The following is a 285,673-nucleotide window of genomic DNA, read 5'->3' as shown; positions in this document are numbered from 1 at the left end:
TACTCTGGTGAGATTCTACGGGAAACATGGCAGCAAACCACGCTAGTTCCTCACCTTGGAAACTTAATCTAACGGTGGAGGCAAGACGTATGCTCGTGATCGTGCTGCCCTCTGACTCTGGGTGTGAAGCGCTCGGGATGGGCCGTTCTGGTCATGCACAGTGCCTCTGCCGCGGCGGCAAGAGATGAGAGGCATCTGAGGTTGTCTTGGTCCATCTCCTTCATGGTCGGGAATCTTCTTCTGATCCTAAGCCAGCAGAAACAGAGCAAGAGGCACTGAAGACCAGAGGGCAGAAACTCAAGCTAATTGGCCATGGTCGCCTCTCTGTGACCAGCTCCCACTCTGGGGCACTGCACCCCCAAAACACACAAGGGGCTGACTCTGCAAAGGGACCGCTGCAGCTGCAGCTGGGTGGGGTGCGGGGGTAGGGGAGGAGTCTCCAGGTGAGGGCCTCTTCCTAGGCAGGCCTCCAGCTGAACTCTGCCCTCTGCCCCCTTCCTGATCCTGGTCCCCGCCCCCATCTGCCCTGTGGTCTGTGCCTCCTAGGACCATGTGGATGCCAAAATCCTTCTTTACTTTTAAAGATGATCAAAAATGTCCCCCGTGTCGTGTACCCTACGCCACACATCTTGTTTTCTCTCTGTCTCCCCCACCCCTCTCACACATACACAGCCACACTGTATAACTGAATGGCTGAAAGAACTCACGTTCAATTGAGTTGCCTTTTGCATTCCAGGTTCTTATTCTTTTTTGGGGAAGGGTTGAGGAAGACTGGCTCTGAGCAAACAGCCATTGCCAATCCTCTTCCTTTTGCTGAGGAAGACTGGCTCTGAGCCAAGATCTGTGCCCATCTTCCTCCACTTTATGTGGGACGCCGCCACAGCATGGCTCGATAAGTGGTGCCGCGCCCGGGATCCGAACCTGCGAGCCCCGGGCTGCCAAAGTGCAGCGCACAAACTCAACTACTGTGCCACTGGGCCGGCCCCCCAGGTTCTTATTCTTATATTCTTACTTTTTCCAGGGGAAGAGAGAAAATCCTAGCCAGTTTTAAAAAGGAACTCCCAGTCAGTTTAAAGTAAAATGAGGGTAGAGGAGAGGGGAACCGGGGTGAAAGTCCAGTGTTTAGGGTATAATGCCTGGGAACACCATGATGAATAAGACAGCCCTGCCCTCAAGGCACCTACCACCTGTTGGGGGAGACAAACCATTACCCACAGAACTTCAGCGCTAAACTGGGATTAAGCGTGAAGTGAGGGCACCTAACCCAGACTTGGAGGGCAGGAAAGATGCCAGGGAGAAAGTGACCAAGCTGAAGACTGAAGGATTCGGAAGAATAGCTGGTGGACTGAAGAGAAAAGCATTTCAGCAGCAGGAGCTCCCTCAGCCAAGACGGGACATGTCAAGGAAGGGGGAGAGGAGACGGAGGGAACCTAACAGGTTTGGATCATAAATGGTCACCAGGTGCTTGGGCTTTAGCAATCACCTTGGGGAACCTTGGAAGAGTTTTACGCAGGGAAATGACATAATATATTTGCATTTTAGAAGGGATTTGAGGGGAGAAGATCAAGTTAGGAAGACCAGCTGGGAGGCTCTTGCAACAATGCAGGGTTTGGAGGGAGATGGGAGGGGGGTAGCAGCAGGGATGGAGAGAAGATGGCTAATGAGAGACATCACAGAAGAAGCCACTTCTGGCCTGGTGGCCAAGAGAGAGGAGAAGAGTCCAAATGCATACATGTTTCCCACTCGGGCAGCCAGGCAGACGGTGGTGTCATTCTGGAGGAGAGAAACTCAGAAGGAACAGCAGTCGGGGGCGGGTAGAGGAGAAAGGGGAGGATGGGTTCCTTTTGAGACATGGCCTTGGAGGAGCCTGTAAGATGTCCGAGTAGAGGTGACCAGCAGGCAGCCTGGTAAACTGGTATGGAGTTGAGGAGCAAATTGAGGAGTCAAGATAGAAGTGTGAGAGCCATTCGAGCCACAGGGAAGTGAGACTGCCCATGGAGCGTGTGAGGTCTCAAAGACAAGGCCAAAGAGCAGCCGTGAGGAACACCAACGTTTAAGGCATGGACGAAGGAGACTGACAAGGAGTGGCAGGGAGGTGCAGAAAAACCAGGGAATCGGGGTGTCAGGGAAGCAGGGGCAGTTCAAAGTGGTTGGGGAGAGGAGCCTATAGGCTTCCAAGGTTGCAGATAGAACAAAGTCCCTGAGTCTGGAAGGCCTGGGAGGGCAGGAACTTGCCTAGTTCCTAATCAGTGCTCAGTAAATCACTCATGGCTGAAGAGATGGAAACCTCAGTTGAGTCGTGAAGGGGCAGGGGAGAGGCCTCAGTGTGTCCATTTCTCCAGGCCAGCAGAGCGGGTCAGAGGTGAGTTGCTCAACTAGTTCAGTTCTAGGATCTACACCCTTCCTCCCCATGGTGTCCGCTATGACCACCTCCTCTTCTTCTCTCATCCTCTCTGGGAACAGGCAGCAAGCACAAACTTTACAGAGGTGTGAGAGCCCTCAAAGTTTTACAGCAGGTGCTCATGAAACAAATTGCCACAGAGGAAAAAAAAGTCAGCCCTGGGAAGCTTATCCAAGAATATATCATGAGGTGGACTATTTTGGGACTCTTATTTCACAGGAGGGCCTGGGAAAATAGACGTGCAGGGATGAACACAGCTACAATTAATGTTAACTGCAAGGTGTCATATCTTGACTGCACACACGGCCGGCAACGTGCGTTAGGCGAGAGGAAGGGGAACCAGAGCCAAGTAGCCAGGCGGGAGGGGGGAGGCGTCTGCCGGAAAAGGAGGTGGGAGGGAAATTTCTTGAAGGAAGCACGATTTCTCAGAAAGGCACAGTCACCTTGGGCGAGGTGGCCTCTGAAGTTGGAAACGCAACCCTGATGGGCCCCCCCGAGCTCAGGTGAACTCCAGACCCAGGACTGGAGGGACCAGTAGAGGACCAGAGGCTTTCCTAGGGTGTCACCGCCTCATGGAGTGTCCCCAGACTCGAAGCAGATAGAGCCTGTGCCTAAAAGAAATCATTTTCCCAGTTGGTAAGGCTTTTTTAAAATCCCACTAATAATGCACAGCGTATTTAGCTGTGTGGTAGGGTGGAAGGCCTGGGGATCAGGCTGCGTGGATGTGTGTCCCAGCATTTCCACTTGCTAGCTTATAACCTTGAACGGGCCATCTCACCTCCCAGAGCTTCAGTTTATTCATCTGTAACACTTCACAGTAATCCCTTTCACAGTCTATTTTATCAGATTGGGGGCAAAGGGGGGGAATCAAAATAGGTAATTGTACATTAAAATGCCTCCATAGCCTGCAATCGATCTGTGAATGCCATTGTGTCACTTATCACCCTGCCTTGTAAAGGTGGCTGTGGGTATCTGACTCCCAGCTAAACTAAGGGAGCCACCAGGGCAGCTAGCTCACAGGCCTGATTCCTCTTTTTTATTCTCGGTGGCAAGCGTGTTACCTAGTACACAGTAACTGCTCAAAGATATTCATTGCATAAGTAAGTCATCGGTATGTAAAGAGAAATACTACGAAAAGGCCACAGTGTGTTTCACAACTAGTGTGTTTCCTGTTAGATCTAGCAAAGATCTTTTCCAATGTGAACTGTTACTAAAATATTCTGCTGTGATTCTAACCTTCTGTCCAATTCCAGCTCATGTCACATAACATTTGTGCTCCTTGAAAGCAAACACCATGTCTTAATCATTCCACTTCAGTGTAAGCGCCACGTGGCAAAGACTTGGTTTTGTTCAAGGCTGCACCCCCAGCACCTAGAACAGGGCCTTGTGCTTAGTAAGGCTCAAGAAGGATTTGGTAAATGAGTGAATCGTTTCTAACCCTCAGCGCAAGGCTAGGCATTCAGCAAATGTTTGTTGAATGAATCAATTATTAAACAAGGGGAACACTATCTCTTTATACTGTCCCTTTCTAGCATCCTTAACTGAGGCATTATGGCAAGGTGAGTAGATAGGCAAGTATTGGAGTCAGTTGCTCTGGGTTTGAATCATGGCTCGTCTACTTACTAGTTGGGTAACCTAGAGTGAGCTGCTGAACCTCTCTGTGCTTCAGGATTCTCACCTGTAAAATGGGGATAATAATAATTTTCTAATAGGATTACATGAATTTATTGGAAATATACAGAAAATATTTAACACAGTGCCTGGCACGTAATTTCTGCTATTTTTTAATGACCATATCAGTCTCTTAATAAACTTCAGTGGTCTCCCTCTAGCTACAGAATAAGATCTAAAGTCAAAGTCCCCACAATTTGACCCCAACATCCCTCTTTCCAGTCCTGTCTTCCCACGCTTGTATCACTAACTAAACTTTACCAGCTGTTACGCTGTGCCAGACACTCTGCTAAGTGGTGTATATCCATTAACTTGTTTCCCTTCTCACACGGCCCTGTTAGGTAGGACGTATTATTGCCCATACTTCACTGATGTGACCAAGGCTCAGAAAGAAGAAGTCACTTTCCCAGGGACACACAGGAAAGTGGGATTCCATATCAGGACTCTGACGCGAAAGTTCACGCTCTTATTCACTGGCCTCTGAAATCCTTGCTATGCAAAGCGTGGTCTATGGACCCACACCACCACCATTACCTGGGAGCTTGCTAGAAATGCAGAACCTCTGGCATCACCTCAGACCTACTGAATCAGAATCTGCATTTTAGCAAGATTTCTGCCCCCGACACAGGTGATTACTATGCACAGTAAAGTTTAGAAGCACTGTTGTAAACTACTTTCTACCAGTCAGACACGGGATCTCATTTAATCCCTACAACAACCTGGGAGGTCATAGGAGGTCAGCATTGTTATCCCATTTTACAGATGAGGACACTAAGGCTCTGAGGGTTAAATATCCTGAACTGTGCCTGCTGCCAGCGTGATGCTTTGACCATACCCAGTCTCAACTCATCTGCCCGGAATCTCTTCACTCCCTCTCTCCCCCTTGATTTCTTCTCATCCTTTTAGGCTCCACTCAAAATCCCTTCCTGCAAGGTGAAGTCCTTCTCATCCACATCCCATTGGGCAAATTAATTTCTTCCTCCTTCATAGTCCCCACAGCTCCCTGCATATACCTTTCTCTTGGCCATAATTCATTCTTTTTAAAAGAAATATGTACTGAGCACATACTGCATGCCAGGCACATCGTAGGCATTGAGTAAATGTGGGCCGGCCACGTGGCTTAGCAGTTGAGTGCGCGCCCTCCGCTGCTGGCGGCCCCGGGTTTGGATCCCTGGCACGCACCTACCTACCGCTTCTCCGGCCATGTTGAGGCCGCGTCCCACATACAGCAACTAGAAGGATGTGCAACTATGACATACAACTATCTACTGGGGCTTTGGGGGAAAAAATAAAATAAATAAAATTAAAAGAAATATGTACTGAGCACATACTGCATGCCAGGCACATCGTAGGCATTGAGTAAATGTTTGCTCCCAAAGCACTGCTGATTGAGTTTATTAAAGCACTTTCATCACACTTGTGTTATTCTCCTGTGTGTTTGTTTGTCTGTTTCTCTCACTGCCCTCAGCTCCCCTGTGTCCCCAGGGCGCAGAGTCTGGCATCTTGTAGGGCCTCAAGTCATTAGGAAACAAACTAAATGCTCTCCCATCTAAAGACGAAATTTGTCTATTCTGTACTTAAGAGTGGAGTGTTATTAGAAGTGAGGCCTTCCGGCTTCCGAGGGTAGCAGAGGACACAGGTGACATGATGGGCACCACTCTGTTCACCATCCCTGATCTGACACAGGATGCCAGAACAGACTATTGTCACAAAACTTGCAGATATTTGAAGGTCTAACCCTCATTTTTCCAGACCATCAAAGGAAGGCCCAGAAATAGCAGGCAACCTCTTCAAATTCCCGGGGATTAAAACCAGGTCCCCAATAACCTTCTGTCATTTCACAAGAGAAGTAGAAAAGGCAAAGGTGGCTGTGATGTAGGGCAAAGGTCTCTGAGACATAGAGAATCTAGGAGCCCCCATGAGCTACCTCCCCTTTACAGGGTGACTTGGGCAACCACATGTTTCTAGGCCTCAATTTCCTCATCTATAAAACGAGGGGGTTGGACTAGTTTCTAAAGCTTCTTCCAGCTCTAAGATGCTGTGCTATAAAATGAGAGAAATGTGAATCTTTGGTTGCTATGATCTGAAAATATTTTGAATGTGGAGAATCAAATTGTACAGCAGTGCATGAACAAAATAATATGTTAATGACTAAGAAGATTGTATATAATCCAATGGGAAACAGCAGAGCTGCTGCTGCTGGTGATGTGTGTGTGTGTGTGTGGCTTCCTTCCTTGAGCTCAAACATATATTTTGAAATCACTAATATAGTAATCAGGCCTCTGGCAGCCTATCTTGCCCAAACACACACACACACACACCACTTCAAATCAAAATGGGGGGGGGGGGGGAATTCCACCGTGCTGCTTACATTCTTGCTGTATTGGGGTGGCTTTTTTTTTTTAAGAAATTTTTGTCGTGGTGAAGGTGTTGGATTGACGGCTCCCAGAGGCCTCTGATCTCAGAACTGGGACGCATGGGCAGGGAGCTGGGGGTTTTATTAGCATTTCGCTTTTGCACACCAACCGACCCTCCTCAGCCGTCACAATCCTCAGCCGTCACAATCCGGCGTAGCAGCAGGGCCCCCAGGCCCGCAGCGGGGAACGGTCAGATAGGCCCCCCAGAGGCACGCCGGCCAGAACACGTGCTCCGGGCCCCACCAGCGGGGAAAATGAACGCGCACCTCCACCTGTCCGGCCAGGCCCGGCAGCAGGAGGGGTTAGGTCCCCAACCTTTCCCCCACCGAAGAGTCGGCCAGAGGCCAGGAGGCGGAAGCGGGCCCGGGGCCGCACGTGGGTCTAACTGCGGGCTCGCTCCAAGTTCCTGCCCGCTCTGGGGCTCCCGGCCCGGGCTGGTCCCCACAGGCCTAGTCCGGGCCGCGTCCTCCGGGAGCCCCCCGAGACCCCCCACGGTCTCCGCGCCGCTCGCGCCCCGCAGAGGCGGAGGGCGCGGCCCCCCTCCCCGCGCGACGGCCGCGCCCGCGCCCGGGCCCGCGCGGATTGGCCGCCCTCGCGGCCAGGTGAGGCGCCCCGCCCCTCGGCGGCTCCAGGTGCGGCGGAGGGACCCGGGCCGAGGCCGGGGCGGGCGGCCGGGGCGCCATGGCCGAGTCCCAGCTGGGCTGCCTGGACGAGGCGCACGTGAACGAGCGTGTGAGCGAGGCGCAGGCCGCCTTCTACTACTGCGAGCGGCGGCGGGCCGCGCTGGAGGCGCTGCTGGGCGGCGGCGAGCAGGCCTACCGCGAGCGGGTCCAGAAGGAGCGGCTGCGGGACTTCCTCTCCAGCCAGGAGCGCCAGGCTCTCCGCGCCGCCTGGAGCCCCTACGAGGACGCCGCCCCCGCCGCCCGGGGCAAGAGCAAGGCCAAGGCCAAGGCCCCGGCCGAGCCCAGCGAGTCCCTGGCCTACTGGCCGGACCGCTCCGACACTGAGGTGCCCCCGCTGGACCTGGGCTGGACCGACACTGGCTTCTACCGCGGTGTGAGCCGCGTCACCCTCTTCACCCACCCCCCCAAGGAGGAGAAGGCGCCCCACCTCAAGCAGGTGGTCAGGCAGATGATCCAACAGGCCCAGAAGGTAGGCCCCACGCCCCCCACACCGGTGGGACCCCACCACCAGCCCCGTGGACCAGGCTGCACCTCGGAGGCAGGGCCTGGGGCAGGCCGCTCTGACCACCTTCTGGAAAAGGGGCCCCGAACCCTCCCTCACGTCGTGGGGCTAGTGAGGCCTCTAGAGAGGATGGAGGTGAACGTGTTTGGCAAATTACAGGGTGCTGGACAGTCATTATTCCAGTGTCCAGAGGCGCTGGCTTTCCTCTGCTCTGTGCCTCTGTTTCCGTGTCGAGTTCCACTCTCTAGGGAAGAGTGGGGACTGTGGGGCCGTGTGTAAAAGGGCCACTCAGAGGTGTGATCATAACCTGTGTGCTGCCCAGGGATTTACAAAACATGGCCCTGGCCATTTCCTCCTTTGATCTTCAAAACAACCCCAGGAAGTGAGTGGCGTGACCTCCCCACCCCCACCCCAGCCGTGCTGCTCTTAGCAGGCCCCCCAGAGTCCAGGCTGGCCTGGCTGGCACACTCCCTTCTGGGCCCAGCACTAGAGCTAAGCAGCCTGGAATGAATGGAATGTATTCTGAGCACCTACTGTGTGCGTGGCTGTGACAAGCACTTGGACAAGGCAGGTGGTTGGACCCAGCAGCACAGGAGAAAGCTCTCTCTTATTGGTCTGCTCTGCTTGAGGGTTGAAATGACAGGATGCTTCCAGGGTGGCTGGTTAGAAAACTGGTGGAGCTCATAGGTTGTATGGCAGGGGGAAGATTTTAGTCTTTTCTCTGTGCCCTTCAGTAGGGGTATCTGGGTGGGGTTTCCAGATAAAATATAGGACACCCCATTAAATTTGAATTTCAGATCAACAATGAGTAACTTTTTAGTAGTATGCCCCAAATATTGCATGGGTCATACTGATGCTAAAAAGTTATTCGTTATTGGAATTTCAAATTTAATGGGGCATTCTGTGTTTTGATTTGCTAAATCTAGCTCCCCTACACTGTTGTTAAGAAACACCAGCAGACTTTGGTGCCCAGTTCAGGATATACACAGGAGTAGCTTGGGTTCACTGTTCTAACAACTCAATGCATGTGGTTGGAGGTGAACGGCCTGGGGAGGGAAGATTAACCCAGAAAGACCAGTGGTGGGGCGCATCTTCCTGGAAGTAGATTGGCCACCAGAAGGAAGGGTTAATTTTTCACTGTTCGTATCTCCACCTCCCTCTCTAAGTAATTCCTCCTTGTCTGCGTGAGTTTCTTTGTATATTGCGTTCTGCAAAACACAGGCAAGTTTGAATAGAGTTCAAACTTTGTTTCTAACAAAGGAAACAAGTTTCCTTTGTTAGAAAAGGATGTTGGTGGCAATCCTATGCAGCAGGCTGCAGCTGGGATCAGAGGTCAAGTCTCATGATATACTACTAACGAAACTTGATTTATTAGCACTTAATATGTGCCAGCCCCCACTGTGCTAATGATTTACCTACATTGTCTCTTGCTTTTCACAACATCTGGGTGTGATGGGTATTTTCGTTTTTTTTGGATTCAGAACAGTTAACTTGCCAAAGGTCACATAGCTGGTAAGTGGCTGAGCTAGGATTCAAACGCTGAAGTCCTTGCTCTTAACCACTGTCTACCCTGCCCCACTGTTTGATGATGGTGCACCAGGATTAAACCGAGGAGCGTGAGTGGAGCTAGCCTGATCACAACCTGGGGTGCAGGTTGTGTACCCCTGTTACAAGAAGGGAGAGACAGGGCCCCTGCCCAGTGGGGCTTCTAGTCCCATGTGGGATGTTAGGAGTCTTCTGCGTGGTGGAGTGTTCTTAACTCTTTAAATATTTAACAACTTTAACAATTGTGAACCAATCTTATATGTGCATATTTAACCAGTAGTTCTTTCCTAAGTGCCTACTGTGTGCCAGGCACTAGCCATGGGAGGATATAAGCTGTGGCCTTTGCCCTACAAGAGTAAACTCAAATGGTAGAGGATGTGCTAGAAGAGTTTTTGAGGCTGGATGTGCCTCATCTGGGAGGGCTTCCTGAGAGAGATGAATTACAGAGTCGAAAGAGGAAAGAGAAGGAAACTGGAAGGAGCAGTTTCTCCATAAGAGACTCAGGAGCGGGAGCAAGAGATTTTTGCTTCAAAACAGCAAGCAGCTCTGACTGGCAGGAAGAAAGCTATCCTGGTGGGAGCTGAGTACTGTGTGGGGCCTGGTGCGTGGGTCCTAAAACTGAGTCCAAGGCAGTTGACCAACCCCCTGAAAGAAGCAGCTTCAGACCCTGTCTGTGCCCACTCAACTCCCAGGCCCACTGGGCCCCCACCCTTAGTTACTGCTGCTCACGTCTGTACAGCACCTGCTTCTGAAAGACCCCATGAAGTAGGTAGGGCGGAGAGGTTGATCCTGTTTCACAGGTGAGGAAACTGAGGCACAGAGAAGGAAGGGGGCTTGCCCAAAGGTCATGTGGTTGGTTATAGAAAGCCCCAGATCCCTAGCTTCTGCTCTAAAGGCTACACCCCCTGACCACTGCCTGCCCCTCACCCCAGCTTGTCCAACTGGCAGGCAACCTTCCATGGCCATTACATTAGCTCCTTCCTCCTTCCTTTTCACCCTGAGGGAGGGAATTTCCTTTGTTGCCACTGCGAGTCCGGCTGCTGCAGGCGGGGTGGGGCAGAGACACGGGTGATTGTGGAGGGGAGGCAGAAGGACAGACTCACGTCCAACCGTGTGCCAGAGAGTTTCGTATTTTATCTCATTTAATCCTTGGAATAATCTCGTGAGGTGCTGTCCTTTTATTCCTGAGTGACAAACAGGAAACTAAGACTCAGGGCAGATGGCTGTGACTTGCCCACAGCCGCAGATCAGTGAGGGTTCTGAACCTAGGCCTCAGGGATATGGAGAAAGGAACCTAACTAGGGGACACTTTAAAAATATGATTAGGGCTTGGAGAGGAGGGGCAGAGGGTGGTGGCCAGTGAGGAAACAGCCTGTGGGTGTGGAGGTGGGACCATGTGGAATGGGAGGCAGGCCTTTGAGGCGGCCAGCCTTAAGTTGTCTGCTCTCTGGGCCTCTGGGCTGCACTGGATAGCCAGCATTCAAACATTCCCATGTTTACTTGTGGGATGGGTTATTTCCTGCTGGTTTTTTTCCCCTTGAGTGATCTGCTTATTTTAGTGTCACTGAATGATGTTCTTTGCTTCAACTACAGGTGGAAAGGGTGCCTTCAGGGACCCAGAAATGAGTCCTTGGCCTGTCCCACGCTGGCACAGGTGACCAGGGGAGGTTGCCACTGCTTGGGCTGCTAAGAGCACTGTAACTGCAGGCGGTGGACTTAATGCGAGACCTTGTGTAGACTTGGTTCTTATTTGCAAGGGCACAGGAGAGGACCAAACCACTGCATTTGGATGGGCTAGCAATTGGGAAGGATAGTGCATCCATTTGGTTGCTGTACAAATATTTTGAGGTTTACTGTGTGCTAAGCACTTTAGGAGAAAACAGACATATAAAACACACCTCTGGTCTTAAATAGCCTAATCGTCTACTAAACCGTCATTATAATATAGTGTGATGAGTCCTTGACAGAATGTGTGGCAGAAGGGGCACTAACCTAACCCAGTTAGGGAAGGACCTTTGATGCAGAGGACCTGTCTGCAAGCATGTCTCAACACAGCAGGGAGGATGAGCTTGCACCAAACATCCACCCCTCTTTGCACCCAGGCTCCCTTGTGACTGGTGGCATCCATTTCTGAGGCTGCTGGGCAGGTTTAGAGAGTATTACCTGTACTTCAGGAACAGAAGAAAACCTACTGTCCCCCCACCTCAAAGAATGACCCTTGACCCCTGCATTCCTGGCCCACACCCAAATGTACCAGCTACCCAGCTCTTCATTGCTTATCACAAACTCCCCCCTTTCCTTTGAGCCTCAATAACCGTATAAGGCAGAGTATTATCCTCATTTCACAGAGGAGGCCTCTGAGGTCCAAAAAGGTGAAATGACTTATCTTCAGCCAAGGACAAGGAGATTATACAGCTTCCCCAGGTCCCTGGTCAGAATTACCAATGACACCATGAAGATTATAAACACAACCAGGAGAGGGAGGCCCCTGGACTAAGCAGCTTTGATTAACCCGGAGCTGCTCCCCTTTTTTCCTCCTGCAGTGGGAGGAGCAGGCCTGCCCGTTGGTGGAGGACAGAGGTGCATGGGTAGCAGGCCTGACCCTACCCAGTCTCTGCCTGTTGACAGATTCGTCCCCTTTCCTTCAGGGCCAGGCTCAGATGCCACATTTTCCTTGGCACTTTATCAAATTTTCAATCCAAAAGTGACTTTTTGTTCCCAGACGTGATGCCTTGTTTGTGCCACCTGTGTGCCTGGCACACAGCTCGCTTTGGGAGAGTGAATTTCATCCTCGGGGACTGGGAGCTTTGGAAGAGCCAAGACCCCATCTTATTCCTCACCATCTCCTGTGCAGGGCCCGTACCATCACAGGCAGTCAATGATTTGTTTAAAAGATTGGAAACTGTCTCCTATTGGTGACCAGTCCCTCTGCATCCCTCTAGAGAAGGAAGTTTCTGGAGAAGTCTCCTGTTGACCTGCCTGTTACCCAGGGGACTCCTTTAATCCCCCTTGTAACAAGGTGTCTGGCAGCAGAGAGAAGAATGCTTTAATTTGTGGGGGCAGAGTGGGGGGTTGGGGAAAGGCTCCAGAGCAGGAGGCATGGTTGGCCAGGTTAGCAGCCCTGGTTAGAGGTCTGGGCAGCTGATGGGGTTGGACAGCTGGGTACATATGACCAGGGAGCATGGCAAAGTCTTGGAGTTTCCAGCTGGTTGTACCATGAGACTCAGCTTTGCAGGTGGCAGCCTTTGCCACTGAGTAGAGCCCACTGTCTTCCTCCACTGGCCTCAATCGGTGCTTCCCTCATTCAAGTGCATCCAGCAAATAGTACCAAGCACCTTCTCTGTACAGGCACTGTGCTAGGTATTGGGATATAGACATAAAGCAGATGCAAAAAAAAAACACAAAAAATAAAAAAGCGGTTTACAGATATAATTTTTTTAAGTGTTATTGGTTTGTGAAATCTGAGTCTGATAATTCATCATTAGCCACCTCACCACCTTGTCTGAGATCTGGTTCCAATACTTGACTTGCTCCTAATACCTTTCCCTGTTCTCCTCCCTTCCATCTCAGAGGGACGGTTGACTTTATCTAGAGCTTCAGAGCTGCCTTTTGAAAGTCTGATTTCAATGCACAGCACAAAAGGAGGCCTCTCAGGGCAGCTCATGACCTGCAGGTCCGACACACTGTCCCCTTCAACCCTTCTTCCCTCCATGAGCGAAGTGACCATTCCACATGGGCTTTGTTTCAAACGCATGGGCAGTTCCAGAGACAGAGGCTGGTGGGTAATGGTGCAGCTGCAGCTCCTGGGACTGAGCACTTCACAGCCCTTCAGGAGTCTTGCCCCAGCCTGTCCCACCTTCCCTGCCAAGCCCGGGCTCTCCAGCTGTTGGATTCTAGAGTCTCTCTCCTTTATGCTCAATCACTGATCCCAAGCCGGAATTTCTGAGGAGTGGAGACCCAGCTTCACGTCAGGGACAGAGGACAGGCTCTGAAGTTGAAAGGTCTCAGTTTCTGTCCTGATCTGGCCACTTACTAGCTGTATTCCTTTGGGTAAATCACTTCCTTCTCTGAGGCTCCTGACTGCAAAATGGGAGGATAATACCTAGATTTCTGAGTTGTTTTGAAAAGCAAGGGAGAAACTGTGTGTGAAGCCTAAGGATATGGAGAAAGTATTGTACAGATGTCAGTTGTCTTGGAAAGTAACTGCCGCCTTCTCTGTCTCCTCTCAGAGCAGGGGAGGGAAGTGGGGGTGCCCCAGCCAGGCGATTAGAGTTGGGGGTCACTTCTCCTTGTTCTGATTAGAGGCCCTGTGCAGGTGTGTTTCCTGTTTCCTCCTCTGAGTGAGAGGAGTGGCTGCCCATTGCCCCCCACCCCATTTATCTGTTGGCCTTGATGTGGTGGTGGAGGTTTGTCAGAGCCGCTGTCTGTCTGCAAGAGGTTGTGGCATCTGAATCCTCAGCCAAGGATCTTCTCTGGGATCTGCCATGGGCAGAGACAAGACAGAGAGGCGCAGAGGCTCCCCAGTTCGTAAACCAGGGATCCCCGAGGGTGTTCCCCTCACACAGTCATCCAGAAGGGCCTGACTGGCCACACAAGCCCAGCCCAAGACCCCAAGGGCAGTCTGGAAAGACTCCCCAGAACTAAAGCTTTCACAGGGTGGGGCGCAGAGGGACAGGCTGTGTTTCTCTCTTTGGAGCAGAGGGAAGGCTAGGCTTGGTTCCTCTGAAATCGGACACTTTGGGTCCCTGAAACTCTGAGGATGGGTATTTCCCAGGGAGTTCAAAAGTAGAAGATGGGGCCTCAGTAAAGGGGTGCATTCTTCATGACCTTCTCTTGGTGTCATAGCCACGTTTGTGGGGCAGTAGTCTCAGGAGGCCAGGCCACTGCCAGGAGAAGGAGTACACAGCTGGGAGCCGGGAGCACAGGTGTCCCCGGTCTTGCTCTGGCTGTCTCTTTCCTTGCCCACCAAGTGACCTTGGAAAAATCATTTGACCTTGCTGGGCCTCCATCTCTGCATCTGTAAAATGGGGATAATTCTTGCCTTCTTGCTTACTTTCACAAGATTGCTCTGAGACTCTAATGCAAGACTATAAGAGAGCATTTTGAAAAAGATGAGTAATGTATGCAGATAAAAGAGATTTCTATTATGAGGAGCTAACATTGTTGAAAGATAGGTGCTATGCATGTTTTTTCCTTTAATTAATCCAACCCTCAGCACCTTGCAAGGGAACCTAGAGATTCCTAGAGGCTCAGGGAAAGCACAAGGTCATCTAACTCACATAGAGGGCTAGCTGGATTCTATCCAGGTTTGAGTTCAAGGCTTGTGTCCTGCAACAAATGCAGATTACCTTTGGGGATTGCCCCTTGGGGCCACCTCTTCCTTCAAACTGCCAGAAACAAAGTATATTTATTGCCATCCAGGCCCTGGGAAGCTCTCAGACAAGTTCCGGAGACAAACGAGTATAGGACTGCTGGCTGCTCTGATCTGTGTGAGTCAGGGAAAGGAGGGTTCTTTCTGCCTGGCAGCACTGGGGCAATATCACTGGGAAGCTGGATATAGGTAGCTTCCAGGGACCTATATTGTCTTTTCAGTGGCAACTTTCTGGCCCTTGGGACTTGTGCCCTCACTGACAAGCTGAGACATTGATGGGATTCCCAGCCAGCAACCTCCCATCCCTCCATGTTCTCACCCCCCAGGATGCTGCCTCACCTGGGCTGGCGGCCAGATCCACCTCCCTTTTCTCAGAGTGTACAAGGCAGAGCCTGTTTCAACTGGGGGGGTGCAGGGAGCAGGGCAGAGAACAACTAATCCTGGGGTGGGTACTGGCTGACCACCTGCCTCTGCTCCTGAGCCCCCACCCCCCAGGCTGAGTCACTCTAGCAATCCCTGCTCTCCCCGCCTCGCCGCACCTCACCACCCCAGGCACCATGACCAGTCAGCCTTAGCTGCCTTTCCCAGTTTTCTTTCTACTTCTCTGAAATCCGTGGAGTCTGTGGACTTGTTAATGATGCCAGAATCTTAGCCCTGGAAAAGAGCCTGTGGCTTTTCTAGTTAGTTATTAGTCTCTCTGGCCCTAGTTTCCAATAATTTGTAAGCTCATCCCAGCACAGCTTGTAAGGTGGTCATCATTCTGTTGGGCCCCTCGCAGTACTGTCTGGGCGTGTGGGAGGCTCCAGATAAATGTTCTTTTTGTTCTGTTTTCTAGCAGTGAGTCAGCAGATGGTTGGGGCGGGGGCGGGGACCAGGGCTCTTTACCTTTTGGTGAGTCTTCAAGGACAGAATGTAAGTGTCCTTAACTCCCCCTCCCAGGAGAGTTCCCAGGCTGCCTGAAGAGTCCTCACATTTGCTTGTTCACGCAACATGTTTTACTGAGGACCTACTACGTACCAGGTTCCAGAAATACATGCGTAAAATGTGGACCCTGACCTTAAGTCCAATGGGGGAGATAAAAAGAAAATAAGTTGCAGTACAGTGGGGGCGGGTTATAGCTATTATTTATTGAGCTCTTAAATGCCAGACACATGCTAGCCCTTTTAAAATATATTATTTCCTTTAATTTTCACAACAATCCAGCAACTTTCCATTTTACAGATGACAAGGTAACACCACTGGTAAATAGTGGGGCTGGATGGGAACTGAGATGAGTCTGATTCCCACTGAGCTCCAGGGGAGCAGAGGCCTCCGGGGATTGACAGCTGAAGCAGCGGATCTGGAGGGGAGGGTGGGCAGAGGGCAGGTATGCACAAGGCTGGAGGCCTGGGAGTGCGTGGAATCACTTTATTCCTGTCACCCCAACGCCCTCCTGACTGCCTTTCCCAACCGGACCCCTCCCTGCACGCTCCACTTGCCTCTCTGGGGAAGCCCCCCAGGTAGCATCACCTGGCAGTGGCCATGAAGTTATCCTTGCTGCTTCGCAGAACCTCCTGGGCAAACTGCCAACTCCAGTTATCTTGCCCTGATGGATCAATCAAGAAACACCTCAGTAGGTACTTCTTGAGTCCTGCCTTGCTCTGCCCACGTGTTTTATAGTGCTCAGAGCTCCAGGCCAGGAACCTAAACCAGCAGCTGATCCTAAAAATCGTTTGTGTATCTTCATTGGATTTTTTTTAGCAGCTGATTTATCTTCCTAATTATGTTTAGCTTTAAGCTAATGTTAAAATGAGCTTGCATTAGATAATTTTCACTAATTAACACCAACTTAGTGCCGGGGACGTCAGCCCAGAAGCACGCCGTGGGGCAGGAAAAGCTGGCCTAGGATCTTAGAAAGAATTGCTGTCTTACTCCCCGGTGGATCGCATATGGTTCTTCACGGCTCAATTAGTTGACCTTGCTCACGTGGGTGCAGTCTGTTCTCTTTCTCCAGAGAGCAAGCCGGGTCTCCTTTGTATGTCTCCTTCATCAACCTAGTTTGCGGTATGGGTGTCAAGAGTGACGGCTTCATAGGGTCAGGTCAACAGGCATGAGCCCCAGTGGGGCACAGCAGGGTCGGGAAGAGAGCTCTGCACAAAGGCCCAGGGGTCTGGGAGGGGAAGCGGCCTGGCTGGGCAGCGTTGGGCTCCAGCGGCTGCCAGTGCAGCGAGGGAGCCTGGTGTTTAATGATGTCTAATTAGTGAGGCTGAAACAATGTAACATGGCTACAGACACAGCTGAGAAGCCTCAGCTGACAAGGCACAGATGCCCTGCTGGTGGCGTGGGGGCAGCATGGCCTCCAGTGGAGAACAGGACCCGGTTGGTCTGGGCTCTGCCCTCTTGGTGGGCCAGGGCTCTGATCCAAACTGCTTTCTCCACTCCCCGAGGGCAGCCCCCCACTGCAGAGGGATTCTGTTGAGAACATTTACTGTGTGTCAGGCCCTGTGCAGGATGGAATGACAGGTCTCTGTCCCCCACCTCCATGTGCTCAGACAGAGGCCTGAGCAGACATGCATCCTGGAGAGGGCACACGCTGCCTTGGGGGCTGGGGACAGAGAACGATCCTGGGACAGCCTCGGGGAAGAGTGAAGCAGGGACCTCAACAGGGAAAGGGCATCACCACAGGGACAGGGTGGTGACACCATGAGTCGAGGCACAAGGGCCAGAGCCGGCGGGTGTGTTTGGAGAACACAGAGAAGTTTATTGTCAGGGGGGAGTGGGTTGGAAGCACATGGAGGGTCTTCAGCCTGGCTGCGGGCTTGATTCTGTAGGTGGTTGGGGGCCAGAGTGTTTGAGCAGGGACATGTGTAGGGTTGTTATTGGGTCCCCCTGCCGAGATGGGGAAGGATCAGGACTGCGTTAGCTAATCCCCATCAAGCTGCCACTGAGCATCAAGCAGACGCCAGGCTCTGTGAGGGAAGAAGGGCAGGGGGGCCATCGGGGGCAGGCACCACACCAGATTCTGTCTAGGCATCATGGCGTTTCTTTGCATCCTCACAAGAACCGTGAGGCAGTCTCACTTTCCAGGGAGAATTCAGAGGGGCTAAATAACTAGCACATGGTCTCACTGCCAGTGTGGGACCCAACTCCAAAGTCTGTGCTTTCCACACTCCAATACGCTCGGGCACTGTGGGGGTTTACTGAAATGAATCTAGAGTCCAAGGGTGGGAGGATGCAGAGGGGGTGGGGCAGGGCCAGGCAGACTGTCCTCCCCTGGGTGGTCGCGCTGACCTTCTCTCCTGGGCTCTCCTCTCTTTTACCCCAAGGAGCATAAACGGGAAGCTTCAGGTAAAGGTTTCTCATTTAGTAGTTCACACCCTACTGGTGCGGAAATTGGTGGTAATTCAGATGGGGCCTGTGGCAACCTTGACAAGAGAAGTCTGTGGTGTACCCAGAGCTCTGAGAGCCCCAACCCCGGGGATGAGTTGTTTCCATCCTCGAACAGCACCTTTCTGTGCTCCGGTGATGGCTGTGCGGGTCAGGTTCCTGGAGCCCACCTGGAGGTCCTCTGCTCTGGTACTGCCCGCTCCGGCTGCTCAGTGTGCGGGTATAGACGCCCAGCATCGCTCGACGACAGCGCATGGTGCGGACTCTTCTTCTCTTAATTGAGCTGCCCTTCCCCTCAAGTCAGTTCAAGTTTTGACCTTTCTAGGGGTGTGGTGCTCTAGGCTTTAATCCCCACCCCGGGCTGGGCCTGCTGGGCACATATTGAGCAGAGGACAAACACCTCCACCTTGCTGTCTGTGCGGGGGCGGCTTGGGCTGCAGGCTCCCCAGGAGCTGGGCACGCCCCACACTGGCTGTTCCTTCCCTCTCGCCCCCTCTCTGAGGTGGTGGCCCCTTTGTTCTGGGTTCCGTCTCTGAGAAAGAAGAGGGCACCGGCACGTGCCCACCGCTCACAACAGGCCAAGCCCTGTGCTCCTCGTGCCGCCTGCATTATCTCATTTGAAACTCAGAGCAACCCTGTGGAGGCATCGCCTCCCCATATTAAATGAGGAAACTGAGGCTTAGATTAAATGACTCTCAAGGCCACACATCCAGTGAGACTTTCTGCTTCCAGAGAGTATATTCTCTTCTAGACACCACCCGTTACTCAGAGTGTGATCCATCCACCACCTGCATTCCGATCAACTGTGGGAGCGTGTTGTTCCAATGTGTTTTCACGGGCTTGCTGAGTCAGAATCTCTGGCGAAGGGGCCTAGGAATCTGCCTGTTCGATAGGCACACCCCCACCACCACTCCACCCCGGGTGATCCTTTATACGCTGAAGTTGACAACCACTGCCCTGTAGACCTGGATCCCACTCTTTGGGGAGATGAGAGAAGGAGATTCCACTGTCAGAGATGTCTGAGCCGGAGGCTGGCTGGCCGACTGAGCACTGCCCTCCATGGGAAGGGAAGGCCTGCTCTCTGGTCTCTGACAGATTGACTCCCCTGGGCTGCCAGACAGATGGCTATTCTGGGAGGTAGCAGCTTGACCAGTTTAGGACTTAAGGTGAAGGGAGTCAGCCCCGTTCACCTTGTAGCAAGTCGCTTTAACGACCCCTCATAACTACACAGCTTTTTCGTGGGATTCGGTGGGCGTGATCTCATCGGAACCTCCCAGCAGCCCTGGGAGGAAGGCAGAGCAGGCATTTCCTTTCAAGGGGAAAGTCGAGCCCCGGGCTCGCACGGGTAATCGTTGGGAAAGCGGGAACTGGAACCGCTGCTGTGGCTTGGGCAGCTCCCTTCCTTTGTTCCCCAGGAAGAAGTGGCCATCACCAGCACACCCCTGAGATCAGCAGGCTTGGCCTGTGGCCTCCTGCTTTCCCCGCCGTGGAGCTGAGCAAGAAAGGGGTGGATCTTTGCCAGCAACTGCAGCCACACCTGCCCCAGTGCCTAGAGCTCCACGTCAGCAAAGCTGGGGAAACCAGTAAAGGAGGGAGTGGTATTGTCTGTCTCTACCAGTGCATCCTGGTTTTGTGTGACTGGAGGTGGCCTGGGGTCCTAGTCAGAGTAGATCTGTCCCCAGAGCCTGCTATGTCCCCATTGTCTGGGGGTGACAGCTTGGTGTTGTAGACAAGCTCAGGACTGGGGTCAAAAGCCTGGGCTTTAGTCCTGCCTCTGCCAAGACCCTGCTGGGTGGCTTAACCTTGGTGCTGGGCTCTAGCTGTTAAGTTTCCTCCTCGCTCTGACATTCTGTGAGTCTGCAGTGTCCTTTAGTGCAGGGGCCAAGTGCAGAGGTCAGCCTGTGCCCGGCACGTGGGCATGGCCGAGGCGCTTTGCAGCGCTGACATGCCCCCCATCACAGGGAGGACATGCGCTCTTTTTGTGACTTCCACAAAGGTGCCTGCTGTATGTGCGGGTGGCCTGATGTCCTTGGTGCGGACTTCTACCTCTTGGTTAAGTACTGTCCTTGCTCATGGGCTGGCTGCTCCTTCAAGATCTTGGGTGGGTGGAGTGGAAGCAGAGAGATCAGACCTTGGAGCTGTCGCTTAGGCAGCAGTCCCAAGAGGCACCAACTTCTTTTCCCTTCTCTGCACCCTTGAGGAAGAGCTTCAACTCTCCCTTCCGGCAAGATGATCTAACCAGGGATCTTGCTCAGCGTTCATTTGTCTGTTTTTTTTTCTCTACCCCAGTGCCTTGTCATTAATGAAATAAAAGAGAGATCTACAAAGCTACATTCACACCCCGCAAATAAAACAACAGACATGAAACAACCTCCGTTTAGACATTTGTTCCACAAACATGGAAAACTGACTTTGTGTTGAGATGTCCCTCAGGGTGGAGATTCTGAGAGAAGTGAGATGGTCCCTGCCATCAGGAGCCCACAGCCCAGTGTGGGACAGAGCCGTTCAGCAGATTCTACGACAAAGTGTCAAGGAGCTCTGCTGTTTGCATGGAATACAGTGTGGGCAGGAAGCAGGGAGTGGGGAACATTGTTGAGTGGAGAGAAGTTCAGGAAATTCTTGGCTGAGTCTTGAAAAATGCACAGCACAGATGTTTCACGGGGTGTGGAAGGGTAGGAACAAAGGGACTCGAAACTGCCTGATATGTGTGGTGGTTCTCAAAGTGGGGGGTGGGGGGCACAGGACGCATTTATCAATGTCTACAGACGTTTTTGGTTGTCACCACTTGGGGTGATGCTACCGGGATGCTGCTAAACATCTTGCAATGCACCGGACAGCCCCCCACAACAAAGAACTACTGGCCCCAAAAGGTCAATAGTGCCGCAGTAGAGAAATCCCATGTTAGGGTAACTGGCAGTCATTCTGTGCTGCTGAAAACAAGGGCAGAGATGAGATGGCCCAAATGAAACTAGAGAGGAGGAAAGGGCTGATCACAAGGCCTTCAGATGCTGAATTCAGGAGTTTGGACCTCTCTCAAGGGCTGAGGTCCCCACAGGTTCACCAGTCTGTTTTGGGGGGCGGTCATTGCTGTGAAGAATGAATTGGAGGGCAGAGACGGAGCAGGAGAGACACTTAGTGAGGAAGCTATTCCAGAAGTTGGGTAAGAAATGAGGGGGGTCTGAGCTAGGGCAGCAGAGCAGTGGGAACAGGAAGAACTTCACCCAGAGAAGGTGCACAGAGGGGTGGGACCTGCTGGACTCTGTGACCAATTAGATTTGGTCAGTGGGTAGAAAGGGGGAAGCCTTTCTCTGGTTTCTGGCCTGGGTGACTGAGACGATGTTGATTTGGGAGGCAGGCGAACGCGGCTCTGTGGAGTGGAGATCCAGTGGAGCGGTGGCTGTGTAGTCTGGGTCACCTAAACACAGCAGGGATGACAGTCCCCGGCTGTTTTGAGCAGAGCTGCCATGGTGTGCAGGGGGAAGGTGGAGCCCTTTTCATTATTTTTGTAATCTAATGGTAATTAAGGAGTCCAGAGAGAGAATCCAAAAAGCTGGCAGTTTAATTAGAGTCAAATGACAGATAGAGGGGAATTCTGAGGCTCCCTATCCCTACCCCTGTTCCCCCACCTCCACCCCATCCCTCCACTGAGGAGACCTTGAACTAACCAAATGCCCGATGAGAAGTGTTATAGCATCAGAGCCTCTTTGCTGGTGAGCCTGCGACAGCTTCTAAAAACTCCTGCCGCTGCGGATTAACCTCTCTCCCCCGGTGCTGCACATCAGTGGGTACCAGGTAAAGGACCCTGGGAGCCAGCCAGGAGGAGGAGATGACTCTTCTCTCCTGACGAAATCTGTCTCCCTGAGTTCTGAGCTGTGACGTCCTTCTTTTGAAACCCAATTTTCCGTTTACACTGGGAGTCTTGAAGTTAGGTTTGGCGGGGAGGATCATGTGGCACATTAAACACTGGAGCCGAGGTGGGGGGTCTGGTTTTCCTGGGCCCGATGCTGTGGAGCTGAATGTCACGCGGTGCCCTCAGAGACAAAAGCACAGGGTAATTATCACTTCTCCTCCACAATGAGATTGCAGGAGTCTGCAAGCAATTGATTTTTTTCCCTACTACAGATATTTCATTGTTTAATTGGTAGTGACGGCTGGCACAGATGGCTGGCTTTCACCAGGGTGCTGCAGACCAAGCCTCCTGAAGGCAGGGCCCTTGGGACTCTGTCTCTCCCTCAGTTTGTGATCCTCTCACATCACATCCTTTGGCAGGTGAGGGCAAGGGCTGGCCTACTCCCTGCTTGCTTTTTCAGTTACAAAACAAAAGCAGGAGTGTGGCTCTAGAAGCGCTTCCATGAGCCAGTCAAGCTATCCCCAGTGATATGTAGAGAGTGACTTTAAGCTGGACACTGTGGAGAGTTTGGAAATGAGCCAGCAGTGGACTCTTGGCCTCAGACAGCCCTCGGAGACCGGATATCAGGAGCCCTACAAGATGGTGGGAAGCCATGTTCCAATGGAACGAGGCCTGAAGTGTCATGTTAAAACCCTCCCTGGTCCCACCCCAACCTCACTGTACCTACCCCGTACCCACCCTGACCTGCTCCAGGCAAACTGTTGTGTGTTGTGTTGTGTTGTTCTGGACCTCAAGTGTGGAGCTGACTGTGAACCTCCGTTCATGGTCCACTGCCATCCTCAATCCATGGAAGGCCCCTCTTACTTTATGTTCACCTCCCCTCCCATTCCTTTCTCCATCTATAGGCAGCCACTCTGATGTATTCAGTATATGTCCTTGGATATGTCTGTATCCTTGAAAACGTGCAGTGTTATTTTATGTAGAGTGTTCTTATTTACATAAATGATATTAGGCTATAGATCTCATTCTCTAACATTTTAAGTCAAACTATCCATTTTAAAAAGAACTATCCAAGTTACTGTACATAGAACTGGTTCATTGCTTCTGTCTGCTACAGAGCACTCTGTCGTGTGCATTCCTCACCCATTCTTCTGGAGATAGGCATCTAAGTTATGCCAACTCCTTGCTGTCCCAAAGAAAGCTACAGTGAATATCTTTGTTCCTGCCACCTTATAGACCTGTGCAAATATCCACGAGGTTCCCTGGGTGCAATGCCAAGAGTGGCATTGCTGGCTTGTAGTTATGCACATCCTGAAATCCACTGAGCTCTGCCCAGTGCTCTAGGGAATAGCTGCATCAGTGTCCCTTCCCACCAGCAGTGAATGAGGGTTCCCCTTTCCTTACATACTAATGTTTAGAATTATACAACTTTCTAATTTTTAGTTAATCTTATAGTTATAAAGTGGTATCTCTCTCTCTCTCTCTTTCCTTTAATTTGAATTTTTCTGATTACTAAGAAAGTCTGCTTCTCTTTACGTACTTATTAGCCATTCAGGTATCTCCTCTAGGAATTACCTATTCATATCCTTTGCCCATTTTTCTAATTAATTTCCTGTCTTTTTCTTGCTGATTTGCAGGCATCCCTTGTATATTATTAACTCCTTTTGGTTGTAGACATTGCAGATATCTTCTCCCATCAGTTACCCTTGTCTATGGCATCTTTCTTTGAACAGAAAATCTCTAATTTGTCAAATGCATCTTTTTAAATTTTATTTGTTGTATGATTTGTGCTTTTGGAATTTTAAGAAATCCTTTCTTACCTGTGTCATGAAGATATTTTCCTACATCTCAAGGTTCACGTTTAGGTATTTAGCCTACCTGAAATTCACCTTTATATGGTGTGAGGTAGGGATCCACCTTTATTTTTCTTTATATAGTAAGCCAATTTTACCAGCAGCATCCATTAAACAGCATCCTTTCTCCACTGAATTGTGATTCTACCCCTATCAGACTTAAAGTTTTATGTATGTATATAGATACATATAGGTTTCTGGTCTCTCCATGCTGTTTCATTAGTCTATTTCTTAGTTCCTTCCTACCTCAGTACCACAATTCTTATTGCTATGGCTCTGCAGTATGTCTTATTATCTGGTAGGACAAGTGTCCCCTGTTAGCTTTTCTTTTTCAACATTGACTTAGTTATTGTGGATCTTCATTCTTCCTCACATCTTAGAAGTATTTGAGTTCCTCAAAAAAATTTACTGAACTTTCATTGGAATTACATTGGATTTTATTAATATGGGGAGAAGTGGATTTTTAAAATATTAAATCCTATTATCCATGAACATGATTTATCTCTTCATTTATTCACATATTTTTAAATGTCCTTTACTAGAGTGTTCAAAATTTCTCCATAAAGGTATTAATTCCTAAACACTATGTACTTAAGTTACAATTTTGAATGGATCTTATTTTCTGTTCTTTTTTTTTTAGTTGATTATTGCCATAGTGGAAGAATGCTGTTGATTTTTATAAGTTTTTCTTATATCTAGCAATCTTGTTGAATTCCCCTATTAATTCTAATAGTTTTCCTTTGCGTTCTACTAGGTTTTCTATAAAAATATCATCTCCAAATACTGGTAGTTTTGTCTCTTCTAATCTTTCTCTTACTTCTTTTTCTTGTCTTATTGCATTGGCCAGGACCTCCAATACTTTGTTGAACAGCAGTGGTGATAGTGAGTATTCTTGACTTAAAAAGAATGCATCTAAAATTTCTCTATTAAGTGTGTTTCAGGTGAGTTTTTAGTAGATAGCCTTTATCAAGTTAAGGGAGGTCCCTTCTGTGGCTAGTTTTTTGAGAATTTTAATCACAGATAGGGATCTAGTGTTATCAAATACTTTTTTTTTTTTTTTAGCTGAGGAGGATTTGCCCTGAGCTAACATCTGTTGCCAATCTAACTCTTTTTTTTTTTTTTTTGGCTTGAGGAAGATTAGCCCTGAGTTAACATCTGTGCCAGTCTTCCTCTATTTTGTATGTGGGTCACCACCACAGCATGGCTGATGAGTGATGTAGGTCCACGCCCAGGATCCAAACCCACAAACCCAGGCCACCAAAGTGGAGTGTGCTGAATTTAACCACTATGCCAGGGAGCTGGCCCCTATCAAGTACTTTTTAAAACTTTTAAGATAACATATGATTTCCCCTCCTTGACCCCATAAATATTATAAATTAAAATGATACATTTTCTGATGTTGAATCATCGTTACATTTCCAGGATAAACTTTACTTGATTATGCTGTATTGTGTTTAATTCACTTTTAATGACTTATCCATGTTGTTTTTATTTTCAAATTCATCAATGTGTAAATGGTCTTAAAATTTTTTTCCCATTTTTACTATTTCTTAAATAGTAAGAATTTCCTTAAAATTTTTTAAAAGTAAATATTTCTGCAGTTATCTCTGTAATTATTTACTTAAAAAGCAAATGTATCTATAGTTATTTCTCTTTTTTCATTCAGTATTTTGTTTGCATCTCCTCTGTTTTTATCAGTCTTGCTAGTTTGCCTATCTTGTATAATCTTTTTAAAAAAAAATTTTTTTTGATTTAATGTTTCTAAAATACCTTACAGCTCTGCCATCTCTGTGAGGCAGTATAATGCAGTGAAATGAAGACTCTGGGGTCAGACATACCTGAGTTCAAATCTGCTACATGCTAGCTGCTTGACCTTGGATACGTTACTTTGTCCCTTTGGATTTACTTCCTCATCTATAAAATGGGAGTAACAATCTTCCTCATTGTGAGGATCAAATTAGAAAATGTACCTCAGGCACCTGGAATGGTGTGGGGCACATCAAAAGTGTTCAGTGCATCTTATCCTTGTCCTCGTGCCTTTGTTTGTGTTGTGGTCTTTGCCTAAAATGCCCACCTCCTAGGCCCCTGCTAGCCCATGTGGCACCTGTATGCAGATGAGAAAAAGGTGTCCCTTCCTCAGGCAGGCACAACTTCCACGCGCCTGCTCAGCCCATTGTCCATGTGCGGTGCACAACTTGCAGACCCATGCCTGGCAGCCTTGCCTACTTCCCTGCTCAGTTTTTCTCCCTGCTTATTTCTCATGGTGCCCAAGGCTGCCCACTCTTCAGGTTGCAGCTTCCTCTGTGAAGCCTTGTTCTACCCTGGCTGGAAGTAATCAGTTAATCTCCCTCCCTCCCTCCATCCCTCCTTCTCTTCCCCTCCCAGCCTTTGAACTCACATCAAATGTCATTTGTGCATCTTTTAAGGCATTTATCTCATTTTCCTTATGTTTTAGTTATTTTTTGAAAATATCTTATCGTTCCAGCTGGATTAACCCCTTGAAGTGAGGGATTATAGTTTATTTGTCTTCAGATCCTCCCTCTGCTTGTGGGGCTCGGTAAATGTTACTTGTAGGAATGATTGAGTATTAAATGCAGGAGCTAGGAAGAGCCTTAAATAATATTGTGTGAATGGTGAGAGGAGTGGTCTTAGAGGCAGGGGTAATGGTAGAGCACGTGTGTGAAGGCGGTGGTGATGATGATGGTGACAATGATGGTGATGGTGATGGAGGGTACTGCTTACTGAGCTTACCACGTGCCAGGCACTGTGATAAGTGCTTTTGTGGTTTATCTCCCTAAGCCCTCATGACAACCCTTTGAGAAAGGTGCTACTATTAGCTCCATTTTGCTGCCAAGGAAGCTGGGGCTCTGACGAGTCACCGTTGGAGTTGGTACATGAGGCCTGGTCTGCCCGACTTCAGAGTTCAGGTTACAACCACAAGCCGACCCTCTCCGCCATACAGTGGTTACCATTTACTGAGGACTTACTACATACTAGGCATCATGTTTGTTGCTTTACAGACATTGTCTCTAATCCTGATGGCAGATGTATAAAGTACAGGGTATCCCCACTTTGCAGATGAGGAAACAGAGGCTCTTCGAGGTTCAGTGACTTGCCTAAGGTCACATAAATAGAAAGTGGTCATAACCAGATCTCTCTGACCCCAAAGCATGCCCTTTCCTCTGCATCACGTGCACAGTTCTTGGGGCCAACAAGAAAACCCTGCCTCTGGAGCAGAGGAAGGTTTGTGTAGGAAAATGGAGGATGCTAAGGTCAGAAAGGCAGATCTCCCTCAGGCTGCGGAAGGCCTCGCCTTCCAGGATGGATAATCAGAACTGACTTTGGGAAATCAAGAGTCCTAGGCGGTGACCTTGATTTGAGGATGGAATGGGATGGCCTGGACGCCTGGAGGCTGGGAGAGTCTGAGCTAACTGGAGCTCTGGCCGGATCTGTGCTCAGGGAAGAACAGGGTCTGCACAGTAGCAGGGAGATCCAGTACCCCAGGCCTGCAGAGAAGGTGGTGGTAGAGCAGATCTGCAGCTTGTAGAAAGGAGTCCATTCCGTGCCTCTCAGTGATCGCATCTTCTTGAGCCTGCTTGTTTCCCTAGGGCACCAGGACCGACTTTCCTCAGCCCCTAGATCTCCCCTGATATGGCTTCTGAAGAGCTGCTGGAAGATCCCCAGGGGGGCCGGTGGGGGTTGGTTAAGGATGAAGTACCAGCAGCGTGGCCTGCACCCTCAGGCGTTTCCCAGAGCAGAGAGCCCATCTCCTGAGCTCAGGTGTGCTCCGAGGTTGGTGGGGAGGTGGGCAACCCAGGAGTGGTACAGATGGGGTTTTTGACTCTTGGCCACCAGTTACCCTGGGCCCAGCTGGTCCTCTCAGGGCTGAGATGTGTCTCTGTAGGTGTGCAGTCACGGCGTTCCTCACAGGTGCCTTCCCCGTCCAGGTCGTTGCTGTGGTCATGGACCTCTTCACGGATGGCGATATCTTCCAAGACATTGTGGACGCTGCCTCAAAGCGCCGAGTGCCAGTGTACATCATCCTGGATGAGGCAGGCGTGAAGTATTTCCTGGAGATGTGTCAGGGCCTGGAGCTCGCTGACTTCCGTATTCGGGTAAGTTGTACCACTCGGGGGCCCGGAGAGAGGGCAGGAGATGAGATGGAGACCACTTCTGCCCCTTCCTCTGCCTCCTCCCCAGTTCAGGGCTCAGATCATCAAGATCTTGAACATCAAGATCTCAACCCCTTTCCTTCTGTCTGAAACCTTGCCTCGTGAACTGATAATCCTAAATTACATGCCCAGCTTAAATTTTATCCCAAGGCTGCTGAGGCTAAGGAGGCACTCTGGCCCAGCCCTGGGGTGCTCAGCCTGCAGAGTCACTGCCAGGGTTAAAGCTGGGGCTGTGGTTCTCTTCTGGAGAGCTTTGGGAGCAGGCAGGAACCACCGTGGGCTTGTCCCCACCCAAAGCACGATTTGCGGACTTCCTCCTGCCCTCCAAATGGGGTTCCGCTTGTAAGGCCACAGGAAGCAGAGTCTAGTGCCGACAGGAGCCAGCAGGCGGGGTCTCATGGACAAGTGGGCTCCTCTGCCCAAGCAAAGACTTGGCTCAGAGCCTCATAAGCCCCCAACCTGTGTGACGGTGCGTTTCTACTCTTCTCAACAGAACATCCGTGTCCGCTCTGTGACAGGTGTTGGCTTCTACATGCCCATGGGCAAGATCAAGGGGACCCTGTCATCAAAGTTCTTGATGGTAGATGGTGAGAAAGTAGCCACTGGCTCTTACAGGTGAGTTTTGCCAGGTCAGAGAAGGGCCTGGGAGGCCTTTATTCATGGTAATAAATGTTCCTGTTCCGGAAGATGCTGGACTTGAGCCTCCATAGTCACTAGTTTAAGAGGTATTGTCTGATCCCATAGCAGAGAAGAGCCTCCTGGCCAGTCCCTTCCCTCAGACTTTCTGGCTACTGGATTATTCCAGAAAGAGGGTCAACTCTTACTGGGCTCTCAGCACTTCCTGCCTTTCATGGTCCACAGCAATCAGTTGCATTTTGAGGCTAGTTGTTAGGTGAGACAAGCAGGAAGCAGAATGGACCAGATCTGGGAAAGAAATGTGAGAGTGTGGCGTGGAAGGAATGTCTCCCAAATTCTGATTCAGAAGTAAATTACCAGGAAGATGAGAGACTGTATCTGTGCAGTCTCTGCCCTCCAAGTAAGTTAAAATCTAAGTAAGGAAAAGAGACCAGGGCACATGAAACAATTAATAAATGGCGTAAGTCTTCTTACATGGTTCAAGTTTGGGATTTGGCAGACGTCAAGTGCTCTAAAAATTCAGAGATGCATCAATAAGTAATGGAATGATATTAACAACGATAGCAGCTGCAGTTACTACTCATTAAATGTGTGTTTGTGCCAGGTTCTGAGCTAAATTTTTATATATGTTATTTTACTTGATCCTCACAGCAACTCTGGCTGTAGCCCCATGAGCCCCGTTTTACAAGGCACACAGGGTAGAAACCAGGTTTGAATCCAGGCCTGACTTCTCATGCCATAGCCCTGCACCCACCGCCTGCCTTTCTGCATTCGAGGCCCAGACCTGGAAAAAAGAGAGGATTTGGGTTGGTGGAGGGAGAGCATCCAGTGCAAAGGCCCAGAGGTGCCTTCCACCAAGCGGCAAGGCATCTGGCCTCAGTGGCGGATCAGGTTGGGGCGGGGGCAATGGGTGTTGAGATGGGCTTGCCAAGGGGCTGCTGGCAGGGCGAGACCGCAGGCCTGGGCACATGCATCTTGTTTTTCTGTTCCCAGGTTCACCTGGAGTTCCTCCTACGTGGACAGGAACCTTCTCCTCATCCTGACAGGGCAGAACGTGGAGCCCTTCGACGTGGAGTTCCGGGAGCTATATGCCATCTCCGAGGAGGTGAACTTGTACCAGCAGCTGGGCCTGGCAGGAGGTGCTGGCAGGCTTGGCCTTAACTACACCTCCACTGTGGCTCGAAAGCTCATCAACCCCAAGTACGCCCTGGTGTCAGGCAGCCGCCACCCACCGGGGGAGATGATGCGCTGGGCCGCCCGACAGCAGCGGGAGGCCAGCGGCAACCCAGAGAGGCAGGAAGAGGGCAGCGGAGGCGGCGAGGCAGCCCGGCGCCTAGAGAGCTTCCTGAATGACCTGGTCACACTGGAGCAGGTGCTGCCCTCCGTGGAGCCCGTTCCCTTGAGAGAGCTGATTCGGAAGGATGGCAGGGTGGTCTCTCACCTGCATATGGACCTGAAGCCCAAACCCCGAGACGCTCTAGCCCGTAACGGCAAGGGAGAAGCTGCCAACGGAGAGGCCACCCCAGCCAAGGAGGGCAAGCGCTTTAGCAGCAGGTTCTTCAGCCGACGGGCCAAGAGGCCTGCAGCGCCCAACGGCACAGCCAGCTCCCTCTCCACTGAGACCTTTGCCGAAGTGGAGTTTGTGATGGGGAAGAGGCCCAACGAGGGCTCCAGTGCCGACATCTCAGGTGAGCCCTCCCGCCTCTGGCCCAGTGCCCCCAGGCCCCTGGCCCTTATCGAGGAACGGTGCCTCATATCTGCAGAAAGGCAGCTTGCTGGCAGGGAGAGAGCAGGAGCTCTGGGGTCAGACAGTCCCCAGTTCCCATTTGCTCTGGCCTTCATCTACCTTCTGGCCTGGGGCCAGCCGCTGCAGGTCTGAGTTTCAGTTTCCTCCTCTCTAAAAGGGTAGAATGGTGCCTGCCTTGCCCAGCTGTTCTGAACGGTGGGCCTGGGGCAGTCTGAGAGCTACGATTACTCCTGTAGAGGCTTGGACAGTTTCTCCTTTGTAAGTGAAGTAGCAGAGGCACAGCGCAGCTGAGTGGCAGGGCTAAGGCTCGACCCCCGCCTCTGAGTCTGGGCTTGTTCTAGCAAACTTCGTTCTTGGCTGGTTCACCTGTCATCAGGACCCAACCTGGTCAAACACACCTGACCCTCACCTGTGCGCCCCAGTGCCCCAACCCACTCCCCTCATTTCTGTGGTAAATAGTTTGACTTGGTTCCTACCTGGGTTTGTTTGATGAGTAGTGTTTGCCACGCTGCTTCCCTCTAGGAGAGATGGTTCCTGGTGGTGGTATCTTTCTGGCTGTCTCCTTGGAGTCCACTAGAGATCCTGGCCTTTATCTCTCTCTCTGGAGCAGTCTCCAGTGTGGCCTTTCCAGAGGCTGATGGTGCCAGCCATGGCTGCTGCTGGTGCCTTTTCTTGTGTCAGCATCTCTGGGTCAAAGGAGTTCTTTTTTTTTTTTTTTTTAAAGATTTTATTTATTTATTTATTTTCCCCCCCAAAGCCCCAGTAGATAGTTGTATGTCATAGCTGCACATCCCTTTAGTTGCTGTATGTGGGACACGGCCTCAGCATGGCCTGAGAAGCGGCGCGTCGATGCGCGCCCGGGATCCGAACCCGGGCTGCCAGCAGCGGAGCGCGCGCACTTAACCGCTAAGCCACGGGGCCGGCCCTCAAAGGGGTTCTTTGTTGAGATTTCTCCCTCTGTGGCTGTAGGGCTTTGCAGCAGTGACCCTGGGCTCCCTGCTGGCTGGGTAGTAATGGCAGGGCCTGAGGTCCCGTCCTAGGCAGCCTGAGTGCTTCCCCAGCTTTGACCTTGAGAGCAAGGGTCACAACTGTCTCCCACTGTGCTGATTCCCCAGCCCTACTACAGAGCGTGACACACTCAGTCTGTGCTCCTTAAAGTTAGGATGGGCCTGGGAGTCTCCGTGCATTTGGGCATAGCAGGAGCACAGTGCTATACCTCCGTTTGGCCAGGAAGCATATATGCAGTGCCTCCATGTGCCAGAACCTTCACTAGGTGCTTTCCCTCTCAACTGGCCCTCACAACAACCACAGAAGTGCCAGGTGGGAGCTCGGAGAGGTGAATTAAGTGGTATCAGGACACAGTAAGTGGTAGTGGGGCCCGGACTCAAACCCAGGCCAGGGCCCATGTCCTGTCAAGGAGAGGGGTAGCTGGCCCATCCCATTCCCCCTGGGATTCCTGGCTCCCCCAACACCAGATGCTGCTGCTGCTCTGCACCTCTCGTTTGGAGGAAGGGTTGCCATGGTGAACACCTGGCAGGGAAGGGGCGGAGGAGGAGCCCAACCACAAAAGGGGCTGTTTGGAGTCCTGACTGGAGGTGAAGTGGAAGCTTTCTTTTCCTTCAGCCCCTCACCCTGAGGTGCTGTTTCCATAGAAACGAAAGGCCCATTGTCTTGTCCCTTCCTGCTGCCTCTCCTGAGTCTCTCTGCATCGGGTTCCCCTGCTTGGATGACTTGGATGGTCGCTACCACTGCTGCTGCTCTCTGAGTGTTTGCACATGGTGCCCAGGAGCCAGCCAGGCAGCCCCGGACAGAGCCCAATACCCAGAGAGAGAGAAGAGCAAGCACGAGAGTGTGCTGGCACATAAATTCAGGAAGGTCTGGGGGATGCCCAGCAAGATCACCCTATTCCTTCTCCATCCTTTAGAAGAAACACAGAGTGGCCTCACCCAGCACAGTCTCTGCCCACCTGGATGGGCATCCAGTACCCGAGGGCCCGAAATTCAAGCCCCTAATGAGAGCTTTCCTCTCCCTGCTGCTTTCTTCCCTCAAAGGCAGGGCAAGAAGGGGGACTTCTCTCCCCAAAGGCCCTTTTTAGCGGCCTCTAGCCTCCCAAACATTTGACTGAGGCTGGGCTGTCTCAGTGCCTCCTCTCGGGCAGCAGAAGCTAAGTCAGGAGGACTCTGTGCCAGAGGGTCAGGGTCAGCGTGGGGCCCCCAAGGCTGGAACTGGTAATCCTAGTACGCTTGGAACTGTCGTCTGGGAGGAAATCCCTTAAGCTGCTACCTTAGGGCCGCATCCAGGAAAGGATCCCTTTCCTACAGTGAACTTTCAGAACATCATCAGAATAGATATGGTGTGGATCTCAGCTCCCAGGGCATCAAAGCACTCCCCATACCTGGACACATCCTTTCACCTCCCAGGGCTGTTTCCTGGTTGAGAAGAGGTGGAGGTGAGCCAGGGAGGGTTTCCAGGTCCCTTGGAGCTCTGATTCTGACTCTGTCCCTCCTGACTGTCTCTGCTGCCCTCTTGTCAAGGGAGAGTCTGGGCTGATGACAGGGTGGGTGAAAGAGAGAAAAACAGGCTGGGCGCTGACAGCCTGTAAAATTGCTTGATAAGAAGTATATAGTTGTCAAACAGCATGCAAATTTTTGCAAACCCAAGTATGGCCCTTGGGAGAACCTTCGGAAATCCCTTCCTGTAGGCCTGGAGATCCAGCCGGGCCGCCTGGTGGTTTGAAGGCTCACAGCCCCCTCTACTGGCGGAAGCGAGCACCTTTTCCTTCTCTTCCTATCGCTGAGGGCTTGCTCCTGCTCTGGAAGCGCTCAGCACCTCTCCCTGAGCCTGCCTTCTGGTGCGTCCATCCAGGAGCTTGGATGGGCCCTCTGGGGCAGAGATCCCAACCTCAGGGAACAGCAGTCACTGGAGAGCCTTGTTAAAATGCAGTGAGGAATCTGCATGTTAAACAAGTGCCCTGGGTGTTTTCCTGTGCCCGGGGTCCCCAGAGCAGGACAAGGCCCTGCCCTCAGGGGACTGCCAGGCTGGGGGAGGAGGTTCCAGGTGATGTCCTGAAGCCCCTCCTGGTCCCCCCAGGGAAATCACTGGGAAACGGCCAACACTCTCCAAGACAGTTAAGAGAAGGAAGAAAGGCACAGAATTTTGCTGAGTACCTGGCAAGTGCTGGGTGGACTGGGTGCTCAGTGCTTTCACACAGAACTCACAACCACCCTGCCTGATGACATCGTTTCACAGACGAGACCCCAGAGGCGCAGAGGCGAGCCCCTGCATCCATGGTCACACAGTGAGAAAAGGGTAGCATTGTCTCTTGCCTCCCAGGGCCTTGCACAAAGCCTGTGGCTGTCTCTGGAAGGTTAAAGTTGGCACCATTTACCTATATCTTTAAAGACTGTTTGGAAAGGCCGAAGCCTGAATACGTGATTGACTTTCCCCCTGGTATCCCACCAGTGGAGAGGAAGAGGAGAGTGGTCATTTACGCCACGGAGTGCCTCTGGGTCACTACCTTCCAAGTCCCCTGGCCTCACGCTTTTCTTCCCAGAGTTGTCTGAGGTGACTGCAGCGATGGTGGCCTTTCCAGAACTCGCCTGGTTCCCCTGTTCGTGCATGGATTGGCCACTCTGGCTGGCAGTGTGGTCTGGCTCCTAGTGTTGTCGCCCCTGGGCTCCCGGATTTGAAGACTTCAGGCTCACCTGTGTCATCCCGGGAGGCTGAAGGCCTCAGATCTCTCTCCTGGAAATCTGGGCCCCTGTCCAGGATGGAAGGTTGGGGAAGTGAGGGACCTGTGGGCCTCCAGTTCCTCAAGAGCTTTCTTGTCAAGAAAGAGTTTCAAAATTCATTGTAGCTCCTGAGGAGCGCAGGTCAGCCTCCAGCTGGTGTTGGAGGCTGCAGTCTGATGCGGTAAACCTGGTCACCGTTCCCATCCGGGGTCCCGATCCCACAACACCGGTGAGGGGAGCCAGAGAGCATCCTTCGAGGAACTGACACCACACGGCTCTAGAGAAGAGGCAGGCGACCTGATTCTCACTGGCAGATGTCATAATCCCCTGCCCCTCTGGGCCCTCTTGGGCCAGGGCTACATCACCATCTAGGTGAGCGAGGCACGTGGATCACCCAGTCAGCGTCTCTCGAGGCCACTATTGTGGGTATTGCTATGAACCCTGAAGTAGCTTGCATTGCCTGGTCATCATTTTATCCATCAGATATACGTCTATATACCATCTGCTCTGTGCCAGGCACTGTTCTGAGTTCCTGGTACAGCAGTGAAAAAAACGAGCAAAGTCCCTGCTCTTACGGAGTGAATACTGTCCTGGAGAGAGGGGACAGGGGAGGGCAGTGACCCTTTTATAAAAAGTGATCGGGGGACGCCTCTCTGACAAAGGGGCATCTGAGCAGAGACTTGAAGGAAGGAAGGAGAGAGCCATGTGGACATCCAGGGGAAGAATCTTCCAGAAAGGGAGACTGTGAGGCCCAGGAACCTATAGGGAGGTAGAGCCCATCGTGCCTGTCACCTCTCTCCTGCCAGCTAAACCAGACTTGCTGGGTACTGACAGATGAGCCTGTCCTGACGCCAAGGCCGGCTCCCCCTCCAGCCCTTGCGTCTTGCTGCCCCCTCTTCTCCCACTTCCCACCCCCACTTTCAGTCTCACTCCAGTGTCGCCTCCCTTTGAAGTTGGACTTTCTCTCCTAAGCCTCTTTTGAACCGCCCATGTCACACGTACTTTGTAAAAAAAAAAAAAAAAAAAAAAAATTGAGGGCTGTTTATGGATTCTTCCCTATTAATCTGAGCAGGTCTGACTCGCCTCAGACTCTTGCTGAACACCTGCGTGTGTACATGGAATCATGATGGAACACAAAGAATTTTTCCTCAAACCAGTTTTTCTATCAGAGGCATAGGGATGAATTCTGAGTATAAAGTATGTCTTCGGGCTTTCATCCAGCCTTATAAAATGAGTGGGGGAGTGGGAAGCACGCCCTGCAAACACAGGCCCTGACCCCTGCTCCTGCCGCCTTGTCTGGGCATGAGGCTCCTCTAAGGCTCCTAGCCTCCCCATCCCAAGCTACGCTCCTTCCCCTGCTTCAGGATCCTGCCTCCAAAGTGCCACTGCCTCCGGGGAGGAGCTCGCATCTGCTCAATAAAACAAGCCCCTAAGGAGAGGAAGTGGGGACAGACATGTCCATTGCTTCAGTGAGGGGACGGGGGAATGTGATCACTTCAGCAGAGCTGCACCAGAGGCAACCTCAGCACCACATGGCAGATGACGAAGCTCCTTGACCCTCGGAGCTCTGGGGAGTGGGGGCCACAGTCATCTGGCTCCCTTCCCACCTCCTCTAAGCTCTAAGCGCTGTCAGCGAGCCTCCAAGGAGGCTCAGCTGGACTTGTAGCAAGTCCCGAGGAGTGAGTTTAGTCCAGCCCAGGGAAGGCGGTGGGTAACAGGAGCAGGGCAGGAGGAAGGGTCTCCACTCGGGCCTGCTCAGTGTCTCTCGCTAATGGCCCAGGAGAAGGGACAGAAGCCACCTTAAGTAAATTCACAGCTGAAGTGATATGAGAAGGTGGTCTGAGCGCCAGGGAGGTGACCCTTGCGGTGTGGAAAGGAACAGGCAGAAAATAACAGCAGCTTCCACCTGGGAGAAAGGCAGCCGGTGTGCCAGGAGGACATGGATCCAGTGGCCGACTCTTCGCAGGCAAGCCGGGAGGTGCCAGTGTCTGTCTTGTAGCTCCCCCCTTCCCTCGATGGCAGGAATCCTGCCAAAGAAGCCACTGGTCTCTGCTTGGGATAGTAAAGGAAATGGAAATAGATGGAAGTGGGCTGGGAAGAGGAGAAACGTGCTTCTCTGGCCTGGAGCAGAACAGCTTTCTCACCCCCTTTCCTCTCAGTGAAGTGCGTTCCCTCCATCCTCTTCCTTAAAACCGCCTCCCTAAGCATGTGGTCCATGCCACACTGCCTGGCTCTCCGTCAGCCTACTGACCCTTCCTGAGGCACAAGCTTTTCCTCTTCCTCCTTAGGCAACCTGCATGGCAGAGGGAGCTGAGACAGGATTTGGAAGAACAGACGCTGACGCTGGCTGGCTCTGGGGCCTGGGGGCCCCGCCACACTCAGCTGTAAGATAGGACTGATGAGACCTTCTCACAGTGCGGCGCCCACAAGGGCTACCTGAGAGAATGACTGGGGCTGTGCTTTCTAAGCTGTGAGGCTGTGCATGGTGTTAGCTAAACTACCTCTTGGCAAGACTTTTAAGTCACTGATTGTAGTTGTTGATTTGGGGTCTGGATCCTTCCCCCACCCCGCTGAGGTCAGGAGATGGCAGATCCCTTGATGTCCTAATCAGTGGCAGTCTTGCTGAGGCTGTCAGGACAATCCTTTTGCTTTCCTGGGGCCCCTACTGACCTGGTTTCCAGATCAGCAGCTTGGGAGGGAGACAGTGACCCCAGCCCCCAAATCTGAGGTGTGGGCAGTGCACAGGAGAGGGGCTGGAGGTGAATCCACTAAGCACGTCATTTATACCCTTCCCTGCCTGTGTCCCTTGTCTCTGCAGGTAAAACAAGTCCCAGTCCTGCCAAGACCAGCAATTGCGTGATTTCCTGAGCTGTGGGCCAGCAGTGGGCAGGACCTGTGGATGCCCCCCTGTCCTGTCCTGTGGAGAACACAGGTCAAACCCTGCAGTTTACACATCAGAGCCCTGCTGGCCTCCTGCCCCAGCAGCCTTCATCCTGGCCTCAGGGACCCTGAATCACAGATGTGAGGGTCTGCAGCATCTCAAGATAATCACACGCCTCCACAAGACTGTCGGTGGCGGTGGCCGGGCAGGGGTCACTCCTCCTTGTTTACATGAAGTGGAAGCTTCACTGGTATCCGCTCTCCTTCATGCCCGACCCCCTCCCTCCACTGGGCCAGCCTCGCCCTGCAGGTCCCTAGATGGGGTGAGCCCATGGCTTTATACCTTAATGTGATGGGGTCTCCAGGGCAGCCCCAGCCCCCGACTTCTCCTTCCCTAGGCTTCTTGGTGCTTCTGGTCCCCCCAAGAGGTTGGTGGAATAAAAGGGAGGAGGACAGGGCTCTGAGCCAAGGATCCAGTTGCTCTAGCCTCTGAACTCAAGGTGGAAGGTGCAGGTGGGGCAGCTGGGGCACTGGCTGCTGTGGCCTTCCTGGCCCAGTCCCTACACTAGACTCTGAATGAGTGAGGGGAAACCCTCCCCCTAGCCAGGGCCAGTATTTGACATTGCCATTTTAAGAGCCCTCTACTGAGGTCTCCTTTCCTGCGCCATCTTGGCAGTCTCTGCCCCAGGTGGTCTAGGCTTATTTGGCTATTGCCTGCTGCAAGCTGACATGGTGGTTCTTCTAGTGCCTTTACCTGAGGCCACTCCCTCCCCTTCATGTGCCTTGATTTGCAGCCCAAGGCAGGGAGAGAGAGAGCTTGGCCGAGGGCCAGTTAGGATGGTTTGGGAGGCAGGGCCCTGCAGACAGGAGCATTTGTCTTCCACCCCCCACACACACCCCACCCCTGCCCCGAGATGGCCCTCGGTCCCCTTCACCAGCCAGGACTTCCGTGCCTTCTCTAGCCACATTTCAGCCAAAGACCAGCCTTAGCCTCCTGCTGAAAGCCCAGCTGTGTTGAGGAACCTCAGCTTCCCCAAAGGTGCCTGGCCTAATTGCCACGATGCCAGCCCACAGAGACCAGCCTAAAATCGCACACTGCCCCCTCCCCACTTGTGTGACTGGGGGTCTGAGGAGAGAGGTCTTGAATGGACAACAGAGAAATTGCCAAAATGCAGGCTGTGCGAGCCGGCTCTGCTCAGAGCCGGGTGCTGGGGCTCAGATCCCAGGGGAGCCAAGGCTGCAGGCCCTGTGAAAGCACTGTGCGCAGCCTCTCTCAGCCTCTTACTTCTGAACCAAACTCTCGTCCTGTGCGTCTCCTTCTGCAAACCCCAGGGCATGAGCAGCACCTGGGGGAGGGGCCCAGATGTCTGCGAGGCGGCTGATGTGCGAGGCGAGCAGGGGAGCGTTGACAGCGCTGAGGTGAACCAGATGTCCTTTGAGAAAGCAGGAAGGAGGACGGCACTGCACAGTCGTTTGAGAAGAACCTGGCCTCTCTGGCGGTGGGGAGGGGCAGGAAAGGAAGGGTGAAGCTAGTTCTCAGGGGCTCCTCTGTTCACCCTGAGGTTAGCTTCTGGCATGTTGGTGGGGGAGCAAGGGGCCCTGACCTGCCTCCCAGAACTTTTGTGAGGATTAAACACTTTCTGAAAGTGCTTCCTACGCACCAAGGCCTGGCAGTGTGGCACATGCTTGTTCTGGAGGGAAAGGAAGGGAGAGATGGGACACGGGATGTGGTCACCTTGAGGTGTGGGACACGAGGTGGGTTAGTTGCAGTAGGGCAAAGAGCTCACCCTTGGTGAGGAGAGCGGATGCCTCGGGACAAGGGAGGAGGTGCAGAAGGGACCGGCTGCTAAGCGATTCGACCCGAGGGCTTCTTGGGCCTCCCCTAGGAGGGAAGCAGGCGTAGCCCAGCCCCTTCCCTCCCCTGCCCTGCCATGTGGGAGGACCCAGATTGGAAGTTCCAAGTCACTGCAGCCTTGAGCCAGGCCTGCCTTCCTGCCCCCATTTCTCCCCGTGCCAAGACGGGGTTATTCTCACCTCCTTCATAGGAAAAAAGCGGAGTGGGAGACCATATGTTGAAGAGGAAGCAACACAGGAGAGTGGGAAGAGTGCTGGCCTGGGAGGCAGGGCACCTCTCCCCCCCAGTCGCAGTTTCCTCAGCCCCTCACAGGCGTTTGGACAAGATGGCCTCGCACCCCCTCCAGCTGTGAGATGCTTGGGAACAGACAGCAGTCCAAAGATTGCTGAGGATCTTGAAGTCCTAAAATGCGGTTCCTAATGTTTGCTTGTCTGCGTAAGCTCCAGCCCACTCCATTCTGCCTCTTGGCTTCTCAGTTTTGAGCACATCTGCCCTCTGTCCCAGCGCTTGCATATACTTTGTGAGATATTCTCTTTCTCATCAAATCTCAAGGGAACATCTGGCCTTCCCAGTCGGAAGACAAGTTCAAGGGTGGAGCGTGCCTTTGGTCCCTCCTCAGCAGCTTCCACAAAGCTGGTGATGTCGGAAGGCCTCCGAGAGTAACAGGAATGAAACGTCGCTCTCAGGCCAGGGCCTGGCTTCACTGCCTCACCCCTCCCCCACAACCAGCACCACCACCATCAAGCGGCCCACTTTCTTTTTTTATAATTTTATTTATTTTTCCCAAAGCCCCAGTAGATAGTTGTATGTCATAGTTGCACATCCTTCTAGTTGCTGTATGTGGGACGCGTCCTCAGCATGGCCCGACAAACGGTGCGTCGGTGCGCGCCCAGGATCCGAACCCGGGCCACCAGCAGCGGAGCGCGCGCACTTAACCACTAAGCCACGGGGCCGGCCCAAGCGGCCCACTTTCTGAGTCCAGCTTCTGTAGGTTGAGTGTCAACGACTGGTGCTACTCCTTGGACAGGCTGACCTCCGATGAGCAGAGGCACCCAGGGGCTGCTGCCACTCTGGATCTTGCCCCCAGGAGCAGGAAGCACAGGACTCCTGCGTGGGGCTGGGAGTCTTTCCCTTGAGACTCGGCAAAACTTCCCAGTCTCCTTTGTCAGCTGTTCTCGGGTACTGTTGGTCCAATCCCTGGTCCTTCAAGGGTGCTTTTGAGACAGCCTCTGCTAACACCCCTACCCTCTGCCTGTGTGGAACTTAATAGAAAAGCTAGGCAAAAAAGGCAGCCTTGAGATATGGAGGAAACAGGCCAGAGAGGGGGAGTGGGCCTTTTTTTTTTCCCCACTATGACGCTTTTCTCTTTCTAATTTAATGAGTGCCTACTACATGCCAGTCGCTGTGCTAGATGCTTCAGTCAGCTGCAGGTTTGAAATTAAGAAAAGCTTGGGAAAGAGCCCTTTAGAGTTCACAAAAAGTTTCCCTGTGTATTTGGGGACTGAGCCTCACAAAGTGGTGTGTTGAGCAGCTTGGGTCTTATTGTCCCCATGTTTCAAGTGAGAAAAGTACACAGCTCTCTCAAAATCCCACATCACACAAAACGCAGCTCTGACCCTGCTCCTCCAGCTCAGGGTTTCTCACATTCAACATTGGTGACACTTGGAGCCACAGAATTCTCTGTTGGGGGAGGGGCTGTCCTACACACTGTGGGATGTTAAGCAGCACCCCCGGCCCCTACCTACTAAATGCTAGTTGCACCCCTCCATCTGAGACAACCGAAAACGTCCCCAGACGTTGCCAAATGTCCCCTGGGGGGTAAAGTCGCCCCAGTTGGGAAAGACGGCTCTCTTTGCAGCCCTGAAGGCCTGTGGGCACCTCTCTGAGCTGCTTTCATGTGCGTACCCCCTGTAAAACAGTTACCTTTGTTTGACAGAACGCTTTGGCCCAGAGAGGTTGGCTGACTTGCCAAAGATTTTGCTTTCTGTGAGCGACATAATAGCATCTTCCATCTTTGTTCTAGTTACCTTGCTTAGCTCTTCACCACCTTGTACTCCCCAGAACAGGTGTGTTTATGTGCACACATCTGCCTTACTCCACTCAGCACCCTGTCACATTTCCTCCCAATCTGTTCCCCTTCCTTCAGTCTCCATTAAGTCCTGCACAGAAAGCACCATCGGACATAACTGTGTGTGCCCAGCAGTATCCCCACCTCAAAAGGCAGCCAGGGCAGAGAGTCTTCTACACTCCTCAAGTCAGGCTAGGTGGGAATCGCTCTGTGGAGTGTCACGGCCACATTCTGAGTGAACGTCGACAGAGCCCCCTTAGCAGCTAGTTAGCCCTGCCATGCACCTTGAATATCATTTATCATTGGCTGTGTGCCAGCCATTCCCCCCTTGCCTAGAGGACCCAGCAGCCATCACTGTGATTGTCTGCACTGCTGTTCCAGTGACAGGAGGTTTGGTGCAGAACAGGTACCCTGGGTTTAGCAAGCTAAGCCAGACCAAGATTGAGAGTTACCTTAGAGAAGGTTGAGAGATGGCAGGTGCAGACATGAGGGTGTTCTTAGGCTGATTAATCGCTAGATCAGCCAGAAGGCCTCGCAAAGGTGGGCAGGCCTGAACTTCTCCCCCCTACCCTGCAAAGCTTCTGCCCTACCAGCTATGAGCTGAGCTCCCCGACCCCTGCTCCAGCGGCATGTGCTGCTGCCCGGCACACTAGGCACCCACTCTGTCCTTGGGGTTCCTGCGCCTGGAGACCAGGACATTGTCTGTCTGGCTTACTGTTGTCTCCACTGTTGCTTAATAGCTATTTGTTAAATGATTGAAAACTTGACAGCACCTTGATACAGAGAATAAGCCACACTGGTTGACCTGGGCAATGTCAGAGGCACCAGAGTTGATCATAACCCTTTCAGTCTTGTTCCTGACTTCTGAGACTGTACGTGAAAGCCAAACAGGATTCTGCTCTCTTCAATTTAATTTCTTAAGGGCGGGGTTTATCAAAGTCCTTCCTGTTCAAATCCTTTCCTCTGGAAAGGCTTCCCCTTCAGCGTGTGTCCTCAGTGGATGGTCCTCATCTCCCAGTCGCTCCAGACTGGGCAGACCCAGGTCTCTAGGCATCTGGCTGCCCAGTGATGGCCTGTCTGCATGCTTCTTTCAAAGGCTAACACAAAAGCAGGGCCCCAGACAGGCCTTGAGATGAGGAAATTTGTCCAAAGGCCCCCAACAAGTCATGGGGAAGGCTAGAATCTGGTTAGCCAGACCCTCCTAGAGCACTAGCACTGTGTCATGTGGCCTTTCCAAGTGACAGGCAGCTGGAGACAAGTTTTCATCAGAAAAGTGGCTAGAAGTTAGGCATTGTCTGCAGCCACTAAAAAGCAGCCCCAGGAACAGATGTCCCTGTCGTAGGAGACCAACTGGGACCTGCCACAGAAGCCAGCAAGTGTGGGGGGAGACTGGAGGAGGAAAAGGCAAGAACAGGCTGTATGCCCACAGAGGCCACGTCCCCTGGGCACAAGCAAGCAAAAGACCCCATTCTGTTGCAAGAACCAAGAAGTCTACCTGGCAGTTCTTATTTCCTGTGTGCAGCCTGTGCTGCCTGGCTCATCTCTTCCTGGAAGGTCTTGGAAGTTGGGTGATTGGACAAGGAAACGTACTTCACTGCAGTATTTGGAAGGCTTTATTCATTTGTTCATTCAATGGATATTTACTGTGTGCTAGGCCTGGGATGAATGGTGAGCGAGGAAGCCCCCGTGGAGCTCGTCAATTTAGGGCGGTGTGGGGTCATGCCGCTTGCTGTGGTCTTAGCTGAGGCGTGTGGTGGTGAGAGGACAGTCTTCAGAAGGGGCAGGCTCGGGCTGGCTTCCCCACTCTGCCACATATTAGCCAAAAAAGCCAGCAAGCTGCTTCACATCCCAAACTTCAGTTTCCTTCTGTGTAAAATGGGGATAATCTTGGTCCCACTTTCCCGAGGGTGTGGGGGGTACAGCACTGAGCACCATGGGTAACAGCCAGGGGCAGCCCAGTACCCGCCCGTGCTGCCAGTGGCGTGCGCTATCAGGCGATTTGTCATCTCCCTCTTGGGGCATTGTCTCCTGGACCCTCTCCCTTGCTCCCTCCCTGGATATTTGCCACTTTTGTGTTGAGCAGTTGGTGCATGGGTCCAAATGCCTGTCCACCTGGAAGAAGTTTCAGGCTCAGGCCCAGGTTTTGAAAGAAGGTGGAGAAGACCTGCCAGAGATGCCATTTGTGAGCTGCTCTGCTTGGCGGGGCTCCGTGTTCCCCTCGTGCATGCCCATCCCCACCTCAGCTCTGTGGGTTTGTTGGTTCCAGGCATGGAGGAGGGCCGCAGTCTTATCTGGTTGTGCAAAGTCCCACAACTTTTCTTGATTGATAGTTGTGGGTAAAATAAACAATTTAGTTTGTTTGGAGACTCTTTTATTATATCAAATTAAACCCAAACCAAAGAAACAGCACATCCAGATGAGCCTGCCAACCTGCACCAAGTCACTGGACATCCCAAACCAGTCCTGTCCCCTTCGTGTAGACCACACCCTCCCCAGTTTTCTTCTAGTCTTTTACACTCGCTCGCCCAGTGACTACAGCCCAGCTGTCTCCCCAGCTAGACTAGAAGGCCCAAGGGCCGGCACAGGGTTTGGGCCCAGAACCCAAACTCCGGGCTGTGCTTCCTTAGAGGAGCGCACGTGGCTGAAGCACCGTGGTGAAATGCTGACACCTTGTGGCCAGCTCGCAGCACATCTCCTGCCTCCTCTGGGTGACAGTCAGATGGCAGAGGCCGGGGGTCGCAAATTTTTTCTGTAAAGAGCCAGATGGTCATTATTCTAGGCTTTGTGAACTTGCGGCGTCCGTCACAGCTGCTGCTGCTGAAGCACTAGAGCAACCACAGACAGTATGTAAACGAGTGGGTGCAGCTGGATTCCAGTGAAACTTTAGAGACACTGAAATTTGAATTTCATATAATTTTCATGTATCACAAAATAATATTCTTTAAATTTTTTCCAGTCATTTAAAAATGTAAAAATCATTCTTAGCTCGTGGGCTGTGCAAAAACAGGCAGTGGCTGGATTTGGAGCTCAAGCCGTTGTTTGCCGACCCTGGCCCGGGACACCTTTCCTCCATGCTCCCAACGCTAGCTCCCAACTGTCACACCTGGATCCTTACTTTGTCCTTGTTCTGTTAAGAGGAATCCCCAGCCCCCCTGCCCCAACCCGGTTGCTGCCACTAAGCCCTCTTCTTATCAGAAATTCTGGAGTTGTTGTTGGTTTTCACCCATCTCATAAGTTTACGTAAGTATCCATCAGGTGCCCAACCCTGTGCTGAGGGCCATAAAAGAGCCTGGAGTTTTAACCAACATGTATTTAATATTTACTTTTATTCATTCATTTGTTCAAACAAACTTATTGAGAACTTACTGTGTCCCAGGCACTGTAATAAGACAGACCTAGTCTCTGCCGTCAGGGTGTTCATAAGCTGGTTGGGAAGATGGACACAGGGAGGCAAGCATTGTAATGGGGAAGCACCAGAGTGTGGAAGCCCAGAGGAGGCACCTAACTCAACCTGGGGATGGAGGTTAGGGAAGGCTTCCTGGAGGAAGAGGTGATTTCTGAGCCAACACCAGAGGAATGAATGGGGGATGGGAGAATGACGCAAGATTCTAGGCAAGATTTCCCCTGGAAAGGGAAAGGTCCAGAGCCTAGAAAGAACTCTTTCAAGAGAATTAAAAGCATCCATGACATAGTGAAGATTCAGATACCGTATCTGCCCTTGAGGCCTCCCAGTCTGGCGGGTAATACAGTCTATCACAAGCTGTTGTAAGGCTGTGGAGAGAGATTTAAAGAAGTTTTCTCTCTAGCCTTGTAGGACTGGTGATCAGTGAGCCTCGAGAAGGTAAGCAGTGGCAAGTGAGCCCTCTGAAGGCTATAAATAATCCCAGGGCCAGGCTAGGGTAGGTCTGACTCCACACAGGGTCCTGAGAGAATCTAGGGGGCAGAGAGATGTGGACCTGGCTTCTCTGCTCTGGAAGCCTCTTAGAGGAGAAGGGGCTTGAACTGAGCTTAGAAGGAAATGTAGACCTCGGTACAGGGGAAGGAGGAAGGGCATCCTAGGCAGCAGAAACTGCAAGGGCAAACTCACTGAGGAAGGAGAGAGTGTGGCCCAGCTGATGGGCCACCAGGAAGTCCACCCGAGGGTCCCCAGGAGGGAACCATCCTTTACTGTGAATCTCACCACAACCCCAACCAACTCCACCAATTAAAAACCATGACCTTGGACAGTTACTTAACCTCTCTCTGCCTTAGTTTCCTCATCTGTTTCTACCTTATAAGGTTGCCACGAGGATTGACTAAGTTAATACGTATAAAAGTCTTAGGACATTGCCTGGCACTAGGGCCAGCTTCATGGTCATGCAACCTGCACACTCCCACAGGGCCCCACCGTCAGAAGGCAAAGAGTCCCACTGCTCTGCTGTTGCTGTCTTGAAATTCTTAATAATTTTGGAACAAGATGCCCCACGCATTCCTTTTGCATGGCCACAAATTATGTAGCTGGTCCTGCCTGGCATAGTGTGTGCTTAAAAACTTTAGGTTTTATCATTATCTTAGAGTGTAGAATAACAAATCTGATTCAATATATTCATTTTAGAAATGAGAAAACTGAAGCTCTGACAGTTTATGTGACTTGCACAAGGTCACACAGCAAGCAAAGATGCAGACTGGAGAGGGAGAGATGAAAATCACAATCTTAGAGGTGCAGGCAGGACAATGACCCAGCTCCCCCCCCCCCCAGAAGGCAGCATAAGGAGAGAGGATCAGACAGACTCCTTTGAAGGAGCTTAGAGAAAGAGGTGGTATGAAAAAGAGCATGAACAGTTGTAGAGGTAGGAGGGAAGCAGGCTATTTTGGGAAGCCAAGAGAAGATTCTCACAGTAAAATGTAGTGGTGAAGCCATGGAAACAAGGACTGAGAAAGTCTCTTGGATCTTGGCCACAAGGGGGTCATAGATGAGTTTAGAGAAATGAGTTTCAGTAGAGTTAGGGCTAGAAGCCAGTTTAAAGAATGAGGGAGCATCAGTGGTGGAAATGGCCACAGGTCATTATTTAAGAAAATGAGAAAAGGAAATAGAGGGAAAAAGGACAGGAAGGAAGGAAGGAGGCTATTTTGAAGGGGGTGGGAGGAGAGCCAGATCCCACTTGGGATGTGGAGGAAAGGCCATCAGAGGCAGTAATTTAGCCAGGAAGAGGTGCACCTCTTTCCCTGAGTCTGTAGGGAAAAAGAGCTAATGAAGGCTATGAGGGCAACTGTTCATCTGGGGGGGCTGGTTGTTTCCCCAGCTGCAGTGTGGCGTTCTCAATGTAGACATCTCAGGCGCAACACAGCAGCGTGGAAAAGAGCTTACTCACTGGAACCAGGCTGCCTGGGTTCAGCTGCGAGGTTATTACCTGTGGTGACCTGAGGCAAGTTAGTCAGCCCTCCAGTGCCTCAGTTTCCCTATCTGGAAAATGAGGATAACCACGGTTGTTGTGCAGATTAATTACCATGATCCACATAAAGCCCTCAGTACAGTGACTGACACACAGCAAGTGTGCACGAAAGACTAGCTATTATTAACAGCCACATCTCCTGGTTCTCTTGTGAACCTCCTGTGGGTCCAGCATTGGCACACGGCACACAGGGGTTCAGTGTTTGCTGCTTCACTAGGAGCTTTTCAGCAAGTGTGGTCATAAGAAATGAGAGGTGATTTAGAAGTGGCACAGCATCTGTCACAAGGGCTTTGTTGCACAATAAATGCTACCAGACTAGTAATATATGCTTATGAGCATGTCTTCTGTAATCAGCACCCTCTAGAAAGTTCCCCTCCCCCACTGCTCCTGGCCTTGGCTCTGGCCACACCCACTGCCCAAGTGAGCAGTATCAGCTGACTGCGGTCCTCTTGTCTTCTGGATTAGGTTCCTTTACAGGGATCTTCCCATGGTTGTAAATTTGGAGAATTGGAGAATGCTTTACAAACACTTCCAAATGTCTCATAGCAATGAGAGGCCAGTGCAAAGGGTGGAGGGAGTTCTCCTCTGCCACAGAAATCAGAGCTGGAGCAGATCCAGCTGGCTATGTCACCCCAAGCTTGTGGGTCATTGCAGAATCGTTCACAGAAATTCCCATTACATTGGATTTTGTCCAGGCCAATGCAATGTGTTCAGGGATCACAAAACAATCTCTCAAGGGAAAAAAGGAAGGCCTGTTGCTTGGAATGGCTTAGAGCACTTTTGGTAGCCATCCAAGGCAGCTATCACTCATTAAATCTGCCTTCCCCTCCAGCAAAAAACCAACTGTATAGAACACCACATATAGAGCTCTAAGAATAGTATAGTGCTCCAAGAACATACTGCACTTGGCCTGCATACAAGTGTGCAGGGCTCGACGAGTCTTTTTACTCTCAAAGCTGGGTGGGTTGGAACAAACAAATAAACAAAAAATATTTTCCCCAAGTAGCATGCAGAGAAGAAATGAGAGAGAGCATCGGAGAACACCCTAGCACATCATTCTCTGACCTGGGCTGCCTTTTCAGGGCATGGATTGACTCCACAGCCATCAAAGCATGCCTGTAAGCCCTAGGGCAGTGAGCACAGCAGACACCCCCTCACTCCCCCATTCATTGACTCCACACTAGTCTGAGCAAGCCCCAAAGTCCTGTAACAGGTGGTAATTTGTCATTTGCTGTGACAGGAATTTGAAACCATCATCCTCCATAATAAATATTTGGCTGATTTATTGGCTTCCTTCCCATAAGTATAGAAAGTGAGGACAGGTCCCATCCGAAGCTGCAGTTCTGAGCAATGAGAGCTCTCAGAGTGCAGATAAGACCCTAAACCACACCCCACTGTTTGTTGGAAGAAGAAATCCATGTGTGGGTCTATTCGTAAAGGAGTCTGGGAAGATACCCTCCTTAATGGCAGTTGGCTCTACTAGTGGGATTTGGGGGAACTTTTATTTTCTACTTTAACACTTTCTATTGTCTGAAATCTTTACTCAATGTTACTTTTATGATCAGAAAAACAGCAATCTTGGGGCTGGCCCCATGATGTAGTAGTTAAGTTCCTGTGCTCCACTTCGGTGGGTGGGGGTTCACTGGTTCGGATCCCAGGTGCGGACCTATGCACTGCTCATTGAGCCACGCTGTGGCAGCATCCCATATACAAAATAGAGGAAGATGGGCACAGATGTTAGCTCAGAGACAGTCTTCCTCAAGCAAAAAGAGGAAGATTGGCAACAGATGTTAGCTTAGGGCCAATCTTCCTCACCAAAAAAAAAAAAGAAAAGAAAAACAGCAATCTTATTTAGAAATTATTTTCCTACTCTCAAGTGGGAATAGGGTTTCCGGTTTCCTGCTTTCTCCTGGGAGGAAAAGTACAACAAGGTGGAGTGGACAGAGAGCTGAAGGCCCTCAAAGACAAAGATTATACAAAAAACAGGCTTTGGGGCCAGCCCCGTGGCTTAGCGGTTAAGTGCGTGCGCTCCGCTCCTGGCGGCCCGGGGTTTGGATCCCGGGGGCGCACCAACGCACCGCTTCTCCGGCCATGCTGAGGCCGCGTCCCACATACAGCAACTGGAGGGATGTATAGCTATGACCTACAACTATCTACTGGGGCTTTGGGAAAAAATAAATAAATAAAATTATAAAAAAAAAAAAAAAACAGGCTTTGGCCACTCCTGGATATTCCTATCCTGCTCCCCAGAGAGCAAATGTTGCAAGTCACCACACATCACCAGCCTCTTGCCTAGCTAACCACAATTCATCCTTTAATTCTCCTTGTAGATGTCACTCCTGGAAAGCCATCCCTGTCCCACCAAGATTGAGTCCCTCCCATGGTCTTCCAAGCCACCTGCATGTGATTATCTGTTTTCCTATTGGCCACTCCCACTAGACTGAGGTCCCTGTAGGCAGAGGTATTTTATTCATCTGTGTAGTCCTTGTACCTTAGGAAAGTGCCAACAGGCTCAATAAACATTTACTGGATAATTATTTATTTGGGGACCTTTTATAGTTGGAGAAATTTAAGGGATACAAAGATGAAAAAGAAACTACTTGTTTTTAAGGAATTTAAAACTGAGTTGGGGAGACACATGTCCAACAATTAATGGTAAAACCAACCACTAGTTTAAGGGCTAAAATGGAGGTACAAACAACCAACTATGAAGATAAGGAAGGTTTTGGACCCTAAACATTTGTCATTCATTGTGTTTTCTGATTCAGAATCTCCATATTGAAATGCTGGTATGGTTTGTGTAGTTATAAGGATTCAGGTTCTTCGGGCCTTTATTAGAATTTGACTCATGATCTTTCTTCTGTCCTTTCGTTGGCAGTTGCCCTAGGAATACCTGCCACTTAATCTTCTTTTTTTAATTAATTAATTTATTTTTTCCCCAAAGCCCCGGTAGATAGTTGTATGTCATAGCTGCACATCCTTCTAGTTGCTGTATGTGGGACTCGGCCTCAGCATGGCCGGAGAAGCAGTGCGTCAGTGCACGCCCGGGATCCGAACCCGGGCTGCCAGCAGCAGAGTGCGTGCACTTAACCGCTAAGCCACGGGGCCGGCCCTGCCATTTAATCTTAATTGATGTTTGTGAAATGCCTTGTCTTCCTCTGCTGAAAGGCTATAAGTATTGAGCGTTATTACTGTGTTACAGTGGTTGTTTTATTATTAAAGCAGTGCCAACAAGGTTACACAACAGCTTGGATCAGGAAGCGAAACAAGGGCAGTGATCCCACTGAAGCTACAGGGGATGGAGATTTGGGATGGTAAAACGTTAATTACCCGAGACGGAATGCAGGCTAGAGTCCAGAGCTGTGCTGGGAGATCATTTCAGTCCCAGAGGCAGTGGATCCTGAACATCCAGCCCTCCCCTGCCTGGAATGTCGGATTCACTTCACTGAAAGCTGCCGCGGAGAATCCAATGGCCATGAGCCAGGAGCACACGTCTTGCTCAGCATCAGGGGCTACTCTGGAAGCTTTCCAGGAGCTGAAGGCCTGTTGCATTTGCATGCAATAAATTATTTATTTATAAAGCGATTTATTCTTTATCTCTCTTTCGACTCTCCTTCTCCTTGTTTCTAGCTCTTGAGGACTCTCTCCAAAGAGTGAGCTGGAGGTGGATGGGTGGGGGTTGGGGAGGTAGGCTTAGCACATAAAGATGGTAGAAATGTCCAGTTATAAAGCTGAGAAAATGAACATAGAGGTAGATGGGCTTCTGGTCAGGAAACAGCAAGAATGTTTAATTTAGGGTGGGGAGGAATGGGTGCTGGAGAGATGCGGTGGAGGCAATAACAACCTCTGCCTTGCTTTAGTCCCCAACAACGTCACTTACAGAAACTGATCGAGGAACTTGGGTTCTGAATGAAACCTTCTTAAGATGTTGGGTTGGCTGACAGGTATGATTCTGGGCTAAGAAAGAGGCATTGAAGTACAGTGAAAAGAACGAAAGCTCTAGAGTCAGAACTAGGACCAAATGCCGGGTACACCAACCACTTTCTATCGGGGTGACCTTGAGCAAGTCTCCTAACCTCTCTGGAGCCTTAGTATCCTATCCGTAAAATTTAGAGAATGTAAAACTCACAGGTTTCACCAGACAACGCCTGTAAAGAACTCAGCACAGTAGTTGGCACAAAGTAGACACGCAATAAATGGCAGTCATTATCATCATCAACTCCAGGCGGAACGACCAGAGTCGACCCAAACTCCCCAGCAAACAACTGTAGCACAGCGAATCCAAATCCGACTGACTCGCCTATTTGGTCAATAAGGTACCAGGAAAGAACTCAGTGGAGTCGAACCAATAGCACTAGCCCTTGTTGGACGGGCTTTCTTGCAGTTCCACCAATAGTTTGAAGACTTGACTAGGGAGTGACATCCTGACAGTCCAATGACGCACCACCAGCCCACAGTCAGCACTTCGGAGGGGAAAAATCAAGGAGCCGGCACGTATAGATTCCGTTATTTAGGCAGTACTGGGTGGAGAGAGGAACTGAGGGGACACAGCGCGAGGGCGAGGCACTAATGAGCTGAAAAAAAAAAAGACGATGGTTGCGCCAAGTGAGGTCGGCCGCCATCATACTCTAGTTTCCCCTTCGCCTCTCCCGGTCCGCGACCGAGGAAGCAGCCTCTGGGATGCTGAGGGGGTGTGTCCCCGAGTGATTGGCGCAGGCAGCTCAGCCAATCCTAGCTCGTCAAACGGGAAGCATTTAACCAATGAGGGGCGACGGCAGCGGCGAGGAATTGGAGGGGCGGAACAGCAGCTTGACAGGCACAAAAGTCAGCCAGTGAGAGCCGGAAGCATCCTCCCTGCGGCCAATGGAGTGGGGCTCTGGGCGGGTCCCCGAGTGTTTGTGTTGTGGTTTTGGGGGAGGGAGGCGGAGGGGAAAGTTTGTTTATTTTGTTTTTAGTTTCTGGGGTCCCCGTGTTTCTGGGAGGTGAAGCGGCAGGGAGTGACCCCCCCCACGCCCCTCAGTGCCCCTACGACGTCGCCTCCATAGCCTGCGGAGAAGCGAGGACCGCGCGCACCGCAGCGCATCGCCTCACAGCGGAACGCCGCGCACTCGGAGGCGGCACGGCTCGCCGGTGAGTGAGGACCGACGACCCCCGCCGCCCTTCCCTCGCCCGCGCACCGCCTAGTCAGCGCGGGGCGGCCGGGTCGGCGAGGACGCCCGCGGGAGCGCGCGGCGCGGGCCGGCCTGTCAAGCTGAGGCGCAGCGTCTGCGTGTCCTCGTGAGAGAGCGCGCGCGCGGCGGGCAGAGGGCCGGGAGGGCGTGAGCGCGCGGGGGCCCGAGCAGGGCGGCGGCGTGGAGCGCGCTCCGTGGGGGCGGGCGTCTGGTGGGCTCGACCCGGGGGCGGGAGGACCGCGGGGACGTCCGCGCGCGCGGCTCCGGGCGTCACGCGCCGGCAGGTGTGAGCGGGGGGAGGGCTTCCGGGTGGGCCGGCCGCGTCGAGTTCGCTTCCCATCGCGGGGACCTCGGGCAAGGAGGGTCCCCGTGGCCGCGTCGGGCTCCCTGCCTGGCGGTGGCAGAGGGAGGCGTCAGGCCTCGCAGCCTCCGGGTCCCTGCCCGTGTGCAGGACCTGCGTGGCTGGGTGATGCGCTCCCCTGCTCGCCCGGGCCGGGGGTCCCACCCCGCACCCCTCACTCCAGAGCCCTGCGTGTGCGGCCATCTTCCAGAGGCGATTCAGACTTGCCTCGAGGAAACGTGGGGCAGGGGGAACATCAGCGGACGAAACAGCCCGAAGAGTGCTTTCTGCCTTCCCCTGTTCCAGCGCCCTTTAGTTTCAAGCTAGCCGGTTTATGAGCCCACGGGGGTCTAAACACAGTGTAGTGGCTGCAGACATCCAGTAGCGGTGGCTTCTCGTCAGGCGCCTTAAGGACCAGCCTATCCTCAACTCTTTGGGCACGGAGTACCACTCTGGGTCTGTTCAGGCTCTTTGGTCTCTCGTGTATGTTTTGGCTGTTTTATTACTTTTTTAGCATCTGTGCCAGAGATTGAGCGAGGAATAAAGCGAATTTCAAGTTGGTCATTTGTACTACAATCTAAGCAAAATTGTACAACAGAATTGGCCAGAGATATTTTCCCATAGTGAATAAAACGTCATTAGTTGCCCGCCCCTCCGCCCCAGGAGTTAAGCATACAATAATAAGGTGTATGGAAATCTTACATCATAGCATTTTGTGAAAGTTTAGCAATAGAGGCTATTTCCTTCGTCGTTGTGGGGAACTTCAATAGGATGACAGTTTCTTATTGATTTGGAGAAGCATCAATGATCTTGGCTTTGAAACGATGTTTATTCTTTTGGTAGTGTTGTGTAAATGCCTCTTAAAACGGAAAACTTTTAGCACGGTGCATTGTACCTCTACAGTGTGCAGTATGGCTGTAGGTAGGTAGTGGGAGAGATGTCAGTGTAGTAGGTCTCTACACTAGGCAGACATCCAGAACGTAAATCAGACTGGCTTGTCCCACTTGGGCCACGGCGATGATAATAACGATGCCTTTATATTTGCTTAGTTCTTAACTGTTTTAAGTGCTTGTCCCAAACATCATTATTTGAGCAGAATAGTTTCTGATAGGACTTAAGGAGAAGAAATTTCCAAGCTGCTTTTATAAAGTAGCATATAAATGTCATGCCCTTTAAAAAAAATAATTTTTTTCCTCCTTCAAATAGAAGCACTTAAAAATATTTTAAATCAGAACAATACCATTTGTTCAAATGGTAGTAATAATATTAGCTAACATTTATTGCGTGCTTTTTATACGTCAGCCTTTTATATTTTTTTCCTAATCTTTAAGCCTGTGGGATAGGTATCATTGCTGTTTCATGGTTGAGAAAAAGAGCCTCCAAGAGCCACACAGCTAGGAAGTTCAGTGGCTTAGCTTTAGTCTCAAGTCTGTCTGGTTTCAAAATCTGTGCTTGTTCCATTTTTCCCCCTAAATTATCCTGAGGCAGAAAGGCAGAAGGGATGCTGAAAAGTAGAGAGGGATAGAAAAGGGAAATGCACCTGATTAGGTTGCCTGAACCTAACTTAAGAATTTAATGTGGGGGCCGGCCCGGTGGCGCAAGCGGTTGGGTGCGCGCGCTCTGCTGCGGCGGCCCGGGGCTCGCTGGTTCGGAACCCCGGGCGTGCACCGACGCACTGCTTTGGCAAGCCATGCTGTGGCGGCGTCCCATATAAAGTGGAGGAGGATGGGCACGGATGTTAGCCCAGGGCCGTCCTCCTCGGCTAAAAAAAAAAAAAGAATTTAATGTGAAATTAAACTCAAGAACTTAGTTTTTAGAAATTAAGAACATTTTTACCTGAGTACATCTAAGCTTTGTTTTTATTTCCTCCCTGTTTGATTTTTATAAAGATAAATAAAAGTGCATTTAATTCAGAGGTCAGGGCTTCCAGAGCCCCTTGTGCTGATCTCTGCTCCGGTCCTTGCTGTTGTGATAAATCCTGTGTGCTCTTCCAGGGACCAGGCGTTATTCGCTTCTGTATCTAGCATGGAGTTGGGCTCATAGTAGGAGCACAGTAAATGTTAGTAGACTAAGGAGCTGAGTTAAAAATGTAATGACTTTGGGTTCATTTTAGCAGTTTTAGTTCAATGGGACAATAAGAAAGTGAGTAGTTCATGTACAAAAAGCATGTTCTAGAAGAACACTTAAGTGGAGCAGTTCATAGAGTCTTGGAAGTTTAGCTCTGCCAGTTTGCTAAACCTCGCAGTTCTACTTACCTGTTTGAGCTACTGTGCCATTCTGTTCTTCCTTTCACCTCCAGAGTTCTAAAGAGGCCGCTATGCTGACTGCTTCCCTTTACTACTCAGTCATTCTTTGAACCTTTGCAGCCTGGCTTCCAACCTCACCGACTCACTCCGAACCTCACCGACTCACTTTTTTCCAAGGTTGCCAATTACCTAATGGTTAAATTTCCCAGAGCGTCTTTTCAGGTTTTATCCTGTTCTGTCTCCCTGTAGGAGTCAGTCCTTTTGACTACCGCCAGGCCTTTTTAAAAATTGTTTTATTTTTAAAATAATGTATAGTAACATTGTGTACGGTTCTTTGAATAGTAACATTGTATACAGTTCTGTGAGTGTTAACACATATATAGATTGCTGTAACCACCACCACAATCGGGATACAGAACAGTTCCATCACCCCCCAAAACTCCCTCATGCTGTATCCCTTTTGATACCCCTTTCTCCTGACTTCTGTCCCCTAGATAAACAAACACTAAGGATCAGACCTGGGCTCCTTTTGTTGTCATTGTTTTCTTTTTCTCTTTTTCTACTCCTTGAAAATGTTATTTACTTTTAGGACTTAAACTATCTGTCACCTCACTGTCTACTAACCTGCATATCCGTGCCTGACCTCTCTTCCATACTCCAGAACAACATCCATATTTACCTGCTGGAATTCTTCACTGCTCCTTCGTACTCAGTTTGTTTAAAGTTATGCCTAACTTTGCCTCCCAGCGAATGCCTCCCAAACGAGCTTTTCCATCAGATTTTTCTTTATTTTTCGGTGGTGCTATCTTTCTCCTAAGCTTGCAACCCTGGAACTCTTGGAGGGCCTTATAATAAACTCTCTTATCCCAGACCTGGTATCTTGCTACTCAGCTACAAATGCTGGCTCCTGCCTCTTTGCTGCTAAGCTGGCTCCAGTTCAGTAGGCCGAGTGGACCATAGGTAGTTGGAGCACTTAGAACCCCATCAGGATCCGACCACTTCCCTGGGCAAAACCCCTCGTGGCTTCCTATTGCACTCAGGCCCATTGCGGATTTTATTTTTTATCCTATGAGGCTGTGCAAGATCTGGCCTCCGCCTGCCTCTCCAACCTTCTCTCACCTCTTTTTTGGCCCACCCCCTTGCTGACGTTCTAACTACAGGGTCTTTCTTGAATTACCCAAGCCTTTTCCAGCCTTAAGGTTTTCGTATATATACCACTCTCCTAACTTGGGCTGTTCTTCCCCCACTGCCCCACCTGGTCTTCACCCACCTGACTTCAGGGTTCAGATTAAATGTCAGTTCGTCCAAGAGGCTTTCCTTTATGACCTCATCCCACTACTCCCATCCACCCTCAATTAGGTCTCTCAGAGCTCCTGTTTTTTTTTCGTAGCTCTCGCCACAATTTGTGATTCAGGACCATGCCTGTTGTTTCTCGTGTCTCCAGAGCTGAGCCAAGTATCAGGCGTACAACAAACTCCCAGTAAATATTTGTTGGCTGTGTTGTGAGCCTGGGCTTTTGCTTTTATAATTTATTGCGATCTTGTAGTTTCGAGTAGCCTTGCTTTCTATCTCCTACCTTCTCTGGGACTTGATCTTGCTGTTGGAGGTCTTGCCACAGAGAAGGAGATCTGAAATTACTGAAGAGGACACGGATTCTGTTCTCCTTCTGGATTGTATCCCTGCCTGGGAGCCCTTACCACTGAGCCCAACCAGATCTAACCTAAACTGGGACTGAGCTTGCTGAGTGCCCTGAGCAGTGCACCTTGGTGATCTCAGCTGGGGGGAGCTTGCAGCTGTTATTCTTCCCTCACCTCACCCTGCTCTTGATTCCTTTCTCCCCTCTCCACCCAGTGTGGGACTTCTAAAAACCTTGCATGCTTGCCAGCTGAGCCTGCTTGCCCTTTGACATTTGCCAGCCTTTTGACATTGACAACTGCCTCTAGTGTCTTGACCCTACAGCTTGCCCCCACTCGAATCTTCCTGAAACAGCGCTTTGTTATGTTTTCTGCCCCCTCCCCAAATCTGCCACAGGCACTTAAGTTTGAAAACCTTCCATGGTGTTTCATTACCTAGAGGGTTTAAACTCTTTAGCCTGTTATTTAAAGCTCTCTGGACTAGCACTGTCCAATAGAAATAGAACGCAAGCCACAAATGTGAGCCACATATGTAATTTTAAATTTTCTAGTAGCCACGTTAAAAAAAGTAGAAAGATGGGGTGAAATTGATTTTCATACCATTTTATTTTCTTCAGTATATCCAAAATATTATTGTGTAAACATGTCATCAGTAAAAAAAAAAAAAAAATTATCGAGGTGCTTTACATTCTTTTTTTCATCTTAAGTTTTTGAAATCTGGAGTGTATTTTTCACTTAATACATCTCAATTCAGACTAACCACATTTCGAGTGCTCAGTAGCCACAAGTGGATAGTGGCTACCTTGTTGGACAGCACAGCTCTAAACCATGTCCTCAGCATAGTTGAAGGGCTCTCCCTGGGTAGTTCCAGCCACTGGCCTTTTGGTAACTTCCCCTTATCTAGAACCAGCTCCTTATCCAAGTAGTATGCCAACCTTCCTTGCCCAGAAACCCAGGGGATCCCAAGACCATCCCTAAACTTCAGTTTTCACCATCTCCGCAGAATCCTTTTAACATTAGTTTTTGTGTGTCATTGTTTTTTCATGTAGCAATTACAGTCCGCCCTCTCTATCCATATGCATACATGGAGTCAGCCAACCTCAAATCAAAAGGCCTATGATGGTTGTGTTTATTCTGAACATGTACAGACTTTTTTTCTTGTCATTATTCCCTAAAAAATACAGTATAACTATTTACATAGCATTTGCATTGTATTAGGTATATAAGTAATCTAGAGATGATTTAAAGTATCCGGGAGGATCTGTGCAGGTCATATGCAAATACTATGTCATTTTATATAAGGGACTTGAGCATCCTCGGATTTTGGTAACCGCAGGAGTCCTGGAACCAATCCTCCATGGATACCAAGGGATGACTGTACTTATAATATTTATCAGTTTGTATTATAATCAGAGGTAATATTAAAATATTTAACAACTGTTAAGGCATGGGCACTGACCAATGGGATAGGTGCCTGATGAATTAGAACTGATGGCAACTGTACACAACCTCTGTGTTCTCATCCGTGTGTACTTGCTGAATTACAGCTCTGATTGTCCTGAGTTGTATGTTGTTGGCTTCCCCCTTAAGTCTAAGAGTTTCCTGAAGGTAGGCTTTTGTCTTACTCATCTTTGCATCCCTTAAGACAGCTCCTGACCTGGCCTCTAGTAGGCAGTCTATAAGTATTTTAAATAAATGAGCAAATGCTACTTTGTATTTTGTTTTATTCTTTTTATGTGCTGTGTTTTATCTTTTCAATTATAAACTAAAATATATAAGTCCTTTGAGGACAGAGATCATGAATTATGAAGGAGTATATGGCATATTTTCTTGATTATTTTCATAGAAGCATTTCTTCTGAATGAAGATTTGCTTTTAAAAACTATGTTTAGATATTGTTATGGGTTTTCAGGATGGGTCAAAAATGAGATTTGGCTTTAATTTAATGAGACTTATTTTCTTTTGTGGTTTGTAAACTGGCTTTGAAAGCAGTTTCAAGAGAAGAATTCCTTGGAATTAATGCATACTCTTCCAGAATTAGGGGTGTAGTTGGTTACTGGAAAGGCACTGAACTTGGAGTTAAGAGTCCTGGGTTGGTTTGTATTGCAGACATTTGCTTGAGTACCTACTACGTGCCAAGCACAGGAATGATTGAGAATTTAAGAACTATAATATATATGAAAAATATGCCCCATTAGCACAGAGATAAAATGATTAAGTCTTCCTAGGAAGATTTAATTCCTCTCTGCTCCCTTATACTTTACTCATTTCTAGCATGGACTATACTGTATTGTGTTTCCAAATCTGTCTCTCCCACTAGATTGTGAGTTTCTTAAGAGCAAGACTGTTGCATTGGTCTCTGCATCCCCAGGTACACACAGTACTGTGCCTGCCATATGCAAATGTTTTTTGAATAAGTAACTTCAAATAAATTATTCCGTTTTGCAGAACCTCATTTTTTTTCCTTTGTAAGTAGGGAATTTTCTGCCTCAGACAGCTGTTGAAACTGCAGCAAGAGTAATCTTTTAAAACTACATATCTGTTCTGTATATGTTATACCTCAAATATAAAATGTTTACTTAAAAAACAAGTGGAGGGGCCAGCCTGGTGCCATAGTGGTTAAGGGAGCGCTCCACTTCAGTGGCCCAGGGTTCGCAGGTTCAGGTCCCAGGCATAGACCTATGCACCGCTCGTCAAGCCATGATGTGTTTGGCGTCCCACATGTAAAGTAGAGGAAGATGGGCATGGATGTCAACCCAGGGCCAATCTTCCTCAGCAAAAAGAGGAGGATTGGCAACAGATGTTAGCTCAGGGCTAATCTTCCTCACCAAAAAAAAAAAAAAAGTGTAAATCTGATCATATTTCTCCCCTACTTAAAACTGTTAATGAATGCCAAACCCTACCATCCTCCCTCTGGAATATAAACTTCCTGAGAATAAGTACCTCGTCTGTCTTGTTCACTGAATGCCCGAGGAAGACCCTTCCTCATTTCCTGCCATTCTGTCATTTGCTGCCCATACTTCTCGCTACACTGACCTTCTTCTGGTTCCTAAAATGCATATTCCCCCCCCACTTAAGGTCTCTTTCTTACACTTGCTGTTTTCATGGCCTGGAAGCCTCCCCATCCCACCCTTGGTTGATGCCTTTTCAATCCTTGGAGCTCAGTTTATATGTCACTTATTTAGTGACTTTCTAATCACCCCCACCCCAGTTTAGGAGATGTGCTCATTTTAAACAGTCAGAGCACTTAATACAATTCTAGTTAAATAATCATTTACTGTGTATATTGTTTCCCTGCTAGAACATAGCTACATGAGTAAAAATATCTTGTCTGTTTTGCGCATGGTTGTTATCACCAGTATCTGGCACTGTAAATTGCACAGAGGAGGTCCTCAATATTTTTTGAATAAAGTTAGGAAAGAGAAATGAAAATAGAATTTAAAAAATCTTAGTCCTTCTAATGGTTTCAATAAATATATGGGGGTAGGGAGGGGCTTTCCTTTTTAAATTTTCTCCGGGTTCTATTTTTTTCTTAATTTCTACTTGTAATGATAAACATTTTAAGATTACAGAAAGAATATTGTAATTAAAACTTTTAATTTGTCTGAAAATTTTTAGTCATTATATAGTGTAATGAGTATCCTTTTGATCCTTATTAGTAGAAGTGATCAGAATGGTTATTCTTTTAAAATTCTTTTTCTATGCTAGGGACTCACATGACTACCATTTCACTGAACGTTTGAGTGCCTACCATGTGCTGAATGCTGTATTAGAAGCTAGGACTGCAGGATGGGATGAGAAGAGATCTTTGCTCTCAAAGAGTGCACAGCCAAGTGGGTGAGGCAGATATGGACACAGATGAGTGCCATTTAGTGTAACAAGCACTATAATAGACGGCACAAGGGATGGGGCAGGCATGAAAAGGAAAGTCATCAATACAACTGGAGGTCAAGAAAGTCTTTACAAGGAAGGCAACACTCCCACTAAGTCATGGAGGAAAAGGGCGTTTCAGGCAGAGGGAACAGAGGCATGAAGGAGCGTATGTAGTATCTGGAGAAGATGACTAGCACAGTGGTATGCGTTATAAAGCTGGTGTTGGGGTGCAGGGCCAACAGCTGACTTACAGGCTAACTGTGACACTTCAGACTCAGACTCTTAGATTACACTGCATTTTAGAACTGGAAATGACCTTAGAAATGATGTGATTCTGTATATTTGAATTCATAAAGCATTATAAAGTACCATTCAGGAGATAATCATAAACCAGAATGGTGCTTGTCACTTCTAGTGAATATGCTTACTTGAGTACAGTACTTATAACCATGTCTGTGATTTCAGGTGGAGTTAAAAAGTGGTGACTCATTTAAGCTTATCTGTAGGAGCAGAGAGTAAAGGAAGTGACCTCTTCATTACCCGAGGCGAGTGCTGATCCATCTCACAAGGGCCAGATACTGAACCAGTGAAAGGGAAGAAATCAGAAAGGATTACCCAGAGGGCCTCTGGCTACGTGTACTGGGAAAGGCGATTTCTACGGCTTGACAGTCTTTACATATCTCTAAGTCTCTGAGTGGTTCACTGAACTAGCATTAGTTTAATTTGATTCTCAACCAAAATTGAAGAAAGGAAGATTCATTGAATGGAAATCAAGCCTGTTTTCCTTCATTTTAGTCTTCTTTAGTTCAACAGCTCTTTTCTTTTGTGTCCCCTTCCATCCCTCTTTCTTGGCCCTGTTTCCTAAGTAATGCCTCCTTTTCCCCAGTCCACCCCGTCTCTTGCCATTTTTCATTCTATTATCACTTAAGTTGTTTTCAAGTACAGTTGTGGGCTGTCTATACTTTGTTGGTTAACCACTATTCTCAGTTTTGCTTATTCAGAGCTTGATATTTTTCAGAATGAGAGGTGATTAAACTCTGGTAGTGCTGATCACACTCAGAAGATGCTAATTGACCTGTTGTAATGTCGATTGCCACAAGTCTGTGTGTTCATTTGTTGACCTAGATTACAAGGGGCTAAGGAGATAATGGATGGTAGGGAGAATGATAGCAGTGAGTGTAGTTTATTTCAAAAGGTTAGGAAAAGAAAGGAAGGAGAAAATGGAAGCAGGATGAGGTTGAGAAGGCAACATCATCTCAAGGTAAAATAAAAAATTTATTAAAGGTGTATAGGAAGGACCTAGGAGAGAAAAAAAAATTGAAGCTGCTTGAATGGAAAAGGCAGCAGGTAGTTGATGGGCGCATGGCCGTCAGATTCCTCCCAAGGGCATAGATGGAGTGATAATCATTAGACATTCGTTGTACAGTCACGTACTGCGAAGTCACGTACTGCGTAACGACGTTTCGGTCAACGACGGGCCGCACGAACGACCATGGTCCCATAAGATTAGTACCATATAGCCTAGATGTGGAGTAAGCTATACAATCTAGGTTTGTGTAAGTGCACTCTATGATGTTCGCACAACGACGGCGTCACCTAATGACACATTTCTCAGAACGTGTCCCTGTCCTTAAGGGACGCATGACTGTAGTTCCTCAACAGCAGGATGATTGGCACATAGTAGGTGTAAACAGTGTAAGAGATAAATTCACAAATTTGAAAGAAGATACTGATTATAACTTGAAACTTATTCCAGTTACCGGACCACACTATTTGTGGTTTATGACAAATGAACATATTTATTAATCCTCTATCTTGTGAATAGTACAGTTACATTGTATTCTTTTCCTGAAAGTGTTAATTTATTAAATGTACACATGTAAAATATACTGCAATTTTTACAATGCTGTTTTGGCACATCTTTATTTGAAAACATACTAAAAACCTCAAAAAGTAGAAGTGGCCCAGGTCAGGATATCAGGAGAAATGTCTTGAGCATCTGCTGGGTTCTGATGTGGAGGAAGGAGATACAAAGTACAAGATGAAAGGGAGGCCCTCCAAAGAGCTAGATGTTTTCCGTCCTGTGAAAATCTTGCTGATGGTGTATCGTGCTCAGTAATATCCTTTTCATGGGGAGATATTTTACCCAGATGTATATCCTTATGGGGCTTCTAAATATAGAATATCTCCACTTAGATGTACCATGCACAACAGATTTTAAAATAAATCTTTCACCAGCTACTCTTTTGTCAGCCTTTTCACTATAAATTTTTATATTTTTATACCAAAGTGTTTAAAATTTATGATGTTTTTATTTTGCAGTTCAGCTCTATCCCCTTAAACAAAAGGGGACACTAATAACTGATTCTTGCTTACGCCATGCATGTGACTCTGTGCATTGGTTTAAAGAGAGGAGGTCTGTTTATGGCCCCACATTCCCAGTATATGGCTGAAACACGGGCTCAGAGGGGGGAACATTACTTTTAAAACTCCAAGAGAATTAGTGAAAAGGCTCTTTGTAGAAATAACAAAAAAAAACAAGAGAATGAAAATGCAAAAGACATCACATTTCAAGCCAGTAAGGGCTGGTTTGAAACTTTAGAAAGGGGACCCTGTGCCCCACGTGCAGCTTGTGAGTCAGCCTCAGCACATTGTGACAGCACCCTACGCTTCCAGAACCTGCCAGAGCCAGGGCTCGATCAACACTGGGGCAGCGTGTTTGCTTGTGAAGTGGATGCTTTCTAGACTTCCATTTACTGTACTTAAAATGTCATTTTCTCTTGTTTGCCTTTAACCTCCTGTTTTTCAGACCTTGGGTTTATCATGCAGGGTGCTTTTCAGAAAGGTAACTCCGGGGGCTGGAGAGAGACCTCTGCTTCACCTCCCTTAAAGAGTTGTTGACGCTATTGGGTCCCACCAGTGGTAACCCATCCTTCTAATACCTGAATCTTGAAATCCTCAAACACTGAACCTTGATACATTGCCATGCCATTTAGCTCTTTTCTCTGTGACTTTGGACTTTGAGCCTCTCATTTTTGTTTCTGTCTAAGTCATCCTCAGGCTATGTATGGATTATTGAAATAGCTTCCTGTCAGGTGTCCTGTTCCTAGTTTCTCCCCAGAAAACATTTCCTATATACTCTTTTCTTTCCCCCTTCTTTATCAACCTGTGCGTTCTTCTGTGAAATCCAGGCACCTGTGTCTGAGCCAGGCTCCTTTACTGCTTCCGTCTATCAACTGTCATTCCCTAGTTTTGAATCTTTGCCCTCTCCCATACAATCTTTTCTCTGTTATGATTTTCTCCCTTTTTGTCCTCACACTTTATAAAGACTATATCTTATGTAAAATGTTCTCCCTATTTCTGGCTTCCAAACCATTTTCCTTCTCACTCTCAAAAAGCCTTCTCTGATCTTTGTCTTCCTGGAAGCCTTTCTTTATTAAAGACCTCTATGTTTGGATAGTTTGTTTTTATTGATATGATTGTGACTCTAATGAACTAAATAAATAAACTTTGCTAATTTCATTCACTACTTCTAGTGGCATTTTTGTAGACTGTTTTGGTTTTTTAAATATACACAATTATATCATTTACAAAGACAATTTTACTTGCTATTCTTTGAGTTCTAATTCTTGCCTTATTGTACTGGCTAGGACCTTAAATACCACGTTGAATAGAAGTGATATGAATGGGCATCCTTGATTTTTCCCCAGACTTAGGGGGAAAGCACTATACTACTCAGTGTGATATTAGCTGTGTTTTTCCTAGTTACTCATCGAGTACCTGGTTGAATACTCGAGGGGTTCCCTGCAAATGTCTGGAGTTCTTTCTCTGTGGAGCTCTTTGCTCTCCTGTACTGTATACTGCAAACTCTAGCTGCCTTGGTCTTCCCAGAATCTCAGCTCCATCTCCTCAACTAAGGCAGGTCTCTTGAGTTCCACCTGGGTTCCCCCTCCTTGCGCTGTGGCCTGGAAACTTTCCCTGGGCAGCAAGCTAGGGCAAGTGTAGGGCTCACCTTGTTTGTTTACCGTCTCTCAGGGATCACTGTCCTTCCTTGCCTGATGTCCAGTGTTTTGCAAACCATTATTTTATATATTCTCTCCAGGTTTTTAGTAGTTTCAGGTGCAAGGGGACATCTGGTCCCTCTTAACTCCATCTTTTCTGGGAGTAGAAGTCCTGCTTTTTCTTAAAACATCTGAGGAATTATTCAGGAGTTGCTTCCAGAGTATGAGATATTCTTTGGAATTTCCGTAGGGGAAAATCTTCATTCTTTCAGGGTGGATTTGATTTTGGGGAGCCACCAAGAGTCATTTTCCGGTCTGGTTAAATGATTTGCTGGGTAATACTGTTTGGGGTCTAAAATGAGTTCAAAGTAATGAGATAGATTTCCTTGTGTAATTTGTAAACTAGTTTGGAAGCAAAATAGAAGTTGCAAAATATTTTCAGTGATGGCAACCTGATTGAGATAAATATAAAACTTCTTATGGGTGTATATCTTGAAAAATAACTTTCATTTGAATGCTTCTATATATTTATTGTCATATATTTAGAATCAGTTTGTATTTACAGTTTGCACTTAACTGCTTCTTAATAAACTTTCTTAAATTGTTTTCATGTGATACTCTCTCTCCAACTTGATTATAAACTAACTGATGTCTGGATACTTTTGTACATTTCCTCACTACACTGCACTCTTTAACTGTGGAAGCTCCTTAAATCATGATAGTCAACTAATTTCTGTATAAGGAAAGTAAATCACCTTCTCAAAATACATTGCGTGATATAAAGGGTATAAAATTGGTTTTTGTACGGCATTATTAATGCCTTCATGATTTAAATTTAAAGTTATTCATATAAGATGTTAAATTCCAGTAGCATGAGCACATATCTGTATCTGTCTTACGCAGTAGGAATTATGTGAATGACCTAGTTCAGAGAGATGCCTTGAATCTGGATCTGTTATGTAATTAACCAAGGAATATCCTTAGAACCTAGTAGGTCGGGGTATACACTACATTATATGCAACCTTAATCACTGGGTAAAATTCTTTGGAGTCAGGGAGGGAGGGTAAAATTCTTTTCCCACAGTCTTTGTTTTCTAGCACCCGAAGGTCCCGTTATTCCCACCCCACACCCTGTTAGGAAACAAGGACTTTTAAAAACTACTCTTCTTTTATGGTAAATCTTATAGTAGAGCATTTGGATACTCTGACTTAACGTGATGTCCTCTTGGCTTGTTCTTATCCTTAATGTTCTTGTACCTTAGTATCTTTTTGTGGTCATCTTTTAATTTTTCTCCTCTTTTCTTCCAAATCTCTTTTGTTCAAGTAGAAGGAAGATTACAGTTGGAAAATTTTCTGTTAAATTCTTATATATAAGATGGCCTTGTAGAATCCAAATTTACTCTGAAGTTTTTGATTTTTATTTTTATTTGGTGATACTTTCATATGTACTATTTCTGATGGCTGTATATTTTTATTGGATAGTGAAAATCACAATTTAATAAATAATATTTGTAGAGATAGCATTATCCTTTGTTTCCAGGATGTAGCAACAACCAATTTTGCTACTAATGTTGCTTTCAGTAGTGTTTTGAGTTATTTTTCAATCTTTAGTTTCTCCAATTCCGTGAGAGCTTCCTTTAGATAGAAATAATTTAGGGTTCTTCTCCACCCCGCACCTTTATTAAAAGAGGTTTTCACTGCTTTCATGTCTACCAGTTGGGAAATGAGGTTTCTGTTTGGCTGTGTTGTTTCCAGCATTTGTTAGCAGTGTGTGTGTGATAGAGTCGGGGAGGGAGGGAGGATTGGTGTATAGTAAAAAAAAAAAAAAAAAAAAATTAACCAGTTTTGTTTTATGTAGATACAGGGTTTAAAATATAATACTGTATTTATGTTTATTAAAATGTTCATTCTGTCCCTATTTTTCATATGAAATCTTCTAAATTACTCTTCATTGTAATTAATTATAGGTTCTTAGTAGTCTTAGGTCTTCATTCTTGCTTAGTCTGGCTTTATAGTTTCCTTTCTGTAATAGAGACCTTTGAGTTTTGCAAGCTTTATTATCATTTGTCATTTGTCATATTATAATAGAATTGATACATAACTGAGCTAAAATATATAATTTTCATTACTTGTACATATTCTATTCGTTGACTTTTATTTTGTGTTCTATTCCTTGATAACTACTTGGATTCTGTGACTTCTTTTTGATTTTGATTCTTTTAAAGACTTAAATTGGTGCTTGTTAACTTTTTAAAATCTATGTTCCTCTTTGATACATTAAAAAAAAATCTCATGCCCTTTGTTTTTTGGGATTTTTTTTTTTTTTTTTTTTTGTGAGGAAGACCAGCCCTGAGCTAACATCCGATGCCAGTCCTCCTGTTTTTTTCTAACATCTTTTGGGATTTTTTTTTTTAACATAAAAATAAAAATCAAAGCATATTGACAGAGGTCTGCTTTTTTAACTTTACTATCTTTACCCCATTCTGATACCACCTTCCTGCCAAAGGCTGATTTTAATGTTGCCTTCAGAGAGAGGTTGACTTAATGTTGAAGTGAAATAAAATATTTTAACTCATAATGCAATTGTAGATTTATAGATATTCAAAGTAGAATATTTTAATAGTGATAAGCTTTAAGAAAAGAAATTAATTCGTTCAAGTTAATTTATAGGAATAGTTTTAGAAAAAAAATTATATATTTCAGTGGAGGTTGACAGGACCATTTTTAGGTTCATAGTCCCTCATTGGAAACTCTAAGGGCCAGCTGTATTTTAGAATTCAGAAATTTTTTTATTTTTAGAAAGCTAATAAGATGCATTTACCATATATAATGTAATGCCCCTGCAGAGTCAAGGGCAGGACTTCATAGTCAAATACATTAATATTTCGGCAGCCAAAGCTGACTATTCTTACTTTAGTAGGTAAACTATAAATAGTTTCATGTCAGTTCAGGTCAGATTTTGCTGCCAGTTAGGTTCAGATCAAGTTTTGCCACCAAACAAATAACAGAAAACTTTTGGTTTTCAGGAGTTTTTGCATTTGGGAATTGTGACTAAGGAATTATGGGCCTCTTTTTACTTTCTTAGCTCTAATGTTTGGTTACTTTTGTTACCTTCAGAAAATGAAACCTGCTTTCCTTTTTTTCTCCTACAGGATATGAGATTAAATCTGTTCTCTACAGGCCAGTTAATAGAAATTAGGGCACCTCTTCGCAAAGCTTGATACCTTAGGCAGCTGTCACTGTCATGTGACATGTCCTACACTTCGCTGGCTTTATGTTAAGAACCTTGTAGTTCCCTTCTCCATTCTCCTTTCAGAAGTGCTTTGTGGTAATACATAGTAAGGAAAAGAGATTTAAAATGTGCAGTATTTCACATAATATATATCCTATCTCATGTAGTAAGATTTCAGAAGGAGCAGCATGCTATTTCTAGACTAGCTTAAAAAATAAATCTTTGTAAAAGGAATACATACTTAATGGTAAAACAAAAATTCAAATGGTACAGAAGTATAAATAAAAAATAGAAACTTTCTCCTGCCCTACAGTGCCCCTCACTCAACCAACTTTTGACCATTTGTTCTGTAGCTCTTCTAGGGGTTTGGATCCTTTGTAACTAAGTTTTTTTTTTTTTAGATCAGACATTCCAGGGGACAGTTTGGGAAATTCTGATTAGGCATTATAGCCCTACTTGGACTGGTTTTGTCTTCACTGTATGTTGAACTATGGAGATAACCTTTTCTGTTCTAGCTGACATGTATAAATTTTATTTCTAGAGCTGTGTATTCAAACTGTATAGTTTTGAAGTGTTAAACACCTTTTTTTGAATATTAATTATTCCAGATTAAAAGTGTTTGAGTATTATCCACATGCAGAAGTAGAAATACAATGACTTATGGATCTGTTTAGCATAATTTTTTAAAAGTCAAAAATCTTTTTTTTTTTGTGAGGAAGATCAGCCCTGAGCTAACATCTGATGCCAGTCCTCCTCTTTTTGCCGAGGAAGATTAGCCCTGGGCTAACATCTGTGCCCATCTTCCTCTACTTTATATGGGATGCTGCCACAGCATGGCATGACAAGCGGTGCGTCGGTGCGCGCCCAGGATCCGAACCTTCGAACCCTGGGCCGCCAAACCAGAGCGTGCGCACTTAACCGCTACGCCACTGGGCCGCCCCAAAAATCTTACATAGTATTTGACTGCGTGCACATCTGAGGAGCACTTCCTTTTAAGAAGCGGGGTGTTGGCTCATTTGCCAAGTCAGTGGTTCTCAAGGTGAGCTTATGGGTGTGGGATGCAGATATGGTCCCAGTGATTATTCCCAAGAACATTATTGAAATTGTTTATGTTCTTGAATCCATGGTAAATATAAGAGCACAAGCATCTAAACATGAATGTCCTTCTGAGGAAAGTATAAATTTTTGTTTTATATGGAATCCAGATTATTTTATTGTTTAGTTCAATAAACATTTATTGAGTACTAACTATGTCAAGAACTGACTTCATAGTGGAGAGATAGCAATTGCTGGGACATTCCAGGGGACTGTCCAGAGATCGCTAGAAAAAAAAATTGAGAACTGCTTTCCTAAGTCATAATGAGGTTGTAAGATATACCCTTTTAAATGAGGCCGTGCCTGGTAAGTATTGGCTGTAATGTACGAATTCAGCTTAAGGTCATTCAGTCTCAAATTGTTTGGTCCAAATCCCTAAGTGGTAATTCCCCCACTTTACCCCATCGCCACCCGCCCCCCCCACATAGGGTCGGGGCTTTTTTCCAGTCCTTGTACCAGGCGCCATATATGTTCAACAGCAGAAATAAATAGTCATCGGTATTCCAGGCTGCCTGTTTTCCAGCTTAGAGACTCAGACTCCTTGTTTTTGCAGAGTGCATATAGACTGCTTTTCTTATTAAGTGAAGGTCAAGGACTCTCTTTTTTTGTCCTCTTGTGGAACCTTGTTAGGGTTCAACACTTTACATTGAACAGGAGTTTCACTAACATCGCTGGGAATTGTGGGAGCTGGACTAGAGATTTCTAAGGACCTCTATGGCCAAGCTTTGGCTGGTGGAGTACCTAGAAGAATCTAGTAGCCTCTTTCCTTTTAATGAGACTTTGGAGGGGCTGGGAACGCCAGTCTGTGACATTACAGAGAGCCTCTAGTCATTAACTAAAGGAAAAAATGCTGGTTGATGAAGGGAAACTTGACTATAAAATTAATGTAGTACAAATATAATTATTAAGTGGGACTCACGTAGGAATAATAAGCAAGAGTTTGCTATAAAGTCAGGCAAAGAAAATAGTCTCAAGTAGTAAAAAGCCAATTAGCAGATTAAAGAATAAAAAATATCAAATTTAAAAATAGAGCTGATTGTTTTAGGCAGTTAGGTACAGCTTAGAAGAGTCATATAATTGTCCTCTGTGATAGGAAATGGTAAATAATTCAAGCTAATAATTTAAGTGTAAATAAAGGGTATAGATACGGAGAAACTTTCTTTAGAGTATATGAAGCCAGTACACTTAAAGATGGTAAAATATTTGTTATTATGAATTTCAAAAAAAGTATTAACATATATTAAGAATGTCCTTTGTAGCTAATGCAGACTCTAAATTTTATGTGCATCGTTAAGCTATTCAGATTTTCTTTTTTGTCTTCTGTTAGTTTTGGTAATTTATGTCTTTCAGATAATTTGCCTGTTTCATCAGAGTTGTCTAGTGTATTGCCGTAAAGCTGTTCATAACATTCTTTTATTACTCTTTTAATGCCTGTAGGATTTGTAGTAATGCCCCTTCCTTCATTTCTGATATTGGTAATTTGCGTTTTCTTTCTTTTATTCTTTACTCTATCTACAAGTTTATCAATTTTATCGATCTTTTCAAAGAACTAGCTTTGAATTTCATAGATTTTTTTTTTTAATTTTATTTATTTATTTTTTTCCCCCAAAGCCCCAGTAGATAGTTGTATGTCATAGTTGCACATCCTTCTAGTTGCTGTATGTGGGACTCGGCCTCAGCATGACCAGAGAAGCGGTGCGTCAGTGCGCGCCCGGGATCTGAACATGGGCCGCCGCCAGCGGAGCGCGCGCACTTACCCACTAAGCCACAGGGCCGGCTCAGAATTTCATAGATTTTCTGTATTGCTTTACTCTTTTTTGCTGTTGATTTCCAGTCTTATCTTTATTATTTCGTATTACTTCCTTTGGATTTAATTGGCTCTTCTATTTCTAGCTTCTTAGGGATGGCAATTTAGGTCATTGATTTCAAAGCTTTTTGTCTCCTAATGGAAGCATTTAATAAATTTCCCTCTAAACGCTACTTAGCTATATCCTATAGCTGTATCTCACACTTTTTTTTTTTTTTTTTTTTTTTTTTTTTTGGTGAGAAAGATTAACCCTGAGCTAACATCTGTTACCAGTCCTCCTACTTTTGCTGAGGAAGATTGGCCCTGGGCTAACATCTGTGCCCATCTTCCTCTATTTTATGTGTGGGATGCCTGCTACAGCATGGCTTGATAAGCGGTGCATAGTTTCGTGCCCTGGGTCTGACCCCGTGAACCCCGGGCTGCTGAAGAGGAGCGCGTGAACCCAACCACTACGTCATCGGGCCAGCTGTAATGTGTCTCACGCGTTTTTATATATCATTTTCAAAATATTTTCTCATTTGCTTTGTGATTTCTTCTTTGACTCATGTGTTCTATATAGATTTGTTTCTTAATTTCCAAATATTTCTGGATTTTCCAGATTTTTTTTGTTACTAATTTCTGATTAAAAATTCTATTGTGGTCATGGAATACATATTAGATGATTTCAGTCTCTGGGATCTATTGAGACTTTTGTGCTCTTCTTTAGTAAATGTGCTGTGTATACCTGAAAAGAACGTGTGTTCTACTGTCCTTGTGTGTAGTGTGCTCTTAATGTCAGTTAAGTCAAGTTAGTTGATAGTGTTGTTCAAGTCTTATATATTCTTACTGACTTTCTTTCTACTCATATCAATTTCTGAGAGGAGTGTTGAAATTTCCGCCTATAATTATGGATTTGTCTATTCCCCATTTTAGTTCTGTTCATTTTTACTTCATGTATTTTGAACCTCTGTAGGTTATATTCACGTTTAAGATTATTATGTTTTCCTGTTAAATCGAGCCCTTTATACTTACAAAATGCCTCCCTTTACCTCTGGTAATATTCCTCATCTGGAAGTCTACATTGTGTGATGTTAATATGGTCTCCAGCTTTCTTATGATTAGTGTTTGCGTGGTATCTTTTTCTGTCCTTTAATTTTTAACCTACCTTTGTCTTGTTTTTTTAACGAGTTTCTTTTAGATAGCAGATAGATCTTGTGTTTTGTTTTGTTTTTAAATCCAATCTTACCATCTTTGTTTTTAATTGAAGTGTTTAGACCATTTACATTTATGTCATTTTCAATATGGTCGGGCTTAAGTCTGCCGTTTGTTGTTTGTTTTCTATTTGTCCCATCTGTTTTCTGTTTATTCTTTCCTCTTTTCCTGGCTTATTTTGATTACTTTTTTACTATTCCATTTCCTCTATTGGACTATTAACTATAAATCTTTATTTTATTTTTATAGTAGTTGCTCCATGCATCTTTAACTAATACTGTCTGCCTTAAAATAATATGCCACTTTATTTATAGTATAAAAAATGAAGTATACTTTCATTTTCCTCTTATATCTTTAGGCTATTGTTGTCATAGCTTTTACTTCTACATATGTTATAAACCTCAGAATTCATTGTTACTATTTTTGCTTTTAATGAAATTTAAAAATCTCACAAAGAAAAGTCTTTAACGTTTACCCACATACTTGCCACTTCCAGTGCCCTTCATTCCTTTGTTTAGGTCTGAGTTCCCACCTATACCATTTTTCTTTAGCCTGAAAAGCTTCAACATGTCCTGGAGAAAATATCTGCTGGCAATGAATTCTCTCATCTTTTGTTTGTTGAAAAATCTCTTTATTTCTCCTTCATTTTTAAAGAAAAATCTCTTCATTTTTGAAGGCCGTTTTTGCTGGCTATTGAATTTTAGATGGAAGGTTTCTGTCTTTCTGTACTTTAAGATGCTTTTCTGTTGTCGTTTATCTTGTCTTGTTTCTAATGGGAAGTCAGATGCCATTCTTAGCTTTGTTCACATGTATGTAATTTACCTTTTTTCTCTGGCCGCTTTATAAGATTTTCTCTCATTGGTTTTCAGCAATTTGATGGTAACAGTGTGCCTGGGGGTGGTTTTCTTGGGGTTCTTGGATCTGTGGGCTTACCAATTTCAACAGATTTGGGAAAGTTTTAACCATTGTTTCTTATTTTTTCTTCTTCTCCATACACACTTTTTGGGTCTGAAATTATACGTAAGTTAGACTACTTGATATTGTCCTACAGGTCGCTGAGTCTTTACTTGTTTTTCTTAGTTAATAGGTCTTCTTTCCTGTAGTGTCTATTGTGCTGTTAGGTTTAGCCAGTGAATTTTACCTTTCAGTTATTGAGTTTTTCATCTCTAGAAATTGTTTGATTATTTTTCATATCTTTCATCTCTTTTCTCATTTTGTTGATTTTCTTTTATTCTATATATGGAAAATATATTTGTATGTATTTATTTTATTCGTTTATTTCTTCTTGTCTTATTTTGTTGATTTGCTTTTCTTTAAATTCTTGAACATACTTATAATAAACTTTTTAAATCCTTATCTGTTAATTCCATCAGTGTTGTCATTTCTGAGTCTGTTTCTGTTGACTGATATTTTTTCTCACAGTTATGGGTCACATTTTCCTGCCTCTTTGCATGTATAGTAACTTTTTTGTGTGTGAGGAAGACCAGCCCTGAGCTAACATCCGATGCCAGTCCTCCTCTTTTTTGCTGAGGAAGGTTGGCCCTGGGCTAACATCCGTGCCCATCTTTCTCTACTTTATATGGGATGCCGCCACAGGATGGCTTGACAGGCGGTGTGTCGGTGTGCGCTCGGGACCTGAACCTGCAAACCCGGGCTGCCGAAGTGGAGAGCGCACATTTAACCGCTGGCCGGCCCCTATATAGTGACTTTTTATTGGGTGCTGTATATTGTGAATGTTACATCATTAGGTATCTTGATTTTGTTGTCTGTCTTTAAAGAGAGTTGAGTTTTGTTTTGGCAAGCAGTTAAGACACTTTTGGGTCAGAAAGGCTAGTTTTTAAACTCTTAGGGTGGATCTAGAGTGGCCTTTATTCTAGGCTTCTGAATTTAGTCCTCTGCAAAGGCCTGGCCCTTCTAGGGTCTCTGCTGAATGCCTGAAGTGTTCATTGAAGTGTCTCCACTCTGGCTTGTTAGAACTCAAATGTCTCCCATCTGAGTATCAACTTGAAATTGTTCAATGTTAAGCTCCCTAATTGTTATTTTGTCTCCAATAGTTGCTCTTTCCCCAGTCTTATGGAATTTCACCCTATAGATTGGTATTCTGACAAAGACTCAAGGAGACCCCTGTACAGATTTTTGGAGCTATTTCTGTATGTGTAGCTCCTTCCTCTCTGGTACTCTGCCCTGCAGATTCCAGCCATCTCAGCCTCCCCAAACCCTGAACTCTGTCACCTCAACTCATTTAGCCTATGTGCTCTGCTTACGTTCTTTGTCCCATTGCCACAGTCTGGAAAAAGCCTCCAAGCAGAAAGCCAGAGTCTTCACCAAACTCACTTCTTAGGTTCCGTTCGCTTGCATATCACAGTGCTAACTGTTGTTCAGTGCCTGAAAAAGTTGTTTCATATATTTTGCCCAATTTTCTAGTTTATAATGGGAGGGCAAGTCTGGTACTAATTGCTTCTCATGGCCTGAAGCAGAAGCCGAGAGGTACTGTTTTTATCTTCAATTTACAGAAAAGGAACCCAAGGCCTAGAGATGTTTAAGGAATTCTTCCTCCTGCATCCTTTTGCCAAATGGACAGTCTTTATGTTTGTCTCTTTAAAGCCATATAACTCACCAGCAGCCCCATTGAGCCCTGTCTGCTCTAGACCTGAAATTGGCCAAATCTTTCAGTAAAGGTCCAGGTCGTAAACATTTTAGGCTCTCTGGGTCACATAAAATCTGTGTCGCATATTCTTCTTTGTTTGCTTTTACATACTTTTAAAAATGTAAAAACCATCCTTGGCTAGTGGGCCATACAGAACCAGGCCATGGCAGGATTGGCCTGTGGGTTGTGGTTTACCACCCCTGCTCTTCACAGTGCCTTCGTGCCTTGGACTCTCCAAGGCCCCCCTTACCTACCCAGACTCATATATTCTCTCTCTTATTCCCTAGGGTCTTGCTAACAACAAGATTTATTCAGCTTTTGGGTTAGGGCAAGCATATTCATCATTATTTCAGTTTTCAAATGAAAAAACTATAGCGTAGAGAGACTAAGTCCTTGACACATAGTAAGAGGCAGGATAGAGACTTACTTAGACTTAGATCTGTCTGATTTTAAAGATTTTCTCCCCCTCCTCGCCCATCCCATAACATTTGAAGCTATATGCTATATTACCTCTAGAACTGACAGAATAGTTAATTTGGTTAAAAAAATTTATGCTAAGATATTAGTGGTTAATAATGGCATAATGTTTTTCTCATTCATGAGAATTACAGAATCATAGCCCTTGAGGGTTGAAAGAAACACTAAAGGTAGCAAGTGCAGGCTCTTGCCGAAGTTAAAATCCCTTCAGCAGCATCCTTGCCAGCCATGCTACTCTCATCTAAATACCTTGACTGCCTCTGTGGACAGCCATGAGTTTTGGTCTTAGCCTGTTCTCCACATGAAAGTTCTTCATATACCCTCCTTTTCAGTGCTAACCAGATTTTTTTCAATGATTCCTCATAGAATCTGGCTTCTATTCACCTCATGGCCTAGTCTCTTTTCTCTTTCAGTTCATCTGTGGTCTTATAAATACGATTGGACTGCTGATACACACAGCAGCATAGCTGAATCTCAAAAACATGCTGAGTTAAAAGAAGCCAGAAGCAGCGAAGAAAGTATATACTATATGATTCCATTTATATGAAACCCTAAAAAAGACAAATCTATAGTGACAGAAGACAAATCAGTGGTTGCTTGGGGCTAGATGTGCGATGAGAGGGATTGACTGGGATGAAGCACAAAGAGATCTTGGGGATGATGGAAGTGTTCTGTATCTTGATGGTGGTGTTAGTTACATGGGTGTATAAACTTATACACTTGTCAAATTTTATCCAGCTGGACACTTAAGTGGGTACATTTCATTGTGGGCATATGTCAATAAAATTGATTAAAAATATAGAGTTCTCAGAAATGAACATGATGCTCTAGCTGTGGTTTTACCAGTATAAATATAATAGAACTGTTACTTCTCTCCTTCCGGATACCTTGCATTCCTATTAATAATTTACCTGTTTTAAGGAACTCCATATTGTTGATACATATTAAAATTATACTTTGCTAAAACCTCTTTCGTATGTATTCTTATAAACCCAGAAATAACTCCTTCTTCTACTTTTACAGTTGATTCTTAAAATATATTCTGTGCTCTCAGAGCACTTTGTTCATACACAGCACTGTGATAACAGCATTTACCTCGTTGTGTTGGGGTTTTTCTATTTAAGTGTCTGCCTCTCTGATTACACAGTGAGCTCCTCCTGCAGAGCCTGGTCCCTTTTGTATGCCTGGATCCAGTACAGTAATTGGGTGTAAGAGGCACTTAGTAAATGTGGTTAGGTTAAATACTAATGAATGAAGGAATAGACTCATTCTTCTGAACTCATCTCAGATATATCTCCTCCAACAAATGTTTTCTGATTTTCTGCTTCTCAAAGCTAGGGTAGGTGTTTCTCTTGGCCGCATCACTAAATACCCTGTGCTTATCCATCACAATGTTGTGTTACACTGTTTTCATATTCAAGCATACTCACTGCACTGTTATTTATAGTGTATAAAATGAGAAACAACTTAGCTATCCAACAACAGGGAAATGGTAAAATTATGATTGATTTTAACAGCGGAATCTATGCTATTGTTAAAATAATATTTTAAAAGAATTTTTAAAGACATGGGATGTTTCTGAAACGAGAAAAAAACGTGCAAAAGACTATATACGTAGATTCCTGGTTTTAAGAAAAGTAAAATTATTTGTATACACACATGGAAACAAGACCAAAAGATTATAGATGTGAGAGTGCTTATCTATTTGTAGGGGGATTATCAGAGATTTCATTTTTTCTTTTTCTTCCTCTTCTTTTTTTTTTGACTTTCCAGAAAACAAGTGTTACTATAAACAGGAAAAAAGTTACTAAAAATGTAATTGAGAGGAGACAGAGACATGACAGTTAAGTGTGATGAGGGATCCTGGAACAGAAAAAGGACGTTAGTGCAAAAACTGGGGAAATCAGATTAAAGTCTGTAGTTAATATATTGTAGCAATGTTAATTTCCTAGTTCTGCTGATTGTACCATGGTTATATAAGGTGTTAACATTAGGGTGAAGATGGTATAAGAACTCTCCGTATTGTCTTTACAACTCTTCTGTAAGTCTAAAATTATATCAAAATAAAAAGTAAAAAATTACAGTTGAGTGTTAATAGGATTATAAACTCCTAGAGGATAGAGACTGTCTTGTTCATCATGGCATACCTTGGGCTGTATCAGGCATATGGTAGATGCTTATTAAATATTTACTAAATAAATGGATTAAGGTGAAATTGTATATTTTCTCAGTTTCTGCCAGCCCAATTATTTTGACTCAGGCTTCAGCCTCTTAAGGTGATATTGAATTTCTAGTGTGTCATCATCCATTCATACACTAAATATTTCTTGACTATTTATCATGTAGTATATAATGTGCTAATCCCTAGATGTGCTCAAAGATAGTCCCATGGCCCTTGTGAGGCAACAGAGGAGATAAGACATATACAGATATTTATAGCAAGGGTGACTGTGATAAGTACTATAAGAGAAGTACCAAACAAAACATTATGGAAGTGGAGAGATGATGGAGGGCATATCTGTTTGGGAGACTAAAGAATGCTTATTGAAGGAATGCTTATTCGAGGAAGTGAAATTTTGAATTTATGGTGGTAAAATTCTACCACCATTTTCAAGAAGAAAGGTGAATACCTTGATACTTAAAATGCAGCCTTTGATCAAGATATTTGGTAAGAGGAGACTCTTTCGTTGACTTGAGCCATTCAGAGAGAACTAGCCCTTCCCTTTCTACTTGTTCTGGAAGGCAAGGATAAGGAGAGGAAGGGAGTGGAAAGGAGAGGTGGCAGAAACCGAAAGAAGTGGAATGTTTTCCACAGGACTCTGTTACGTCTTTATGTTTATTTTAGAAGGATGAAATGTTGTGGACTATAGATTTTTAGACATGACTCTATATCGTGTAGTTCTGGTGGTTATTATAACTAATATTGGTGGGATATTTTGTAGTGTTCATATTTATAGATGTGTGAAACACTTACTGTATATGGTGTGTTCATCCACTCATTCCACAGATATTTATTGAGTGGTTTACAAAGGAAGATGATCTCATTCAGTTCCCGTTGCAGGCTCCCTGTGGGAGAGGAGTCTAGGATTATCATCATTCTCAATCCACAGGTGATCAGGTTGCAGCTCAGAGAAGTTAAGTAAGTGAATAGTTGAGCACGACACAGCTACCCTGTGGTAATTTCCAGAACCCGTGTCTTCCTCCTCCAAATTAAGTGCCCTTCACAGTCTGCTCAGACATTTTGCTAAACATGTATGTTTTTGAGAGCTAAATCAAATACTAAACAGTTTCAATTCCTGACCTTATTGAACCCAGTCAAGAGGTTAGACCAAGGAAATAATCCATTTCCAGCAGGAAGCTAGGCCCCTCCTTTTTCCAGCGGGAAGCTGGGCCACTCCTTTCATACACTTATACACTAGAGACTTTCTGCTTCTATTCTGTTAAGAAAGTAACAGTCTGCTGACCTTTACCCCACATACTTTTTCTTAGAATAACCATTAGAAATTTTCATTTTTGAATCATAGATACTGTGATTCAGTGTTTGGCATTTGCTGGGCTACAAGAGGTCTTCATTGCTTTTACTTTGTGTAATGGGAATTGAACACAGATAACTAAAAAATATATATTTTTATTATACAAGTAATAAATATGTATTGTAGACAGATTCAGAAAATACACATTGCCTGTGATCACTGTAATTTCACTACACTGAGATAACAACTGTTAACATTTTGGTGATGATCTTTCATGTATATATATTTATATATTATATATAAATTTTTTTCACAAAAGTGAGCGATACAATATGTATTGCATTGAGATCTACTTTATCGACTCAATATATAATGTGAACACCTTTCCATGTCAATAGACTTCATTTTTAATGGCTGCACTGTATTAATATGGGTATGTAATAATTTCCCATACTGATTCTAGCTTATTTCCAATTTTTTATTATTATCGACAGCATTGTAATAAGTTTGTACATCTATCTTTGCACACATCCAAAGTTAATTAGCTAAATTTCTATAAGAAGAATTGCTGGGTCATAGGGTTTATGTGTATTTTTTAACGCTTTAAAAGTACACTTTGGGGGCCGGCCCTGTGGCGCAAGTGGTTGAGTGCGCGCGCTCTGCTGCCGCGGCCCAGTGTTCACCAGTTCGGATCCCTGGCGCGCACTGACCCACGGCTTGTCAAGCCATGCAGTGGTGGTGTTCCATATAAAGTGGAGGAAGATGGGCATGGATGCTAGCCCAGGGCCAGTCTTCCTCAGCAAAAAGAGGAGGATTGGCAGATGTTAGCTCAGGGCCGATCTTCCTCACACACACAAAAAAAATACACCTTGTCAAGCTAAAGGTAAGTTTAGATATTAAGTGGAAACTTCTCTCACAAAGTGTCCATACTACCTTACTACTTGAAGACTTTTCGTTAAAGTACTTTTCCAGTCTCTTAATAAAATTATTTATGATTAATCACTGATTAATTGCTATTGAAAATCAATGTGTGTGTTTTCTTTAATGAAAAATTTATTAAAGAATTAGAGGCTCTGGTATGCGTCTAGGGGCTGCTTACAAAGCTCCCCAGGTGGTTCTGACTAGCAGAAAGGGGTGGGAACCACTGCTTTGCACTAGCGCTTCTGTTCTTTTCCCACAGAGTGAACTTGACGATCTTCACATTGTTAAGCAAGCCACATTAGTCTGCCACCACACCAAAATTCCTTTGAAGTCTCCTGTTTTAACTGAGAAATTCTTATAGAATTTGTATTCTATTCCATAACATTTTGTTTTAAAAAGAATTTTTATGGTTTTATTATTTAATCCCAAATCTAAATGAATTTTTTATTTTCTTTTCTTATATGATATGAAGGAGGGGATCTACTATGATTTTTTTCCAAATGGATAACCAACTGTCCCCATGGCTATTATTAAATGATTTATTCTTTCTCCACTGATCTGAAATGGCACTTTAATTATACACCAAATTCCAATGTACATATACATAGGTCTGTTTCTAGGTTCTGTTCAGTTAAATATTCCTGTGTGAGGACTATGCTGTTTTAATAACTGTGGCTTTGAAGCATTTTTGTTAGGCAATTATCTAATCTTATAATAATACACAGTGACCCTGAAGATCACATCTGTACCCCAGCTGCCAGCCTCATTTCTTGGCACTCACCTGTGATCCCCTCCTTCCAAATCTGGTCGTATCCAACTCTTGCAGTTCCCCAGGTGTTCCTTTCTTTATCAGACGGTCACACCTTTGTGCAAGTCATTCCCTTTGCCCACCCACTTCTCCTAAAGTGGTTAATTTGTCCTTCAAGATGCAGCGTAGGTTCATCTGTTCTTTGAAGCTCTCCCAGATTCCCCCTTGGCCGCAAAAAACTTTCCTCCTTTATGTCTTCATCGTGCTTTGTGCATAACTTTCTCGTAGTATTTCATCTTTTGTCTCAGTATCCAAAGCTCCTAGCACAGTGTTATTCGTTATACTCAGTTTTAGAAAATAAAAGAGGAATTCTTCTAAGTATCCTGAGTACACAGTGCTCCTTCAAATGCCTGCATTTTTTGCAAATACTGTTTCCTCAGACTGCATTGCCTAGCAATTTCCTGCTTAAACTTTCAGGCTCTGCTCAGGGGTCACCTCTGGAGGAGACTCTTTGCCCTTTCTCCTCATCAGAGTTCCCTGCTTACTTCCTGTGCCTTATGCCTGCCCCTCTTGTAACATTTTTCATAGTGCTCTATAGGATAGTACACATCTGGAAGTACAGTGCTATTTGGTGGCTTGACTTCAGAATTAAATAGCCGAACCTGACTTTACCATTTTCCAGCTTTGTAACCTGCTACTAATTATTTAACCCTTATAAGCCTCAGTTTCCTTAGGTGCAAGATGGGGATAATCACAGTTCCTTTCCTGTGGGGTTGTTGTAGGACTAAATGAGACAATACCTCTTAAATGCTTAGCCCTGCATCCAGAACATCGATGGCCCTGAATAAATACTGCTTTTTATTATATCTGTCTCTACTAGACTTTGTATAAGACTTTCTCCTATTTATCTCTGAAACCCAATACTTAGCCCAGAGCCTGGCAGGGAGTAGGCTGATGAATAAATTACCAGCTATCCTCAAAACTTGCCCCTCCTTGTTTCACTTTTCTCGGTGGTGCCATCGTTTTTAGAGTCATCTTTAACTTTACTTCTCATTAAAAACAAAAAATGTGTTGAGTGTTTATCATGAGCCAGGTAGTGTGCAAGGCCCTGGGTAAGAAAGACAAAGATATAGTATCTATTCATTGGAGCTTACAGTATAGCAGGCGAAGTAGTTAAAAAATAAAATTAAAATGCTAGAATCTGTATGCTCATTATACTGTTTACTTTTGTTTATGTTTATAAATTTTCAAAGTAACTTTTTAATTAAATAAATGAATAAGTAATTGTGAAATGTTATGTAAAACGCTGTGAAGGAAATGAATAAGGGCTATGTTAGAAACTTGCAGGGAGGACCATCACAGATTAAGTGGGGAGTTTACTGAGACTGGAGATTAAGAAAGAGGCAGCCAGAGGAGAGGGTTCCTGACAGAGGGGCTAGCATGTTCCATGCCATAGGAGAGCAAGTCTGAGCATAGTCAGGAAACTGAAAAGTCACTGTGGCTGTATTAGAGTGAGGAAGAATGGAGAGAGATGATGTTAGAGAGCAGATAAGCAGAGTCCGTATCTCAGACTGCATTGCCTAGCAATTTCTGACTGAGAGAAGGAGTTCAGATTTTATTCCTGTTAAGGTGTGATGCTGTTGAAGACTTATAGGCAGGGAATAAGCTGATCTAATTTACTGTTTTTTTTAAGTGTGTATCAAAAAGATTGGAGGAAGGGGCCAGCCTGGTGGTGCAGGCGGTTAAGTGCACGCGCTCTGCTGCGGCGGCCCGGGGTTCGCAGGTTCAGATCCCGGGTGCGCACCGATGCACCGCTTGTCGAGCCATGCTGTGGCGGCATCCCATATAAAGTAGAGGAAGATGGGCGTGGATGTTAGCCCAGGGCCAGTCTTCCTCAGCAAAGAAAAGAGGAGGATTGGCAGCTGTTAGCTCAGGGCCGATCTTCCTCACCAAAAAAAAAAAAATTGGAGGGAGATAGGATGGGAGCAGAGAGGCCTGTTGGGAACCTATTGCAGTAGTTTAGGGAAGAGATGATAATAGCAAGAGAGATGGAGAAAAATGAACACATTTGAGATACATTTTGGAGATAGACTCAGTGGAACTTGCTGGTGGATTGGAAATAGGAGAGGAGGGAGAGATAGGAATCAAGATTTATGGTTTGAGAGCTGTATATTGTGTTGCTTACTGAGATTTACTACAGCAAGAATGTTTTGGGAGGAATGTCAAGAGTTAAACTTTGATTATATTAAGTTTGAGATGCTTTGAGGCATCGAAGTGGAAATGTCAAGTAAGTAATTGAATATGGGAGAACCAGAGTGAGGTGCCACAGAAGCCCTGTATCCCCAGCCAGTGCCTAGAACAGTGCCTGGCCAGGGCTAATGTTCAGTGATATTGGTTGAACGAAATCAAGAGATTATTTCAAGAAGAAGGGAATGAGTAACAGAATTTAGTGTTGCTAAGAGGCCCAGTAAGATGAGGGCATACACTTCATTAGATTGGCAGGATGGATATTGCTGGTGATGGAGGCAGAAGCCATGTTGTAATGGATTGAACAGAGCATGCATGGGAGGTGAGAAAGTGCAGATAGCTTTTTTTTTTTTTTACCACTTGAACAAAGTTGAGCTGTGAAGGGAGTAGAGAAATGGAGTAGTACCTGAAGGAGGATATAGAGTCAAAGAAGAATTTTTGTTTGTTTCTTAAGAGGGGACGTGCTAGAGGTTGAACGTATACAGATGGGAATGATCCAGGAAAGGGTGGGTATTGGTTGGTGGAGGAAAAAGAGGAGATGATTATAAGATTGGAGTTTATGAGTAGAGAAGAAGGGATGGGATCAGAAGCATAAGTGGAGGGACTGTTTTTCAAAAGGAGAAGGGTCACTTCTGTTGAAATGGGAAAGAAGGGAAAATGGGTGCAGATTCAGGTAGGTTTATACAACTGGTCATGCGAAGATGACAGATTTCTAGTTTTAGTTTTAGGCTTTCTAGTTGTCAAAGAAGAATCGAGGACATTAGCTAAAAGGGGTGGGAGGGTTGTAGAGGAGGGAAAAATGGGTAAAATGGGTAAGAAAGAGCCTTCTTGGAGAGGGGAAGAATTAGAAAGCCAGTTTACTAGGGAAATCTAGTAGGACTGCCAGTTAAGATTGAGTGCCCATTTAGTGACCTTGAATTTATGGTGAAAAGAATCTGTGTAGTTGAATGCTTTTTCACTAATATTCTTAATATGAAGAAGGCAGTTTCTTGAGTTCTGGGATTATGGAGTTTGAAAGAAAGAGACCTTGGGCCAGCCCCGTGGCTTGGCAGTTAAATGTGCGCACTCTGCTGCTGGCGGCCCAGGTTCGGATCCCGGGCGCGCACTGACACACCGCTTCTCCAGCCATGCTGAGGCCGTGTCCCACGTACAGCAACTAGAAGGATGTGAAACTATGATGTACAGCTATCTACTGGGGCTTTGGGGGAAAAAATAAATAAATAAAAAATAAAAAAAAAATGAAAGAAAGAGACCTTGAAGAGAGTTGAGGGTTCTTCCAAGAGAGTGATTATAATTATTGACTATGAAATCTAAGCTAGATAAGGAGAAAAACGAAGTCAGAAGTGGGAAGATGGAATCAAGGGATTGAAGGTCTCATGGCAATTGAAAAGTTGTTTTCATGGGGTCCCTGAGCAAGTGAACTAGAAGGATCAAACAGTGGATTGAGTTTGGTGTGACAGTGGGAGGGTGTGGCTGAGGCAGAGTCAAAGAAAAGGCCATTGGAGCTGAGCAGTTTATAGAACTGAGAGGCCGGGGTGTTTGGCTATGTTACCCTTTTGGATGTTGAAGTCATGTTGAGCGTGATGACTAATTGTGCTGGAGAGCCAGATTTAACACTGAGCCAGATGCGCTAAAATATCAGATAACGGTAAATATTCTGCAAAGAATTAAAATTGGGTTCTGGGATAGAAAGAGGATAGACAGCTTCTTCAGACTGGGTGCCAGGGAAAGCCTCTCTGAGGAGGTGACATTTATGGTCATATCTGAATGATAAGGTGATGAGTGGAGAAAATCCAGGCAGAGGGAACAGCTAGTACAAAGGCTCTAAACTGAATACAAACCCCTCACCTTTGAGAAACAGAAAGGAGGCCGGTAAAGCTGGAGTTTATTGGACCAAGAAAGGGTGAAATGAAATGAGGTTGGAGGCAGTAGGAGCCAGATGATGAATGGTTTTGAAAGCCGTGGTCAGGATCTTAAGTGCCATGATGTGGTAGCCAGCCTCCAAGATGGCCCTGATGATCCTCACCTCCTGGTATTCATGCCTTTGTATCATCCTCTCTCATGGTGGATAGGGCCGACCTGTGTAACCAATGGGATATTGAAGCAATGATGGTGTGTGACTTCCGGTGCTAAGTCATAAAAGACATTGCAGCTTCTGCCTTGCTCTCTTAGACCACTCACTCTGAGGGAAGGCACCCTGCCGTATTGTGAGGACACTTAAGTAGCCTGTGGAAAGGTTCACATGGAGAGGAACCGAGGCCTCCAGCTGACATCCACCATGTGAGGGAGCCAGTGTGGAAGGAGATCCTCCAGGCCTAGACAAACTTTCACAAGACTGCAGCCCCTCACACGTACTTCATTCGTAAGTAGTCTGGTGTGTATCTCTAAAACGTAAGGACTCTTTAAAAAAAATAAGCGTAATACAATTGTCACATCTAAAAAATTAATAATTCCTTAACATCACATCAAAAAATCAGTATTCAAATTTCCCCTGATTTTGTAAAATTTGTTTGTTTGCATTAGGATCCAAACAAGGACCAACATACCATTTGGTTAATATATTTCCTAAGTCTCTTTTTATCTATAGGGTCCCCTCTATTCTTCCCCTCAATTTATCTTAAAAATAAACTTAGTCATCTGTCCTTTAGTTTTTCTCCTTCTGGATTTTGCTAATTGCATCCTCGTGGTGTGTTTAACATGTCTCTCTATCTTGTATTTAATGTAAACAGTTATATCTAGAGGCTTGATCTAGTTCAGGTTCTTTTCGTTTGGCAAGAATACTTTATGGAAGGTGGTGTTTGCTTCCGTTAGAAGGCACTTAATAAGCAGTTGTCTCATCTTAACCATGTTGTTATCAGGTATTGAAGAGCAAGGCCTGGCTATGTTAATTCATATTGCAAAAGCGTGATATTCTAGTTCTGTCATTTGTCTTCATTAATTAGCTAGAGAGACTTTCCCATATCAACTCTGGTTAATCTGAGGAGACTTCATTCAGGAAAGGCAGGTTAAATGCTTGATTCTTTCCCTTTACTTACCAGTTTTCAAAATAATAAGTTGGTTCCCTAGCATCATCCAGAGGAGACCAATGAGTTTTTTTTTTTTTTAATGTCATTATGAACTGATGGATTTTTCACATATTTGATACATGTGAACCCATTGCAGTGATTATTTTTATTGATGCTTCAGATTGTCCCACTCTTGACTAGTGGGGGGAACTTCTTCAAGTTGACTTCTGAAGACTTTTTATAGCATCCTTGCTTTTTATTATGGTAAGATGTCTAGGCTTATGTTGTACATTTTCTGCCCAGTCCTGAATCATCCATTTCTTCGAGGAGCTCTTGTTCCTTTCATTGGTAAAGGCTGTATTTGAATTTGGGGTGCTTGGTTGTATAGAGAAGACTTTTTAGTAGATGCTTATCAGAATCTATGTAGAGTTCAAAAAAGGTCTTCTTTCTTTTTTTTGGCGGGGGTGGGGGGTGGGGAGGAGGACTAGCCCTGAGCTAACATCTGATGCCAATCCTCCCCTTTTTTCTTGAGGAAGACTGGCCCTGGGCTAACATCTGTGCCCATCTTCCTCTACTTTATATGGGATACCGCTATAGCATGGCTTGACAAGCGGTGCGTCGGTGCGAGCCCGGGATCCGAACCTGGGCTGCCAGCAGCGGGGCGCACGCACTTAACCACTACGCCACTGGGCAGCCTCAAAAAAGGTCTTCTTTCACTTTGAGTTCAAATGGATAGAAATCCTATTCTTCTTAATCTAAGAAATATGGAGTGTTTTTTGTTCATTTGTTTGCAGGGAAATAAGAAAATGAAGGCTATGGATAGAAAAAAAATAAATGAAGTTTTAACTTCTGTTTTAAATTGTGTGTCCTCTATCTGCCCTACTTTGTTCATTATATCCAGTGAAGAGAAATGCTAATAAGTCTTTCATATTTCTGGCTACATAAAAACCAGGTAGTGTTTAAAGATTATCATTATAGCATTTGGTTGATATATTTCTCAAGTCTCTTTTTATCTCTAGATTCCCCCTCCCTGTGGGTTCCTCTCCCAAAGACACATGTCTTCTTTTTGGCATTTTTAGGATGGTTAGAGTATTTTATTTTGAAAATTTTTGCTTTGTCGTAGTACCCTCAGCTTATGCTACCTCACTAGTGAAAAATCTTAGTTTTTGTGACAAACATAAGGAAGCTGTGTTTCTGGATATTTTGACCACTAAAACTCACTTTACTGTATATAGAGAGGGAAATATACAATTTGAATGACTGTATATTTAAATTATAAATCAAGTTAGAGGGAGAATATTGTCCCCTTATGAGAAGACTCTAGAATGTAGTTTTTTTCAATGTTTAACAACTTGATCCTTCCCCCTTTCTCAGTATTCAGGATCTAGTTCAGTGGTTTTGTATATGATGTATTAAGCTTTTCATTCACTCATTTATTCATTCAACAAATACTTATTGACCACCTATTCTACACGAGGCGTGGACCTAGGAACTGTGGATAAAGAAGTAAGCAAAACATATGGTGACCATCACTGAACTTTTTATCTAGTGGGAGAAAGACAATCAAGCAGTCACATTACTACGTATGTAATACCAAACCTGAGAAGTGCCTTTTAGGAAAAATACAGGGAGCTGTAAGAGTGATTGACTAGGGGATCTGACAGTCTGGGAGGCAAGGGAAGGCCTCTCTGAGAAAGTAACATTTAAGCAAAGACTGGAAGGAAAAGTAGGAGTTGGCTAGATGATCGTTTGGAGCAAGAGCCTTCAGGCAAAGGGACTAACGTGTGAAGGTGCTGAGAGAGGAGAGAGCTTGAAGCCTTGGAGGCACCGAGGAAAGCTGTTTGCTGGAGACAGAACGGGAAGGCAGGGGATGGGAGAAAGCCAGAGATGTAGGTGGCCGGGTCTTGTAGGGCACTGTTGGCCTCGGTCTCCCTTAGAGATCTGGAAGTACAGCCACTTAACCATTGCTGATCCAAACTATAAGGACCAGGCTTCCACGTAACACCTCCCAGGACCCCTTGGTTCTTCTCCTGGGAGAATGCTGGGAACTTTTTGTCTGAGTTGAGCTTCTTTCCCCCTACTTCTTGAGGGTCCTTTCTTAATAAAGGAATAGTTTAAAAATTATTCTTGCTTACTTTGTACCTAAGAGTGAAAGAGATTTTTATTATAAACAGAATTATTTTTGGCTAATCTTCAGAAACCTTTACTCCAAGGATGTACCCATATGCAATTGTACCTTGAAAAGCTTTTCGTGTCTCATCTGATTCTCACAGCAACCACCTAAGGTAGATATTTATTACTTTCCTGATAATGTAGAGAAGAGTACTGAAGCTCTGAAAAATTAGATAATTCCTCCAGGTCAACTAATAGTGAAACAATAACTGGACACTAAGTCTTCTAACTGCAAAACGAGTGGCCTCTGTATTCTGTTCCCCCACTCACTGTGACTACGAGGGTTGCTAGCATATTTTGATGTCAGTATTTGCAGTTTATATTTTTTTTAATGGAAGAATAAATCATAAAAGCTTGAAAAGTGATTATGAGGAAGGAAGGGAAATAGGGTCGAGGGGACGGGAGTACGAGCTAGACCGCTTTGGATATAGCTTATTTGTAGATTTGACTTCATGCAATTATTTAAATGATTGTAAGGCAAAGTTGATTTTCTTTAAAAAAGCAATCCTTAAAAATTGGAAATAACAAGAAACAAAGAACGTAAAATTTAAAACTCAGTAATTTGAACTTCACATCCTTGGTGGTATATACAGTAAGGACAAAAAAAGAACTGCAGCCAGGCGGTCCTGTCGTCCCAGTTACTGGGGAGGCTGAGGCAGGAAGATCGCTTGAGCCCAGGAGTTCTGGGCTGCCACGCTATGCCACTGGGGTGTCCACACTAAGTTTGGCATCAATATGGTGACCTCCCGGGAGCGGGGGACCACCAGGTTGCCTAAGGAGGGGTGAGCCGCCCCAGGTCAGAAATGGAGCAGGTCAAAAAAAGAACTGCAAAAAAAACAGGAAAAGTAACAACAAAACCCTCGAAGTGTACCCATGTATTATTGGTGATGGTGTCAGCATTATTCTGAGATTGTTGGTATGTGTGTGTTTTCAGATAAAGCAAATGAGTAATTATGTGATATTTTATCATTTTCCCTGTTGTTGAGACCCAGATTCTCAACATGGGTGAAAGGAGATACAATGTAAAATAAAAGAGATTAATTAAAACCCTGTTAACTTGATTTTTTAATAGACTTTATTTTTTAAAGTGGTTTTAGGTTCACAGTAAAATTGAGCAGAAAGTACAGCAAGTTCCCATATACCTCCTACCCCACTCCCCCAGCCACCTCCTCTATCAGAGTGGTACATTTGTTACAACTGATGAACCTACATTGACACATCATCACCCAAAATCCAGTTTACATTAGGGTTCATTCTTGGTGTTGTACATTTTGTGGGTTTTGACAAATGTATAATGACACATATCCACCATTATGGTATCATACAGAATAATTTCACTGGCCTAAAAATCCTCTGTGCTCCCACGATTTGTCTTTACCTCCCCGAGAGCCCCTGGCAACTTCTGATCTTTTTACTACCTCTGTAGTTTTACCTTTTCCAGAATGTCATATAGTTGGAATCACACTGTATGTAGCCTTTTCGGATTGGCTTCTTTCCCTTAGTAATATGCATTGAAGTTTCCTCCATGTCTTTTCATGACTTGATAGCTCGTTTCTTTTTAGCGCTGAATAATATTCCCTTTTCTGGATATACCAGTTTATTTATCCATTCACTTACTAAAGGACATCTTAGTTGCTTCCAAGTTTTGGCAATTATGAGTAAAGCTGCTATAAACATCGGTGTGCAGGTTTTTGTGTGAGTATAAATTTCAAATTCCTTTGGATAAATATTGAGTGCGATTGCTAGATTGTAAGACTATGTTTAGTTTTGTAAGAAACTGCCAAGCCATCTTCCAAAGTGGCTGTACTATACTGTGTTCCCGCCATGCAATACCACAATGCTGTACCATGAGCATTCCTGTTGCTCCACATCCTTGTTAGAATTTGGTGCTGTCAGTGTTTTAGTTTTCTGGCCATTCTAATAGATATGTCGTGGTATCTCATTGTTTAATTTGAGATTTCCTAATGACATATAATGTTGAGTATCTTTTCATATGCTTATTTGCCATCTATGTGTCTTCTTTGGTGAGGTGTCTTGTTTAGGTCTTTTGTCCATTTTTTAATTGGGTTGTTCATTTCTTACTGTCAGTTTTAAGAGTTCTTTGTATATTTTGGATAACAGTCCTTTATCAGATATGTCTTTTGCAAATATTTTCTCTTATTCTGTGGCTTGTTTTCTCATTTTCTTGATTAACTTGATTTTGTATTTGAAGTTTCAGTATGAACTCTTGATATATTTTAGCTGTAAAAAAAACCCCAAAACAAAAAAACTACCTGCTAACTCATTCCACTGAAAAGGCCTAGAAACAATGACCAACCCAGTAGCAGTATGTAAGTAACCCTGGTGCCCAAATTATGGTCTTGAAATACCAGTTCTCACTGAAAGGAAACAGGATTCCTTGGATAGCTGATTCAGGCCTGCAGCAGGAATTGTACAAGATAAACCTAGAATTTTTTGTTATACCATATAGCAAGGAAGTCATCAAAGGCTGTGACAAGATTCACATCAAAAATCTCAAGAGCACACACGAAGAGTCTCCCTCTGGCCAGTGATGAGACAATTTGAATACCAATAAAAACATTAACTAAAAAATTTATGAGTTCATAATGATACTTTAAAAAATAAAAGCTTTTTGGTTACCATTTGAAGGTGCTACATTAAGCATGTATCTTCCTTTTCCTATACGAATTGATCTGGCTTTTAGATCTAAGTACTAATTTATAAGAATTACAGAAGACAGAGCAGCATGTTAAGTACCACCATGGGGGTCCAGTGAGAAAAATCCAGACTATGGGACACCCTACGGGACAAACAACCTGGTTTCTTCAACAAATAAGTTGCAGGGAAAAAAGCACATCAAAGCAAACAAACAAAACCTTGTATACGTTTATGAGACAATTGGAAATTTGAATCCTCCCATTTACTTACTAGTATTGGGATTATTATTAATTTGTGTGTGTGTGTGTGTGTGTGTGTGTGTGTGTGAGGAGGACTAGCGCTGAACTAACATCCGATGCCAGTTCTCCCCTTTTTTCTTGAGGAAGACTGGCCCTGGGCTAACATCCATGCCTGTCTTCCTCTACTTTATATGGGATGCCGCCACAGCATGGCTTAACAAGCGGTGTGTTGGTGCACTCCCGGGATCTGAACCTGCAAATCCTGGGCCGCCGCACCGGAGTGCGCGCACTTAACCGCTGCGCCACCGGCCGGCCCCTTACTATTAATGTTTTTAAGTGTAATAGTGGTATTGTGAATTTTGAAGAGTCTTTATACATAAATACTGATCTGTTTAGCAATGAAATGGATTTGCTTTAAAACTAATGCAGAGACGGGGAGACAGATGTGGGTTGCATACAGATGAAACAGTGTTGGCCAGGAGTTAACAATTATTTAAGACGATGATGAGCACATCAAGGTTCATTATATAGTCTGTCTACTTATGTGTTTAAATTTTTCCATAGTAAAAATTTTTTAAATCTCTCCTGAAAATTAATAACCATAAATTGTAATAACCATAAACCATAAAGCCAATAAATAGCCATAAATTAATGACCATAAACCCATGTGTGGATGTGGGACTTGAATTTGTGCTGTCTGTATAGCATAGCATGAAAAACTTAGGCTAATTTACTTTAAATTGTTCTTGGGTTAGTAGTGCCTTCAGGAACCTGCCAGAGCAACACAAATATTCTTAGAAGAGAAAAATATCCTACTTAGGACCTAAAGTCCCACAAATAAAATTCCACAGAACAGAAGCCCATAATGAAAAATCACAAAACACTTAGGAAACAAGCCACAATGAGTGAGTCAGCAGAAACAGCAAAAAGCATCTGATTTGAAAAGACTACAATATTGTAATGATTGGAAACTGAACATAAAATAAAAATACTTAATATCTTTAAATAAATAAAAGCAGAGATTAATAGTGTAACTAGGTAACTGAGACCATCAGAAATAACCAGGTCAAAAGTCTTATAAATCGAGGCTGGGTTTTTCAACTGCTGTGAGTCACTGTAGAGCTATCTGACTAGCTGTTTTAAAAAATAATTTTTATCCAAAACTGTTTTAAAAAATAATAATAACCAGCTGTATTTGAAAAAGAACCTTTTCAGAAATAAAGAAGGTGATTATTGAACTTAGTAGTTAATTAATTGACAAGTTAACAGCAGATTAGACACGTATAAAAAGAAGTAATTAACTAGAAGATAGAGCTAAAGAAATTGCCCACATGAAACCCAAAGAGAAAGAGAAAATATAAAAGAAAGGTTAAGATGCATGGAAAATAGAATGAGAAGGTTTAATATAACATCTCATCAGAATTCTAGAAGGAAATAATGGAAAAATTGAGGGAGAGATAGTATTCGAAGAGATAATGATTGAGATTTTCCAAAATTGATAAAAGAGTTGAATCCTCTGAATCAGTAAGTACAAGCAGGGTGAAGAAAGACCATATCCCCTAGATACACTGGCAAATATAAGATCTTAATAGTGGCCAGAGAGAGAAAACCGACTACCTTCAGACTACAGACTAATAGCTAACTTCTCATTAGCAACAGTGAAAGCCACAAGACAGAATGCTGTTGTCAAAGTGCCAAAAGAAAAATAACCGTCTTTCAAGAATGATGACAAAACCAAAACATTTTGAAATAAAGGCCATTTCATGGAGGAAAATAGAAGAGTGGTTTTGAGCTTTCAGTTATAACGCAATAGTAAGAGCTTTGGAGTCCATTGGAGTTCTGCTGCCAGTGACTATGTTCTTTAAATTCTCAGCTTCAGTTTCCTTCTCTATGCAATGAGGTTACAGTAGTACCTACTTCGTGGGTTGTTTTAATAAGTAGATGAGTTATTACACGTAAAGCATTGTGACTGGCACATAGTATGCATTCAATAAATGTTAGGGATTACTATTATCATATTTTATTGAATTTAAGATGCCATCAATTGTGAGCCATACCATTATTTTATGCTCCATTAAGAAAGAAAGAATGCTGCCAATTTATTGTAAAACATAAGATGGCGTTAATTATAAAACCTCTCTGGATTTCAGAGATGTTAACATGTAAAGAAAAAACTGTGTATCTCAGAATTGATGAAATACCATATTTTGATAGCAAATACTCATCAAGTCTAGGAGAAAATATACAAAATATATCAAAAATACTAAAAACAAACAGTTTGAAGGGAAACTTAATGCAAGTGTTCTGAAACTAAGAATTAAATATGAGTTACCCATGGCTGGAGAGTTTTGTGTCTGAAACAGCGAAGGTTAAGACAGCTATTTTACTTTCATTTCTTCAGAAGTGAATGTGAACTACAACTGAACTGCCCTTGAAAGGGATTAAAATTTCTCAGTGGCTGTTACTTAAACAAAAAGTGTTTTTTTCATGTTGGATGGGTAGGCACTAGCTGTGGAAAGGCCAGATGTTGAATGTAGAATATATTTGATAAAGCAGAAGTTTAATATGCAGCTAGAATCGTAGCATTCTTCTGCAGGTGTTTTTTGAAATGCTTTCAATTTTCTTTTCCGCTCTGAGTTTTAATTACCACTTCCATGTAGTTGAAAGGAGATTATTGCTAATTTCATGTGATCTTGGAGTTGATCTGTTTTAGTTGGTCTTATTGCTGATGATACTGCAGTATGTGTCAGTACATATAAGCATCAATACTCGTTCCAAACATTTTGATTTGGTTGGATCATCTCAAATCATTATTGGGCTGCTAGCTAAAGTGCTGTCATTTAATGATATCGTACGCTCGAGAAATCTTTACAGTTATATTACCACAAAGAAAAAGAAGACTATACTCATTCAGTTATTGGGATAAAATTTTTGTTCTTTGGGTATTACAGTAGCCTCATAATTCTTCCTCCTACTGCTATGTACTTTTATCAATTAGGAATGAATTAGACTACAGGTAATGGAAAATCCAACTTTGCTTTAACCAAATAGAGATTTATTTTCTCTTGTACAGAAAAGTTGAGAAATAAGTAATCCAAGGCTGGTGCAGTCAACTTACAGTGGTGTTAATGTCTCAGATTCCGTCTATCCATCCTTAGAGGTGATTTTCTTGATAGTGGCAAAGTCACTTCTCTGCTTCCCCCCGACACCACCTCACCCAACCCCCAGGAAGAAGGGGGAAGGATGAGGTACAAAAGGTGTGCCTCATCTAATGATATTCATCTTATTGACCAGAGATGGGACACATGGCCACCTGTATTCATAAGAAAGATTGGGAAATCTAGCTGAGTACAGAGTTATTACTCCCAATCAAATCTGGATTGCAATAGGAAGTGTAGGCAACTGCGAGCTTTTCCATGTGCCCCTTGATTGTGTGATGTATTTTTAAAGCATATGCTTCATTAATTGAGCAAACATTTACTGAGTACCTGCTCTGTGCAAGCACTGTGAATACAAATATGAGTAAGGTACTCTGTTCCTCTCATAGTTGATGGGGGGATGGACATCAAAACAAAAAATTACGAGTACTATAACCTATAACCTTCATGCTTAAGGCAGATGTGATTGACACTTACAGTGGTTCATCCATGTTGTCACCAGGCAACTGAGCTTGTGACTCTAACCTAGGCCTGCCATACACTCTAGCTCCTTGGCATCCCTCTCATCCTCGACCCTGAATATCTGTATTTTATCAAGTTGATTGTCTTAGAAGCATGTAAACATGACTACCTTACCGACTTTAGAAAGCACTGTCTGTCTTATATTGAACACATTGGTGTCCATAATAAATAGTTAACCACTGAGTGCCCTGATCATGGCCAAAATTTTAGGAGACTTGAGATTCCAGATCATTAGATATAGGGTACTACTGAAATGGTCAGTTCTTTCTCAGGAGGTCTGTGAGGACTATCAGCCATAAGGAGTGGGTTAGAATAAAGCTCAGATATTACCCAGTGAAGTCTAAGAAACCCTTGCTGTTATGGATGATCAGAGAAGAGGTTCTGTTACTCAAGCATAGCATTATATTTTTTTGGAAGCAGATAAATTTCCTGCAGAGACAGGATGTTTCTGTTACTTGAACCCTGGGTCAAACTTGCACTGGTGTATAGGTGCTGTGATATTGCTGTGCCTTGACATCTTGAGTGAGTTTGGGCTTGCAAGATGAATAGTGGAACTTAATCAGAATGTTGTCTGAGTACTTGGTGGGGCCCGCGTTACAACCCCGCCAAAGAGATTCCAAAACTGGCTCCACCTCTCATGTCTTCTAAAAATTCTTCTCCCAATCTTCCCTTGCTTCTGAACAATTGTGATTTTTGTACCATGTGTTACAAAGGATGCTGGATATATGCCAAAAAATGGCTATGAAAAACAAGAAAAATAAAACATTATTTCTTAATATTTATTAGTGAAAAAACATTAGATTCAGGTTTTCAGTGGTATGGTTGTATTGGTCAGCCTTTACATTGGCGTGTGAACTTATTTTCCCACAAAAGCAATTGAAGGAATCTATTAATTTATTGGAGCAGCTCTGTCAACATTGTTCTGAAAAGAACAAGTTAGAATGCTATTCTCATGTGCTCCATCACAATAAAAGCTTTGATAATGGCAAAAATGGTTATCAGAGGTGACCACTGGGGCCATGTGGCACTGGGCTTCAGGAGGGACACAATGCAGAAGAGGGAACAGCTATCCCTTTCTACCCTGCCTCATCAGGGGAGTTCCCCCTGGTGATGGGTGGGGCGTCAGGTGGCATTGCTGGACCATCCTTACATCTGGCTGAGGAATGTAGACTATGTTCTCTATGGGCTCGGAGGCTTTAGAACTTTTTGAACAAAGGAATGACATGATCAGATTTACTTTTTTTTATAATAGCAATTCAAATTCTTTGTAAATAACTTGAAGTTTATGAAGTACAAAATGGAAAGTTCCCCCATCCCATTCCTCAAAGGTACCTATTTTTAAAGGTTGTTGTATATCTTGCCAGACTTTTCTCCCTATACTTTCACTCTAGCATGTAATATATTATACCTTGTATGTATATACAGTCTATATGTTTTATATGTATGTATATATTAAACTATACATAATGTTTTGTGACAGCTCTTTTATTTTAACCTAACAAGATGTTGTGAACATCTTCTGTGTTAGTTTTGTCTCCTTTTAATGGCTGCATAATATTCTGTTATTTCTATTACCAGTCCCCAAGTGGTTGACATTAAGGTTGTTCAGGATTACAAATGGTACAGCAGCAGTAGCAATGAACATCTTTATACAAAAACATTTGTAGGCTTATGAGTATTTTTGGTAGAATTCATTCTTAGAAGTGGAATTGCTGTGTGAAAGAAATGCATATTTTACATTTCAGTAGATGTCATATTATGCTGTAGAAAGGCCGTTTATATCCCACCATCAGTATATGATAGTGACACTGTTTCCACACCTGGGCATTATCAATCTTCTTAATCTTTGCCAATTTGCTAAGTAAAAAAATCTTTTTTTTTAAATATTAAGTTTATGTTTTTATATCCTTTGTATTTTTTCTTTTTGTGAATTGTGTATTCTTTTCCTTTGTCCAATTATCTATTAGATTTATTCATCTTTTTCTTAACAATATGAGAGAACTCTTTACGTGTTATGAATTACAAATATTTTTCTAATATGTCTTTTTACTTTATGATCATTTTATTGGCCATAGAAAAGTTTTAGATTTTTATGTAGTAAAATTTATTAGTAATTTCTTTTATGCCTTCTGGGTGAAATTATCATGCTTTTAGGAAGACCTTCACCAATTGGAAATTATAAAAATATTTTTACGATAATTTTGTCTACTACTTTCATATTCCTTTTGGTTTTTTAATTAAAGTGTTTGATTTACCCGGAATTTTATTTTGCTGTGTGGAGTAAGATGTAAAGAGTAAGGACTATAGCTTTCCTTTCTCCACTCCCACAATGACTAGCCAGTTACTCCAAAACCATTTATCGAATAATTCATCTTTTCTCCACTGATTTGAAGAGCCCTTTTTATCATAATTTCCCATATATAATGCATTTCTTTTCTCTTTGACTGCCTAAAGCCCCAGCCGTGGACTCAACCAGATTAGTGTGTTGGATGAGGACTGGTGGGAAGGGAGATTGAAGTTAAGCAACGTAGAGGGTTGTGGTATCAGAAATGAATAACACTTGGAAGAGCAGGTTTGGAGAAGAGTTCTTTTTTGATGGGTTGAGTTGGAGATTGGAGGGACATTGTGGTAGAATTATTAGCAGGTTCCCAAATTCTCCTCTCATCTCGCGCCATTCCTTCTTCTTCTGCTTCTCTTTAAACCACTAATTTTCCAACTTTAGCCTATGTTAGAATCGCCTGGAGGGTTAGTTAAAAACACAGATTGCTGGCCCTACCCCCTGAGTTTCTGATTCAGTAGGTCTGGGTAAAGCCTGAGAATTTACATTTCCATCACCTTCCCAGGAGGTGCTGATGCTGCTCGTCCAGGGACCACACTTTGAGAACCACTGCTCAAGACCAAGTCCTCTTCACTTCCATTGTAGATTATTCTAACGTTCTCTAGTTTGACTTCTTTTCCCAGTTTTCCTGTTCTTTAATGCCTCCTGACACAAATTAGGATTATAGTGGTGAAAGTCGAAGTAGAGAGAAAGGAATAAACCTGAAAGACATTTCAAAAGAAAGATTAGTGGTCTTTGTAGACTGAGTAGATGTGAGGGACAAAGGAGTAGGAAGCAAAAGAGGCATTTTCTAAACATTGCCACCAGATTTACTCTTCAGAAAACACTTCTTTCATCTTGTTATTTCCCTGTTCAGGAATCTGCAGTGAGATAAATCTAAAGTGAGATTTATTTGACTAAAATACAACTGACAGTTGACAGCCAACCAATGTGTTTTCTCGAGACTGTTTCGTCTAAGTCAAATCTCATGATGACAAATGACTTGCAAGTAGATCTCTGCATTACCAAGTACTTTCAAGCCCGAGCCAGTGACCTACTTTAAGCAATATCCAATTTAACAATTCCAGTTCAGCAAACTATGTGGTTAGCATTTTAGGGCTTGTTGTAGAATTTAATCTGAAGTACGTTTGTTTAAAGAACTGTCAATTTCTAAAGATTAGTTTAAACTTTGCTTAGAAATCCTGTTTATTGAATGTATATCATTATTCTTTTAATCTCCTTATATACTGTGCTTTCTGTATATATGTTTTTGTTATGCTTGCTGTTTGGCCATAAAAAGGAGGGGGCATTATGCCAAATATTCATGTTTGCAATTATAAATGCAGGTGAAGCCAGAGTGTATGTTTGCCCAGGTGAGATGAAATAAACAAATGACAGTGAAAGCCTGTTTATCAAGATTATTGTTTATTGCTCCTGGATTGGAAAATAAGTATAGGTGGCACTATGGGTTTTTAAGATCTTTAGTACATGACATATTTTTATTTTTTTATTTCTAAAATCTGATTTTTCTTGTTATACTTTATTCTTGTGTTATTTGGTCCCATGTGTGGGTGAGATTTTTAAAATGTGGGTATGGCTAGCTGTAAAAGAGTGCCAAATATTTGTTTTTAAAAAACAACTTTATTGAGGTATAATTTGCATAGCATAAAATTCATCCGTTTGAGGTATACAATTAAAACATTTTTAATAAATTGACATAGTTGTGTAATCATCAAACACAATTTTAGAACATTCCCGTCAGTCTGAAGAAACCCTTCATGCCCATTTGCTGTCAATCCTTGTACCCATTCCTATCCCCAGGCAACCACTAATTTATTTTCTGTCTCTATAGATTTGTCTTTTCTGAACATTTCATGTAAATGGAATCATACAATATGTGGTCTTTCGCAGGTGGCTTCTTTCGCTCAGCATAATGTTTTTGAGGTTCACCCATGACGTAGTTTGTATTAGTAGTTCATTCCTTTCTATTGCCAAGTAGTTTTCCACTGGGTGGGTGTACCATAGGTTGTTTATCCATTCACCAGTTGATAGATATTTGTGTTGTTTCCACTTTTTGGCTATTATGAATAATGCTGCTGTGAACATTTATATACATAATGTTTGTTTCGATATTACATAAATCATTAATAACCAAATGAGAAAATTGGGAAATTTCGTCACAAAGTATTTTAAACTGAAAATAAAAATCTTATCTTAGACCATATCACACTGCATTTTTACATGATATTAATTCCTTGTTACCCTTTAAAGCCTTTTCCAGACTTGCAATTCAACAATAATCCTGTTGTTTTATTAAGACAATAAAATCTCATATAATAGAGCTTCACACTTAAAAAAAATTTTCATAGTCATTATCATTTGAGCCTCACAATAGCCTCACAACAGGTAGATAGGTATTATTACTTGTCCCTCATTTGTTCCTACCAGAGGGAGTCTACACGCATATTCTGAGGTAATTGCTGTGGGAATCTCATCAAGACCATGCTTCCAGTTTGTAATGTACACACAGGATATGGCAGCACCGAAGGACTATTCTTATATGTGATGTAGATCCACGTTTGGAGCCTTTGTAGCTTATTCAATCCACAGGTATTCACTGAGCATTTGTTGCATGGCAGGCACTGTGCTAGATGTTGGGAATTGAGACATGAAAGATTTAGTTCCTGCTCTCAAGGAATTAACTATCTGTAAGGGCTGTATACAAGAAAATAAACTATAATACTGAGCTATGGGAACCCAGAGAAAGAGTATGTGATGTGGAGGGGCTTCAGGGGATAGGGACAAAGTTATCAGAGTGTATTGATAATAATAATAGCTAAAACCTAGTTAATAATAATACTAAATAGTAATAATAGCTAGATAATATTAATAGCTAATACCTAGTGCTTACTCTCTCCCAGGCATGTTCCAAACACTTTGCATATATTTACTCATTTAATCTTCACAACAACCCAGTGAGGCAGGTAATATTTTTATCTTGTTTTACAGATGAGGAAGCTGTAAAACTAAGATTGGTAACTTGACCAAGGTCACACAGCCAGTGAATGGCAGATCTGGATTTGAACCAGGCAGTGTGGCTCGAGAGTCTGTCTCTCTTGAAAAGGTTTCTCACAGCAGATGACACCCAGGTTGTGTCTTGAATGACAATTTGTACTTAGTATGGCAGAAGGATGATTGGGATATGTCTGCATGGTTTTCTAGACAGAGAAATAGCACAAGTAAAGGTAAAGAAAGCATAAGGTTGACTGCAAGTGTTGCAGACTACCTGTGGAGAAAGGTGGATGGCAAGAAATGAGACTAGAGAGGACAGGGGTGGATAATGAAGCGCCAGATGCCATCTAAGGAATTTGGGTTCCATGATCTAATTTTTACAGTTATACGAAGATACTACTTTTCCATTTGTATTAATTTTATTTTTGTTTTGCTTTCATTCTTTTTTATTGTGAAAGATATCCCACAACCAGAAAAGTGCATAAAAGACAAATGTAAAACTTAATGAATTATTTTAAAATAACCACCTCTGAGGTCAAGGAATAGGACATTGTAGGGACCCAGTTGCCCCTTCTTAGTGACCTTTGCTAGTCATAGTCCCTCCCTGCCCACCTACAGGTAACCACTCTTCTGATTTCTTTCTTTCCTTTCTGCTTTTACCACCACTGTACCTCTAACATTATAGTTTGGGCTGATTTTGAATACAGAGTCACATGCTATATATTCTTTTGTATCTGCTCATTATGTTTTTGAGATCCATCCATGTTGTTGTGTGTGGCTGTTGTTCCTTCATTTTCATTGCTGAATGGTATTCCATTTTATGAATATGCCAGAATATATTTATCCATTCTACTATGGAGAATATTTGGGTTGTTCCCAATCGGGGGCTATTATGAATAGTACTGCTTTGAATATTTTTGTTGATCTCTTTTGGTACACATGTACATGAATTCTGCTGGGTAGATACCTGGTAGTGGAATTGCTGGATCATGAAGTATGTCTGCCTTTAACTTTAGAATAGTAATGCCAAACTGTATTCTAACTTGGATGTTACAGTTTACATTCACACAAGTTGTATATGAGAGTTCCTATTGTTCCATATCCTCGGCAATACTTGTTATTATCAGACTTTTAAATTTTTAGCCATTTTGGTATATAGTGGTATATAATTATGATTTTCTTTTGTATTTTCCATTATGGTTTTCTTTTGTATTTCTCTCACTTAGTATTGAGGCTAGACACCTTTTCACATGTGTATTGGCCGTTTAGATAATGTAGTTTTTTGTTTGTTTGGTGACATGTCTCCTCTAGCATCTTACCCATTTTCCTATTGAGTTATCTGTCTTGTTTTTTTTTTAAAACTTGTTAGACCTCTTTGTTATTTTGAATATGAGCCCTTTATTGGTTTTATGTTACCTGCTTTTTTATTTTCTTGAGGATGTCTTTCGATGAACAAAAATTCTGAATTTTCATGTAGTCATATTTATCTGTTTTTTTAATAATAGGTGCTTTTCATGTCCTGTTAAAGAAATCCTTCTCTATCCCTAGGTTATGGAAACATTATCCCATATTATCTTCTAAAAGCTTTATTGTTTATCTTTCACATTTGAGTATATCGTTCACCTGGAATTGATTTTTGTATCTGGTAATTCCTAATTAACTTGTTAGTGCCCCTCTGTCTTCAAGATGTTTTGTATATTATGTCCAGATTTTCTGGCTGTCTTCAGCTTAGTCTGAATCACCTAGTTTACCATTCCCAGAAGCAGAAATCTCTTTAAGTTTTAGTTTCACTTTGATTTCAAAGTGATCTATTCTCTTCTGTAAAGGGGCTTTAATAAATATGGTTTACTAAAAAAATAAAATAAAAAAGACTGAAAAAACTATATAGATTCATGGTTTTTTCTATTGTTTTATATATTTTTTTAATTTAAGAGACCCCAAAAGAATCTTCTGTTTCATCTGTGGTTCTCTCAGCTATAAAATACTGTTAGACAACTTAAAGCTTGCTACATAAAATGAACAATTGTACTTATTGGAGGATAATTTTAGAACATTAACCATGGTAAAATTTTAAATAAAAAAATATTCACTATTGAACATTGACTTTGATGATGAAACAGTTTAACCGTGGTAATGGCCACCCCCCTTTCTCTGTCTCTCCATATATTTAAACGTCTTTTTTGGCCAGGGATGGACTGTATGCAAACCGCATCCAGAATGCTTTTAGTTTGTGCCACAAAATATGAAGAAAATGTTTTCAGTTTATGGCAACTAGATCCATGACAGATGATGCTCCAGGAACTGTTTTTACAGTGCGCAAGATGCACAGGAACGGGATAGCAAACTCACATGATTATTGGCAAGGCAAAACTGGCTACGTGGCTGATGTTAAATCTGCTTTTTAAGACAGCCAGATCAAGAAATGTCTGAAGAATTTGTGACTGTAGCAGTGAGATGATTTTGCAGTTAGTAAACACAGCCTCGGGAAGCCATGGCAAGGCAGTTTCTTGTGAGCCATTTACAGCTTTAGGAGAGAGGAAAACCTGACGTGGCCTCCAGAGAATGTTGCCGGGGAAAGTAGAGCCTCTTCCACATGTACACACACACACCGCATAGTGAGGGAGAGGCTCCTTGTCCCGCCGTCACGCAGAACCCCACCTTGCCCTGCTGTTTCTGTCTCTGAGGTTCACAGTGGAGGTGAGCTTGGTTGTAGCCAAGATGTTAGGAGTTAGTGTTGCGAACGTGGAAGTTATGGCTCTTCCTGCCCACGCTTCCTTCCTGCCCAGCCCTTATACCGTTTTCTTTCTCTTTTAAAATTAATGATTACCCAAAGTGTGGTCCGAGGATCCCTCCCCACCCTATCCAGACGCTTTCAGGGGGTCCTGAATACTAAGTATTATCTTAGTATCTTATGATACTAAGATAATAATATCTTAGTATTATTAAAACAGGTCACAACTGTTTTAATAATACTAAGATAATATATGCCCTTTAAACTCATTCTCTCATGAGTGCACAGTGGAGTTTTCCAGAGGCTGCATGACATGTGATACTGCAAAAGATTGAATGCAAAAGCAGATATGAGGATGCAGCTGTCATCTCTGAAGCCAGACATTAAAGATATTTGCAAAAATTTAAAAAATGGCACTTCTCTCAAGTTTTTTATCTTTTAAAATGTTATTTTCAGTTTAAAGATGTTAACATGTAATCATTTATTAGTACTTTTAAATGAATATTTATGAATAGATATTTTAAATTTTTCATAGTCTTAATTTTTAATATGGTAAATATTGATCATTATAACTCACATAAACAAAAGCTCTTTGGGGGTCCTTAATAATTTTTAAGAATGTAAAGAGATCTTGAGACCAAAAAGTTTGAGAATCACTGCTTGAAATCCTGTCGATTCCAGTTGGAGTTCTAGTTTCTCTCTGAAGGCTTCACAGATTGTCTAGCCCACCGTTTTCTCTGCATTCTCTAAACTTCTGTGCCACACAGCTTAGTGCTTAGTTTTTGTGGAATTGCTTGGTGTGCTAGTTTTCTTCTCCTTATCAATAGTGTAAGACCTCTGAGGACAGGGATCATATCTTAAATGAGGGTTTTTTGGAGACGTCCATGTTATATATTGCTAGAGCATAGCATAAACAGTTGTTAATGGTTATGCGTATTATCATCTTCAATATCAATATTAAAATTTCCATAACTCACTAGTTTATTGGAGAACCAATATGCACATTTGTGAACAACCTTAACAGAAATAGCTATTTGATTAAAAAAAAACCCAACTATATAAAATTAATATACAATATAGAAAAAGGGGGCCGGCCCTGTGGTGTAGCGGTTAAGTGCGCGCGCTCTGCTGCTGGCGGCCCGGGTTCGGATCCTGGGCATGCACCGACACAAGCACGCTTGTCAGGCCATGCTGTGGCGGCGTCCCACATAAAATGGAGGAAGATCAGCACAGATGTTAGCTCAGGGCTAGTCTTCCTCAGCAAAAGGAGGAGGATTGGCATGGATGTTAGCTCAGGGCTGATCTTCCTCAAAAATAAATAAATAAATAAATAAAAATATGGAAAAAGAATAAAGGCTTTTTGATCATAGATCATCAATACATTGGGTACAAAAGCTGAGCATGTTAATCTGTTTAATTCTTATGTGACCAATAATGGCAAGTAAAACCTGACCGTAGGCCCTTGCTCTGAAAATGCCGAGTGTAGTGCTGGGTGCTTAGTAAGCATGGATTCAGTAAAGCTGGTTGAGTTGAATCTGCTGTTTTAGTAGCTGCCTCTGCTGTTCTTGTTCTTGTCGCCAGCAGTCATTATTCCCTACCATCCCCGCCCCCACCTCCAAGTGACTTGCAGTTGTGTTTAGTCATCAGAAGGTAGCCTTACTTTCTGAAGCCTTTTCTGTTAAAGAATTGACAGGTCGTCCTGGACTGAGCTAGAGGGCATTAGTTAGTTGACCAAGCTGGATCAGTAGCTAAAGGTGAGGCACATTGCCTTTTTCTTCATCTCTGCTTCAGATTGAGTTTGTTTTTCTTAGGCAACCCTCCCTGACTTACAAGATATAAGAATCAGTTTAACATCTTTATTGCCAGGGTCCTGCTATTAGTCCCAGAGTTTCCTTCACAGCTTGTCCCTGGAAGTCTAGGGGTCCCATGCAAGTAGCACACTGTCCCGAGAGCCTAGCATTACTTCACCATGGTGTTCCTAGAACAGAGCATGATACCTGGCAGGTGGCTCATTCACTGAATGAATGGATGGAGTCTGTACTGTGGCCCTGGATATGCCGTTACAACTGATAAGTAGAATCCTTGTTTCAGTAAACTAAGAATATTGTATTGAATTGACTTTATTTTTTTTCCAAAAATATATGTGTTTATTCCATAAGAGTTTCTTGGACTGTCCTTTGCACCAACACAGTTTTAAATGATGATGATACAATGATAAATAAAACAGACCCTGCCTTCAGGAAGCTTATGACCTAGTAGTATATACAACATAAACAAGCCTAGTGAAAGTATATACCAAGTACAGTTGCTAACTCAGAGGAAGGACCCATTCAGACCACCTGTAGCAAGAGAGAGGAATCAAGAAAGACTTCATAGAAAAGGTTTCCCTAAGCCTGCATCCTAAAAGTTAAGAAATTTGCCCTATGAGTAGAAAGTCAGTCCAAGTGGAAACAGCACGTACAAAGTCATGGGCACAGAAAACCAATTGGTGCTTAAGGGAAACTGAAAGCAGTGTGGCTTTGTGAGATGAAGCTGAGAGGTGAACAGGTACCAGGCCTTGTATACCAGGCAGTGGGAATCGGATTTTATCTTGAAGATGGATGAGAGACATTACAAAGGCAGTGCGGGTTTGCACTTTGAAAGGTAATTCTGGTGGCCACAGGGGTGGGGTGGGTCTTGAGGGTAAGAAAACCAATTAAAAAAACAATTGGAATAAATCTGGTGAGAAACTATGCCAGAAGTAAGGCAATGGGCAGTAGGAATAGAGAAGGAAGTACATACTGAAATATTTGGGGATTAGAATTGACAGAGTTTGGTAGGAGGAAGATGCTGATGATGGTCCCAGATTTTTTATTTGAGTGGGATAATAGTATTCCCAAGTGAGGCAGAAGGAGAAGAACACAGTTTGGGGGAGGATTATTTTACTTTTAGTTATGTTGCATTTTAAGGACCTGTGGAACATGAGGTGGAGAAGTCCATTAACATTAGGCAGTTGTCTAGATGGCTTTGAAGATTGTAAGAAAGGTCAGCAGTAGGGAGAGATTTGGGAGTCATCAAGGTATAGGTAGTAGTTAAATCTCCAGGAGAGAATAAAGACAAGTGTGTATAATAAAAAGAGGAAGGGAAGGATGAACTCCTGAGGAACATACCAGTAATGAAAGGACAAGCAGAGAAAGACTATCCAGCAAAAAAGACAGGAAAGAAATGGTCTAAGATGTAGCAAAGGTAATGAATTTGGCCCCTTCTGTGGGGTAGAGGGGCTAAACATGTTCCCACGTCAGTTTGGGCATCAGAGCTAGGCTCAATCCTTGAAGCCAGGAGTTGAGTTTGGTTCCCTCGCCACGACCGCTGTTCCCCAACCCCCCAGGTGCAGAAGCAGCAACTCCTCATCCAACACCACCCTGCCCATGATGGGTATCTGAAAATCAACAGTACTGACAAAGGCCTTGGGCTGGCTGCAAACCCAGGGAGACAGGAGGACCCAGACACAGCGAAGAGACCAGGAACTAAAACAAGGTGCCCTGGCCCGATGGCTGGATCTGCAGTATTCTTAATATCAAGAGAGGAAAGGAGCTCCCAAATAACAAGAGTTTCAGGTCATTCTGATTTTAAATGCCAAAGACAGGCTAAAGCAACACACCTGAGTAATATTCACTGTATTTGACAACTAGGATTGACAGGGAAAGAAGTCAAATTGCGATGATTAATATGTGATTGAGAGAGAAGGGCATTGAGACCACAAATAAGAACTTTTTTAAGAAGCTTGACTAGCAGAGGAAAGAAGGGAGGGAGGACACAAAAGCTCGAAGAGAATTTAGGATTAAAGGGGATGTTTTTAGGAATGGGCAGACTTGAACATTTTTACAGAATTTCCAAAGTGTTGAACTGAAGTAGAAGTGACCTGATATCTCAAAGGTAGCATTTCCAGATCTTGGAACAATAATAACTCTTGTGTACTGGTGGCTACATAAACCCATCTGCCTATAGCAGTGTTCCCTCCACCTGTGCTCCTTGGACATGTGATATTATTATTTGTATTACTTAATTAGATAGATTCCTTCTTGCCCACCTGGGCTTGGTGCCCTGCTTATAGAGCAGGATTTGTGGTACGCTTCTGTCTGCCCCCCTTCTCCTGGTCTGTGCTGGCCTCCTGGGAAGACCTTCCCTGCCTCCGTGCTGGTGTTTTGCTCCTCCCTCACATCTGCTGCTTCCCTTAAGACATCTTTTCTGGACTTCTTGCTTGAAGTTGGGCCAGTTGCTAACGACATAGGCAATCAGGGTCTTCAGTGTTATTTGCGACTCAGTTAAAAGTTTATAGTATATTCTTAATAGTCTGCATCCCAGGAATTATGCTGGATATCAAACAGTTAACGGTGGTGAGTCCTGGGAAGATGGGTGGGGAGAGAGAGGATGGTGGTCAAAGGCCTGATCCATATTGCTTGAATATTTTTGAAATGAGAATTAAAATTAAATTTAAAAGAATCATGCAGGGCCAGCCCCGTGGCTTAGCGGTTAAGTGCGCGCGCTCTGCTGCTGGCAGCCCAGGTTCGGATCCCGGGCGTGCACCGACGCACTGCTTGTCCAGCCATGCTGAGGCCGCGTCCCACATGCAGCAACTAGAAGGATGTGTAGCTATGACATACAACTATCTACTGGGGCTTTGGGGGAAAAATAAATAAGTAAATAAAATTTAAAAAATAAATAAAATAAAAGAATCATGCTAAATAATCAAGTTTGAAAATTAAACCCTACGTTAGTAAAGTAAATATAATTTATTGAATATGTATTTCTTTCAACTTGCCATATTCCCTAGGAACGATTTAGTTCTAATGACATCCTGTGCATTTATTTAGGTAGTTGGCTGTAGAGGAACTCTTGAAGTCTACTTGCAGTTTAGCAGGGCTTGGGGATTGATTTAGTCCAAGATCCACTGAATCTTCCCACCCACTGTGTGAATTTCAAGACCAGTCTGGTTACTCTGCAAGAGAACAGAGAAAATTGGAGTGGTTCAAATAGTTTCCTGCAGCAGCTATACATGATCAGATGGTCTGATTACAGTGTAGTTCTGAACATTTCAAAATGATGTTTTGAAGGAATTTGCCGTTACTCATACCTTAGAAGGAAAATAGTGCTGTAGGTAACTTCAACTAGGTAATTTCAAATGTTGATTTTAGAATTAAATTTTATGTTTATCTTGAGTACAAGTGCATCTGATACAGAGGTTGACAGCCCTGCAGAGAACGTAATGAGGCTGTTCTGTAAAAACTGGTTTCCACAGTACTTGGAAAACAGCCCAGTTTCCCTCACCTGCCCAACCTCTGCTTTAATTTCTTTTGCCTCGCTGAACACCAGTAAGCATCTGGGACCAGCTGCCAAGCAGGCAAAGGACTGAGCTGGCCACTGTGTCTTTTTTTTTTTTTTTTTTTGTGAGGAAGATCAGCCCTGAGCTAACATCTGATGCCAATCCTCCTCTTTTTGCTGGGGAAGATTGGCCCTGAGCTAACATCCGTGCCCATCTTCCTCTGCTTTATATGGGACGCTGCCACAGCATGGCTCTACAAGCAGTGCATCAGTGCGTGCCTGGGATCTGAACCGGTGAACCCCAGGCCACCGCAGCGGAGCGCGCGCACTTAACCGCTTGTGCCACCGGGCGGCCCCTGGCTGCTGTGTCTTAAGCTTGTCTGTTAACAAGATATGTAATAATGGGCCACTTTGTGAGTCTGGTACAGAATTTAGACTACTGATTAGTCTAGAGAAGAAGGCACGTTCAGCCTGGGCAGAAGCTAATCAAGATAGAGAACTGAAGACTAGTTAGCGTTGTTATCGTGATAGTCTGTGGTTAACAAAAAATGGAAGAATCCAGTCTTTCTCTGAGGGTCACACCTAACCACATAGCTCACATCCTCCGTGAGAGCCAGACTCATCTTGGAAGTTGCAGCTAGCTTCTTCAGCTGTCCCCAGGGGCATTTAATGAGAAACATCCACAATGAAGTACTGAGTTATTGAGATCATGTCAGGATTCCGTTCAGCTTGTGTTTATTGAACTCCTATCTGATGCCAGATTAAAACATGTGTAAAACATAGTCCTTGTTGTCAAGGAGCTACCGTTGAGTGAAGAAAACAGGCTCATGGACATTGCCAATATTATATGGTATGTCTCAGAGGAGGAACACTTAGTGCAGCCACGGAGGGTACAGAAAACTTTCAGCAGATAACACCTGGGGCAGATCTTAAACGAGGAGAAGGGAATTAGGCAGAGGGCCCTCAGCAGACATTTGTGCATGTATTCTGGGCAAGGAAAGCACGTGCAGTCCATGTGAACAGAATGTGAAGTGATGATGGGCTAGAGAGATCTTGAGTTTTACCCTAAAGGTAATGGGTAGTAATTGACTGGAGTTTAGCAGTGGTATACTCCGGGGTCAGATTTGCTTTTCAGAAAGGAAGATTGCTGGGACAATGGTGTGTATAGTAGGATAGGAATAATAATGAAAATATTGCTAATATTCATCACACACAATTCCATCTGAGATTTGTTTATTCAAACACTTAAAAAAAATAAGCTTAAGGTAGAAGTGATGACAGATAAGAGGGCAACAGGATGCTTTCCAGATTCACTAAAGCACCACCTCAAACACTGTCACATACATAATGTGGGACTAAAGCTGTAACTTGCAATCCGTAGCTGTGGGGAATAGAAGGTGCTTTCTTTGGACAGAAACATTGAGTTGGTTGTGAAACTGAGGGACCAACTTCCAAATAGTGATGAGCTTTCTGACAGCACTGTGGACGCTAATCACAGATTAGTTTCTCCTGGGCTTGTTCAATGTTGTTTTGACCACTGTTGCGCGCACACACAGGTCCACCCTTGAGCGGGCTATTCTGGCATTTGGTTTCTTCCATTGTAAAATGAAGGGACTGGGTTGGGATCTCTAAATGTCTAATAATAAATGGCTACCATTTCCTGTATATTCACAAAAATATAAATATTTCATATATATAAAGGGAGAGACATTCCATGATGAAATAAATAAAACTTTCACTGTATTTATTAACAACTTGCTGTGATCCAATTTGATTTTGAAGAGGCCGTTCCAGCCATTATTTGGGAATAGAATGGAGAGGAGCAAGAATAGGCCCAGGGAGACCAGCTAGGAGGCCTCCACAGGCGAGAAATGATAATGGCAGTGAAAATGAAGAATGATGGGTGGATGTGAGATACAAATTGTGGAAGGAGAAATGATGGGACTGCTGATGGGCTATGGGAGGACGGGGGTAGGGTGAGAAATCCAGGATGAATCTGAGGGTCTGATCCAACAACTGGATGGAGGATGGTGCTGTTGATTAAGACAGTGGAGACGGAAGAATGAAGTCTGGTGGGGGATGAGGAGTACAGTTCGGGACATATTGAATTTGAAGTGATTATGAGACATCCTCATGTTAAGTGGAGAAGTTGAAAAGACAATTTGGTATTTTTCTGGTAGAACAAATGAGGTAAAATAAATGATAAAGGTTTAATACAGGTTGTAATATTACTTCAGAAAGTACTTCAGTTTACATAATTAATAACCACTTGCCTTTATTGAGCATGTGGTTGGTGCCTTGCCCTGTACTAAGTGCTTTACACGTATTTCATTTAAACTTGCAAAGAACCCTATGATGAAGATGCTGTTACTGTTCCCAGTGTAGAATGAGGAAGCTGAGGCTTGAGAGGTTAGGCCACTGGCCCGAGTCGATAGCTGGTACCTGGAGGATCCCGGGTTTGTACTAGGCTGTCTAAATTCAGAACTAGTGCTCCACCACTTCCCGTGGCATCTTGCTATGAGTGTCCAGCTCATTGTGATTTTTCTCTCTTTTCAGGGTTTTGGTTTTTTGCACTGAATGTAGTCTAGACTCATCTTCACGGGCTTGTGTTGCCCCAGGATACTGTCAAAGGTAAGTTTTTAACATTTACATCCACTGTGTGTTGGCAATGAAATGAGAGTCTCCATCTTGAAAGGAAGAAAAGTACATTTTGACATTATTGCTCCTTTCCAGAGTTCTTACAGAAGAGTGTTTAAAGTGGCCATCACATCAGCCCTTTGCATTTCTACTTCAGTAGGTCCTTTTAAAAAGCACTTGTATTTAGATTGATACTGGTGCCTCATACTTCTATAAAGCGAGAATTTGTTACTAGAACTTAGCAATTCCACAGTTTTATGTGAGCGTATTGCTAGCTTTCTGCCTCTAGTCTCTCCCCACTCCACCCTGTAGTGCGCCTTACTGCCTGAGTTAGTTTCCTAAATGATAGATTGACTCGTGTCACTCCTGTGCTTAAACAGCTCTCATGGCCCCAGGTTGCTACAGATGTCATCCTACAAACCCCTTCACAACCTAATTCCCATTAGTGTTTCTGGCTTTTTTTTTAGTGAACCCTGTTCTGTAAGCCTCACCAGACCATTTTCCATTTCCCGGATATACGGTTCCGTTTCACAGCCTTGTGCCTTGGTTGGTGCTTTTCTCTTTGCTTAAGATTTGGAAGAGGGGAGAAGAATGCAACTATCTACTCTTCCTTCTTGTATCTTTCCTCTTGTCCCCTTCTCCCAGACTCTCTTGGCAGAATTTCTTTTTCACTGGTGTTCGAAGACCACCTGTTATTATTACAGTAATAAAGCATTCATTATTTTACATTAGAGATATTTATTTGTATCTCTCTCGTTTACTAGTCTATAAACCCTTTGAGACTTTTTGGAAAGGAACTATTTTTTTAGTGGTTGTTGACTGCTCCTGGACACCTTGCTGAGTGGTATACAGTCATGCTCCGCATAATGACATTTTGGTCAACAATGGACCGCGTATATGACAGTGGTCCGATAAGAATAGTACCATAGAGCCTAGGTGTGTAGTAGGCTACATCATCTAGGTTTGCGTAAGTGCACTCTATGATGTTCACACAAGGACAAAATCACCTAACAACACATTTCTCAGAACATATCCCCGTCATTAAGCGACCCATGGCTGTACATATATTATTTAATTTAATCCTTATAACACCTCCTTCTGACCAGTTTTGTGGATGAAAATAATGAAGATTAGAAAGTTAAGTAACTTTCCCAGATTACAGAGCTAATAAATGACAAAGAATAATGATTCTGCCCCTTCAAAGCCGAAGCCCATTCTACTAGACAACACTAGTGCAGCACCATCTGGCATGTGGTGGGGACCCAGTAAATATTTATTGAATTGATGTCTACTGCAACTTAATAAAAAGGACTTTAGTTGATTCATTCAGTCATTCTTACGTAGAAGTTTATTGAATATCTGTTAAATGCTAGGTACACAGTTTTAAGTAAACTGTGAATACAGAGATTAATGAGTTATAGTGTGTGGTATCAGAGGGTTGACAATCTAATAGGGGAGGCATCTATGTAAACCAATAAATCCAATAAGGTGTTAGAGATCCTATAATAGAATTCAAACAAGATCCACTGGGGACACTGAAGAAGGAATCATCAGTTCTACCTAGAGATGGATCAGGAAATACTTTATAAAAGCTGGGTCTTGCATGAGGGGTAGGGTGTTCCCTGATGGTACCAGGGTAGGGAAAGGCAGAGGGAATAATAGGAACAAAAACACAGAAACCCTGAAACAATCTGGCATATTTGTGAAGCTGTGAGTAGTTCAGTATGGCTGGAACAAAGGGCACAAAGAGGCCTGGGCAGTGACGCTGGAGAGACAGGTGAGGGCTAGATACTGGAGGGCTTTGAAAATATTAACATATTTGCCAACGCTTAGAGAAGACCTAGCACAGATGCTGTATGACATTACTCATTTTTGGTCATTGACATTTGTTGAGTCCTGTTCTGTGTGTGCTGAAGCACTGTGCAGGGTCAAGACTCTCAGTCACTTACCACGTATGGCGAACTGGTGACAGCTTTGAGGTGAGATGATGTGCTGAAGCAGAAATCAAACGCTTATGTTGTCACGTCATCTTTGACAGCTTTACCAGCACTTGTTCACCTCTCCAGTTAATTTTCATGTAAGTGGGCTTTGCCTTGACTTTTTCATCACTCTGTTGGCACTGATATGCTGGACCCTTTGTCACTTCCCAAGTGGAACCCCTAGCTTAACTGTATACTTTTGCATTGCCCGCTTTATTCTCCTTCCATTTTGTCAAAAGGACAGAAAAACTGACTTAGACTGTTAGACACAACTAGTCATGCCTTCAAACAAGAATGTCATCAAGGCTTTTTCAGGAAACACATTAAAACATATTAAGAATAGTTCCAAAAAAACAAAACGTGAGAGCAAATGAAATAAAGGACAAGTAGAAAAATCGGTATCAATGTGACATGTAGTAAGTAGGCAGGTTATATGATGTTAATCAGGAAAGATTTTTAGAAATAAAAATTGACTGGATATTAGCAGGATAGAGATGTGGATTGGTGATGAAGGGAAGGGATTTCAAATGGGGTATGGACTGGATAGACAGAAATTAGCACGTTGTGTGGAGAGAGTGGAAAGAAGGTTTGCCTGACTGAAGTGAAGTATAGTGTGTGCATTGGGAGTAACTAGAATTGGAGTTGAAAAGCTTATGAAGTAAAAGTACATTATTAATGTTATGGTAATGGAATAATTGGGAAGATAAGACTGATACAGAAAACTGAACTTAATTCTGAAGAGGATAAGTTTCAGATATAAAGTTGGAATTGAAGGGGAACCAATAATATTCTCTTCCCTGCCCAAGTTCTGAACCAGCGGAGATTCAGGATGAAGAAGTAAGGCAGGTGGAGATCGAAATTTCACTTTTGTTACTAATAAAGTTGCCGTAAGAGAACTGGCTCATCTCTAAGGGCAAGCCAGCTTCCTAATACTGAACTCTGGGACTTAACAGGTTTATTCACTCAGCAACACTAGTCTGGGATAGACCTGCCTCCCAGAAGAAGGAAGGAGCAGAGCAGAATAGGAGAGAAGAGCCCCAAGGAGAGAAGGGGCTGGACTGTAAGCCCGGTTTCCTCTTTGAGACTCACTGATTAGGCAAGTCATGTCACCCCTGATGGCATGAGTCAGGGATATGATAAGGCCAGGAAGCGTAAACAAATTGACATTGCCCCACATGGAAGGAAGCATCAAGAGTAGGCAAGAAGTTTTCCTCCCCTAACACTCACCAGCTTTTGTCTCTTGGTGCATTGATCTTAGGCAGTAAATCTAGGTCAGCTGGGGTGTGCCTGTCCCCTTTAGGGAGAGGTGGTCTCAGGACAGTCCTACTTCCACTTTCATGAGAACAGTCCCCCACTATCAACCACTGTTCTCTCGGGTATTCTCTAGGGATCATTGGTGGGCAAAATAGATTTTGTCCCCAGAAGATTCTAAAATGCATCAGAACAGTATATAAATTATATAAACTCCAAGGCTAAACAAAATCATTTCAGCACTGTCTTCACAGCTACCAAATTCAGAAAGTAAGCCTACCTCCAGCCCAAGAGCAGTATTTCTGATAAAATTATGTTCCCAGAAGGCAGTACTTAATCTTGCCAAAGACTGTAGCAGACACACATTGGTATCTGAGGAAGGGAGGCTGGGCGAGGTCCTCTTGGTTTCAGCCTCACCAAGATATCCAGTTAGTCCATGCCAATGTCCAGAGTCTATGACTTGGACACTTCCACCCAATTTGGAAAAATCTGCCAAAAGGAAGTTAAATTTGGAACTGTGCTTTTACTATATCTGGAAAAGACTCAACCAATGCACACTGTCTCCTCATTTTTTATTTTTTTATTTTTTGTGAGGAAGATCACCCCTGTGCTAACATCTGCCAATCCTCCTCTTTTTTTTTTTTGCTGAGGAAGACTGGCCCTGGGCTAACATCCATGCCCCTCTTCCTCCACTTTATATGGGATGCCGCCACAGCATGGCTTGACAAGCGATGTGTCAGTGCGCGCCCGGGATCCGAACCGGCAAACCCCGGGCCACCGCAGCGGAGCGCATGCACTTAACCACTTGCACCACTGGGCCGGTCCCTGTCTTCCCTTTTAAAGATTAGTATTTGAAATATCACCTCGTTTTTGCAAAATTTAGGTATTTATAGTAGTGGCAGCCCCCATTACCAGATTCCCTCCCTTCTCCTATAAGATTCCTGCCTCCCTACCTACCTTCCTGCCTTCTTTCCTCCCTTCCTTCTATGAAGTATAGTGAGAAAGCTCTTAATTTCCATTTCTCCTTTGAATTGCCTATGTAAGCCTAGCACAAACAATGTAAACATAGAACTCCACTAGTTTTGTAGCACATGTGCTGTTTCAAATTCAGCTGCCTTGCAGCTTGCATGCAGCAAATAATTGTTCCACTTGCTGATATCTAAAAGGCCTGTATAAAGAAAGTCTCTTTTCCCTAAATTCTAATCTTTGCTTTAGCCATGCCTGCTTAGGAAAAGCTGTGCTTGAATAATTCAAGGTCAGGCAGCAGTAGCCTTCTGTACTTTGAAGCCACCCAAGCCTGCTAAATGCCCTATTCCCTTTGCTGAGGCCAGCGCGGCTGGCATTTGCTTACTAGGCCAGAGGGGCCAGTGTATGCTGAAGCCACTCGCACAGCTGACATTTAAATGAGCTTTCAGTACCACCACCACCACCATCACCACAACCGACTGTGGCTTGTTTCTTTGCTGAGGCCAGCAGAGCCCCCAAGCCTTTGCTAAAGCTTATGTGCCTGGTGCATGCAGCCTTGTCTCTATAGAAACAGCCACTCACCCGAAGACAAAGTTGCCATAACTACAGTCACCACTAAGGTCAAAATACAGTGTGGCCCATGGTTTATAAACTGCTAATTTGGCCGTAATAGTTAATAGCCAGTGTACAACTGTAAAAACTCATGTGGCCTAATGTAAACCTCTGCAAGGTCAAAGCACTTTGCCCCTTCACTAAAGACCAAGGCCTAAAGTCTTGGCCCCAGCAGAAGCCTCAGAAATTCCGCATATACTTTACTCCCCAAATTTTACTTCATGTCTGTTTATCAAGACTATAGTCTCATTCATCATATGTTACGGTCTTTGAGAGACCCAGTAAATAGCATTCTTTTTCCCTTGGCTGAGTTCTATACCAATTGAGAAATAAGATAAAAGAGTAGGGCATTTGGGAGACTAAAATATCTTTATTACTAATAAAGCTATATTGGAGAGTGTAGCTTACATTTACAGGCAAGTGAACTTCTTAACACTGAACCTCAGAATTCAACAGACTTACCTAGTCACAAGCCAGCCCTGGTATCTAGTAGTTAAGATTCGGTGCTTTCACCACCGTGGCCCAGGTTCGTTTCCCAGTCAGGGAACCACACCACCCGTCTGTCAGTTGTCATACTGTGGTGGCTGCATGTTGCTCGGATGCTGAAAGCTATGCCACTGGTATTTCAAAAACCAACAGGGTCACCCATGGTGGACAGGTTTCAGCAGAGCCCACAGACTAGGAAGCAGGACCTGGCCACTCACTTCCAAAAAAATTGGCCATGAAAACCCTGTGAATAGCAGCAGAGCATTGTCTGATATAGTGCCGGAGGATGAGAGGATGGTGCAAAAAGACCTGACAGAAAAAAAAACAAAAGACCTGACGGTTCCACTCTGCTGTACTCAGGGTCACTAGAAGTTGGAATTGACTCGAAGGCACTAATAACAACAGACCTAGTCACAAGTGATTGTGATGAGCCTGCATTTATGGGTACAGGAGCAGAGGAGAATGCATGCTCCCTGGGGACAGCTGGCTTCCAAAAGGAAGAGTCTAGAGAAGGGGCAGAGCTCAGATACAATAGATTGGCATACCAAATCTTTCTCGATATGTTATTGAGTTTTTCCAGTGCTATCAATTTAAGTTTCATAGAAAGAGCAATTCTGTTTTTGCACAACTGTCATAAACAGGTGAGAGGCAAAACCAACTAGAGAAGGCCTGTTTCACTTGCTGTGAGTATCAATCATATGTTTTACAGAGGGAATGGGCAATATCAGTTCATCTGGAGTGAGTGAGTGATTAAGAGAGCTTCCACCGTACCAATTCTACATTTCACATCATAGAAATACACATTGGTCCCCAAAAAACATTATTAGATGAACACAGTAGATGTTTTGATATCCCCTTCCTACCCAACAGATGAGGAAACAGATTCCTGGAAGTGACTTCTTGGCCTCAGGTCTTGTGGCTGGTTATTGAGAAGCCTGCATCAGAACCGGATCACCAGGCCCAAGCTGCTGCATTCATCAAGAGAGTTCTCTGCATACAAAAATGATACACTATAGCTATAAAGCATCTTTTTAGCTTTTATATTTTGTAGTTGTAAGCCTTTTAAAGTATTTGAAAGGTTTTAAAATATTCATACCTGTATTATAATGGAGATTTATTTTGTGTCAGTTTGAGTAATTATTCCTCAATAATTACATATTTAATAAATTAATTTAAATGTTGCATAAACTTGTAGTAGTTTCTTTTTGGCACATTTTAATTCATAGAATGTTAACAAACTTTTATTTGAGTGTTTTTTTTTTTTGGGCGGGGTAAGATTAGCCGTGAGCTAACACCTGTCACCAATCCCCCTCTTTTTTTGCTGAGGCAGATTGGCCCGGGGCTGACATCCGTGCCCATCTTCCTCCACTTTATATGGGACACTGCTACAGCATGGCTTTGATAAGTGGTGCGTAGGTCCATGCCCAGGATCCGAACCTGTGAACCCTGGGCCGCCGAAGCAAACTGCGAGAACTTAACCACTATGCCACCGGGATGGCCCCTTATTTGAGTCATTTTATACTTAGAGCAAGAATTACTACTTTTTATTGTCTTGCTCTGTGAATAGCCTATTCTCTTATAAAAATAAACTGACAGTTTAGTAAGCAAATTTTCTTAAAATAAAAAAAGTGCGATCACCCATTAGAATGCACCTTAATTTCAGTTATGAAATACCAAGAACGTTGAACATAAATTATAAACCCAAGAAACCTAGTCAATTCCAATAGGAATTATGGAAGATTTTCATTATCACCTGTGCCAAAATTAAAAGGAGAAAGAAATCTAGAACTGTTTAATACCCCAATGTCTTAAACCTTTTCTAACTATCCTCCTCCCCTAACGTGGGGAAAACTCCCTCCATCCTTCTCTCCATCCTTCTTTCTTACCTGAGATGCGTGTATGTATACGTGTACACACACACACACACACACACACACACACACACACAACTAAGTTACTTAAGTTCCTTGCTTCACAGTATCCATGGTCTCGGTGACAGAATTTTAATCTAAATCTTTGAAAAAACAAATTTTCATACTGAATTCCTTACATATTTTTTTTCTTACCTCTTTTAGGCAGTATTTGTGTGTTTCTGCAGAGTTTTGCACAGTCTGTTCCCATGCAAACCAATGAGGGAGAAGTATCGGAAGACAGCAGTTCCAAGGTCAGTCAATTACTAAAGGTGCAAACAGTTTGAGTAGAAATTAAACAACAGAGGCAATGGACAAGTCGAGTGGGTGTTTTGTTTTAGGTGAATTTAGAAATTAAGTTGTTTTAAATTAGAAGCTAACCAAAGATTGAGAAGATTTTTTTCTTCTCAATATCCTTTTTTGTTACGCTACATGACAAATTTAAAACAAATTTTACTGAACTTTATGATTCATTTTTAGAATACTGGCACTTTGTCTTTTGAAGTTTTATTATGCAAGTTATACATACTTATTTTAAAAATTAAAACAAATCAGAAGTACATAAGCTAAAAAGTAAAAACCTGTCCCTTATTCCTGCTGCACAGAGGCGTCACTGATCATTTTTTAGACATTTTTCTGTTATAGACTTTTAAATGGTAATTTGTTTGATGTGGTTTTTCAAGCTAAAACTTGAAGGAATGTTATCATTGTCAAACCCTATATATAAATAGTTATCTATGTGTTTATCTATCTCTTTATCTGGCTCTGTGTCATGAATCTCCGTGGCTCTTTCTCTCCTGGTCATATGAGACCCTCAGTATCACCCTCACGTCCCTCCTTCTCCTTTCAAAATTGTCTCTAATCCTTCCTTGAGGCTCTGAGGGTGTCTCACACGGTGTCTCGGACAGTCCCCAGCACCTGCAGCATTGTCTGCTGCCCTGAATCCACCTGAGGGGGGACCTTTGCTGCTGCCACTACTCCTGGTACTCTCTGGGGAAAGCTTATTCCTTCACCAGAGCAAAAGTGGAGAGGTGTCAAAATGTCACCGGGAACCTCCAAGGCATCAGCTAAGTGGAAGAAGCCAGGCACAAAAGGTCACATATTGTATGATTCCATTTATATGAAATATGCAGAATAGATAAATCCATAGAGACGAAACAGAGACTGCTGGTTGTCAGGGATTGTTTGAGGGGAAGGGGGAATGAGAAGTGCCTACTTAATGGGTGTGGGGTTTCTGTTTGGGGTGATGAAAATGTTTTGGAACTTGATAGAAGTGGTGGTTGTACAACATTGTAAATATGCTAAATGTCACTGAATTGTTCATCTTAAAATGGTTACTTTTATGTATGTGAATTTAACATCAATAAATTATTGTTTTAAAAAAAGGAAAAAAATGCCATTGGGTTCCCATAAGACCAGTCCTTGCTGCCCATTGGCCTCATGCACTGCTTCACTGAGTTTTAGAGAGGCTGCACCTTCTCTGTTCCATTGCACTTTGTGGGCTAGGCTTCAGAGAACCACTGCTTGTGCCCTGAGTCCCGAGTCCCTCGTGGAAATGGCTCCTTCAGCTTCTTTTTGAATCTCTCCTCTCTACAGTCCATGAGTGGAGGGACAGATGTCATCCTGTCCTCTGGGTTTTTTTTCCCCCAACTCACCAGATGTCTTCCTTATTTCTGTAACCAAAGCAGAAGACTGTAGACTTTCATCAGTCTAGATCATCTAGATCCTGAATCTCATTTAGGGTTAGTCAGAATCTGTGAGATATGCACACACTCTAGGACTCTCCCCTAAACATACACAGAGACACACACACCTAGGACACCCAAGATGCACAGACCCCAGGATTTCCGAGGTTCATATAGACCCTTCCCCAAGATCCTAATTTATTAATTTTTAAGGAAATATAATCTTAAGGAAGACTGGATTCTTGGATCTTCTGGCTAGTACATTCCCTCCCTGGACAGGTAAGTTGCAATTGGAAGATTACTTGACAAGCATGTAATTAGACCAACATAGTATATCTCATTGTACCATAAACTCAGTTTCTACCTTCTTTCTGGAAAAAAGAAAACCAGCTTTCTTGATTTTTTAATTACTGAATAGTTTATCAGTTTAGAATCAATTAAACTAAAGAATGAAAGAATGTTCTTTTTATACTTGCAATAAGTAGAAATTAGATTATAACTTTAACTTCATCAGTATTAGTTTATGTTTTTATGGGTTTTTTTCTTTCCTATGCTTCTCTTTGTTTTACTGTTATTATATTTGGAATGATTTGATGTTAGTGCAGGAATTTATCATAGCGCTATGGTAACACAATTTGTGGCTGCCTGTTAACAAAAAGAAGTCAGCAAAGATAGCTGGTTTTGAGGGAAAATGGGGAATTTTCTACAAAACATAGTGATTTTGAGCTAAATCCATTTTTTTCCAATAAATAATTCTTGAGCACATATTATCAGGGGATAGAACAATGAACCAAAAAGACATGGTTCTTACTCTCAAGGTGGTTACATTTGAGTGGGAATAACAAATATATATAAAGAGAATAATTATGGATTATGGTCAGTACTATGAATAAAATAATGTAATATAGGGTGACTGGGAGAACAAGCTTAGGTTAGTCAAGGAAGGCCTCTCTTAGAAGGTGACATTTCAGCTGAGAGCTAACGGATGAGGAGCCAGCTATGTTAAGAGCTACAAGAACAGTGTTCTAGATGGAGGAAACAGCTTGAGAAGCACTTGGGCTCTGCCAAGAACGTCAGAAGTCCCATGTGGAGTGGTAATAGGAGGTTAGAGAGGGAGGCAGAGACCTTGCAAGGACTTGAAGGCCATGGTGAGAAATGTGAGTTTATTCTCTGTACACTGGGAAGCCATTGAAGGCTGTTAAGTTGGGGAGTAACATGATATGATTTGTGTTTTTAAAAGATCACTGGCTGCTGTATGGGGAATGGATTGGAGAGAGGCAAGAGGAGAAGCAGACCAGTGAGAAGGCATACGTGTAGTCATTCAGGTGAGAGAGAAGACAGTGGACTGGATTAGTGTAGTGGCACTGGAAGTGGAGGACAGACAGACGAGGCGTATTTTAGAGGTAAAGCTGATGTGACTTGAGGATGAACTGGATCATCATTGTGCATCACAGAAATCAAGGGATGAATTTCAAGAAAAAGGTACAGTGAGTATTGTCAGATGCTGCCAAGAAACCAAGGAGGTTGGTAATTGAGAAAGGCATCTGGAGGCCGGCCCCGTGGCTTAGCAGTTAGGTGCACGCACTCTGCTGCTGGTGGTGTGGGTTCGGATCCCGGGCGCGCACCGACACACCACTTCTCCGGCCATGCTGAGGCCGCATCCCCCGTACAGCAGCTAGAAGGATGTGCAGCTATGACATACAACTATCTACTGGGGCTTTGGGGGGAAAATAAATAAATAAATAAAATTAAATTAAAAAAAAGGCATCTGGATTTGTTTTTTTAAGAACTAATTAAAGAGAAGGGGCGCAAAACTTTCTGGGGAGGTGGAGATTTCTATGTCTGGTAGGGGTATGGATTACACAGGTATCTGTCAAAATTATGCTGCTATAATTTACAATAACAATAAAAATTACAATTTTTCAGGTACATTTTACCTGAAAAAACTGTAAAATAATAATAATCGAATAGGGTTGGAGAATGGATGGAAGTATAGATGAAACAAGAATGATAGAATGTTGACAACTGTTGAAGCTTGGTGATGGGTACGTAGGGATTCATTTGTATTTACTTTGCACATGCTTGAAATTTTCCATGATAAGAAAGTTTTAAAAAGTAACTTATTAATGGTGCTCAAGAGTGCCATTTCATTAGAGTAGGAGAGTCAGAAACCAAATTTTAGAGGTAAAAAGGAAATTAAATGGTAAAAATGTAAAAGTTGTGGCTATAGTCTACCACCCAATTTTGGGAAGGTTGAAAGTAAATGGAGGAGAGAACAGCAGCGAGAAGGAGGCATTAGTTCAAGTGGAAGAGGCCCTGTATGTTTGAGAAAAGAGGGAAGAAATGAGTGGAGGAAGGCAAAGTGCATTTGTGGGAAGGGTTCGTCAGATTTGGGAGCTTGAAGCAACCTGGAGATCAATGAGGCTGGTCCCCTCGTGCTGCAGTAGTGCCTGTGCTCAGGCTGAATCCTGCTCTTCTGACTCCTGTCTGGTGGTGGAGAGGTATTTGGAGGAGGAAAGAAAGTGGGGTTCAGCTTTTCTTCACGTGGCCTCTGAAATAGAAGTCATTGTTATCTGAGAGTTTAGTGCACGATTGAGGATTCTAAGAGTTTAGGTTTTCTGTTAAGGGGAAAAGTTGGGAATGGCAGTTGTAGAGAAGGTGCTTAGAATAGTTAATAAATGAATATAAGGATCAATGCAGTTTTAAAAATTACCCACATAAGTGTTGTGCAAGTAGAAATCAGGGATGCTTATGATTGGACAGGATTGGTAAAGGAAATGTTCTTGGAGAATGTGAATTCTGATGTTCCTCTTGAAGAAGTGCTCTCTGAAACTATGCCACATCTTCCATAGCTCTTTCTTGGAGAGCGGTGTTTAAGTTCGGAGATGGACTAGGGATTATATATTCTTCAAGAGTTGAGAGATGAATTTAGGAAGGCTTCATTTCTCTGCTAGAAAGATAAAAAGCAGAAGATGGCTTCTAAAAGATTGCTGTAGATTGGCCATAGATAATTCTTTAATTAGGCACAAGTGTTCTTTCCATTTTTTCTTGCTTATTTTTTTACTTCCTTTCCTCTCTCCCTCTTTCCCTTCATCTCATTAATTCAGTAAATATTTACTGAGCATCTGCTCTGTGCCAGAACTGTGCCAGGTACTGACACACACAGTTGCCTCAGTGAACTGTGATTTTCTTTGTTTTGATTCTTGGAGCTCCAAGAATTTTAAGTAGAAGCAAGAAAAAAGAATGTTAAATTTCACATTAGTTTAGGACTAGCTTTTTTCCCCTGCATGGTCACTAGAATGCAATTTTATATGACCTAATCACTTTCTCAAAGAGAGTTCTGCTATTTTACTGAAAGCTTCTATTGTAAATACTGAAGGAAGACAAGTTGACAGAGTTATTATTAATGTAAAACTTCAGAAGCCCCTGAATATATCCTTCGGAGGCAGTGACTATTCCTTATATTTTTCCCAAGGACTACTTCAGGGTTTATTTAATTTCCCTGCTATGTATGTGAGAGAGGAAATTGAATAGAACTAACACAATTACCCATGAATCTGTCTTATTGTTCCACTTTCAGAAGTTAAATATGAAAATTACGTTCCGTAAAAGGTCTTTGATGGCATATCAAGAAATCCACAGGCAAGGGTATGTACTTCATTGGCCTGATTTCCTTAGAAAGAGACTCGTGACCTAATTTAGTATTTATGTTGTCACATTGATCTGAAAACAGATACTATTTTTTCTGTCATATGTGGCTTTGACTCACTGAATGCAGTGATCAGCTTTTTTTGGTGCCTGGTCTAGCTATATTACAAGGGAGGTTTCAGTTCTAGTGTGGATTTACTGATGTGTCTTGGACCACAGCTATTTATTTACGTTGTCCCTTCTCTTTTAAAAATCTTTTTAATTGAAATATTATAAAAATAATACACCTTTATAGTCATTCAGTTAATTATTTAATTCAACAAACACTTATGGGCCACCTACTATGTGCTGCTGTCCTAAGTATGGCATGCAAAGTTACATGAGGCATGGTCTCTGCACATTGGGAACTTTTAGGCTAGTTGAGGGAGGTAAGTGCACCGTAAGGGCTATGATAGTGGTAATAACCGTGCCTTGGGAGCTAAGTCAAAGCAATGAATTCTTTCTGGAAGGAAGCTCTGCAATGGAGAGGGTAACACTTGAGTTGGGTTTTGTTGAAAAAATAAGGGTTTTTTTTGTTTATTTTTATCGTTTGGTTGATGAGTAGGTGGGTGGGGATGGGAAGGGCATTATAGGCAGAATGGACCATATTTAACTGGTAAAGTATAACAGGAGGTGGTGAAAAGGTTTGAGTGTGTTTTAGATATCTTGCCATATATTAAACCACACCAAAACTTAATAGTTTTTTTTTTATTTGTGAGGAAGATCAGCCCTGAGCTAACATCTGCCAGTCCTCCTCTTTTTGCTGAGGAAGAGTGGCCCTGAGCTAACATCATGCCCATCTTCCTCCACTTTATGTGGGACGCCGCCACAGCATGGCCTGACAAGTGGTGCATTGGTGCACGCCCGGGATCCAAACCGGCGAGCCCCGGGCTGCCGCAGCGGAGCGCACACAGTTAACCGCTTGCGCCACCAGGCCAGCCCCCAAAACTCAGTGGTTTAAAACCACCATCACAGCCTCTTGGGCAGAAGAATTCCAAATAATTTATGTAGATACTCCACCCTCAAGGATGTGGATGAAGCATAACTCCCTACTCCTTCAGTGTGGCTTCACACGGTGGAGAAACCTGACACACTGTCTCAGGCAGGTGATCAAAGTCAACATCAACAGTGATTAAGTCATGTTTATAGTATGTGTGCTTGGTGTGATGTGATGAAATGGCACTTCACCTTGGTGGTCTTTTTCACGAAAACCCATTACCCCACTCTAATCACGAGAAAAACATCAGGCAGATCTCAATAGAGGGGCATCATACAAAATACCTGACCGGTACTCCTCAAAATTGTCAAGGAAAATGGGAAATGTCTGAGAAACTGTCACAGCCAAAAGAAGCCTAAGGAGACCTGATGACTAAATGTAATGGGATATCCTGGATGGGATCCTGGAATAGAATAAGGACATTAGGTAAAAACTAAGGAAATCTGAATAAAGTATGGATTTTACCTAATAATAATGTATCAGTATTGGTTCATTAACTGTGACAAATGTATTAAGGTAAGATGTTAATAGGGGAAGCTGGGTTCAGAGTACATTGGGAACACTATCTTCCTAATTTTTCTGTTAATCTAAACCTATTCTAAAAAATAAAGGTTTTATACATTAAAAAAAAAAAAACACACCGCCACAACTTTTTATTATCTCATGATTCTGTGGTTCGCTGGGCTCAGTAGGGCAGTTCTTCTGCTCCAAAGTGGTGTCGGCAAGGGCTGTAGTCATCTGGAGGCCCAACTGGCCAGAAAGGTTCAAAATGGCTCACTCACATGGCTGGTGGTCAGTGTGGGCTGTCAGTTGGGAGCTCAGCTTGAGGCTGTTGACCCAAACATCAAGGCTCTCCTCCGTATGACCTCTCGACATGGCGTGGGTTTCTCACCGCATGGCGACTGACGCCAGCGTTCCAAGCACGCAGAAGCTGCAGACATCTTTAGGCTCAGCCTCAGAAGTCACACAGCTTTACTTCCTCTGCATTCTGTTGAATTAAAGCAAGTCACAGGGCCACCCCAGATTCAAGGGGAGGAGAAACAGATTTTACCTCTCAGTGGTAGGACTGGCAGAAAATTTAGAGTCATCTTTAATCCACCACACAGTGATTACAGCGTTGAGCACCAGGTTGAAGAGGAGGTAATGGTGGAGACCAGATTATCTTAGGCTAAGAAGTTTCAAGAATAGGCAACAGATTTCTAAAACATGGGAGTGAGATGTGCGTTTTACTTTATGATTTGCTCTCTTATGATAACTGGTGTTGATGTAGAGGATAGACTAGAATATCTGCCTCTTGAACGCTCAAATTCTCTAAGGAAAGAGAATCTGATTGGCCCAACCCCGCCTGTGGACTGATTTCCATTGAGTCTTGAGTTCTCAGAGAAGGATAATAGGAACCATAGATGAAGAAGTAGATCCCAGAGAAGAACATGTGAATTGGGAGGCAAAACCCAGCATTCCCGGGACAGCCTTCAATCAACGCTGATGTAATCTTCCATTATATTTCTAATGAGGATGGATTAGAATTCTTAGTTTCAATTCCACAGCTATTTCTCACTTTAAATTTAGTGTAATTTAGGTTGATAGTCTAAATGAGTTGGTGTTGGCTTACTAGTAGAGATTCTGCAGTTATAGTCTTGGAATGTTTATTTTTTAAGTGATAGCTAAGCAAATATAGTAAAAATTATAAAACTGAGCAGTTGGATGTTTGTGATCTTATTCTCTGTTCTTTTTTTTTTTGTATATTTAAGCATTTTCTAATAAAACAACAAAAGTAAATGAGCTCCAGGGTTTAAAAATTATAGCTATAGATTTAAGTGCCTGTATATCTCTATTAATTACTACAAATAAAAAATATTTATTGAATCAGGAAGCCAACAGTTTAGCTGTAATATTCTCTTTATTGTTATCAAAGGTAATAAGTAAACTTAGTCTTTGTCTACAAAGAATAAAGTGATCTGTTGATTGGCTGTACATTAAAGAGAGTTAAACAAGATGATTTAGACAAAGTCTTTTGCTTCTTTAAGTTTAAGATATCTCTACCTTAGACTGAATCTGATTTATCAAATTATAGCAAGATTTCATCGATTTTGGTATTTTAAGAGCAGACTGTGAAAGAAACCATGCGGGATAGGTATTTTTCCCATTTGTTTACATAGCTGGCAAACAACATAATTTGGATTGGATTCCAGGTGTGTCTGACTCCAAAGGCCATGCTAAGTTTAGTACTCCATCCTGAAGAAGTTATATGGCAGAGTAATCAACTGTTCACTTATATCGGAGAAACTTCTTAGAAAAGTCATCTGGGTGTAGAAGAATGCATATGAGGGGTGAGAGTGCTTTGTGCATATTCAGAGTCATACACTTCTCTTGAGAAGAGATGTTGGAGCATTGGGATGTGTGTGTGTGACTGTGGGAGATGAGGTTAGAGACAGAATCCCGTGCAGGCAATAGGGAGCTATTGAAGGAGAGAAACCTGGTCTGGTATGTGTTTTAGAGAGATCACTGTGGCAGCACTGCACAGAACTCATTACCAACAGGATTTAAAATGGAGGCAGGGAGACCAGTTAGGAGTCTCTTCAAGAGGATTGAGGAAGGCTTAGAATCAGACCATAACAGTGGGTCTGAAGAGGAGAGGACCAACAGGGGAAATGGTCAGGAGGAATGGGATGGGGGCACTGGGAGACAAGTCTGGAGTGTTTAGTTTGAAACAGAGGATTAAATGATAGCATGTAATCTAGGAGAGAGAGCAAGGGTGGTTGTAGCTGTTGTTACTGTTGCTATTGTTTTTAAGTAAGTATGTATGGAGGGTTTGGATTTTGAAACATTGAGGCACCTTCAGGCACCCCAGGAGAAGATACTCAGTAGGCATTTTGGAAACTCAGAAGAGAGAGTGAAAGAGAGGACAAGGTTTATATTTGGGAGTTTTCAGCATGTAGGAATAGATGGGACCTGGGAAATGAGAAAAGGCCCAAGTGTAGAACTGTAGAAACTACTTAAGGCTATGTCAAACTTTAGTATGCATAAGAATTACCTTAGATATTTTTCTTATCTCTTCTTTTTTTAATAGCTTTATTAAGGTATGTTTCATACACCATAAAATTTATCCATTTAAAGCATACAGTTCAATTTTTTTTAGTATACAGTCATGTGTGGCTTAACAACAGGGATACTTCTGAGAAATACATTGTTAGGCGATGTTGTCGTTGTGCGAACATCATGGCGTGCACTTACACAAACCTAGATGGTATAGCCTACTACAAACCCAGGCTATATGGTACTAATCTTATGGGACCACCATCATATATGCAGTCCGTCGTTGACTGAAATGTCGTTATGCGGCACATGACTGTATTCACAGAGTTGTATAACCATCCCCACATCTAATTTAGGAACATTTTCACTACTCCAAAAGGAAACCCTGTACCATTCCTTTCCCTCCTGGCCTGAGGCAACCACTAAGCTATATGAATAGAATTGCCTATTCTGGATATTTCATATAAATAGAATCATACCTTTGATAACAATAAGGAGAATATGTGTTCTTTGTGTGTGAGATTTCTTTCACTTAGCATAATGTTTTCAAGGTTCATCTATGTTGTAGCATGTATCAGGACATCATTCCTTTTTATGGCTGAATACTATCCCATTGTATGGATATTCCACATTTTGTTTATCGACGTCATCAGTTGATGGACATTTGGGTTGTTTCCACTTTTTGGCTATTACGAATAATACTGCTATGAACGTTCATGTGTAAGTGTTTGTGTGGACATAGGCTGTCATTTCTCTTGGGTGAACAACCAAGAGTGGAGTTGCTGGATCATGTGTTAACTCTGTTTTACTTTTTGAGGAACTGCCAAACTGTTTTCTAAATGGCTGCACTATTTTATATTCCCACCAGAAATGTATGAGGGTTCTAATTTGTCCACATACTTGCCAACTTTTTATTGTATGTATTTTTCATTCTAGCCATTCTAGTGGATATGAAGTGCTATCTCATTGTAGTTTTGATTTGTACCTTGCATGTTTTTTTAAATGAAGGTAAAAGACAAATAAAAAATGATAATAAAATGAAGGTGACCAGGCCCCACCCTGGACTTACTAAAACAGAATCTCAAGAGTTGGGACCTTGGGATCTGTATTTTTTACAAGCACCCCAGGTGATTCCTGTGCCAGTGGTAGGCAGACCACAGCTGAACTAAGGGACACTCAGAGGAGGAAGAACCAGTGAATTGTTAAAAGTCTCTCTGAGAGGTGAGACACATAGGAACTTCGGAGTCAGGTTACATCTGGGGAGGGGGGAAATGGATTGGGTTTGGAATGGGCCACACAGGGAGCCTCAACTCTAACCCTTACCTGTATTTTCTTTTAAAAAGAGAGAGAGAAATCTGAAGCAAATATGTTAAATCTGGGTGATGGTTACATGGATATGTTTGTTCTTTTATTCTCTGTACTTTTTTCTTTATCTTAAAAAATTTCCCTAACTTATAAAAATCGAAGATTCTGTTTTTGTTGAAGGAAAATCCTTGTGGCTTCAACACAATTTGTTCTTGTTTCTGCTGTATAGAATAAGGAAGAATAAAAATTGCCCTTTATTCTATAAACCACTCTGTCAAATATGTGAAGACAGTTCTCATATCTTTCTTTAAAAACTGAGTAGGTGGTCCAGGACTGGGATAGTCATTCTCCAGTTATCAGGGACTCAGACTTCTATTTTGTTCTTCCATCTTCAATATGTTGCTTCCGTCTTGTGCTCTAAAGTGATTGCTCCAGCCCCAACCATCATGTCTATATTCCGTCTAGCAAAAAAGGAGACAACTTGACGCTTTCCTTGAAAGACTATGTGGACGTTGTACATTCCACTGTGCTTATATCTCTTTGACCATAATCACATGGCCACAGCAAGCTTCAAGGGATGTTAGAATATGTGTTAGGTAAAATTTGTAGGTTCTATTGCTAAGGAGGAAGTGCTTCTTTGTCTCAGAGTCACCCACATTATCCAATGCACTGCTATTGTACTGGTTTTACATCCTATAGTTGTACAATCGATTCTTTTGAACTTAAAGTATACGACTTCAGAATTAAAAAAGAAGTTTTTCAAAAGACTAATGTAATTCAGTAAGGGAAAGGAAGATCTTTTCAGTTAGTGGTGCTGGAGCAACCAGATAACCATATGGAAATATGTGAACCATGATCCCTGTATCACATACCATACGTAAAACCTAATTTGAGATGGATCATAGACCTGAATGTGAGGGCTAAAACTGCAAAGCTTTAGAAGACAACAGAAGAGATGTCTTTATGACGTTAGGTAGATTTGAAAAAGCACTAACCATAAAAGAGAATAGTTGTTCAGTTGAATTTTATTAAAAAATTTTAAACTTCTGCTCATATGCTGGCACCATTAAGAATGTGGAAAAGCTACAGACTGGGAGAAAACACTTGCAATACATTTATCTAATAAAGGTTGATATCTAGACTGAATAAACAATTCCTAAAAATCAGTAAGGAAAGGTCAAACAACTCAAATAAAAATCTGAACAAAAGACATAAATAGGCATTTCACAAGATAAGATGTCCAAATGGTCATGAGAATAGAATATTCATCATTATTATTCGTGAGGGAAATGCAAATTAAAACTATAATGTGATACCACAGTTCAAAAGACTAACAATACCAAGTATTGGCAAGTATGTGGAGCAACTGGAACTCTCATACATTGCTGGAAAGAGTGTAAAATGGTACAACTACTTTAGAAACTGTTTCTCAAATCTCTAATAAAGTTAAACATATGCCTGTCCTATAACCCAGACTTTCCGCTTCTAGGTGTAAACCCAATAGAAATAACAGCATTTGTTCACAAAAAGACTTATATGAGAATATCCGTGGTAGCTTTAATTATAACAGCTCCAAACCAGATGTAGCCCAACTATCCATCAATAGGTGAATTAATAAACAAATTATAGTATGTTTGTTCAATGAAATACTACTAAGTTTAAAAACTGAACTTTTGATGCACGTAACAACATGGGTGAATCTCAAAAACATTATATTGAATGAAAAAAGACAGAAACAAAAGTGTACATCCTGCCAGATTCTAATTATATGAAAGTTCATGAACATGTAAAACTCATCTGTGGTGATAGAATAGTTACCTGAGGAGGGTGTGAGTGTATTCAAGGGAAGGAGCATATGGAAGTTTTCTGGGGAGATGGAAATGTGCTGTCTTAATCTACATGTTGGTTACATGGGTGCAACTATACCTAAATTTCACTGAGCTCTACACTTAAGGTTTGTGTATTTTTCTGATTATGAATTATACCTCAATTAAAAAAAAAAAAATTTTCAGGAGCTTCCACCCTTCTCCTTAATCTACTGAGACCATTTTGAATATTGATTCTGTCGTCCAATATATTAGCCCTCCTTCTCAGCTTTATATTTCAGGAAATATATATGCTTCCTTTTTAAACTACCTACAGTACCTGGAATGGAGGGGATGGTTGGAAGGTATAACATTTATAAAATCAATAGGATTTAGCAATTAATCTGATATGGAAGAAAAGGAAAAGGAGAAATCAAGGATGACATCAAGATTTCAAGCTAAGTGACTGGGAGGACGGGGTGCTATGGTCAGAAATAGGAAACATAAGAGAAGAAACAGGTTTGGGGAAAAATACGATGAATTTTGTATCCAACAGAGTTTGAGATGCCAGCATATTATCCGCGTGGCAATGTCTGTCAGCCAGGTGAAAATATGGGGCTAGAGACAGGATAAGTCAGGGCTGGAAATATAGAATTAGGAATCACTCAAATTTAATAGTTGAAACTGTGAGATTAGATGAAATTGCTGTGGCAGGATGTGAAGAGAGAGTCTCAAGGACAGAAGCTAGAGAAATAAATGTTTAGAGAGTAGTAGGGGGAAAGAGAAGCAGACATTAGCAAATTAGAGAGTCAGCACGTATTTATCTAACGTCTTCTTGTGCCAGGTTTATAATAAGTAAGACATTCAAAGTCACTTCCTCAAGGAGTTTGTATTCTTGGTAGGGGGAGACAGACAACAAAACATGTAAATAAGTGATGCTTTCAGGTAGTGACAGGTGTTATGCTAGAGAGTGACTGAGTGTGGAAGCTGTTTTAATTGAGATGGTCAGAGATCTCTTCAAAGAGATGGCCCTTGAGCTGATGCCTAAATCGTGTGAAGGAAGCTTTCATGAAACAATATGAGAGCAAAGCTTTCTAAGTCAAAGGAGCAAATTCAGAGGCCCTAAGACTGGGTGAGAGAGAAGAAAAGAAATGGAGAGTGTAGTCCAGTAAAGGCAGAGGAGGTTTTCAAAAGGGTGGAGATGGCTCCTATGTCAAATGTCACTTAGAGGATAAGGAGAAATAGGGACCCAGAAAGGATATTCCACTTAGTAATAGAAAGTCATTAAGTATTGAAAGCAGGATACAGGAGTCAAAATATAATGGTGTACACCTGGAAGTTATATAATGTTATAAAATAATGTGATCTCAATAAAAATAATAATAAAAAAAATTGAAAGCAAGGACTGAAACAGATATTTGCACATTCATGTTCATAGCAGCATTATTCACAATGGCCAAGAGATAAAAACAACCCAGTGTCCATCAACAGAAGAATGAATAAACAAAATGTGATATATCCATACAAAGGAATATTATTCAGCCTTGAAAAGGAAGGAAACTCTGACACATGCTACAACATTGATAACCTTGAAGACATTATGCTAAGTGAAATAAGCTAGACACAAAAAGACAAATACTGTATTATTCTACTTCTATGAGATACCTGGAGTAGTCAAATTCATAGAAACAGAAAGTAGAATGGTGGTTGCCAGGGACTGAAGCGAGAGAGGAATGGAGACTTGTCGTTTAATGCGTATAGATTTTCAGTTTGGGAAGGTGAAAAAAGTTCTGGAGATGGATGGTGGTGATGCTTGCACAACAGTGTGAATGTACCTAATACTACTGAACTGTACACTTAAAAATGGTTAAAATGGTGAATTTTATGTTATGTGTTTTACCACAATTTTTTTAAAAAGTCATTGGGACTTCAGCTTCTGAGCAAGATGGAGTATCAGAGACAGGATTTGCCCTCCCACTGGAAATAACAATTTAAAGGTAGAGAAAATATATTTGAAACAATGGTTTTCAAGACATTTGACATCAGGTAGTGAAGGACAGTGATCACTGAGAAATGGAAAACAAATAAGGTGAGTGCTCTGACTACCCCAGCATACTGGCTTGAGAGAGCTTCCAGCCTGCAGTGCAGGGAAGGGGAGCCCAGGCAAAGCCCAGGGGACCCTCTCAGTGGAGGCAACATTGCTGAGAGTGTGGGGAGACTAAGGCAGCTAGAGTTTGCAGGACAGAGTACTAGAGAGAAGAGAGCTGCACAGAGAGAGAACTCTGGAGATCTGTGGAGTGTTCGCCTTGAGTTTTCAGCAGAGTACTTTTTGGCACATGCATATGAGGAGACTACTCAAGGCTGGGGCAGGAGGAGGACCCACCCAAGAGAATCAGAGGGAACAGTGTCTAGCACTCAAACAGTGCCAGTAATAGTTCATGTTTCTGCAGGCTGGAAACCGCATAATTCATGGAGCATTAGGTAGAGCACTCAGTAGTAGTACTAGTAGAGTTCTGGCTCGGTAGTGGGGAATAAATACCCCTAACTAAACACTGCTCTGGTCTGGCTTAACAAATCCTAAAAGCAAGGCCCGAAAGGAACAAACTATTTCAAAGTAATTTAACTGCATCCCAGAACAAAGCTCAAAAATATTTATAGGAATGCAAAAATATTCAGCACCCAGCAAAGTAAAATTCACAGTGTCTGTTATCCAAGCAACGATTTTCAGGCATTTAAAAAGCAGGAAAATACAAACATAATGAGGAGAAAAATCAATCAATTGAAACCAACTTACGATTGACACAGATGTTAGAATTAGCAGACAAGAATATTAAAACACTGAATTGTAACTATATATCAGATGTTCAAAAAGTCAAACAGAAACTTGGAAGATATTAAAAAACAAAACAAAACACCCAAATCAAATTTCTAGAGTTGAGAACTATAATGTTTGAGCTGAAAAATATAATGGATGGGATTAGCAGCAGATTAGACATTGCAGAATAAAAGATTAGTGAATTTAAAGACATACCAATAGACACTCCCAACAGAGAAAAAAAGAGTGAAAAAAGCAAAAAGTGAAAAGAGCATCAGTGTGTTGTGGATGACTTTAGGCAGCCTAATATACATGTAATTGGAGTCTCTGAAGAAGAGGGAGGGAGGCAGAAAAATATCTAAGAAATAATTTCCCCAAATTTTTCAAATTTGATAAAAACTGTAAACTCACAGATCCAAAAAGCTCAATGTGCCTGAAGCACAAGAAAAACTGAGAAAACCATGCCAAAACACATCATAATCAAATTACTCAAAACCATTGAAAGGGAAAATCTTAAAATCAGAGGAAAAAAGATATACTATTAACAGAGGAACAAAGATAAGAATTTCTCATTGGAAACAATGCAAACAAGAAGACAGTGGAGCAACATCTTTAAAGCACTGAAAGAAAAAAACCGTTAACCTTGAATTCTATAAGCAGCAAAAATTTCTTTCAAAATTGAAGGCTAAAAAAGGACTGTTCCAGACATACAAAAACTGAAGTAATTCATCACCAGCATACCCTTTCTATAAGGAATGTTAAAGGGAGAGGGAAAATGATGCCAGATGGAAATATGAATCTACACAGTGGAATGAAGAGCTCAGGAAATGGAAACTACATGGGTAAATATATGACTTTTTTTCTATTATTTAAATCTCTTTAAAAGAGAATTGATTGTTTGAACAAAAATAAAACAAATGCATTGTGGGTTTATAACATTTATATCTGTATAATGTACAGTTGGAGGGGGGAAATGGAAAAATGTTATTTTAAGGTTCTTATATGTTTCACTTGAAGAGAAGGAAATACTTCCTAACTCATTCTGTGAGGCTGGCATTACTCAGATACCAAAACCAGATAAAGACATTGCAAGAAAGGAAAACTACAGATCAGTGTCTCTCATGAGCATAGATACACAAATTCTAAACATAATTTTAGCATATTGAATCCAACAATATATAAAAAGGGTAATACATGACCATGTGGGGCTTATCCCAGGAATGCAGCATTGGTTTAACATTCAAAAGTCAGTCAATGTAATTCATTATATTAACAAACTAAAAAAGAAAAACTATATGATGAACTAAACGGATGCAGAAAAACCATTTGACAAATGCCACATCCATTCTTGATAAAAACTCTCAGCAAAGTAGGAATAGAAAGGAACTACTCAACCTGATAAGGGCTTTTATGAAAATCCTACAGTTAACATTAAACTTAAGACTGAATGCTTTACTCCTAAGATGAAGAGCAAAAGAAAAGATATCTGCTGTCACTACTACTATTCAGCATTATACTGGAAGTTCTAGCCAAGGTAATAAGGCAAGAAAAAGAAAGAAAGAAAAAAGCCTTCCAGATTAGAAAGGAATTTAAACCATCTTTATTAGCAGCCCACATAATTGTCTATGTAGAAAATCTGATGGAATCTACAAAAAAAAGCTACTAAAACTAATCAACGAGTTTAATAAGTTGTAGGGTACAAGGTCAATAAAAAAAAAATCAGTTGTATTTCTATATACTAGTTGAGTGTGTTTTCCAACACCACAAGCAGTTCTCCAGTTCTAAGCGGACACTGGGTGTCCTACAGATTTGACTCAATTCCGACACCATCCACCTGCAGGTAGAGTCAGATCCCACAGGTTAAGGGCTCAGTCTCATAAGATTGCCCCTACTTCAGATACCAATAGCAAGTCCAGGTTGTTACCTGTGCTTCTGACCAACTGGCTATAAATCGGAGGTTCCCACAACCCTCTCCTCGGGTTCTATTAATTTGCTGTAGGGGCACACAGAACTCAGAGAAATATTTACTCACATTTACCAGTTTATTATAAAGGATATTAATAAAAGATATAGAAGAACAGCCAGATGAAGAGGTACATAGGGCAAGGTCCAGAAGGGTCTGGAGTGCAAGAGCTTCTGTTTCCACGGAACTAGAGTGGTCCCCCCCACCCCCCGCATGTGGATGCGTTCACTAACCAGGAATCTCATCAAAGCTCCTTGTTCGAGAGTTTTATAGAGCTTAATTTGCAGCCTGCACCCATTTCCCCTTCCTAGGGGTCGGTGGGTGGGGCTGAAGGTTCCAACCTTCTAGTCACTTGGTCTTTTTGGTGACCAGCCCCCTCCTAAAGCTATCTAGGGGCCCCACTGTAAATCAGCTCATTAGTATAAACTCAGGTGTGCTCAAAAGGGGCTCTTTATGAGTAACAAAAGAGACTCCTATCAGGAATTCCAAGGATTTTTAGGATCTTTGTGCCATAAACCTGGAACAAAGACCAAATACAGTCATGCATCGCTTAATGAGGAGGATACATTCTGAGAAATGCATTGTTAGGCAATTTCGTCATTGTGTGAACATTATAGAGTGTATTTACACAAACCTAGATGGTATGGCCTACTGCACACCTAGGCTGTCAATTCAGCCCCTGTCCGAATCCTAGCAAACTTTTTTTGTAGAAATGAAAAAGCTGACTTCTAATATTCACATGGAAATGCCAAGGACATAGAGTAGCTGTACTAGTGTGCTAGGGCTGCTGTAACAAAGTAACACACACTCAGTGGCTTAAACAATAGAATTGTATTGTCTCATGGTTCTGGAGGCTGGAAGTCTGAGGTCAGGGTGTTGACAGGGCTGTGTTCCCTGTGAAGGCTAGGGAGGGTCTTTTCCAGGCCTCTCTCTTAGCTTCTTGGCTTGTGGCGGCATAACTCCAGTCTTCACGTGGTGTCCTCCCTGTGTACGTGTTTGTCTTTGTGTCCAATTTCTCCCCTTTCTAAAAGGACACCAGTCATATTGGATTAGGGCCCACCCTAATAACCTCATTTTAACTTGATTACCTCTGTAAAGACCCTATCTTCAGATAAGATCACATTCTGAGGTACTAGAGGTTAGGATTCCAACATATCTTTTTGTAGGGGACACTATTCAACCCATAATGTCAAAACAAGTTTTGAGAAGAACACAGTTGGAGTGCTAATACTACCTGATTTCAAACTTAATATAAAGCTACAGTAATCAAGATCCTGTGGTGTTGGAGAAAACAGATAGACCAGTGGAACAGAAGAGAGAGTCCAGACATCGACCCACACGTGTATGGACAAATGATTTTTGACAAGGGCAATTTTGTGGAGGCAATTCAGTGGAGAAAGGATAATTTTTTCAACAAACAGTTCTAGAGCAATTGGATATCCATACGCAAAAAAATAAGTATAGCTCTATACCTCATACCATATATAAAAACTAACTCAAAATGGTCCTTAGATCTAAATGTAAAACCTAAAACTATAATACTTCTAGAAAAAAGAGTAGGAGAAAATCTTTGTGACCTAGGGTTAGGCAAAGATTTCTTAGATACCACAGCAAAAGCACAATCCATTAAATTTTAAAAATTGACAAAGTGTACTACATCAAAATTAAGAACTTCTGCTCTTTGAAAGACACTTAGAAGAATGAAAAGACTAGCTACAGACTGGAAGAAAATATATGCAAAGCATATATCTGATTAAAGACTTGTATCTAGAATGTGTTAAAAAAAGACTCTGCGAAGCTTAGGAAGAAAAAAACAAATAACCCAATTTTAAAAATGAGCACATAACCCAAGTAAAAAATGAGCAGAGAATTGGAATAGACATTTCTCCACAGAAGATATACAAATGGCCAGTAAGCACATGAAAAGGTGTTCAACATCATTACTCATTAGGGAAATACAAATCAAAACTACAGTGACATACCATTTCACACCAGTGTGATGGCTGTTATCAAAGGGCAGGCAATAAATTGGAACCGTCACAATTGCTGGTTGAAATGTGAAATGGTGCAGCCACTTTGGAAAACCGTTTGGCAGTTCTTCAAAAAGTTAAACACAGAGTTACCATGTGACCTAGCAATTCCACTCCTAGTTATTCACCCAAAAGAAATGAAAGTATGTGTGCACACAAAAAAACTTGTACATGAATGTTCATAGCAGTATTATGCACACTAGCCCAAAAGTGGAAACAGCTCAAATGTCCATCAACTGATGATGTTGATAAACAAAATGTGGTATATCCATACAACGGAATAGTATTTGAACATATAACGGGATGAAGTACTGATACACGCTACAACATGGATGAAACTTGAAAACCTTATGCTAAGTGGAAGAAGACAGACACAAAACGCCACATATTGTATCACTCCATTCACTCTGAACTCTGAATATTTATATATGTAATGTTCAGAGTAGGCAAATCTGTAGAGACAGGAAGTAGTGGTTATCTGGTCCCAGGAAGGAGGATGAAAGGAGGGCAGAATGGAGAGTGACTGCCAATAGGTACAAAATTTCCTCTTTGAGATGATGAAAATGTTCTAAAATTGGATTATAGTGATAGTTGCACAACTCTGTAAATATATTAAAAGCCATTGAATTGTCCACTTTAAACAGATGAACCTTATGGTATGTAAATTATATCTCAAGAAAGCTGCTAAAAAAATGGTCAGAAGATTTGAACAGCACGTTACCAGAGAATGGATGGCAAAGAAGCTCATGAACAGATGTTCAACATCAATGCAATTAAAACCACAGTTAGAATGGCTAAATTTAAAAAGACTTACCATACCAAATGTTGGTGAAATATGGAAGAACTGGAACTCTTATACACTGCTGGTGGGAAGGTAAAATATTACAGCCACTTTGGAAAATAGACCGTTTCTTAAAAAGTTAAACATACAGCTACCATATGATCCAACTATACCACTCTTTTAGAGGTTGAATTGTGTGTGTGTCTCCCCCTGCACCCTCCCCCCCATTCATATATTGAAGTCGTAACCCCCAGTATCTCAGAATATGACCTTATTTGGAGATAGGGTCTTTACAGAGATAATCAAGATTGGGCCAGCCCTGTGGCTTAGCGGTTAAGTGTGCGCACTCCACTGCTGGCGGCCCGGGTTTGGATCCTGGGTGCGCACCGACGCACTGCTGCTCCTGCCGTGCTGAGGCCGTGTCCCACATACAGCAACTAGAAGGATGTGCAGCTATGACATACAACTATCTACTGGGGCTTTGGGGGAAATAAATAAATAAATAAAATTATTTAAGAGATAATCAAGATAAAAATAGGTCATTAGTGTGGGCCATAATCTAGCATGATTGGTGTCTTTTATAAAAAGAGGAAATTTAGACATAGAGCCAGAAATACAGGGAGAGTACTATGTGAACATGAAGACAGCCATCTACAAGCCAAGGAGAGAGGACTGCAACAGATCCTTCCCTCACAGCTCTCAGAAGGAACAAATGCTGCCAACATCTTACTTTCTGACTTCTAGCTTCCAAATCTCAGTGAGACAATAAATTTCTGTTATTTAAGCCACCCTGTTTGTGGTACTTTGTTATGGCAGCCCTCACGAGCTAATATACACTACTAAGTATTTACCCAATAAAAAAGAAAGCATACATCCATACACAAACTTCTTCTAAATGAATGTTCACAGCAGCTTTATTTGCAGTAGCCAACATCTGGAAACAACCAGGATGTCCATCACCAGGTAGATGGAAAACAAATTTGTGGCATATTCTGTACAACGGAATACTACTCAGCTGTAAAAGGGAAATGAACTCTTGATACATGAAACCATGTGGATGAACTTCAAAATAATTACGCTGAGTAAAAGGAGCCAGATGACAAAAAGAGTACACGCTGTGTGATTCCACGTATATAAACTCTAGAAAATGCAAACTAATCTATAATTACAGAAAGCATGTTTTTTTGATTGTGGTGATGGTTTGGTGCATATATACATATATCAAATGATTTCCAGTTGTATACTCTAAATATATGCAGTTTAATATATGTTAGTTATATCTCATAAAACTGTTGACATTTAAAATAATTGTTTTAAAGAAGAAAACCAACAAAATATATTGGTAGCATTAAATAGAGCAGTTTTGATAGAGTGGAAAAGGTAGAGGCGAAAGGGTTTTAAAAGTAGACCTGAACATGGTAAATTAAACTCAGTTATTAATCTCTGCTCCCTTCTAAGACTCCACAACAATTATTTTTGCAAAATGATGTCAGCAAGCATAAATCCACCAGAAAAAAAGCAAATGAAAGAGGAGATGATGCAGACAAGAAATGCCAACAAAATTTTGGAAGCTAGAAAGCTTTTGGAGTGATGCTGAAAACAAGCAGGATGAGTTGAGGAATTTATAAGGAGCAAGGCCCCAGGAATCCAGCTCCTCACATCCAGAGATAGATGTTGTCCCTCTCCCACCCTGGCAAAGCTGAGGGTGGAGGTAAAGTACCTAACTAAAAACGGAGACGTCTATATGCTGATGCGAGACAGTGCCAGCTCTCCAAATTCAGTCCCAGAACACTGGAAGCCAGGCTGATACCCGTCAGGCTGAGGATTGAAGGGTACCTCTCTGAGCAATTGAACAGCCCAAGGGAGAAAGAAAAGAATATACAGATGCAGGCACGTGAGAGTTCTCCCAGTGAAGTGGCTTGGTCCCCTCCTGCAACCCAGGAAGCCAACCACAGGACATGCACCTCCCCTTCCTTCTCCTCATACAAGAAACACTTCCAAGCTCTTCAGGGCTTAGTTCTTAAATATCAGTGGATAGCGAAAGATGACCAGACATTTGATAAAAACCTGTGAGTGAAAGATAGTGACCAAACCAAAGGTAAAAGAGGAACTTGGAGGAAATAGAGGTAATACAGGGAGCAGAAGAAAATTAAAAGAAACAAACATATTCTGTAATATCTTCATAGATAAAAGAAGATATAATCATGGGACAAGAACAGAACTGTAAAAAGGAACTGTTCAGAGAACAAGGAAGAGCTCTTAAAATTAAATTACAATAGCAGGAATTTTTTTTAAAATTTTTTGTTTATTGCAGTAACATTGGTTTATAACATTGTATAAATTTCAGGTGTACATCATTATACTTCTATTTCTGCATAGATTACATCATGTTCACCACCCAAATACTAATTACAACCCATCACCACACATGTGCCGAATTATCCCTTTCGCCCTCCTCCCTCCCCCCTTCCCCTCTGGTAACCACCAATCCAATCTCTGTCTCTATGTGTTTGTTTATTGTTGTTATTATCTACTACTTAATGAAGAAAATAATACGGTATTTGACCTTCTCCCTCTGACGTATTTCACTTTGCATAATACCCTCAATGTCCATCCATGTTGTCACAAATGGCTGGATTTCATCGTTTCTTACGGCTGAGTAGTATTCCATTGTGTATATATACCACATCTTCTTTATCCATTTGTCCCTTGATGGGCACTTAGGTTGCTTCCAAGTCTTGGCTATTGTGAATAACGACAATAGCAGGAATTTATTGGAACATAAACTTAAGAGAATCTCCAGAAAGAAAAATAAAAATGATAAAAATGGAGAGATGAAGAAAATTAATGGATCAGTCCCGTAGATTCAGCACTAACAGGAATTCTTGAAGGAGAGAAAAGAAATTGGAGGGGAGGGGCCAGCCCGGTGGCGCAAGCGGTTAAGTGCGAACGCTCCGCTGCGGCGGCCCGGGGTTCGCCGGTTCGGATCCCGGGCGCACACCAACGCACTGCTTGGCAAGCCATGCTGTGGCGGTGTCCCATATAAAGTGGAGGAAGATGGGCACGGATGTTAGCCCAGGGCCAGTCTTCCTCAGCAAAAAAAGAGGAGGATTGGCAGATGTTAGCACAGGGCTGATCTTCCTCACACACACAAAAAAGAAATTGGAGGGGATAAAATTATCAAATAAATAAGTAGAGAAAATGTCCTACACCTGAAGAACCTGAGTTTGTAGGTTGCAAGTACCTACCCAGTACCAGCTCGATAAATAAAAAAGAACCATACTTAGTGGTTTGCATTTTTAGAAAACTGAGGAGAAATAAAGGATCCTAAAAGTTTCTAGAGAAGAAAGGTCATATCCAAAACATTAGGGTTTAGAATACTATCGAATGTCTGTATAGCAACTCTGGGAGGTGGAAGACAATGGAGCATGGCCTTCAAAGTTTTGGAGGGAAAAAGATTTACTAACTTGAACTTCTATATTCAATTATGTATGTGGGTAAAAAAATAATTTCTATATGTCAATTATATGTATGGATAAAATAAAGACTTTTCAGTTATTCAAGATCTCAAAAAATTCACTTCCTGTGTACCTTTTATTAGGAAATCACTGGAATATATGCTCCTTCTAAACCAGGGAGTAAACCATAAAAGAGGAAGAGAAAAGATCTGGGAAACAGATGCTCCACTGTAGGAGAGAGAGCAGGGAATTCCAGAGATGAAGGGGAAGAGACATCCCTGGCGAGGTGTAAGCTGTTTAGCGGCCTAGAGAGCAAACAGTCTAGACTGGAACAGGAGAAAACCCCCGAGGAATGTCTCCAAGACTGGAATGAAATTGATGGATTACCTGAAGTGTTTGAACTTATTAAGAGGAGACTAACAGCTCTGTTGGAGAGTTTGAGGATGAATTAGTGAAAAATACATAATAAATACTAAGCCAAAAAAATTGAAAGAAAGTATAAGAAGATGAAGTAGCAATTGTTAGTTCCAGGGAAAACAAAAAATTTTACAAGAAAGGATATTTAATTATACTATTGCATATGATTCAACTGTATGTATTATTTACTTAGTAATAGCACTCTTAGCACTGAATACTGATTTGAACGAAAATGGTGACTTATATTGAGAGAATGGGAGAAGGGAGGTACAGATGTGTTGTGGGGGGTGGGGAGGTGCAGCAGAAAAGATTGCTGTTTTTGTTTGTAAGCCTGGTGGTATTATTTGACTTCTAAAATCTAAAATTTGGCTTCTAACTTCAATAAAGATTTGATTTTTTAAAATCAGATCAGTGATGAGAACATGGAAGTAATGGGGTATAGTTTATTCTTTTAAGAATTTGGATGGGGAAGGGTAAAAACAGGAGGATGTTTGGAGAGTATCACAAGGCCAAAAATAATTTTTCAGAATAGAAGAGAGTATAAAATTTTTGTCAGTTGAAGGGATGGATTTACTGGAAAGGGAGAAAGAAGGGTTCCTGAGATAGTAAGGTCCTGGAGGAAGTGGTATAGTGTATTGTAGGTCATGAGTTTAGAGTACAAGTGGTGAGGTTAGCCTTGCAAAGCAGTAGAGAGGGCAAAAAAATGAGTGGAGATGCAGGTTTATAATATAGTCATGAGAAGAAAAAACACGGGGCTTTGTGTGAGACAGGGTCTCTTGTCATCTTCAGAAAGGATGGACTAGGAAGGATGCCTAAGGGATGGGCTTGGAGTCTTTGAGGAGAAGAGCAAAGGTACAGGATAAATGAGTGAGAAATGTAGTGTACTAGGTCAGACATTGGTTTAGTCATACGATCCAGTGCTTAGCACATAGAAGGCATTCAGAAGGTGTGTTGAGTGAATGAATGACCAGTAAGAAGGCTGTGTTAGATTCTGGGATACACAGACAAAAATTACAGACAAAAATTACATTGTTTCCCTCCAAGGCTCACCAGCAGAGGGGAACTAGGGATCACAGCTGTTGGCTGAACCTTACAGGGTAAATGGGAAGGAGCACCTTGGAACAGGAGGAGGAGGAAGTGTAGCAGATATCAGAAACTGCTTCCTAGAAAAAGTAACTTTTGAACCAGTCTTTGAAGGTTGAGGAGAAGTTCACCAGAGAGACAGGATGAAGAGGGCCTTCCAGTCAGAGGTGCTGAAATGTCAGGGCTGAGTGGAAGTTAACTGGCATGTGTTTGTAAAGGAACCAGTTTTGTAACTTTCTCCAGCCATGCTCTGCTCTCCAGGAGCAGAAGAGAAGAAGGTAGGGGATTGGCAAGACAGGAATGTACCGAGAACAAGTTGGTGGTGAGCAAATCTAGGACGTTAAGGAGAAAATTCACAGAAACGCCTATCAGGTGAGGCTCTGAATGGACCCTGCGTAAAGAGGAGACCTGGAGAACTAGGAGTTACAATGAGGACTCCTTACAGGTTCCCATGGAGGGAGGGAGTGGAAGAGGCACTTGTGCTCTGAGTCGGAGTTAGAATTCATGGACCTCAGTGTGGAGCAGTACAGACTGATGGTGAGGCCCAGCCCCGGGTCCTGCCCGTTTCCCAGCTGAAGTAGGAAGGAGATGGGTCGGCTGTCTGAGATAGGTCTAGAGTATCTGATTCCTTTAGACTGAGTTAAGTGCCCTTCCTGTTATTTAATTGCATTCTCACACTGTATTGTAATTGACTAGTTTTTGTCTGTCTTTCCCACTAATCTGTAAGTTTTTTGAGGGCAAAGACTTTCTTCACCATTATCTCAGCACAGCATCTAGCATGTAATATGTGCTCAGTAAATGTTTGTTGAATGAATGAATGGTAGTAGGAGAAAGGTGAGGATATGGTATAAGTTTTATGAATAAAATTATTGAAACTCCTGAAAATTAGGTCAAGGGAAAGGAGTGGTGGAGACCATCAAATTAAGTCCAAAAGTGCTCAAGAAATTTGTAGAAAAAAGAAGTAAGGATGTGAAGGGGCTGGAAGTGGACTTGAGAACAACCGGAAGTGGCAGTCAGGAGCAGTGATCTTTCTGGGCCATTGTTTTTTGCCTTCTGAGATGATGGAGAAAAGGTATGAACCTTGGTGAAGGAGATAGTGTCTTCTGGGGAAAAGCGTTTTAATTGGCACTTCAAGGAATGAATAGGAATTTGAAGTGTACGTGCAATGGAAGACCAGGGCTTCCAGGCAAGAGGGAACATTATATGTAAAGGCACAGAGGGTTGAGGAGTTGGTGTGTGCTCCACCGGGGGTTCAGAGTGAATGAGTGAGACAGGGGTAGATAAAAAAGACCACTTAGGCAAATGAACTGAACTTTTATCCCTCAGGATAGGTGATAGAGTGCTACTGAAGAATTTCAAGGAGAGAGATGCGATCAGATTTGCATTTTACAAAAAGTCCACTTGATGGAAGTGGTTTGGAGGATGGATTGAAGAGAGATGGGGCCCAGCAGCACAAAGACCAGTGAGAAGGCTTTTGTAGTAGTGAGATTTAGAGAAGCTGGCTTTAACTATGGCAGTTAAAGGCGATGAAGGGGTGATGGACATGAGAGCTATTTAAGAGGTAGAAGCCACGGTACTTGGTGATTAATAGAATGTGAGGTTAAAGAAGGAAGGTGGAGAATCTCATACAATTATAGGTTTCCTGTTTGAGGATCTTAGTGAATGATGGTACCATTCACAGAGATAGGGGATGTAAAAAAGAGAGGAAATTTGAAGACAAAGATGATGTTTCATTCTGGACCTATTGGGCCATCCAAGTGGAGAAAACTAGTATGCAAAACATGGGGGAGTGAAAGATTTGGAAGCCAGTGTAGGGGAGGTTGTTGAAGCTGTGGGCTTTTGATTATTACTTCTCATCATTATTGTGCTAATTTTTTGTTAGTGCCAGTCGAGTTGATTCTGACTCCTAGTGACCCTGTGTACAGTGGAGTGGAACCCTGCCCGGTCTTTTTGCACGTTCTCTCACCTTCCAGCACTATATCAGACAATGCCCTCCTGCTATTCATAGGGTTTTCATGGCCAATTTTTTTGGAAGTGGGTGGCCAGGTTCCTCCTAGTCTGTCTTAGTCTAGAAGCTCTGCTGAAACCTGTCGCCAGTGGTGACCCTGCTGGTATTTGAAATACTGGTGGCATAGCTTTCATTCTGCTAATTAGAAATTGATTATAGATAAGTCTTTTTTTTTTTCTTAATAGCAAGCAGAGGCTGAGGTCTGCAATTTAGAGCTGTTTAATTGGAGAAGACTTTTAAAGATGAAGAATCAAGAAAATTTCGTAACTGATATAAGTGGGAGAATAGTCATTCTTTGAGAAAATGATTTAGGCTTGAGATTCCAAGGAACTTAATAAATTTAAACAATTTGTTGCCTTTTTCCCTAATTGTCATAACATTTGTACAGTTAAGTGCATAAAATGCACAGCTCAGTGATTTTTTTTTCACATATGGTGTACGCTTTTGTAACCACAACCCAGATCAAGATAGCCTCATAAGTTTCCCTCTGCAATACTGTAACCCTGTTTTTTCTTCTAGAGGTTTTAGATCATGGTGTAAATTTAGGATGGGAGAATCCTCCCTCTCCTTGGCAAAGCTCTGTAGGCTGCAGACTCAGGAAGTCTGTAAGAGAAGAATAAAAGTCAAAACCTGGTTTGAATTTCACTATGCAGTGTGTCTTTTATTATTCTTGCTTACACTTCCTCCAATTTCTCTTTTTAATGGAAATAAAGTAAACCTCTCAATTTTTCTGTACTTTTTGAAACTTAGCCTCTTAATACTCTCCCATCTTCTCTAGTATTTCTGAAAAATGAAGGCTGTGGGGAGGATGGCAGAGCTGGAAAGCCTTCCCTTTTATTTGCGTTTCATTATGGTGTGTGTGTGTGTTACTGTTGTCTGTCTTCTGGATTATTCGGTCCTATAAGAAATGGACTATATTTTTCTGAGTTGGGAATAGTCTTGTCTATCTCCTTGAGTACATCAGTTTGGTTTTTGAAAATTATGTCTTTTGGAGGAGTTTTCTTAGGACTAATGGACAGTCCCTGTTTGTGGAGGTCGCTCTCCACCTCTGTCACTTATCTTCCTTTATTGATCAATAAACCATCTGGAATAGTAAAATGCTTTTTTTCCCCTTTGAAAATTCGTTCTGAGAAATAAGCCATACATATGCAAGAGAAAACAGTTAAAAGACATAATTATACAGTTAAAAGAATAATTATAAAACACTCATATACCTACTACATAGGCCCAGAAATAGAAGATAACCAGACCTCAGAACCCCCCATGTGCGCTTCCTGATCGAATCCCCTCCCTCCCTCCCTCCCTAAGACATTCATTAGCCTAAATTTAGTCATTTCCTTTTCTTTATAGTTTTATAAACCATGTCTATATACATATATGTCTGTATACACACACATATGTTTTTACAATGTATATATTTGAACTTTATGTTAATGGAATTATACTGTATATGTATTCTTTTGTGACTTGCTTCTTTCACCCAGTTTTGTGCTTTTGTAACTCATCCAGGTCGAGGATGTTGCTATAGTTCGTTCATTTTCATGCAGTATAATATTCTGTTGTCTGAAAACACCATAGCCTATTTATCTATTTTCCTATTGATGGATGTTTGTTTCTATATTTTTTTTTCTTTTAAAATAGTGCTATTAAAATATTTTTGTGTGTGTGTAAAAGTTTCTCTAGGGTATATATCTAGAAGTGCAACCACTAGTCTGTACAGTAAATACACATTCAAGTGTACTAGATAACAGCAAACTTTTTAAAAGTAGTTGTACCAATTTTCCCTCCCACCAGGAATGGATGAAAGTTGCTATTGCTCTGCATCCTTGTCAACACTTGGTATTGCCCAACTGTTTAATTTTAGCCAACCTGGTGGTTGTGAAATGGTATTTCTTTGTGGTTTTAATTTGCATTTTCCTGATTAACATGAGATTGAACATCTTTTCATATGTTTAGGGCCATTTATGCATCCTCTTCAGTGAAATTTCTACTCAGTTATTTTGTAAATTTTTCTGGAACGTTGTCTTTTTCTTATTGATTCATAGCAATTCTTTATTATATTCTCAATGCTAATCCTTTGTCACAGTTATGTGAGTTGCAAATCAGCATACTTTCTTTTTTCTTCTGCGAATCTAGTCACCCAAGGAGAGATGCCTTAAACCTGGAGAGTGAAAACCGTTGGCCCAGGCTTCTGTACTAGGCACTGTAGTGAAATGGCCATGTGGGTCTCAAGGGCAGACCCTGGCACTTTGCAGTGAGCTGCATCTTAGTTACTGACTGCTGCTGACCTGTGGTGCTTGCCTTTGCAGGTGGAACAGGAGGATTTTGTAATGGAAGGGCATGGCAAGACTCCACCTCCTGGTGAAGAAAGCAAACAGTGAGTCACAGTTTATTTAAAAAGGGGTCTTATTACACATCTGCAGAAGCACTTTGGTTAAACATACTGAGAGCATGTTTGCAGGGGATGTATATGTTGGGCACATTGTGGAGCTCACCAGTTGCTCTGGTGGCTGCAATGCATTGTTTCTATTTATAGACAGACTAACTGGAGGGACAAGAAAGTTGGCTTTGTAGTTTTTCACACTTGACTAATCAAAATTTATGTTATGCTTTAGCAAAGGCTTTAAGGCTCAGGATGTTCTAAATTGAACTAATTCAATCTGGTTGATTTCCAAAGAAGGTATAAAATAGTATGTCCTTTTCTTAGCAGTGTCTTTATGAAGTGGACTAAATTAAGAGACTGTTTCCCTGCATTCCACGTGTGAATTTATTTGAATAGTACTTCCTGAAATTCTATTCCATTTAGTTATTTATACTTCTGATCTTTGTTTAAATAACAAATTGTTTCCCTAAAGGAACAGGAATTATAAATAATAGAACTTAGCCAACATTCTAAATAATTCAGGATCTCTCCACTGACTTCTTAAAGAGTGTTAAGTCTTAAATCTGAAATTGGGAGTCCTCTGGGTAGCTTTTTGGTGGCAGTGAGTAGGTTTTTTCCTCCCTCTGTCACAGAACTTGAAAAATTGTGTTGCAGAGCAGACTGGTGTTTCATATGCCCTTTTAAAGGAAAAACAGTTAGGACTGGCTTAAAGTACTGACAGAACTACTATTTTTTTATTCAGACAGTAGTCTCCTAAGTTGAATAGGCCAGTGATTCATGGAATTTACCAAAAATCTGTAGAGGGAAACTCCTTTCTCTCGTCTTTTTTTTTTTCCCTAGAAAATAGTTTAGTTTGGGTCTGTCTTTTGAAAATTATGTCTCCGAAACCCTTAGGAATGAATTATGCAGAATATGCTATGCTGCCACGAGGCCAGGTTCATTAAAGGAGAATGTTTGTCTTGTATTTGTTATGAATGGAAACCAGGATATTTTCACAGCTGGTTTAATTTGCTAACCAGGCAGTTTTAAAAATAGCTTACAATATAAATCCTAACTTTTCTCTATTCTGTCAAATGCACTTATATTCTGCATGGGCTGATGGAATCAATTCATCTTTAGCAAATTAGAATGCCCAACATCTAGTCCCAATGAAATTATGGGAACACTTCGGGTGCTTCTCCCTGCCCCCATGCCTCCTCCCCCACCCCCTCACTCTGGTCAGAGGTCTTATAATATAAAAATCATGTCATCCCTCCCATCTGAATAGGGTTTTCTGTGCAAGAGTACTTTGCTTAGATGCTGTATGTGTTGTTTCCACTCATTACAGTTTCTCCATTTTATTCAGAGATCAGGGGTAGGTAACTTGCCCGTGGTAATCCACTTAAATGGAAGTTAAGATTTGAACCAGGATCTTACTGACTTCAAAGTGTTTTATAATATCTCTTGAACCTGAATCCTTTGCCAATCTTGGGAGCTATGTTCCTGAAAAGTACTGTGGTTAGCAAAACTACAGTTGTCAAGATCAAAGTCTCATGGATAAGAGAGAGTTGGGGGAAACAATGAAAATGGCATTAAGCCTATTTTTAAGACACAGATGAAAGTTCTGTTCTCTGGAGGGTATCCATTTCCCAAACAAACCAGTCTTTATCTTTAAAAACTCTGCTCTAGTAACCCCTATCCTGAATCATTAAGTATTAAGGAAACACTGCTGGGGCAGACTCTCCCACAAGTTTTATGTTATATGAACTGTACCTCTTTTAGAGAGCTTCAGACAGCCCCAGTGGACTTGAAACTTCCTGTGTTGTATCCTTACCATTCTTCCTTGGTTTGTTTTCACAAGTCTTATACTGCCTTTTCACAGATGACTCCTGCTTTGTTTTTGTTTTTGTTTTTTTTCCCGGGCTTGGTCTGCTATCATATACTGAAATGATAAAGCAGAAATGAATCTTCTTACTAGGCGTTCCTCCTGGAGACCTGCTTACTTCTTCTGTGGGAGAGGGGAGCAAAGGTGCTGTGTTCTTTGGTTTGAGGCAACAGAATAAAAAGGTTAAAAAAAAATTTTTTTGTGTGTCTCAGAACTACAGTTGGCAAAGGATGATTGAATCTTGGATAGTAGGATCTGGGAACTGAATACTACATTTTAGATTCTAGAAGTGATACATTGCTGAATGATTTGTGAAATTCCCATTTATTCTTTTATTTTTTTTTTAATGATAAAAGTAATACATGATTGTCATAAAACATTTAAGCAGTAAATGTGGATTTAGAAATAAAAAAGTGAGACTCTTCTTTACTCTCCTTCCCCACCTAATCTTCCTAAACATTTCTGTTTATTTTAAAACAACTAAATAGATTTTTTCCTAACATAATTTTTCTGATATTTGCTTTTTTAACTTGACATCGTTTGCAGTCTAATTGATTCTTTTAAACATCTGCAAAACATTCCGTTGAGGGGCCGGCCCCGTGGCTTAGCGGTTATGTGCGCGCGCTCTGCTACTGGCGGCCCGGGTTTGGATCCCCGGGCGCGCACCGACACACTGCTTGTCCCGCCATGCTGAGGTGGCGTCCCACATACAGCAACTAGAAGGATGTGCAACTATGACATACAACTATCTACTGGGGCTTTGGGGAGAAAAAGGGAAAAAAAGGAGGAGGATTGCCAATAGATGTTAGCTCAGAGACGGTCTTCCTCACATACACACAAAAAAAATTCTGTTGAATGGATGTACTGTAATTATTCTTCTCTAGTAGATATTTTGGTGGCCTTCACTTCTTTGATTATTACAAATAATATTTTATTGAATATCCTTATTCTTATATCTTGATTATCCACAGGTATATGTTTCTAGAATAGATTTCTAGGGATGGAGCTGTTTGGTTCGTGGGTATGTGTTTTTTACATGGAGGTAGCTGCTATCAAATTACCTTCCAAAAAAGCTATACCAGTGTTCTTTTCCATCAACAGTGGATAAGAGTACCCATTTCTCCACACCTTTGATGACAATAACATTTTTTATCTTTAATTTTTTGCCACTTTAATATTTTATTGTTTTAATTTACACTGTTCTGCTTACTGAGATGGAATATCTTTTGTTACTTTATTGGCTGTTGATTTTTATTTCATGTACCACCTATTTACATATTATTCCCATTTTTCATTGGATTGTTTATTTTGATAGCTTTGTAAGAACCCTTTATAAAGTGTTGAAATTAACCTTTGTCTCTTGAGATGTTTTAAGTATTTTCTCCCAGTCCTTGTTTTTTAACATCGGGGTATCTTTCATACTAATAAACCTTTCAAATTTTTTTTTTGATTTTTTTTATTGATGTTTTATTAGTCTTTAACATTGTGAAATTTTGGGTTGTACATTTTTGTTTGTCCATCACCATATATATGACTCCCTTCACCCCTTGTGCCCACCCCCCACCCCCGTTGCCCCTGGTAACCACAATAGAGTTTTCTCTATCCATGTGTTGGTTTATATTCCACATGTGAGTGAGATCATACAGTTTTTGTCTTTCTCCTTCTGGCTTACTTCACTTAACATAATACCCTCCAGGCCCATCCATGTTGTTGCAAATGGGACGATTTTGTCTTTTTTTATGGCTGAGTAGTATTCCATTGTATATATATACCACATTTTCTTAATCCAGTCGTCAGTTGAGGGACACTTAGGTTGCTTCCACTTCTTGGCTATGGCGAATAATGTTGCAATGAACATAGGGGTGCATAAACCTCTTTGGATTGTTGATTTCAAGTTCGTTGGATAGATTCCCAGTGGTGGGATGGCTGGGTCATAGGGCATCTCTATTTTTAGTTCTTTGAGGAATCTCCATACCGTTTTCCATAGAGGCTGCAACCAGTTTGCATTCCCACCAGCTGTGTATGAGGGTTCCTGTTTCTCCACATCCTCTCCAACACTTGTTTTTTGTCTTGGTGATTATAGCCATTCTAACGGGCGTGAGGTGATATCTTAGTGTTGTTTTGATTTGCATTTCCCCGATGATTAGTGATGTTGAACATCTTTTCGTGTGCCTATTGGCCATCTGTATATCTTCTTTGGAGAAGTGTCTGTTCATTTCCTCTGCCCATTTTTTGATTGGGTTGTTTGTTTTTTTGTTGTTCAGTTGTGTGAGTTCTTTATACGTTATGGAGATCAAACCCTTGTCAGATGTATGTTTTGCAAATATTCTCTCCCAGCTGGTGGGTTGTCTGTTAATCTTGATTCTGGTTTCGTTTGTCTTATAGAAGCTCTTTAATCTGATAAAGTCCCACTTGTTTATTTTTTCTTTAGTTTCCCTAGTCTGGGTAGGCATGTCATCCGAAAAGATTCCTTTATGACCAATGTCAAATAGTGTGTTGCCTATATTTTCTTCTATGAGTTTTATAGTTTCAGTAAACCTTTTAAATTTTTACATAGTAAAATCGATCAGCCTTTATGGCTTCTATGTTTTGTGCTTGCTTAGAGAAGTCTTCCCTACCCTAACATGGTAAAATATTCTTAGTTTTTCTGCTTTCTTTTTTATATTTAACCCTTTCATTGAACTGGTACTCATTTTTGTGTATGGTGTGAGGCAGAGATCTAACTTAATTTTTTTCCAAATTAGTTTCCAAAATGGTTCTCATTCATTGGTATTAGCTTGTATGGATAGCCTAGTTCACTTTTGGAGGTAGATGCAGTACACAGGGATAATATAACTTGCTCAGTGTCACACAGCAGATTCTTATAAGGATTATGTCTAAAATTATTTTTGTTAGCTGATCTGTGCCACTTTCCTTGTTTCTTCATTTAACATTTTTACCATAGGTTCTAGAAGTCTTGAAAAAATTATTTTATTTCTCTGATGTTTGCTTCAATGGAACTAAGTTCTATTAACAGCCAGATTAAGGTCGCTATGCATGTAGAAAGCTTTCCTGAAAAATAATTGACCTTTGATACTGAGAATATCTGTGCTAAAACTATTAATATTTAGATCAGTTGTGCTGAATTCTGGTATATGTGTGAATAAGATTTAGTAGAGCGTGTAGCTTTAAACACTTTGTCTGTATGATATTGTTTCTATATTGTTGCTTTTTAATGAGGTTTATTTAATCATTTTTTCTGAGGATATTCACTTTACGAGCTACTGTAGCAAATCAGACAAGCTAAGTTTATTGCTATATAATTATTACATTAAACTTACACAGTATTAATCACATGATATGTTTAACACAGGGGTAAATATAAAACCATTACAGCTTTTCAAAAAGCGGCATGAGCAGATACTTGTTCAGAGATTGTGGTTGATCTTGCTTAATGCAAGCTCACTTCAGATAAAATGTTTCTACCCAGGTAAGCTTTTGATTTGGTTTTATTTATGATACAAGTGATGGTCTAGATGTTTATGGGCATATCATTTGTTATAAATTTTTTTTTTAATTTTTTGTTTATTGCGGTAACATTGGTTTATAACATTGCGAAAATTTCAGGTGTACATCATTGTACTTCTATTTCTGCATAGATTACATCATGTTCACCACCAAAATACTAATTACAACCCATCACCACACACATGTACCGAATTATCCCTTTCACCCTCCCCCCTCCCCCCTCATTTGTTATAAATTATTTTGAAGTTAAATGTCAGTTTTGCTGTATTAATAAGATGAGTTTGGCCTCTTTTTCATACCTCCTCCTCTTCTTCTTTTTAAATATAACATACAAACAAGTCTAAGCTTTAAATCTCCATGCTGAAATTCACTCATATTGTCCAAAGATATTTGTCTTTAAACTACTAAAATGATTCAGTTTTTCTAGTAAACTTTTATTGATTGAATTTTCTTAATTCTTTTGGTTCATTTTACAAAAGGTCATCATTAAAAACAAATCTCTCAAAGCAGGATCTCAAAGAGCTGTTTGCACACCCATGTTCATTGCAGCATTATTCACAATAACCAAGAGGTAGAGGCAACCCAAATGTCCATTGACAAGTGAATAGATAAAGAAAATGGGGTATATACTACAATGGAATATTATGAAGCGTTAAAAAGGAAGGAAATCCTGTCACATGCTGCAACATGGATGAACCTGAAGGACATTATGCTAAGCAAAATAAGTCAGTCACAGAGGACAAATACCGTATGGTTCCATCCATATGAAGTATCTAATGTAGTTGAAATCGTAGAACGGTGGTTGCCAAGGGCTAGGGTGAGGAAGGAGCGGGAATTAGTATTTAATGGGTATAGAGTTTCACATTTTCAAGATGAAAACTTTCAGAGATCTGTTGGAAAACAACGTAAATATACTTAACACTACTGAACTTTACACTTAAAAATGGTTCAGATGTTAAACTTAAGATTGTGTGTTTTTTACCACAATAAAAAAAATTAGCAACCAAATTGAAATGTACTTTAAATGCATAATACAGCCTGGATTTCGAAGACTTAGTACAAAAAAAAAGAATGTGTAAAATTGATAACTTTTTTATTGATTTTATGTTGAAATGATCATCTTTTCTATATGTTGTGTTAAATAAAGCATATTATATAATACCGCTGGGCTGGCCCCATGGCTTAGTGGTTAAGTGCGCCCGCTCTGCTGCTGGCAGCCCGGGTTTGGATCCCAGGCGCGCAGCAACGCACCGCTTGTCCAGCCATGCTGAGGCCGCGTCCCACATACAGCAACTAGAAGGATGTGCAACTATGACATACAACTATCTACTGGGGCTTTGGGGGAAAAATAAATAAATAAATAAAATTATAAAAAAAAAATAAATAAAATAAAGCATATTAAAATTTAAAAAATCAAAAAAACGTCATTTAATAATGTGCCTTATAGACAATATCTTCTTGTTAGGGATTGTTGATAGAGTTAATTGTATCAATTCTTGTATTTCTACTCCCTTGTGGAGCCATCCTTTTTGATTTCCCTTTCTAAGGGAGCATCTGTTCAGAGCTTGCGTGGGAGACCTATAAGGAAATCAAAGTGTTGAAGGCAGTTTTATATTGATTCAGAGAGAAGAAGGTAATTTATGGAGTTGACACTGCTCTTCATACCCCAGACATGTAATATGGCTTTGCGCTTGAGGTGCTATTTTTTAAATGTCTTAACTCCAGCATCTTGATTAAATTCTCTTCTTACTAATTACATTCTTCCCAACTTAAATGTCTAGTTATAAAATGCCCTTTTAATTTTTCTGAATTATTAATTATACAGACTTTTCATAAGTTCTAACAGTTTGTCCTTACCTTGTCTTTATTTCTGTTCTTACTCTAACTCCTCAACCTACAGCTCTTTCTTCCTCAGATTCATCTTATACTGCAGTGCAACTTGTAAAAGTTTCTTCTCCCCAAATCTCTACAGTAAGGATTCCTTTTATTAGGACATTCCTTGTTCTATATTGACCACCCAATTTAACACTAAACTCTTTAGGAACCATTCTTTTGGGTGCTTGTTTAAAAACTTTAGGCAGCTCTATAGCATTTCCTAAATACAGAAAGAATGAAAATATTTCCAAATCATTTATTTTATAGATAATTATCTTCAAAATACAAACTTTGGTATTTGGCCATAGGAAAGTGTTTTTTTAACATTTTATTTTCTGTATTATGCTATCAGTTTTTCACCAGTTTTTTTTTTTTTTTTCCTTTGAACCATTAAAAATGTACATGTTGAGGGCCGGTCCCGTGGCTTAGCGGTTAAGTGCTCGAGCTCCGCTGCTGGCAGCCCGAGTTAGGATCCCGGGCACGTACCAACACACCGCTTCTCCGGCCATGCTGAGGCCGTGTCCCACATACAGCAAGTAGAAGGATGTACAGCTATGACATGCAACTATCTGCTGGGGCTTTGGGGGAAAAAATAAATAAATAAAATTATAAAAAAAAAATAGTGAAAAGCTATCCAAAAGTAAGCCTTAAGGAAGTGGAAAAACAAAAATACAACTTAGAATGCTCAAAAAATGATGAAAAATTAAAAAAAAAATGTACATGTTGAAATAGACTTGTTGGGGCAGGCCCGGTGGCATAGCGGTTAAGTTCGCACGTTCCACTTCTGTGGTCCTGGGTTTGCCAGTTTGGATCCTGGGCGCAGACCTACTCACTCCTCATCAAGCCGTGCTGAGGCGGCATCCCATATAGAAGAGCTACAACTCTACAACTGTGATATACAACTATGTACTGGGGATTTGGGGAGGAAAAAAAGAGGAAGATTGGCAACAGATGTTAGTGCAGGGCCAGTCTTCCTCAAAAAAAAAAAAAAAGAAAGAAATAGACTTATTAAGAAGAAGAAGTACCAAATTGAACTCCTTGTAAACTCAATCACTGTTACACAGCAGTAAGCTGGACATCAGAAGAATAGTTGTTTTTTGGAGGAAGGAAATGAGTTTTATTTTCAAGTTAATTGGTATTTTGAAAATGCCACAAAGAACTTCAATAGATGATAGTTATGCGCATGGAATTTTTGCTGTTGGGAATTTTAGTATAACCATAAACAGTTTTGTACTAGGTCTTTGTGACACTTTCAGTTGCTAATAAATTTTCTAATTTGCATTGAAGTTACTTAAAAAATTTAATACTCTGAAAACATCTTTTTTTCCCAAGTGTCTCAAAATTATAATAAATAAGTTCTGAATTCTATTTTATGAGGTTTTTCTTGGATGCCTTGGCCATGGATTAATTATAATAAGAGTAACTTCGGAAGATATATGTTTCATAATTGAAAATGACTGAAAACTGTATGGGTTGCTATTAGTTATAGGCTAAGGAGGTGACTTTAAACAACAATGAATAGGGTAGATTATGCAGCTCTCAGGAAACTGCAGTTAATTTAATGAAAGTCGTACTTATTTAGCTTATATTTTACTTATAGACAAATAATATGCCTTTATGGAAAAACATTACTTGAAAGGAAAGATGTATTTGTCCTGTTCCTTGAAATCCTTTAAGCTTCTTTTTTGGAGATGTTTTGTTATTATGTAGTTGCAAAATGTTTTGAAATGTATAGCATTATGTAAATATAGGTAAAGAAATCCATGTTTAGTTGCAAGAATCTCCAGTGGTTTTATGAAGAGAAGCTGGTGTTTATTTCCCTAAAATTTTATGATCACTAGAGGGCATGGACACAAATTCTGCCTTGAGCACTCTGCCTGGGTTTCCCTTCTCTCTAGGAATCTCTGTGAACCAAAGTTTGGGCTGAAGTAGAGGGGCAGAATGTAGTAAAGAGCAGGCACAATGTGATGGCAGGCAGCGAAAAGGTCAGTTAAGGCTTTATGCTAAATCTTTCACTCTGCAAGAACAGAGACTTTTGTTGGCTTGGTCACCGCCTAAAAAATGCCGGGCACACAGAAAGCATCAATAAATATGTATTGAATGAATGAAAATGTCAATAAGTTCCCACCAACTGTTAAGAATTCCTGTTCTACACACTCACTTTGAAAATCTGAGATGGGATTATTATTATTATTATTATTATTTTGTATTTCTTTGCAGTATTTATTTATTTATTTTTATTTATTTATTTTGGGAGGAAGATCAGCCCTGAGCTAACATCCATGCCAATCCTCTCCTTTCTTGCTGAGGAAGACTGGCCCTGAGCTAACATCTGTACCTATCCTCCTCTACTTTATATGGGACGCTGCCACAGCATGGCCTGACAAGCGGTGCATCGGTGCGCGCCCAGGATCCGAACCCGGGCCGCCAGTAGCGGAGCGCACGCACTTAACCGCTACGCCATGGGGCCGGCCCCTGGGGTTAAGATTTTTAATAATCCCATCTCATGGGGCCAGCCCCGTGGCGTAGCGGTTAAGTGCGTGCGCTCCGCTACTGGCGGCCCGGGTTCGGATCCTGGGCGCGCACTGACGCACCGCTTCTCCAGCCATGCTGAGGCCACGTCCCATGTACAGCAACTAGAAGGATGTGCAACTATGACATACAACTATCTACTGGGGCTTTGGGGAAAAAAAAAAAAGGAGGATGATTGGCAATAGATGTTAGCTCAGAGCTGGTCTTCCTCAGCAAAAAGAGGAGGATTAGCATGGATGTTAGCTCAGGGCTGATCTTCCTCACAAAAAAATAAATAAACAAATAAAACTGTTTAAAAAAAAAAATCTTAACCCCAGAATATTTTATTTATTAACAAAAGAAAAGTGAATTGATAACATATCTTGTTGACTTGATATTCAGTGCTTTCTTGAATATATTCCAACAGACCCCATTTTATCACTACTCTTCTCTTTAAGTATCCCTCTCTGTAAGCCAGTTGTTGATTATCGTTCATTTTGCAGAAAATGCCTTCCTATCCAAGTCTGAACTTTGTCTTTGCTTCTGAGGGCATCCGTAAGATGCCTTTAGCCTACCTATGAATATTTTCTCGACTGTTCAGAGGAATTTCCTGCTCCTGCTCAGTGGCTGTCCTTAAGGTTGTCCGTGCACATCTGGTTTCCTTCCCCCTTAAATGCCTTTGTTCAGGCAAAGAGACTCCTTCCTGACCAGGAGCAAATCTAGGTTTTGTGGGAATGCCCTTTAAGAAAAAGAAAATTCATTTTAAATACGAAATTAGGTACAAAAATGAATATTTATTTCCAATGAGGAAAGAAATCACAAAAATGGCAACTTTTAAGAAGTTGACAAATACTGCGCAATTCAGAACAATAGCATAATATTTGTATTAATTCAGTGCCTAACACATCACTGTAAAACTTTTTCCCTACGTTTTTTGGCTGCATACTCTTTGATTGCCCTTTTGTATTACAACAATTTTGTGATATTTTCTAAAAAGAGAAGAGAGAGATAATTCAGTGTTTTCTATAGCATAGAAAATATCAAATACAGTTTTTATTCTTGACAGATTAGAGAAGTTCCTTTCAGCCTCACAATTCATTTTTAGTAACATCATATAAATTTGTAAGATTGCTATCAACTTTAGGAAAACCTCTATGAAATGTCTTTTATATATGAGCTGTAAGATTTCAAGGCTTCATTTTTTCTTGTACATTGACTGCCCTGAAATACTCTTTGAATTGACACATTTATATCATGATATGGTCTGGCCCTGCACATTTCTGACATGATGCAGAGTGAGTTGGCCCAGTAACATTTTTGTACACAAGATAGTTAACAATAACTCGACCAGGGGCTGGCCCGGTGGCCTAGTGGTTAAGTTCGCACACTCCGCTTTGGCGGCCCGGGGTTTGCAGGTTCGGATCCCGGGTGCAGACCTACACACCGCTTATCAAGCCATTCTGTGGCAGGTGTCCTACATATAGAGGAAGATGGACACGGATGTTAGCCCAGGACTAATCTTCCTCAGCAAAAAAAGGAGGATTGGCAACAAAAACAAAAAAACAAACAATAACTCGACCATACATGGAAGTGACTGAGAGCTGCATAAATATATTCCACTAAACCCAAAATAAATATATCACCCATTTAACTTTCCCTTTTGGGATCCCCAAAATGCCAGCAGCCACTCTGACTCTACTGACACAGGGGGAATCATGATGAGGAGAGTTGAGGTGGAAAGAGGCTATGGTTTTAACAATCTGGGTTAAGATTGAGATGAAAATATCTTGTCTTTGACAGACATTATTTATAAAAATAGTGCGTCATTTTGAGAACTCAACAATTCCTGATTTCAAAATATATTACAAAGCTACAGTAATCAGAACAGTATGGTACTGGCATAACAGATCAATGGAATAGAATAGAAAGCCCAGAAATAAATCCTCACATATGAAGTCAAATAATTTTTGACAAGGGTGCCAAGACCACTCAATGGGGAAAGGACAGTCTTTTCAACAAATGGTGTTGGGAAAACTGGATACCCACTTGCCAAAGAATGAAGTTGAACTTTTATCTTACACCATATACAAAAATTAACTCAAAATGGATTAGAGACCTAAGCTTAAGACCTAAAACTTATAAAACTCCTAGAAGAAAACACAGGAGAAAAGCTTCGTGACATGGGACTTGGCAGTGGCTTCTTGGCTATGACACCAAAAGCACAGGCAAAAAAACAAAAATAGACAAATGGGACTACGTCAAACTTAAAAATTTTTGTGCATCAAAGGACATAATCCATAGAGTGAAAAGGCAACCTACAAGATGGGAGAAAATATATGCAAATCATATATGTGATAAGAGATTAATATCCAGAATATATAAAGAACTACAACTCAACAACAGAACATCAAATAACCTGATTAAAAAATGGGCAAAGGACTTGAATAGATATTTCTCCAAAGATGATATATAAATGGCTAACAAGCACATGAAAAGACGCTCAGCATCACTCATCATCAAAGAAATGCAAATCAAAACCACAGTGAGATATCACTTCACACCCACTAGGATGCCTACTATCAAAACAAAACAAAACAAAACAGAAAATGGCATAACAGCTATGGAAAACAGTATGGAGATTCCTAAAAAAATTAAAAATAGAACTACCACGTCATCTGGCAGTCCCCCTTCTGGGTATGTATCCCAAAGAATTGAAGGCAGGGTCTTGAAGAAATATTTGCGCACCCGTATTCATAGCAGCATTATTCACAATAGCCAAGAGGTAGAAGCAACCCAAGTGTCCATCTGCAGCTGAGTGGATAAAGATGTTGTATATATATACAATGGAATGTTATTTAGCCATAACAAAGAAGAAAACCCTGTTACTTGCTAAACATGGATGAATCTTGAGAATATTATGCTAAGTGAAATAAGCTGGTCACAAAAAGACAAATACTGTATGACTCCACTTATATGAGGTATCTAAAGTAGTCAAATTTATATAAATAGAAAGTAGGATGGTGGTTACCAGGGGCTGCGGGGAGGAGGTTGCATAATGGGTATCGAATTTCAGATTTGCAAGATGAAAAAGTTCTGGAGATCTGTTTCACAACAATGTGAATATACTTAACACTATTTAACTGTACATTTAAAAATGGTTAAGATGGTAAATTTTATGTTATGTGTATTTTACCACAGTAAAAAAAGAAAAAAAATACATTGCAACAGAAAAAAAAAGAGAGAGATCATTTGGGAACAGTGTTTGGATCCCTACTAGGGCTTTGGGAGAGCCCTGTGACAGTGAGGGGTCCTGTAGCTTAAGCTTCGGTAGCTTCATAGTGAAGCTTCTCTGTTTTGATGATTCTGGTCCCATCCTTCCTTTGAAGCCCAGCTCAACTGAGCTGTAGTGTCTCCATTCTCTAACTCTTGTCTCTGTTAGGGTGGAACCATACAGTAAACAATTTATCTTACACTTTCTTGTTAACTTTCCCGTGTATATGCCTTAGCTCCCAATTATAGGATTTTAAGTGTTGTCTTCTTTTACACCCTGTAAATACCTAGGTTCATAATATTCATCTATTCATTCCTTTGCTTATTTGTTTGGTCATTCATTCAGCAAATTAATTGAATTCCTCCTATGTGCTAGATCTAGAAATAAAAGCCACATACCTTAAGAAGCTCATAGTTTAGAGAAGGAAGCGCCAAGAAAATGGGTAATAATAATATCAGGATATGAAGGTGCTACCATAGAGGTATGTACAGAGTTCCAGGAAACACAGAGGAGACCCTGGACTCAAACTGGAGTATCAAGGAAGGCTTCCTCCAAATGCAAATTTCATTTTTGAGGTTTGGTTCTAAAGAATTTGAGAATTTTTTTTTTTAAAGTTCCCTGACAGGTCTGCTAGCATTCTGATTTCTAAATGTAACGAGAGTGTAAGTGCTGACATTCTGTTTTCATTGCATTGGAGATTCCTATGTAGTTTGGCTACTATTTCCACCTTCTGACTTGGTTGGAGGTAAGAATCCTGGGAAGACTTACATTCGTGTTTTTTTGTTGGCCTTCCTCGTCCCCATCGTCTGGTAGTACTGAAGTTGATAAGATTTAGAAAAGCCTTTGCCTTTCTTATGTTTTCCACATGACAAACTCCTGCTCATTCTTTAAGACTCAGTTTAAAATCTCACCTCCCCTGTGAAATCTTTTCTGACTCACCCAGCAGTTAGTCCTTTGTATTCCTATAGCATAACTGTCTTACAAATTATGGCACTTTACCATGCTGTATTTTAATTATGGATTTACATGCCTCTGTCCTTCAAGGTGTTAATCATCTTTGTATCCCCTGGTCCTGCCTCTAGCACAGTAACTAATACATAGTAGAAGCTCACAGAATGGCTCTTGACTGCATGAATGAATGGTGAGTCCAGTTTGGAGTCTTATTTTTGAAAGAGTTGATTGGTCCTACTATATTTCATGGTCACAGATTGCATTCTTTTTGGTTTTTCTGTGTGTGTGTGAGGAAGACCAGCTCTGAGCTAACATCCAACGCCAATTCTCCTCCTTTTTCCTGAGGAAGACTGGCCCTGGGCTAACATCCGTGCCCATCTTCCTCTACTTTATATGGGACGCCGCCACAGCATGGCTTAACAAGCAGTAGGTCGGTGCGCACCCGGGATCCGAACCAGCGAACCCTGGGCCTGCCGCAGCGGAGTGCATGCACTTAACCACTTGCGCCACCATGCTGGCCCCCAGATTGCATTCTTAACAACCATTAGTTATCTTATGATAGAATCACTTCTACCTTCAAGATATATTATGTTCTTTTCTCCACCTCTGCCACCTCTACATGGTTCAAGCTACCCACACTTAGATGGCTATAATCGCCTTCCAACTTGTCTCTCTGCTTCCCTCTTAGTCCTCTATAGTGGATTCTCCATATAGAAGCCAGGATTTAAAAACATAAATCATAAAACATAAATAATAAACATAAATGATTTTTAAAACATCATAAAACATAAATCTCATCCTGTCTCTCCTAGAGTGGTTGTAAGACCTCCATGGCTCCTTGGAATACTTACTTTGGAAAGTTTTGGAGACTTTGTCCCACTTTATAGAAAACATACTAAACAGTGCCCACATCCCATATTAAATATGTGGTTTTAGTTATTTATTTTTGCTATCACATATTAAAAGAATTTTAATAATTGTGCTTCTGAAATATTTTGGCTGCAAATAACCGACTTACTTTATAATTACCTAAGATTCTGTTAACAGTTAACATATTTAGGAATTTTTGCAAGGTGAGAATTGATTTCAAATGTAATGAAAATTTTATAAATGCTAAATTTATTTTTTATATTTTTAATGGCTTTAATTGACACACAATAAACTGCATATGTTTAGACTGTACAATTTGATCGCTTTTGACATGTGAATGTGCCCGTGAAACCATCACCACAATCAAGATAGTGAACAGATCCATCACCCCCAAAAGTTTCCTTGGGTCCTTTTTTTTTTTTTTTTTTTTTTTGGTGAGGAAGACTGTCCCTGAGCTAACATCTGTGCCAGGCTTTCTCTATTTTGTATGTGGGATGCCGCCACAGCATGGCTTGATGAGCAGTGTGTAGGTCCGCACCCAGGATCCGAACCTGTGAACCCCAGGCCGCCAAAGTGGAGTGCACGAGCTTAACCACTACACCACTGGGCTGGCCCTTAAATGCCAAATTTAACAGTGAATGAAATTGCTAGGTTGTTATATTTCAAGGACATTTAAGCAGTATTAATTTTTATGGTTATAATTTTCTTTTTGTATTTTGGACTTGTAGATCTATTTTTTTCAGGTCTCAAACGTTTTCCTAGGCCCCTGAAAAGCTTATAGACCTTAGGTATTAAGTGGAGAGTGAGTAATGGGTAAAATGGCACTGTTCACTCTCCTGCTTGAAAATTCTTCTGTGACTTTCCACTGTTTGTAAAATAAAATCCTTACTGTGGCCTGCAAGACCCAGTGTGATCTAGCTCCTCCTGCCGCCTCAGGTCCATCTCATACCTCTCTCCCCTGCTCAGGTGTCCTAGCCTCCTGATCATCCCTCTTGTTCTTTGAACACTCAAGCAGTTGCTTTTCAACTCAGCTTAACTGTCCCTCCTGAGAAAAGCCTTTCTTAATCATCTTACCTCAAGTGAACCTCCCTCAGTTACTCCATGTCCCACCAAACTCTTTATTTCCTTCTTAGTGATTTCCTTTTCCCGTGAGGATATTGGCTCCATGTGGACAAGAGCCTTTTCTGTCTGGTTTACTGCTGTATCCCCAGAACCTAGCACAGAGTCGCAATTAGTACATACTTGTTGAACAAATGAAGAGTCATGTTAATAGATTTTGTAATTTAACCATCCTTGCATTGTTAGTATAAACCCTACATGGTCATAATGAATTATTTTCTTAAAAATTCTAAATTCTTCACAAAGTGAAGAGTGGTCTATAGTTTTATTTTTTGTACCATCGTAGTCCAGATGGATATCAGGAATATGGTAGCCTCATAGAAGAAATTAGGAAGCTTTCCTTTTTATTTCCATAAGTTTGGGAACAGTGGGGATAACATGGAAATTATCTGTTTGGTAGAAGTTTGGTAGAATTCACCCAGAAAATCATTTGTGCCTGATGTAGTTTTAGTGGCTAGTTCTTTGAATATCTTACAAATTTCTGCTATGGGTTTTTGTTGTTATTTTTATAACTTTTTTTTTAGTTGATTTTGGTAATTTCTGTTTTCCTTGAGTATCATCCATTTTATTTAATCTTCAAGTTTATTGAGATAGTTATGTGTAATTCTCTCACAATTTAAAAAATCCTCTCTAAATCTGTAGTTATAATGTCCCCTTTCTCAGCCTTAATGTTAATTTATGACTTCTCTCTTTTTTTATTGATGAGATTTTCCAAAAGATTATCTACTTTTATTTTTTAAAACAAAAAGAGTTCTTGGTTTTACTGATTCAGTCTACTCCTTTTTTGACTATTACTTGATGTTTGTGCTTCTATCATTATTAATTTCTTTTTTGGGTTTGTTACTTGTTTTCTGGATTTTTTAGTTAAATGTTCAGTTCATTAATTTTTTAATCTTGTTTCCTAATAAAAATATTTTTGTAATGGTATATCATTACCAAAGGTGCCAACTTTGAAAGATAACACTCATTTGAGTGTATAAGTTCTGGTTTATTTGTTTAAAAAAGTAAACTCATTTCTTGTTACTTTGTATCTTCACTTTGTAATTATATAATTTAAAAACACTTTCTAATTGTTAATATGAAAACAGTATAATAAATATATTGCAGCGTCCAAAATGTCTGGAAATACAGAGGAAATAGTGTATTTATTGCACTTGTTTCTTTTAGATGAGCAATTGGACTAATTGCTCTAAGTTTAGAGGTATCTCACAAAAAAAGATGTCTGGAGGTTGAAGAACAAATATCGATCATTTTATTTGAAAATAGAACTAATATTTTGTGTTAAAACGTGTTTATGTTTTCCAACTTTTCATGTAGCTTGTTATTTAACACTTAAAAGGTAACGCATGTACACATTTATACAATATTCTGCATTGGGGAATGGACACTTAGCAAAATTCAGTTTTTTTAAAAAAAATCATCTCCATCACAAATTAAAACAAGGCGGTTTGTACAATGTCCACGCATTTTAACGTGTTGAGCATGCTTCACGTAAGTGAGCTTTCCGTAACTCATCTGGAAGGTATTGGAAGGATAAAAATAGACTAAATATTCAAAATTTCCATCCTAGGAGTTTCCTGCTTTTGCCTACATTTCAATTGTCAGTCCAGGTCCTGGCTCTTACTCCACTCAGGGTTGTGTAAAGACAGTAGAAGCATTTTACGCCATAAATATTCAAGCTGCCAGATCGTCTAAGCATTGGCCTCTGCCTGCCCTGAAACAGCTCCTTTCCTGTTCTTCTGTCGGAATGGAAAAAGTGAAGGAGGGAGATTGTATCAAGACCCAGAAGCCAGGATGACAAACGTGGGATTTAGAAAGGGTTCATAGGTTCCTTTTCAAGAAATGCCAGGTTTACAGAATCCATCAGTTCTCTGCTGGCTGGCATGTCAGATTATACTACGTCAGCCTCGTTGATTTGGGAGAATCCCATATTTTCTGGTTTATAGAGATAGGCAGAGTCTGATAGTCACAGGGCACTTTTGCCTGCTTTCTGTAATTTTATAGTTACTTTATTTCTCCAAGTAATCTTTAAAACAAATAGTTGGAGGCAAGTTTCTGGAAACTATGTGACTTTCATTCCTTATATTTGGGTGGCAGATTTCCTCCTGTTCAGCCCCAGCACTTCTGAATGGAGGTCTAAATAATTCATTCATTCATTTATTCACCTACTACGTGGGGCTTGGTGTGGGGCCTCACATGCAGTGAAGGAAGATGTGATGTTTGTCCTTATACATACTGGGGAAGACCACCTAAGCAAATTCTTTCACAAATAATAAATTGCAGTTATGACCAGTGCTATGAAGAAGTAGTAAAGGATGTTATGGGAGTGTTGAACAGGAAGGCCTGGTCTAGACTGGGAGGGTCAAGCTTTCCTGGGGTAATGACTTACTTTTGAGATGGCAAGGATAAGATGAACAGAACTGCTAAAAGAAAGAAGTGCAGAATTTTAGAGCTGAGAGGAACCAAAGATACCATCTAGTGATACCCAATCTTTACATTCCACAAATGAAAAACCTGAGGCCCAGGGAGGTAAACGGATTTACCTTAACTAAGGTTACACAGCCTGGTAGCCCCAGGGGTTTCTTAGGTGGGTAGAAATTGAGATGCTATAGCGAGAAGAAAGGACTTAGGGATCGGGGAAACCAGGTAGGTTTTGAATGTAGTGCTTACTCTATGTTAGCAGAAGAGCTACTTCCTGAGGTGGGGGAGGGGATTAAAGATGACTCAGATCTGACCTATCCTAGAGGAACTGTTTGCTATGCTATAGCATAGTTTTTATTTAGGGATGGAGGAGGAGGGACCAAACACACATACACGAAAAACAATAAATGTGGAGTTCAATTGGGAAACCAGTCCCTGTTCTGCAGCTGGCTAGCTGTGTGATTTGGGATAAGTCACTTAACCTCTCTGAATTGCCATTCACAGTTTATACTTTCGTGTATTTCCTTTCAGTCTTTTCCTATGCATTTTAGGAGCTTGTTAGAGATCAGGTGTGCCCTATATTTCACCTTGATCTTTAAAAACTAAAGTCTCTTGTTTGGGGAAAGTGTTATTTAAGCCCCCTTTTAAAGAGCAGTTTGCCAGCCTGTGCTTGCCCAAACATCTAGAGAATAACTGTAGCAAGCGAGCCAAGCTCCGAGATCTGCAAGAATGGTTAGCACTGAGCATATTTCTATAAACCAATACAGGTTTTTATATTTTGTTCATCTGTTACCCTTATGCTGTTGCCACTTTCACATTTAGTGTGTGTAGGCGGAGAGTATGAGATAACAGCATTTCACAAATGAAAGTGAGTGGAAAAGGGCCGCTTTCCCTTTAAGGCGGTTTGATCCCCAGCTCCCTCCCCTTTCCTGATTGACAAACCTACCCGAAGTCACATGATCCGCCTCTATTTGAAGGTCACAAAAAGCTGCTTCCTTTAGAGACAGAGGGGGAGAGAGAGCGCAAGAGGGAGAGTGAGTGAGAGAGAGTTAGTTCAAGCCAAAATGGCCGACAGAGTCTCTGCTGGTTTCTGAATATTTAAAATACAAAAAAACAGATAGACAAAAAGAAATCATTTTTTGGACCTTTTTTCATTTCCATTTCTACCTTGTATGCCTCAATTTGCTGGATTTAAGCACTGCTGCACTTTATGAGGTTGGTAAATATTTTCGATTTTTTAAAACCAATTGATTTATATGGATCTTGTCTAACCGTTTTCACTGGTGGTGTTGCAAATCGACATTTGTCTAGCATGGAGACTGGCTTCAAACATTTCGTGAATCTGTAAATCAGACCCGTGATGTACTTTTGGTTCGGCATTTTAGAAATGGAAAAGCCTTGGTAAAATGTTTAAATTTGGAAGTGATTTGATTGCACTTTTAATGTATATGCAGATTTTCATCATCGTTTCTGTCTTGCAAATAAATGAAGCTGCGAGTAATTGGAAATTTGATCTTTAGAAAGAGGCTTTTAAAAAACACAGACCTCTCCCTGCCCCCTTAAATCTGCTGCAAAAATTTGCATAAATATAAATGGGTTTGCATTTTTTCGGCTGCTAAGGCCGACAAAGGATCTGGGAGTTGGCAAGCACTACCACGGAAAGCCTTTTTTTTTTTTTTTTTTTTTAAATAGGTAGGCCATCCTTCCTAGAGAGATGTAAAACCTAAAATAAGACCCGATACATTTTAAACATTAGGCGGGGGGGCGGGGGGGAGAGGAACACCAGAAGGTTTGGGGTTTGTAGATTCCCTTGCTTGAAAACCTCCCGAGCAATGTGTGGATCACCCCTCTCGTCCCTGCGCGCGCTCATTTGCACTGGGTCTCTGTGTGTGTTCTCAAATGTGCAGCCAGATGCGCTTTTATTTTGATCGTGGTTTGAACCGAATGGTAAGACTGTCTTGTAAACATGGTGTTTTACAGATATAAGCAGCTATTCACCCCGATTAGGAATTATTTCTTTATCAGTGTCTCCCTGTAGATTGGCCTTCTCCCTTTCTCAAGGTTTACAATTTTTGTTTAATTTTATGCAGATGAACTGGGCTTTTCAGCACAAATTCAGCATTTGTGTGCGTGGTTGCCAGTTTTGGCCATGTATCCATTGTGAAGTGGTCATTTAGGGTCACATAAATAAGCAGCTGTGCGTGTATGTATGTTCCCCTGAAACTGTGCAGTGCCCTGAAGTGAAATTCCATTACTCCTAATGCAGGATTCTAGAAAGCCTGGGAGCAGGGAGGGAAGAAAGCTGAAAACTTGCTTTCTCAGAGCCACCTCCCCCTATCATTGTGAGAGTGTGATGTAATGCTTCTCGGTCTGGTGGGCTGAAAGGATTGTAGTTTGTGATGTGGCGGGTAAATTGCCCCCACCCCTGAGTAAATTACCCCACCCCCCTCAGCACATCCTTGGCTCTGAGAGGCGTTGTTTTCTTTTCTTTTTTTTCCCCCCTAATTTGTATCCTGATTTATGCCGTGGCATATTGGCATGAGGAGACTGTTCTTCTAAATCTGTTACAAAGTATAGTTTAGAAAAGGCATTTAAAATATGCAAATGAGTCGAATTGTCATATCCTCATCATTAAATATGTAGACTTGGATTAAAGCTAATTAAAGATAAATGGAATAATTTTGATTAGAAAGGAGCAGTGTTTTTTTTGTTGTTTCCCTTTTAATTAATCTAATTATAAGATGCTTGCTGGGCCTGAAAGTGTTAAAAAAATAGAAAAAATGCTGGACTATTTTGAAAATTTGACAGTCTGGAAGAGGGTGTGTAGTGCTTTCAAAAGCTTTATTCACTGTTAAAATGGATTGGCCTCTTGTGCTGAAAATGGCCTGTTTCTTTGGGCCAATTGTGTGTAGATGAAGGGACTTTCACGCTAATTTAACCAAAAGACTTTCCATTTGAATACATAAAGATAATTAAAGTCCTCTGTCTCTAAAGAGTGAGTATTTAATTATTTTTCTAAAATTAATGTTATTATATTAGTAATGGAAATAAGTAGAGAAGTGATGGTTTAAATTCAGTGTCAATTTTTTGGTGATAATAAGTTCAGCTTTCATGTAAGAGGGATTGGAAACATTACGTTAAAGAGGTAGTCTGGAACAAATTTGTCTCTAAAAATATTTTTACATCTTGAATTTAAAGGAAAAGATATAGAAATTACCATAGTGATGGGGGTGTTGCTTTGTGGTGGACCTGAGGAAAATTAGATAGAGCTCTGATTTTTGTTGTTGTTTTTTCTGAAAATGAAAGCACGTATTTGGGGCTTTACTTGTTAGATGATTCATTTTATGCCCATTTCCTACGTTGGCTTTACAGAAGAAGAGTGAGAAAAATCTAGGCTTTCCATGTTTTGCCATTAGCTTGTTTTTGTGGACTGTGTAAACATGTGAATAGCAGGTTAATTCAGTTTGCAGAGCAGAGGAACCAGGAGCAGGGTGCCTGCTCTCTTAGGCAAGGAGAATGATATCATGAACATTAGCAGAATACCATCCGATTCTTTGAAACATTTTTATAAATATTCTTTTCTCCTAGCCAGGTTGGGAAGTGAGGTAAATAAGATGTGGTTTCACGTATGTTAGCGTTATGGCTCTGGTGAGTTTCAGAAGCTCAGCTGCCATTTTGGATCTAAGTTCCTGCAGAGCCAATCCTATGGCACACCAAAACTATGGTGATTCACAAGCAAATAAAAATGAGTAATAAATCAAGTGTGCAGATGGATAGTATTTAATTTGTGCCTTTTGTTGCAGTTTTCTTTCTATTGGTTGTGTGAAATGAAGCTTTAAAAACTTACAGATGTGACTGATGTTATGAAGAGCAAAACCTAGGGATATTATAACTTACAGGTTGTAGTTTTACTTTTTAAAATGAGACAAGGTATGCAGAGAAAGTTTCTTACTGGAGAAAATGAATATAATCCTTGCTAATGCCCCCCCTCCCCCATATATTTCCTCATGCCGGGTCTACTTGTGATGTTATAGTATTGTCATTATTCACAACATTTTCTACTCTGTCTCAGAAAGAAATGTCACAGATTCATCATTAAGATTTTACTGAAACATCACAAAAATTGATAGTGCTTATCTGTCAGGAGTGGTATCTTATTTTAAAGTGTTTTGCAGTCCTTCCATCTGGGTGCCAGAAAGGAAGCATTGGCATCTTTGATATATGGTAGAAACTCAACTCTCTTGTTCTGCTTTGAATGGCCATTTGTTATTCTCTAACGCCACGAAGACAGTCCTTTAAAAATAAACTTCTGAAAATCGAAGCAGAGACTTCTGAGGCTTTTCCAGCTCTTCAACTCTACAAGAGACACTGAGGGGCCGGCCCGGTGGCGCAAGCAGTTAGGTGCGCCTACTCCGCAGTGGCGGCCCAGGGTTCGCTGGTTCGGAACCCCGGGCGCGCACCGACGCACCACTTGTCAAGCCATGCTGTGGCGGCATCCCATATAAAGTGGAGGAAGATGGGCATAGATGTTAGCCCAGGGCCAGTCTTCCTCAGTAAGGAAGAGGAGGATTGGCAGATGTTAGCTCAGGGCCAAACTCTCTCACCAAAAAAAAAAAAAGACACTGAAAGAGTGATATGTGATGATGAGACCTTCAGGTTCTGCAGAGCAGGTGGAGCAGATAACAGTAGTAAGGGGTGGGTCTCGCCCCACCCCACTGCCTTGTGACTGAAAAGTTTTGGAGAAATTTAATTTTTATAACTCGGTATAATCATTGACCTTCTGCATTGGCAACACAGATGAGTGTACTTTGTCCCCACCGTCAGGGAGTACCAACCTAGCAAGGGAGATACTCAGGTAAAGAGGTCATCACCACTTGGTGCGGTGTGTGCAATAGTTAGAACAAGTACCTGGTACAGAAATATCCTGCGCATTAGGAGAACCCTTACTTAAAGAAGCCAAATAATTACTCCTTATCAATTTTTAGTCATCATTTGGATATTAGATTTTCTTTAAGTGGAACTTGTGATTTAAAGATGAGGTTTCTCACCTTTGGTTAGGGAGAGGGCAGCATATGCTGATTGTTTCCTAGGACAGTATTGTTCATGGATTTACACTAATCCCACTTCCCTCACCTGCTTCTTGTGATTAAGATTGGTGGTGGGGTGGGGTGGGGTGGGGTGAAGTGAAGCCACTTGGCCTGAAAAGGGATTTAACCCATGACACTGACATTTTAACATGTTCTCCTTTCTTCCTTCCTTCATATATTCATTCAGCAATCATTTACTATGCCCTGGTGTGTGTCAGGTGCTATTGTAGGTGCTGGGAGATCTAAGAATTAATTTGCTCGGCCCATTGCCCTGAACAGCCATTTGGTTCATGTGGAAATAGTCACCATCTGGTGACTATCTAACCTACTGCTTTGGGTTATGACTAGGATAATGCTATAGTTCCTTTCATCTGATGGTCTCTTTGTGATAATCAGGGAATGATTGGTAATTTTTGCTTCTAGTAGTTCTAGAGACTTCCATTTAAAGTTTGACAAGACAATCACTTAATCCATTTTCTTTAGCCCTGCAAAAGTATCTCCTCAAAATTATCTTTTAAATTATCTGTGGGAACCTTGCAACCGAAGTCACCTCCCTGGTCACTCTATCACATCCCTCAGTTTTACTTTTTTAATACCCCGTAATTGTATCACCATCGGAAATTACATTATTTGTGTATGGGTACATCACTCCCCACAACACCATAAGCTTTGAGGAGAGCAGGCTTTGTTTTGCTCATTGCTCAATCCCCAGCATCTAGAGCAGGGCTTAGCAGGAGTAAATGCTCAATAAAAATGTAGTTGAGTTAGACCTGAGTGTAAGGTCACCAGGACCAGCTGTGTGACAGTAAGCCCCTGGTTCTTCATCAGTAAACTGGGGATCATACATTGTTGTAAAGCATAGAGGAAATGCTGTACGGAAGGGCCAGCACCTAGTCTTGTTGCTTAGTGAGTGTTTCCTTCCCCTTTGCTCTATCTCCCTTTGTTAAATAAACCAGAGAGGCTTTTATGGCCCCGCAGATGCCTCCATTCTTTCTCCTGGCTGCCAGGATCATGAAGCGGGTGCCCTGGTGGCGCTGAGCTTCAGCCTGGACGAGGACAGGAGCAGCACTGAGCCTTTCCTTTTTGTTCAAGTCCCTACATTCCTATGGTCTGATGTCATCTCATGTTCTCCAGTTTCCTTCAGGCTCTGCCTCTGTGATGTATCCACATTTGCTTGGCTGCTTTTCATACATTCTGTGTTTTGCATCAAAAAGTTCTCAACATTTGGAAATGAATTGGTCTTAGAGTTTGTAAGACAAAGGGGAACATAAAATACAATAGTTTTTCCTTCATTTTGATGATTCTGAGCCTCCACATGTAAATTTTATTTAACCAAACTATTAATAGTTTTGACTCAAAAGACAGATAAAAATAAAAATTTAGGTCAATTGCGCACTTTATACAATGCTGTTGAATTAATATAGGTGACATAGAAATGGCTTTCATTCATTGGCCTTGGGATTTGTTTAGTAAAAAAACCAGAAAATTACTGTCCATTTACTCGTTCATTCAGCAAATAAATATTGAGTACCTAATACATGCCAGATATGGGGATAAGTGCCAGCACAGGAGTAGTATGAAGATTTTCTCCAGGCGTCATTGCTGAAGTTAGAAAGAATATAAATTCCAGGAGGCTGGTCAGTGCTCAGGTGTTGGGTGATTACAAAGGAGGGACACTCAACCCAAATATAGGGACCAGCTTGTGTGAGGGCCCTTAGGCTAAAGAGGACATTGGCGTATTTGGAGAATTGCATATAGAGTACTCGGACATGGTTGGAGTGTGATATATGTAAGAGAAGAGATGATCTGGGAAATGGGAAGTGAAGCTGAAAGGGTGAACACTGGCCAGATGCAGAAGAGTCTGTAAGCCATGTTTGGAATCTTTATCTCGAGAACAATTAAAGAGTTTTCAGCAGGAATATCACCTGTTCAGATTAGATTTTTAAAAGATGACTCTAGTTGCCCTGTTAAGGGCAACTCTAGTTGCTGGAGGGTTAAGTATAAGGCCAGATAGTATTGCAGTAATCCCAGGTAATGGTGGCCTGAACTGGCAGTGGAGTTGGGAAGAAGTGGATAAATCCAGAAACATTTAGGAAGAAGATTTCACAGGACCTGATGACTGCCTATGAGAAGGCGAGGGTTGGGGAAATTAAAGATGACGCCTCGTCTCTGGCCTAGGCTGCTGGTGGGATGGTGGTACATTCACCGAGTTAGGGTCCATTTATACGAGAGATAGTTGTGGGGTTGGGATAATGAGTTCAGTTTTGGAGTTAGTCTAATCTTGGGACATCCAAATGAAGGTCTGGAGTAACTAGATATCTGGCTAGAGATAAAGATATGAGAATCATCAGTAGTCCCAAGTTTACTAAGATTTTCCTTTTTCAGTTGATTTCTTTGGTAAGATGTCCAAAGATGGCAATGTGCAGTGCAAGGTGCTGTTGGATGGCATTAAGGGGACACTATTTTATAAAGGAGATAAGATCACATACTCCCATTACTATAGTGGTTGCCATTAGGAATACAAAAGGAGTTTGAGGGAGGAGAAAAACTAATTTTAGCTAGGTTGATCAGAGAAGGCTTTATGAGGGCTTTGTATTTGAACTCAGCCTTAAAGATTGGGCAAAACTGAAGAGTAGACCTAGAGGGCAGGGCATTCTGGCTGGAGGGTTAGTTATGTTCAGGGAGGATTAGTGGGAGGTTGGATGTGTACAGGAGAGCAGGAACGTCTGCTCTCAGTAGTTTGGATTGCCATGATAGATAGTGAAGACCTGTTGAAAGTCTGATAGCAATGTGATCAAAGTCGTATTTTGAGAATACTAACATGGAAGTGGGGCAGAGGAGGACTGAGGGGGTAGGGAGGACTGAGGGGAGAATTTAGAGTCAGGGAGGCAACAGTTAGGAGGCTGTGGCAAAAAGGATGTTATGAAAGGACCTGCTATAAGACTGTGGCAGTGGGGCCAGAAGAGGGACCAAGGACTCCAGGTTTTCAAGATGAATGATGAGAATCTTCAGGGCCGGCCCCGTGGCTTAGCGGTTAAGTGCGCGCGCTCCACTGCTGGCGGCCCGGGTTCGGATCCTGGGCGCGCACCGACGCACCACTTCTCCGGCCATGCTGAGGCCATGTCCCACATACAGCAACTAGAAGAATGTGCAGCTATGACATGCAACTGTCTACTGGGGCTTTGGGGGGAAAATAAATAAATAAATAAAATCTTAAAAAAAAAAAAAAAAAAGAATCTTCAACAGAAATGAAGATGAGGAATTCCAGGTCAGACATATGGAGTTTAAGAAGTTGGTGGGGCTTGCAGATGGAACTGTTTAGTAGGCAGCTGGTAATGTGGAGCTGAAGCTTGAGAAGGAGGTCAGAAGTGGAGATAACGAATTGGAAGTCATCCACATAAAAGTGATAGTTGAAGCTAAGAGAGTGGATGATGTCACCATGGAAGTGTAGAGAATGGAAAAGAGAACTGAGAATGGGGCCTTGGGGACAGGAAGAGAAAGAAAGGTGGTTGTGTAGGACAGTCAGTAGTAGTTACTGAAGATAAGGTAAGGACTTCTCCATCTCAGATGTGATCAGCAGGCTTTGATGCTGCACAGGAAGAACGGTATTTGGTTATGGCAATGTTCCCAAACCTGGTGTTGGGAGGTGTACCAGTGGGAAATGTTTGGGAATCATTAGGTTACATCAGCACCATCCAGTAGAAATAGAATACAAGCCACATGTGTTATTTTACATTTTCCAGAAGTCACATTAAAAATGTAAAAAGAAACAGGTGAAATTAATTTTAATAATATATAATTTATTTAACCCAATATGTGCAAAATATTGTCAATTCAACATATAATTGATTAAAAAATATTAATGAGATATTTCATATTCTTTTTTTTCACACTAAGTCTTTGAAATCTGGTATGTATTTTATACTTTCAACGTATTTCAGTTTGAACGTGAAATTTTCATTGGAAATGCTTGATCTGTATTTAGATTTCATAAAATTTACAGTTGAAAAAATATATTCACATACCCAAGTTTTTCCAAACCTACAAAAGTTTTCCAGTGATGGAAATGTGTCAATTTTAAATTAATTAAACTCAAATACAATTGAAAATTCAGTTTCTCAGTTGCACTGGCCTCATTACAAGTGGACACTCGCCATGTGTGGCTGCTGTATTGGACAGCGCAGGGTTATGCAAAGTAACATGGGTTATCTTACAGCTAATGTGCATTTTGAAAATAGCCAAAGCGATTCAAAGCATTCTTACCATCACAAAGCATTTCACAGGATTGGTGTTTCTTAGAACATTTGTTGGCTTACGCTAACAGAATTTGTAGAATTGGGAAGGATGAAATCCTAATTTTGCACGTGAGATGAACTTTTTATGTAAGTGCACAGATTCCAAAATTTAAAACAGGAATTAAAAAATTGTTTTGGCTAAAGTCAGTGGGAAGATACATTGGTAGACGTTCTTAACCATAGCAATCGTGTCATGTTTTAGAAATGCTAGGTGCAGAGACTTATATTTACGAAGAGATTCAGTTAGAGTGGTGGGAGCACTCCTGCCCCCTTTTTGACCTTTCTGAACTCTGGAGTCAGTGAGATGGTGGTTCCAGATTGGGTAGGTATGAAATTAGGATTCAGGTGTTCTCAGAAGCTTTCAGTCAGCAGTCCCAGCCGTATAGTGTGGGTGGATGTGTATGAGAGAGAAAAGGGGTGCCAAAGAGCTAATTATTTTGTACTTGTATCTTATTTCTCTTTGGCGATAAGCAGGCTGTTTGGCCTGAGACTGTTACACTCATTTTGTATTTCTTGCCATCCTGGGCCAGTATAATATTTACCAAATATGAGTGGTTTATATAAAGCAAGTTTGAAGATTTTTATTTAATCATCTCATTGGTTTAGACTGCTTTGTAGTTACTAATTAGACTTTCTTAGTAATAACCAGTAAAGATAGAAATGATCCTGAATTGTGCTTCGATGCAAACCTTGTTTACACTAGAGAATAAGCATTGGTCTTTGGTCGCTGCACAATTTCATTTCAGCGGACATGGAGGAGCTTCTTTTTCTATAAAGTGCCCTGTAAGAGTTTGGGGTGTCAGCTATTCTGTGAAGTCCTTTTTTTTTCAGTCAATATGGAAATTAACCCCTTACATTTTTGTTTCCTGTTAGAAGTGCATTTTGGTTATCTATTTATGCTGCTTTAAAAACCAGACTGTATAGTGGTGGGCTTAAGTAATGCCCTTTAATGCCTTAATAAGGCCAGAGACCTAACAGAGGATCCCTTGCCCCCCTCCCAGGAGCCCAGAGCAGCGAGTCTTGTCTCTCTCAGTGCCATTGTTTCTTTTACTCCTTTGCTTACAGAAAATAATTGCTGTTCTTTTTACGCCAAGAAATTCTGTTTATAAGCTGAAGTTAGATTATTGGGTGGCTTAGAACAGTGGTTTTTAAACTTTTTGATTAGATGTACAGTAAGAAACACAATTTGCTTTGAGACTGTACATATGTGAATATGTACATTGAAGGAAAAGTGTTTACTTTCTGATACTGTGTGTAATGTATTCTGAAATATTCGATTCGAGTCCATTTTGTAAAACAAAACAAAACAAAAACAAAAATAGCTGATCCTGATCGGCTAAATTGATTGGATGATCCACTAAGTGTTGTCTCACTGAGGTTTGAAGAAGTTTTAAGGAACCACTCATGGGTCGCCATATTCCAGGATATGATCCCTACTTTTGCTGGTCTCAAGAATCAAATTTACCAGTCCAGTCAGTTATCACACCAACCAAATTCATAAGCAATTTTTTTTTTTTAAAGATTTTATTTATTCCCCCCCCAAAGCCCCAGTAGATAGTTGTATGTCATAGCTGCACATCCTTCAAGTTGTTCCATGTGGGATGCGGCCTCAGCATGGCCGGAGAAGCGGTGCGTCGGTGCGCGCCCGGGATCGGAACCCGGGCCGCCAGCAGCGGAGCGCACAAACCCAACCGCTAAGCCATGGGGCCGGCCCCATAAGCAATTTTTAAAAATGTTAATTTGTTACTTCAACATGTAGGAGACGGATGTTTTTGACCAGGATGTTGTCCTCTCTGTCCAGAGCATTCCATTCGGATCAAAAGGACTTGGCCATCCATACTGAGCAATGGACATACCTCTCTGTGTTTCCTGCAGATTTTGGAGAAACTTAAGTGGAAAACACTCTTTTACCAGATTATGTATTCTCTTGGAAAAGCCCCACAGAAAACACTGCCATACTGTCTTTTGGCGGGGGCTTCCTGCCCCTTTTCCCACTTTCATAAAGACGCAGCTCCACTGTTAACACATTCTGTTTTCAGACACACTTCAGTACATTAGTTCAGCATTTCCCACTGTTTGTTGGGGTACTGTTAGGTTTGCCTGCAAAAAAAAAAAAAAAAAGATTCCCTTCCTGATTAAGCTGAATTAAACTGATATTTGCTTACTACTGGACTTAAATGTGCACCGGGAATCTTAAGTGATACGTATATGTAAAATCTTAAGGTACCAGGTTTTTGTTTTTTGTTTTTTAGGCACAATTTGGGGAAATGCATGATTAGCTTTCCATTTCGATTATTCCTTTCTAAAACTGCATCCTAGTCAAGGAAGCTGGATTTGGCTGTTTCCCAAGTCTCTTCAGACACTTTTACATGATGGTTCCCAGACTTGGGCTTCAGGAAACTGTGACATTGCAAAAGCAATATTGGGATCCAACCTGTGTTACCAGTTTTAAATTTGCCAAGTAAAGGCATTTAAAAAAACCCACCATTTATTATCATCATTTCAAAGAAAAAAACATTTTAACAAAAAAGTAGATGGACAGTCTCAGAATAGGAGACATCTCATTAAGTTGAACATAGCTTTATGAAAACCATTACATAGGGAATATAGATGAGCACAGGTACTAAAGTTCAGCGTTTGGGAACCACCTCCTAATTACAGACCATCTCTTAGCATGTATGACAATTAACTATGTGCTTGCTGGGTTTTATTAGCCTCACTCATGGGAATAAACCTTCCTTCATTCTTATTTACTGGCTACAGTGATGATGGTTTCATTGACTCACACTTTTAAAAAAATTACTTGGTTCTCTCTGAATATACTGTAAGCAGGTAACCATTCTACTTTTATGTAAGAAAAAGAGTAGAAAGAAGCCAACGCTGTTAGGTGCTGAGCAGTCAGTCATAGAATGTAGAATTACAATCAAAACCTATAGCAAAGTTGATCTGATTTAATGAGGTATATAGTCATGGTGATTATGTGAAGGTGGCACATAGGTCACAGAACTAAATGTATTACTCATGTACGTTTTTGCCAGCCTATTGGCTCCTTATGAGTTATGAGTAATGGCCATGGCAGATTTTCTGTCATGTTATATGCATTTTTATGTCCACCATCCCACTGCCACATTTTAAATGACAAAGACCTTAAATCTGGCAACCCCACATCAAATGTTGCCTCTGTCTCTCTCCAAGGAGAGAAAGTACTTCGTGGATGCACTTTACTCCTTTAATCAAGGGGAGCAGGGCAGCAGCTCGCTGGCCTGCCCTAGCTATGATAATGTTATCAGCCAGTGTGGGAGTGGCAGCCTCAGCAAGGGCTTTGACTCTTCATCACCAGAGTCCTGGGCCAGAGAGAGGAGGAGGGGAGAGGCTGGGTTAGCAGTCTAGGGCGTTGGGGAGCAGTAACATGCTGGGTAGACTTGAGTTTGAGCAGGATAGATTCTAGGTCCTGTGTACCTGGAAGAATTTGCTTATTACATAAGTATTTATATATCAGGCCCTGTATAGTGCTGGGAAGACAAAGATAAAAAGACCTGACTTTTATCTTTGGAACTCAACCAGCAATATAAACAGTCAGTGAGGCTGCTTGTAATAAAGATAGAAGCATGGTTGCCCAGGGATCCTAGAGGATGGAGAGAGAGGCCTAGGGGACTAGGGAAGTTTCCCCCAGAGAGGAAACATTGAGCTGGGTCTTAAAGGGTAATTCGAAGTTGCTCGGCAAAGAGAGTGGTGAGTACATCAGGGGTGATAAAGTGCAGCGGTTAAGAACTGAAGTTCTACAGTCAGGACAGCTGTGTCGTTAGGTCAGCCCAGTGTTAGGCAAGTCATATCTGTGCACCTCCGCTTTCTCACTGCTAAAACGGGAAATAATAATAGTACTCACCTCGAAGAATAGTTATGAGGATTAAATGAGAATTTGTTTAAAGTGTTTAGCGTATTGCTTGGAGTCAGTGTCAGCTACTGTTTTCATTATTTTTATTGTTAGCATTTCAGGCAGAAGAAATAGCATAAACAAAGGCAAGGAGTTAGGGAATGGGAGCGTCTGGGAAATGGTGAGATATTAGTGGGACACACGCGTAGGCTGTCTGGAGGAGAGTGGAAGGGTTGGTTGGGTTTTGTATTCTAAGAAATTTGAATATTATCTTGTAGAAAGCAGTTTAAAAAAATCAACTTGCTTCAATTGATTTTTATGTTGAGCATCTGATGGAAGGGAGAAATTGGGGCAGACCCAGTCAAAACAAGAGGACTGATTGGAGAATGTAAATTAGGTCAGTGACAGTAAAGATGGAAAGATTTTAGGGGCACTTCTGAAGTGAAATCAGAAAAAGGAGGAGGAGTTGTGGTTAAGCCCCAGGTTGGGTGAATGGGTGATGCCATGAGTTGGGATGGTAGTTAGTGGGTGGAGCAGGTGTTTTGCGTAAGGAGTAGCGTGAGGATAGGGGCAGAGAGGCTGTGGTTTTGCTTTGGACATGTACTGTAACTTGGCAGGTGGAAATAAGGGTCTGGAGCTCAAGAGAGAAGTAGTTTGGGAGCCATCAATTTACATAGAGATGGTCATCAGGCCGTGGAGTGACAGTGCTCCCTTAGCAGATGATCAGAGGAGTGGTATGAAAACAGGAAAAAGGGTGGTACAAGAGAAAGCCAGACAGGAAGGAGTTTAGGGAAGTAAGGATAGTCCTCAGGGCTGGTGCCCCAGGGACTCAGCTGGGATAAGCCCAGAATGTGGGATGTTAGGTTTGGCCTTGAGGAGCTCAGGGCATCAGGTCCACAGGTCTCATTGAGGCCCCAGTGGCGCCAGCCCATTGCTCATCCTGCTTGCCTCTGTGTCACATTGAGAAGTCTCTCCGTGGGTTTTTGAGTCTCTTTCTGTCACCACAGTGAGTAGCTCTAGGACAGGAACTAGTTGTGCTCACCTCTGTGACCCTAACTCCTGACACACACACAGTGAGTGCTCAGTGAGCATATGTTGAATCAAGGATGACTTGAATTAACTCAACAAATATTTATTGAGTGCCTTATGTGTTCCAGGAGCTTATGCTAGTCTTTAGGGATAAAGCATGAGCAAAATAGATACAAATCCCTCCTGTTGTGGGACTTACATTCTAAAGCATGAATCGGAAGGCTAAGGGGAAGAAACAGTAGAGAGGTAATAACCATTGAAGGTACAAGCAAGAGCTCTCTGTCTTAGTGATCTGTGAACTAAGCCTGGCACTCAGTACAGTTAGTTGACTAGAACATGGGAGAGAGGTTCGAAGAAGAGAGCTGAGGTGTGGGAAGAGATTGGCTGCATAGGTGACAGGTAGACCTTGGAGAGGGAAGAGTAAATTTGGAAGTGGAGAGAAGGCTGTTTGAGGGAGTTCCCTGGGAGACATTCACTTCTGAATGCGAAGCATTCCTCTCTGTAAAATAGGAGATAACTTAGTGGAAAAGAGAGCCTTAAGAAAGATAAAACGGGGCCGGCCTGGTGGCGTGTTGGTTAAGTTCGTGTGCTCCGTTTCGGCGGCCTGGGGTTCACAGGTTCAGATCCCGGGCGCAGACCTAAGCCCCACTTATCTAGCCATGCCGTGGTGACGTCCCATGTATAAAGTAGAGGAAGATGGGCACAGATGTTAGCCTAGAGCCAATCTTCCTCAGCAAAAAGAGGAGGATTGGCAACAGATGTTAGCTCAGGGCTCATCTTCCTCACAAAAAAAAAAAAGAAAGAAGAAAAGTAAAACATTTGGAAGAGGCTCCCCCATCCCCAAAGAGGGAAAAAAAAAAAAAAACTACGAAAAGAGCCATCTACCAGCTCTAAGGACTCAGCTGAGAGAGGAAATCCTTTATTTGTAACTGCAGTGATCTGCAAGCTGTTTCCAGCAAGTCAAGGTGAAGAGCGCAGTTAGTTGGGGTTCGTCTGAGGCTGAGTGAGGACTGGCCTAGATAGGTAGTGTGGGATAACCAGGGAGTGAAGTCTTTGAGGAATGCTGGTGAATGTTCGCGAGAATCCAGGCTGGGTTGGGAATAAGAGAAAACCAGGGTCAGGCAAATGACCTGAAAGAAGAGGGAAAGAAAGGTCTGGGTTGGAGGAGGTGAGAACTTATATAGTAAAAGGGAAAGGTAATATTACTTCCTGTGTGCTTCCTATAATGAATGCCAGGCACGCTGTTCTCAGTGCTTTACGTATGTTAACTCATGTAATCTTCATGAAGACCCTATATGCTGACTGCAGAGAGGTTAAGTGTCTTGCCCGGGGTTACACAGGTGGGAGATGACCCACACAGCCTTGGTGGCTGAATTTGTGCCTGACTGCTATACTCTGCTGCCTCAGGGAGCTTCTCCCAGGCCAAGTAGCTTTGTGATAGCTTCCAGACATTACTGGGCCCCCCTTCCTTCTAGGAGAGATATTTGGGGTGGCATGGAAGGGAGGTAGGGACTGTCCCCTTCTCTTTTATTTTATTTATTTATTAAGATTTTATTTATTTATTCTCCCCCCCCCAAAGCCCCAGTAGATAGTTGTATGTCATAGCTGCACATCCCTCTAGTTGCTGTATGTAGGACGCGGCCTCAGCATGGCCGGAGAAGTGGTGCGTCGGTGCGCGCCCGGGATCCGAACCCGGGCCGCCAGCAGCAGAGCGCGCACACTCAACCGCTAAGCCATGGGGCTGGCCCCCATTCTCTTTTAAAAATAAGGATCTATGTTTTAGGCAACACTGTACTTTCTGTAGAACTCTTAGTTTTTCCCACCTGCCTTGCTCATGCCTGAATGTCCTTTAATGGAAAACAAAGAATATTTCACAATTACTGAAGACTATAAATGCAAATCAATCTATGAATTCTCTGGACTGCAGCACCTTCTCCATTCACCTGTCCTCCTCCCCCACTAAACAGAGAATAAGAACCAGATCAGCTGGCCCTTCCACCAGTTTGTGGGATGGACAGACTGAGGAAAAGCTTGGCTGATGTGTGGTGCCTAAAAGTAGGGGAATTTGTCTGTGTTGGCTGTTGCAGAAATACTGGTAGTGTCTGCAGTGGTTTGGGGGAGTTACAAGTCCTAGTTTGACAAGCGGGAATGTGTTCTCCTCCTGGGGAGAGTCCCCTTGTGATTTAGGTTACATAGGCTCTTCTAGATAACTGGTTGGACTTCTACTGGGTTAGGAATTTAGTTCCCGGCGCTGTGCCCTCCACCTGTGTCTGAGGCCTGTGACATTACTTAGAGTCTAGGCCCTTTGCAAACCCAGGGGAGACACTCTTTGACCTTTGCTTGGAGGCCATTTGGAAGCACAGAGGCTTTACAAATGAAACATGTAGACAACTGTATCCTGTGTGAAGAAAGAATTATTTGCGGAGACAACAATGTATATTCATGGTTCCTTAGCATTTTGTTTGCATTCTTTTACTATCTGGCTTTACTCTTGAGGCAGTTTGGAAGGAATGCCACTATATCTTCCATCTCTTAAATGTAAATAAATTTTCATGGTTTTAAAAGGAACACTACACCAAAACCACATAATTTTACCTGCCAGAAAAGCTTAGATATTTCAAATATTGAATATACAGAGCAAATAAATCATCTGGCATTATTTGTTGGCAGTTTTTAGGTTCAATCCTGATCCAGTGTTCTCTCTCGAGGCCATGGAGGCCATGTGTTTAAAATGTCTTACCTGCTGGGACCTTTGCAGTTCTGCTTGGTTCACTATTAGGGACTGGCATTTATGTCTTTTTCTTTTCTTTTTTAAACACTGCTAGGATGGCCCATAGTGCATCACATTATTAACACCTTTGGTTTTTAAAATTGCTTACCTCATGGATTTTTAATAATGTGATCTTCTTTTGTCAGATATTAAATCCTAGTATTTAGTCACTGGTACTTGACGGAGCTGGGTAGGCAAAAAACCAGATAACTCACCACTGAGGTAGTGCCTTCAGTGGTCCCAGTGCCCTCAGGCCAAGATTAATTGAGGTCTCTAGGATTAGTTGGCACCTTTATTTGGAAGTCAAAGTAGAAAACATAGCCTATTTGTTGCTCATTTCTTTCCCCCGTGAACACTGATAATATTCTCTTGGGTAAGGGATAAGTTGGTTGCTCATTTTTTGGTTATGGAACTCTTGCTGGTCTTTTTCATGTTCCCCTTGTTTTGATCAGGGCCAGTGATCGGGCAGACACCCTTTAAGCTTCATTTATGACCCATGTCTTCCCTAGGTTCTCCCTGAGGTTCTGTATGACCAAATTGAAAAACACAGCTCTGAATCATACTGAGTTTTTCCATGAGGCTCTGGCGGTGGGGAAGGGACATGAACTCATATTCATAAAGCACCTGTCATGTAGCAGGTACTTCCCATTCATTACCGTAGTTAGTTCTTAGGATAATGTGATATGGACAGTGGTTTGGTCTTCATAAGAAAGATGGCGTGCCCAGACCTTAGTAACTGGTCTTAGGCCACATAAACGGGGAAGTGGAGGAACTAGGTGCTGTAACTCCACAGTGTGTTCTCTTCCCAAGCCTTCTTAAATACAGTGCAGACTAATTTGTTAATTGTTTGAGTGAATCCCTTTTTTGTAAAGTGGAATGTCTTAAATAAATATGGACTCAAATGATGGGAACTGATGGCTTTATGGGGATCCTCAGCACTGCATTCATAATAAATATTGGAGGATAATGAGGCCGGTGCTGATGGCTTGCAGAGCAGGAGGTCTTTGGGGGCAGTCTCAGATGGTCATTGAAAGGCTTTTTTTTTTTTTTTTTTTTTTTTGAGCAGCATGATAAATTAACTAAAAAGGAGAAATCACTGAATGGTTAAAAATTTTATTTCAAATGATTAATTGAAAAACCAAATTGATTAGTAAAGAGACAGTTTAAAAAGAATCTTAACTGTATCGAGTTTAAGTAGTAATTCTTAAAGTGTAATCAAATAGAGAGCTTATCAAAGCTATAATGAAGAAAATAGAAATCATTTGTAATTAGACAATAATTAAAGGCAAGTACATGCCCAGTGATTCTGAAGTGCTTGAAAACAATTAGTTTTCTTAAGTAGGTTAAACATCTGGGTTAAGCCTGTTTACACTATCAGTTTGCTTAGCAAACCTGTTCTTCATAGATGATGCAAAAGTGAACTTTAGCTTGGCTGTCTGAATTATCACTAGTTCCAATTTAATGGATGCTCTTTTTAAAAAATTTTTTTTACGTTTAATTTTTAAAAGCATTAGTCTTCTCTTCCTCTTTTCCTTCCTGAACAATTCAGTTGTAAAGCCTGTTAGGTAGACAGAGAAGGTAGGTGGCCTGGCCAGGTGTGTCAGAGCTCAAGTAGATTGAGGAGGCCTTCCCATAAAGGGAGATCTGGTGTGGTGTATCGGAGCTGAAAAGAGGTCAGAAGGGAATCTACCTGGGGCGGGGGTGGCAGCAGCACTGGAGATTGGTTAAACACAGGAAGATTGATCAAATAAATAAGTATGGTGAGGATAATGGGAGGCAGCAACTGTCACTGTTGGAGAAGGGGGTTACAAATATCGAAAGGGAGAAAACTAGAATGAACCCTCTGATGTTAGGTTGGAATCAGAAGTATTGGTGTGAACTCATGGGTTTTAATAAGTATTGATAAATATAGAAATAGATGTAAAGTGCATGCATGCGTGTGTATTTATAGACTTGTGTACATATGTAACATTTCTTAGTCCTGTCCATAAAGAGGGTGAGAGTGCCTGAGAGCAGCAGTACCCCAAAAGCAATGAGCACATAATGTGACAGGTCTTGGGTTCTAAATACCAGGAACCCCAGCTTCTTGGAGAATGGCTGATTATAGGATTAGTGCAGAAAAGTTTAAGATTAACCTGGAATATCTTGTGCTAGAAAGCAAAGAAGTTTTCAAAGAATGATGGAGATATGTCAGAAGGACACAAGCCATTTTGAAGGGGCTCCTACTGGCCAAATCTGGGATAATTTGATCATCAAAATTTAAGAAGAGATAGTCATGAATTAAAACCTGTTGAATAAGAGAAATGTGAGGGATCTCACATAACTTCACCTACTTCACAATAAAACCCATGTATGGACTCATGAATAAATTCAGAGTTCAAAGGATGGGTTATTTAAATTTACAAGTCCCTCCCCACAAAATACCCATTAAATACAAAGGGGAGAAAGAGTAACTACAGTGGAGAAACCTGGCAGGCACCACCTTAAATGGTGTCTGAGTGGTCTGAGTGGACATCACCAGCAAAGGGACACGTTGAAATCATGTCACCTGACAGGATGCTATGAGAACACAGCATTGCTTCAGTGATAATCCTGCCAAGGTGCATGGCCTGAATTTTTTTTTCCCCCCAAAGCCCCAGTAGATAGTTGTATGTCATAGCTGCACATCCTTCTAGTTGCTGCACGTGGGACGCGGCCTCAGCACGGCTGGACAAGCGGTGCGTCGGTGCGCACCCGGGATCCGAACCCGGGCCACCAGCAGCGGAGCGCGTGCACTCAACCGCTAAGCCACGGCGCCGGCCCCATGGCCTGAATTTAAACATGAGGAAACATCAGATAGACCCAATTGGAGGGACATTCTAGGAATTAGATGGCCAGCTATCATCTTCAAAAGTTTCAAGGTCATGAAAGTCAAAGCAAGCCTGAGGAACTATTTCAAACTGAGGGAGACTAAAGAGACCTGTCAACTAAATGCTACACATGATTCTGACCTGGATCCTTTTGCTGTAAAGACCGTTGCTGGGACAAGTGGCGAAACTTGAATGGGGCCTGAGGATTAAATGGTAGTAATGTATCAGTGTTAATTTTCTGATTTTGATAATTGTATTGTAGTTATATAGGTGATTTTTTTGGTAAAGGAAACATTTATTAAAGTACTTGAGGTGACGAAGCATCAGATTGACAGCTTATTCTCAGTGGTTCTGGGACAAAGAGTTCTTTGTACCATAACTACAACTTTTCTGTCAGTTTGAGATTGTTTCAAAATTTAAAAAGAATTTTAAAAGTAATATTCTTCCCTAAAATTTAAATCATGAGAAGTACATAAAGTTACAAGTCTCCCATTTCTCATTTTAACCCACCCCACCCCCAATCCTACTTCCCGGAGTTGGCTTTTTTTTTTTTTTTGCCTCTAGCAGACCTATTTTGCAAATGACCAACTTTCTATTATGAGCTCTAACAAGAATGTTTCCACTTGTTACCTTTCACGTTTGAAAGAATCAAACAACTTATTTTTAGGGTATTATAGTTGCAAATAGATTGTGATTTTCCTGCACTCAGTGAAGGAACATAAATAAACCATTGCTACCTACGAGTACTTATAATACTCGTGTAGGATGGGAGATATGCTTGAAAAGTGTGATGCAAAAGGGAGTCTATCTTTCAAAAGGAGACAACCTGTTTCTTAAAGATTAATCTGATTTATGTGTTGCCTCAAGATAGTGAATGACTTGTTTCTCAGTTTGGAGATACACAGCCCACAGTGTTGGATAATCACCCTCGTATCTTTGTGAAGACCAGAATGTTGCCTCCATATCACTGGCCTGTACAGATCTCAGGTTCTTGCAGAGAAGGGCCCCGTATGTAGAATGCCTGCAGGAATAGGAACAAGAGTGGACTGAGTTGAAGGCACCATTGTGGGTGGGAAGGAACTTGGCTCTTCCTGTGATGCATCTGCGAGTCTGTACTGCTGTGCATCTCAGAAGTTGCAGCCTGTCAGCCTTGCTTTGTCCTGTCTTTCCTCCTCACTCTTACTGTCTTTTCTTGCTAGTCTCTTTCTTCTTGCCCAGGTTTTCACTGATGTTTCAATCCAACACTTTTTAATTTAGTGAGGAGGACATCAGGCCTGTTGCCTTAGACTGTGATGAGGCCGAGGGCTGTGTTGAATGGGCTTCAGCTCTGCAGGTTGGCCTTGGCTTACTAACAGGTTTCAGAAAATGCTGGCCACTGATTATCAGCCTGTCTTGTTGAGTGTAGTACAGAGAACTAGTTATTAGCGTTCACAGTGTTGTTTAACAAACTTCACTGATAGCTCAAAACAAAACATTTTTGGTCCTAAGCTATTGGTGCTCCCCAGCCAGGTGTCAGGTACTCTAGTGCATCACAAAGACCTCCCATGTCACAACATGCTAGTTTTTCCCACTGCCCAGGGTCTGGCTAGCCTCCTTAATGGATTCCCATCAGGATTGCTTCTGGCTTTATGACCCACCTTCCTCTTTCCATCAGTCCATGTCCCCATTTGTGCTTCCATAACAAAAGTCAGCTTCATGAGAATACTCTTTGCTTCTACTTTAATTTCTTCCAGGTAGGTCATAAAAATGCAAAAATGTATGAATGTGAGGTGAAATAGAATTGGGAAGATAGCCCAATAAACTCTTTAATGATTACTTTGATAAATGCCACTTATGAACAGTCTTTACAGTTGCAATAAGTTCTATATTTATGAGGAAATTTCGAGACCTGATATCTTCTTTCTTTCTTTATATAGCCTTAGGTTCAGTCATCAGAACATTCTCAGGTGGTGAGGCCTGCTGCTTCTGCCAATTTTGTTTTGTTTTCATTTCCTGCCACATGGCAGGTGCAGCTGAGACGTACCTTCAGAAACTGCTGAAAATTGTGGCCCCATCTTTCTGAAGGGTGCAGTGATCTAAAATCCAGAAGGGCTGTTGGTTGCAAGGTGGGAGGCTAGTGGCTAGCCTTGACTTGGACCTCTATCTTGTCTCTTATCGCCTGTTATAACATATCTATCTCACTTTTCCTTTCCTTTCTCAGTTTTCCTTCTTGTCCTCTTTCCACCCAAATAGCATTGCCTTCTTCAGCCCTCTACTTCTCACCCCTGCTCATCCCTCAATAAATGAAAGGGAATCGAAAAGAAAGAAAGGAAAAGAGAAGAAGAAACATTTTATAATGCAACATTTTGAACAAAATACTTAACTGTGTGTCTTTATGTGTTGCCACATTGCTTTAAATTTTGAGAGGGTATGAATATTTTGTCTTTTGTATTTCATAAGCCATCTGTACTGCGTTTAGACTCTGTAGGTTCTTTATTGTTTAATTATAAGAGAAGGAGGTATAGGGGCAGGATCTTTTTATGTTCTTGCAAATTTCGCTCAGTTCTGTGAAACATAAAGAGTCTAGTATTTATTCATGGATCATTAGGGCAAACTGGGCATGCTGGTTCAATTCTTTTTCTCCTTGTGGGGTGCTGTGGCCAGTGTCAAGTCATTCCAGATTCACCTACTGGTTCCCAGGGACCAGCAAAGCCCAGACAGTGTACATTTTCCTGGCTGTTGACCTGCCCTTCTGCTTCCTCTGACCCACTGTATTCAGAAAATGCTACCTAGTGACTAGCTAGAGTAAATTTCATGCATGGCAAAGTATTTTGTGGAACTCAGGTTTTAATGCTTGCACTACTATTTGTAAGCATGATGTATCTCTGAATGATAACGTGTAACTGACCTGGGGGCTGCCTGGCCTCATTGATGCTCTTCTGTGAGAATAATTGACTCTGGTAACTGCAGAGCCGCCTGCGGCCATCAAGAAGCTCTGCTATACTTATACCACCTGCTGTTGTTCTCTCTTGGCCACCACTGCTGCTGCTTTTTCTATTTTTAATAAGTTGCCAATTACTGGGTATTTGTAAGGATACCAGCAGTTCACTGAAATGGGCATAGGAAAAATGTAGTTGCTTTCTAATCTTTATTGTAATTTATCCAGTGAAATTATTGGTATTAAGAAGATTCTCAGCAGTTATTATTTTGAAAGTACTGATGCATTTTTATCTTACTAAACAGCATTGTTTAATTTTTTCATTTTGAAAACAGTATACAAGCTTGTAGCAAAGGGCATTTTGCCCAGCGTACATTAATGTTGGCAATGATGTTAATTTCAGGTGTACTCCACAGATGTGATCCAATATAGTCTGGTCACCTTTTCCCAACCACTCTTGAACCACACTGGAGTGTGCTGAGCTCCATTTTTTTTTTTTGGTAAGGAAGATTAGCGCTGAGCTAACATCTGTTGCCAATCCTCCTCTTTTTGCTGAGGAAGATTGGCCCTGGGCTAACATGCGTGCCCATCTTCCTCTACTTTATACGTGGGACACCTGCCACAGCATGGCTTGATAAGCAGTGCCTAGGTTTATGCTCGGGATCTGAACCTCTGAACCCTGGGCCACTGAAGCGGAGCATGCAAACTTAACCACTATGCCACCAGGCTCGCCCCTGAGACCCCATTTTTTTCAGTTGATTGGCTTGTTCTCGTAGAGGAAATTGTCAGCATCTTTTGTCTGTTTTGTTCAATGATGCACCCCAAGTGCTTAGTAGAAGTTTAATAAGTATTAGTAGTGTTGTAGTAAGCAAATAAATGTAATTAAATAAATAGATGCCATTCACAGATTATTTGTTAATATAAGGTGAGATCACACTTTTATGCACCAATAATGAAAAAGGATTCTTTGGTATTGACTAGAGGTCAGAAGATGACTGATGCTCTAGATATGCTGATTCTGTGGCTTATATATTAAGAAAGAAATTACACATAATATATTAATGGAATCACTGAAATCGTGAGATTAGTCAAACATTGGTTTACCCACAGAAGCAGTAATAATCATCAGACTAGAAACTTTAGGATCTGAGTGAGGTCCGTTACTAAATCTTGAAAGTGAGTCATTAGTTTGAAAACTGACATTTAAGCATTGAGAATTTCTTTAAAGTAATTGAATAATTATCTGAAAATTATCATTGTAAAAACAGAAATACTAGTTTTGTGACATTCTTGGTTTGCACTATTATCTAATTGTTTTTATAATGTGATTATTAAGACATTGGATGTTTATCATCTGTAGAGCGTTGTCTTCTAAATTAGTCAGAAAAGTAGTTGTGAATCCATAAATGTGGTGTCAATGCTATTTTGATTTGGAGAACCCATCAAGTGAATTTGGGCAGCCTAAGGGGATTTTGATTATTAGGAGACAGTATTTCTTCTCAGATTCTGAAGTTAAGGTAGATTTTATTCTTCTCATCTATCACAATGCAAGGAGGCCATACACACAATAGTATTTAAGAGATTATGCAATGGAACCAAATACTGGTTTCTGTTTCCAGAGCTACCTCCTTCCGTCCTTAACCTCTTTAAGCCAGGTTCCCCAACTATAGAATGAGGTTAACAGAATTTGCCTTAGAGGTGTGAGGATTGCATATTTAGGGCAGTGTCGGACACAAAATGAGCACCGAAATATTGGATATCGATGTGGTTATTCAAATGTCTGACATCTGTATGAGATGCTCATTCAGGAGGTTACTGGGCATCAGTATATGATTAGCTGTTTCTAAAGGTCAGCAGAGTTTCATCTTTTTTATTTAAATGATTCTATGTTTAAGAATGTAATTTTTAAAAGCATCATTACAGTAGCAACAAAATATAAGAAATTTGGTGCTAAGCCTAACAAGACCTCTGTGGAAGAAAATGTAAAATTATATTTGGAGACATTAAAATAAGACCTAAATAAATATAGAGCTCTGTCATGATCATGGGAAGGAGACTCAATAATTTAAAGATGTCATTTCTCCTTGAATTGGTATTTAAATTCAAAGCAATTCCAGTAATTTTTTCTGAAACTTGACAAGCTGATTTAAAACTTTATATGGAAGAGAGAAAGAACAGGAATAACAAGTAGAAGGACTTACCTACTAGATAGCTTGACTTAACCGTAAGCTCTAGTCATGAGGGCAGTTTGGTATTGATGCAGGGATAGAGATGCATCGGTGGATCCAAGTAGAATGCCTAGACTCAGACCGCCACTCGGGTGTGGAATCTGTGATGGAGCTGGCCTTACCAATCACTGGGGAGAGGTGACAGTGGACACTGCATATTAGTAGGGGAAAGGGTGACTTTCTCAACAAATGGTGCTGGGATGCTCCATATGAATTGTATTAGTCTCCTGCGCTGCCATAACAAAATACCACAACTGGGTGACTGAAAGCATCAGAAGTTTGTGCTCTCACAGTTCTGGAGGCTAGAAGTCCAAAATCAAGGTGTTGATAGGGCTGTGCTTCCTCTAGGCTCCAGGCTCCAGGCTCTCTCTAGAAGGCAGTGGGGAAGAATCTTCCCTTGTCTCTTCCCAGCTTCTGGTGTTTGCTGGCATTCCTTGGTGTTTCTTGGCTTGTAGCTGCATCACTTCAATTTCTGCCTCCGTTTTCACCATCTTCCCTCCGTGTGAAAGGATCAAGTCAGACACCATATAGAAAAATAAAGACCAAATGGATTCAGGTCAATATGGAAAGATTTAATACTTCTGGAAACAAATATAGGAGAATATTTATGACCTTGGGACAGGGATGTTTTAAACATAATGCAAAAAACACAAATCATGAATGAAAACAGTTGAAACATTCATGGTCACTATGATTAAGTACTTACATTCATCAAATGGTACTATAATGAAAGTGAGAGAGAAACTAGAAGATATTTTCAGCAGGTGATTAACAAAGGATTTGTATCCAGAATACATAAAGAACTACAAATCGGTAGGAAAAAGACTTAGAAAAAATAAAGAAATGAAATAAGAATTTCACAGTAGAGAAAATCCAATGGCCAATAAATATAGGATAAAAATATTTACTTTAATTGGTAATCAAGGAAATGCAAGTTAAACCATCAGTGAGATACCATTTTGCACTCATCAAATTAGCAAAAATTAAAAGATTTGAAAATACCGAGGATTGGTGAGGATATGAGACAATGAGAATTTTTATCCTCTTCTGGTGGGAGTGTAAACTGTAGTTACCACTTTGGAAAACAGTGTAGCAATATCCAGTAAAGTTGGAAAACATGGACCACATCTGACCCAGCAGTTTGCATTGTGGGCACGAACGTACACCACTGAAGAACTCTTGTGCATATGCTTGTACAGGAGAGGTGTACTAGGATGTTGATAGCAGTGTTTCATGAATAGTACAGGTTGGAAGCCTAAATGTCCATCAGAAGGAGAATGGGTAAATACATTGTGGTATATTAACAGTGGAACTCTGTACAGCATTTACACGAATGAACTCTAACACAACGTAGCAAGTGAATTTCAGGAACATAGTGTTCAGTGAGAAAAGCAAGTCACAGAAGAATAAAATAGTATGATTCCATCTATAAAATTTGAATTTTATAAATTGAATATTATAATATTCAAAAAATATATTGTTTAGGTGACAAAGCAAGGGGATGGTAAGCATTCAGTTGAGGGGGGTTAACTCTCATAGGGCAGGAAAAGGTGGGATCATAGCGGGGTACATGGGGCTTCTGCGTACTGGAATGTTCTATAACTGATTGTGGGTACCTGGGTGTTCTGTATGTACTAAATATTTAATAGTAAAAACTTTTTAAAAATTACTTTCAGAAGTTTTATTGTTTGTAAGAGTGGAAAAAGAACAGAAATGTCAAGTCTCCATCCAAAAAGTAGTTCAAGCATTGAATACTTATTTTTACATGTGTTTTGAATTCTTTGTAGATGAGAGATGCTTGAAACAGGGAGAAGGAAAAGGCAAGCCCAGTGATCCTTGTTTGTCCCTTGTTTGGCATTGGGAAGACTTTTGCCACTGAGGACGTGACGTTGTGTCTCAAGAGCCGGCTGAAGGGGGTTTTAGCGGCTTGTGAAATCATATTCACATTTTTAGCAAAGCACCAATATGCCCGTTTATTTTTTCTTGGCATCTGAGTAATTGAACCAGATGGAAAGTGTTTCCCACGTTAGGTTCTCTTTCAACATGTCAGCCATTTAATTTTACCATCCCTAATCTCCTGTTGATAAGTCTTCAGAATGTGAGTAGTTGACTAAGAGCCCGATTTGTTCTAGTCGGAGTTGATAGCAGCCTGTTCTTGGGGTAGTCTTCCTCTAGAACATTCACTTTCCCACTAAGTTATCCAGTACAGAAACTTTTAGTGATAGCTTACACCTGCCCCTTTCTATTCAAATCATATACTTGATAAGAGAGTAAGAACACAATAAATAAAACGAGCTTTCACTTCTTCCAGCCTGTCTGGACATGTAGTCATCCAGCTAGCAATTGAAAAAGCCCAAACTTTTATCTCACCAAAACAACATGGAAAATTCAATATTAGGCAAAAGAAAAAGAATAAATTAAGAACATGGGCTTGGACATCAGACAGACCTAGGTTCAAGCCTCAGCGCTGCCACTTTGTGTGTGTAAAGCTCTGTAATTTACTTAAAGTTTCTGAACCTCAGCTTTCTCACTTGTAAGATGGGGATGATAATACTTCCAGTCTCATAGTTTAAGGATTAAAGGACTAATACATATTAAAGCTCATGATTGTTACTATTGTTGTTCTTCTTGGGCCGGCCTGAATTTTCATGTAAAAAACAGAGGCTCTTATATGATTGGGCCGTTTGGCCAGAAATTCCTCCCCACCTCCCCATTGGCCCCTCAGGTTTCACAGGGCCTGTCATCTCTTCCTACCATTTAACTAGTTGTGTGAGCAGGGGCAAATCACATAATATCTTTGAAATGGTTTCTTCCACTATAAAACAGATGGCAATATCCATGTCACAGTTTTGCTACACAGATCAAATAGTCAAGTGAGATGAGACAGTGGTCCTGACAATGCTGTGTCCTGTGACACGCTGTGGGAACATAGGCACTGACAATTGTTCTCCCTAACCCCCAGCACGGCCGCCACACCTGTCTTGCTGAGCAAGCCTGTTAATGTGTTTTGGACTTTTGGACGGACAGAGTTTGATCTTTATAAAATAGCTTTGCAGGCATGTGGCTTGGACAGTCTTTGCTTAAAATTGGTAAGAGAGTTCATGAATCAATTTCTGCTTCCAGATTCATTGAGAACTATTAACACTTTGGTCAAAATTATTTTCTCTAACATTTGTTATGTATTGCTTTAGTGGTTCAAGTAGGTGGAGTGGTCTGGAGTCTTAACACTTCCTAAGTGTTCCTCTTTATTACAGTGGAGACAATGTTAGAGTTGTAAATAAAGGCGAAAATTGGAAACTGTTAACAGATTGTTGGTAACAAACATTCTTTGCTACCCTTCTTTCCTAGCACTTAACTCAAAACTATAAAGAAGGTATAGTAGTTTTATATGCTGTGGTTTGCTGAGATTCATATCATCCCTTTTTTTTTTTTTTAAACTCTTTATTTATTTATTTATTTTTCCCCCAGAGCCCCAGCAGATAGTTGTATGTGATAGCTGCACATCCTTCTAGTTGCTGTATGTGGGACGCGGCCTCAGCATGGCCGGAGAAGCAGTGCGTCGGTGCACGCCCGGGATCCCAGGCCGCCAGTAGCGGAGCGCGTGCACTTAACCGCTAAGCCACGGGGCCGGCCCTCATATCATCCTTTGACTTGTCCTTTGCCATCCTCTCTTCATGCTCTCTGGATAAACTCCTTACTCCCGGGACTCCTGATTCTTGTTAGCAGCTTGACTATTCCTCCGATAAGTTTCCCAGCCCTTAGTCAGCATCTTTATCTGGATGCCCCACGGGTAAAACACAAGTTTTACCACCTCCAGAACTAAACTCATTATCTCCTGTGCCTCCTTCCCCCAGCCACAGACCTGTATTCCTCCTCCCATGTGCTCTCTCTTGATTGATAGCCCATTCTTTACCAGTGACCCTAGTACAGGAACCTGGAAATTATCCTAGACCAGAGTTTCTAAACCTTGGAACTCACATTTGGGGTTGGGTAGTTCTTTGTTTTGGGAGCCTGTCCTGTGCATTGTAAGGTGTTTAGCAGCATTTGTGGCCTCTACCCATTAGATGCCATAAGATACAGGCCCCCTCAGTCGTGACAATAAAATATGTTCTCCACACATTCTCAGATGTTCCCTGGGGGGCAAAATCATCCCTGTTGGAGATGACTGTCTTACACTTTTCTTTTTCTCTGACCTCCCACATTCAGTCAGTTACCAAGCCCTTCTGATATGCTTCCTGAATATCTTTCTGAGATTTACTTTTCCCTTTTTATTCTCGGTGCTCGTACCTTAGTTCAGGTTCTTTTCTCTTTCCTGAACTATTGTAATAGTACTAAGAATACCTGTATTGAGTACCTGACACGCATAAGACATTGTGCTTGGAGATTTACACGTATCATATGTAATGCTTACTTCGGGCTTATTGTAGGTCTCCGAGTTACAAGCAACCTAAACCTGGCTCAAACCTTTAAACCGAAAGAGGAACTTTCGGGCCTGTGTTCCAGGACTCCACCCTTCTCTGTCCCTCTAGGCCGAGCTTGCTTGTGCTTCGCTTCAGTCTGACAGGCTTTCCCTGCAGAGACCCTGGCAGCTCCTACCCTGCCTGTCCTTACAGCCCTTCGCCCCAGAGAGGACAGCAGGAGGGTGTCACCAGAACTCTGGCAGCAGTCCTCAGAAGAGGCAAGTCCCTCACCTACAACAGAAATGTGTAGGGAGATAGTCCCATTTTACAAGTCAGGAAACTGAGGCTCTGGGAGGGGAATTCGTGCCCAAGGTTCTGTTGTGGGTGGAGCTGGGTGGAGTCTGACTCCAAAGCCTCACTCTGTCCCACACTGTGCTACCTCCTAACTCTCTGTCCTTTTGTCTGTCTCTTCTCCTGCCTGATAGACTTCCTTCACTTCAAAGGTTAGCTTTTTAAAATGCAAATTTGGCTTAATTACTTTGCTTAGTAGATTTCTTCACTGGTTCTTTAACGAGATAAAGTCCAAATTTAGCCTGAAAGACAAAGCCTTTTGTATTGACCCCTGCTCATCTTACACTTACCTCCTGTCATTTCCCTAGTTGTTCTTAAGGCTCCAGCCGCCCACTGCTTCCATAACGTCACACTTTCCCAGCTTCCTTAGTCTAGTGGAGTGGCAAGATCACTGGGAAACAGACAGACATGTGTTTGAATCTTGGCACTGCCACCTCCTAGCTCTGTGACCTTGGACCCTGCCTGGACCCTGCCCACCTTGTTCCAGTAACTGGAGTCTGTCTTTAGACTGAACGTGGCCCTCACTGGAGAGGCCTTGTTGTTGCCCTCTTAATGCGTCTACTCTCTTAACTGTTCCATTCTCAGCCTCTGTATGTACTGCTGGTAACACTTGCATTAGTATTCTTATTGACGGCATTTATTATTTATTAAAAGCATACCTTTGGGAGCAGATTAGCATGGAGTTTTTATGGCCTTTGGGTATGGACACAGGCCAAGGTTGTGGTCTCTGTGTACTGGGTTTCTACATGCTTCCGGGATGCATCAGCTTCGCTCGTAGCTGCATCTTTGCCCCTGCCTATATGCCTTGCGTTTCTCCAGCTGGGTATTTCTAATTTCTTTTTAAAATAGTCTTAAGCAATGCTGTCCAGTAGAACTTTCTGCGGTGATAGAAAATAGTCTATATCTATGCAGTCCAATATGGTAGCCAGTAGCCACTTGTGGCTGTCGAACATTTGGAATGTAACTGAGGGATTAATTTTTGAATTTTACTTAATTTTAGTTAGTTTAAATTGCCACATGTGGCTAGTGGTCACCATATTGGACAGCTCGAGTCTTAACTGTTAGTAATGGCTTAACCCTTTCTGTTAAATGAGATATTAAGTCTTCTCTAATTTGTAAATTCTGATATTCATTCTTCTTTTTCCCTTTTATGGAAAACTATTCTGTACTTCAGTGCCTGCTGCATCTAGAGTAGTAAACTTGTATTAAAATTGAATAAAGTACTTAATGCCACGGAACTGCACACTTTAAAATGATTAAAATGGTGAACTTTATGTCACGTGTATTCTACCACAAAAAAAAAAAAAAGAGAGTGCCCGCATGGTGAAGGAACAGAAAACCTACAGTGAGGGGCCATCAGGAGGTTTTTGCTGAGGAGGCAGCACCCTTAGTCTGAAAAGTATGAGCAGTGGCCCAGGGGAAAGAGATGACGAGTGGCTTCCTGACCTGGACCTGCAGAGGCTGGAAAGCAAGCAGGAGCCGGGCCTCGAAGAGGCCGGAATCGCAGGCTAAGGAGGTGAACTCTTGTCCAGAAAGCCAAGGAGGGATTTTAAACAAGCAAATGACATGTTTGGGTTTTATCATTATAAAGATCACTCTCTCTGCTCTGTGGAAAATGTATCAAAGGATGGCAAAACTGGATCGTGGGACAAATAATCAGGATAGTAACAATCACAGTGATAATAATAGCAGCTAACGTTCAGTGTTGCAGTGATTCGGGAGGAGGAGATGAGAGCCTGAGAATGCAGTGATCATATAGCTAGTAAATGATGGAGTTAGGAAAGATGCCATCTCAAATTTGAAAAATAAGATTTCCTGATTTTGCAAGGTCTTTACCCATCTTGCAGTGCACTCCTGGATAGGAATAGCTAACCCAAAGCTAACTGAGGTATCTTGTTCTTTAAACACACTTTAAGTATGGAAAAAAGAACTCTCGATTAATATGACAAATAATGATAGAATAATATATAAACTCTTTTCCTTAAAAAATCACACAGATAGGTGTTGGTCAGAGAGAGAGATGGCTGTGGCTATAAAAGGGTAGCCTAGGGATTCTTGTAATGGAACTGTTCTGTATCTTGTGGTGCGGTGGTGGTTGTAATGAATCCATTTATGACAAATCTCATAGAACTAAATATGCACAAATAAGTGCATATAAAACTGGTGAAATCTGAATAAGGTTGGTGGGTTGCACCAATGTCAGTTTCCTGGTTGTGATATTATGCTGTATTCTGTAAGATTTACCATTGGAGGAAACTGAGTGATGAGTATACAGGATCTTTGTATGTTATTTCTTACAACTGCGTGTGAATCTACAGTTATCTTAAAGTAAAAGTTAAACAAAAAAATTGAATAAAGTAGAGTCCTCTTGAATTTCCTGGTTTTCAGTATTTTCCTTTTATGTGGATGTTTTGTCAGTAATAATTTTCTACAGAAATGACTTGTTTTGATTAAATTTGACACATTGCTGAAGAATATTTAGTTTTTTCAATTCTGAGATATACATTTTTTCTTCACCTTTTAACATCTTTGAGATAAAGTTGCATCTTACAATTCACGGAGACTTAGCATTGAGTCAGTTTAATTGGCAGCAGTTTTTCTTAGTGCCACCTAAAATATTGATGTGTCTTACAGTCGTTGGTGTCCTAGATTTGACACATTTGGTGAGTCAGCATTTGGCCATGTTATAAAAGAACAGTGGCTGGTGAAAGTTTTGTTAGGCACTTTTCTTTTTTTGGCCTTATCACTTATTAAGATTAAGTGTTTGTTTCTCAGCTCCAAGCCTACCCTTCTGTACTCTGTTTAGTGATGTTAAAGCTGGGATTCTACCCCCACATTTCTGTTGCCACCTGGCTCCTTGTTAGGCAGTGCCAACAGCAGGTATGAGAGGTGATTGCTTCCTCTTCCCATGAGGGTCCCTTGAGCAAGACTTTGCCCCAGCAGCAGCAGCAGTTCCTTTCTGTAATGGCAGCTGAATCCATTTTCCAGTTTTGCCATTTCTTGCAGGAACAGCTTCGTTGTACCCCCTGAGGCATTGGCACCCCACCAAAGACCCCTGCTCAGAGGCCAGGGCCCTTCCTGGGAGCCTCTTCCCTTTGTTTCCAGCTATACGGCAACAATACCGTAGTGGTTGCTCTCTTTCTTTGACTTTTCAGTGACTAGTTAATAACTTTATACCTAGTTAACAGTTCTTTGTATTAGAACCTCTCTGTTAAAATAGTGAGTGTGGTCTGTTAAAATAGTGAGTGTGGTCTGTTAAAATAGTGAGTGTGGGCCTTGAATGATACCTGTCAAGTCCACAGAACCAGCAGTACGTGCATGGACTGCGTCCGAGCTTCTCTCACACATGCTCTGTTCTCTGCAACCAGTGACCTTTTTCAAAGAGAAATCTGATATTATCCCCACTTAAATCCATTGATGGATTCCCATCCTCCAAGGAAAAAGAAGGAAAAGTGTCCATGAGTCCTGCAGAGCGGTGGGTGGGCTGGCCCCGTCTACTACCCCAGTCTCATCTCACACTTCACTTCCCCTGTCTTTGTGATCCAGCCACACTGGTCTTATTTCAGTTCCTCAACAGCCAGGTTCCTTCCTGCTGCACAAGCCTTTGCCCATGGGGGTTCCCTCTGCTTCGACTGCCTCCCCCAACCTCCTGGAGAACACCCTTCTGCTCTCGCTGGCAGGTCTGTCCCCCCACCACGTGCACTCTCAGTACCTCCAGCCCCTCACAGCACTTACCACAGCCTTAGTGGACATTTATGTGTGCTTTTTTCTAAGGAATCTCTCTTTCCCCAACTATGCCATTAGTTTCATGAGGGCAGGACCAAGTCAGTGTTTGGTTTTTTCCTTGTTTCTTTCTTACTGCTGTGTCCCCAGTGCCTGGCACATCTTTTGTGCTCAATAAATATTTGTTAATTGAACAGTAGGAAGGGGCCATTTGGTGATATCTTGATGATGATATCAATTTTACCATAAACTAAAAATTTTTGAGAAAGTCTCTCTTGCTGTGCATTAAAGTACTTCAGTAAAAATACTTATAACCAAACCATGAGGAAAAATTCACTTACTAAACTGGAAGCTGTAATATGTTAGATTGCTGCCTTCTGTAATATTCAGATGAAAAGACAGAATATGAAAACCTGTGTATCCCATTGAAGTCTAATTTTTATAGTGGTTTCTTTATTACCACCCCCTCCTTAAAAGACAAGCATGAAGTTATCCAACTTGGTTTCCTTGAGTTGCCATTAGTCTCAAATTGGAGATTTTGCTACGACATGAACCCACAATAGCTGGCTGTTTGCTCTTCTAAAACTTTTTCTCTTCATCCATTCAGTGCCTTGTGTTTGATGCAACTGTGCCTTCCTTTCCTCTAAGTCTTCTCAAGCTCTTGGTCACATGGGCAAAGCCTTCTGCCCAAGTTAGGTGTGCCCTACATATATCCTTTCTGGAGCCCGTTACCATACTCTAAACATTCCTTCTGACCTTGGAAATATTTCCTTCATTGCTTCTTGTCTTCCGTCACTGCATTATTGGCATCAACTTTTTTGTAGTTAACAATAAAAAAGTAGAGACCGTTTCTTGATACTTGCATACATAGTAGTTACCAAATTATTCTTTTGTTGAAATTGGATTTTACTAATTCTCTAAAATCACCATAAAAGGTTAGGGCTGAACCTGACATCATCTAGTCCAATTCCCTCTCTCACGTGTGTGACCCAGAGCAGGTGAGTGGCCTGCCCCGGCTTCATGGAGAGTCACAGGCAGAGCTTGCGCCACTGGGCCGGCCCCAGGCGTATTTCTGTATAACATCGTTTATAGAGTTACAGTTACTATTTTCAGGGTGCTTATAATGTTGTTAGAAACAATGACCTAAATTAATAATACTAAAAATAATTTTTAAAAATCCTATTACATAGGAGCTTATTGATTATTATAAGTGATAGTGAAGACTAGAAATTCTGAGCAGGGAGGGAAAGTGCTGCCAGGAAAGCTTTTGTGGGCAAGAGACTTAAGTTACCCCAGGTACAGTTGGAAGGAAATCGCTTTTATTTCTTTGTTTTAACAAGCATTTATTGAGTGCCTTTCTTAGAGTAAGCATGGGAGGCACAGGGTGACCAGAAAAAAGGCAGAAGGTGACAGTCGGTTCTGGTAATAGGAGGTGAATTTGTACAGGGAGGCGTGATAGAGGAGATGGGGTGTCAGTTGAGGCCACAGTTGAGGTGGTCTTTAAAAGCCAGGAGTGCAGGTTTGATCCTGATGGATAGGGTGAATTCAGTGTCCAAACCGGGACACTTCTGAGGAGCAACAGGCATAAATCAGACTTGCTAGGCATTCTGGGGAGCAGGTTTCACCTGCTCGAGTTTTCAGGCTGATCTGGGCAAATGACATCATATACACCCACAAAAGAGTTATGTTGCTGTCAGAGGCAGTTATCTGATTGAAAGTCAAATGAACCTTTATTGTTACGATTACCTCATTATATAGAGATTGTTTGTTTACCAGTTCCTCTCCCTGGGAGACCAGGCTGAGCCCCTTGTCTGTTCACCTCTGTATCCCCAGGGCCAGCATAATACCTGGCACATAGTAGGTGGACAGTCAATATTTGCTTAGAAAAACGAGTTAGTGCTCCGGGTTTTTAGGAATCTCGCAATTGGATGTAACAGAAAGACTATGGAAGAGGTGAGACTTGAGTAGGGAAACTTCAGCTGGATAGAAACGATACATGAAGGAGCAAGGAAGTGATTTCTGGAGGTGGGAATAACCTAAGCAAAGGTCTGGGCTTGGGAGTGTGGACAGGAGGAGGCCCAGCAGGAGGCCGGAGGAAAGGAAGAGTCCTGGACCTGTTGGAAGGTGCTGTCCCCTCCTGTGTTATTTAGGCATTCTCCATAGACACTCCCCCCCCCCCCCCATGCCAACACCTGCTCTTCTAACTGCCATTTACCCTACAGACTTTGGCTGAGTAAATTGGTGTCAGCAGTGGCCACACAGACCTTCTTACTGTGACTTACACTGAACAAGTTGGTTCCCACCCTGTGTCTCTTAGACTGGTTCCTCCCTCTCCCTAGGTCAGTCTTCCCCCACATGGCTTTTTTTCAACATTCAGCCCTCAGATGTCACCTTCTCAGAAGCCTTCCTTCACCTCATCCAAAAGAACCCATCCTCCGCCTTCTCCACATTCTGTCCCATTACCCCATCTGGTTTATGTTCTTCATAGTATTGATCACTACTACGATCATATTATTCGTTTGTCTGCTGGTTCACTGCCTGTTTTCCCTTACTGGAATGGAAGCACCATTTCCGTCTTGTTCTGCTCTGAGTACCCAGAATAAGGCGTGGGGCACTAAGTGAATGCAAGGGGAAAAATAGCTTTTATTACAGAGGAAGAACTTTTGTTTTGAACAAATCATTTGTAAACTTAGGAACTTTATTAGCAACAAATTATGATGCAGCTCACAGCTGATCTCATTGAGAGCTGCTGCTACAGTAGGTGAGGAATGGAGCTTTTATCGGTGAGCATTTTAGCATGTCCTAGCCTGAATGCTCTGGCCTCCTGAACTCCAAATCTGTATTCGTTACTTGTGGGTTATGGGATGTGTAGTAGGGAATCCTTGTGGAAGGATCCTCAAACTCTTGATAGCCATGGACAGGCCACAGTGGTCTTGGAGCTGAAGCCGTAATCCTGAGTGTGAGCAGAAGCCAGGATTCAGGGTGTGGCAGTGGGGATACTCAGGTGCATTTTCCTCTCCCTTTGAGGGAGGGGTGGAGGTTTGAACCCCCTTCACTCCCCACCCCCACCTACTCGGAGGCTTTGTCACTCTGTCAGCTTTAGAGTGACTTAGAAGAGGGAGGGAGGGACTGTTTGAATCTACCTGCTGGAGGCGGTAAATAGTTTTGTGAGTATGTGTGCACGCTGTTGTTCAAGTGTTTGCTTAAATCATTTTATCTTCTTGGCTATTGTTTTACCTTTTGGTTAGCAACTTGATGGTTTAGGTTTGGTACTGAGTGTTTCATTTCCCTTCTCTTTTCATCTTTTTTATAACGAAAGATGACATACAGCAGTGGGAAGCTTAACTGTGGAAACCCCGAGTTGGCTGGAAGAATTGGCAGGGGTTGTGAATGGCTCTCCTTCACTTTCCTTTCCCTTTTAAAGCCTTTGTTTTAGGAAAAGGAAGTTGGTGTGTTTGGAGAGCAGTCGTTAGCTTTTCAAGACTGGACTCACTGGTCTAATTTGGTCAGGGCCCAGAGCGTGTCAAATAAAATGAGTGAAAAAAGTAAAGCTAAAGCAGGCATGTAGGGGAAAGCAAACAACTGTACATTTTAACCCCCCCCCCAATATGATTTTAGCGGAAAGGCTTGGCTGTTTCTGGGAAGCTTTAGGTTTCCTGATGATGGTGGCTCCCCTCCGAGGTATCCCATTTCCTGCCCTTCCCCCACCTCCCTCTCTCTTCCCCCTTCCCCCAGTTCTCTGGATGCCTGTACATTCTCTCTTGTGTTCTAGACACTCAGGCCTTGCCAGCATGTCAAGGACTCCAGTTCCTCCACCATTCCCTGTGACACAACATAACACGCAGTTTCCTTTTTGTCAGGGCAATTGTTTCCTCCTTTTAGGTGTAGGAATTCTTTGACACTAGTACTTACCTGTATTCCTAAGACGGATCTTGAGAGCCCAGCTGATGTTTCAGGAGCCTTGTTTCTACACCACTCGAGTGCTCAGGGAATAGATAAATACAAATTTGTTTTGTTGTCAGTTTTTTTCTTGGAGATAGTGCAATTAGGTGAAGATTGTTGGCTACCTTCTGACCCCCTTTGTTGACTCCTCCTGTCTGCCTTCCTGTTGCCCCTTGCCTCAAGGCTCCCACTGGACATTCTGCCCAAGGCTGCCCTTATTCTAAGTGTCCTATGTGTTAGAATTAGATGGTTGCTTAGTGAGCATGGTGTCTGTTTAAGGGGTGACTTAATTGAAGAATTTTAATGACTGGTGTCTTGAAGTTAAGGTGTCCTGGTGCGTCCATCTCTCTTTCCATTTAAGATGTAGCTAGGAGGCAGGATGACTCATACCTAATAATGGGGGCACTTTCAGCCCCAGGAGCAGTGGAGACAACAAATTCTTGCTCTTTGGAGTCTTCCCTGACCATCTCTCTTGTACGGTATTCTGTCTTCACGCCATCTCATAGCCCCCTCATGGAGCTAAAATTAGGGAGTCCCTGAAACCTCTTAGTCATCCATTTGCAGCTTGCTGCTAAGGAGGGTTTCATACTACTATCATGACTGATCTGGACATCCTGCATCTTCATGTTTGCTGGACTGTACAGTTCGCTCTTGTACCCACTATACAAAATGTGGAGGTGTCAGGAATAAAAGAGGTTTAAAGGGGGTGGGGAGACGACCAAGGGGAAATTACTTAGCTGTTTAAAGGCCTTGATTGGAACCAAAAGAAAGGAAGGGGATTTGCATTCCAGGGATAGACATGGGCCAGAGGAACAGAGAAGAATGGGGCTGGTCTGGGGAATGGAGGATTCCCATGGAAGAATTGAGGCTCCTGTAGTGAAGCCTAATAGTGATCTTTCCTCTGAACTCAGGGTAGCATTACTGCCTGGACCACACATTTGACATCCAGATCCATTTTATATTGCTTATTCAAATAAAATGGATTTTTTTTTTTTTTTTTTTTTGTGAGGAGATCAGCCCTGTGCTAACATCCGCCAATCCTCCTCTTTTTTTGCTGAGGAAGACGGCCCTGGGCTAACATCCGTGCCCATCTTCCTCCACTTTATGTGGGACGCCGCCACAGCATGGTTTGCCAAGCAGTGCGTCAGTGCGCGCCCGGGATCCGAACCAGCGAACCCCGGGCCGCCGCAGCGGAGCGCGCGCACTTAACAGCTTGCGCCACCGGGCCGGCCCCTGCTGTATTATCTTTTTTAAAATTGAATTTATCTAGTCAAAAAAGGTATATAGGGCCAGCCCTGTGGCTTAGTGTTTGAGTGCGCGTGCTCCACTACTGGCGGCCCCGGTTCGCATCCCGGGCACGCACCGCCGCACCGCTTCTCTGGCCATGCTGAGGCTGCGTCCCACATACAGCAACTAGAAGGATGTGCAACTATGACATACAACTATCTACTGGGGCTTTGGGGGGGCGGGGGAAGGAGAATGATTGGCAATAGATGTTAGCTCAGAGCCAGTCTTCCTCAGCAAAAAGAGGAGGATTAGCACAGATGTTAGCTCAGGGCTGATCTTCCTCACATACACACAAAAAAGTATATAGTTGTCTTACAACCACCCAGCTTTTCCTTCTCTGATGCAGCAGATCACTAGTTTTTTATGTCTCCTTCCAGGGAGTCTCTGTTCGTACATAAAGAATTATATGTAACCCCCCCTTTTTCTTACATACATGGTGGCATAAAGTACCCTTCTTTGCATCTTGATTTTGAAATTTAACACTATATCTTGAAGATCTCTTTTCATTAGTACATAAAGAGCTTCCTTTTGTAATTGCATAGTATTCTCTTGTGTGGATAAGTTATAATTTGTTTAATCAGTCTCCTAATTGATAGACTGTCTCCGATCTTTTGTCATTAAAAACATGTTGCAATGAGTATTTTTTACATACATGATTTCCCACATGTGTAATTCTTTTCCTGGGATATATTCCCAGAAGTGAGATAGCTGGGTCAAAGACTATGTACACTTTAATTTTGTTTTTTGTTTTTTAATTTTATTTATTTTTCTTCCCCCAAAGCCCCAGTAGATAGCCGTATGTCATAGCTGCACATCCTTCTAGTTGCTGCATGTGGGACGCGGCCTCAGCATGGCCAGAGATGTGGTGCATCGGTGGGTGCCCGGGATCCAAACCCGGGCCGCCAGCAGCGGAGTGCGCGCACTCAACCGCCAAGCCACGGGGCGGGCTCTGTACACTTTAATTTTGATAGATAACTGTCAAATTGTTCTTTATAGAGATGGTACCAGTTTATATTCTCACCAGCAATATATATGGATACCTTTTTTCCCTGATACCTTTATAGCACTCTGTTTTTTACCACATTTTATCTTGGACACTTTGGTAAGTGAAAGGTGGTATCTCGGTATAGTTTTAATATGCTGTTCCCTTATAGAGAATGCAATCGATCGTCTTTTCCTATGTTTTAGAGCTATTTCCTTCTCCATGAACTGTCTGTTCGTTTCCTTCACCTGCTTTTCTATTGGATTGTTGGTCTTTTCCATATTGATTTGTAGGAGCTCTTTATGTGTTATGGAACCTAGCTTTTCTGATATAAACTAATATTTTTCCCAGAAAATACCGATTTTGTCCCTGGTGGGTTTTAACATAATAATTGTTTTAAAGTTTTTATATATCTGTATTTTATACAGATATAGCAATCATTTTTTTATGGGTTCTGAGTTTGTATCGTAATTAGAAAGTCTTTGTTCGCTCTGCATTTATGAAAAGAAAAATTAGCCACAGGTTCTTCGAGTTATTTAATGGTTTCCTTCTTTCCTTCTGTCCCTTACATTTAAATTTTTCCTCCATCTGGAGTTTACTTTCGCATAAAATGTGAGATATGGATCTAATTTTATAGAGAGAGTCATGGTAGTTCTTGAGTGCCTTCTCAGGAATGGTGTTTGTCTCGTACCTATTTGTATTACCCATATCCCCTTCTCTGGTGCTTTATGCATAACTGGTGCTTGATGTGGAGGAGAAGGAGGAGGACACTGCTGCCAGAAGCAGCAGCAGCAGCAGCCCATGGGTGGGTATTGTTGGGTGCTTTCCATCCATTATCTGTAACCAACACAGCCACCCTTGAAGTAAGTAGTATAACCCCCATTTTATAGATATAGAAACTGACTTAGAGGCCAGATAATTTGCCCAAGTTCCTACCATTAGTGTCTGAGACCCAAGATACATGCAATTTGATCTTAAAACTGTTAGACTTCAAAGTTTTCTCTTTATCTGGCCACCTTGGTAGAGGGCTCTGCTTGTTGTTATTGACCGTGCCTGGATATAGGATTGTGGGAGGTGGAATCAAGAGAATTTTGAAGATCTTGGAAACTGAGGGTCCTGAAACACGAAGGAATGCAGAAATACTGCACACATTGATTAAGAGAATCCCTAGACTCAAATGATACACAGAAAGCATAATTCTTAACTAAAAGGGAAAAAAGATCTTCTTAATACCTTAGGAGAAACTTAAGTATTCTCTTAGAAAAACATTGTCTTTACATATAGCTATTACTGAGTTATCTTTTAAAGATTATAATAATGATCATTCTGTAAAAATTTACCTCAGGTCACCTAAGTAGAAATTAGGTACAAAACTATGTATATGGAGACTTGAATATCATCTTAAATGGAGTTAGGCATCCTGTATCTGATCCTGAAGAGCTGAACACAGGTACACATTGGCTTAGTGGTTACTAAAAGACTGTATATAAATCATATTTTAAATTTTGAGTCATTTTCCCACTGGTGTATAATTTTAGTTGAATTGGTTCATGTATGTTCATGAGCTAACTTTACTCTATAGTTGGTTACTTATTACCATTAAACATGCTTATCTTTCAGAAATATACATTTCCCTCAAGGTAATTCAATTATTGTCATTCAGCTTGCTAAATTTAAATGAGAACTGCTGGCGTGCAAGAACACGACTTTCCATTTTTACTATTCTGAAAATAGAGCACAAATTAAGAGCATTGAGAAGTGGGGTACAACTGTCACCTGTGGAATCCTGAATTCAGAGTTGATTTCCTTCTCTGCTAATTTTTTCAATACCAAGATAAGTGTCACAAATAACACCCTTTCTCAGAGGGTTTCCAGAATTAGAATAACCGGCACACACTTAATAAAATGGTAGTGAGGCAGTATAATCAGGAAGCTTACACACCACCTGTCTCACTCATTGTTTGCAGTAGACACTGTGTGGTCTCTGAGAAAAATCCAAATCTCTTCCGTTTAATTTCTGGCGTAAAATGCTTGGTTTTCTCTTAAGGCACAGATCTAGAAAGGTGTGCAAAAATCACTTTCCTGGATGGACCACATCATGGCAATGCCCTTCTGACCTTGCCTGCATCTTTGTCAGGGTGATGGCATCAGCCCTGGACATGGTCAGAGGAGAGCCAAATGTATTATTGTTTGAATTCTCTTCTTCTTTTTTTATTCCTTAGATTTAAGTAATGCTTTTAAAGATTTCCATACACATTATTTAGCCCCATTTCTTATGTGTGCAGGTGTAGCCCTGAGAGAGAAAGTGGCTTGGTCAGTGAGAGAGAATGGTCCAGAGTCTGAGGTTAATGACTCCTGTTGAAGGCACACATCACCCAACTCCCTTCTCCTGTGTTGGTGGGCAGCAGACCTCCCAGAACCTTTCAGACCTCTCCGTTGGGAGTGCACACACAGGGATCTGAACCTCAGACCAAGGCTTCTGAATCATCATCTTCAAAGATGAAGCCCTGGTGTGGATAGACATGTTTAAAGCACTTCAGGCATTTTGGTGTCCTAGCCGCTGAGTCACTTCTTGATGCATTTGGATGCCACATACTCTTACAGTCGGTTGTCACACTTTAATTGCTTTAAAATTGCCTTTCAGTGGAGTTTCAACTTAACTGTAATTTTGTTTGAATTGCTAACAATCTTATTGATTTCAAAGGTCAGTTATTATTATTTATTTTTTTAGCGTAATGATTTTGTCAGACCATGTGTGGAAGCAGGCAAAGAAAGGGGAAAAACAACACAACAACATAAAAACAAAAGCACCTAAACGTATGTGAAAGCAGCTCCACTATCTACTAAGTTGTCAGTTCTTCTCATAAATAACACGTGCCTCACAACTGTGGATTCTGATTAATAAACTTATTTTCTTTTCTGCTGAGGAACCATATTTGGCCACTATGCTATAGTGATTTCCAAAGCCCTGGCTTAGACTCATCTACCTCATTTCTTTTCGTATTCTTTGCTGTTCATTGCTAAGGGTAGAGTGCTTCTCCAGCTGTTGCGGGTTTGTCTGGCCCTTAAGGTTGAAACGTAGTTTTTAGTAGTTCAGGGATATAAATATTAGAGTATGTGGTACAGCCCTCATCATGGTGCTGCTCCTTAGCCTGTTTGGATATTTGTAAAACTTGATTTCAAGCTGTCTTTAGGAGCCTGGCATACTAATTGTGACATATGAGAAAGTACTTTCAGGAGTAAATGTGAGATGGTGTTAACAAAGATTTATTCACCAAATCTTACCCCTTAAAACCTAAGGTGTCGTGTGAGCTTGAAGAAGCTCAGTTTAAAGCAAGCAAAACCACAAGAATGGTTGAAAAATTAGCAGATTTGTTCCGGAGTTACAACATACATACACCATATAGGTGTTACCGGTTGAATGAAACTTCACAAGAAAATCCACTGAAGATGCCTGTAGTTTACAGTGATCCAGAGAGTTAAATGAAATGTAAAGGTCTAAAAATTCAGGCATTTGACTTATTAGGCTTTCTTTTTACAGGAGGCTTCATTGCATTTAAAAATGAAACTTTACTCCCATTGTAGGAACATTATCCATGCAGAAGCTCTGATTTAAAGATTTGCCATCATAGGGAACAGTGTGCACACCCTAGGTGAAATTTCAACTGACAGAGATCTTGCGGGCCGGCCCCGTGGCTTAGCGGTCAAGTGCGCGCACTCCGCTACTGGTGGCCCAGGTTCGGATCCCGGGCCTGCACCGACGCACCGCTTCTATGGCCATGCTGGGGCCACGTCCCACATACAGCAACTGGAGGGATGTGCAGCTATGACATACAACTATCTACTGGGGATTTGGGGCGGGGGGGAAAGGAGGAGGATTGGCAATAGATGTTAGCTCAGAGCCGGTCTTCCTCGGCAAAAAGAGGAGGATTAGCACGGATGTTAGCTCAGGGCTGATCTTCCTCACAAAAAAAAAAAAACAAAAAACGAGAGATCTTGCTTATATGGGTGTTTAGTCCAGGCTCTGTCAGGAAAACAGAGGCCATTCTAGGTATTCCATGTGGGAAAGATTTTTTCCTCTTTCTTTTCTTTTTTGTTTTTATTTTAGCCCCTGATTGAGGTATAACTAATAATCAACTGCATATCTTTGAAGTGTTCAGTATACACTAAATTTTGAACTATATATACAGCAGATAATGAATGTGTCATTTATCCCCCAAAGTCTCTTTGTGCCCATTTGTTGGTCCTCCTTCCCATCGCTCCCTGCCCCTCCCCAAAGGCCAGGTAACCACTTATCTGCTTTGTACCACTATAGATAGGTTTGCATCTTCTGTGATTTTATACAAAAGGAACGTACAGTATTTCTTTTCTGGCTTCTTGGTTGCCAAAACCTGGTATGGTCAGTCTTTAATTTTGGACATTCTAATAAGTATGCATGTGGTCGCCCCTCATTGCAGCTTTAATTTGTTTTTTCTTAATGAGTGATAATTGAGCATGTTTTTTTGTGTGTGTGAGGAAGATCAGCCCTGAGCTAACATCCATGCCAATCCTCCCCTTTTCGCTGAGGAAGACTGGCCCTGAGCTAACATCCGTGCCCATCTTGCTCCACTTTATGTGGGACGCCACCACAGCATGGCCTGACAAGGGGTGCATCGGTGCACGCCCGGGCTCCGAACCAGGGCCGCGAGCAGCGAAGTGCGCACACTCAACCGCTACACCACGGGGCTGGCCCCTTGAGCATCTTTTTTATGTGCTTATTTGCAGTCTATATATCTTCTTTAGTGAAATGTCTGCTCAAATTTTTGGCCCCTTTTAAAAATTGGGTTGTTTGTTATCTTATTAGTGAGTTTTGAGAGTTCTTTACATATCTGGACACAAATTCTTTATCAGATAAGTGATTTGCAAATATTTTCTCCCCGTCTGCGGCTCTCTTCATTCTCTTAATAGTGTCTTCTGAAGAGCACAAGTTCTTAATTTTGATGAGTCAGATTTATCAATTTTTTTCTTTTATGGATTGCACTTTTGGTGTTGTATCTAAGAAATAATTTGCCTAACCCAAGATCACAAAGATTTTCTCCTAGAAGAAAACTTATATTATCTTTCCTATGTTTTCTTCTAGTTTTAGGTTTTATATTTAGTTCTGTGATCTATTTTGAGTTAATTTTTGTATATAGTGCAAGGTATAGATTGAGGTTCCTTTTTTTACATATTGCTCTTTCCAGTTGTTCCAACACCATTTGTTGAAAAGACTATCCTTTCTCCACTGAATTGCCTTTGCACCTTTTTCTGAAATTAATTGTCCATACCTATGTTGGTCTGTTACTGGCATCTCTTCTATCCCATTGAACTTTTTGTCTGTCTTGATGCCAATATCACACTGTTCTGATTACTGTATCTTTATAAGAAGTCTGGTGTCAGGTTGTGTAAGTCTTCCAACTTTGTTCTTTTTAAAAGTTGTTGGCTATTCTGGGTCCTTATGAATTTTAAAAGGAGCTTGTCAGTTTCTACAAAAGAGTCCTGCTGGGATTTGATAGGGATTGTGTCAAATCTATAAATTAATTTTGGGAGAATTGATATCTTAACAATATTGAGTCTTCCAATCCATGAACACAGTATATCTCTCCACTTATTTAGGTTTTTAAAATTTTCTCTCTGCAGTGTTTTGTAGTTTTCAATGTGCAAGGATTGCTCATTTTTTGTCAGATTTATCTCTTAAGTATGTCATAAGTTTTGATGCTGTTTTAAATAGAATTTTTAAAAATTTTTAATTTGATTGTTTGTTGCCAGTATGTAGAAATAAAATTGATTTTATACATTGATCTTATATCCTACACCCTTGCTAAAGTCATTTATTGATTCTGGTAGCTTTTTTTGTAGAATCCATTGTATTTTCCAAGAAGGAAAGGTTTTAATATAGGAAGTTAAAGGCTCACACAACCATTGGAAAGTCTGGGGAAAACATTCAGGGAGGCAGCTGTTACTGTTGATGAAATTAGAGTGCCTGGTTCCCAGGAAAGCAGTGATCTCAGCTGCCCACAGCTCCAGTATGGCTTTAGCTCATCTGGAAGCTGCTGTAAAAGTGGAAAGCTCATCTGCTGCTGCCCATGTGTCTACTTGCATCTGTTTTCAGAGAATATTGGCTTCTCCTTTTCTGCCTTCCAAATCTCAAGATCTCAAGTGGGCACCTCTCATTGGCAGTGTCTAACCTAGAACAAATGGAGAATGGGATTCTGGGAAATGCAGTTCCTGGCCTTTACCTGCAATGCACGGAAGACTGTTAGAGGCAGCGATGCCAGGTTGACAGACAGTCTGGCACAGAGGACATTGATAGAGATACATGTAAGATCCTGCACTCAGTCGTGGAGAAGTGACTGTGAAAAACTGGGGTGTTGGGTGGCTATAACTCAGTAAGATGTGATTTCCAAGAAGGCAGACGGGCTGTTTGACAGTATTGGCAGTGGTATATTATCAGGGACCAGGAAGTGGCAGGCCTACTCTATTTGAGTAGGCCTTGTCCTGTAATTGGATGAGTGCAGACAAACTGGAACATGTTTAGGGGATAATGGCCGCAGTGGTGAGGGGATAGAAAACCAGGTCACGTGTGGAATGTTCAAAGAAACTGAGAATGCCTCAGGGATGCATGACGGATGACTACAAGTATTTAGACTTGTTCTGTGCGGTCTGAAAAGGAAGACTTAGGACCAGTGGGTGGGAGCTATAAGGCAACAATTTCCAAGGCAATGTAAAAAACTTCTACACAGCTGCACTAAAATTGAACAGAAGGTTGTGAGTTTCCTTTGTTAGAGATTGCTGGGCTGCCTGGCAAGAGTATATAAGGCATAAGAAGAGTGGTTTCAAATTAGATGTTCCTCAGACACCATCCTAACCCTGAAATTCTTTGCAGGGAAAAATCCCCCATATCACTCCTTACAACTTTTGCCACATGGAATTTCTGAAAGTGAAAACAAGTTCTTTTAAATATATTATCTTACTTTATATGGTTTGAGTAATTCCAAATAAGCCTATTCCTTGCATGTGCCTCAAATGTGGAAAGTGGAAAGTTTGTGAGAAGCTTGGAGTCAGAGGCTGTGTATGCAAGAGTCTTATTGCCATATTTCATTGATTTTGGAACTTGTATTCTTTTACATCCCTGAAATCTACATGTACCCTACAGTTGTTGACATCCTTCAACTATTGATGCCGTACATTTGCTGTCATCCAGATTTTTTTTTTGCATGCACAGATTTGGTCCTAATTATTCCTAATGTCATCATTTCAATGGAATTCCATGTATATTTGGTACTACGTGAGTTAACTGCCTTTTAATGTATCTTCATAAAGATTACACTGTAATTTGGCACTGAAACACAGATAGGAATAAAAAGATATAAGCTTGATATTAGTGAGGTTATTATTTATCCTTGGAAAAATGCCTACAGTTCCATAATTTTTGGAAAGAAACAACCAAGTGTTATACCTGCACTATTCAGCAGAGCGCATGCACTTAACCACTACGCCACGGGGCCGGCCCCTACCTGCACTATTCAGAGTAAGGTCCAGGGACCAGTAGTTTGTTAGAAATGGAGAATTGTAGGTCCCAACCCACACCTACTAAATAAGATTATGCATTTTAACAAGATTCCCATTAGAGTTTGAAAAGCGTTGCCTTACACAACTTTATATTGGAAGATAACCTGTAGAAGGAGCTGTGTTAAATCTTGTTGTCAGCATACAAAGTATTGCCTATTACATGTCACACAATGCACCTGAAGGCAAAAGAAATTTCTATATCCCTCCAAATTAATGAAAAATGCCTTTACCTTAATTTTTCTAGGTTTAATGTTACTGTTTTCTTCCTATGAGCTACTCAGTGTTAGAATGATTTTTATGCCCCAGTGCTGTTTGGCCTTGTCTACCAATTTGATATCATGTGCAAATTACATTAGCAACCCATTAAATTCCCTCAGATCCAGCAAATGAAAAAATGTTAAGAAGAAATCCAGCAAAGATATTTGGAGTACGCAACTATGTAATTTCCTCTGCCTGAATGGATATATTCCAACATGCTCTCTTTCTTTGTGCATTTTTAATTAAAAACACTCCAAATGGTTACTGGGAGCACTTTGCTTAACTTTTTCATTGCACTCATTTTGTTAATTTTCCTTACCCCAAATAGGTGTGTGGTATCATTAATCCTTAATTGGTTATGATTATTAGTGGTTTTGTGTCTAGTTATTTTCTTACTGTTTTATAAATTGCCAAGATTACCGTTTGTCTTTTAAGGAAATACGTGTCTATACAAGTCACATATGTTAGATGTGTTCTGGAAAGCTTATATAAATCTGTGTTGGACAGAGTTCTTAGTGTGCAGACAGCAGCATTCACTGTCACTGGTGCCAGGGCTTTATTAAATGGTGATGCTATCTCACAAATCCTTGGGAACCACACCACGGAACTGGGAGCCCCCAGGAGCTATTTCCTCTTCCTGTACATTCAGGAAACCACTGTTACGGGTGGCCGCTCCAGGACCACATCGTCTCTGCCATGCTGCCTGAGAAGATGGCTGCCTGCAGCCTGTCAGTTCCCTATTAAAGTCACACATGAGCACAGTTTATTGGCGGAACATAAATCACACCTCGATCTCTGGTTGTAAAGGAGTTGGGAAATAGGCCAGAGGGGGCTTGGAATTGATGTTGACCGAGCTGATGCGTGTGTCCACCACAAAATCAAATAATAACTTATATTTCTGTTATATCACTAAAATTCTCAGTAGAAGAATTATATTATGAATTTTCTGGTAGAGGAACATTTTAAATACCCCTGTGTTATCATATTTATCATATATCTAATGTACTTAAGACAAGGAACCTTGATTAATAAAAGTATAACAATTTGAACATATTAGGGTGAACTGTAGATTCTAGAATATTTTTGGAAATACATTTTTGTGAATGTCAGGACTAAGCAATTTGTAAAATTTTTTTGACTCTTATGTGACTTTCATAAAGAGATATTTAAAAAATTGTTTAAAGTAGAAGATGAAAAAATTTTAAACAGATGGCTAAAAGGTGAGTCAATGTTTGAGGCCTTTTTTTTTTAATTAAAATTTTTATTGAGATGATTGTAGATCCACATGCAGTTGTAAGAAATAATACATAGAGATTCCATGTGCCCTTTACTCAGTTTCCGCCGACGGTTTCTTCTTGTAGATTTGTAGTACAGTATCACAACCAGGATACTGACATCAATACAACTCATCAATCTTCTTTAGATTTCCCCAGTTTTACTTGTACTTATTTGTGTGTGTGTGTGTCTTTATTTCTATGCAGTTTTATCACATGTAGGTTGTGCGTCCACCACCGCTATCCAGATAGAGGACAGTTCCCTCACCACCAGGATCACTAATGTCACTCTTTTTTATAACCACACATGCCTCACCCCACCTCACCCCTGGGCAACCCCTGACAACCACTTGGCATTTCAGAAATGTTGTATAAATGGAATCATACGGTATGTAACCTTTGGGATTGGCTTTTGTCATTTACCATAATTCCATGGATATTCATCCAAGTTGTTGATGTATTAATAGTGTCTTCTTTTACAGTATTGGTTTACTTCTGGTATGTTCCACATGTCGGGTGGATCTGTTGGATCTGTTCAAGTTTATCTGCCTCAGTTGTGTGGAATTGAGTATGAACTGGGACCACAGGTGCCACCACACTTACTGACTACAGAGCATCAGGGATAGGTTTTGATGCTATTGTGGCCAGCTATCCAGACCTTAAAGAAAAGGAAGGTGCTCTTTATATCTGGAGACATTTTCCAGTCAAGATGAAGCCCTAGCTGTTTATCTGAATTGAGGTTCTTATAATCTTTTCACTCTAGTTGGCATATTCGTGATTACTGCTTTTAGATATGAAACTGTCAGTCCTGCCTCTACTTAGTGTTTGAAGCGTGATGGGCTTGGGCACAGGAATTCAGGAACCACTGGTCATGGTTCTTTTTGTGGAAAAAAGATGACTAGTTAGAAGATTCTAGTTTGTGGAAAGAAGTTGATCTCTTAGCTGGGTTATCACAAGCCATGAATTCACACGTCCAAGGTTCTGGTACTTTCAAAACACCGAAGGCACTGCAAACTGTCTTCAGAGCACCCCAAAGTGCTGATACAGATGGAGGACAGAGCAAGAAGAACATGGGATCCTGCCCTGAAGGTATTGTCCTGGTTGTGAGGCGTGATACAGCTGTTTAAAAAGTGAAACTAAGAGCTCCGGGAGGGTAAGCAGCACTGAATTCTCATCTCCAGCACAGTGCTTGGCATCAAGTAGGCACTGAAATAATGAGTGAGTGAATGAATGAATAACTGAGGTAGAAGGAGGCTTTTAAGAAATAGGATGCCCCGTTCTTTTGGTGTGAGTGAGGGCTATTACATAGTAAGCACAGAAAACTTTGAAGGATGTGTGTGGGGTGTTTGCTGTGCAGGGAGGGGAGGGGGAGATATTCCCTCCAAAAAAGAAGAAAGCCCCCAACTCACACCATGCATTTCCCATCTCAGGGCCCTCGTACTTACTATTCATTCTGCCTGGTGGGTCACTTGTCTTCCAGATAATTTTCTTCATTTAGGTTCTCTCACCGCCTCAGAGAGGCCTTCTGTGAACATCTTGTGTGAAGTAGCCCACCGTCTTCCTTGTCGCTTCCTTCCTGGTCGCTCTCCAGCCCCTTTCCCAGCTTTATTTTCTTCATGGCATGTGTGCTGACTTCCTGGCACTGTGTGTTTGTCTGTCTCCTGTCTACAGTGTCAGCTCCCTGAGGACAGGGACTGTCTCTTTGACTCACTGTTATATCCCCAGTGCTTGGATCGGTGCCTGGCTCATAATGTAACTCTGGGTGGGTTTGTTAAATGATTTAATTAGTTGTTTTGAGGCTTTCCTTTTGAACACACATCCCTTAGAAGGGATAGAAAAGTGTCGCTCACTCTGTAATCATGCATTTCAGTAACATTTACATGGAGGGCCTACTGTGTCCCTGATATTGGTGCTTAGTACGTATGGTAAGAAGAGAACGGTCAGCTCCCCTGTGGTCAGAGACTTCATCGGTGGCAAATGCAAACATACTCAGCACACTTTTCTACAGTGTAAGGGTTGCTCTGAGGGAGGCGTGCCAGCCATCTGTGAGGACAGAAGTGGGAGCTCTCAAAATGCTGACACCTGAGGGGAGATATGGGCCTTTTGATTGGAAGTGAGAACAAGAGACTTAGGAACTGTTGGTCCTTATTCAGTTATCAGAAGGTGTGTCCCAGTTAATCTGAAAAATGCAGTCATTCTGAGGAGACCTCATCTACCACTTGCTCGCTCTGCTTCAGCCTCCCTGCCATCCCTCAGACACACCAGTCTCGTTCCTTTACATTTGCTCTTCCCTCTGTCTGGAATGCTGTCTCCCAGGTATCCACAGATCCCTTGCCTCAGTGGATCTCCATTCTTAGGCCACCTGATCAAAGAGGCCTTTTCTGACCATCTTAGGTAAGGTTGTGCCCTCTCCCATGCCTGTCATTCTCCATCAGCTTACCCCGCACTGTCCTCTTCGGGGCACTTGTTGCCACCAGAAATGTATATTCTGTACATGTACTCTGTTGTCTATCTTGTTTAGTTGTTGCCTCTCTCCGCCACTGGAACGTAAGCTCCCGAGAGCTGGGGCTTGGTTTTGTTTCTGCTGTATCCCCAGCACTTAAAAAAGTGCCTGGCTCATGTTAGGCACCCAGTAAATGTTTGTTAAAGGAATGGATCAGTTCCTGGGCATCCTGGTAGAAGGGAGGTAAACACAGAGGAGCGCCCAAACCAGTTTCTGCTTCCCAGAGCCCTGGTCAAAGCTGCCGTGCTACAGAGAAGTCATTTCACGTGCTCTGATGTTGCCAGTAACTGATAATATTTGCTCTGGGGCTCCTCGAAGCCCAGATGAGAGGCAGGGCAATAGTTGTGGGGTGTGCAGAGGAGGGCAAGTTCCTTTTTCTTTTTCTTTTTCTTTTTCTTTTTTTTTTTTGGTGAGGAAGATTGGCCATGAGCTAACACCTGTTGCCAATCTTCTTTTTTTGCTGAGGAAGATTGGCCGTGAGCTAACATCTTTGCCCATCTTCGTCTACTTTATATGTGGGACGCTGCCACAACATGGCTTGATAAGTGGTGCATAGGTCCACACCTGGGATCCAAACCTGCGAACCCCGGGCTGCCAAAGCGGAACACACGAACTTAACCACTACACCATCGGGCCGGCCCCCAAGGGCGAGTTTCTTATGAGTTGGAGTTATCAGCGAAGTTTTGTTGAAACAGATGGATGTTGAGCCAGGGCTTGACACAGAGCAAGATGTGATTGGTCAACAAAAAGGAGAAAGGTTTTTATGTCAGGTATGCAGAGTGGATGAGGGAAGATGTGGAAGTTGGCACTGTACTGTTGAGTGGCCTTGAATGTCAGCTCTAGGAAGTTGTCCATCTGGACATTACAGCTCTTGTTTCCCCCTGCATGGTCTCCAACCCTTGGAGGCCTTGCACGTGTGATGCAGCAGGGTTTTAGGAGTGTCAGCATCCTTACTCTTCAGTATTCTTTGCCTTAGACATTCTTAAGAGCAGTTTTGGCTTTTTACCATTCTAGATTTATTCTAGCTTACAGTGTTTGCACTTGCATCTGGCTGTGTATTTAGAGATGGGGGAGAATATAAATGATTTCTCCTGCTTTCAGACTTAGAAGCAGTTGATGGTTGAGTGGGACCCGCCTAGTCACCTGGTATTTGTATTTGGTTGCTGTATGGGAGGTTTGATTTTTGAGATATAAACAGATAATGTTTTGAAGTGTGGGCTTAAACACAAGAATTTAGGGCCGGCCCCGTGGCTTAGCGGTTAAGTGTGTGCACTCCGCTACTGGCGGCCCGGGTTCGGATCCCGGGCGCGCACCGATGCACCGCTTGCCCAGCCATGCTGAGGCCGCGTCCCACATACGGCAACTAGAAGGATGTGCAGCTATGGCGTACAGCTATTTACTGGGGCTTTAGGGAGAAAAAGGGAAAAAAAATAAATAAACACAAGAATTTAGAGCAGTGGTTCTCAACCCTAGTTACATTTTAGAACTACTTGGGGGGAACTTTTTAAAAATCCCCAGAGATTCCTATATAGTTGATCTGGGGTGCTGTGTGGGTAGTAGTTTTGTTGATGTTTGTTTTTTGGATTTTGTTTTGTTTTGTTCTTGGAAACAATCTCAGGCTTACAGAAGAGTTGCCAGTATGATGGGGAAAAAGCAACACTTTTTTTCCTGAATCATTTAAGAATAAATTGCTGACCCAATGTCCCATCACCTGCATTCCTTCCTCAATACTTGAGTGTATTTCTGAAAAACAAGAACATTCTCCTATGTAACTACAATAAAACCATCAAAATAAAAAAAAATTAACACTGATAGATTACTACCATTTAATGTTCAGCCCTACTCGAAGTTTGACACTTGCCCCAGTAATGGCCTTTATAGCAAAAGTCTCAATCATGCTTTCTTTGCATTTGGTTGTTGTGTTTCTTTAGTCTCCTCCTGTTTGGAACAGTTTCTCAATCTTTCCTTGATGTTCATGACCTTAAAACTTTTGAAGATTGCAAACCAGTTATTTTGTGAAATGCCTCTCAATTTGGGGTTGTCTAATGTTTCCTCATGGTGCTATTCAAGTTATACGTATTTGAAAGGAATATCATGGAAGTGATGCTGTGTTCTCACAGTATCCTGTCAGGTAACTCACAATTTCCCATTACTGATGATGTTCACATGGATTACTTGATTAAGGTGGTGTCTGCCAGGCTTCTCCTCTGTATAGTTATTTTCTCCTTTATAATTAATAAATATTTTTATGAGGTGGTGTTTTAAAGCTATGAATGTTCCATTCCTTGTCATTTTCAGTTTTTTCCTTTCCTTATTTCTACTATATGGACTCATGTTTTCCTATTTTATGCAATGGCTTATAATCTCTTACTATCACTATTTATGTTAAGCTCTTGTTGTCCCAGGGTTAGCTGATAGGAGCCTCTTCAGACTGGCCTCTGACCATTTGACATGTCCCATCATTTGTTGAGGATTTCCTTGCTTCCTGGTAAACAAACATTCCAGGTTCTTTTTGTACTTTCCATGTTCTAGCCCCCAAATTAGCTCTTTTTCCAAAGAGTTCTGGTTCTTTTAGTGAAGGATGGTGTTTAGAAGCAGCAGTCTGGATTCAAGGTGTGTGCATAGCTATTTGGATGTTGCTTGTTCCAAGCCCTCTCAGTGATAGAGCTTGGGGGTGGGGGTGCAGTGTGTGTTTGCATATGTGGAGAAATATATATATACACGCACACAAAGTTACATCTATGTTTATTGTTTTGTCTGTATATATTAAAAACCATGAGTTCATGCTAATAACTAATTCTGATCCAACTCCACAGCGTTCATTTGAGTTTTCTCCTTTTCCATTTTGGTAACTCCCTTTTTCAACAGTGAGAAACCTGACTGTCATCATCCTTAATATATTTATTTATTGATCACTCCCCCTGTATGTAACTGATCTCCCACCATCAGCACCACCATAGATGCCTTCCCTACATGGATGCCCTCTTCCCCCTGCTGGGCTCTGCCTCAGCATAGGGAGATTTTAAAGCTCCCCAAATGATGCTAGTGTGCAGCCAAGATAGAGCACAACTGAATTAGAAGATGAGCCCCATACTTTTTGATTCATTATTAAGTGAATGGCAGGTTTTTAAGTCAGATTTAGTCTGGGAAAATAAATTCTTCCTAAGGAAGTGAAATTTAAAGAGAAGACTCAGTTCTACCTATATACCCAGTAAAACATCAGGGTGAAAGCACAGGCTGTCTCCTGGAAAGCTTTGAAAAATATTTGTTTTGGAAATAAATCTGCTTGTAGTGAACATGAATTTCAGTCCCTTTCCCTGAATTACCTGTTTATAGGAAAAAATACTTGAAAAGGTTAGTTGTTTTTTAAGAATGTCTCGTTAAAGACTTACTGCTTTTTTTTACGTTGCATTTTTAAAATAAACTTTCAATTTTGGAATTGATTTAGAAAAAAATTGCAACTTAATGCTTTTTGAAGCATTAAATATTTAAACAGGAGATATTCCTACTGTGGTTGCTCTTTTTCTGTAGTCAGTTGCACTTTAAAGTATGGAAACCAAGTTATAGTGACTGGGTCATGAGGGACCCCATCTTCTGCTTCCACTTGCAGCCAGAGGAAGCAAGAGGCTTTAGGAGCCAAATACAACAGGATCCGTGGCCAGCCTACTTTAGGTGGTCAGCAGCCATCTTGCCAATTTTTGTAAATCCATTTTCTTAAAGCAGTGCACTGCTGCAAATGGATTTTCACCAAGAGCTTCACACGTAGCCTGATGTACACATAATCTGACTCCAAAGAAATCCAGCCTTAAACCTAAGGAAATTTCAGTGAAATCTCTTCCTTGATTATATTTTTAAAGTTTTCATGGAAGTTATCTTTTGAGTGTGAATTGTGCACATTAGGCTTTTGTGTATTTATGCCCAGAGTTACAGAAGGAGAAAGGCCAGTATTCGTGAATGTGGACAGAGCCACAGAAAACTTGACATGTAGGTAAAACACTTATTTTTCTGTTTAGTTCTTGTTTTCTATAAATAAAGCATTAATTACCTATTCATGAGGGCGTACCTCAGTGTTGGTCCTCAGTTCCTTTTGTACAGGTTGAGTGACTTCCACTCCCCAAACTTGAATCCTTCAGGTACTATCTTTGTGATTTTTGCCACATCTGCATTATTTACTTAACATTTTTCTTTAATTTGTCTGACTTTTAACTTCGCCTTGTTCTAGATGATATCTGTGAAACCATGGATTTGCTGTGTTGGGTCACCTAAAATCACAAGTACTGCAGGCGTATCTGTTCCATACTCTGGGGGACTGGAAACTAGATCTTTGACTCTCCTTCCAGCTCTGAAATTCAGTACGCGTGGCGTCTGGGGTTTTCTACCTTGAGCTTTGAAGTTACACCAGTGGTTGCTTATGCATTTTTCCCAGTTGACACATAGAGTGGAAGTTGGCAGCTTTCTATATATATTACATTAGAGTATTAGAATATATTATTTAATATATTAGAATAAATATTACATTTTAAAGTTACTTTTCAAATATGAGTTATAAATTACTTAATTTCTTAAGATTCAGCACATTTCTGCAACTGGAAAGTTTGTTATTGTGTATCACTTTTATTCTAATTGAGGGGAGCAAAACTTGATTGTCTTAATTCAAATATGCAGGAGGATGTAACTGTGAACTCACCCCATAGAGAATACATGGATTTATAGGACACACAGTCCTGCCTTAAAAACACAAGTAGAAAACACATAAAACATATAGTATTAATAATGTAGAAGAAAAATATGGAATATAGAATGCGGTTTTGTGTTCACCACTCTGAAGATGTCACAGGAAAACACCTAAATTATGATAAATACCTGTGTACCATAATTGAATTAGTATGTGCTACATTATTTGTGAAGAATATTGCCAGAAGCCAGCTGGATGGTGTCATGTATTCAAATCAGGTTCTTTGTTGAGTGGAAATACATTAATCCTGTGTGTATATGTGTTCTTTTAGGAAAACATTATAAGCTCACTGTAATGGACTTCTGTGAAACCAAATTTAATGTCATGTTTTGCAAAAGGGGTGACAAAGCAGAATATGGGGATAACTAAATGTGGTGAGTTTTATGCATACTCTTAGTTTAAGTAAAGTATTGTGTTCTGCTCAGGCACAGAGATGAATTGTTGCCTTGCACACCATCTACAAGCATTTAATTTGCTATGCAAGTAGACTGTGAATATAGATGTCTAACCTTCTGGTGTGACATTACTTTAACAGAGAGAAGGAGCAAGAAAGGGAAGAACAGTTAATGGAAGACAAGAAAAGGAAGAAAGAGGATAAAAAGAAAAAAGAAGCCACTCAGAAGGTGGGTTTAATCAAATGAGTCTGTCTTTACATCCACCAAGCATCCAGAACAAGTAACTGTCTTGGCTTGGATACCTGACATCTTCATAATGCTACTTGAGGCATTAGTTTACTTAAAAGTTTCACAATTTGAAAGTGGGAGAAAGTTAAAGACCTGCATCTGTTACCATAACGTAGATATTAAATGATGTCCTGCAGCTGATGTTAAGGAAACAGCAGCAAACAATATTGAGAAAGGCAAGAGAGTTACTGACACTTAAATTCTTGTCGTTTTTCCTTATTTGTATCGTAATCAATCTCCGTTTTCTTAAGCAATAACTTTTCAAAGTCTTGCCGGAGTTGGTGTTCTCCTTTTGGTCCACCTCCAGCGTTGTCATTTATATGAGTCTGCCTTTTGATAACTCCATAAAGAAACCTCCCTCAAAGAGGATCCCTGGGCCTGCTTCGTGCTTTGGGGAAGATAGCATTGCATGGCTTTGAGGAATTTGCTTAGGGAAAAAGAAGTGCTAAAGGAAAAAAGGCATAGGGCGGAGAGCTGTCAACTGTCAGGTCTTAGTTGAAGTGTTTGACAGGCTGTCTGGAGCAGAGAGTGGTTAGACCCCCTGCCCAGCCCCATTGGCTGCAGAGCATGCCCCTCTGCCCTGGCCACTGTCTGATCTTATTTCCCTCACCTCGCCACTCTTCTAGCTTTGCCTGACTTGGGCTCTGGCTCGGCAGGGTTGCTTTGGTGCCTTTTTTGGAGGCAAAGTGATTTGCCTCCAGTTCTTGTTAACACTACCTGAAGCACTTAGGAAGCAGGGCCTCACAGTGAGGTAGGTTTGAGGGTCCCTCCTCTGGTACCAGGTTATTGAAGCTACGTTTAGGGAGATGGAGACTGTTACAGGGTTCAACGGGAACTTTAGATTGAGAACAGAGTCAGGGCAATCGAACACAAGCCAATGCAAGGTATAAGGGACCCCACAAGTTTTCCTAGCGTTGTTGACTGTAGCGTTTCCCATAATTCAGTTTTCTGAGTTATTGAAATAGATCATTTATGAGTGCCAGCGTAAAAAGCAATACTGGAAGTATTTTCTGAATTGGGTTGCATATGAACCTGCCATGTTAAACATATGAAATGTAATTTATCTTTTCTTGATGATTTAATTAAAAGGAGTATTCATTGTTGTTTGGTGCTATAATAGACCACTGTGCTCTTTAAGATTTCGTCTGCTTTTGTGTTTCTGTTTCTATTAATAGTGGTGTGCTCACCACATCTTCATGCTATCAGGGTACCTGCTTCTAATGTGTTTCTTCTAATCTGAGCTTGTTAGAATTCTCTAAAATGGTATACTAAGAGTCTGAATAAAGTTGTCAGATAATGACACAGAGTCATTTTTTTTACTTTGTTTTGGGTATGCAGCCACATTCCTTGTCATTGAGGTTGCAACATGCAGGTCTACCAGCTGTAAGGTGTTGGGGCATTACCCCTGTGCCCTGCACATGCTGACCCTCCAACTGGAGTGATGGGAGAGTGAACCTCAGTGAAGGCTTTCTTTCCTTTAGAACATGCACGTTTCATCTACTAAATTGGTACAAAAATTGGATTTTGCAGTATGTGGGAATGGATGGTTAATAGTCTGGGGAACTTGAGCAAAGGCTGGTAACAAGATGCCGAATAGAACGATTGTTTTAGGCAATGTACAGTCCATCTTTGTTCTTCACATAGATAACAGTGTTTTCTTAACCTGAAAATATCAGTATCTAGAAGTGATTAATAAAATATGCATCTGGGGTCGGCCCCGTGGCTTAGCGGTTAAGTGCGCATGCTCTGCTACTGGCGGCCTGGGTTCAGATCCCAGGCGCGCACCGACACACCGCTTCTCCGGCCATGCTGAGGCCGCGTCCCACATACAGCAACTAGAAGGATGTGCAACTGTGACGTACAACAATCTACTGGGGCTTTGGGGAAAAAAAAGGAGGAGGATTGGCAGTGGATGTTAGCTCAGAGCCGGTCTTCCTCAGCAAAAAGAGGAGAATTGGCATGGATGTTAGCTCAGGGCTGATCTTCCTCACAAAAATAAAAAATAAAATAAAATAAAATATGCATCTGTAAACTTTCATTGTGGACCCCACTCATAGAAAAAAAATTTCAAATAAAAGATGATGTGGGTTTATTCAAAAGTAAATTGGGATTATTTATGCAGAGAAGGTCGTTTATACAGCTGGACGGTCTCCCCTGTGTGCTTGCATCTGCATTAAGAAGTGATTAAGAAGTTATAGCAAAGAGGAAAGTCACCGTAAATAAAATTTCAAATGGCTAATTATGAACAATAAAAATTCAGTCATTTTTGTTCAGAAACGTTCTAGATTGGCAGACAAGATCGAGGCTGACACATGGCCTTCAATATTGTTTTACCATGCTGAACCATTGTGTAATTTCAGAATTAAATTCTGATTTAGCAGTTTTAAGGAGAGAGCACAAAGTACCATGTGATTGTCTTAGTGGTTTCCAACCTTATTGTAGACACAGCACCTCAACTAGGAGGCATAAAATGTGCTATGATGCAAAGAATTGTAGAGAGCGTGCCGGAGGTTCCATTTTGCGGTCGTTCATTCATTCAGTCAGCACACATTTGTGGTGCCTCTTAGTGCTTCCACATCTTTCTCGCTGCTTACCTCCTTGCTTTATAATCATCTCTTCGTGTCTGTTTTCCCCGTTAGGCTGACTGTAAGCTTCTCGAGGTTTTATTAATATTTGTATTTCCAGTAAGCAGGGCAGTGCCAGGTGCATAAGAGTCATTCAAAAAATATTTGTTTAATAAGTGAATGGTCAAGAATGAATGCTGACAATGTGATTTTCTTGAAGAATTGACTTTTAGTTAAAGCTAAATTAAGTTATTTTCACACAGAAATTAAACATGAGCTTTTTTCTGTTGTGTTCAGTGGTTGTGGCATTTTGCTCTTCCCAAAGCCGTTGCTGAGTAAACTGGATCTCCATTCAGGAGAGAGGTGTCGAAGAAGGATTCCATTCACATTCATTAGGCTGATGCTGCTAAAGGACCCTTGTTTAGTATTGGCAGAGCACATGCTTTGATCATCCAGCTTTTCACCGTCTGGGGGACAGCCCTTTTAATAGAACCCACATTATAAGACACATTTGACATTATTATTATTATTATTTTGTGTGTGTGTGTGTGAGGAAGATCAGCCCTGAGCTAACATCCATGCTAATCCTCCTCTTTTTGCTGAGGAAGACCGGCTCTGAGCTAACATCTATTGCCAATCCTCCTTCTTTTTCTTCCCCAAAGACCCAGTCGGTAGTCGTACGTCATAGTTGCACATCCTTCTAGTTGCTGTATGTGGGATGCGGCCTCAGCATGGCCAGAGAAGCGGTATGTCGGTGCGCGCCCGGGATCTGAAACCGGGCCGCCAGTAGCGGAGCGCGTGCACTTAACCCCTAAGCCACGGGGCCGGCCCAGGACACATTTGACGTTATTTGGGTTTGTTTCCTACAACTTGGGAAGGCATTGACTTCCTCTGTAAATGATCTTCAAAATGGCATTCTAAGAAATATTTACAAGGGTATAAACCTTAAATTGCCTTAAGGAATTAGTATGTGAATACAAATCAGTTCATTCTTGGATAAGTGAGGTTATAGAAAAATTATACAGTAGAATCGAATTTTGTAACAATTAGTACTGGGAAACACATTCATTTTAAGACACTGTCTACCACAAATTCAATACAGTAGAATTAGCTTGTCTTTAATGCAAGAATGTAAGAAACACTCCAGGAGGTCATCCAAGTAGATTATTCAACTCAGGTTCATTGTCTGACAGTGGTGTGCTGGAATCCATCATGAAGTGGGCTGGTTAGCTATGGGACATACCCTCCAAAGATAAACGTGTTTTCATGAACACCCATAGCAGTAACTTACTATGAGTACCAGCCACAAATAACCAAACCTCTTCTTTTCTGTATGAATATTTTTGTTACAAAAGTCAGAGAACCAATATAAAAATGCTTTAGGAAATTAAGAGTTGAGAAAAGGGGGTCAAAATCACCCATGGTCTCAATAAGGTAATATTACCCCTACTGGAATTCTGGCACGTTTCCTTTGGGATGTTTTTCTTATGCATGACCTTTTATGGTTTTGTTTTAATATTATAGGGCATGTATAATTAGGTGCCCTCCTTTATTTCCCCTCTTAATAGCAGGAACAGTTTTCCATGTGGCTCCCAATCCTCGTTTCTAAACTCTCTAAAAACCCGTTATTATATTCAGCATGTCCAACCTTTTAGGTTAATCACTTCCATAGATGTATTAGTTACTATATAAAGAAATACTTTTAACAAAGCAGTCTTTATTTGTTCAAAATTTACATATCAATCTTATTGCTCTGTTTCATGTTATTTTACGTAAACTTTGATAATAAAACCAAACAGTTATCGAGCATTGGCATAGGATATCTGATTTAATCCTTACAACAGCCCTTTACAAGGAGACACTATTATTATCTCCAGTCAACAGATAAATACAAAACTGAGATCACACAGCCAGGAAGTATCACAGCTTGGTTTTGAATCCTGCTTTCCTACCATGACCTCTAATGCCTCTGATGATGGGCACCCAGTATTTGAGTCCGTACTCATAGGGGAATCTTTTGTCTCTATGGCTAATGTAGTTTCTGGGCCACATCCATTTACTTTTCTCTAGTCATAGCAGTCAAAATGGTAACAGCATTCCCAGACCAGGGACCTGATCATTTAGTGAGAGTGGACTGCTTTTTGTCTTAATTTTTAGTATTCTTCCTAACAATGGTCATGTAAGTTATAGCTGGACATATGAACATTTTCTTTAGAAGGATATCTGAACTGACTCCCAGCTGCTTTTTCTGGATTTGAACTATGCCTTTGTATCTGACAGTTTGAATTACTGGAGTTACCAGAATTAAAGTAGTCTTATAATATAGTACTGAATTAGAAAGCAAATCTCATTTACTTATGTCTGTTAATTTATTTTGTAGGTCACGGAACAAAAAACCAAAGGTAAGATTTTTTTTTCCTTTTTAGATTTATATTCTTTTGTGCTTAGATTTTACACTGTTGCTGACTCAGCCTCCAATCCACTTGATAAGTGAGAGTGGGTGTAGAGTAATTAAGGTTGGTTGTTTGCAGTCACTGAAGAACAGAAGTGACGAATTAACAGTACTTATAGTAGTGTTTCTAGTTGGCCTTAAAATTTTTAGGAGGCAAAAAGATTAGACAAAGTAATACCCTGTTTTGAAAGTATTGGGGTCATGATTTTGAACTGAAAAGTTCTCAGAACTTTTCTGAGAACGATAACGAAAACAAAACACTAGCCCTCAATTTACCGATAGGAACTGCGGAGGGTTGTTAACCGCCTTGATCCCTGACATGCATTGAGTCTGAAAATGAGTGTTTTATCTAGGATGGTCACACTGTCTTCTGAGCTAGAGCCTGGAATATGCTTTTATTTATTTATTTATTTTTCTTTTGTGAGGAAGACCAGCCCTGAGCTAACATCCGATGCCAGTCCTCCCCTTTTTTGCTGAGGAAGACTGGCCCTGGGCTAACATCCGTGTTCATCTTCCTCTACTTTATATGGGACGCCGCCACAGCATGGCTTAACAAGTGGTGCGTCGGTGCGCGCCCGGGATCCAAACCGGCGAACCCCGGGCCGCCGCAGCGGAGCGCACGCACTTAACCGCTTGCGCCACCAGGCCGGCCCCTGGAATATGCTTTTTAAAAAGATAATTCTAGCTTTGTTCAAAAGTAGTAATGTATTGTAAACAGAAGCTGATGTCCCTCAGGGCATTCTCAAGCTAACGGTCTGTGTGTTTTCAATTCCTTCTCTTTTGCTAATTTTGATTATGCAGTCTTGTCTGGTGATCGTCACACTTTCCATCAGTTCCACTTAAGAATGGGAGACTTAACTCCATGAGACCAATGTTCTAGCTCCTATCCTTGCTCACTTAAGTATTGTGGTTCTCAGGTAGCATCTGCATTAGCATCATTTGCATAGACTTGTCAAAATACACAAGCCCAGGCCTCCTCCCAAACCCTCATGGTCCCAGCCCACAGCCTTAGCAGATGTATTTTGAGAAGCTCTGCAGGTGACCCCAATATGTGTCTCAGGTTGAGAACCACTGCACTGGTTGAAGGGAATCAGATGTGACTGTGATAACTTGGGGGAAGGTAAGGGTGATGGAGAGGCCAAGGCTTGATGGGAGGCCCTCTAATGGTTGATTTCTTCATAGTTTTGTTTGGTTTTGTTGGATCACCAGGCCAAAGCATGTCACACAGTGGTGGAAGACTAATACCGTGCTAGTTTCTTAGGAAACATAGTTCTGGAAAACAAATTCTCAGATGACTAGACATTACTGTAATAGATTTCTAGTCAAGAGGCATTTCAAAGGAGAATGTAGTCTGGGACTTCGTAGTGATTTATAACATAAACTCAGAGGAACTGTTATTAGTTATAATTATGTTAATTAGTTAGAATAGTGTTCTCCCCTTTTACTTTCAGCCAGTTCCCAACCCAGAAGTAGGTTTATTTTGGAAGTATCTTTGTAAATTACTTGTTGGAAATATAAATTATGCTTTACATAGAAATAGAGTTATTGATGGTGGTACATATTTTCTAAACCAACATACTGTCTAGGAAGGGATTTGGGCATATAAGTATATTTATAGGACTTGTTGATGATTTATGGGGGAAACAGATAGAAAATTGGCATTTTCTTGGAAAATCCAGGCTCTGTGGTTGCTGGAACGTGGTGGTTGGGTTCCTAGGCCTGGCCACAACTCTACTGCTCCTGAAGCCAAATACCAGCTGAGCTATAGAAACAAGCTGCTCTGTTTGGCAAGTGGTGTTTCTGTTGGAAAACTGAAAATCCATTAGGCATTCTTTCTCAGATTTTTCTTTCTTTCTTTCTTTTGGTACCAGATCTGTTCTCAGAAACACATTCCTCTTTCCTATGCCACAGTCTTAAAACTCAAACTTTCTTTTTTTTACCTACTACCAAATTTTCCCTCCGTTTATGGTCTTTCTTATACCTACCATAGAATGGAATACAGCCTCACAGTTTCCATATTGTCCCACACCCCACACCATCCCACCCCATCAAAAATTAAAATAATCCAAAAGTGAGCTGAGAGCCTGTTTTGGATCTCCTAAGGGATTTAATTGTTAGAACCAGGGAGTAGACAGAGAGTAAAAATAAAAATTATCCCTGGGATATGTTAGACCGTAAGTAGAGGGAGGCCCTGATCTTTCTACTTTTTTTTGAATCTCATTTTACAACCACATCTTCATCTTTGTTCCCAAGAGACTGCCTGAGCACCCTAAATCCCATTCTTCTTCTCTTCCCTCAGCTGATGTTTCTGGGTTCTAGTCCTCTTCCCAAAGATGTTGCCTTCCTCAAGCAGTCTCCCCTTAACTTTGAATCCACCCATCTTTCCCCAACAGACTCTATAAGAAAAAAGAAAGACTATTTTGGTGCCAGGTCTCTGGTTGTAAGATTTGTCCATATTTCAGAGAAAAAGTAGATTCATTATGTGTTCTTCTTTTATCTTCCATCATTAAAAACATGTGGGGGGAGAGTTCTGGAGAGACTAGGACAAGGATTTCAAGTGGAGGTTATATGAAGACATGGGCTAGAGCTGGGCCTGCTGCCTGGGTCATAAATGCTAAAAAGCACTTAAGGTAGAAGCTGACTTCCCCCTTCGTTGGATGTTAGACTCAGAATTGAAAGAGTTTATGGAGTTGGTCTAATAGAGCAGATTTAACAGGGATGAAGGATAAGATTAGGATGAAAAAGATAGACTATCTAAAGGAGGAATTCGAACATAGCAATTTAGCCTTGTTAAAACGATATTAGGGTGATAGTTGGCTTAATGGGATTTATTAGTATGAAATGACTGATTCATGAAAACTAACATGACCTTAAGCTGCATTAGTGGAAACACAGTGTCTAGGCAGGGATTTGCAGTTCGTGTAACGGGCACCACACCGTGGAAGGGAACAGAGATCCATCTCTGGACCATGTGGAGTTTGGGCCACATGGGTCAAGGAATTTGAACCTGTGTCACCTCTGGGAGGGTTAAACACTGGGGAAACTTTAACCCCCAGGGAAGACTTCCCAGCTGGGGAAACTCAGGGAATTGTTGTTTTCAAAGATTTTGAAGGGCTCTGGTCCCTGACACTTAGCAGTTCCTTGGTAAATGTCTCTCGGAAGTTTTGTTCAGTGAGACTTAATCTGATCCCAAAAGTACGGATGGTGAGTCAAAGCAGCAAGGAAAAGCTTCCAACTCAATGTAAGTTAAACATTTTAAATATTGTTGTGCAAAGCAGTAACTTATAACCTTTACCCCACTGGGACACAGCTGAGGGACAGCACCTTCCCATCAGCATACCTGGGGTGATGGACTATTGCAGTATATGGGCCACAACTCTGTCTGTCTTTTGAGCCTTTTCCAGAAGATATGTTATAGTGAGTGCATAGTGGTGCTTGGTTATAGTGGTGCTTGGGATAACCTTTTTTTTGTGTGTGAGGAAGATCAGCCCTGAGCTAACATCCGTGCTAATCCTCCTCTCTTTGCTGAGGAAGACCGGCTCTGAGCTAACATCTATTGCCAATCCTCCTTTTTTTTTCCCCAAAGCCCCAGTAGATAGTTGTATGTCATAGTTGCACATCCTTCTAGTTGCCGTATGTGGGACGCGGCCTCGGCATGGCCGGAGAAGTGGTGCGTCGGTGCGCGCCTGGAATCCGAACCCGGGCCACCAGTAGCGGAGCGCGCACACTTAACCGCTAAGCCACAGAGCCGGCCCGGGGATAACTTTGAGCCTACTCTAATTTATTAATATTTGAGGTGGGTTTTTTTCCCCCAAGTAAGTAATTTGCAAACTAAGCTACTTGCAATGTCGCTCACACCTTGTATAGACACCTGTGTGTTCTAACACTCTAGTGGGAGTCATTTGTTCAGAGATAGAACTACCTGCCTCTAGAGAGTGAATGAATGTGAGGTATTATAAGACATATGGTTCAAATAGGTGGGCACAGAATAGTTCAGATGGGAGGTCGTATGGACTTGAACCTGGTTAGGAGCATTGGTGGTGGAGAGGAGTGAATCCATTAGAGAAGTGCTTTGGTTCAATAGAAGTTATTATTGATGGGAAAATAGTGGGGGGGGTGGGGAGGGCGAAGCCTAAGACTCCTTCCAGGTTTCTGACTTGAGCAGCTGGTTGGGAGTTGACTCCATTCCTTGAGCTGGCAGATAATGGGGTAGGGAGCAGGGGAACAAGTTTGAAGATGAGGGGAGGGGTGCAAGGGATCTGAGTTGGAGATAGTGATTTGGAAAACATTTATGCATAAGTGATAGTTAAAGCCTAAGCATGGGAGAGTTTGTACTAAAGTAACTTAAATGTGGGAAGGGTGCAGGTGTCACCCTCACATTCAGATTTTTAAAAAGACACAACTCCTGACCAAATTCAGCTGCCATTTTGAAACTCTGTTTAAGGGAATAGTCAAAAGCAGGCGTTGCCGAGTACTACCTGTGAGCTAAGAATGTTTTTTACATTTTTAAATGATTAGAAAAAAAATAAAAGAACGATATTTTATGGCAATGAAAATGATATGAAATTCATATTTCAGTGTCATCAATAAAGTTTTGTTGGAACACAGCCACACTCATTCATTTATACATTGTCCATGGCTGCTTTCGCGCTACAGGTGTGCAGTTGTCATTACCACAAAGACTGTGTGGCCAGCAAAGCCTAAAATATTTACTATCTGGCCCTTTGCAGAAAAAGTTTGCTGACCTCTGATCAAGAGTATGAGAAGCCCACAAAGGAAGAAAGAAAGGAAGAGGTGAAGAGCTAGTGGGAGTGGGTCTCAGCATGTCTCACAAAAGCAGAGAGGGGGCGAATGGCTAGTAGTGTCAGAAGTTGCAGAAAAGTCAAAGAAGAAAAGGTCCAGCGAGTGCCCATTAGACTGGCAATGATGATCACTAGTGATTTAATGAGGAGAGAAGTTTCCAGGGAGATTTATGGCAAAAGCCAGTGTGCGTTGAGTTTGAGGAGTGAGTGGAAAGTAAAGAAATGGAAACGATGCTTAGAGGTTACTGAAAATCGTTCAGTGCACGTCGGCCACTCTGTGTGTCATTAGTCTTTGAGATTTTTTTGCATTGCATTGTAACTGATTATTATTCACCAAGAAATTTGCAGTCTAAAATTTTCTAGATGTGTCTTTTATAGGGCTTATTTATATTTTAACTGCTACTTTAAAAATATTTCTAGATTTTTTTAATGTTTGGTACCATCAAGGTATAAAGAACACAGTAATTTGTATTGGCCCTGCCTATTTCTGAATTTTCTCAAAGAATACTTTTATCTGAAAAAGTAGCATCATCTTGAAGTTTTTCAGAAATAGAGGCAATTAGAAGTTCAAACCGTAAGATGAGAATAGTTAATAAAGGCGTCAGGGAAGGGAAAAAAGATGCCATCATTAGAGGAAAAAATGATTTTGGAAGTAAATGAATGGAAATTAGAAAATAGGATACCCAGCATTTTTCACGATGTCTTTATTTCCCTTTGATACAGAGATAATGTTTAAACCACAGACCTTTTCTCTGGAAAATAAGAAACTATGCCCTTATTTTGAGCAGCTCATCTTTAGAAATATTTGCACTGCAACCTACGAATCATTAAGATTCAGAAGAGAGAAGAGAGGGGCTGAAAAGTAATTCAGTCTTAATCATAATTTCCCTCCCCTCTGTTGTTGTCTAACGTTCTGGAACATGACGTGGTGCACACACTGATTCTGATGGCTTCAGTTTGGACTTTGGAAAGCAGGTTGGGTTAGGCCCCCTGTCCACTAGCTGCATTGCTCTCCAGTTAGTGTCTAGAGTTGTGATTGACTTTTAAATGCTTACAATTCTTGAATTCACAGAAAGCTGTAATAAAAAAATAGAAGAAGAATTCATTCAAGTCCTGAAACACAGTTTGTTCCCAGCATGTACTGCAGGCCTTTTCTGACTGTGTCCTGGAGTTCTGAATGACTCATCTCCCAGGATAGGGCACCGTATTGGAGGGAGAGTGGCGAGAGGTGGTCCCATTTTATAATAACTTTATTATTTATGATCCATTCTATATCTGCTGGTGGGAAAATGCCCTGAGGAGCTTTAGCAGGGAATCTTGCACAATGTGTGATACCCACTAGATTTCTTTGGTTGTGCTGTGAATGTCATAAAGTTAGTCAAACTGGTGTTCAGACCTCAGTCCTGTAGGCTGCCCTAACTGTGTCTTATTCTATTTTAGGGAAATGAGTCAAGGCATGTAACAGACATGGTTAACTTAAAGTGAAGATTCTAGCCCTTTTATGCAAGGGCAGCTTCGCTTCACAGAAGCATAGCTTCTTCCATCCTAAAAACCAGTTGGGAAAAATCCCCCCAGCTTTTGCCAGTTTCTTATTTATTCTCATAATAAGAGGAAAGGGGATTGGGAATGCCATATGCTACAGAATCTTCCAGGCACAGATAGAAAATGAATCATTAAATAATTCATCTTTATTCATTTGTTTATCAGTTATTTATCATCAGCTGTTATAGGTCATGCAGAGGGTACTATATTAGTATTAGATAATGACCAATTAACTTTATTAAGTCATACATTTATTCTGCTCATCAGATTATTGATCCTGACAAAACAAAACAAAAAAAACAGATTATGGATCCTGTCACCTCCCTTCCTTACTGGGAGGCCCACTGTTGCTTCATGATTGGCTAAGGTTAGAGCCAGGGGTTGCCTTGAATTTACTTCAGGCTTCTACTCTTTTTTCCTGTTACTCACAGTACTTACCAATGTCCAGTGGGCAAACATTGGGCCCCCTGATTTCTGATGATGTATCTCTCCTTATAAAGGAGCCAGTTCAAAGAGTGACATGCTGGCCCAGCATCATTTCAGCAGTCACAGTGCTGCTGCCACTAGAGCTGGCCCTAACATTATTCTGGATGTCAGGAATTTTGGCCTCAGAATCATTTGAATTCTCAGGCTCAATGATTATTTCTGTAGTGCTGCCAGGCTCTATTTGCCAGATAGATTTTCTTGGAAAGGGTGGCAGTCTTTTGGTAGGATGAAGCTAGGGAGGTGCACATCCAGAACATTCTCTAAGGTTGAGCAGAAAGCCTGCAGAGTATAACTTCACAGTTGTCCTGCACATTCCCCTACTTTCTGTTTGCCATTTTAAAAAGTAAGGTAAAAAATTATTTAAAGTAAATAGAAAAAGTATCTACATTTTGAAATTTTTATTTCAATAAAGAGTTGGGAAAAAAACATAAGGTACACTTAAATTTTTTTTTGACAGAGGCGAAAAGATTTATAACTTTTTGATATTTACACAGAGTGCTAAGCAAGAGTCTTTGAGTTCAGGTGGCCGTAGAAACCAACAAGTTGAATTTGTGGTTCTCCAGGCCTGAGGTTCCCTGTAGGAGTCCACTCTGTGTCATGCTCTAAGGAAAAAAGATGAAAGATGAGTCCCTGTCCTTGAGGGGCGTATGGCCTGGTGAAGGAGAGAGGCCTGTAAATGGAGTCTTTCAATATAATATGGTAAATAGCGATGGACAGCCTGTTCCAGGAGCACAAATGAAGGGTGCTTAGCCTCCCTAGACCGGGGACTTCAGGAAAAGTTTCCAAGAGATCGATCATTAAGAATGTGGAGAAGGGAAAGGGCCCTTGGGCTGAGAGCCTTGAACCTTGACCAAGACTTTGCTTGGGGCCCATGTGTACCTTAGGCCTACCAGGCAGCCCTTCAGGGAATTCCTCTGTCAATTTAGGGGAGTGGATGATGATTGCTCCCCTCTCCCCCTTAGTTAATGGACTGTAATTCCATGATAGTGATGTGTTTAAATCCTTGTCACCATCACTCCCCACCTCCACCCTACCTTCAGTAAACGAAAGATGCTAGGAATTTGGAAAGACCGTATTCCTCAAGAGTCTGGTGAAAGAAGAGTTGCCTTATTGGAATCGATCTTATGTAATCTTTCTTAATAATCTTTTGAAAAATGTATTTGATCTCAAAGCCTCTTCTCCAATCTCTCTCTTTCAGTGCCCGAAGTGACGAAACCAAGTTTAAGCCAACCAACGGCCGCCAGCCCAATTGGCAGCTCTCCATCGCCACCAGTCAATGGTGGCAACAATGCCAAAAGGGTGGCAGTGCCGAACGGACAACCGCCAAGCGCCGCCCGCTACATGCCTCGGGAGGTGCCGCCGCGATTCCGTTGCCAGCAGGACCACAAAGTGTTACTAAAACGTGGGCAGCCCCCTCCACCGTCCTGCATGCTCCTTGGGGGTGGGGCAGGGCCTCCTTCCTCCACAGCACCTGGAGCAAACCCAAACAACGCACAAGTGACAGGAACGCTGCTGCAGAGTGAGAGTGGGACTGCGCCAGGTGAGGCATCATTGTCAGTGAATTGAATTCATGGCAGCTTTAAAGAGAGAGAGCACTTCATTGGTATTGCCTGGTGTAAAGTCCACAAAAACCGTGAATTATATAGACTATTAGGGTTATTCAGAAGATGGGAGAGGATCCCAGTATGAAATGTGTATCAGCATTTCTCTTCTGCTGCTGGGTTTTAGTGTCCAGCGAGTGTGCGCTCTTGGCATGAGAGGCTAATGTAGCTGCTGTATGTCATCACTCTTTGGAGCCATTTTTTGCCTTCTCAGACAAGAGCATTCCAAATTCGAGCCTCCATAGTTCCTGCTCTCACTGCAAGTGTGTACTTAGAGGTTGATTGGAAGTGGGGCTAGTGCTGTGGCTTGTTCTGAATCTTGGATGCTCATGTTTATGCTCTCAGAACACGTATAGAGAGAGTGGTCTCTTAGATTACTATATAGAATCTTGGTAGGATATCAAATAATACCATTTTATAGTCTTTTATTAGATTTTTAAAATTAGTATTTCTTTAGAAGGCCTGGGATTTTGAGCTTTACTAAAAACTGTATGTAGGTACAAGGGATCTTTAGCTGAAGAGTTCTACTAGAAGTTTTGAGTTTTTAATAGATGAACACTAAATCAGGTATCAGCTAAGAACTTCCAAATACTTTTTTTTTTTTTAGCTTATTAACAGATTTCACCTTCTCTCTTAAAATGTTTTTTGAGGCTGTATTAAAATTCGGAGCTTGAGTACTGTCAAGCATTGGCAAGGACAATGAATTGGTGGTTGTTAATGATAGGATGCTTTAGTCTAATTCTAAGTTTGAACACAGAATTGCCTAGAAGATTCTGTCACTGTCTCATGTGCAGAGTTAGGGTGGAAAGAAACCTCGTGATGACACAGGCTTCATGCAGAGATAAGCTCTATCCATGAGGCTTCCCTGTGGTGGCCATCAGGTGGCCCAAAGCAGGCAGGGAAAGGCCTTGTGGCTCTTCCTTCCTGGCCCATTGCAACCAGTTGCAAGAGGAAGTGTGTGAGGGGCGGTTGTGTTGGGCATTTCTGCAGCTGAGTCTAGCCAGGCCTGGATGTAGATGTGGGTCCAGTGTGAGTCACAATCTCCTGTTTACATTCTTAAAACCAAGGAGGCCCCTAAATCTCAAGAGTTTGAGATTCTGTGCTTCCTTACTTTTATATGGCTCTATATAATATTTTTTTTCAACTCCATATTGATTTAAAACTGCTTAGTTAAAGGAGCTAAAATAAGTTTAGAAGAAATGATCGGGTTAGAAACGTCGTTTTTTTCCCCACCAAATATGGTAAATTCTACCAAAATATGTGCTGAGCCAGACTAGTTTATCAGATTAAGTTCCTTGGGCATATGGACTGATTCATGCTTGTTTGCCCCTGGCATCTAGCTGGGTGGGCATTCATCATTCAGCAGATGCTCACTGAGCAGCAGTGCACTGGCCACTGTGTGGAATTCAAACGTTAGCAAGGTGGGGTCTCTGCCTAAAAGGCGGTAACATGGGGGAGGGAAGACAGTGAACACAATACTCTAGTACCAGGCAAAATGGCTCTGGAGAGGGAAAAACTATTTTCAGGTGATGAGCTCAAAAAAAGCTTCACAGAAGAAATGGTGTTTAAACTAGGCCTAGAGAAATGGGCAAATTTCAGTGTGTGAATTCAGGAGGAAAAAACAGTAAATGCCAATGTGGAATGGTGCCAGGGTGAGAAGGCACAAGTTGTGGAATGTCAAGAAGTGTGGAATGTAGACATCTACATAGAAAGTACTGGAATATGAGACTGGAAAAGTCACTTGGTTCCAGGTCGTGAAACATCATGATCAAACTCCAGGCCAAAGAGTTTGGCTTTATTCTTGTACACTAAGTAACTGTCAAAGGCTTTCAGTATAGCAGTGGTATAATCAAAGGTGTGCTTCAGAAAAACTTCTCCAGCCAGGAGCGTTTAGAGTAGATTGGAGATACAGAGCCAGTTCAGGGTGTTATTGCATTGTCTCAAGGTACAATAATGCCCTTCTGTGTCAATAGGAATGACAAGGGGATACCTTTGAGAGATGTTAGAGAGTTAAGACTTAAAAATACACCAGCCAGGCAAAACGAAAGCAAAGAGATGACTGAAACCGATGTGATACAGTTAACCAAGACAGGCAACTGGGTGGAGAAGCTAGTTTGCGGAGAAATGTGATGAGCTCTCTTAGGGGCAGTTTGAGCTTTAGATGTTAATAGATCATGCATGTATAGATCATGCATGTGTAGTTGTGATTGATAAGATAATCTCTTTCCCAGAGTCAAGCCTTGGAGGTGCTGCTGCTTCAAATTATGCAAATTCCACTTGGGGCCCGGGAGCCTCCTCCAACAACGGCACCTCCCCCAACCCAAGTCACATCTGGGACAAGGTGATTGTAGACGGGTCTGACATGGAAGAGTGGCCTTGTATTGCCAGCAAAGACACTGAGTCTTCTTCCGAAAACACCACCGATAACAACAGTGCCTCGAACCCTGGCTCTGAGAAGAGCACTCTGCCAGGAAGCACCACTAGTAACAAAGGAAAAGGGAGCCAGTGCCAGTCTGCAAGTTCTGGGAACGAATGTAATCTTGGGGTCTGGAAATCTGACCCTAAGACTAAATCTGTTCAATCTTCCAACTCTACTGCAGAGAGCAACAATGGACTAGGAAACTGGAGGAATGTGAGTGGTCAGGATAGAATTGGACCTGGCTCTGGCTTCAGCAACTTTAACCCAAATAGCAACCCATCTGCCTGGCCAGCGCTGGTCCAAGAAGGAAATTCTAGGAAAGGAGCATTGGAAACGGATACTAGTAATTCCAGTGCACAGGTTAGCACAGTGGGTCAGGCATCCAGGGAACAGCAGTCAAAGATGGAAAATGCGGGTGTTAATTTTGTTGTCTCTGGCAGAGAACAGGCTCAAATTCATAACACTGATGGACCAAAAAATGGAAACACTAACTCCTTGAACTTAAGTTCACCAAACCCCATGGAGAATAAGGGAATGCCCTTTGGAATGGGCTTGGGGAACGCCTCCAGGAGCACTGATGCCCCTTCACAAAGCACTGGAGATCGAAAGACTGGGAGTGTTGGATCTTGGGGCGCAGCTAGGGGGCCTTCTGGAACTGACACAGCCTCTGGACAAAGCAATTCTGGAAACAATGGGAACAATGGAAAGGATAGAGAGGACTCCTGGAAAGGAGCTTCTGTTCAGAAATCAACTGGGTCAAAAAATGACTCTTGGGACAACAATAACAGGTCTACGGGTGGGTCCTGGAACTTTGGCCCTCAGGACTCTAATGACAACAAATGGGGTGAAGGGAACAAAATGACATCTGGGGTCTCTCAGGGAGAATGGAAACAGCCGACTGGGTCTGATGAGTTGAAAATTGGAGAATGGAGTGGTCCAAACCAACCAAATTCTAGCACTGGAGCATGGGACAATCAAAAGGGCCACCCCCTCCCTGAAAACCAAGGCAATGCCCAGGCTCCCTGTTGGGGAAGATCTTCCAGCTCCACAGGAAGTGAAGTTGGAGGTCAAAGCACTGGAAGCAACCACAAAGCAGGAAGTAGTGACAGTCATAATTCTGGCCGTCGGTCGTACAGGCCCACACATCCTGATTGTCAGGCTGTCTTGCAGACTCTTTTGAGCCGAACTGATTTGGACCCCAGGGTGCTCTCAAACACTGGCTGGGGCCAAACTCAAATTAAGCAGGACACAGTGTGGGATATTGAAGAGGTGCCAAGGCCTGAGGGGAAATCTGACAAAGGAACTGAGGGGTGGGAGAGCGCTGCCACACAGACCAAGAACTCAGGGGGCTGGGGAGACGCACCCGGCCAAAGCAATCAAATGAAGTCTGGATGGGGGGAGCTCTCAGCCTCTACAGAGTGGAAAGACCCCAAGAACACGGGAGGCTGGAATGACTATAAGAACAACAACTCTTCCAACTGGGGAGGAGGACGACCAGATGAGAAGACATCTTCCTCTTGGAATGAGAATTCCAGCAAGGATCAGGGGTGGGGAGGTGGACGTCAGCCCAATCAAGGATGGACTTCTGGAAAGAATGGTTGGGGAGAGGAAGTTGATCAAGCAAAAAACAGCAATTGGGAAAGTTCTGCAAGTAAACCTGTGTCTGGGTGGGGTGAAGGAGGGCAGAATGAAATTGGAACTTGGGGGAACAGTGGGAATACAAGCCTAGCTTCAAAAGGCAGTTGGGAAGATTGCAAGAGATCTCCAGCATGGACTGAGACAGGCAGACAGCCCAATTCCTGGAATAAACAGCACCAACAGCAGCAGCAGCCACAGCAGCCACCGCCACCACAACCAGAGACTTCTGGTTCATGGGGAGGCCCACCCCCACCACCTCCAGGCAATGGACGGCCTTCCAATTCCAACTGGAGCAGCGGGCCGCAGCCAGTAACCCCTAAGGATGAGGAACCCAGTGGTTGGGAAGAGCCATCCCCACAGTCAATTAGTCGGAAAATGGACATCGATGATGGCACTTCAGCATGGGGAGACCCCAGCAGTTATAACTACAAGAATGTGAATCTGTGGGATAAGAATTCCCAAGGGGGCCCAGCACCTCGAGAACCAAACCTGCCTACCCCGATGACCAGTAAATCAACATCAGGTAGGCAATGGCTTTTTCTCACAGGTTTTGTTGAAAAAAATCCTAAACCAAGACATTTTTATTAAGCTACGTTTATTCAACTTGAGCTTTGTTCTGGGGATCTTTGCTACATTAACACCACTCTGTTGTTAACAGAGTAGTGTCTCTTTTTATAAAATGATAGTGATAACAGATGCTGGTAGTTCATTTTAGTGTTCTTTATTGGCAAAAGGAAAAGATGGCAACCCTGTGTTAGTATCCCAAAATTATTTTTTTGGAATTGTATTGGTCTGCAGAGTCCAAAAGACTTATAGCTTGCTAAACAAACTACGCTCTAGATTTACAAATAAAGAATTAAAATAGTAGCAGAAGTAGTTCTAATTTCCATTCGGGTTCCACCCATGGACATATCTATCCTCCGTGCTTCTCTTTCCCCAGCGAAGGGAAATATTCTGTGTTGCTCTTTCAGAACATTCTGAGGCCATCAGAATGCTGTAGGAAAGCTGGGATCTGGAAGGTTCAGTCACTTTCTAGATGATTTTTAATGATCCCTTTTGGAAGTAGAATACTTTGTATAAGAGATTGTTATCTCATAATAATCATTTGCCCAGAATTAAACTTACTTGCTTCCTTATTCGAATGATTGAAACATCATTAGTGGTAAATTAAAAGTAGTGCTGATAGTATCATTCTTAGTTTGGCATTGTCAACCTAAATGTCCCCATGAAGTATATAGTTCAACAAATTAAGGAGATGCACCATTCAAGTGGTTTTTTAGTTAAGATTAATCACAATATTCAGTTTTCTCCTCCTCAAAGTAAGCCTTGTGATCAGTGAGTCCCATTATGGCCACTGAGAAAATGATTACTTTTAACTAGTTCTTTTTTCTCAAATATTGAAAAGAATGAGGAAGAAAATGAAGATTGCTCATTAATTCCCTAAAATAAAACCTGCTAACATTTAAAAAAACTTTATCCACATATAAAAACGTTCGAACTGTACAGAAAAGCAAAAGGTAATAAATAATGAGACCCTAGGGTCTCTCCCCATAGGTAATCTCTTAGAAGTTTGTGTCTCATTCAAAAATTTTGTTCATACCTGTAGCAAAATATGTCTATCCTTTAAAAACTTTACACAAAAGGGATTGTACTACATACTGTTCTTCACCTTGCTTTTTTCATTATACCTGAAATCTTTCCATATTAGCATGTATGGTTCTGTCTTTTAATTGCTTCCTGTATAGAATTCGTTTTATGGATGACCAACAATTGGTCTAACCAGTCCCTTTTTGATAGATGGTTAGGTTGCTTCCAGGTGTTTTCCGAAAGTGATGTAGTGAGCATTGTGGTACATGTAATTTCATCTACTTTTACAAGTATGTCTGTGGTGTAGTTTCTTGGCAGTGGAATTACTGGCTCAAAAGTTACGTGCATCAGACTTCTTAAAAATGACTATGCCAAAATCCCTCCACGAAGGTGGAACCCATTTATGTTCCTACCAACAGAATACAGGAGTGCCTGCTCCCCCTACTTTCACCTGCACTGGATGTTATGGTGTTTCATTTCACAAATCATTCTTAGAGACACATTTCTTTCCTCTACAGTCTGGAGCAAAAGCACTCCACCTGCTCCAGATAATGGTACTTCAGCTTGGGGGGAGCCGAATGAAAGCAGTCCTGGCTGGGGCGAAATGGATGACACAGGAGCGTCAACCACAGGCTGGGGGAACACACCCTCCAACGCTCCAAATGCCATGAAACCTAGTAAGTATACAGAGTTATTTTTGAGGGATTCTCTGTTAATGTTGGGGTCAGGCGTTTTGGTGAGGGCTGTTTAGTGTTTCAACTGTTGTTTCAATGAGATTCAGGACCTTGAACCTTTAATAAATGCTTAGGAGCAAATGATGGTGACTTGGCTTGGCGTATGTTAAAATGTTTACAGTGAACTAAAAGTCAAGTTGATTTTATTTTAAGTTGGGTTTAGTAATTGGGCAGAATTGAATTTTTGATGTGGTACTTATTTTGCCCAGTAACTTAAATGTTGCTCACCATATCTATTTTGCATTTCTACTCTTTCGTTAGTATAATTTAAAAGGAGTTTTCTGGCTTTTAATGTGGAACATGGTCTCTGCTGCCCTGTGACTTCATTCTTCTGTTCCTTCCTTTTCCCGTTCTCTCTCTTCTCATACATCCACCCACATAGGAACATTTAAGGTTTCTTGAACCTGACAAAGATTTTTTCATTTGAATTTTTTAAACAAAGCATGCCACACTTATTCATAATCATTGAAAATCTAAGCTATACTCAATCCAGCTGGCAATGTGTAGTCACAGTAATTTGCAAAACTTTGTAAACCGATGCTATGGAATGTCTCGTTGGATGTTCCTCAGTTGAAAAATTCAGTTTTAAGTGCCTGTTTTCACTTGTTTGTAGTTTTCTTAAAAAGTATTCCAACATGTCTTTTCTACCATATTGCAGACTTAAGGAATCATCTTTTCATTTAAGAGTGTGGTTAGACTGAATGCTCAATCTTTGAACAATAATAAAAAATTCCGTTGTCGAGTTTATTGGATGATATTTAGGACTCTTACAGTGCCACATGAAGAAATATGATCTTAGCTATAGTCTAGAAGTTCACTCTTGTGCCTAGGAAACTTGACTGCATTTTAAAAATTACTAATCTCCTCCACTTCGTAGAAATAGCTTTATAAAGACTTTGTCTTCGTGATTTTCATTGTAAAGTCGGTTGTATCATCATGGGAAATATCATCCTGTAGATTTGAAGTAGATCCAGAATCCTGTTGGGAAACATTAACCAGACCCTTGGCACAAGGAGATACTTTAGCTCAGATGCTTTCTCAATCTCAGAATCACCTTTCTTCTATCACAAAACCTCACTTTTCTCCAGATTCTAAAAATGTTTTCTGCTCTTCAGGATCATCTGTAGTTACAGCTCACATCCTTTCTCTGGGTAATACACAGAGGAAGGGAGTAGGTTATCACAGCCTACCAGTTGATGCTGGTAGTTAACTTATGATCTTCTCTAGTCTGCAGATATCTTAAATCTGGTGTCATGGGCCCTATGATTAAAAATTAGAGATCTCTTTTTTATGTTTTCTGTAAAAAGACATTTGTTCAAAGTTCAGCTCCATTCTCTAAAAGAAGAGTTACATATATGTCTTCATTTTTATAAGGGGGTCAGTGTGTTATTTATATTGAGTTTTTAATTCCTGTTGTTTTTCTGAGGATGGTATAAAGCTTATGCTTACAGAATAGGAATAAGCTGCTAGGCAGAAAAATGCAGTCCCGGTTATCAATGGCATTTCCAGCAGCAGGGAGAATATCCCCCTAGCCCTGCCTCTTGCTGCTCAGTCAGAAAGTCCCTTTATGTAAGGCTGAATGAACCCCATGGAGGGTCCATCAGGTTCCCTTGCTGGAGGATGATGCCACAGTTAGAAGAAATCAGTCTTCTTGTGCCTGTATACCTGATGAGTGCCTTTGCGGCTGTCATAGGCCTGGTCTCAGAGCATGGCAGCAGTCATCGAGGAAAGACCTGAAAAAGTCACTTTTCTGGTTCTAGACTCTTTATATGAAGCTATCTAAATCGAGTAACTACCCCTTCCATAAATGTCCCTTCATTTGGTAAACTGAAGTGTGGATGGAGGTTTCTAGGCAAGTAGTGTATTTCCCCTTCTTCCATCATTTTATAGTGTCATTACTGCAAAGTGTATCCTTCAACTCCATGCAGTATTTTCAGAGGGAAATTAAGGATTTATTCCAATCTCCAAATTAAAGGTCTTTGTTTAGAAGGGGATTTTGGTGGATAGCCTATGATACTGACATCTTACTTCCTCAAACATGAGAGCTCTCGTCTCTGATTTCTCTGTCTTCCTTTCTCCTTTCCCCCTTCTCTATTCTCCACATTTCCTCCTCCTGTCTTTTAAAACCCATCGCTTATACATTGTCTTTGCCTAGGATCTTTTTAGTATCTCATACATTTCAGGTATATAAATCTAATAAATTTCAAATTTGCATGGCTATATGTGATTTTTCTCTTCTTTTACCATAATTTTGATATTCAAAGTCTAGTAAAATTTTCTTTTTTCTTCCCTTTTTCATGTTCTTTTCTCCACTTCACCCCAAACAAGGTAGACAGGTGTTCTTATTTGTAACGTCCGTTATGAGTAAAGCACACAACGTACTTTCAGGAGGGTAAACTCAGGACTGCAGTAAACCATGCTCATTAGGGGGACAGATTTCTCTTAACTGAGATGTGAAATTTCTTAGAAGTAGCAATAGGTTCTTTTCAATGTTGGAATTCCTATCAACCTAAAAACTTGGGGTAAGGGGGAAAAGCATTGAATCAAGGTCAGGAGGTCTTGATTCTGTAGTTTGTTAACTTACTCTGTATCATTGAACCTTTACAGGTTTCCATTTCCTGCTCTCTAAAATATGAATAATATTTGCCTTGCCACATAGATGGATTAGATAAAATTACAAATATACTAAAATACTGCATTTGCAGGGAATGATTATTGTGGTTATTGTTATATATAGCTGCTGCATACCACTGATTCATTCTTTTCTTCAAGATTCCAAATCTATGCAAGACGGCTGGGGGGAGAGTGACGGGCCAGTGACAGGAACTCGGCATCCCAGCTGGGAAGAGGAGGATGATGGAGGAGTCTGGAACACCACCGGCTCTCAGGGAAGTGCTTCGTCCCACAACTCAGCAAGCTGGGGACAAGGAGGAAAGAAACAAATGAAGGTAGCCTGCTTTAGAAATGTTTGAGCTTGCTTCTTCATTCTTAGAAGGCAGAACTGAGAATTCTGTAATAGAGGGAGTGGGGCAGCTGGAGTCCTTGAGGTCCTAAGTAAGGGGAAAATATTTTCTTAAGAACAAATAACTACTTCCTCTTTACCCTGCATCTTTCTTCCCCATGACCGTGAAACCTCGAAGTACAGAAGTGTTGCTGTGGGTAAAATGGAATTTTTAAAGATACAAGATTGTTTTCATTTTTAGTTTCCATATTATCGTAGTTCTTTGAAAGCTCTCAACACGTACTTTATAAATGTTGTATGCTTTTGCATTCTAAAGTCAAACAAGTCCTTAGAGTAAATCCCTATGAATCTGTAGAAGAGAAACCAAAGTAAGATAGCTCCTCCAGTGGCAATCAGCGTGACTTGTTTTTATCTGATTCGGGAAATTCCAAGACCCAGAACTCTTCTCCCCACCAAATGAAGTACCAGTGCATACCCTGCTGCAGCAACTAGCTGATTAACTACATCCCATACCAGGCTATGTTCTGAACTTTTCGCTTTCCGTGTCTTAGAACAGTTTAGTTTCTCCTTCGATTTGCATAATTTGATGAGGACTTTGGTTTTCATTCTAGAACAATAGTCTTTGAACCTAAACCACTCTCTTGGCAGAACACTCTTTTTTCATTCCCTAAATTAATTGATGGAAATAAGAAGTGACAGCCATGTACTTAATTTAAGCATGGGAGCCTTACTGCCCTATGAGATGCTTCACAGCTAATATTCTCCTGTCTTTCAAATACCAGATGCTGTCTTAGAGGATCTTCAGTTGGCTAAGGGCTGTGCCTTCATCCCCTTTGCCTACAGGATATTAATTTTGTTCTGAATACAGTAACTTTTATAGCATAAGAATACAGGTTGTTTCTGTTAGAGAAGTGTAAGAATACAGGTTGTTTCTGTTAGAGATGTTTTGTTTAAGCAGTCATTTACAGTTTTGTCTTTTTAAGGACTTTATTTTCTTACTCTAGTTGCAAAAGGAATTATTCGGTAAACTTTCCAAAGTTTTTTGTACTCCCATGTTGTCTAGTCTGCTGTGGCTTTCTTTTTGTTATTTACAAATTAACAATGAGACCAAATTAAAAAACAGTTCAGAAGACTGCTGATTGAAAGGAAGCAGCTGAGTAAAAGGTACTAAGTACCCCACTCAGGTAACCACCAAGGTTGAATAATTCAGTTAATGGGGAATTAAATGTTTCTGCTCCATGACTGATGGTTCTGACCTTTCATACTGAGGACCTTTTTTTTTTTTTATTTGTGATCAAATATAGATGACATAAAATTTACCATCTTAATCATTCTTAAATGTACAATTCAGTGGTATTAAGTACATTTACATTGTTGTGCTGCCATCACTGCTATTTATCCATAAAACTCCTTTCATTTTGCAAAACTAAAACTCTGTGCCCATTAAACAATAGCTACCAATCCTCCCCTCCCACTAGTGAGGGCTTTTTTGACCTAAAAACCTGTAACTGAACTTAAGTACCTTATTGCTTTCAAGAATAATGTAATTGATGTGGCAAATATCATCACAACGTAAAACAATTTTTACCTGTGGAATGCACAAAACCCCGTCACCTGCTACCCCCACCAAGTCCCCATCATAGTTCCACCTGCCTTCTCCACAGAAGTAAGAGTGGAGCTGGTGATCGGTGTCTTGTTCAGGGGAGAAACTAGTTTGTCCCATTAAGAAACAAACAAAAACCTGCCCCTGCCTTACTTTGCAGTAAGATCAGTGGTGGTGTCTTCTGTTAGGCCTCCTTCCCGTTGGGGACCGATGTCTTTCATGCTATGAAACAAACAGATGGAAGTGCCACGGGGAGGAGTCCTCACTGCATCTGCTCGGAGAGTAACGACCAGTTTCAAGGGGCTCCTTTCCAAATAACATGCATTGGCATCAAACTCTTTCTTTTCTCCTAATACAAACCGGCTTGAGTTACAAGGAGATACTAAAAGGGAAAGTACTAGCATTCAAACAGTTATTTTAGAAATTCTGATATTGACCTCCTTCTATTTATAAGGTAAAAACACCAGCTCACTGTATATTTTTCCAGTTACTTCTAATTCAGCATGACAAAAGAAGAATGAAAACATAGATATGACTAAGACTTATTAATCTTTTAGACTAACAGGTAAAATATCAAAATAGCCATAGTTAAAGAGGAATGGTTAGGGTTCAGAAAGGTGAACTTAGTTCTACACTTTCCATCAGTACTTATGCAACTCAGATATGAAGTTGAAATAAAATAGATTATTTGGTTCTGAGGTTACATATTTCATTTCTGTAGTGCTCACTAAAAGGAGGAAACAATGATTCATGGATGAATCCTCTTGCCAAACAGTTTTCAAATATGGGATTGCTGGTAAGTTTTATTTTTTCTTATGTGTAATGTATCCCAACTTTTACTTTTAGTACAAATTTTAAGACCATTGCCACAAATAGTACAAAATTACAGATTTAGAAACTGGTTAAGTAACGTTCCTTATTTGGATTAAGCAATATTTATTCTCTATTCTTTTATTCTTAGTGAAATATCGAATATTTAAATGTTATGGCTTTTAAATTTATGATTCTTATATCCTTTTCCTTAGGAGATTAGGGAAGAAAGAGCCAGGCACTTAAAGTTTATACAGTTTTGCCTGACTACTACTGTACCAGTTTTAATATTATAATTTTTAAAAAGACAACAGCAGCAAAATAACTAGAGAAAACTATTCATGATTAACTATATAGGGAATTCTTGTAAAATTTCTAATTTTTTTATCTCTTGGAAATATGGGGACACTCTGTCCCTGGTTGCCAAAAGACAAATGACTTGACTTGGCTGCACATTTCAAGATTTGATGACTTGACAAGTCACAAGAAGAAGTTGTCATCATTTGGCTGCCACTCATGGAATTTGATCCTGAGCCGACTGGAACTTGAGGACAGGGGTTTATTTCTCCAAGCAGCTGTTCAGCTATTGCTCTGTCCATAGATTTACCAAAGCTAATTCTGCGTGAAAATTGAATTTAGGAATATAGCTACCAGCAGCAGTCAAATTAGTTGTATCCAAAATGTTAACTGTCTTCATTCCAGTTTAAGGTTCCTTTCAAAGGACCTTATGTATTGCCAGTAGTAAGATGTGACTCTCACATGAATAATGCCATTTCTTCTCTTATTCAAACATTTAATTCAAACCTTTAATCCTCCCTCACTATCCTTTATTTTTCAGAGTCAAACTGAAGATAATCCAGGCAGCAAAATGGATTTGTCTGGAGGTGTGTATCACTGCACTGATAGGAATGGAATACATTGTTGTTCATGGATCCCGTTGGGATCCCCTGCTCAGTTTGAGTTGAGATGGGTGCAGTTCCGTAGACGTGTATTGAATACTTTGTGGAAAGTACCGTGTTAGATACTAGGTAGGGGTTGAAAACTCAGATGACTGCAAGAGCCAAGAAAGTGATGTAAATGCGTGGTATGTGCCAGGTATAAGACATTGGGACTTGGAGGTTAGCTGTGGAGAGCATATGTACCGCCTAAAGGAGCCAGCCTTGCTCGGCTCTGAGCAGTTGCTGCCGTGGAGGAGTGTAGGCTCAGCTTTGCCAGCTCTTCCTGTTTTTCAGGAGAGACCAGAAATACAGATATATATTGACATCCTGATTTTTAAATACTGGAAACTAATTCAGATGTCTCAAAATGCTGTGTGTGGCCAAGTGGCCAGCCTGGTGGCATAGCGGTTAAGTTCGCACGCTCTGCTTCGGCAGCCCAGGGTTCACAGGTTCGAATCCTGGATGTGGACCTACGCACCGCTCATCAAGCCATGCTGTGGCACTGTCCCACATACAAAATGGAGCAAGATGGGCACAGATGTTAGCACAGGGCTAATTCTCCACAGCAAAAGGAGGAAGATTGGCAACAGATGTTAGCTTAGGGCTGATCTTCCTCACCAAAAAAAAAAAAAAAAAAAAATGCTGTGTGTGACCAAAGTCCGTCTGTGGCCCTGCCAGACTCAGCTCTCAGGTTGCCAGTCCTGTCCACACGGGAACATTTCATTATGGACAAACTCTCCCACTGCAAGTGGAGCAGATGCAATGTCAGCCCCTAGTCTGTGGGGTCTTCACAGGATGCTCTTGCTCACCCTGAGGAACTTAAAAAAGAATCGCACCAAGAAGGAAAGAAAACCATCCTGGGTAATAAGGGAAATAGTTTTTGATCGGTGATATTTTTAAACTTGAGAATAACTAAAAAATAAGCTTCCCTTCCTGGGGCATTGATCACGTCAGTGTACAACAGCGAATTTATAGAGCTGTGAAAAAAGAGTGGAAACAATCATTGCACCTGGGAAATTACATTGTACCAGTAGTGTGGCACACCATCTCCTGTGTTGAACTCAAGTTCTAAATTTTAGGGCAACAACTGTGCCTCTTTGATCTTTTTATTCCCAGTAACTTGTGTTTCACAACCCCAACCATTTATCCAGTAGATGCTAAAATAGCAACAAGAGATAAATTCTCTCACTGAGGACATTTGAATTTATGCACAAGATATATTCATCAAACATATCAATAATCTTTCTAAATATTTTTTTCCGTCAGGTTTTTACCAGGTTAGCCCTAAGGCTCTCTTTCAGTCTTCTATAGAAAACAAGCTACAACTGATACTTGTTTTTTTTTTTTTTTAAAAAAAAAAAAAGACCCACATGTGTTCCGTGGAGGATCAGCAGCAGCCTGAACCACCGGAACTAGTGAGGGCTCTTCTGGCCTTACACCCAGCACCCAGGGGGGCAGAGTGGGCAGGTCACTCTTGGTCATGGGGGAGACACTGATTCTTGAAATTTTCACAATCCTTCTGTGCTATTTTTCAGGGAGCCTTCCAGATAAAAAATTTGATGTGGACAAGCGAGCAATGAATCTCGGGGATTTTAATGATATCATGAGGAAGGATCGATCTGGGTTCCGTCCACCTAATTCCAAAGACATGGGAACCACAGATAGTGGGCCTTATTTTGAGAAGGTGAGTTGACTCCTTTGTTTAAGATAATGATTCATGAGAACAACTTTGGTTCCTCTTTGCCTTTTGATAATTGATTCCAGGAGGAAGCATAGAATTACTGAACTAAATTAATGAGCAAAATGCAAATGTCACCTGTGTTTAAATGGTGACATGCAAACAGTTGATATCAACAGGTGACTAGGCAGGAGCTGGAATCATCTGTATGTAGGATGTGAGTATTGTGAAGAAGGTCTAAGTTTTGGAAAATTATGAAGTTTGGAGGGGAGAAAAGGTTTGACATTTTATAAGTGGGGAAAGGCACACTTAAAACATGTAGAAAAAATTTGAGAAACAAATTTATTCTGAATTCTTTTTTATGCTACTGTGCAGTTACAAATTAAATTTTGGGATCTTGTGCAAATACTCTGTGTCTCGTAAGGCCTTGCCTTCTACCTTTGTCAAGATGATCCAAAACTTTCTGCTTTGCTGTTTCTAAAGAGCTCTTTTGTGATCTTTCTCCATTTTCCTAGTGATCTATTTTTAGTTACAATGGTATACTTTTCAGATTCTCAACTACCTGATTTAAACAAGTCATTTATACCTATTTGTTTTGATATTTAACATTTCTAATGGAGGACATTATTCCTTGATTCTGAATTGCAGTGCTCCTGGTTTTCAGAAAGCAGTTGAAACCAAAATTTTTAGATCTGGCACATTTTTGACACCACTGATGCTGATCCAGACAGCAGCATATTCACAAGAAGGTTACTCTGGCTTCTGTTTCAGCAGCTACATAGTTAGAGTAATCAATATTAGATTTAAAAAAAAAGTGTCTGGTAATTTTTATCTTGTTGCAATGGACAGAATGTATTACTAACTTAGAGAATAAGAAAAATCTGTATCAAAGAGGATGACAGATGGTGTCTGTTGAGCAAAAGTATGATGATTATCAGATCCAAATTCCGTCCTCGTTTATTGCTAATACACTCTAACTTTGTTTATTCCTAGTGTTTCTCTCTTTTCCCTTCTTGCATTCTGTTGCTTCACTAACCAACACTCCTTGTGATTGGCTAACTACTACTACTTTTCAGCTGACTTTGCCTTTCTCCAATCAAGATGGGTGCCTTGGGGATGAGGCTCCCTGCTCTCCCTTCTCCCCTTCTCCCAGCTACAAGCTGTCTCCCTCTGGTTCCACACTACCCAACGTCAGCCTTGGAGCAATCGGCACAGGGCTCAACCCCCAAAACTTCGCTGCTAGACAAGTAAGGAGGCCTCTCAAATTTATAACTGCTTGGCTGTGGCCTCACCTTGGCCCTGGTCTGCAGTTTATTGCATCATTTGTCTGTCTTGGGAAATTTGTTGATTACTGAATGCACAGAATGATATTAAGTATAGGCTTTAGATCTTTCAGCCCATAGAACCATCTCTCTTCATGTTTCTCAACATGGGTTTTATTTTAAATGTTTCTTTTGTCTTCTCATTTTTGGTCATGGGTTAATAAGTTAACTAATAACTGGCTTAGGAAAATGTTAAAGAGGCTACATAAGTACCTTCTATCATCTAGTTTAGCAACAGATTTGCCATTTTTAACAGATTGAATGGCAAGTAATACTTTTGAGGTCTTTTCAATTTAATAAAACTGCTAATTAGAAATAACAGCAAAACTAGTAAGATTAAATATTTGAGGGTTATAGCATCTTAAAATCTAGTATCTTTAAGAATAAAATATAATAATTACCCAGAGAAAGGTAACTTTGATATTAGATAATGAAGCTTTGAGAAGACCAGATATTGCTGAGACGTGGCAGTGTTTCATTCAACCTGGAGCATCCCCTTTCCCAGGGTTGGATCTGTCAGTCCTCCAAGCAAGGGCTGTACAATAGAAACAAGACTGGCACGGCTGGCATGATGGTGACTCCTTGCTTTCACAGGCCTGAGGGGGCGCAGCAGGCCTCTGTCTGTCACCCCACAGTAGCTCTCTTGTAATTTTTTGGAGAAAACCAAGAATTTGGAGATAATTTCTTTGCGACAGTGACTCCAACGATGATATTTTCCTAGCCGTAGTTCTGTGACTGCTTGTTACTGTGACTTTCACCTTCAGATGTCATGGAAGGACATTTAATTATGAGTTGTATTCATTCTGTTTCCACATAATGACTTTCACATATAAATTAAAGGATGATATAAAACACCTCTTACATCATAGTCCTCAAGTTGCATATAGGTCTTTCATATGCTTTCTAATTGTTGCATTAGCACATTTTTAAAAATGGATTCTATTATATCCATGTATTCAGATTGGTTCTCTCTGGACTGGGAGTTATAGGTAATTTTTTGTTTTCTTCCTTTATATTTCACTGTTTTTCTTAATGTTTTCACAGAGGACATGGATATGTATTGCTTATATAAACAGAGAAGAAACAACTGCAGTTATGCATTGCTTGACAACAGGGATACGTTCTGATAAATGTGTTGTTAGGCGATTTTATTGTTGTGCCAACATCATAGAGTTTACACAGTCCTAGATGGTATAGCCTGCTATACACATATGCTCTGTGGTACTCATTTTATGGGACCACTGTCATATATGTGGTCCATCGTTGACCAAAACCTTGTTATATGGCACATGACTGTATATCAGTGTTTTAGGGGGCTCTTTTGTTTTGAGTTGAGGTATAGAAAATATAAAATAGTCATAACACTCTTGGTTAATAGTGATTATAAACATGCTTCCAGGATCACATGATTATCAAATTCTATTAGTATGTAAACTTTAGTATAATAGACCAACCAAACTAGCTGTGCACTGGACTCAAGAAAACGTCATTCCTTTTCTTTTTTGATCTGTGTATTGCTTCAAAGTCCATAGTCAACCAAGTTGATACATATGTTGTATCCAAATATGGTCATGGTTTTTCACACGGTTTTCATGCAGACTTAATATACTTCCTAATTAAAAAATTTAAGGTTTTTATTTTCAAGTCACAGAAGATTTCATTCAGCCTGGTAACTTTGTTTTTAATTTGTATACTTTTCTGAGTTAGACACCGTAGTTGAGGCAAATATCACCAATAACTGTTAGGACTCAGGTCATCATAAAAGCCTTACATACAACAGTAAAGCTTTAGAAATAGCCAGATAAACCACCATTAACCTGTATATAAGCTTTTGATGACCATTTTCCCAATTTCTACATATAATTCTAAAAAAAAGACTAGACTTGTATTATTGCCACTAAATACATTACTGTGCAAAATAACTACTTCTGAGCCAAGAAAATCACCAGCTTGTGATGCCAGGGTTCCATATTTAAAAATAGAGAAGGCATTTTTTGATAGACTACTATTGACTTACCTGATACAGATATATCAAAGTGCTTAGTATGGCTTTAGAGACACTTGATAATGAAAACCTAAAACTTTTGGTGGAAGTGGGGTGGAATGTGTTTACTGGGAATAGGAAAGTAGGGCTTGATTTTACAAAAACTAAAAAAGCAAATTTCTTTTAATACTTGTTACCAAAAGAGAGGTTGAAATTAAAAATGACCCTCAGAGAGCAGTTTTGGACCTGTCAAAACATGGATACTGGCAAGGACTTTAGCTACCAGAAACCCCACCCTCCAAGGACCAGTCCATGAATACTTAACTTCTGATGACAGGGTCGTTACTTGGATAGTAAAGTGTAAGTGAGAACAATCTTAGCAGAATATTCTTAGTGAAATAAATGTTTCCTGTTTTCCCAGGAATGGTCAGTAGCTGAGCTGCTGACTCCCATGATCTCAGAAGAGTTAGAGCTGAGCCATGTCACTTTAGAGTGACAGCTTGATTCATAAGACAAGAGAAGCAGAGATATTCGAGTTTCTAGAATTAAAGGTCTTCTCATGTTTAAACAGTCCTTTGGGAGATTTAACATTCATAGTGGATCTTTGATTTTCTTTTATGAGATATACACAGATTTTGATTGCCATTTCTACTTTATGTTCATAGTCATTTTTATTTTCAATGATTTTAAGTTCATTAATTTCCCTGTAGCAGTCCCTTATCTACTTTTGAATCATTGAGCCATCAGAATATCTTTAGTGTTCTAGAACTTAATGGTGCCATTACAAAATTCTTCTTTAAAATTTTAATTACCTTCCTCCCCACAATTCCAGGGAAAAGGTGATGGTGGTGACTTCAGTTCAGGGACACATACTTGGCATAAGCAATAGTGCAACTGTCTTCACTGATGATGTTCAGTGGGACGTTTTCAAGTATATGAAATTGGTGGGTTATGGATGTTTGCAAATGATGTGCTCATCCTATGGACCAGGGCTTTATTGAGTTTTGGGAATACAAAGAAGGAAATATTAAGCTGGTGGTGGATAGACAGAATGGAAAATGACTATAACATGATTTGATGATGGATGCTATCAAAGAGTTTTGAGAACATAGAGGTGGGCTCAGTTAATTTGAATGTGAAATAAGGAAGAAGGTTTTGAGGAAGACTTTCTTGATGAGGATGATCTCTGAGCTGGGCCTTGAGGAGCCCAAGTGAAGATGGTGTGGAAAACTACACTGTGAGGAACACAGTGTCAAGTATCAAATATGGTTTCTTTTCTGAAGGACTTTTCTCAGCCAGAAACAAATTAGAAAGGAACGGCCCTCGTATAGCCCAGCTTTCTGTGGCTCTTTAATTGGAACAGTCTAGAAGTGTTCCAGTGAGTTGGTCCTGCAGTAATCAGGGAGTTAAGCTTGTTTTTAACTAGGGTGATAGTCATATATTTGAATGACAAGTTACAGGTGAGTAATGTACAGTTTGTTTTGATGTCCCTATAATAATTTTTCACCTTTTCCCTTTCTTTCTTTTTTACTTCGCTCTGTGATTGATTCAGATTTCCTCATCTAGCAAAGAAGGGACCAAGCAGACCCAAGACAGGGAAGGGTGTTTAGAACTGGAGTAGGGTCCTCATGGAGCTAGGCTCACAATTGAGTGGCGCTGATTTTATGATTGAACTAACCAGTTCAGAGAAGTAATATCACAGTATTATTTTAAAATTCATATTATTCATAAGCCTGCATTTTTACTAGGTGCCTTTCAAGATGGATCTCAGATTGTAAGGTTTGAGAATAAATTTGGTAAACCCAATCTTAAAAAAGAAAGTAGTTGAATTAAATGTTACATTGCCTATACTTTCAATTATAAAAAAAAAAAAATTAGTGCTTTTTCTAACATTTGAATAAATTTAACCCTTTTTGGTTTGTAGAGTGCATCAGACTGCAAGGGTGGTGATGATATGCCCATGATTGGATTTGAATAATTTTCCCAGGCATTCCAAGATGAGGAACTTTTCAGTTATAAAATTCTGTGATTCCACGGAACACAGGATATGATTCTTCTGAGGAGTAGAAAACCTAAACTGTTTCTTATTTACATTTTCTTATGTTAACAAAAAGCCTTAGTGTTGCTGTGTTGTTTACAGGGTGGCAATCATGGTTTGTTTGGAAATAGCACAGCACAATCGAGAGGTATGCACACCCCAGTGCAGCCACTAAATTCTTCTCCTAATCTCCGGGCGCAAGTGCCTCCCCAGTTTATTTCCCCCCAGGTAAGCAATTTTATGTTTTCACAGTTCAAAAATAAAGCCCATCCAGGTCGCTACCAGTTATCAACTGACTGATTTCGTGGGCATAAAAAGAATAATAGTAGTCTTAAATTTGAAAAACCCAGATGCCAAGGATCAAGATTTTTAGAACAAAACATCAAATCTCCTTTCCTTATTGTATTGTGCATATAAAGTAGATGTTTTTGCATGAAAAACATTATGCTTATATTCATTTTAGACCTACCATATATTTTTCTAATACTGTATTGGTTTTTTAATTGCATATAATTAAAACTATTTTATAAATTCTGATGCGTCAACATTCAGAAGTTGGTTGCCCTCAAGGACTCACCCACAGATAAACAGGAGAATTGCCAGATTCGGAGTTGTTCTAAAAAGTTTTGAGGAGATAGATGCTAAAATACTGACTAGATGCTCTAGGAGAGTTTTAGAACTAATGCAGTGGCAGAGACTTGTTCATAGAGAGGCTCTGTATAGGACACAGTCCTTTGGGTACCATGGGAATCCTTTAGGTCCATTTCTTAGTAGGGATGTGCAGTGAGTTGTTTGAGGGGTACAGGTGAGAGATTTGTGCCAGTCTACAGCAGACAGTTTCTTGTACCTCTTTGTGAGAAAACAAGTCTGAGGAGCAAAGTGAAAGCTGATATGCCCGTGTAAGGATTCAGCGTGTGACCGTGGTCTTCTTAGAATGTTACTTGAATGAACTGAGATCAAGAGCTTTGAGTCCATCCCATCCTATAAAAGGGGGTGGGGCACTTACTAGATCCAACCAACAGGTTGTGAAGAGTCAGGTTTTTGTGTTTTGGTTTTTGGAATGTCTTTTAAGACAAAAGCTTAAAATATTTGGAACCATAATCTATAGATTTCAAATCCTGTTTTTGACATTGAGTCTGTTTTGACATTTTTGACATCGAGTCTATACTGTCCCCTCTCCCAATCTTCTTGTCCTGTTTGGGAGTCCTCTTAGTGTCTCTCTCCTTCCCCTTCCCTCTCTAAGTTCCAGTCATCCTTTAAGTCCCAGGTAGTGGTATGTCCTCTAGACAGAGCTGTTCCTGACTTCCCCAGCACTCCACAGTGACAGTGTCATCTTAACTCTTGGAACACTTTCTAGCATGCCGTGGTATCAGGCCAGCAGTCATCCGTGGTTATTGAATGTCTGCAGTGTGCCAGGTGCTATGTTGGCAATGCACAGATGAAGAAAACACCGTCTCTCTCCTAGCAGCCCCCTGGAGTTGGTAGTGGTGATGGCAGAATAGTCAGGAAGTAGTCAGTGTGATAAATGTTGTATAGAAATGATTAACAGAGTTTGAGGGGGCTGGACGAGTCCTCACATTAGCAGTGACATTTAAGCTGGGTCTTCAAGAATGAGTCAGAGTTTGCTGGGCACAGCCAGATGAAAGGTGCCTTCTAAGCAACAGGAGAAGTTGGTGCAAGGGGCAGTAATATCTGGAAGCATATGGCATGTTTGCAAAAATGCAGTTAGTTTGAGCTTATTGAAGCATATAGATGTTGTCTAGAGTGGGATAGGAAGAAAGTAATCAGGAATTTTGGGACCAAATTTGGAAAAGCTTTGTTTGCCTTTCTAAGGAGTTTAGACTTTGTCCTTTGGTCAGCATGGTTTGTGACCATCATCTGGGCTGCTACTTAAAAATCGGTTCCCATATCTCTCCCAGTCTCCTGAAGCAGAATCTTGCTGTTGGGACCCGGTCACCCCCAGGTTATTTTTATGTGCACCCTGTTTGGCTGCTACTGCTATAAATAATATAGTATTAGGCAAGATTTTTCAGCTGAGTGGCAATGTAGGAAAATTTATGTTTTAAAAAGATAGCACTGTGAGTAATATAGAGGACACGTTGGAATTGCAGAATTACTAAAGCAAAGGAGATCAGTTACAAGGCTTGTACAGGAGTCCAGGGAAGGCAGTGGCAGTGGAAATTAAGACCTTCTTGTGAAGGTCACCGATGATCTTTGTGTTGTGGAATACAATGGTCTATTCTCCAGTCTGTTCTTATTCAGTGTATCAGCAACATTTGACACAGTTGATCTCTCCCTCCTTTTTGAAACACTTAAATCATTTGGTTTTCAGACATCTGTATTGAGTTCCCCCTGCCTCCCCTTCTCTATCTCTTTTACAAGTTCCTCCTCACTTGCCCATTTCAGAGCCACTGCTAGGTGAGCTCACCCATTGGAATGACTTGACTGACAATTTCAAAATAGTGTCTTCAGCCTAGATCTCTCTTCTCAACCCCACAGACATCTGGGCATCTCTACTAGGATACCTTATAGGCATCTCAAGTTAACATGTCCAAACAGAACTTCTGACTTCATCCCACACTCCCCTCAAAAACATCCTCTTCCTCTAAGTAAATGGCACTCCCATCTTGCAAGTGCTCAGGCCAGAGACCTCAGAGTACTCAGAGTCCCCTGCAGTCCACATCTAATCCATCAGCAAATCCTCCCTTCAAAACTTTATCCAGAATCTGACCATTTCTTACCACTTCCCCTAATATGACCCCTGGCCGAGCCACCACCATCTGTCTGCTAGAAATGGCGTCCTGACTGGTCCCACCCCTGCTTCATTCAACACTTGCCTGCCTCGAGTCTGTTCCCAACCCAGCATTCAGACTGATCGTCTAAAACTGCGCTGTCCAATGTAGCCATTAGCCATGTGAGCACTTGAAATGTGACTAGTGGCATGGAAGAACTGAATTTTTAATTTTAATTAATTTAAATGTAAATAGCCACACATGGTTAGTGGCTATCATATGGACACTGCAGATGTAGAACATTCCTACCACAGCAGAAAGTTAAGGTAAATCATGTTACTACTTTACTGGGAGTCCTCTCATGGCTCCCTCTCTCACTGAGAATACAAAGCCAGCTCTTTACTGTGGTCTTTGAGGCTTTTGGTGATCTCTCCACCCTGCACACCTACTACTTTCCCATTCATGCAGGCCTCTCCAGCCACCTGGCCCCAGCACACTGAGCACGCTCCTAGAATGCTCTTCTTCCAGATTGCCGCATGGCTCCATCTTTATTTCCTTTGGATCTCTGCTTCAGTGCCACCTCATCAGGCCAAGCTGTGTACAGTACACCACCACCACTGTTACTCTCCTCCCTCCTCACCCCCGCAGGAGTGTGATAATCTTCACAGTGGCAGGATCTATGTCTGCTTTGTTCACTGCGGGATCCTGAACATCTACAGCTGTGCAGGGCTTGTATTTTGAGCTCAGTAAATCTATGTCAAGTCATGGGACGATGCATTTCAGAATGATTTAGAAAGTGGAATTGTTAGGAAAGCTCAGTTAACTTAGCCTAAGAGACTTAGAGGCTGCAAATCTCTTTATGACCAAAGTGTCTGCTCCACTTGGAAAAGAAAAGTACTTGTGTTCTCGTACATTTTTGAAATCACCTTATTTAGCAAAACGTGGTTAACATTTAAATGCATAATGGGGGCAGAATATTCAACAACGGAATCTTCAGTTTTTTTCCTGACATTTCCATATTTTAAAAAATGAAGCAGTCGGGTAGCTCTGTTTTTTTTTTTTAAGTAAAGACAATATAATAACCACACTGAAAGTTTGGATAGTGGAGAAAAAATTCTTCCAGAAACTGCCCCCCTGATGCAATGACAGGGATTATTTTTACACAATCTCCTATTCAGACTTTGTGTACAAGCATGCTTTTCACATACTTGCGTTCATGTTCACCGTCTTCCTGTTTTTGTTGACATGTAGTCTTCATGTTGATCATTCTTAATGAACAAGGCATAATGTTCCATCAGGTAGACTTATTTTGATCTCCCTTCCCCCCTTACTGGATATTAAATTGTTTCTAATTTTTCGCTGTTATAAATAATGCTGTAGAGAAATCCTTACACATAGGTCTTTGCCCACATTATTTCTAAATTTAGTTGCCCAGAATGAAATTTCTGGCTCAAAGCACATGAACCTTTAAAATTTTTGATAAATATTATCAAATTTTATATCCATTTTAACCACTTTATAGGAACAGTCAATATTTAATGTCAACATAGAAAGAAGACATTGAAACTCCTCTTTAAGATTTGTTATAAATGTTCCAGGCCTTGGGTTTTTCTACCTTGCCTTTTTCTTCCTGTTACTCAAACATTCAGAAGTAACATATTCTAGAAATATTCATATTTATTCCTGTTACTCAAATATTCAGAAGTAACATAGTCTTGCTCTTAAATTCCTGTCATTCTGCACCTGCAGTGCTTTGTTAAATGCCATATTGACTCCAACTAGATCTTCACTTTCTCCAACCCAGCTGGAGATTGAAGGGCTTTTAAGCCAAGACAATTAACTCTCTGCTACGGGAATATACAAACCTGTGCTTTAATTACTCTGCAACCCTGGTATGAATAGCCATTTGCCAGGAGCCTAGTGGAGCTTCTCTCTGGTCCTTTTTTGTTCATTGGAGAAAGACAATACATGTGCAGTCTGAGGAAGGGAGAGGTTGAGCAGAGCTGGATAGGGAGTCCTCAAAGTGTAACCTTTACAGTCTTTATAACTGTTAATTTATGGAACAAGTGAGATACTGGCATTTAAATCAAATTTAAATTTAAAGTATAAAAATACTTTGTGTTAGCATTTTTTTACTTTATACGCATTCTGTATCTATCTTTTAAACAATATATTGTTTCATTTTGCCTTTTTTTGCACCTTATGTAATGAAATCATGCAGTATATAGCCTTCTCTGACTTTTTTTACTTGATATTGTTTCTAAGATTTTTCTCATGTTGATTTGGGCAGTTATGGTTCATATAGTATTCCATTATATGAATATACCATCATTTATTTACCGATTCTACTATCAATAGACGTTTGGGTTGTTGCCAGATGTTTGCTATTATGAGCAGTGCTACTGTGAATATTCCTATATTTGTGTCCGAGGATGAATTTCTCTAGGATACTACTGGGTCATGAGCATGTTTTACTTTGAATGGTGATTTCTTTAGCTAATTTTGATAGTAGGAATAGTAGGGGGAGAGAATAATGGGCTCTTGGCAAAGGATGGCATCCATTCTCAAGACTAAAGAGAAATGAGTTGATCAAGAGACCAGCGGATTTGTTCAGTAGAGCTTTTAAAACTGAACGTAGGAGGAGGAAGAAATGAAAGCTCAGAAAATGGCTATTTATTTTGGAGGCCACCAGGTTGGGAGACAAAATAAGCAGAAGAGATTTCCCATGAATCATAGAAGAAAACTTTGGAAAGGAAGTTAGAAACAGTGCTGGTGGCCTAGGGCAGCTCTATCCAATAGAAATACAATGCAAGCCACATAGTGTAATTTGAAGTTCTCAGTAGCCATGTTTAAAAAGATAAAAAGAAACAGGTAAAATTAATTTAATAATGTGTATTCTTTAACCCAATATATCTAGATTGTTATCATTTCAACCTGTAATCAGTGCTTAAAAATTATTGAAATTTTTACTTTCTTTTTTTTAATACTAAGTCTTTGATACCTGGTGTGTATTTTATACTTAAAAGCAGGTCTCAATTTAGATTAGTCATGTTTTAAGTGCTCCATAGCCACGTGAGACTAGTGGTTAACATATTGGATGGCACGGGCCTACGAAACGTAGTTATTATATTAGTTTCTTTTCTAGAAACTGCCACAACAAATTACCACAAACTGGGTAGCTTAAAACAACAGAAATTTATTCTCTCAGAAGTTCTGGAGGGTAGAAGTCCGAAATCAAGGTGTCATTAGAGTTGGTTCCTACTGGAGGATCTGAAGGAGAGTCTGTTCCAGACATCTCTCCTGGCTTCGGATGGCTGCTGGCAATCCTTGGTGTCCCTTAGTTTGTAAACACGTCACTCCAATCCCTGCCTCCATATTCACATGGTGTTCTTCCCTGCATGTCTGTCTACATGACACTCTCTTGTCTGTCTCTATGTCCAAATTTTTCTCTTCTTAGAAGGACACTAGTCATTGGATTTGGGCCCACTCTAATCCCATATGACCTCATATGAACCTGATTATATCTACAAAGATCCTATTTCTGAATAAGGTCACATTCTTAGGTTCCAGGTAGGCATGAATTTGGGGGTAACACTATAAAACTCAGTATAGTTGCTAAGTCACATAAATTTAGGATTCACACTGAAGGTACAAAATATGATTTCCTAAGTAATTGAGGTATAGTGGACTAAGACTCTAGTTTGGAATATTGTGTTGATAACGTAGGGTGTAACTCATACCACCAATACTCTTAATACAGTGAGGTTAGGACTATTATATCAGAGACGGTAAGTTCAGTCACACTAGTTACCATTGGATAAACTTAAAGGAGACATGAGGAAGAGTTATTTGGGGGAAATTGTGGAGGGTATGTCTCTCATGCTGGCCATAATACTGGTGTAGAGGCACAATGCTCTGTAGTGGTATGCTCACTTTGAGCTCACATCTACTAGGGGTCCAGCTGTTAAAACAGAAAATGAAACGAGTGTTTTAATTGGTTGGCAACACTCAGCATCTCTTAGAGAATGGAGAGGAAGCAGCTGGGAGAACCATTACTTTAAACCAAAATACTTTCCAAAATGATAGAATTGATAGGTTAGGTGAAAGTGACTGAGATCTTGGAAGAAAATGAGTTGGTGAGCCAAGTATGGGAAACCTGATCTTAGTCAGATGTTTCTAGACTAGAAAGCATCAAAGAAAAGATAGGCAGATAGTCTTGAAAATGTAGCAGAGGCAGTGACTCAAAAGTATTAGGAAACTGAGGACTTGGACTGTGATGCTAAAGAGAGATGAAACGGGAAGAGCCAGTGGGTCTTCTGATGACTCAGTTTTTATAGGAGCATTTTCAGAGATGGAAAGTAAGGGTACACAAGCAAGGATGAATATGCGTAAGAGTTGTGTTCGGGGATGAGAGCACAAAATAAGCTGAGGCTTGCAAAAAAGTAGGCAGATTAAAAGAGCCTTTCGAGTTTGGTTTGGCACACTTTGGTGAATGGGAAAGGAATAATTACTTTGGACTATTTGTATTTGTATTTTTATTGCTGACTGATTAAATGGAAATAAATTTTTACTGGTTTTATCTTCTCTGTTAAAAACAAGAATGGTCAAGGGCTGGCCCCGTGGCTTAGCGGTTAAGTGTGCGCGCTCCGCTGCCGGCGGCCTGGGTTCGGATCCCGGGTGCGCACCGACGCACCACTCCTCCGGCCATGCTGAGGCCATGTCCCACATACAGCAACTAGAAGGATGTGCAACTATGACATACAACTATCTACTGGGGCTTTGGGGGAAAAATAAAAAAATAAAATCTTTAAAAAAAAAAAAAAAAAACAAGAATGGTCAACCAAAGGGGTTAAACACAAATTAAATCCTATAGAAGAGAAAGAGCTTGTGAAAAGAATTGCAGAGCCCTGTCTGTGTTCTTTGAGGAATGCTAGGAGTCTTCAAGGGGAGCTTAATAATGGCAACCCCTCTTTCTTGCCCAAATCTTGAGTTTTTAAGACAAAGGAGGAAGGCATACAAGGGCCAAAATATCCCCTTTACTACCGAGAAAGCTGATACTGAGAATGTGAGCTTCCTAATACTGAATTCCAAACTTACTCCCCAGTAACTGGAATGGGGCAGTCCTCTCTGTAGGTTTACTGCCAAGAATAAGGGAAAGAGACCTGGAGTGTTGTGATAAAGGGGAATGCCCCTCTGTGTGGAGCCTCAGATCAGAAATGGGAAAGAAGCACTCCTCCCCTACAAGGAAGTGAGGAAAATGGGAAGTTTTTTAAACAATTTTTGAAAGAATAAGGAAAGTGGCTTAAAGATTGATGAACTTGGTGCCAATTCCAGGCAAGATTCTAGACTACATTATCAAAAAGATAGCTTTTGAGCACCTGTGATAGGAATCAAGAATCACAGTTTGCTAACAAGTTTTAACTTAACTCGTTTCCTTCGTTGACTGGTAAAGAAAAAAATCTTGTATTATAAAAATAGTATAGTTGTTGTATCTCTATTTTGACAAGCCATTTGACAAGCTGTCTCTTTGTTTTAGACAAGATAGAAAATATAGGCTAAATGCTAGAAGAGTTGTGTGGATTAGTAAATCATTGATATTCCCAGGCTGATCAGTTTCAGGTTGGAAGGAAGTTTTTAGTGGCATGCTACTAGATTATCCTCAGCTCCATCAAGTTCAACAGTCACATCAGTGACCAGATGGGGAAACACAAACTGGGAATAAGTGAAATAATGCGGTAGAAAAGAACTTGGGGGAGTGACTGTTAAAAAGTTGACATACAGGAAGATAAACAAATAAATGGACAAAGAGAACAGATTAGTGGTTACCAGAGGGGTTAGGGGGTTGGGGGGTGTGCATAGGGGTAAAGGGGCACATATATATGGCGACTGACAGATAATAATGTACAACTGAAATTTCACAATGTTATAAACTACTATGACACCAATAAATTTTTAAAAAGTTGACATATAATAGAGATTCACTCTTCTACTGGGTATTTATCGAGCATGTACTATGTGCCATGCCTGTAAAGATAACTATAAGGTCCTAAGCTTGGATCAAAACATAAATTAATAAAATTTAAAGCCTGGCTGCTTAAATATTACATGGGGGGGCCGGCCCCGTGGCGTAGCGGTTAAGTGCACATGCTCTGCGGCTGGCGGCCCAGGTTCGGATCCTGGGCACGCACCAACGCACCGCTTGTCAGGCCATGCTGTGGCGGCGTCCCACATAAAGTGGAGGAAGATGGGCACGGATGTTAGCTCAGGGCCAGTCTTCCTCAGCAAAAAAAAGAGGAAGATTGGCATGGATGTTAGCTAAGGGGTGCTCTCCTTCACAAAAATAAATAAATAAAATTAAATAAAAATTAAATAAAAAATAAATATTACATGAGGGAGGAAGACATATTTTAAATATTGTAGATTTTAATTGACAATAAGCTTAGCATGTGAATTGGGAGTTATGATGCAATCATCAGAGAAACTGAGATCTTAGGCATTGTATATAAAAGTATGGCTGTTAACAGAATGGTTAGTGATGGCCAGGTCTACCCGGTATTAGACTAGGCTAGAAAATGGCTTTTCTGTTCTGGGCTCTGCACTGAGAAATTGAATGAGATAGATGGAAGAACCGATCATATTTAGCCTGAAGGTGAGACACAAAGGAACTGTAATCATTGTCTCTAAACATTTGAAGACCCATCCTTTGGAATAATATAAACATTTAGGGAGGGCCAGCCCTGTGGCGTAGCGGTTAAGTGCACGCGCTCTGCTGCTGGCGGCCCGGGTTCGGATCCCGGGTGCACACTGATGCACTGCTTGTCAGGCCATGCTGTGGCAGCGTCCCACATAAAGTGGAGGAAGATCGGCATGGATGTTAGCTCAGGGCCAGTCTTCCTCAGCAAAAAAAAAAAAAAAGAAAAAAAAGGAGGATTGGCATGGATGTTAGCTCAGGGCTGATCTTCCTCACCAAAAAAAACCAAAACAAACAAAAAAATAAACATTTAGGGAGTGCATTTCTAAGCATTTGACATGGATTAACTCATGAAATCCTCAACCAACCACTGAAGTTAATATTATTCTGAGTTTGGAGATAAGAAAAAGGAGGCTCAGAAAGGTTAGTAAGTAACTTCCTCTGAGTTACATTCTTAGAAATGGCAGACTCAGGCTGTCTGCCTCTGGAACTAAACTGTTAACCAGTGTGCTACTTGCCACTCATGGAAGAGGGATTAAGTTTGTTCTCATGGCACCAACTGATTCAGTGGGTTCACTGAGTGTTTTATGGCACATTTCCAGTAATAACTTCTCAGACAAAAGTCATATTAAGTTTTTTTTTTCTTGTAGATGATTTCTTGATTGCAAAATTCATAATTTTTACTGTAGAAAAATTGAAAGTCTAAGAAGAGAATTAAAAAGCTCTTATCACTACTCAAAGATAACCATTGGTAACACTTTGGTATATTTCTCCCAATCGTTTAATATTTTTCATAAATATTTTTCAAGGAAAAATTGACAATGCTTACTTTAGATCTATCAAGATTCTTTTCACTGAAAAGAATTTTTTTTTTTATTCTGGTAAATTCTGAAAGTTCCTCTCTTTTGTCTAGGTTTCTGCCTCAATGCTCAAGCAGTTTCCCAACAGTGGCCTGAATCCAGGTCTTTTCAATGTGGGGCCCCAGTTATCTCCTCAACAAATTGCCATGCTGAGCCAGCTTCCACAAATTCCCCAATTTCAGTTGGTAAGTAGCAGATGTTCCTCCTATAGCTAAAAAGCATATTTTTTTCTTTAGCTTTGATTTGCTTCATTATATACCAGCTATTGAGTGTGCTTAAGGGTTGATATATCAGCTCAGGTGGAGATAAATGTGACCAATAAACCAGGAACTTGGTACTTCCCTCATGGACACTTTTCATTTGGCAACTTATACTTCTGTGCACAAACCCTTTCAGTGTTCTCAGTAAGTCCATCTCAGGCAGCTTCGGTCCTCTCTCTCTCCCCTGTTTTGTAGGCATGTCAGCTTCTCCTGCAGCAGCAGCAACAGCAGCAGTTGTTACAGAACCAGAGAAAGCTTTCTCAAGCTGTGCGCCAGCAGCAAGAGCAGCAGGTAGGTGGGATTGGAAGGGTCCCTCGAGTGCTCTGTGTGAGGAGTGCATCCCTGCTTACCTTCTTTGATAGCAAGAACGAATCACATGTAGTCTTTTTCTTTGAAGTTCAGGATGTTGGCTTATCATGTGTCCATTTTCCCTTGGGCCTCCTCCTCACTCTGGACTCCTCACCTCCAGCTGGCTCGAATGGTGAGTGCACTGCAGCAACAACAGCAGCAGCAGCAGCACCAGCAGAGGCAGCCTAGCATGAAGCATTCGCCATCTCATCCTGTTGGGCCCAAGCCGCATCTGGACAACATGGTACCCAACACCCTGAATGTGGGGCTCCCAGACCTTCAAACCAAAGGGCCAATGCCTGGATATGGTTCTGGTAAGTTGTTAGTAATAAAAACTGCCTTTCAATTTTTTTTTTTTTTGGTATCTGCTGGTCATATTCTAAGCCTATGAGGGGATTGGACCTACATTACCCAGTTTTCACAAAGCCATACAAGGTAGATAAGTATTCTCATCCCTGTCTTAGAGATGAGATATTGGAGTTATCAATATCTAGAGTTTCAGTGATTTTCCGAAGCACACCACACAATTAGTAAATAGCAGTAAATATTATTAGTAATAATATCGGTATTAGTAAATAACTAACTTCTCTGACTCCAAAGCAGTCTTTTACTACTAATGAATGGCAGTCTTCTCTCCTACCACCAGGAATTTTTCAAAGCCCGTTTAAATGTTTGTACACGCTGTAAGTGCTACACGTCTGAGGTTATAATCTATTAAAATATGTAGAAGTTGAGATGTTTGGCTCTACTGATAAAATTGCCTTCTCTTGAAAAAAAATGGAAAACTAAAATTAAAATTATAAAGCAAACTGATAAAATTCTTCTGATATTAGTATTTCATCTGATTTAAATAGAATTAGCACAAGTAAAGTTATACCTTTGACATTCATCAAGAATTTGTTGGCAGGCAAATCGTAGCTCTTTCAGAACTGAGGAACATGTTGTAAGCAGAATCCAATCAGTGAGGCAACAGCGATTTAAAAATAAAATTTAAAAATTAAAAAGGCACAACACACCACAGCAGGTTTCTTCTTAGAGTGACAGCATTTAGATTTTATTTTGGTGAAGAAGATACTGTTCTATGCAAACTCAAAAACAAGAGTTGGGGAGACCTGAAATCCCTGCTCCTGGGTGACAAAGTGACCCTGGACAAATGGCCCTGCTCTCTGTGCTTTAGTTCTGTGAGGTACCCACTGGAGTGGAGTGCCCACTTCCTACTGAGGTGTCCACATGCAGAAAAGATAAAAGACTTCAAGGACTCCTTGATCCTGGATAGTTTTAAGGGAGTTAATTTCCAGATTCTCAACTTCCATCAGCTGTACTCTTTCTTAAAAACGACCTGCCTGAGAACTGACTTAAATTAAAATAACCTTTCTTCCACTTGATGTAAAAGAAGGGCAAACTTTCCCCCATCCCATGTCTTGCCGGGGCATGCTCATCTGGGGTGTAGAACGCAGGGCACCAAACAAGGAGGAAGCCTCCTGTAATGACTAGTGAAAGTGTCATTACCCCTGGGTACCCAGTCTTCACCTTCTTAATCATATTTTCTGTTAAGGATGAAGCTTGATTTAGGAAGCTTGGTATTTTGGTGTCTTTTGAGCTGTTTTGAATTTAGACACTGTATATGACAATAAAGCAGAGCAACTTTGCTTCTTCCATCCCCCTTTGTCAAAAAGTACACAATTCTTGAAGTAGAGTCCAGTCAGTCAAAGCAAAGAGAGCATCTGGAAGCCACAAGTGGCTTTTCCACGAGTTTAAATGCACACAGTTCATTTCAGCTCTTCTCATTACTCATCCCTAGGGTGTCTTAGGTGGAAAGAAAAGTACTTTCAAACAGCCTGAGCAGTATGAGTTAGTGACACTGCCTCTCTTAAATATCCGTTTTCACAGTGCATCAGGTAAAGCCTGTGAATAAACTTGCATATGATTTCCTTTAGGCTGGGTATGCGTTAGTCAGTTGTTAGAAACCGAAAATCATGATGTATTTGGAATAATCCAGTGGCAGTCCTTATAACATCTTTAATATTTTCTGCCTCCTATTAAAAAGTAAAATTATATATTGGCTGCAAGTCTGTTAGTTTTTAGCAGCATATGCCTTTCTCATTTATTAAATGTATAGAAAAATTTTATCATAATGTCTTATTAGATTAATGGTGTTGTTATTGTACTCGAGTCTTAACTATTCGTAATGGCTGAAGGATCAGAGTTCAATATACACACATACATACATTTACTGAAGAAATTTCATGTTTTTTATCATACCCCTGTTTCATAAGTAACTTATGAATTTAAATAAATTTAAATTTAGCTATGTACCATAATCTAAATTAAGTAAGGAGGAAGAACATACTGACTTATTAACTTGTTTACATTTGATAACTTATTAAGCAATATATAAATTAATTTTATTAGGTATTTATTGTGATCTGACCACTTATAATCTGCCTTACAAGATGCATTTTGTAATTTATTTCAGTTATAATATTTCTTAATTCATATTACTGCATTTATTTGAATTGAAAAACACATTTTGGGACTGAAAGTAAGTCTGATTTGGCTGCCTGTTTTGAATAAACTAAATCTGTACCCGTAAGATTTAGATGAAAATATATTTCAAGTATATACAGAGATTAAAATTTTTTTGAGGGCCGGCCCGTGGCTTAGGGGTTAAGTGCACGCGCTCCGCTGCTGGCGGCCCGGGTTTGGATCCCCGAAGCACTGCTTCTCCGGCCATGCTGAGGCCGCGTCCCACCTACAGCAACTAGAAAGATGTGCAACTATGACATACAACTATCTACTGGGGCTTTGGGGGAGAAAAAGGAGGATTGGCAATAGATGTTAGCTCAGAGCCGGTCTTCCTCAGCAAAAAGGGGAGGATTAGCACGGATGTTAGCCCAGGGCTGATCTTCCTCACAAAAAAATAAAAGTATGCCTAATTGAATTGTCAGGTGATAATGACCTATCTAAAGATTATGTTTTACTCTCTATGTTACTGAGCTGGGGAAACAGAATATACTTAAGGGAAAGAGAATATACTTAAAAAGGAATTCAGAGAATAAAGTGATATAACAAGACTCCTCCTTTTCCCATCTCCTTATTTATATAAGATTTCTTAGTGCTTTATGTCTACAAAAGTGTTTAAAAATAGGAATAGAGTAGCATGAACTGAGTCTCATTCTAGTAATAAGTCATAGTCATTCATAGCTATCTGAACTAATCGAGAAACAAAGGCACTCATCTTACTATAAAATGCATTTCCAAGAAAATTTTACTTTTTATGTTTAAAATTTATCAAAATTTGGAACATTTATGTGTGTGATATACCCAGAAAAAAGTAGAGTTATGAATGTTAGAGATTATTAAAATAGCAGAAGAGTAATTTGTATCTGTCCTGGGGTTATGAACGTGTCAGTATCACATGTGCATGTGGATGTGGATTAGAACAGTTGTGTTAAATGGGCGCCTGTGGGGGATTTGTTTCTTTTATAATTTATTCTTTATTATAATTATTGTAAAAGCACTAGTTTGTGTTTTAACCTACAACGAAAGGAGTAGCAGAAAATAAAGAACTATAGACATCAACTATAGAAGGAGTGATGAATTAAGGACAAGTATTTGAGAGTTTCCTCAAGGAGGTGAGCCTTGAGCCAAGTGGTCGAGATGAATAGACGATGAATTAGGGTATGTGGAGGCAGGAGGAAGTAACTCTGGCAAGGACAGATAAGGTAGCAAAGGCTTGTATTTGTAAGAACAATGAGATAGGTAAAAGGGATGTACTGGTGAAGTGAGTCACTGGGGAGGCAAGGGGCATGTCTCATCTCTAGTTTGTGCCTCAGCTCTTAACACAGAGCCTGGCAGACTTTAAGCTCTCTGTAAATATTCATTGAACTGAACTAGTGGTTTGTTTGAGTTGAGTTCAAGTTCTGTGTTGGAGAGCTGGAGAATTACAGGGAGGCCACTTGGTGCACTGAGGAAGTTTGATTTTGATGAAATAGCAAATACAATAAAGTCAGTGTTTTCCTGGGTTTTTAGAGGTATGATAGCTCCTAAATAGCCCAGAGGTCACAAGTGGAGTGCCCTTCTGCTTTCTGTTACTGCAGCCACTAGAGCACAATGCTGCAGAATTCCTTCCATCCAGATTTGTTGAGTGCATTCTCTATCCTAATGTCATGCAAGTTACTATGTGACATCGGAGAAAGAGTTGTGTACAAGCTTGCGTCAATTTTTCCTCTCATAGCTTTAGATTTGTAGATTGAACCTTTCTAAAGGCAGTTTTATCTCCTATTCTCCCTCTCACCCCCTTCAATTTTTTTCCTTACCAAACCTTGTAGTTTAGTTACAATGCTGCCATATTTTGGTGGCGTCTGATCTCCAGGTTTCTGAGAAAGAAAGATGCCCACTTTGGCTAAGATTCAGATGGAACTGCTCAAACTCTCCCCTCTCCTAAGATTTATAACTCATTAATTTTCTACACTTTGTGTGTCACAAAAGAACTCTAGGCAGCTGAAATTAAATCTAATTCACTATGAGTTTTAAAGAAATTTTAGAGCAACTTTAAAGAAAATTAATGTGTAAGGAATGGTTCCTTATCATCTTATTAATCCCTTTTTTCTTCTTTTTAATCTTCCCCAGAATTCTGGGTTGTTTTCAAAAACTCTTTCTCAATGACAGGAACCAAGTATTCAGATGGCCTGCCATCCAAGCACCTTGAGTTAGTTTTGTCTGTCAGAGGTAGAGGTGTAATTTGCCCAAGGAGCCACACACTCAGGACATTGAAGCTTATGTCAGAGAAAGCCCTTGTTCCTTTCAACTGCCCTGTCCTCCAGTCTCATTTCATTTCAGCTTCATAGGACAAAAGAAAAAAATATCTTAAACTCTTTTTTTAAATAATTTCGTTTGAAAGATTTCCGGCTCACTCCAAGGATTTCTGCTCCCGACCCTCACCCTCCAGGCAATCACTTGGACTAGTAAAGGCAGTTACAGACTGTGAAGCAACAGTGTTCTTTATATTAATAGCAACATGTTAAACATAGGTCAAGAAAGTATTAGAAATGATTTGAACTTGATTTATTATGTGTTTATGAAACTATCCCTGACAACTGGGAGAAGCACAGGGGAGAAAATGTGACCTGAGCCCTCAGTGGGATTGGGATAAATGGAACTTAAGGGCCAGGAAGACGCCCCCAGATGGTAGGAGAGTAAAATGAGTAGAGCGTAGAGTCTGCCTGGCAGAGTTGCTCTCTTTCTCGAATAACAGTAGATTGGCTCTTGGCTCCAGCAGGCCAGCTGAGCCTTGTGGTGGTGGGAACCCTGCTCATGCCCCGGGGGTGCCTGTGCTTGTGTGTTGTTGCTACATTTACTAGGGCTCTTTTTCGTTTTTCTGTGGTTACTCATTGTTCTTGCCTTCCCCTATTTCGTTTGTTTATTTTGGTCCTTGATTTTACGTTTTTGACAGTCAGTTTGAAAAAGTATTAAGTACATTCTGACCCAAAATGAATGGTGGACTCTCTGAGACTCCATCAACAAGCCTTCCACACTGGTTTCACCTGTGCAGTGGGAAAACATTACCCACCTACACTCTTGCTAAAAGCCTGACACCCAAGGCTTGCCTGGGGGCTCATGGCAAAGTAAATTCTGAACTCTCACTAATTGAAGCTATTCAAGCTCTGGGGTCTTCACTGTTGCATAAAGACTTTTATCAAACTGATCTCATAGATTCTACCTTGACCTCCATCTACCCCATTCTCACGCTGCCAGTTCTCTTTCTACAATACAAACTCAGTTATCTCTTTCTCTCCCTTGTTTAAAAATTTCTTTATCTCCTGTCTTAGAGAGAAAAGGTCCAAACTCCTTGGCCTGATACATAGAGACCCTACAGGACATGGCTCTTCATTTCTCCCCATCTCCTGCTTCACTTCGCCCATAGTTAGCCAAGCAGTGGAGTCACATTGAACTCCTCCTCATTCCTTGAACATGCCTGATTGTCATCAGTCAGAGCTTTGTACTTGGTTTCCTTAACTGATTAGCATACCTGCCCTAGGCCCTAGATCAAATGTCCCCTGTTCTGCAAAGCTTTTCTTCCCCCAGATATCCTTACTACAACCTCGTAGCTACTGTTATATCATAGTGGTTTGATGTGGACATTTCCATTTCAGTTGGAGAATCATTGGCCCTAGCCTTCTATCTGGCACAAATATTACCTAAATGAATAAGTGAATGCATGAGTGCACTGGTATGGTCTTAATTAGATGGCAGTCCTAACAAATTTTTGTAACCTAACAAAGAGTCATCGCGTTTTTAGCAAGAAAGAGGCAAGATCAGGATTTTGAATCAAAATATCTGTTTCTGAGTGAAGAAACTTCTTGTGAATTAGTCTTTCAGTGATAAATGAAGCAGTTCACGGGTTCTGCCTTAGAACTCTTAGTTACTGATACTAGAAATTTATAGAAAGACATAAAATGTGGTTCTCCTTTTAGGTTTCAGCTCTGGCGGCATGGACTACGGCATGGTTGGTGGGAAGGAGGCTGGAACAGAGTCTCGCTTTAAACAGTGGACCTCCATGATGGAGGGACTGCCCTCTGTAGCCACACAGGAAGCCAATATGCACAAAAATGGTAAGAGCAAGCAAAGTACTATGAGCTGGCACTGTTCTGACCCTCAGCAGGCCTTGATGAAGTGTCCTATAAAATTATTCTGAAGCACAGATCTTTAGCTTCTTCTTAATGAGTCTCCTGATTTTTTTTCCCCCCTGATCTTATGATCACCCATGAGAGGAAGATTGGAGTTGTGTGTATTTCAACTTATAAGAAACTTAAAGTGCTAGTTCTAATTAAGGGAGCAAAATTTCCCACCTGCAGTGGCATTGAGGGTACTAGCAGTGAACTTGAGAGCGCCCGTTGTGGTAAAACCTTAATAAATTGTCTGAGAGAACAGAATCAGTTTTTTTGAGGTGCAAGAGATCACCACAAACATATTACATGTTGACTATTTGAACGTTTTAATCTCCAAAGGATGACTAATGGATCGATACATGAGATTTGAACTCTCCACGAAGCTTTCTAGTTCTTTATGAATTATGGTGCCTGCAAGACAGCAACTGAGGGCATTGTAGGCTTTGGTTGTGAATGTGGGTTGGCCCTTCATCGCCATAATTCTCTGTAAGATCTCCATTTCCCTGTAAAACAGATAAAAGGTCTTAGAACCTTCCTTCAGCCTTTGTTTCAATGTTTGTTTCATTGGACGCTAATCACTTGGACTCAACTGTATCCATGAGAACCAAATATAAATAGGTATTGGACTGCTCCTGCTGCGACTCCCTGGCAGGCCTTAGCCCCGTCAGTCTGAAGCCTTTCAGGATTCCTTTATGAATCACTCTTCACTGTGCCCATCCGGGAGGCTGGTGAAGTGGCCACATGGAGCTCTCTGTGTGCTATCCCTATGCATTATCATTTGATTTTGTGCTATGAGATCAAGAATAATTTATTGAAACTATAAAATCTGTTTCTGTACTGAGTAAGCCAAGCCCAGCATCTGTTGCTTTGGACACTTACCATGCTTCCTTAGGCTGGATGAATCATCAGCTCCCCTTGCCCCCAGAGACATGGTAGGTGGGTGATGACAAATACAAAATGGCGTGTGAGAGGAGATCTTGAAGGTAAACTATCCACTTGCCTTTTTAGAGCTTGTAGCTAGTGTTTTCCCCATTCCCTTAGCAATCCCCAAGGTAATGTAGCTTTTCATTTTCTCCTACTTCACTGTAACATCCCCTTGAGTCGGATTTCTGTCAGTGCCTCCAGAAAAGCAAATGACTTCTTAGCTGAGCACGGAGATAGTTTTGATAATACTCCTGCTAGGCCAAACCAAACAGATTATTTTAATCAATATTTACACAAATATTTTAATACATTACCCTGGAAATAATTTTATCTGTTCTTAAATAGCATCCTAAGAATAGATCAGGTGACACAATACAACATGTAAAATTCATTTGAGAAATAAGTAGAATGGTATCTCACAGAGGCTGAAAATTTTATTTAAAGTAAAAGCTCATTTTTTGTTAGTTGAAGGGAGTTTTAAGCTTTTCATTTTTTCCCTGCCTCATAGCATATAAAATGCATGAAGGGGGCACCGACAAAACCGCTGAAATGCTCTCAGGAAGGCAGTGACAAAGGGTCTGCTGTTCTCGGTGTGTGGGGCCCTGGATCTCAGAGGGGCAGAGTTCACTGCTGGTCTTGTGCTGGCGGAGACCGGAGGCAGGAATTCCATCTCACTGCTTTGGAATTTAAAGCAATTGCAGATGCTTTCTCGCCAGTGGCCTCCCTCTGTTTACACTGCTGCTTCCAGCTAAGCTAGGCCTGATCAGCACTTGAGGACTTGGGTGGGTAGTGTCAGTAGAAAAGTAGTTAAAAACCCTCTTATGTGCCACAGATTGTTTAGTATTTTTCCTGTTTCTCATTCTTGAGTCATTAGTATAGAAACTGGGGGGATAATGGTATGATTCGTAGTTTATGAAAGTTTCCTTAATTTCATAAGACCATGGAATTTTAAAACTGAAAGGAACATTCAAGAATGAGAACAGAGCTGTGTGCATAAGTGAGAAGCTGAGAGGCTCAGAAAGGTGAAATGGATTGTCCACGGTCAGACTGCTCATTAATTATATACTGGCTCTCGTGTGGGATCTCACATTCCAGTGCTCTTTTGACTGCATAAGCTTCAGGATAATGTGTTTGTTTGAGTTCCTCTGAATGTGAGATTGACAAGTCTTGTTCACAGGAGTCCTTTCTGGGTGTGAATTAATTTCCTCTCTCCTTTCTCAGGCGCTATAGTGGCCCCTGGTAAGACCCGAGGAGGGTCACCATACAACCAGTTTGATATCATCCCGGGTGACACACTGGGTGGCCATACGGGTCCTGCTGGTGATAGCTGGTTACCTGCCAAATCTCCACCAACAAATAAACTTGGAAGTAAATCCAGCAGTGCCAGTTGGCCTCCAGGTATTGTCCAGGAAGTGTTTTTTCTGAGATACCATTTGTTTTTTAATTGTTAACTTCAGGTTCTAAACAGATTGCTTTTGCCACCTGCTTTACTAAGGCACTCACTTGGAGTAATTATTGTCTAATAAAAGCAAAGCATATGCTATGCTGTGGGAAGATAGGAAATTTTCATTAGATAGGCTCTCTGCTCTATAAAGTTCAGTCAGGAAGGTAAGGTTGTGGACTCTGATCACCTACAAGCTAAGTTACCATGTGGTAAATATTGCACAGGTATAGATAAGCTAAAGGAAGTCAGAGGAGTGGAAAATGGGGATAAAAGAAGGTAACGTTGGAGCCAGGACTCAGCAGCATTCATCCGCGCATAGGGTGCCTTGTAACCTGGGTTCTTCTGAAACGTCCTTAGAATTGATTTATGTATAGATTAAGCAAGTATTTATCATCAGTTAGCTTCCAGGTATACAGTAGTGAGTGCAATTATACTGTTACCTTTTTCCTTCTCTGTATTTTGATATAAGTAATCTATTTTCATTGTAGAAAAATTTTTAAATTTAGTAAAGCAAAAATAAAATATTTGGTATATGTCCTTCTAAACCTCTTTCTATACAGAGATATTTGTGATATGATTATGTATAGTTTCATTCTATTTAAGTAGGATCATTTAATGCATATTGTTCACATAATACATATTGCTCTTCCTGATCATAATTAGGAACATAAAAATTTATTAATTTGATCTCATAGCTTTAAATATGATTTAAGGGCCGGCCCTGTGGCTTGGTGGTTGAGTGCGTGCGCTGCGATGCTGGTCGCCCGGGTTCGGATCCCGGGTGCGCATCGAGGCACAGCTTCTCCGTTCATCCTGAGGCCGAGTCCCACATACAGCAACTAGAAGGATGTGCAGCTACGACACACAACTATCCACTGGGGCCTTGGGGGGAAAAAATAAAATAAATAAAATCTTTAAAAAAAAAGAATATGATTTAAATTAACCAATAAAAAATTGAAAACACTTATACGTAATCTAAGCTTTCTCATGATAAGTCAAATTATTCCTGCTGGCTGTCCCTGGATGTTCCACAGAGCGGTGGTCATTTGTATTACGTTTTCTTTTATGCATCTGAGCCAGTTTCTGGTGAGATATATGGGAGAGGTCACTGATCTCTAACCCAGATTTTCTCCCAGTTTGTATCTTAGATGGCTGGACAGTTCTCATGAGCACCAGACTACTTAACCCTGCCTCCTGGCCCTCAGGCCTGCATTTCCCTGGGAGCAGGAACAGCAGGTACTGGGGCCAGGCCCAGATGAGCTCTGGCATCAAGTTCCCTACCAGAGAGACAGACAGAGAAAGTTGACCTGTGGTAATGACACAAAGGTGCTGCTGGCAGAGTATATGTTTGGGCTGAATTTTTAAAAAAATTTTTGATGAAAATCTGAGATAAAGATTCAGTATTTAGACTTTTCACAGATCTATTTCTTGTATCAAAAAATAACTTGATTTTACCATGTTTTGAACAACCTCCTACCTCTAATATTTGTTCTCTTTGTCTCAGAATTCCAACCAGGAGTGCCATGGAAAGGTATCCAAAACATTGACCCTGAATCTGACCCCTATGTCACCCCAGGAAGTGTACTGGGGGGTACAGCCACATCTCCCATTGTAGATACTGACCACCAACTTCTGCGGGATAACACCACAGGTAAATAAATGAAACATCCCTTGTGTTTATTCAACACCCAGCATTTTCATATTTGTCAATCTGTGGCTTCATTTGTACTTGCCAGTATCTAATAATTTAACCAGAAAACATAAGAATATGTAGCTTTTCACATTTATTTTTTAGATATATTTTGTTCTCCCTTCTGTTGAAAGTTACATAAAATACTTAAAAGTTTCACTGGTTAGGGGCTGGCCCCATGTCATAGCGGTTAAGTGCGCACGCTCTGCTGCTGGCGGCCCGGGTTCGGATCCCGGGCGCGCACCGACACACTGCTTGTCCAGCCATGCTGAGGCCACATCCCACATAAAAAGTGGAGGAAGATGGGCGCAGATGTTAGCCCAGGGCCAGTCTTCCTCAGCAAAAAGAGGAGGATTGGCATGGATGTTAGCTCAGGGCTGATCTTCCTCACAAAAAAATAAATAAATAAAAGTTTCACTGGTTATACTGACATTTATCTGCAATATTTTTGTCGTGCTCTTCATGTTCACCCAAAGGGTCTAATTCTTCCCTCAACACCTCGCTGCCTTCACCTGGTGCCTGGCCCTACAGTGCCTCTGACAACTCCTTCACCAACGTTCATAGCACTTCAGGTACAAGTATGAACTATTTGTTTCCCTTCGGTTAGCACTCTTCCATCAGGTTGCCTTTTTTTACAAAGGAAATTGGTGTTTATTTCTTAAGGAATACTTTCACAGAGGTTGAATAGCATAGGTCAGCATAGATGGAGGCACACCTCTTGTATGGGCCATGTCCTTGAGGAGCTTCTAGTCCCACAGAGGTATGATGAGACAAATATGGCTTTAGGACAAGGCAGATGGTGACATAATTGCAGGGAGCTGTGGGTGTTCAGAGGGCAGAGGCTATATCTTGACGACTCAAGTGCTTTTCTTTTAACAAGTCTGCCAAGAGCCTCGGAGGCCATGGGAAGAACCAATTAAGTCCAGGTTGTTATTCCTAAGGCAGCCAATTATAGCTTGCTTTTTCTCTAAAAATCCTTCCACTTACAGACAAAGGCTAAGGGGAGATGGCCAAGGGAAAAAAAGAGGACCTTTGATTAATTCTACCAACAGCATATGAGGTCCTTGTGTTTTTTTGAAAGACAATAGGGAATGGAAAAGTTAATGGATAGAATAAAGCCTTTGAAGTCACTCACGTAACACAGTGCCTTATAGATTAGTAGACAGATCATTAGTCATTGGGAGACAAATCATCTTGGTCTTGCAAAAGTTGGACTTTAAGCCGTTAAAATCATTAAGGCTTCTGATCTTTGTCTAAGCAAAAGCAAATAAAACAAATCCTTAGCTACTTACTAAGACACTGCAGGTTAATGGCCTCACAAATTGTTGTCTCTTTTTCTTTCCACCTCTGTGTCGTATCAACAGTACAACAATAACCTATCATTTATTGAATGCTCCTGCAGACCAGGCATGAATTCTAACCTTACCTTCACCAGCATCTGTGGGGACGTCCTGGTGTTATCCCCATTTTGTAGATAAAAAAACTGAGATTCAAAGAGCTGATAGAATTTGCCTCAGGTCTGAGTGAGTGTGTAAAGGAGCATCTCAGCCGTCTGTGTTTCTAACCACCACCCTACGTTATACTTCTTCCTTTACACGTAAAAGCTCATTTTCACCTAACTCTTTTATTCCTGTACTGCCCATATCTCAGGTTGAACTATTTTATCGTTTGTCAATTGAACATTCACCTGAGAGATGACACCAGATCACCTCAGACTTGTCTAAAACTGAGCGTATGCTTTCCCACCCCCAAATGTGTCTTTCCTTCTTAACACTTTATTTTTCTTAATGATGCTCCTGTGCCTCACTTAGTCACAAAATCTCAGTATTTTCTCACTCTTCCCTCTCTCTCCCTCACTCCCTGGATCCAGGCAGTGATGATGTCTCCCAAATGGTTTATTCTGCAGTAATATCTCTCACAGCCGTTTGCTGTCACCCAGGTTTATACCCTCGTTTAAACACTACGTGCTAAATCTACTGCAAAAACTCCTGGTAGCATCTTCATCAGCCCCCAACCTATCTTGATGGCCTCCTTTACCTCTCTGCCCCTGTGAAATGTTTAGCCAAAATTGCCGGAAAACATATTTGGTACAGAGGGAGTTGAAGCTGAAGCTTGTTTATATTTTCCTGTCTCTCTGAGCCCATCTATTTGTGTAAATCCTTCAAGACCTGTCTTTGCAAAGCCTTTGCTGACAGCCCAGCATTATCTTTCTCCTCTGTGTATTGAACATATATGATGTTGCCTGGGGTTACTGATTCTGTTGTTCATCTATTCTGTCTTCCCATCTGAACTTGAAGTTCTTGAGAATAACTGCTCATATTACCCACAACACTGATTTAGCCCCCTTACAGCATAGTAATCCCTTAGTGATTATTTGTTCATTGTGTATTAAAAATCTGTTTGAATGTTGACATCTAATATTCTGAATTAAGAAAAGTATAATTTTCTAATGTACATCCATTCAGTCAATAAGTATTTATAGAACACTTTAGTTCTGCTAGGGTTCATGTTCTGCTAGGTCTGTAAGACTAATGGCTTTAGGAATACTTTCCTTGAATTTATCTTCCCTTTCGGGTTGTGTTTAGCTAAGAAAGCAGTAGAGAATTAGTTATCTTATTAAATCTTTGGTTTATGTGTTAATTTGTCAGTTCAGAGTAATAGTCATTGAAAATTTTATGTTTAATAAGCTCAAAGAACAATATTATTTTGTATTGCTACTCGTAAATGTGCACTTAATGTTTTTAGACTATAAATGTATATTTATGTGTATGTTGTGTGTGTGTATATATATACACACACAAAATTGGTGTGTATTTATTGACAAAAGTGACCTATCTAACCTTATTCCTTCCTTAATTTTCTCATCTTATAGCAAAGTTCCCTGATTACAAATCAACATGGTCCCCAGATCCCATAGGACACAACCCCACTCATCTCTCCAACAAGATGTGGAAAAACCATATTTCCTCAAGGAACACTACACCGCTGCCCCGCCCACCTCCCGGTCTGACCAACCCCAAACCGTCATCTCCCTGGAGCAGCACAGCACCCCGATCAGTCAGGGGGTGGGGGACACAGGACTCACGGCTTGCCTCGGGTGAGAAGGATCTGCCTAAAGGAGCACCATTGTTCAAACACAAGGGGCTTGTGTTAACACAAATGGTGAAGACGTGATGAAGTCTTCACGAGAGAGGCAATCATGGGTGTCTGGTAGAGGAAAAAGTATCTCTTGAGTGGAAAATCACAGTCAATGTAAGACAGAGGGACCCAAGAACTCCCAAGGTACCAATGGAGTAAAAATGACTAATGCCAAAGTGAGAACTCCGGGAGGAAAATGTTGTCTTACAAGTAAGGCATAAGAGTATGTAGGGTCAAGGTCTAGGAAAAGAGAACTGGCGGTTCAGTGACAAGATGAAGAAGGTCAGAGTGAGGTGGACGAGAGGAGATAATGTATAAAAGGAGTGAAGAAACGTGTGGGCTATGTGAAAATGTTTTTCCCTTACGGCTTTCTTAATTTTTTGATAGCTCTTCCTAATCTTTTTTTCTGGTTGCTTACAGCCTCTACCTGGAGTGATGGTGGTTCGGTTCGTCCTAGTTACTGGCTGGTTCTTCACAATCTCACTCCACAGGTAATCATGCTTTCTTGTGATTTTCTGGATAGGACTTGATTGTATGAAGAGGGGGAAACTCAGAGATGTGGGAGGTTGGCAGGTAGGAGTGCTCGTTTATTTCCTGGTCACTGCAGAGAGTCCAGCCTGCAGGGTTGGGTCTCCCCATCCCAAGGCTTGAAGCCTACTTCTGAATGGGGGATGTTGGCTACTCAGCTTCACACCCGTCTTCAGGGTGGTGTTAACGTGGGTAGTTTATAAAAAAACGAGAGCGGGGTGGTATTATCTGGTGAATTCTGTTTAGCAGAGATAATTTGCTCTGTAGATGTGCCTGTCAGAATCTGGAACCAGCTGGGAAAGGGATGTTTCAAGTCTTTTAACCACATGTAAAAAAGTTACCTCTTTTTGTGTTAGTTATTCAGCAAGACTTGAGGCTCAAAATTAACCATTTTTATGCTTCATAAGTAATTAACCATTCGTCTCTGCAGTAGAAGGAATCTGTCAGTTTCATAGCTTAAATGCCGTATAGGTGCTTTTAATTTTCCATCTGTTATCCTCTGTATGTAGATGGCATTACTCATTTGCTGTCATCAGAGCATGCCCTCTGGGTTGTTTATCCAGTGGAGGGGTTTCATTTGCACCAATCCACTCTCCCTTTCACCTTGGTTGCTTGATAACTGACGTATCTGCAGCAGCCTCACGTTGAGCGCTCAAGTGAGGTTTAATGAACCCATCGACACTGAGCCCATGACCTTTATTTGGACTTGACAGCACAACCTCTACACCACCTTGTTAAAAGGAGTCAATTATGCCTCCCTCCCTTTGACACATAGAATGAATTGTCTAGCATTTAATTCATAAATGGATTTATGCATACTTTACTAAGCCAGCATTTTCCAGAGTGTTCCCAAGGGATATTAACAGGTCTCTGGCCTAATATGTTTGGAATGTATACTTGAGTAAACAAAATTAAGCAGATTTCTTCACTATAAGACTTCTTAGACCCTTTAATATGCTAACATGTATTATGATCCTCTGTGGGGGAATACAGCTTCTCCTAAATTTATTTGCCCATTGAACCCGTTTGTGGGAGTAATCCAGGGCTCATATTTCAAGGTACACGTGGAGAAAGGCAGTTTCCTAAATATAGTTAATGTGAGGAAGAGTCTGGGTCGGCTCTTAATCTCCATATCTAAACAACTCAGCTAAAAGACCCAGGTTATTTTTTTAGTTAATAGTTGACTGAAGTATGAAGATTTTATATAACCATCCTCAAAACTATATATGCCTCGTTGTTTATAAGTTGTCACATAGTATGGTGGGCATAATATGGTTCGGGTGAGAGAAGCAATAAGGGATGTACTGTGTTGAAAGGAACCTGGGCAAGCTAACCAGCTGTTTACTTCTGTTTTATCAAATGAAAAACAGCAAGTACATATGTATATATGCATAAAATGAATATAGGGATTGGCTGTGTTTGTATTAGAAGGAATTGATTAATTTTATTTAATTTTATTTTTTTTAATTTTATTTATTTATTTTTTTCCCCCAAAGCCCCAGTAGATAGTTGTATGTCATAGCTGCACATCGTTCTAGTTGCTGTACGTGGGACGTGGCCTCAGCATGGCCGGAGAAGCGGTGCGTCGGTGCACGCCCGGGATTCAAACCCGGGCCGCCAGCAGCGGAGTGCACACACTTAACCGCTAAGCCACGGGGCCGGCCCAAATTGATTAATTTTAAAATCAAAACTACCTAATAGGAGACTAATCTCAATCACAGTTTAAAAGAAGGCTATAAGGGCATATCTTTGGTTCCTGGATAAATTTACTTTTTATGACCTAAAAGTTGTTTAGAGGACATGTATCCGGAAAAGTCACTGTGGCATACACTGAAATGCTTACATAGTTGATTCTCACTTACGAAACAATGCTAAGAGCTGTTTCTCCAGTCATTTTCTATAAAGAACTATAGTGAAATTGCCTGTTTTCATCCCGCAGATGAAACCACAGAATGTTTCCACTGCTGTTGCTAATTATACAATTTTTTAAGGCTATTCCAATGGTAATCTGCTTCCCTTCCAAAGAAATCACCTGAAATCTTGGACTGAGCAGCTTAAACCTAGTTAAGATCTTGATACAAATAAATTAATCAGAGTGAATAAATAGATTTGTTCATCTGAGTCACAGGTGAGGGCTGTTGTCTCTAATCACTGAATATCTTAGTGGGGAGATTCTGACTAAGGTGAGCAGCTACAGCCTTTGGTCAAGTTGGCTGAGGACACAGAGAAGTAGGTAGAAATCGTCTCACCCTGAGATGACCGGAGTAGGAGTAAGAGGACATCAGAATAGTCTTGAGCTAGGCCAGCCGTCAGCATTTAAATCATCAGATGGATAGCAGTGCTTTTCTTGTCTGTGTCTTTCTCTTGAGCTCTATGTGAGATTCTTAATGGGGAGTTGGAAGAATACTGCATTAGTAATGATGCTGAGAACTTTCATGTGTTCTTCAATTCTTATTTGGGTACCATGTTATTTCTGCTTTTTAAGGCTCTATAAATCAGCACATGTTCGCTTGTTAACCTCTTAAGGGAAATAAACCATACATTGAATCACATGCTTTTCTTTTGAGCTATATTTATGCAGACTTGTTTATTTGCAAAATGGCACATTAGATCTCAGCCCAGTGCTTTGAACGTCTTAAAATTTGCCTTTAAGACCTCTTACTCGATGCACCCTTTTCCTGCCTTGAGTTCTTCATTCATCTCTCCAAGACTTATTTAGTACTGATACTACTATTTACAAACCAGAAGTCCTTCTTATTCTCATGTATAAGAAAGGTCACTTGACTTCCTTTCATACCCCACTTCCAGTTTTTATCTCATGAATGTCGTTACTCCTTAGATTGATGGGTCAACCTTGAGAACCATCTGCATGCAGCATGGCCCACTGCTGACATTCCACCTGAACCTAACCCAGGGCACCGCCCTGATCCGATACAGCACCAAACAGGAGGCGGCCAAGGCCCAAACTGCACTGCACATGTGAGTACCCATCCTACTATCACTGAGACAGACACGCATGAAGATGCACACGTGAGTATTTGGCACCTGCTTAATTAAACAAAGATGCACGAGACCATGCACTAAAACAGCATCATCACATAGGCAATTGCTTAGGTACTGAGGTGGCTAATCTTTTTCTACCTGCTTAAGCATGGATTGTCCTGTGTATATTGTAGGCTGATAATTAGAATTGGAAAAGTAAAGAATTTGTGGATGGGGCCAGCCTGGTGGCGTAGTGGTTAAGTTCGAGCACTCCATTTGGGTGGCCTGGGGTTCGCAGGTTCGGATCCCGGGCGCAGACATACGCACCGCTTGTCAAGCCATGCTGTGGCAGGCCTCCCACATAAAATAGAGGAAGATGGGCACGGATGTTAGCTCAGGACTAATCTTCCTCAGCAAAAAGAGGAGGATTGGGAACAGATACTAGCTCAAGGCCAGTCTTCCTCACAAAAAAAAAAAAAAGAATTTGTGAAGTAGTGTAGTGAGTAAATTTTAAGTACCATAAAACAAAGCAAATATTAATGAAAGTGTGAAACATCGTAAGTGCTGTCACTTTTCATAATAGAATTTAGCTGCTTTGGCTTCTTTGTGGGTGATGTTGAAATATTATGGTCTTGGTGTGGGTAGTGGACGTTTTGCCTGAAGTAGGTGGGACTGGATCTGACTTTGCCCATCCCCCTCCCAGCCACTGTCAAACTGGTGGCCAGGAGAGAGCTGACTCCTTGTGGCTGTAGATGCCACAACAGCAAGCTACGATCAGAGCAAGCTGGTGATGGCGAGGCTCAGGCAGCAAGCCCAGCCCTGAGACAGAGCGGCACTTTCAGCTGTCTGAAGCTGGTCCACCTTGATGTTGGGGTGGTGTGATCTTTTACCTCCCATGGGGTACAAAAAGAGGTGACATTTTTCTTGACATAGAAATTCCATCTGCCAAGGGATATCGATATATAGTACCCTCACGTAGTCTTTGATATCTTGAGATTTAGTGATACCTTATTGCTGTAAATCAGTACTTCTCAGTCACCTGGCGGTCCGGTTAAAATGCAAGCTGTGATCCTGTAGGCCTGGGGTGGGGCCCATGATTCTGCGTTCCAAAAAGCATCCAGGAGATGTGGAAGCTGCTAGTCAAAGGACCACACTTTGAATAGCGAGGACTCAAAATACTCAGTCCCTGTGTGCTTTAGGATTTCCCTCAAATCCATAGCTCTTTCCCTCCCCTTTTTTTCCAGGTGTGTGTTGGGAAACACTACCATCCTGGCTGAGTTTGCCACCGATGATGAAGTTAGCCGCTTTCTGGCTCAAGCTCAGCCCCCTACACCTGCAGCAACCCCGAGTGCACCCGCAGCCGGTTGGCAGTCGCTGGAGACCAGCCAGACCCAGTCAGATCCTGTTGGACCTGCTCTGAATCTTTTCGGTGGGTCCACAGGGCTCGGGCAATGGAGCAGCAGTGCTGGTGGCAGCAGCGGGGCCGATCTTGCTGGCGCTTCATTGTGGGGGCCCCCAAACTATTCTTCTAGCTTGTGGGGAGTCCCAACTGTGGAAGATCCCCATAGGATGGGCAGCCCTGCTCCTTTACTACCTGGTGACCTTCTGGGAGGAGGGTCGGATTCAATCTGAACTTAGAACTTTCAACTCTGACCTCGTGACCTTTTTTGGAACAGCAGCAGCACTAACTTGACCTTTTCGTTTTTTTTTTCAACTTGCAATAAATACATTTTTAAAAGGAAAAAAGAAAACGGAGAGAGAAAAAAAGGTGGGTCATTGACAGACTGTCTGAGCACATAGTTGCCTCCCTTATACCTTCAGTTTTTTTGTTTGGAATATGAATCCAAAAAGAGAACATATCACTCTTGAAATACTTGAATCATGAACGCCAACCTAGAAAGACAATGTGAAGCAAGTACACATACCATTTAAATTTAAACACAAAAAAATTAAAAAAATTAGTTTCTAGTTTTTCACTTTTTTCATGTTATATGGAAGTTGTTGCTAAGAAACATATATACTGAAAAAAAATAGCTTTTTAACTTTGTTTGCACTGGGTGTGTTTCCGTCCTTAGGTCTACCATGTTTGGGAGGGAGGGGAATTCAAAAGAATTGTTGGGGTGGGGGGAGGGAAGACTTGACGGAGCCTCACTTTAAAAACAAAAACACGAAAAACCTAAAAAAAAAAAAAAGGAAAAAATTTGTGACTGGCTGGTTGATAAATACCAGTGTGTTCTGGCACATGTAACTGCCCAGGCATGCTCGTTCTGGTATGTGTGTGCACGTGTGTTCATGTGCATTCGCGTGCATCCTTCTCTCTGTCTCTGTGTGTGTGTTATGCCTGTGTCCTCCTCCTCCTCCTCCACCACCACCCTCATTTCTCAGAAAGCTGCATTGCTGACAGTCTGCAGGCTGGCTGGCCGGCCATCTGCTTTTTGTTTTATTTTTTTTAAACTATGAGAACACACAAACTCGGGGAGCCACTGCTACTGAAGCAACTCCGTTGGGCCGCATTAAGATGAACAGAGTGCTTTTTAATGATTAAAGCAGGGAGCTCCTGTACATTTGCAAACTAGCCTGAGTGTGAGTTTTCTCTAGCTTTTCTTCTGACCTAGCAGTAGAGTGGAGCACTGCCAAGTCCAAAAATTTAGGAGAGCAGGAGGTACCTCTTGGAGCAACTGTGTGTTTATTTATTTCTGTTTTTTAAAGGAAGTGGCCACTAGGCACATGTGAATATCTGTTAAGTTTCATGCAGGCCTTTTTGTTAGTATGAATGGGAACAGACAATAAGATAGTTTTTAATTATGTGATGTCTCAAAGCAGAAAAACTGTGTTCCCCTTTCTTGTGTAATCAAGTATGAGAAATTCGTCAGAAAGTTAGGTAATGCTGAATTAAACATTTCTATTGGTTCTCTTTTTCATTTTATGAAAACAGAAAAAAAATAAGTTGTGAGCAGCCTCCTGAAAGCATCCGCAGCTCCTCCCTCTCTGCTCCTCTTGCTGAGTGTTACCTGTGCCAGGCCATGGCGTGTTACAGCACCAGGCCATCACTGACAGAAACGTTTACTTAACGAATGTTCTTAAACCAGTGTGTACTTCAAGCGTTTCCTTTTGTTTCTCTGTGTTGTGTATTTCCTGTGTATGTGGTTTTGCTTAGGCAGGTATAACTTAGCAAAGACTTTTAAGTATTGCACCTTTTTTTGGTTTTGACCTCTTTTTTTTTTTTTCCTTGTAATGTTGCTTTTTTTATTGCGGTATTTAAAGACTTTTTTTTTAAGCATCAATGTAGTAGTACTCTGGGCCGAATAGGTGGCAAGTTTTAATCCACAGTTATCACCAACATGTATGTACTTATGTTGGAATCAAAATGTATCAAACTGCTTTTTG

General features: G+C 42.0%; 2 protein-coding genes across 6 annotated transcripts; both read left to right on the top strand.

Annotated features, from left to right (window-relative positions):
- The first annotated feature begins 7,051 nt into the window (after window positions 1–7,051).
- On the top strand, window positions 7,052–38,092 carry FAM83F (family with sequence similarity 83 member F). The gene is made up of 5 exons (XM_058568316.1): window positions 7,052–7,641; window positions 27,607–27,774; window positions 28,325–28,446; window positions 29,461–30,155; window positions 36,764–38,092. The coding sequence occupies exons 1-5, from the start codon at window positions 7,171–7,173 to the stop codon at window positions 36,811–36,813; spliced, it is 1,506 nt and encodes a 501-aa protein (XP_058424299.1). The 5' UTR covers window positions 7,052–7,170; the 3' UTR covers window positions 36,814–38,092.
- Window positions 38,093–108,953: 70,861 nt separating this feature from the next.
- TNRC6B (trinucleotide repeat containing adaptor 6B) lies at window positions 108,954–284,400 on the top strand. 5 transcript variants are annotated; one of them, XM_058568306.1, is made up of 25 exons: window positions 108,954–109,029; window positions 116,405–116,493; window positions 145,619–145,686; window positions 220,711–220,798; window positions 225,803–225,824; window positions 233,903–234,244; window positions 236,537–238,885; window positions 240,468–240,626; window positions 243,456–243,631; window positions 245,970–246,044; window positions 246,897–246,942; window positions 248,532–248,680; window positions 249,751–249,921; window positions 254,121–254,246; window positions 264,355–264,486; window positions 264,757–264,852; window positions 265,031–265,223; window positions 271,386–271,523; window positions 273,726–273,902; window positions 275,453–275,599; window positions 276,115–276,210; window positions 278,511–278,735; window positions 279,197–279,267; window positions 282,144–282,283; window positions 283,531–284,400. In XM_058568306.1, the coding sequence occupies exons 2-25, from the start codon at window positions 116,449–116,451 to the stop codon at window positions 283,916–283,918; spliced, it is 5,619 nt and encodes a 1,872-aa protein (XP_058424289.1). In that variant the 5' UTR covers window positions 108,954–109,029; window positions 116,405–116,448; the 3' UTR covers window positions 283,919–284,400. The 5 variants fall into 5 exon arrangements, with proteins under 5 accessions (XP_058424289.1, XP_058424286.1, XP_058424288.1 ...); XM_058568303.1 differs by lacking the exon at window positions 249,751–249,921; XM_058568302.1 differs by lacking the exons at window positions 108,954–109,029; window positions 249,751–249,921 and adding an exon at window positions 109,171–109,191.
- The last annotated feature ends 1,273 nt before the right edge of the window (window positions 284,401–285,673 follow it).

Source organism: Diceros bicornis, chromosome 25 (assembly GCF_020826845.1).
Source record: "Diceros bicornis minor isolate mBicDic1 chromosome 25, mDicBic1.mat.cur, whole genome shotgun sequence".
Classification (NCBI taxonomy): Eukaryota; Metazoa; Chordata; class Mammalia; order Perissodactyla; family Rhinocerotidae; genus Diceros; species Diceros bicornis.
The sequence above is the reverse complement of the archived record's forward strand: the minus strand, read 5'-3'. Positions and strand labels throughout refer to the sequence as shown.

Bases quoted from the DNA above. Each gene is read 5' to 3' on its own strand.
- TNRC6B (XM_058568306.1), top strand. From the start codon at position 116,449: ATGCAAACCAATGAGGGAGAAGTATCGGAAGACAGCAGTTCCAAG. The intron at 264,487-264,756 runs GTAAGTAGCAGA...CCTGTTTTGTAG, and splicing joins AAATTCCCCAATTTCAGTTG to GCATGTCAGCTTCTCCTGCA. The intron at 278,736-279,196 runs GTGAGAAGGATC...GGTTGCTTACAG, and splicing joins GGACTCACGGCTTGCCTCGG to CCTCTACCTGGAGTGATGGT.
- FAM83F (XM_058568316.1), top strand. From the start codon at position 7,171: ATGGCCGAGTCCCAGCTGGGCTGCCTGGACGAGGCGCACGTGAACGAG. The intron at 7,642-27,606 runs GTAGGCCCCACG...TTCCCCGTCCAG, and splicing joins TGATCCAACAGGCCCAGAAG to GTCGTTGCTGTGGTCATGGA. The intron at 30,156-36,763 runs GTGAGCCCTCCC...TTGTCTCTGCAG, and splicing joins CTCCAGTGCCGACATCTCAG to GTAAAACAAGTCCCAGTCCT.